This window comes from Glandiceps talaboti, chromosome 6 (genome assembly GCF_964340395.1).
Source record: "Glandiceps talaboti chromosome 6, keGlaTala1.1, whole genome shotgun sequence".
Lineage (NCBI taxonomy): Eukaryota > Metazoa > Hemichordata > Enteropneusta > Spengelidae > Glandiceps > Glandiceps talaboti.
In genome coordinates, this window is record NC_135554.1 from 633,209 (window position 1) to 921,566 (window position 288,358).

The window sequence follows — 288,358 nt, forward strand, 5'->3', positions numbered from 1 at the left end:
CTCGCGTCGCCTTTTGAACAGTGCATTTAACAACAAAGTAAACATATTTCATCTCGAATAAATATACTAGCTATTAGAATACCAATGGGAAACTTCAAGAAGGCGTATCGGGACATGTGCCACACTATAAGTGTTGGTCCCATAATACACTAATTGATTCGATTTGCTCCGAGCATATATGGAAGTACGCTCCGAGTCATTGCATCATGTACATGTAAATGTAAATGGAACTGTGACCGACCTAATTTTGTTGTCCATATATAAAATGAGACTGACCTGCAAATTTTTCACAGTTTTCGTTGTGGTCTTGTATTGTCACATGTTTGGCTTGTGAACACAAGTTTACATCTATTATTGTCTAGGGCGTAATACTCTAGTCCGAGTCTGAAACCCATATAAAACCTAAGAAACTCGCATTCGGATCGGACAGAACAGAAGTAGGTCTCATCGACTTGTTGGGGACTCGAATTATTGCTTGTTTTTATCACGGTATACAGGTGATTATTATATATCGGTAGAGGGGTAGTGTTGTCAAGTTTTGTGCAGTCACCGCGGCCGCGGCAGTAAGCTCATACTAGGCCGCCGATCAAAGCTGAAGCAGTGTATATACAATGTACGTATGGAATCGGGAGAGCACAGTGCACATTCGTGTCGGGTTAAATTTATCCACGTGTTGATGTAATCCATATTTATCAATCAGATATATTGTAAAATTCTTCAAGTCGTACAGAAATAACGTCTCTAACTTCAAAACAAACCCTGAGAAACGGGACCGGACGTGGCTAGCCAAGTATCTAGTTGCAGGCTTTCTTTCATAACCATGTGCTGGGGTCACGACCTTGATTGCCGACGTCAATATTGTCCAATCGTATTTGATATCATGAACACATCGCGATATTTGATTTGTTGGTTTCCTAAACTGTACACTTCGAATACCATGATTCGTTACAGAATTCTTCTAATGAATATTAAATAGGCATGTTGCATTGTTGCATTAAATTAAGTGATATCGGAAACCATACAAGTTTTCTTCCAGACGAGTTGCTAAAGTCATGTAAATGACAACACTAAACTCACGAAATTTCCTCAATTCTTTACAATTTTATTGCTGATGATATGGCAATCTAATAGCTAGTATATTTATTCAAGATAAATATGTTTACTTTGTTGCTAAATGTGCCGTTCAAAAGGCGACATCAGTGAGTATAGTCGAGTATAGTGGGCTATAATATGCTGTCGACGCCATGCCTGTCGAAGATATTGTAATGCTTCTCCTCGGCAAATAATAAAAAAAAATCAGATAAATAAATTGAAACACGCGAGCGACATTACAAGTGTTTATGTATATCTACACTGTAGTCTATTTTGCCATAATATGGGGAGATCATATTTTAGCATTTATACCCACAGACACTGCCAATTAGTCAGAAAGTGTGAGTAAATATCGGTAAATGTTGGTTAATAAGACATGTAGAGTGTAGTTTTTGTTTACTGATGTCTGTTACAACCACTAGCAATGTATATTTTCACAATGCTGTTGAGTTTTGTTCACCTAGTGACTACGCTCGCCATAGGCTACGTGCTATCCATGTCTCTTTATGACGTCACAAAATCCCGTGGACTAGGTGGGACCGGAAATACCCGAAAACTCTCGAAGTAAATCCGAAGGGAAGTGACTGAAAAAGGGTCATTTTAAGGTGTTTGCAGACGCTTTTGAAAAGTTTTAAAACCAGAATGCATTTCACAAACATGTCGTCTAGCAAATTAGCGATAGTGAATGTGAGCATTTTGAATCACCTTTAATAGTGTCTGTTTGTTTATTTGTTGCACTGCAAAGGCATTTGGTGATTTATGTGATTGACTATTAAATAAGTTCAAAGCTTGTATTAATAGAAATACAGAATTTTACAAAAACAGAACAATAAATGAAACTTCAAGAATTTTAATAATAATTATAATAGCAAAACATTAGTACTGCTACAATGTGTGTTACTGGTCAAAATGCATAAAACATTTTCATGCATAAATTACACTAAACCTGCAGGATATTATGCATCAAATTACACTATACCTGCAGGATATTGTGTATCAAATTACACTATACCTGCAGGATATTGTGTATCAAATTACACTATACCTGCAGGATATTATGCATCAAATTACACTATACCTGCAGGATATTGTGCATCAAATTACACTATACCTGCAGGATATTGTGCATCAAATTACACTATACCTGCAGGATATTATGCATCAAATTACACTATACCTGCAGGATATTATGCATCAAATTACACTATACCTGCAGGATATTGTGCATCAAATTACACTATACCTGCAGGATATTGTGCATCAAATTACACTATACCTGCAGGATATTATGCATCAAATTACACTTAACCTGCAGGATATTATGCATCAAATTACACTATACCTGCAGGATATTGTGTATCAAATTACACTATACCTGCAGGATATTATGCATCAAATTACACTATACCTGCAGGATATTATGCATCAAATTACACTAAACCTGCAGGATATTATGCATCAAATTACACTCTACCTGCAGGATATTATGCATCAAATTACACTTAACCTGCAAGATATTATGCATCAAATTACACTATACCTGCAGGATATTGTGCATCAAATTACACTATACCTGCAGGATATTGTGCATCAAATTACACTATACCTGCAGGATATTATGCATCAAATTACACTAAACCTGCAGGATATTATGCATCAAATTACACTATACCTGCAGGATATTATGCATCAAATTACACTATACCTGCAGGATATTATGCATCAAATTACACTATACCTGCAGGATATTATGCATCAAATTACACTATACCTGCAGGATATTATGCATCAAATTACACTATACCTGCAGGATATTATGCATCAAATTACACTATACCTGCAGGATATTATGCATCAAATTACACTATACCTGCAGGATATTATGCATCAAATTACACTATACCTGCAGGATATTGTGTATCAAATTACACTATACCTGCAGGATATTGTGCATCAAATTACACTATACCTGCAGGATATTATGCATCAAATTACACTATACCTGCAGGATATTATGCATCAAATTACACTATACCTGCAGGATATTGTGTATCAAATTACACTAAACCTGCAGGATATTGTGTATCAAATTACACTATACCTGCAGGATATTATGCATCAAATTACACTATACCTGCAGGATATTGTGCATCAAATTACACTATACCTGCAGGATATTATGCATCAAATTACACTTAACCTGCAGGATATTATGCATCAAATTACACTATACCTGCAGGATATTGTGCATCAAATTACACTATACCTGCAGGATATTGTGCATCAAATTACACTATACCTGCAGGATATTATGCATCAAATTACACTTAACCTGCAGGATATTATGCATCAAATTACACTATACCTGCAGGATATTGTGCATCAAATTACACTATACCTGCAGGATATTGTGCATCAAATTACACTATACCTGCAGGATATTATGCATCAAATTACACTTAACCTGCAGGATATTATGCATCAAATTACACTATACCTGCAGGATATTGTGCATCAAATTACACTATACCTGCAGGATATTGTGCATCAAATTACACTATACCTGCAGGATATTATGCATCAAATTACACTTAACCTGCAGGATATTATGCATCAAATTACACTATACCTGCAGGATATTATGCATCAAATTACACTATACCTGCAGGATATTATGCATCAAATTACACTATACCTGCAGGATATTATGCATCAAATTACACTATACCTGCAGGATATTATGCATCAAATTACACTATACCTGCAGGATATTATGCATCAAATTACACTATACCTGCAGGATACATGCATGGAATTAAATTTCATCTTTAAATTTGTGTCTGATTGGAATTAATCAATATATTGTACTAGTTTACATATTTATTAAGTTGTACAAATTGTATAAGACACTTCTGTGCCGTATGTAAGTTAACTTTATTCCAAATTTACAAACTACACGTACAAGAGCACTTAAAAGATTAGAAAGCAAAGTCAAAAATAGCCCTGAATAACGACCAGTAATAATCAATGAATATTGACCAGTCAACATATTGTATATTGACCAGTCTTTAAAGTAAAATTGACTTATTAAGTCAAACTCATTCAAACTGCACTTCCCTGTACATTTGTCTGTATAGCTTGTTCATAGTATCGTCAAATACTGCTCTGTGTGATTTTGTGGTCCACTCTGACTTGGCATTGGTCCAATGTTCAGCGTTATCAATATGGATAGAGAGACTGAAAGAAAAATAAATCAATGTAATTGTATCATCAATTTGTCTTCAAACAAACCTAAATTCAAAATTATGTAAATTTTCAGGAAGAGTTTTAACGTGAAATACACAAACAAATACACACTATACTGTACTGAACCTCAACCTGATGGTGTACAAATTTTCTCAGTTTGTTTTGTTTTGTTTCTAATGACAGATAAATACATATAATCACATACAAAATCTGACAGTAATTCCTCCGTCTGCCATATTAATTAGATACATTTCATATTGCATTGTGTACAGTCATTGTACGCTGCAAATATTATCCACAGCTACATGTACTATAAAACAAATGTGCATGTGCACACGCACACACACACACACACACACAAATCTACAAACATGTACAATTTCTAAATTACATGTACCAATATTGCAGATTTACCACACATACAAATTTAAAGGCAATAATAAAGTGTGTATGAATAGAGTTGTCAGTTGTTGACATGGCCTGTCCCGATACACTGTTAATATCATTCATGCAAGGATGATGAGAAGTACAGCTAGGTTTTGTGTCAAGGTGATAAATGAGAACAGAGATCAACTTTGTACATATTAATAAATATATTGACGCGCATATGTCCCATGTGATACGTCACCATTGTGTCTGGTTTGAAAGAAATCAGATATAATACAAGCATGTCTGAGAAATGACATATTACGTAAGGATGGATGGATGGATGGACGCACGCACGGCGCCACTTGTAGTATCGTCCCTCTGGAGAAGAAGCCCATGTTACATATATGTCACTCCCAAGTAATAGGTTGGAATGTTAGTTGAACAGTATATAACATGGATTACATATTTATGTATGGCATTATGTACCTCCTATCTGGTTCAAAGTGTGACAGTTGGGATACATTAAGACGGTCACTAGCCAATGATGTTCTCAGGGCCTCAATGGAATCTGTGTCTACTTCGTTATCATTTTCATCATCAGTTACCTGGAGTATACATGGGGGAAAATATCATTTGGAGTTTTAAAAATGCAATACCAATGAAGAGTTATTTTAAAAAGTAATTCCAAACACCAGTTTGTTACACTGGGCTCCATACACAGTGCTTGAATTGGCTAAATTTTTCCCCAATTTTCTGACATTGATCGGCTTCGTTCTTGACCATTCAAAGACATCTGGCTGCTTGTATTAAAGGGGATTCAAAATGCTCCATACCACAACCTTGAAAAATGTTCTTTATACATCTCATAAAAAGTAAATGCAAAGCTGACTATTGAATACTGTATGATAAGTGAGAAAAAAAGAATTAAAATTGGCGATCAGCGGCGACCCGAGCAGCCATGACCTTACAGTTACACTCTCTATTGTTCTCCCTTTTGGGGATTATGATGTCATAGAGAGAACCATTTGATCTCAGTAAGTATAGTAAGCAATGGCAGACAGTTGTAATTCTGACTTTGATATTCATCAGAATTAATCTCAGAGTGATGAATCTTCTTTCAATGATGATTTTACAATGTTCGATAGATAGATTTGGCTTTTATGTAGGTGTCATGTCCTACGATAATAGCAACAATAGTGAAAATGCTAGTGATGTTGGAGAGTATACCGGGTTCAAGTTGATTGCCTATTCAGCCCTCGATAAAACTAGGAGCTCAACTACTGTTACAAGTCGATATCAAAATGCCTCTAATGATATAAACTACAATGTACTGACTAGTAATAATTCGAATCAAGTATAAGGTTTCGATTGTTGATTCTTTCCAGTCGCAGAAGTTGATTGCTACTAAAGTTCAGTGGTTTTGCAGTAGAGGCCTTTGACTTCCTTGGCGAAACAAAAAATGAGTCCGACCTAATTTTGTTGTCCATATATAAAATGAGAGTGACCTGTAAATGTTTCACAGTTTTCGTTGTGGTCTTGTATTATCACATGTTTGGCTTGTGAACACAAGTTTATATCTATTATTTTTGGCCAGGGCTGGCTAGGGCGCGATACTCTAGTCCAAGTCTGAGACCCATGGGACTTCTTGGGGACTCCAATTATTGCGTGTTTTTATCACGATGTACAGGTGATTATTATATATTTGATTATCGGTAGGTGGGTAGTGTTGTCAAGTTTTGTTTCGCTGGCTGTCACTGAGGTCGCGGCAGTATACGTAGGATAGTTCCCCCAATCAAAGCTGAAGTAGTGTATGTATGAACTCGGAGAGCACACTCGGGTTTAATTTATCCACATGATATAATTATATTTATCAATTATATATATTGCAAAATTCTCAAAGTCGTACAGAAATAATGTCTCCAACATCAAAACAAACAGAAATTGGACTGAACGTGGCTAAAATCTAGTTGCAGGCTTTCTCTCATAACCTGCTGGGGTCACGACCTTGATTGCTGACGTCAATATTGTCCAATCATATAGAATATCATGAACACATCGCGATATTTGATTTGTTGGTTTCCTAAACTGTATACTTCGGATACCATGATTCGTTACAAAATTCTTCTAATGAATATTAAATAGGCCTGTTGTATGAGGTGATATCACAACAAGGGAAACCATACAAATTTTCTTCCAGACGAGTTGCTAAAGTCATTAAATGACAAACGAAACTCATGAAATTAAGTAATTCTTTACAATTTATTGCTGATAATAAAATCAGGTTAATAAACCTTCGTTGACGTCATTTTCATCGAAATTTTGCAAGTAACTTATATGAACCTCGGCTTTTGAGTGGTACACAGTGCTATTTACATGAAACGAATTGGAACATGCTTCCATAAGTGCTTGGAGCAAATCAATCAAGTAATGAATTATGGAACCAACAAATATAATGTGGCACTGCATGTCCTGATCCCTTGAAGTTATTCTAATAGCTAGTATATTTATTTGAGATGAAATATGTTTACTTTGTTGCTAAATGCGCCGTTCAAAAGGCGCCATTTAGCGAGTATGATTGAGCTAAAATATGCTGTGCGATCCCGGGATGCCGTCGACGTGTCATGACGGTATTGTAATGCTTCTTGTCGGCAATGATGATACAAAATCAATTAATTGACAAAACTAGATTTCATTAAGAACTATAGTATCTCTGTATGATCAATATCTGTTGAAAGTTTCATCATATTTGGCAGTCTTTGGTATAGGCTCTAATTGCCAAAGTTCATTAATTATGCAAATAAGTAACTAATTGGCAGCACTAAATTTTATCAAGAACTATCATATCTCTATGATCAATTTCTGTTGCAAGTTTCATCAAATTTGGCGGTCTTTCTTGGTATAGGCCCTAATTGCCAAAGTTCATCAATTATGCAAATGAGTAATTACTTGACAGCACTTAATTTCTGTAAGAACGTTCATATCTCTGTATGATCAATATCTGTGACAAGTTTTATCAAATTTGATAAAGCCATTCTGAATGCATAACCCAAGTTTATACAAACATTCATTAATTATGCAAATTAGCTCTTAATTAACTTGACACAAGTTAATGTCTTTTAGTGCTCTTATATCTTTGTATGATCCGTAGATGTAGCAAGTTTTGTTGAATTTGGTGCAGCTGTTATGCATATATAGCCCCGTATTTATAAATCATTAATTATGCAAATCATTAATTATGCAAGTCACTCCCACCAAAAACTAATCAGTGCTAAGTTACAGCCAGCTCCCTGTAGCGTAGTGGTTAGTGCACAGGATTAGCAGTTGGGAGGTCACTGGTTCGAATCCCACTGGAAACGAGGAATTTTTCTGTAACCGACCCAAACCCAGGGTGAGTGTTCTACAGACTCAATGGGTAGGCTGTATCACTCAGCCGTGTCTCACTCACAAGATGAGTGCAAATTTGGGGGGACTCCTGGAGTTATGACTCGAAAAGTCAGGGACGATTACTCACACAGAGCCCGCAGGTGCTATGTTTGCCGGGCCTGGGTGACTCTGGGATAGCCTGTAGACTGACTGGGAAAGCCTTGACAGTTCCACAGCAACGTGATATAGAGCGTGCAACATAGCCCTGTCATGTAGTCATAAACCCGAATGGATCTCCGTAGCATTTGTGTGTGTTTGTTTGTATTTGTCTGCATAACAGAAAATTGCTGGGAGGAATTCCCAGCACAAAAATTAAAAAAAAAAAAAAAAAAAAAAAACAACTTACAGCCTGACAATGCCACATAGTAAATTGCAGAACATTTGCTTCATCAGTACTTTTTGAGATATGAGTGGAACAAAATTTCTACACAGACATTGCCAAAACATTACCTCCCACGCGGGAGCCAATAATATAGATTGTTATTAAATTTATAGTTATATGTCAGACGCATATGCGTTTAACCAAAATAACATTTTCAAGTCTACTGCATGTTTCCATGGAAATAGGTTTCCTATTTTAGACAATTTATGTTACAACAGATAGCACCAACTCATTAATGCCAAAAATAAGGATATTTTTGTATGAATTTTATATTTCTCCATGTTTTATGTCAAATTTTGGAAAAAATAATCATATTATGGTGATTTTGGTTACCATGGCAACAGATGTTCATAAAAGACTCCTTTTTTGGACTCAGTATAACAAACTACCCCAGGTAGGGTGGTCTATATGCAAATAAACTTTATTATTATTATTAAAATCATTATTACTGCATATTATCTAATTATTATTAAGCAGCTCTACCGTTCTTGTTTTTTTCAACTAACTGTTGCCTTGTATGTGGTTAATATTCATTTCTTTATGTCACAGACAGGAAGTATGTATTCTAGTTCAAAAGTATGATATAAAAGTTTGTTCTCACATGGATGTATTCATGATCATCCATGGTCATGGGCAGTCTGTGTAGAAAGAAAATAGTTTCCTGTCTCAACAAAAACAGAAAGCAAAACACATGACTCCAACATCTATTACATTCCCACTGTGTTCAGACAATAAAATTGCTTCTACCTATCTACTAAAGCAACAACTGTGGCAATAATGTGTTGCAGGATGATAGGATAACATCTTGAGTACGTTAAGGCACAGGGTAAAGGACCAATGATCAATTTTGTACTCGCGATTTTCCGGATTTCTAATGTTATTTTCTGTATATTTCAAATAAAGTTTTAAATACTGTTTCCTCTTACTGTTTTTTTCTATTTCCTACCTGATATCAATGTCTTATCTGAGTTTATCAGCTTTGCATTAATTAGCTTGCTAGAACAAACTCACTATTTGCCCAAATTAACGCATTACCCCGTGAGTGTAAACATCTACTGATCCGACTAAATGGTAATATTTGCAAATTTGCAACAAACATCATGTATTCATATATCAACCAAACAAATTAACATATGTTTTACATCTGAAATGTCAAGCTCCTCCCATCAAGGCCCGATTCTAGGGCAATATTCCAACTGTCAAACACTTCTGTACTTTATCCAAACTTTTGTTAAAATTCTTTAAATAATCCATTGTTTGATAATTATACAGGACAAGTGAAATAGATAATATCAGTTTTGTTGTATATCAAGGAAAATGTACAACAGGTTCAAAACTTTGATCAAACAAGTGACTCTGGGACTTTAAATGACATTTCAATTCGATTGAATTTATAGATTCATAGTGCAGTTAGATTGGCTTGATGTCAACAAATAGCATGCATTTGACTGTTTTCAAAGGAAATATAATTAAATGATGGGAAAGAAGTGATTTTTGCGAAAGTACAGGCCATCCGCTGCAGACCATACTGTCAGATTGTACGTACACATACACGGAAGTGGAACTGGTGATGAATATTCATGAGTATCAAGGTCAATTGCATATTCATGATATATTACGAAAGCCATGCCTTAAGGGAAGGCAGATATATCAAGTGTATCATAATTATGCGTTAGGACGTGCTACGCCGGGTAAAGACGAGTGAAGATGATAAAGGACGATGAATATTCATAAAGGTTTCATGCATATTCATGAGCCAAAGTTTGTACATAAACATCTATTGTCTGTCCATCACTAATCTGAAAGACGCGGCTTTACGTTGTTCTATGGGTTAAACAATACATATAAACATTAGTATGTGTCTCCAAAGAGTTACCCATTTGTATTTCGATAGCTTCAGATCAAACAACATGTCTTACTTACGTCTCTTGTCTAATTCTCAATGAAGATCAGAAGGTACAGGGAATATTTTCCCTGTCAGCCCTTTTCAGGACCCTGATCTTCGTTTCAACATAACTTCATTCAACATGCTGCCGTTCACCCCAGTGGGCGACAAGGAATACACGAAATCCAAGCCGCGACCGAAGCACAGCGGCCGTACCGACGTGTACGTCGGTGTATTTAATTTGATGTACAAACACTCAACAGATAATCTAATAAATCTAGCTTGGTTTTTTCCTTTCTTTCTTTTGTATTGTTGTAAATTTGAGAATAAGGGACGAAAATCAGTCGGCGAACGTTACAAGGAAGATCGCAACGTTTCGTGAATAAATCACAGACTTCTTGAATATATCGATTCCTGTACTATTGAACAATTGAACTCGCAAATGCGCTGTGGAGTGATAATTGGGCAAGAAAATCACAACACTACACAAAACAGATGCAATAATTGTGAATCGTGTTTTTCAAACGACCACTTTCTCCCTTTTGCACGGTTTAGCCACAATAATCACAGTGTCAAGCGTCGGCATAACGTTGATCATTGAAAGCGTTTTACGTACTAATAATAATAGGGAGGACGAGAAAAAGACTTGGGAAAGTTGTCAATGTCTTCCAGAATGCGTATTTCCGTCAGTGTTTTCATTCACACTCTGCATGTGTACGTATGTCCCACCTTGATAATTCACCTATCAAAACACCAAACCTTAGCTTACTGTTTTCGAAGTTCATGAAATACATAGTTTTTTAAAATTATTATCGTGCCCTAGTTATTTTCATCATGCATACATTTTGACATTAGAGTAACCGTGTTTCAATAAAAATCGTTATGTTTTGGAAAAGAAAGGAAGAAACTGGAGTTTAATCCTTTACAATATACAATGACTAACAATGATATGCACTTTCCACGAAATTACAAAGTTTTGGAAAGTCGCGAAGCATTCATCAGTGCACTTTGTGGTGATATTACAAATTGTCTTGGACACAAGTGCATGATTTGATTTGTGCATGTCATTTACATTTGTAGTGTTAGCACGTTATGTCCCTGGTGTACGGTACCACAGGGCGTGTATTATAGCTTAGGGCGGCCCTTTTAATTTTTCTGTTTCTCATCTCCCGACAGACCCTAATTTGCAGCTCCGACATCAGAAAAAAACAACCCTTTTTTTATTTTCGACCGACCCCTGAGTTCAATACAGCAAGATTGTAAGGTTCGAACGAACATCAAATGTTTTAGGCCAGTGTTCTGCGGAGCCCGCGACCTTGCGACATTGGCCCCCCTAAAATTACAAATGACTCAATAATTTTTGCAACTTGCTATGCATTGCTTTGGTGCATTCATTTTACGGCAGACATCAAAATTATCTAAGTCCAGGGCCAGGCCCTGACGTCAATCCCACAAGAACTATACTATAAGGGAAAGTTTTGTTGACATCATATAAGATACAGTGACAACACACAGTTCTATTGTTAACATAAAAAATTCCACAAAAAGAACAACTTTGATCAACCTAATCTACAAATTGAAACCTTAGAGGGAGTAGATGAGACGTCTAAATTGACGTCGTCTCTTGTCACATGTTTTGTCTACCGTCACTGTCGCGACCTCTGACCTACTCAAAGAAGTGTGCAAAGCTTGCTACCGGAAATCGGAACATATATCTGCCAAAGCTCAGAAGCCTTAGTAAACCAAATTTATGGGACAGGTTGTGATTTTTTTCATTTGTTGATGGGGGTTAGATTAATGGAAACGAAATGAGTACATGTGTATTTTGATTCCGAAAAGGTTGTGTTAGGGGATCGCGTTGCATGATGGTGACAGTGAAACATATGAATGTTGGGCACTGAATCAATGCGTGATCACTGGCATGGCCACTATAGACGGCCGATGCATGTGTGCCCGGTCAGACATGAAGAATGAACGTGTTGTGAAAATCAGAAAATAATTACAGTGGTATTTACAAAGCATCCTAACTTTGATGCTTTTGATAGTTTTAGTTCACGATTTCAGAGTTTCAAGGACACCTAATGTCAGCTTCTAGTATCAAGTTTACAGTATGTAACTAATGCTGTCATTTGATATAGCAGGACCAAATCATGATACACAGCCAGTAACGGTAATTACTAAAAAATAAATTATTTCAAAGTTTGTTTGACTGTATTATTTGTAAGTTTTTCGTTCACATTTGGTACTTTTTAAACTCAGGGATTTTTTTTCTTCAAAATGTTTTTTTTTCTTAACCTCATGAATTTGAAGAGGGAATGATAAACACAGCAGTGTACTAATTTATAGTAGATCGCTATACCGGTCGTGAGTACTCTCATGTCACAGGACCTAGATCTGCTTTATTATCGAAAACTATGAAGTTTGTCGTTCGAGTTCTGTAGATATGGTAGGTTGACAGGGCTCGAAACAGTCTATCTGTTGGCACGGGGCTACCACTTTCAATATTTGGCAGCCTAAGTGAGCTACTATTTACCAAAAAGGCTTACAAAATATCTTGAAGATGTACAATGTGGAACAATGTATTTGCAATGAAAGTGTCGAGTTTTCGCGACCGTGCGTATACGATAAAATAATGTGCTGTGCAACATTTTAACTACAAAAACAAAATACGACACTGCAACGACCACAACGCATTCTCCCGCTGCTATGCTCGCTCTTTTAATTTTGGTTGCTTTCACAACGTCTATGAATGAACGTTGGGCTACTCGCAATCCGATATTTGAGAATTGTTTTTCATTTTACATTGAATAATTCTAAACTTCATTGTTGTTGAAAACTGTAATTTCCATTCTAAAGGGTTGCTTTGAGGGCATGTAAATTTGACGGCTGCATAACCGAGCACAAATGAATCCATGATAATTTTCCAACCTTGACGTCATCACACCGTGATTACAATTTGAAGTTAGTAGCGGTGGATTCATCAGGCAAATTACAAGTAATTCAACTGTTTCCGAGTCACTTTTCTCACTGTTTCTTACCAAGATATTACATTTGTTTACGGCTAAAGTTCAAGTAAATTACATTTGACATTGGGAAATTGTGGAAATACAAGGTTTCATATCACTGAGTCCGCAGCCTGAGAATAGTAAACCGGTCATTCACTAATGAGTCAACATGTCAATGCTGATGTCATGTGCATTGATTGCCGATGTATACATATTTGGTAAATGACACTCGTAGTCGTTCTCGGCTTAAATCCTATCGTATAAAATGAAGTTTCAGTTGATATTGTTCGCAGTAATTATGAATTTCTAAGACCTGTTTTACTTGTAGTCGCATTTAAAAGATACAAAATTAGTCATGACACACTAATCACCGTACCACTTCACTGGCACTGGCATACCGTAATCCGACATCGTAAGTTGTACTTGTATTTGGGAAATTGAGCTTTTTGGTGCAAATTATTTTTACCGTTTCTCTCTTCATCATCATCATATGCACACAGGGTTTTGGTTGTATAATTGGTCAACACATTCCCAAGGGCCGCAGTCGATTACCGATACATCGCGTACAATTTAATTCAATTAATAATTTTGTATGCACACCTTCCTCTTCTGTCTGTGTATATTAGTTATCAGTGGTATTATTATAATTTTTTTTAGACATCTGGATGTCTTTTTATCATTTTACGATATTAACTAGTTGTATATAACTTTACATGTGTTGTACAGGGCTACCAGGGAAACAAGTTCATTTCGAGCCCTGTTGATTGCGCATAGTTCCGATGTTTTTTACTTTTTTCAAATTACGGTCAAAGACACACAAAGACGATGTCGGTACTGGAAACAAACAAAGGCGATAACATCAAATAACATCCTGAAACACGTGAATACGATGTACTTATAGAAAACAAAGGAGGGCAAAAGTAATTATTTATTGTCAGTTATTCATGAACTACGAACACCTCATTATCTCCCGTTTCTCGTCGTTTATCGTCTTCACGTGTCTTCACCCGGCATAACTCGTCCTGACGCTTAATTACGATGCACTTGATATATCTGCCTTCCCTAACATACTTGAGATTGTATTTGCATGCAGCTGCTGTTAATATGGAGTGTATGCCAACTTGGTTTAACCTATACAATCCACATACTTGTATATATCACATGATCACTTCAGTTAATATTTTATCTTACAATGAAGGTGTAGTACATGTAACATGTGTCTTGTGTCTGTATGTGTACAACTGAATGTGTCAATCTATATACCATAACACAAATTATTAGATCTTTGCTGTGTGTTGGAAAACTGTTTTTTATGGATTTGTTTGTGTGTGACATTATTTTTTCACCTCAACATACCGTCTGTATAAAATTACAGTCACAACTCACCTGTACAATGTCATATGATCATGTATTATTTCCTTTTTTTAAAGCTATATGACATCTCTTCATGAAAGAAGGTAAAACTTCACTGAATGTGACATTATTTTAGAAATTATATGAATGTGTTCCTTCATTGCCATGGAAATAGAGACTCGGTGTTTGAAACTATCATATTAATTTGATTGCCACAGTGATTTGACATTAAAAATCTAGCGTTGCTTCATAACAATCATATGAATATCCATGTACATGTATGTGCAAGGCTTCACATATGCACCCATAAATATGTTTATTTTGGAAATTATTAAATTTTGTATTCTACACAAAATGTACAATAGAGTGAGACTTACTCGGTTTTTCCTCAGTAAGTGTTCTACTCTGTCATGGATTCTATCTGCCCTTGTTGGTGTGTATGGAGGATCTCCATATCTGTCACTCATTGAGGACCTCAACAACACAGGACTGGTTGCCCTTGGTGATGGAGGTGAACTGTAGTAGTGACTACGTGGTGTATACGTAGTAAGGTAGGAAGGTAATCGACCATACTCCACTCTTGAACTTGGTAGGGTTTCTGCTTTGAGTCTAGAAGATGTCAGGACATCATTTTCTGAGCTGTCTGAGAACTCCAAGTAGTTCAAACCTTCTATCAGTTCTATAAAGAAATAGATAAAAGCACCAATAGCATTGTAGTACAACTGTTGACAGTAAACTTTAATTTTCTGTAATGATTGTGTGGTCTTGTTGCTATTTATTCCCATGCCTAATAATGTTGTCTTTTATATAGTGCTTTCCCACTCTGCGATCAAACTTCAAAGTGCTTTAAAATTATAACTCCTGGCATGGATGTATAGTGGCACAACAGCCCTTTACTTCCTCAACTCCCTGGGGAGTATACAATCCATTGCAACCTCTTTAAGGATTACAGCATTCATATTGCAACCACTATCCTACCAGGTCCTCAATTATATATGATGCCTATCCATCCACTGTGTTATATCTGCTATATACACCATCATTAACTGTTGTTGTTGATGTGGTCTCCTTGCTAGGCATATCTACATACAATTTTGCAATGTCTATTCATTTACCTTATTTTGGCATTATACATCACAGTATATCTGTTGCTAAGGGTGTGGTCTTGTTGCTAACTGAATTTACATCTTTTAAAATAATGTTTATTCAATTGCCTACCCATCCCTGTTATAATTGTAAAAGTAGCACCAATGGAATTGTAGCACAACTGTATAGATTTTAAAAATGTTATTCCACATGTTGATCTGTCGTAGGTATATACCGTACTTACTCAGGTTAGCGCCCGCACACAGGCAAGCGCCCAGTGTGTTTGTTTAGACAATGTCTATTTTTAGAATAGTTGCGGTTGACCGCCCACCCACCCACCACCCACCCCCACCCTTCTGACCATGTATTTGTTCATTTGTTCATCAAGGAAGTCTGGCAAGCCCACAACAATGGATAAATTGTTCACGATCTACGTACCATTAACCCTTTCACCACCAATTCCCGCTATTGCGGGAACGCCAAAGGTCATTCACCTACCTCACCGTTATGCCATTTAACGGCAGCTATTGCTGCAAAAATTGCTGCCATAACTAGTTCCACACATGCGTATTAGCCTTGTTTATCTACACAGCCATTTTGAAAGCATGACAGTGAACGGTATCTGGAGTACGATCCAAATGACGAGCGATCGTAATTTTTTGTGCGTTTTTCGCTCACGAAATCGAATTTCACATGGCGGAAGTAATAAACGGCTCTCATAACATGGCCTACGATATAAAATATGTCACTATCTTTGGATATTTCGACAGAATTTGACTTGAAATACATCGTTGAATACAAGTATTTAGCTATGGGAAGACATTGTACTTGTATGTAAGCATCAAATTCCCACTAAGGCCGTGTGAGCTGCCGATGGCAGTTTATGGTTGAATTTTTGAATGTCGTTCAAATTTACGCAATCTTGATGCCCATGCTAACATTCTGGGGGTAATTTTGGGCTATATTGTGGATTATTTTGGTTTTATTTCTTTCTGTTACGGCTCAATAATGACTTGTATTTGTATTAGCTCAGTGTGTAGAGGTCAGTGGAGGGAAACTTACTCGTGATATGGGCGATTTTCCGATCGGATTTTTTACGCGAGTTTTTCAATGTAAAATTTAAATTTCAACATCACCAAAACAAAATCTGTCTCCCCTAACATCGTTTGCAATGTAAATAAATGTGCTGTTCGTAGAAATTTCCACTCAATTTTGACTATGAATACGATGTTTTGTACAAGGAGATGGCTGCGTGAACTCAATACAGTATATGGAAGGATCCGATTATCGCAACGTAACTTCAAAGTCCCGACTGCATATTTGCTTTCGTGGGTAAGCATGACGGCGAAAAGCGTCACGTTGTCGTCCCGATTCGGACTCGTAAACTACCAATTTGGGAGCATTTTTTACTGATTTTGAGGATAAATTTGGTGATAATTTTTTGTTGTTCTGTCAAATAATGATATATAATTACACAAACTGATTTTTCAGAAGGTATTGGGGCGACGACTTCAGATATTTTTGTCCCTTTGATTGCCGGTGCGGGGCTGACTATTGCCTCGTAATTGGATTAGTGAGCCGTTGATTATTTTCGTTCAAATTTATTACGACTAAAAATAACATTTTCTGACAAATTTTCGGCGATTTTGACCATTTAACCAGTATACAGAAGTTTTGTAGGAACATAAATGTTGGTATTTTGAATTTTGTTTGTAATATAAATATTTTGTTTATTTGTGATGTCAATAAATAAACAACCTATGTTTGTTTTATTTATATTTTATTACATTAATCCATATTTCGGTTATGTGTGTGATATTTCAATGTGTGTATTTGGTACTATGATGTAGAACATTTATTTTCCATTCAAATGATACCTTATTTTTAAAAAATAAGCAACTCCATCTCAGATCCATCTCAGACTGGTTGACCACTAGTGGTCTGAGGGTCCATGTCGCCCTGTTTGCATACGGAGTAAGTCGCCTACAAAGAGACAGTTGTGAAACCTGGGCTTACCTGAAATGCTAGTAACTAAAGATTTAACGCATCTGTGTTCAAATATCAGCAATAAATCGACTATTTAGTAATTGTACCTCGCCTTGGCTACAAAAGTACTAGTCCCAGTCCGGAGGACGAGAAATCCCGAAATCACAAGTTCAATTGTAACTTATACCCAAGTGGACGCCCGATCAAATGTGGCGGAGTTTGTAAGGCGGGACTTTGAAATCAGTCGGAACTGGAAAAGTTCCGATTTCGACACTTTTTGTGATCGTACCACCGACTACTATCGTCAAAAAGATGTAAAATGAGTACATATTCGACCGATTGCTAATATTTGATAGCTTTATTAAAAAATACCACCAATGGCGTTTTAGCACAACTGTACAGTTTTTAAAAATGTTTATCCATATGGTAGTCCATGCTAACAATAAGTGTTCATTTGGTGAATGACTATCTAGTTGCCTATCCAACGATGTTGCTATCTTTACGATATGTGCTATCATTTGGCTGTTGCTATGGGCATGGTCATGTTGTTAGATATATTTGCATACATTTTTGTATGTTTTTGTTCACTTGTGTATGAATTCCTGATATTATCTTTTCAATATACGTGATCATTTGGCTGTTGCTATGGGCGTGGTCTTGTTGCTAGGCATATTTACATACATTTTTTGAATGTTTATTTAATTGTCTATTAATCCCCTTTGTTACCTTTGCAATATATGTGGTCATTTGGCTGTTGCTATGGGCGTGGTCTTGTTGCTAGGCACATTTGCATACATTTTTTGAATGTTTATTCATTTGTCTTTCTATTCCTGTTGTTATCTTTGCAATATACATGATTATTTGGCAGTTACTATGGGCGTGGTCTTGTTGCTAGGCAAATTTACATACATTTTTTGAATGTTTATTCAATTGTCTACTAATCCCTGTTATCTTTGTGAAATACACGACCATTTGGCTGTTGCTATGGGCGTGGTCATGGTTGCTACGGTATTTGCATACATTTTTTGAATGTTTACTCATTTGCCTACCATATGATGTTGTTATTTGACCAAAATACACTGCCATTTGGTTGTTGCTAGGCACATTTGCATACATTTTTTGAATGTTTATTCATTTGTCTTTCTATTCCTGTTGTTATCTTTGCAATATACATGATTATTTGGCAGTTGCTATGGGCGTGGTCTTGTTGCTAGGCAAATTTACATACATTTTTTGAATGTTTATTCAATTGTCTACTAAACCCTGTTATCTTTGTGAAATACACGACCGTTTGGCTGTTGCTATGGGCGTGGTCATGGTTGCTACGGTATTTGCATACATTTTTTGAATGTTTACTCATTTGCCTACCATATGATGTTGTTATTTGACCAAAATATACTGCCATTTGGTTGTTGCTAGGCACATTTGCATACATTTTTTGAATGTTTATTCATTTGTCTTTCTATTCCTGTTGTTATCTTTGCAATATACATGATTATTTGGCAGTTGCTATGGGCGTGGTCTTGTTGCTAGGCAAATTTACATACATTTTTTGAATGTTTATTCAATTGTCTACTAATCCCTGTTATCTTTGTGAAATTCACGACCGTTTGGCTGTTGCTATGGGCGTGGTCATGGTTGCTACGGTATTTGCATACATTTTTTGAATGTTTACTCATTTGCCTACCATATGATGTTGTTATTTGACCAAAATATACTGCCATTTGGTTGTTGCTAAGGGCGTGGTCATGGTCGCTAGGGCCAATTTTGTCAAAATGTTTTGAAGAATAACACTCAGAAACATCTCGATGGTAGAATCTGGTGAAGGTTGTGCTGGTCGACCAGTCTCAAAGTTGTAGGACTTGTGTCAGTGTTGCTACCTGATGCAAGGCTGCTGAACAGGCAGCTCCCCTTGTACTATGTGCCTTGAAATGACTGGTGTCCATGCCTACATTTGACATAACTGTTTTTACCCATCTTGCAATTGTCTGTGAGGTTACTTGTTTGTAGGGTCTTCTAAATGAAATAAATAACTTTGATGGACGATTTCTACCTTCCTGCTCTGTATATTCAGGTTCTCTTGATGTACTGCTTAGCATAATGAGGTCTGGTAACTGACAAAGTCTTTGTCAGCTCCGGAATAACAAACAGAATGAAATCATGAGTAATATTACAGAATTCAATGTCTAACTTGCTTATTGTCTGGCCTCTATCCAAGGATGTCAGAGCAATGAGCATGACAGTTTTCAAAGTAAGTTGCTTGAGGCTCAAGGTAGAGCTAGGGTGTAGAGACTTCAGATAACTTAATACCTTGGTAACATCCCAGGTTACTGGATAACGTGGTTTTGGTGGGCAAATATGATACTTAATTTAGATAATAATGGATGGGTTCCTATAGGATTACCATCTATCTTGACATGTACTGATGAGATAACAGCTCTATATTGAATTTCTTTCTGTTATCATAGCCCTGTTGTGGCTTCTCTTTTGCAACACTCCGAAAAGCATTGACAGATTTCTTTGACTCGTTTATAGCTTTCATGAGGTTGCCACCAAAGAAACCCTTAATAGGGTTGGTTTGGATTCTTGCAGATTGTTTTTATACTCCTGGCGAAAGAGGGGTTTCATTCTGGCTTGGCAGACTTCTGCCATCATGTAAATTGCTGTTGTCAATAGGCGTGTTGCAACAGACAAACCAGCTTTCATTTGTTGCTTCAACTCTGGTAACCTATCTGGCTGTAAGGTTGAAGAACATACCAATTCTAGTACTTTTATTACTGGACGAAGTGTTGAATGCATAACCTGGTGTGTTTTGTAGTATGGCCTGTCATAATGCCTGAAGCGTTGTGCACTAGAACAAATTAAACTTGTAAGTGCAGCTGGCATTTCTTGTCCCTCAAAAGGTTGTTTTCTGTCTTCTAGCACCAACTTGAAGTAGTTTTGTTGTAATTCTCTTAATTGGGTGGGCGAAAGACTCTTGTCAACTCTTTGCATAAGCCAATTCATCGACACCTGAGAAACAGGCCATGTGACAGGGTCAGTAATGTGGTCCGGAAAATCATCAAATATTGTGTCCAACTCGCCCTCAGCTTCTGTCTGGGACGACATGGTGTCATCAAATGACTAAGGAAATTCGTCTTGAAATAAGTCGTCAGAATCTTGATCTGTGTTATTATCATTGACATCCTGACGAGGAGTCTTGTGTCTACGTGGCGATATCATAGGTGACGATGAAGAACGCTCGTGTGACCCCTGGCTTCTTTGTCGACTGTTGTTGGTATTGGTGTCCTGACAGCCTTGTGACACAAAGAAATTTGCCATTGTCGCAGAGACTGGGTCACGACTTGAGCCATTTCTCCCAGTAGCTGTGAAAATACATCTGACGTAGCACTTGTAGAGGGGTAAGCAGGAATCTGCACAATGACGGGTTCGTCCTCCGAAACCAAGTCGTCCATGTTCTCCCTCGTGTTCACAATAGTCAGTTCACCTGTGAAAGCTTCGGGTGTACTTACACAGTTTCCGGTAACAGGTTGAGTCTCCATGCACATTGCACTACTGGAGGACTTTTGCTTCTTCCTTTTGGTGGTTTTTGGTTCATTCATGTTGAGTTTCAACCAAAGTTATGGAGTGCCAGCAAGTACAACTTTGCCACACAGCACTAGGAAGTGGAATTACAAGATGGCTGACAGCGAGTGAATCTAATTATACAGTACTTGGAAAGAGCGCCAACTATTGATGGAAAGTGGTAATGGTTATAAGTAGATACAAGAAGCGGAATGATAAAGACTAAATATTTTGTTAATCATAACTGAAAAGGTTGTGTCTGAAAAATGTTCAATCTCACTGACAGAGAGGCAGAACACTAGTATCTTCAAACATTTTCATCGGCCTGTGTTACAGCACCAACACGGCATGATGTCCCCACAAAACCATCTACCCTCTCCTAAATAACTATCCCTCTATTTTGAGCCACTTGATTCATCAACTAAAAGAAGCCATTATTAGGTAGAAGACATCACAAAATACTATTTATTAATGTTCGTTTTTGAAAATTTGCAATGTTTCACAATTTTTGAAACTGCAAAATGATCTCATATCATGAGTATGACGAAAAATTTAACGAAATATGCCATTTTACAACCCAAAGTCTGGACTACAATCTCATAACTACTTTTCTTCCATATATGGTAAGGCTCATTAGCGAAAGACTAGTTGAAACTGCAAGTTTTACTGAAGTGAAAACATGGCTGCCACAACTACTGTTTGGCAATTTCGACATGGCGATTTCGCCACCAATTTTGATCATACAAAATCAAAATTCCATAAATGAACCACAAAGTACTTCCCCTTTCAAAATGAGGTGATTTCAGAATGATTGTTATCGTTTTTACTTATGATTGATGATGTAACAAGCGACCTATCAGTCAGAATAGCTCCACTGTTTTCTTATTTTATTTTTTATTTTGGTGACATGTAGAAGTGGTTCAGTTCTTCAGCTCTTCACTATGCAGTTTTGTTTTAGCGATGTAATAAAGTGGTTAGTGGTTTCATATGATGTCTCACTATAAAACACATTTTACACAGAAGTTGGCACTTTTATACCATAGTCACCATTTTATAACAAAAATCTACTGTTATGAAAAATTGCACAAAATCTCAGAAAAAAAAAATGACTGGGAAATGCACACAAGAAAAAGAAAAAAAGAGGATTTTGAGGTTGGCTATAAATAATTGCAGTGTCTTACAGCTTTAACCCTGGAAAATTTTAATGATGAATGAAATAAACTAGGGATCTAAAATAATTTTGAGGCAATTTGAATTTCAATTTTCTAACAAATTTACCAAGTCAACAACATTCAACTTGTACTAGTTGTAGTAGATATATATATATAGGGAAGAAATGTATTAATCGCCAGCTTAGTTTCTGTACGGCGACAATCCCAAGTACCTGGAAGAGTCATTCTCAGCCGTACATTACAGTGGTAACACTCGTTCATGTTCGATTACCTTTCACAAAGAAAACACAACGAAAAGGTTGAAGTGATCTTTTTTTTTTATTTCTTTTCATCACAACAACAAAATCTGCATGATCAAAAGTGTTGTAAACTAAACCAGAAAGAATTATCGCACTGGCTAAACTTCCCGATGAACTGGAGTAAGGTCCAAGCCTCGATAGTACGTGAGCAAATCGTCTCAAACTAGCGATACAACTTTCAAAATATAACTTGACATGTCTTCATTTGTTAGAGTTATACAATTCAAGACGGGTTTTCACTCGAAAACAACAATTCTGTGAATAATGACACTCTGAACGCAGCGATTTCTCGGACGATGTTACCACTGTAACGTATGGCTGACAACGACTTGCTTCCGGGTTAGTCCCTCGTGCATCCGGGTACTTGGGATTGTCGCCGTATGGAAACTAAGAAAGATGGCGATTAATACATACATCGTCTGATATTTTAATTTACAGTGTTTCTTGTTGCAGGCGCCTGTCAGCAGACTCGGCCATTTTTTTTTTCATCATTCCATTGTATTTAAACCTTGTACTTGACATTTCACAATATTTATAATTCTCAACAAAATACCTCAACATGCCTCACTTCGCTCGTACTCAAAGCAGCCCCGGTATGATCACTGATGACATGACGAGAGAGAACCTTTTCGGATTTAAATGTAAAACGGGGAAAGATACGCAAAACATAATGCAAAGTCTGAAGCCAAATTAAAGTTGTAATTATTTTAATTATTTTTACCTGCCAAATATTTGTATTTTGGAAATGGCAAGACACGTTCATGTCGTTTAACTTTACATGTGAACTGTCAGCCAATAAACAAAGTTTGGTCGATTCACAGTCGGCAGTGAGACTACTCTTGCATAACTTCAACCACATGCCTAGGCATGCCTTCCTTACGCAAGTTGTCTTAATTCTGGTTCACTGTCACTCCAAATTGCACGACAATATAGAATTAATCACAAGTTACATGTTATCTGAAAACATCACACTTTTAAAGTGGGTCTGAAGTGTGATTTTAGTGAGTACCAAGAACGTCCTGTGTTGTTACTTGCTGTGGAAAATCGCCCAGTCAAATGGGGTCAGCTTCAGCTTCTGGTCAAATCAGTCGTTTTCTACCGAAAATTACACAACGATCCTACTAAATTTACTTGCCATAGTTATTTAAAACACATAAAAATCCACCTTTTTGTGAAATTTGTCAAACTTTCCGGTCCGTATTTAGGAAACTACTAGGGTAGTATGAGCGAAAAACCGGGTCAAGGTTTCAGGGCCTCAAGTATGTGTCCCAATTCATCGGAAAATTGGTATTCCTAAATGTAATTCCAAAATTTATGTTGCTGGTACGAAAGAAGAGATGTCAGTTGAGGTTTAGGCATTTACAGTATCTAAAATGGTGGACTCTAGTGAAAGTTATGGCGAGTTGAAAATACCAAAAAATAAGGCCCGTGACCAGCCATTAAAAGTGTAATAGTCGCAAACTGAAGGATAGAGTATGCAAATGAGGATGTTGCGGACTGGCTGATTATGTAGAAGGGGTGCAGAATTTGGATTTGAAGTTTACAACCCTGTTTCGAACAAACACTTGTCATTTGGGCACCCAATGCGTAGAATTATGACTATAGCACATATTACATTGCTTGTTTGACGTCAATAGTGTCTTTTGAAAAGTGGCAGTTTACTTAAAGTCTCGTCGACTGATTTCCAATATGGCGTCGGTCATAATGCTCATTAACATATTCATTTTTTTTTCAAATTACAAAAAAAAAATCATAAAAAATAAAAATGAAGACCTGCTGACTTGAAATTAACAAATCTAAGTAAGCTACCCTCTGTGCATCAACACACCAGATATCAAAGCAATCTGATAAGTAGTATTCGAGGAGATTATGAAAATGTCATTTTATGAAAAAAATACCACCAATGGTGTTGTAGCACAACTGTACAGTGTTTAAAAATGTTTATCCATATGGTAGTCCATGCTAACAATAAGTGAATGCTGAATGACTACCCAGTTGCCTATCCAACCATGTTGCTATCTTTATATGCTATCATTTGGCTGTTGCTATGGGCGTGGTCATGTTGTTAGATATATTTGCATATATTTTTGTATGTTTTTGTTCACTTGTGTATGAATTCCTGATATTATCTTTGCAATACACATGATCATTTGGCTGTTGCTATGGGTGTGGTCTTGTTGCAAGGCATATTTACATACATTTTTTGAATGTTTATTCAATTGTCTATTAATCCCCGTCGTTATCTTTGCAATATACATGATCATTTGGCTGTTGCTATGGGCGTGGTCTTGTTGCTGGGCACATTTGTATACATTTTTTGAATGTTCATTCATTTGCCTTTCTATTCCTGTTGTTATCTTTGCAATACACCTGATTATTGCGTTGTAGCTATGGGCGTGGTCTTGTTGCCAGGCAAATTTGCATACATTTTTTTAATGTTTATTCAATTGCCTATTAATCTCTGTTGTTATCTTTGTGAAATACATGACCGTTTGGCTGTTGCTATGGGCATGGTCATGGTTGCTAGGGTATTTGCATACATTTTTTTTGAATGTTTACTCAATTGCCCACCAGATGATATTGTCATTTTACCAAAATATACTTCCATTTGGTTGTTGCTAAGGGCGTTGTCATGGTCGCTAGGGCCAATTTTGTCAAAATGTGCAGAATAACACTTTCAGAAACATCTCACCAAGTTTCAGACTCGGTGACCAAGTACTTTTTGAGACATAAGTTTTTGACCAAAATTGCCCAATTTGCTCAGTAGTTTTGGAATTATAGATTTTTAACCAAAAAGACACATTTTTAGCCCTAATTTGCATATCACTGATGGAATCATCATGTCATGAACAAATCTTACTTTACACCCCCTTAAGAATGTTCCCACCAAATTTCGCACCAATCTGCCCAGTAGTTTCTGAGTTTAAGGTTTTTGACCAAAAATCACATTTTTTGACTCAAATCACACACCTGTGATGCGATCATTTTGATTTGAACAATTTCCCAACTAGACACCCAAGGTAATGGACCCATCAAATATCATGGCAATCGGTTCAGCGGTTTTTGACTTTAAGTTGTTCACACACACACACACATCCACACACACACACACACACACACACACACACACAGACAGACAGACAGACGCCGGGCGATCCCTATAGCACTACTGAACAAGTTCAGTTGTGCTAAAAATCATAAAAAATTTAAAATGGCACAGATCAACTTGGCATGAACAAATCTGAATAGCCTCCCCCAAGGGAACATGCACACCAAATATCGAAGAATTCTGACTGTCACTTTCGGAGATGATGATGAAAATATAAAAATTTGACGGACACCAATGATTCCACCTATACTCTATACCTTAATACAACCTATACCTAAAGCTACGCTTTCAGCTTTCGCTGACAGCGGAGCTAAAAAATCATCCCCTATAGTGCTAGTGACAGGCAACTTTGTCAGCACATTCGGAACACCTACTGGAATGTACTATTCTATAGAAGGGGTGCAGAATTTGGATTTGTGCTGAAGTCTGCAACCCTGTTTCAAACAGACACTTGTAGGTGAGGGTGCATGATGTGTAGAATTCAGACTATATTACATTGCTTGTTGTCTGCCGTAAATGATGTCTTTGAAAAATGGCTCTTTTTTCAGTGTAGTGGACTATGTTCAAATAGTGTTCAAAAATTCATTGTGTAGGATTTTCAGCAAAACTTAATTTCATCAATCAAGAGTGCAACAAAATGTTCCACATTTCAATGACTAACAGTCATCTTAATCTGAGAATGAGGCAATGACCTAGTCTAGTGGACTGATTTCCAATATGGCATTGTCACAATGCTCATTTACATATTTCAACATTTTTCAAGAAATACAAAAAAATTCACTAAAAAATAGAAAAGAATGTGTGCTGACTTGAAATTCACAAATCTGAGTAAGCTACCCTCTGTGCATCAACACACCAGATATCAAAGCAATCTGACAAAAAGTATTTGAGGAGATGATGAAAATATCATTTTAGTCTTTAAAATTGAAAAAGAAAATGGTACAGATCAATTTGGCATGAGCAAATCTACCCCCACCTCCCACCCCCAGAACTTCCAGACCAAATATCAAAGTATTCTGTCAGTTTCTGGGAAGATGAACATAAAAATAAGGTGACGGATGAAAGACAGATGGCGATGAAGATTCAACCTAACCCTTAAGCTCTGTTCAGCTAAACACTTAAATACAGCAACAGATCTTTCACTGCATACATGTCGAATGGTTGGGTAACCGCGGTAACCTCTATCATGCATAAGTTTGAGTGCATTCAGATGGCTCATCCGATATACGTAGTATTTATGGAACATTTTGTATTTTGATAGATTTTTAACTCCTATAGCACTGTCTTTGTGGTACACATGGTTTGCGGATTCAATCAATCCGATGCAACCAACATTTTTATTTTGGACTCATACTGTTAACACTACATGTAAACAAACTAAAGGCTGTGTAAATTCCAAATACATAGACCTCCACAAAATAAAGTTTCACAAGAGTCTACAGCCTGATTTTTTAGTGAAAATGTCAGCGACCACAGAGAGTGACAAATTTACGACTTTTATTGTGCTTTTATTGAAAGAATAATCAACATTGCGATAATTATATCATCAACAGAGTTAAAACAATTTTCTGAAGTGCAAACCCTTTGGTGTGTGTAAGTTCAGCATTCCTTTAAAAAAATTGGATATTGCACATCTGAGAAATTTAATGATGTATTACGGACAGATGGACACATGCAGGTACACATGCTCAGATGAACAGACAAATGGAGCCCATAGTAATAGCACCCCCTTCAGGGAGGGGGGTGGGGGGGGGGGGGGGGCTAAAAAAAACTCATTGTGTGACTGATACTGGTACTCAGCCAATCATGGCCCTCACTATTGGTACTCAGCCAATCATGGCCCTCACTACCGGTACTCAGCCAATCATGGCCCTCACTACCGGTACTCAGCCAATCATGGCCCTCACTACAGGTACTCAGCCAATCATGGCCCTCACTACCGGTACTCAGCCAATCATGGCCCTCACTACCGGCACTCAGCCAATCATGGCCCTCACTACCGGCACTCAGCCAATCATGGCCCTCACTACCGGTACTCAGCCAATCATGGCCCTCACTACCGGTACTCAGCCAATCATGGCCCTCACTACCAGTACTCAGCCAATCATGGCCCTCACTACTGGTACTCAGCCAATCATGGCCCTCACTACCGGTACTCAGCCAATCATGGCCCTCACTACAGATACTCAGCCAATCATGGCCCTCACTATTGGTACTCAGCCAATCATGGCCCTCACTACCGGTACTCAGCCAATCATGGCCCTCACTACCGGTACTCAGCCAATCATGGCCCTCACTACCGGTACTCAGCCAATCATGGCCCTCACTACCGGTACTCAGCCAATCATGGCCCTCACTACCGGTACTCAGCCAATCATGGCCCTCACTACCGGTACTCAGCCAATCATGGCCCTCACTACCGGTACTCAGCCAATCATGGCCCTCACTACTGGTACTCAGCCAATCATGGCCCTTACTACCGGTTGCAACATTTTATCTTTCTTATAACTGGAATATGGATTAATAACTTTTAAAGGTTAAAGGTTAGAGTTGAGATAACATACCTTCAGTGTCATCACTCAGTTCTGTCGTACTACTACTTAAAGACACCTCTGGTTCTCTGATAGCCTGTGGTAAAAAAAAAAAATCCACTGTAAACTCAAGTAAAGCAACTCACTCTTTCACTACTGTCTTGTTCACTTCCACCACTGCACTACTGTGTTTATAGGTGAGCATTGTCATTGAAAATGATAAAGGTTACTGCCAGCTACAATTTACACTCTATTTCAACAACAGGCAACAGGCAACATTATGGGGTGCCAATTTATATAGCAATCCATACTGTAATACAGTGGAGTACTCTAATGCATATAGCAATCCATACTGTAATACAGTGGAGTACTCTAATGCATATAGCAATCCATACTGTAATACAGTGGAGTACTCTAATGCATATAGCAATCCATACTGTAATACAGTGGAGTACTCTAATGCATATAGCAATCCATACTGTAATACAGTGGAGTACTCTAATGCATATAGCAATCCATACTGTAATACAGTGGAGTACTCTAATGTAAAAAGCAATCCATACTCTAATACAGTGGAGTACTCTAATTTCAAGTGATTTATATTTTTTCCAACATTTTAGCTTCACTTTTTAGACAACCGAAAGTATCAGAAAACAAGTCCATGTACTTTCTTTCACCTCCATATAAGATTCCATCTATTAAATATTTTGTTTGCCTTCCATGAATTTCTTCAAAACCTACCAGGTAGACATGGAATAAAAAACAATGCATGCATGTCATGCAAAATTAACTTTTCTGTTGAGGCCACATCTTGTATGTTATTATTAGCTGTCATAAACACTGTATTGCATTACATTGTTTTCATTGTAACAAGCATTCTCACCTCCAAGTATTGTGTTGTTGACATACATTGTAGCTTAATTACATGATATAATCCTGTATAATACTTCCTTCTAGTATTTTTATTGATGGTTTGTCAGTATTACACCAAAATAATTGATTTTAAATGATATCTCGGAAAAAAGAATTGCTATGACTCTACTTTTGATAAAGTTCCTAATTCACAATGATTTCAAGTATTGTGCAGCTATGTTTGTTCTCAGAATCCATGTCTCATAATGGTAGTGATCAATTACAAGAAATTCATTCCTAATTTTGTGGAGAATGGGAAGACCTGACACGGGATTGTAGTTCTTCTCATCTGACACTAATCATTCAGGTAATTGTAGATTGAAGTACCTTAAGTACATTCTGGATTTTAAAAAATACATTCAAAGAAGAATCAAAATTTAGACTTTAAGTAAATTGAACAGTATTAGGGTGTGAATGTGATGATGTCATAATAGCTTTTTAGTTTAGGGTGTGAATGTGATGATATCATAATAGCTTTTTAGTTTAGGGTGTGAATGTGATGATTTCATAATAGCTGTATAGTTTAGGGTGTGAATGTGATAATTTCATAATAGCTTTTTAGTTTAGGGTGTGAATGTGATGATTTCATAATAGCTGTATAGTTTAGGGTGTGAATGTGATGATTTCATAATAGCTTTTTAGTTTAGGGTGTGAATGTGATGATTTCATAATAGCTTTTTAGTTTAGGGTGTGAATGTGATCATTTCATAATAGCTGTATAGTTTAGGGTGTGAATGTGATGATATCATAATAGCTGTTTAGTTTAGGGTGTGAATGTGATAATTTCATAATAGCTTTTTAGTTTAGGGTGTGAATGTGATGATTTCATAATAGCTGTATAGTTTAGGGTGTGAATGTGATGATTTCATAATAGCTTTTTAGTTTAGGGTGTGAATGTGATGATTTCATAATAGCTTTTTAGTTTAGGGTGTGAATGTGATGATATCATAATAGCTGTCTAGTTTAGGGTGTGAATGTGATCATTTCATAATAGCTTTTTAGTTTAGGGTGTGAATGTGATGATTTCATAATAGCTGTATAGTTTAGGGTGTGAATGTGATAATTTCATAATAGCTTTTTAGTTTAGGGTGTGAATGTGATGATATCATAATAGCTGTCTAGTTTAGGGTGTGAATGTGATCATTTCATAATAGCTGTCTAGTTTAGGGTGTGAATGTGATGATTTCATAATAGCTGTATAGTTTAGGGTGTGAATGTGATGATGTCATAATAGCTGTATAGTTTAGGGTGTGAATGTGATAATTTCATAATAGCTTTTTAGTTTAGGGTGTGAATGTGATGATTTCATAATAGCTGTATAGTTTAGGGTGTGAATGTGATGATTTCATAATAGCTTTTTAGTTTAGGGTGTGAATGTGATCATTTCATAATAGCTGTATAGTTTAGGGTGTGAATGTGATGATTTCATAATAGCTTTTTAGTTTAGGGTGTGAATGTGATGATTTCATAATAGCTGTATAGTTTAGGGTGTGAATGTGATAATTTCATAATAGCTTTTTAGTTTAGGGTGTGAATGTGATGATGTCATAATAGCTGTCTAGTTTAGGGTGTGAATGTGATAATTTCATAATAACTTTTTAGTTTAGGGTGTGAATGTGATGATTTCATAATAGCTGTCTAGTTTAGGGTGTGAATGTGATAATTTCATAATAGCTTTTTAGTTTAGGGTGTGAATGTGATGATTTCATAATAGCTGTATAGTTTAGGGTGTGAATGTGATCATTTCATAATAGCTTTTTAGTTTAGGGTGTGAATGTGATGATGTCATAATAGCTGTCTAGTTTAGGGTGTGAATGTGATGATTTCATAATAGCTGTTTAGTTTAGGGTGTGAATGTGATGATTTCATAATAGCTTTTTAGTTTAGGGTGTGAATGTGATCATTTCATAATAGCTGTTTAGTTTAGGGTGTGAATGTGATCATTTCATAATAGCTGTTTAGTTTAGGGTGTGAATGTGATCATTTCATAATAGCTGTCCAGTGAACAGTATTGGTAATAAGTTTAGGGTGTGAATGTGATAATTTCATAATAGCTGTTTAGTTTAGGGTGTGAATGTGATCATTTCATAATAGCTGTTTAGTTTAGGGTGTGAATGTGATGATTTCATAATAGCTGTATAGTTTAGGGTGTGAATGTGATGATTTCATAATAGCTGTATAGTTTAGGGTGTGAATGTGATGATTTCATAATAGCTGTCCAGTGAACAGTATTGGTAACGAGTTTAGGGTGTGAATGTGATGATTTCATAATATCTGTCTAGTGAACAGTAGCTGTCCAGTGAACAGTATTGGTAGTGAGTGTAGGCTTGGACCACTTTAGAGAACAGACTAGCAATAACTATTGTATTAAGTGTGAATAGGGCTCTTAATTCCTCTTCCTACTGTCACTGTCACCTTTCAAGCATGCATTGTCTTTTGTTTTAAAGTCGCCCTGAAGACTGTCAAACGTTGTGCAAAATGATACTTTGGGTCTATATGTTTTAAAACATTTGTGCAATTGACTCGAAGAGTTTCTATTGGAAAAGCTGAAAGGTTACTAGGTGTAGTCTATGACTGGAAATGAAGACTGTTAAGCAGTCAGAATCAAAATCACTGCAGATTCATATGAGTTATGCGATGTTGAAGTTGCTTGTCCATAGCACCCTTTATTTATGAATATATAATAAGTGATTATTAAAAGGATTTTGACACGTGAATTCAAATATTGTGAGGTTATTGGGTTTTTTCCCCGGGTTGGTCAGAACATGAATTATTGAATCGTCCATTGCTGCTCCTTTGTACATACGCTACTCTTTGCTGTAAGTTCTTTTGAAAAATGGATACAACTTTAGGCAAGGGATTAGAATAAACTACACTGACTCTAATGCCCTTGCTTTTTGCCAGGGAATTGTTTTCTTCACCGCTTGATTGGTCGTGCATCTTCGATCATATCGTCGATATGGTCCTCCTTGTTCTCCAAGTCATAGAAGTCAGTTCTTAAAAAAAATTTGTTTCATTCAGTCATCCATATCTATCATTTCAATGTCAAAATCCACGTCAACAATGTGTTTGGTAACCTGATACAACTACTACAAGTACACATTACTCATGTATACTTTACTATAGTGCATACACAGGAACATGTTTTGAGATGTCTGACAGACTGTCAACTTCCAGTTGGGACGTTTCTCTGGCCCTAACTGCAATAATTGTAGTGTTTGCTGTGATTTTTTAGGGCTTTTTCTTCTGTTTTTGCACTTCTTTTCATTCTGATGTTTATTGGAATCAAATGCTACAATTCCTGCAATGTTAACTCAAATAGACGAGATCATGTGGAAAATATGAGTGAGATGTCAGCGTACTGCTCGTTTCAAAATACTACATGCGTTGCTACATTTGCCGATTTTCACGGAAACTGGGGTACCTCTGAACAATTCTTGGGTCTTGAAGGCTCTGCAAATAATGTTGGAGTTAGGAAATGTCTGATTTTTTGGCAGGTAAGGCGTAATTTAGCAGAAAAATTCACCCAACTTAACAATTCTGAATCTGAATTGCTTCTGTCCATTTGTATTTAGTAGAGTTTGCTTCCAGTTAAACATCGGAATATAAAAAAGTACAAAAACAGAAGAAAAAGCCCTCAAACAAACATCAAATGCTACAATTATTGCTACTACTCTTGCCCATCTTCACACCAAGTGAAAAGCCGCATTTCTAGTCTGTTCTCTATAGTGGTCTGAGGTTTAGGGTGTGATGGTGCATCTAAGTATACATGTATGTAACACGGGGTGTGCACATCATTCAATCAGATCTAAGTATACACTTATGTAACAGGGGGTGTGCACATCATTCAATCAGATCTAAGTATACACTTATGTAACAGGGGGTGTGCAGGTCATTCAATCAGATCTAAGTATACACTTATGTAACAGGGGGTGTGCACATCATTCAATCAGATCTAAGTATACACATGTGTAACAGGGGGAGTGCAGGTCAATCAATCAGATCTAAGTTTACATGTATGTAACACGGGGGTGTGCAGGTCATTCAATCTGATCTAAGTTTACATGTATGTAACACGGGGTGTGCACGTCATTCAATCTGATCTAAGTATACACTTATGTAACAGGGGGAGTGCAGGTCAATCAATCAGATCTAAGTTTACATGTATGTAACAGGGGGTGTGCAGGTCATTCAATCAGATCTAAGTATACACTTATGTAACAGGGGGTGTGCAGGTCAATCAATCAGATCTAAGTTTACATGTATGTAACAGGGGGTGTGCAGGTCATTCAATCAGATCTAAGTATACACTTATGTAACAGGGGGTGTGCAGGTCAATCAATCAGATCTAAGTTTACATGTATGTAACACGGGGGTGTGCACGTCATTCAATCTGATCTAAGTATACACTTATGTAACAGGGGGTGTGCAGGTCAATCAATCAGATCTAAGTATACACATGTAACGGGGTGTGCAGGTCAATCAATCAGATCTAAGTATACATGAATGTAACACGGGGTGCAGGTCATTCAATCAGATCTTTGTCAGGCACCCATAACAATGATAATATGTAGAATGTACATGCAGGTTCCGTTTTCTTCTTGTGTTCATCTTTGTCTGATATAGTTCTAACATCTCTAAATATTTAGGCAATATGAAAATTAGTCCTCCTTCAACCAATAGTACAGCCCTTCTCAAAATAGCGTTCAGGTTTTATTGTCAAACATGTTTGATATAGGCCACATTTAATCAAGTAACATCAACAACAAGTGAGTTAAGTACCCTCTGTCCGATAAGTGTACCTCCATGGGTGGTGCAGCCAGAGAAAAAAGTATACTATAAAACAGTGAGCGCCAAGTTCAAACTACTCATTGCTTCCCGTCATTTTCCACCCTAGAATCCTGTGTTCAACCTGATAGTCTAGTGATGGACAGATTGAATAAATACTGTATATACGTCTGTATAACTTGATCAAGATGAATATATGTATCAATTCATTGGGAAGACAGTATTCATCTGGTAATACAAGAAGTGAAGATTTATGATTACTCATCATTGGAGATATCAAAGCAAATGAGGAAATTAACTAGTTTATGCTCTAAAGTTTGGAACAAAAGTACTTGACTTTTTACAATTTTCTTGGTGTCATAATTATATCAAAATCAACTGCTTGTACGTCATAAATCATAAACTTTGCCCTTGGCTTTCCAATCACAAGGAAGACGATACCTTCTGTAAATGCTATAGATGTACCACATCAAGTACTGTTGACTTTTAATGTTGTGCTATATGATCTCAGACCTGAGCTACGATCATGCATTCCTACATCCTCTGATTTGCAAGACGATGACTTCAATTCTGGTGGAAACATTGTGACTGTGTGCACATTTTCAGTGGCAAACTTGTACAATTGTTAGTCACAGATTTGGACCATAAACAGTGGTGGATCGGTGTGGTTGGATCACAAGAATGTAGGGCCTACATTATATGTGCTGTACATGTAGAGTATTCCACGTATTACAAACCACAGACAAGTCTGTGAACAACCTTCCGTTGTTCATTCCATTTTGGCTGTGTGTTGTTTGAGATGGATACATAAATATACCTGTATCTGAATATCCATGTTGTTTCTTGCCAATTATTTTGAGATAGACTAAATAATCCACGATCAAATATATACACCACTCACTTTCATCTTCACCAAAATTAAAATGTATCATTTCAAAATTCAAAGACCAACCCTACAGAGAAATGGTATGTGCTACAGTGCGCCTTGCACAATCTTACATTACACAATTTATTATCAGCATAGTAAAAGGAAGTCATGATTGTTGAGATCAGCGAAGGATATCCATCACTTCTGCACTTACTTTGGCAAGAAAAATTCACTACATGACTTGCTGTTTATGGGGTAAATTGTTCTGTCAAAGCTAAGACCACTATAGGTAGTGGTCATGGTCTGAGGTCAAAGTCAAAAAAATACATTAATAGATGGTACTAGTATGTCAACTTGAAAACACGCCGACAGTCTACCCTGTCACTGGTCCTGCATACAGATTGTGCACCCATTTCCCTAGTCCTGCTTGAATGCCCATGGAGGTCTGTGGCCGTCACATGAACTTTTGTGTTGATTGTGTGAGGTCAAATTCATGAACTGTTGGAGAGGACACATGGCCTGTCTACTAGCTAGGTTTAGCAGTTGCTTTGTATTAAAGTTCCAACTGAAACCCAGGCTGTAGACAGGCTAGCTGTTTGCTTAAAAACTGTCTCAAAAAAATATTAGTACGAAGTTTTTAAAACATAATACTGTACCAGTTTAGAATTCTAGACTAGTCTCTGGGTTGATCTAAACCTGAATGTATTCATGATGTAAACTTTGTCACTCTGTCAAGAGATAACCATGGACGTATAAGGGGAGAGATAACTAACGTCTTCTCATTAACATAGTCAATACCGTGAACATGTAGCAACCCAGCGATGACTCCAAGCTGCTCTTTAAATGGCTCGCCCATTGGATTCTCGAAATTTCAAAGTATTTTCATGTTCCCAGCTTTCCACATATGGGTTTACATGTAAGGAATTAATGCTCCCTTGTAGCGCGGTCACCCCAAAATATTCTTATGGTAAAGCATTTGGTATTTTCTCAACTTTCGATTTCATGTGATATACATATAATTAAAGTTCTGGGACAATTCTACAACATCACGCAACTTCCCCTGTATACAATGTACATGATGAATCACAGTTGAATGAGTAGTATTATTCAAGGCTTGAATCAAGTTTGCTAAACTAAATTGCAGTGAGCCAAGTTGTTTGAATTTCCAGCTCACTGTTCACAGTATGAGTCTGCATGGTTGAGCCCACCCATTGTGGACAGATGGTACTTATCTCTGTTTCTGTTGATGTTACTTGACTGTTTAAATGTGGCTATCTTCAGACATGTTTGACCATAAAACCTGAACGCTATTTTGAGAAGGGCTGTATAAATATTTTGATAATGTATTGTTGTAAAACCACTAATGTAATTAGTGACAATGAAAATGATAGCTAATGAGATAAATGTCTTCTCCCATTTTAGCCATAATTCTGCAAACCCCCGATACAATGCTGTCATGTTAACAACCAAGTCCGGGCCTACAGTTAGTGTATATGAGTAAAATGAAAACCAATGGCAATCACCTCATGATAGTAATGGCGATGTGGTTTCATGGAACTGCTCCAAAAACTTCTTCCTATGTGACAAAATACAGAAATCATCCAATTCATGCAATTTATGTCATGCAGTAAATATATCTATATATGTGTTAACGTATATGTACAAGTGTCAAGTCATGTGATATGCGAGGCTCTCTCTAAAGGGTTAGATGGTTATTTTGATAATATGTGTCAATAGAAGTGATATGATGGCCATAATATTTTATCAGCATGCATATAATGTCAAATATCTGTCAGTTTTGTATAAGAACATATGGGAAATTCATTTTGTATGTCAACTTTGACCCAAAAAAGTGTACACTGCACAAATGAAAAATAGCACCAATGGCATTGTAGCACAACTGTATTTGGCTGTTGCTATGGACATGGTCTTGTTGCTAGGGATATTTGCATACATTTTGGAATCTTTAGTCACTTCACCTACCCATCCCTGATGTGCATAAGGAAAGGGTTATACAGTCCAAATAAATAAATACAATCCAAAATACTTTATCAAGGACGATATACAGCAGGTAACAACCTGACTATATATTTGAATGTGATCCCTGATGTCATCTTTTATAATATGCATCGTCATTTCAGTTGCAAAGGGTGTGGTCATGGTTGCTAGGGGTAATTGTGTTGAAATGTTTTAAAAAAGAACTGCAGAATAATACCTCCAAAAACATCCCGACAAAGTTTCAACCTATTCACCATGCAGATTCAAGATGTAAGTTTTTGACAAAAATTGAGACTTTTAGACCTAATTTGCATATTGCTGATGGGATCATCACATTGTGAATACAGCTTCATCTACACATCCCCAGACGCGTCCCAATTAAATTTCAGCCCAATCTGCTCAGTAGTTTTGGAATTATATATTTTTGACAAACAAGACACATTTATAGCCCTAATTTGCATATCTTTGATGGGATCATCATGTCATGAACAATTCTTAATATAAACACCCTGAAAAACATTCATACCAAATTACAGCCTAATCTGCTCAGTAGTTTTGGTGTTAAAGATTTTTGACCAAAAAGACACATTTTTTTAAAACCCATTTTGCATATCACCGATGGTATCATCATGTCATTAACATTTCTTAATCTAAACACCTCAAATTTCAGATTGATCTGCTGAGTAGTTTTGGAGTTTAAGGTTTTTGACCAAAAATCACATTTTTTGATTTGAACAATTTCTCAATTGGACACCCACCAAAAATCATGTAATCGGTCCAGTGGCTTTTGACTTTAAGTTGTTCACACACACACACACACACACACACACACACACACACACACACACACACACACAGATAGACAGACAGACAGACACTTTGCCATGCCTATAGCAGTAATGAACCTTGTCACTTGAGTTGTGCTAAAAATTAAGTTATCTCTAGGTCTGAATTGCCCTAATTAGGCCTTTTAGTTGTAAGCATTTGTTTGACTTCACTGAGCAATTCTATTAAATGAAACATGTTTTGAAATTCAAGATTCAGCTGTTAAAAACTTTAGCTTGAAAAGCAGCCACATCTTAAAGAAGATACAGCTTGAATCTTTGACATGGTTTCAAACTTCAGTTGACTTTTTCCACAATTTTACCTAATATTTGTGCCATTGATATAGCTTAGAGAGCAACCTCCATATCATATGACATGACGGTACATGTAATCTACATTACACCTGACATGGTTACCATAGCATAGTCTAGTATCACATAGCATAGTGGTATTTCAAAGTCCTAGCAAGTACCTTGACTGGTTGTATTCGGCGACCATGATTAGGGTGGAAATTGTAGCGATGTCCCCAGTACTTGTCACCCAAATAACGCCTATATAGTGAACAGATTTTACAATCTTTGGCAGAAACATACTCTGGCATAGTTAAAAAAGACAAGACAAAAAAACAAACCAATTAAATACAGACAAAGACTAGTGGCAAAAATATTTTGGTTAATTAATATCTACTAGTATTTATGACAGTTCATTCAAGAAAGATGGCTGAAAACAGTATGTAGCTTGAAGCCAGGGTTTTACATCAAGTTTGGATTTGGGGGGTCATTGAGACGCAAACTCTGAAAAGTTAGGCGTCCAAACTGCAACTCTAGGGGTCATTTACAAAATCAATAAATTAGTGTGTGAAATACATCTGTATGAGGTTTTTGACAATATAGAGATCAAAATAAGCATTGATTAGTGTTGATAAAAAAGCAAACTTAAGGAAAACACAAATACAAGAAATATTATTAATTCAATGAAATTTTGAACATGCATGAAATCGGTAAATATACATCACAAGGGAGATCCGTAACACATACATGTATGTAACTGAGCTGTGTATGACTTTATATCATCATCTTTCTCTTGAAATTTTCTTTCACAGACTGCTTTCCAAAGTGTAGAAAAGTCTGATTTCAGAGACAACAGTGTAACAATGCTAATGTGACTGGAAAAGTCCTGATGTCAAGTTTCAAGTTACATCTTCTGTGAATGGATTTTTCACCTTCGCTTTGAAACAAATATTGCACTCTATGATGTTAGTTATGATCTCATATGAAATCAACCCTTTTGAAATGCTTCAGCCATCCTTTATTTATTTGAATGATCAATCCGTCACTTCTTAAAAGTATTGGGCCACGTAATGCCACTGCCAAATACATAATGAGATTCCAGAGCATTCCATTTCAAATCAGGGGGGTTTCCACAGTAGTCGGAATCAAATGTGAACACTTCTAATGTAGAGATAATATCGATGTCAGAATTCTTGTGTCCTCTAGGATGTAGATGTGATTTTTTTAAGGGTCACAAGTCCATAATCATGCATAAAAGATGCAATATATATAGCATCAAGTAAAACCCTGAGCATGAAATGCTTGTACATTGAGAGCAATGGATTATGTCAATATAGATTTTATAGAACACACAATGCAAGATTTAAAAGTTACCATTTGGAAGATCTCAGTGCAAAGTCTTTAATTGAAATGTTTTACTTTTGTATGAAATTCTGACTGTAAGACAGTGTTTCGATCCATAATGCATAGAAGGGTGATAATGTATTACATGAATTGACTAATTTAGAGGTGAAATCAAAATAAAAATACCACCAATGGCATTGTAGCACAACTGTACAGTTTTTAAAAATGTTTATCCATATGCTAGTCCATGCTAACAATAGGTGTTCATTTGCTGAATCCAGTTGCCTATCCAACCATGTTGCTATCTTTGCAATATACGTGATCATTTGGCTGTTGCTATGGGCGTGGTCATGTTGCTAGGCAAATTTAAATACATTTTTTGAATGTTTATTCAATACGCCATATGCCGGTTATCAAAGAAGCCACGAAAAGACAAAAGATATGATTGTTTGGCCACTAGGGGCACTGTTTTAGAACCGGAAGTGAGGGCCACAATTGTAGAGCATTGAGGCAAAGCATAGTAGAGTCTATAGACATCGTAACCACTGACTAAAGATTTTCTGTCATTCCCTGTAACTTTACGCTATAATATTGCGTTCTCCTAATATTTCGCGTAAGTTTGGCTCTGCAATTCGACCATGAGGAAAACCCAAAACTTCAAAAGTAGCAACATTTTGAAACGGGTAGTACGCTAACATCTCACTGACCTCATCCATTTGCGTTAACGTTGGAGAAATTATAGCGATTGCTTCCAGTCAAACATCGGAACGGAAAAAGGTACAAAAACAGAACAAAGAACCCTCAAAATCACAGTATACGCTACAGTTATTGCAGCTAGTATAAGACCAATCTGATTAAAATTCGATGTAGATGTCGGCTAATCTTCGTGGTACATGTTTGATCGCCTCCTCTACCGATCAGGATAAAAACGTAAACATGTACCACAAAAGTCAATTCAGGCAAAATAACGAAAGTAAAATAGCAATGAACAATTAGCCGACATCTACATCGGATTTTAATCAGATTGGTATAAGACATGGTTTGAGTGAACCATGTAAACGTTAAATGGAAGGCTAATTCATTGAAGGGGTGGGCGATGTGGTCCATCAATCATAATAACAATATTTATGATTCATTGCCGACTTCGATGTTTTTTTTTATACACTGATGGTCCTGAATAAAGACTAGTATGCATTTGCAAGCAAAAGCGTAGTTCCAGGGCACAGTTGGGGACATGAAGAGGCGATGATGTTTGGATTAGTGTAAATTGGCCGATAGTGGATATTGAGGGTAGGATAGTGTGGCAGTGAAACAAGGTTACATACCTAAGGGTAGGGGGACATCTGGTATATTACAGGATCATGGTAGCTGTAATATGTTTGCATGACATGGGCATTTCCAATAGGTGAGTGTGCAGATTTGACATAGATGTGGTCTATTAGGGTGCCTTTGAGTGTGGTAGCTGTTTTAACAACTTGGTTGAATTGGAAGCTGGACATGAATTTCTCAACTGGGTGAACTTGTTGTGCTAGGAGATTGTCATTGAAGTCTCCACAGATGACATTGTGGTAAACATTGATTGTGTGCAAGGATGCAATGAGTTGGCCAAGATTGCTGGGGAACAAGCTGGTTTGGTATGTAGAAAACATGTAACCCCACCTAGTACCTGCACACGAACGACCGGTGTCGCCGACTAAAGTAGCGAGATCCGTTCACGTCTGAGCAGCAGACCTACTTTGTTTTAGAAATCATGACAAGGCGAAAATTCAAACAAATATTTTATGTTACAGCAGTCGATAAAGTCATATTCAAATCAAAATTATATCAAAAATACTTGCCGAAATAGAATATTTATACTAAAAACATGGCGGCCATAACATTGAACGTCATTTGACACGTAGGTATATGTCAAAGGTTATTACTTGCGACGCTACGAGGTGGTTACACGGAGCAACTCATGAAGCAACTCAAGAAGCAACTTGCGACGAGTCGCAGAAAAAACAACATGTTTGTATACACGACGAACGACCGGTGTCGCCGACTAAAGTAGTGAGATCCGTTCACGTCTGAGCAGCAGACCTACTTTATTTAAGAAATCACGACAAGGCGAAAATTCAAACAAATATTTTATGTTACAGCAGTCGATAAAGTCATGGAGGTAAAACAGACGTGGTCGGTAGTTGAATAGATGACAAAAACAATGAAACTGCGTGTTGGAGATTATGAAATAAAAACCCGGGAATTTCTCTGAAAACTGCACGAGAATAATAAGATAAGATGGGAAAAATATCGACAGATTATTTTTATTTTGGAAAATAATCGATCTTATTTTATTGTCATTCTTTCAATGCCCTCCAAAACATCGCCAGGCTATTGCCGGATCTCTGGGCATGTACTTTGTAGTGACTATAAATTGTAGTTGATGTTGTTCTGGAGGAGACATTCAATTCACGTAGGATGGTCTCCAAAAACCCTGTTCTAACAAAACTAGGCCGATCGGAATTTAAAACTAAAAACTCATCGATGGATTGCTGTAAACGAGAACTCCAAGCAGTCATTGTATCAATCGTAATTTCGCAATTTGCAATGATGTGAAAGTTGAAATCTCATTGCATACTGAGCTGATCAATATTCATAATATGCCATGACATCATTCATGTCCCGCTTCGAATATGTCACTATTTTTCCCATATAAGGGTAGCACAATGCAAATTTCAGTCTGCGTTATGAATGATAGCGCTGACTTCAGCTGGCGAGATTGACGATTATGAACACGGAAGTGTGCCACGCTCCCACCACATAATTTTACCGAACAAATGTTGATTTTTATGGTAACCACATCAAAAGGAGCACAATTTTGGAGGTGATGTAGAAATACCGAGGTCAATGTTGATGCACAGAAATAAGTAGCACGATATTTTATAGGATTACGCCAAAAGATAAAGGGAGTAGTCGAGCACAAAACTACCGACCACATACAATGTTTTGATACAGATACAAGCTGAGTGATACCAATATATCTGTCCCTTAATTTAACAAAATCACGTCCAATGATGCACAAATTTGATCAAAACAGGTTCACACATCGTAAACTCAACTTTACTGTTCTGTGATCGTTAATTACGCTTCCAGAACGTTCTTGTTCACTATGTGCTTCTGATGTAGTGAGTCAGCATTTAAACATGACCCCTCAACTCCACAACTTTTAGTACAGTACCACCTCCAACACAATATTGTCAGCTATCAAAAGTTTTTAGCTTACGCAAACAGCGACGGAGATAGGGGGTCCCCAATGGCTAGCGTTTGCCTCAATGCATGCTGGGGAAACCCAGAAGAAAACTGCATGGAGACCCCCACAGAGTTGTAAACCGGAAGTGGATAGAAAGTAAGAACCAGCAGAGATTCAAAAGTTCCAGGTCGCCCCTAGAGGGCGCACTGGAACTAATTAGCAAGCTTGCTAAAGTGTGATAGTAAAGTTGAGTATATCAATACAAATATGTTTATGCCAACTTATAACCTGTACATGAAATGGTTTCTTCCGGACAAAGTTTTATGACTTCACCCGTGGTGCTACACCACTGTTCTAATAAACAAGAAAGGCCTAAGTATGCGGCGACATCAGTTACAATATAAACATGTGGTTTGGTAATTGTCGATCGAACTCTCAATATTGTGCACTAATTAGCTGGCAACATCGGTAGTTTGCTGTCCTGGAAATTAGTGTGATGACTGTAGCTGGAAGCTGTTGTCAGATTTGTAATTTTCTAATCGTTCTTTTGTCCAGCAACAGACACCAGTAAGGTAAAGAAAGATGTTTATCATGTCTATATCGGGTATATTTCGAAGGTCCTCCCCGTCCAACTTTCAATGTTTCCGCTGTCGATTAGTTCTATCTTTTGATGCCCGACATCCACTATTCGTCTCCTCTTCCATTCTCTCAGAAAATCATCATTTTCCAGTATTTCAAGACCAAGGTTGACAGCATTTCTGGCGATAGATCGGCTTTCCTCGTTTTAGAAGTAGTAATTTTCCGCTCTTTTATGAATGCACGGAGTTCTTTTACGCCCATTTTGTTGACAGCTTTATACATCGCCATACTATTAGATGCCATGACGAAAATTCTGGCCCTCACTTTGTCAGATATGGTGCGCCCTCTCGCGATACTTTCCTGCGAAACTACCGGAAGTTTGATAACCGGCATACGCCGTATTGTCTATTAATCCCCGTTGTTATCTTCACAATATATGTGATTGTTTGGCTGTTGCTATGGGTGTGGTCTTGTTGCTAGGTACATTTACATATATTTTTTGAATGTTTATTCACTTGTCTTTCAATTCCTGTTGTTACCTTTGCAATATACGTGATCATTTGGCTGTTGCTATGGGCGTGGTCTTATTGCTAGGCAAATTTACATACATTTTTTGAATGTTTATTCAATTGTCTATTAATCCCTGTTATCGTTGTGAAATGCACAACCGTTTTGCTGTTACTATGGGCGTGGTCATGGTTGCTAGGGATATTTGCATGCATTTTTTGCATGTTTATTCACTTGTCTATTAATCCCTGTTGTTATCTTTGCAATGTATGTGATCATTTGGCTGTTGCCAATGCAGCCATAGGTGTGGTCTTATTGCTTGGCATATTTGCCAAGCTAGGCATATTTGCAAACACTTTTTGAATGTTTGTCTAAGAATCCCTGTTATCTTTGTGAAATACACTACTGTTTGGCTGTTGCTATGGGCGTGGTCAAGGTTGCTGGGGATATTTGCATACATTTTTTGAATGTTTACTCACTTGCCTACCAGATGATGTTGTTATTTAACCAAAATATACTTCCATTTGGTTGTTCCTAAGGGCATGGTCATGGTTGTTAGGGCCAATTGTGTCAAAATGTTATGAAGAAATCTGCAGAATAACACTCACCACCAGCACCCCATATATGGGGACGTGCTTAGGTGCCCACCAGTATCCCATATATAGGGACAGCAAAGTTCAGTCACCCATGATTCGCATCTCGGTGTATAACGGAGCTATTGCTGCAAAACTTGCTGCCATAACTAGTTCCAAACATGTGTATTAGATATGTTTTGCTAGCCTGCCATTTTGAGCACATGGAAGTGAACGGTTTAGAAATAGGACCGAAATGACGAGCAATCGTAACTTTTGTGTGCGTTTTTCGCTGACAAAATCGAATTTCAACATTGCAGAAGTAACCAACGCTCTCATAACATCTCCTACGATGTAAATTTGTCAACAGTCCGAAGAAATTTCCATTGAATTTTACCAGAAATACATCATTGAATGCATGTAGTTGGTTGTGGGAAGGGCACAAGCATCAGAAGTACTGCTAAGTTCGTGTTATCTCCCAACAGGGAATTTACGGGTGTCGTAGTGAAGGTCGGCAAAATGCATAACTTGTTGACCAATAGTCTGCACCCATACTATCATCTTGGGGCCAAGTTTTATCGATGTAAAGAATTAATTTGGTCATATTTCTTTGTGGTAATGTTCAATAATGAATAATACTCACACAAGGTCAATTTATACTGGTCAGTGGTGGGTACATTACGCATGATATGAGGATTTTCTGATCAGATTTTTAGCGTGCGTTTTTTTAGTGACAATTCAAATTTCAACATGGTCGCAGCCAAAATCGTCTCCCCTAACATTGTGTTTATGATGAAAAATATGGTTCTGTTCTGTTCTGTGAAAAATTCTATTTAATTTCGACTTGGATGGCATTATTGACCACAAGTAGGTGGCTGTATGAACTCGTTGTACTCTATGTAACGTTCGCGTAATACAGCGACGTACGTTAAAATGCTAGCTGCATATTTCCCTTGATCGGTGTGCATATCGGCAAATACCACCACTTTGCCCATCCCATTTTGGTGCCGATACTACCAACTTGTGGGCATTTTTTACAGAATTAGAGAATAAATTTGGTGATAATTTTTTGCTGTCTTGTCAAATTCTGAATTTACAGAAGCTCACTTTTCAGATGATCTTGAGGCGACGACTTTAGATATTTTTAGTACACTTTCAATGCCAGTGGGGACCGACTGTAGTGTCATAAATGGATTATTGAGCCATTAATTATTTTTATTCAAATTTAATACGACTGAAAATAACATTTTCTGCCAAATTTTCATCGATTTTGCCCATTTAACCAGTATACAGAAGTTTTGTAGGAACATAAATGTAGGTATTTTGAATTTTGTTTGTGACATAAATGTTCTGTTTATTTGTGATATGTCAATAGATATACAACCGATGTTTGTTTTATTAATATTTTATTACTTTAATCCATATTTCGGTTGTGTATGTGACATTTGAATATATGAATTTGCAACTATGATGTACAAAATTTATTTTCCATTAAAATGATACCTTATTTTTCAAAACTATGCAACTCAAAGTATTTTTATATCAATTTCATTGCATACCACTCACGCTCACCTAATGTTAGTGAGGGGGCTAGTGGAGTAAGAACTACGAACAAACTCCACTGAGGCAGTGACGTTTGCCTAGGAGGGCGTTGAATAAGAAAATGTCTGATCATGTTTGATAAGATATTATTCTGACCTAAATCTGGTCCCCCGATGCTTCTGACCATGTTGGCTATCGCCGTGCGATACACCATAATGGTCTTAACTGCATACCCTTTCTCTTCAAACAGAAACAAGAGAAAGTCTGCTACTGTCTGGGGAGATGGATCGAGAGGATCCTTCTGCCTTCCATGACACCAATCAGAGAATCTTTTCCACTTTTCTCCATAGGAAAATCCCTGTGAACGGAGGGATCGTTCTATAATCTGAACGTGTGAAGGTGGAACAAGCTCAGGTTGGGGTGAACAATGCCCCTTCCCTGAGACAATAGGTTCTCTTGATCTGGGAGAACTACTGGAAAATCTACCAGAAGGTTAGTAATACTGGGAACCAACTTCGGTTTGGCCACAGAGGTGCTACAAGAATGACTGAGGAACTCTCCTCTTGTATTTTCCTCAGTACAGCTGGAAGGAGTGTAAAGAGGGGAAAAGCATACACGCTCAGTCCTTTCCAAGACATTGACAGAGTGTCGGTTGCCATTGGTCTCGGATCTGGAATCGGGGATACAAAGAGAGGCAGTTTTCTGTTCATGACGGTGGCGAACAGATCTACAGTAAGTTCTCCCCAATGCAGAAACAGAAGGTGAGCAATCTTGATAGGAATTGCCCACTCTGTAGGAAGAACTCTCTTGTGATGCGATAGAGCGTCCGCAATGCCGTTCAGTTTCCCTGGCACATGACGTGCTGACAGAAGAATCTTTCGGTCTATGCACCACAACATCAGTTCCCATAAGAGGTAACACAGTGTTGGAGACCTGGTTCCTCCTAGCTTGTTAATGTATGCCACTACGGTGGTATTGTCTGAGTGAACTAGAACACTGTGCCCTGTCACTAGCATCTCGAAGTCCTGCAGAGCTAGGGAAACTGCCTTTAGCTCTAGCCAATTGATGTGGTGAGAGCTGTCTTGGGAGTTCCAAACACCTGCTGTCATATGACTGTCTAGGTGAGCTCCCCAGCCCTCTTGTGATGCATCCGTATACAGGGACAGATCAGTGTGACTGTACAAAATGGACTTGTCTTTTAGAAGGTTGCTCTGGTCTAGCCACCATTCTAAATGGAACCTCAGCACTGGACGAATTGGAACCATGCTGCTGGTTGGCTGCGAACTGGGTCTCCAAAGGGCGAGAAGGTACAATTGAATTGGCCTGATCCAGAGTCTGGCCCATTGTACTATATAAATTAAGGATAGCCCAGGAGAGACAGAAAATGTTACGCTGTTATCTGTCTCAGGGGGCCATAGGTTCTGAATGACTGACAATAACTTGTCTATTCGTTCTTGGGTAGGGCAAGCTATTCCCTTGTGTGTGATCAATTTCATTCCCACGAATACTTAGGATGAGGGCTGACTTGTTGTAACTGGGGATAAAACCCAGAGAAAGGATTAGCAACAATATCTGTTGAATCCGTTTGAGTAATACTTCCCTTTGCTCATCCGGAATCAACCAATCATCGAGATAGGGACGTAAAAGAGTGGCCTGTCAGTGTAACCCGGCTACCAGTGCCGCTAACACTAGGGTGAAAACCCAAGGGACAGTGGCTAGCCCAAACGGGAGTGCTGTGTACTCGAAAGTGTGGTCTAGGACCGTACTTGGATCAATTTCTCAAATGGCCTTTTTGGCCAGAAGAGATTCAATCGCGTTCCTTAGTGCCCTTTGTCTTTCTGTGCCTCTTGGTAGAGAGGTTACGAACAGAATGGAAGTGAGGGGCAGTTGTCTGGCAAATTCCAGAACATAACCATCCCTTACCATGGACAAAACCAATTTGTCTTGTGAGACTGTATCACACGCATTTGCAAAGTGGCTTAGTCTGCCACCCACTGGAATTTCCAGTCTTGGAATGGGGAGGTTCCTGTGTCGTGTTGCTATGTGGAGAGTCAGGAGTGCTGCTGCGAGACAGAGCCCAGTCTTTTAAAGCTGCTCATGCTAAAAAGGGGCTTGTCGGGACCAGCCTTGCCTCTACCCCGTTCACTATGCAGTTTACCACGTGCACATCCCGTGCTAGATTGTCCAGGTTTATTCCTGTTGCCTTGGAAATTTCTGTTTGTCTGCACCATATTATCACTTGTATGGTTAGCTTTCGGCCTTGCTGGAGTGGAGGTTGTCCGTGGAGACTCCCACATTAACCGTTCTCTCTGTTTTGCTTCGCTGGCCCACTGGGCTAGGGAAGTCAAATTACCAGCAAACAGTGAGGAAGTGGAAAACAAGGAGCCTCTTGCTTCCTGTTTCAGTTCCTGTGTTAACGAGTTAGACTCTCGTTTCAGGAAGGCATCCCTCTCCATCAAAATAAGTGCTGCCCATCCTCTCGCTGAAGATTCAGAGACATGGTAGAGACCTTTTATTGTAATGCGCAATAGTCTAAGAACCTTAGGCATCTATGGGGTTTCTTGCTGTAATTCAGACGTTGCTACAGCTAGAAACCAATCCATGACAGAACATGCATGGATACTTTCTGCGTGCATTTCCCCTAACTGCTTTAACTGAGTGCCGGGGATAGACAAGGAATTGAAGGTTTTGGCTTTGACGTCCACAGCCTTAGCATCAGTGTGTAGACTGGGGTAACCAACCTCGGAAATACTAGTAGCTTTATGATGATTAGAATCACAGTGGCGTGACGACTCATCAATGACACTCAACCCTTCCCCCTTCCGCCAATTTTCTTTGGACCAATTAGCACAAACCTCACAGGGTTTGGACGGCGAACATGTCCGACAAGAAGGACAAACAGAATGACAATCCTGCTTGGACATGTCATGACACATGCACCCTTCTTCTTAGGTTTAGTCAGGACGAAACGAACGACTGAAAAAACAACAACACGGTAAGGCAATGACGTCCATATATAAGGAACACCTGCACGGAGAAGAAAAAACACACAATAAATCTCAACCACAAAGGGAGAGACAATAAATCGACACTTAGCTGTAATCCTAGGATCTTTAGGGTAACCAAAGAGCCAACAAGTGGAAAAAACCAGTGTGTATAGTGGAATTGGAGGGAAGGTACTTGAAGACAAAAACAATATCCGTCTACACAATCGTACCACCATGCGATAAAAGACACAAGTACGCATGCGCTAACTGCCACTTAGGCGGGAGACTAAGCTAACCAAATATGGACCCAGGTATGGTGGAGGGGGCAGGGCCAAAAATTTCTTGGCATGGATTGGAGGAATTAATGCGGGTTATCCATCAGTATTTTGCTAACAGGTAAGTATCATAGTCAAACAGAATTCATATTTTTACACCTAATTTGCATATTACTGATGAGATCATTATATGCTTAATATTTCTTCATCTATACACCCACAGTTGCATCCCTCTTAAATTTCAGCCCAATCTCCTGAGTACTTTTGGAATTATAGGTTTTTGACCAAAAAGACACATTTTTAGCCCTAATTTGCATATTACTAAAAGACTCATCATGTCATGAACAAATCTTAATTAACACACATCTAAGAATGTTCCCACAAAATTTCATGCCAATCTGCCCAGTAGTTTTGGAGTTTAAGTTTTTTGACCAAAAATCACATTTTTTTACCCAAAACCCACATCTCTGACGCAATCATTTTCATTTGAACAATTTCCCAACTAGACACCCGAAGTAACATTAAAAAATCATTATATGCTTAACATTTCTTCAGGTATACACCCCAGATGCATCCCCATTAAATTTCAGCACAATCTGCTCAGTAGTTTTGGAATTAAAGATTTTGACCAAAAAGACATATTTTTGCCCTAATTTGCATATCACTAATGGAATCATCACGTCATGAGCAAGTCTTAATCACAACACACTTAAAAATATTTCCACCAAATTTCAGACCGATCCGGCAAGTACTTTTCACGTTTTAAGTTTCTTTTTTTTTACCCAAATCACACATCGGTGGTAAGATTCATTTTGATTTGAACAATTTCCAAACTAGACACCCAAGGTTTACACCTACCTAATATCAAGGCAATCGGTCTAGCAGTTTTTGACTTTAAGTTGTTTAAACACATACAAATGTACACATCCACACAGACAGACAGACACTTTGCCAAGCCTATAGTACTACTGACCCTTATCAGATCAGTTGTGCTAAAAACTTCATGAAACACAATGGCTTTCTTTTTAGTGCAAATCACTTTTACACGTACTTTTAGAAAGTAGACTTTACATAGCAATGGTTGCCAATCTTTATTGAGTGATCACTGATCTATTTTGATATGTGGCTACATTTACGTTATGTTCTGAAATTGTTACAATTTACTTTGCGGTGACATGTCAATCATTAAGAATGTTTAATTTGTTTCATATTTTGTGCTCTTAAGTATTATAATTATAATTATATTAATTATTATTCCGGGCTGGAAGTGTTGTGTATCGTCAGAGCTTTTTAACAGTATGTTTCGTTTGCACGTTTGCAACATTGACAGTGACATTAGACATGGTTTTGGCCTCAACAAAAATAGGGTATGCAGGTTACCACCCATCCACCAGTTGAGGGTGTGGGCAGGTTAAATCCACCCAAGCAGGGTGTTAACCCACGTAAATACGGTAGTTAACACGTATTTTGACATAGTTTATACATAATTTGATACACTTTATACATATTTTGGCATAGTTTATACATAATTTGATACAGTTTACACAGATTTTCGCATAATTTATACATAATTTTTCATAGTAAGTTTATACATAGTTTGATACAGTTTATACATATTTTAGAATACATTTGTAGTTTATAATATTTTAGCATAGTCTATACATATTTTAGCAGTTTATACATATTTTACATATTTTGGCATACTTTATATGTATTTTAGCATAGTTCATACATATTTTAGCATAGTTTTATACACATTTTGGAATACTTGTAGTTCATACGTACATGTATTGTAGCATAGGTTATAGTGTAATTTTAAGGCACAATGCACCTAAGGGACAAATTTTAAGGCACAATGCACCTAAAGGGACAAATTTTACTGAAGGTACAATGCACCTAAGGGACCAATTTTAAGGCACAATGCACCTAAAGGGACAAATTTTAAGGTACAATGCACCTAAGGGACCAATTTTACTGAAGGTACAATGCACCTAAGGGACCAATTTTACTGAAGGTACAATGCACCTAAGGGACCAATTTTAAGGTACAATGCACCTAAAGGGACAAATTTTAAGGTACAATGCACCTAAAGGGACAAATTTTACTGAAGGTACAATGCACCTAAAGGGACAAATTTTAAGGTACAATGCACCTAAGGGACAAATTTTAAGGTACAATGCACCTAAGGGACCAATTTTAAGGTACAATGCACCTAAGGGACAAATTTTAAGGTACAATGCACCTAAAGGGACAAATTTTACTGAAGGTACAATGCACCTAAAGGGACAAATTTTAAGGTACAATGCACCTAAAGGGACAAATTTTAAGGTACAATGCACCTAAAGGGACAAATTTTAAGGTACAATGCACCTAAGGGACAAATTTTAAGGTACAATGCACCTAAAGGGACAAATTTTAAGGTACAATGCACCTAAAGGGACAAATTTTCTGAAAATCAAAGTTATTAAAATCATTCCAACTTTTATCTTGTTCTTTTATCTTGAAAGCTTGTTCCTGTTCATTTTGAAATAATAAATTTTAGAAATCTGGGGTTTCACCGTCTTGTTTTCAGGGAAATCGACATATTGACTTTTATTTTACCACAATAGTCAGCTGCCATATTGGATTCTTAAATGACTTACATGTAATTTATACACACATTTTGTATATTTGAAAATTTGCATGCCAACCCCTAATTTTAATCAGAGCCCATTTTACACCATACAAGTTTTAAGATCTCACATTTTAGACCAATATACATTTGCCATCGTTCTATATGCATATAAAAAAAATAGAGGATCGCAAAATGTTGTTTTCGAGACTTGTGTTTTTCCCTCATGGCCAACATTTTAGGGACAATTAATTAAATGGCAAAGTTTTTATTTGCTACAGGATTTTAGACCAAGCAAAATCAAAACTAATGTTGAGTTGATCACATTTTAGATGCTTCAGCCTAAAAAGTAACAACCATACAGCTAGAAAACACACCTAAAGAGTCTAAAGGGGGAGTAGCCATTCCCCTTCCCTATCCTACCTTTATAGGACAGACAGAAAATTTGTGAAACTTACTAAGTTCTGCCTGTCGTCTCTTGGGTGATAAAGAGTGACTTGGAAGCAATGGAGCTGAGGATGGTCGTTTTGGTGATGGTGATTGGCCTGGTGATAAAGACTTGTTGAATGTATCCACCTTAATTGTACAATCAAATAATACAATGAAAAAATTAACATTAAAAAAGTGAAACAGTTTTATTGTCATATAATTGTAAAGTCATCTGAAAATAGCGCCAATGGCATTGTAGCACAACTGTACAACTTTGATGTCTGCCACCAGTTAAAGAAAAAGAGTCAAGGTTTGCCTGTTTTACTGGTTAAATTCAAATCCTGTCATTTGGCAAGATTGGTATACAAGGCACGTGTAAAGTTGAAAGATGTGAACGTAACTGAAATTGGCCTACCAGCCGGATCGAAACGTCTGTTCGTGTCCGAAAATCTCACTAAAGAAAATGCTGCGGTGTTTTATGCCGCCAGGAAAATGGTCAAAGACAAGAAATGGCACAGTGCGTGGACAACAAATGGTGTGACTTTTGCAAAGAAGACCGGATCGAGTTCACCGATGAAATTCATAGAAATTGACACTTTGGTCAAGTAGCACTTGAAATTGACACTTTAGATAAGTCGAGCTTTATCGCTTTAGTTAACATGACCTTTTTTTTCTCGTAAACCAGAATGGTCTTAAACGTCATTCGCTTATATATGTTTGCCAGGGCGTTTCTGTGCTTCTCCTGGACGTTTTTTTTTTTTTTTTTTTTTTTTTTTTTGTGTGCCTCCCTTGTTTTTGTTTTGGGATGTTTTTTCACATTTTTTGCTTTTTCCTCTTTTGTTGCTCTTTTTTCCTTGTGTCTTGTTGATTCTCATTTTCTCTTGCTGTCTTTTCCGTGCTTGCTCTTCCTAACCCACAATTATGCAAACTTTATCGACCTTCTCTGTACTTTATGCTAAAACCTTTTTCAGTAGCTTCCCTTAATGTAAGGGGTTTAAACAACGCAAAAAAAAGAAGGGATGTTTTTGACTGGTTAAGAAGTAAAGACATTTCCATTATTTTTCTGCAAGAAATACATTGTCCTCCTGGCCAGGAAAATATTTGGAGAATTGAATGGGGTTTACATTGCGAGATAAATTCTGTCTCTGGTCAGAAAGGAGGAGTCGCTATACTATTTAATAATTCCTTTGAATACAACATTCACAGAACCTCTAGGGATTCTGATGGTAGAGTAATTGTAGTCGATATGTCTATTGGTGAAAATAGGTGTACTTTAGCTAATATTTATGCCCCAAATGTGGACGATCCCGATTTTGTAAATCATTTGCGTAATTTTATTGATGATATGGGTAATGAATCCGTCCTGTGTGGCGGTGACTGGAACGTTGTACGTGATTATCAGTTGGACACAATGGGTTACATGAATGCAAACAATCCAAATGCAAAACGGTCAATTGACGGGTTAATTAATGAATATTATTTAGTGGACATTTGGCGCTCGCTGAACCCTGAGAAGCATTGTTACACCTGGCGTCAGAAACGTCCCCTAAAACAGGGACATCTTGACTATTTTCTCATCACTCCCGATCTAGAAGCTAGGACTACCAATTGTGGTATCAAATCTGGTTACCGCACAGACCACTCTTTGGTTATTCTCAACCTTAATCTTTTTAAAACAGATAGAGGCAAAGGGTTCTGGAAATGGAATACCAGTCTTATTACAGACAAGCGACCTATCGGTCAGAATAGCTCCGCTGTTTTTTTTTTAAATTTTTTTTTTAATTTTGGTGACATGTAGAAGTGGTTCAGCTCTTTACTATGCAGTTTTGTTTTAGCGATGCAATAAAGTGGTTAGTGGTTTCATATGATGTCTCACTATAAAACACATTTTACACAGAAGTTGGTAATGTATTGTACTTTTATACCATAGTCACCATTTTATAACAAAAATCTACTGTTTATATGAAAAATTGCACAAAAATCTCAGAAAAAAAATGACTGGGAAATGCACACAAGAAAAAGAAAAAAAAGAGGATTTTGAGGTTGGCTATAAATAATTCCAGTGTCTTACAGCTTTAACCCTGGAAAATTTTAATGATGAATGAAATAAACTAGGGATCTAAAATAATTTTGAGGCAATTTCAATTTCAATTTTCTAACAAATTTACCAAGTCAACAACATTCAACTTGTACTAGTTGTAGTAGATATATATATAGAAAAGAAATGTATTAATCGCCATCTTAGTTTCCGTACGGCGACAATCCCCAAGTACCCGAAAGAGAGTCATTCTCAGCCAACAGGGTTCGACACTGGAGTAAAAAAGTCACTATCCCACAGGACTAGTAAAATTGATAACGTAGTAGTCCTGCAAAAAATTTGGTGGTCCTATCTTTAAGTGCTTTCGCTTGTTCACTTAGGCTCTTCATCTCTCTTAGTTTTTGCTCTACTTCTAATTCACTTTTCCAAACCCCATATTTATTTCAAACCGTGTGTTGTAATTGAACTGTCTATTTCTTTGTAGTTGTTTGTGCATCATCAACTCATTACTGTAATTTTATTCTCTTTTTTATGTTTTGGAGCTTCTTCTCTTTTTTTTGTTGCTTTCTTTGAGTAGTTTGTCTTAATTGGGGGGGGGGGGGAGTAATAAGATGTTATGTGGTCTTATTTCTAGCTTAAATACTACATAACATTTCTGGTACACATTGATCTAACTATTGCATTTTTAAAAGACAAAAAATTACCTTCCCATGGAGCAAGTCTTTATAGTGTTGTCCTTAGTGCATATTAGAATGTATTTACAACATAAAAATAAATAAATTTGAAGGTTACCAGCAGTTACAGCAAAATTTTGTTACTTACATGTACAAGTCACTTTGTCTATTTTCGTGTCTATGTACTTCCAGGTTGACATAAACGTTAAACGTGATACAGTCGGCCCTATAATTACTAAGAAATGACAAAACCGTTCGCAAAATAAAGTTCAGGATTTTAATTTTTCAAACTGAATATCAATATCCACTACACATTCAATAACTGGTTTCGCGTATTTAGAAATGTGCCCCAAAACTAGTCCTGCTTGCATACGGAGGAATTCGGGACTCGATTCTGACAATTGTCCCTCCCCCTCCGTCCTGCGAAGAGCCAGCCATGAAATACGGACTTACAAAAAATGCCAGTAACTAAGGAATAAAATCGCCCAGTGGTCAAATATTAGCAATAAATCTATTATTTAGTCAGTTTACCTCATTTTGACTGCAAAAGTCCTATAGCGGATGACCAAAACTATCAAAATCAGAACTTTTCAAATTCTATCGTAAATTTAATCACTTCTCCTTACGTACGTCGGCGCAAGTGTCTCTGGGTAATTATTCATCTCACTCAACGATATCAAATGTGGCGGTGTTACGAGGATTAGTTGAATGTTGCAGTTCGCACTTGAAAAGGTCCGATTTCGATGCTTTTTGTGATCTGAGCAGGGAATACTACCGTCAGAGGAATGGAAATGGCGTAGATATTCGATCGGTTGCAAATATTTGATCGGTCGGTAGGTAATTCTTTTGCAATTGGCGCGGGTACATTTTGCTTGCGGTGTTGTAATAGGCAAACTCTATTGCTCTTTGCATGACGGTGTTTAGAGTCAAGTCAGTAATACAGACTCGTGCACCGGCATGTAAGCAGGACTACCCCAAAACATGAACACGGAACACGGAACACGGAATCGTGTCAGTGTTACTAACTAAGTTAGCAGTTTCATTTTAGGCTGTAAGTTGTACCGGTAAAAAAAACGATCATCACATCATGTAGGAAGTACAAAAACATAGAACACGTTGTTTTCTTGCTGAATAAACTCACTGAAATAACAACACGGTCAAATTGCGTCTTCGATTTTGACAGCCACCATTGTTATGATTGAGCTTCACTTAGTTCCGTTGAACGTTGAACGCTGACATCCAATTTGTACAGCGTTTTTACAAAGGGAGCTCGTCAATAACCTACCGAATAATTAACTCAGAAACGTAGTTTAAATATTAACTGATCTAAAAATTACTGTTCAGAAAGACTACGCATCCATACATAAATACGAATTCATGCGACAAAGATTTCAACTTTACTATTTACTTGTTACAGTGTAGAGGCGCTAGGCCAGCCTTACCCTTATTATACACATATCATCGTACAACTAATTTTATTGGCTATAATATTAGCTACATTTGAAAGGTCTCACTTGATTGGCTCATCCTTCGCTATTCCCGTTTTCAAGAGACACCCCGCCAGAATAAAGTGCCACGTAGTACAGCAATGGCGCGAGATCGCCTGTTGGGCGACTTTCCCACCGGGTGTGCTTTTCGAAAACTACACAACACATGCTTTTATGACACGGAATCATAGAAAATCTACCCCGTTTCCAAACTAATCGTAATTTTATCGCGAATAGACAACCGGAGTTGGTCAAAATAGCAAATTAAAAATCAAATGAATTTTACTATGACCGTGAATTCATTATATAGCCGGTGGTTTGAATTCTGAGCTTACAGAAAGTTACTAGACTCGCGGGATAGCGGACCAGCGTGTATGTCGAACCCTTGCCATACGTTACAGCATAGACCCTCCTGGTTACAGTGGTAACACTCGTGCATGTTCGATTACCTTTCATAAAGAAAACACAACGAAATGGTTGAAATGATCTTTTTTTTAAATTTCTTTTCATCACAACAACAAAATCTGCGCGATCAAAAGTGTTGTAAACTAAACCAGAAAGAATTATCGGGCTGGCTAAACTTCCCGATGAACTGGAGTAAGGTCCAAGTCCAAAGCCCCGATAGTACGTGAGAAAATCGTCTCAAACTAGCGATACAACTTTCAAAATATAACTTGACATGTTAGAGTTATACAATTCAAGACGGGTTTTCACTCGAAAACAACAATTCTGTGAATAATGACACTGAACGCAGCGATTTCTCGGACGATGTTACCACTGCACTGTAACGTATGGCTGACAACGACTTGCTTCTGGGTTAGTCCCTCGTGTATCCGGGTACTTAGGATTGTCGTGCATTACCACATCGGTAATTTTGCCACCAATATTGATCGTACAAAAACAAAACTCCATAAATGAACCACAAAGTACTTTCCCTTTCAAAATGTGGTAATTTTAGAAAGAGTATTATCGTTTTTATTGACGACTGACTCTGTCAAAAATCGTTCGATACACTTCAGTTCAGGCGCTAGGCATGGAAGACTTCTCACAATGATAATGAGGTGCATATACTGGAATGAACCATTCTGTAGGAGGGGTGGAGATTGGATTTGAAGTTCTGTTTACAACCCTTTTTCGATCAAATATTTGTCATTTGGGCGCACAATGCGTAGAATTAAGACTATAGCACATATTACATTGCTTGTTTGACGTCAATAGTGTCTTTTGAAAAGTTGCACTTTACCTAAAGTCTCGCGGACTGATTTCCAATATGGCGTCGGTCATTATGCTCATTAACATATTCATTTTTTTTTCAAATTTCAAAAAAAAAATCTTAAAAAATAGAAGAGAAGACGTGCTGACTTGAAATTAACAAATCTGAGTAAGCTACCCCCTGTGCATCAATACACCAGATATCAAAGCAATCTGACTTGAAGTTTATGAGGAGTTGACGAAAATGTCATTTTTGGAAAAAAAATCATAAAAAATTGAAAATGGCACAGATCAACTTGGCATGAACAAATCTGAATAGCCTCCCCCCAGGGAACATGCACACCAAATATCGAAGAATTCCGACTGTCACTTTCGGACTAGATAGTGAAAATATAAAAGTTTGACGGACACCTATGATTCACTCTACTCTCTATACCTCAATACCCACCTATACCTAAAGCTACGCTTTCAGCTTTCGCTGACAGCGGAGCTAATAAAGATTATGTTGTTATGGTAAAGACTATTATTCATGAAACTTTAAATGAGTATTCTATCAATGGTACTGTCGACAGTGCAGAGGTCGATTTTACTGAGTTTTCTATTAGCGACCAGTTGTTATGGGGAAACAATGAAATTGAAAATCCGCGGTGCAACTATTCAGTATACTGCTAGACAAAAAAGGAAACGCAATAAAAGAACAGCTGAGTTAGAAAAAGAAATTGATATCCTCGAGGTACAATGCCAGCAAAATCAGGAAAACATTGGTGAACTTGAAACAAAAAAACTAGAATTAGAATCTTTACGTGAACATCATATGAAGGGAGTACTCCTTTGTTCTAAAGCCCAATGGGTTCAACATGGTGAAAAACCAATGAAATACTTTTGTAATTTAGAAAAACGTCGATATGTTAACAAAACTATGGAAAAGTTGACTGATAATAATGGTTTAGTTTTAATAGAACAAGAAAAGATTCTTGCAGAAGCTACAAATTTCTATAAGAATCTCTATACCAGTCGTGGCACTACGGAATCAGTTTCATCGTTTATGAGGGATTTTAATAGTAATGATATCAATAAGCTGTCGGATGACCAGAGTTCAATTTTAGACGGTGTAATCTCTTATGACGAATGCAGTAATGCACTAAAAAACATGGAAAACGGTAAAACCCCTGGTTGTGATGGGTTTCCCCCTGAATTCTATAAACTATTCTGGAGTAATATTGGTCGTTTTATTGTTAGATGTATAAACAAGTCTTTTCGAAATGGAAAGTTTTCTATTTCTCAACGTAGAGGGGTAATTACCTGTATTCCAAAGCCAGGAAAAAACAGGCTTAATATCAAGAATTGGAGACCAATCACTTTATTAAATACAGATTATAAGCTCGCTGCTTCATCAATTGCCGCACGTATCAAAAGTGTGCTGGATGATATTATAAGTTCGGACCAAAAAGGTTTTATCAAAGGTCGCTTTATCGGAGAAAACACTCGTCTTGTTTATGATGTGTTAAACCAAACCAAAGTTCAGAATATTCACTGTATGCTTGTACTGATAGATTTCGAAAAGGCTTTTGATTCGATTGAATGGGCAACTATTGATAATGCTCTGAAGTTCTTTAATTTTGGGGAAGGGATAAGGAAGTGGGTTGCTACTTTTTATAGTGAATCCAGTAGTTGTATCTTAAACAATGGCTACTTCTCTCAATTTTTCAATTTAAGCAGAGGAGTAAGACAAGGGGATCCCCTGTCACCCTATTTATTCATTATTATTGCAGAGTTGTTGGCCATTGCCTTTAAAAACGACCCTGATGTCCGCGGTATCAGTTTATATAATATTGATGTTCTCCTTGGTCAGTATGCAGATGACGCTTTCCTTTTTCTTGATGGGACAGAGAAAAGCATTGCTAGGGTTCTAGATATTCTTGACAGGTTCACCAATGTCTCTGGCCTGAGGGTTAACAGCGAGAAGACAAAAATAATTTGGATAGGGGCTTCTAGTCATAGTAAGAAGGTTATGCTGCCAGAGAAAAAATTACAATGGATTGATCACCCTTTCGAGGTGCTTGGCTGTACTTTTGACGTGGATTTAAATGATATATCCAAGTTGAACTACGATCCTAAAATTTTAGAAATTGAGAGACTATTAATAACCTGGTCCAAGCATCCTTTGACCCTATTTGGGAAAATTACTGTCATTAAAACAATGGCATTGCCGAAACTTACTCACTGCCTATCTGTGTTGCCAAATCTAACAAGTGTACAAATCTCTACATTAAACTCGTTGTTTTACAAATTTATCTGGAATGGTGGCAGTGATAAAATCAATAGAAATAGACTTTGTCTAAAGGTAATAGATGGTGGCTTAAACATGGTGCACCTGTCAACATATCAGAAGGCCTTAAAGCATTCCTGGCTTCAAAAAGTTTTTAATCCTAAGAATAAGAGTTCATGGAAATGTCTTTTCACTTCCATGTTAGGCTTGGATACTAGTTATTTGAGATTTTATAATAGTCACCAGATTAAAATTGTAACCGCTCGCAAATTTAAGAACAATGTCTTTTGGCGACAGGTTCTAGAAAACTGGTCTGAGGTCTCTTATTTTCCAAAAAATACCGCCGATTACTTGAATCAAGTCTTATGGCTAAACCCTTATATTAAAGTTAATAGTAATGTTGTATACTATAGATCATGGGCAAACAATGGAGTTAATCAAATTAGTGACCTGTTAGATGAAGAAGGCAAGTTTTTATCTTTCACTAATTTCTGTACAAAATATGGATTACCTGTTGATTTTTTGACATTCTGTGGCATTATTGATTCACTTCCAATAGCATAGAAAAGGGAAATTACATTAACTTCGGAATCTCAAAACACTTTTCAACATAATACTATTACTACAGACAAGATTTGTAAAACTATGTACACAACTTTTTTAGATAATAATGTAAAAAATAAGACAAAGCCCCAGAAATGTATGGAGAAGTGGTGTGAGATATTTAATATATCTAAAGATGAATTTTGGGATTACTTTGCATTGATTAAAAAAATTACAGATGATGTATCGCTTCAATCTTTTCAATACAAAATGCTCAATCGCATAATTTGTACAAATAGATTTCTTTTCCTTCGAAAACTCATTGATCACGAGAGATGTACCTTCTGTAACTTAGAAACTGAAACTTTGAGACATATATTTTATGATTGCCAAATTGTTAAACGGGTCTGGAACTTTGTATTTAATCTGTGCAATACGACTTTTTCAGAAAAAGAAATATTGTTAGGTATTATTAGCACAAACCCTAATGTCTACAGTTGGAATATTATCTGTTTATTGACTAAGAGATATATTTTTAGTTGCAAAGTGAACAAAGTTGAACCAATGATCACTGTCCTTGCTGAAAAATTCAAGAACTATAGGAAGCTGCTAGAGTGTTATGCCTACGAACCAAAGACAAAAAAGATAATTGATAGCCTTGAGAAATATTTGTAATATAACTTGTAGTCAACTTTATTTTATCTGTTCATCTACCTTGATTGCATCTAAATGTAATGTATATTGCAATACTGGGCTAGGTTCTTCTCGTTTCTTTTGTTGCAGTTTTTTGGCTTTTTCCTTCTTTGTCTTTCCTTTGTCTTGTGTTTTTTTGTATCCTTTCAGTAATAAAAATTTAAATTAAAAAACAAAACAAAAAAAAAAAAAAAAAAACCAAAAAAAACCCAACTGTACAGTTTTTAAAAAATGTTTCTCCACATGCTGATCCATGCACGCTAAGTACAGGTGTCATTGGCTGAATGACTATCCAGTTGCCTATCCAGCCTTGTTGTTATCTGTGCAATACGTGCGATCATTTAGCTGTTGCTATGCGTGTGGTCATATTACTAGACATATCTGCATACATTTTTTGAATGTTCGTTCCCTTGTCTATGAATACCCAATGTTATTTTTGCAATACAAATGATCATTTGGCTGTTGCTATGGGCATAGTCTTATTGCCAGGTATATTGTCATACATTTTTTGAATGTTTATTCATTAGTCTATTAATCCCTTTTGTTATCTTTGCAATATTATATACCTTATCAACTAACTGTTGCCATGGGTGTGGTCTTGTTGGTAGGCACATTTACATACATTTTTTGACCCAAATCACACACCGATGGTAAGATCATATTGACTTGAACAATTTCCCAACTAGACACTCACACGGTAATACACCCACCAAATATCAGGGTAATTGGCCCAGCATTTTTTGACTTGAAGTTGTTTACACACATCCACACACACATAGACAAACAGACAGAAAGACAGACTCTTTGCCATGCCCATAGCACTACTGAACCTTATCAGTTCAGTTGTGCTAAAAACTGTATATTATTAGTTTCACTCATACATGTACTGAGTATTGTTGTATGCACCTAAATGTACACACACACACACACACACACACACACACACATTTCTTGTGTTTATTACAGAGGATCACAAAACAATAATGGATCTTTCAATGTAAATCTGACATTGAAGACAAACAGATCCCTTCAACTTGAACACTTCACTGACTGAATGGTGACATGATTTAAAAGAAATTGTTACTGCAGCAAAAAATAAATATTCATCACTACAAAGTGTCTATGATATGCAAGAAATGGCTTGATTTTGATACAAGAGAGCTTGAATGTGATTTTATGGGGTTAGACTCTTGAATGTAGTCTATGTTTTAAAGTTGTATAAATTGCTAATTGTTGCTACAAATATGGCCAGCATTTGTCAAAAAGTTAAGTGAGCAACAAAACTAATGCTTGTGCATGTATATATTTCTTTTCTATAATATTACCTGTAAATATGACATCAATGAAATTGACAACAAATAAATATAACAATACTACAAATACTACACTGTGATATGCCAAAAAAGGCCTGATTTAATAATATAGGGAAATACATTCAACTGGAATCTATATGTATTACAGTTTTCTAGTTAGTTTTAGATAGTGAATATTGATTTTTAAATTCAAATATGACATAGGCTACCATTCTGTAAAATTTGCACATGTCAGGAAACAAAGTAGTGTGCATATGTGCACCTCACCTTTGTACAAGGTTTGAATGAAATTGAATATTACATGTCAAAGAAATGATGTAATATGAAGGGATATGGACAGACACACACACACACATGTATGGAGCCCATTGCAATAGTAAAATGGCAACTAACAAAACAATTGATTAACACACACAATTGACCTACCCGTCTGACTACAAATGGAGGCCTATCATCTATACTGTGTTGTCGTGTACTTTCATCAAATAGCTGTCGGCGTTTCAATGAAGGTGATTTCACTCTTCTACTGATTGTCGGTACTTCATAACTCTTTGTCCTGTGGTTTGACAAAACAAATGATAATCTTAATTATCTGTAAGTATAATCATGGTTCAAATCTTGCCTAATGAAAGAAATATACATGTATGGCAGCAGTGAGGCTTGAACTGGCAAACTTGCACATCTCAAAATCCACTACTCTAACCATTAATAAGTGTTATGTGTATGTACATGTATGTGTGTATGTATGTATGTATGTATGTATGCAGGGTTTGATCTAGGCCGCGCCATTGCATAATTTGCACACAAAAATCATGATCGGCACACTTTTGATCTCATTTCGGGCTCAAGAAATTTGGTGGTTGATATATGTGCGCTCGATCTGAGCTCAGAAAAAAGCTGAGTCCCTGCCTAGCACTGGGCTGTCACCGCCAACAGTTTAGCTGTAGCATTTATTACCCATCCATCTTTGTGAGTCTGTAACATGGGTTGTCACGATGGAACATGGGTAATATATGTAGAGCCTTTGACTATGGTAAAACCATTAAAGCATGTGTAGACAACCACGTTGTTTTGTTGACATTATCAATTGGAGGTTTACAGAGCAGAGCTGGGGATCGATGTGATGTATAACGTGAAACTGCCAACATGGCACACCGGCAATGTATACTCTCTGATTTTTGTGACAATCTATGGATGTTACTACATTTTTGTTGCAAATTGCACAATGGCACGGCCTAGATCAAACACTGTGTATTGATCAAATCTTATTTTAAAAAGTTTTGGCTTGGATGACATGCACTGGTAAAGTGTTCCACTTGGTACAAGAATGAGATTCTTACTTTTTATACCCATACATTCGTGACACAAGAATTGAATTCTGAGTTTTCTTGCCCAACAATTCTTGGTATAAGAATGAAATTCTTACTTTTTCTTGTCTACCCATGAATTCTTGATACAAGAATCAAATTCTTCAGTTTTCTTGCCCAACAATTCGTAGTACAAGAATGAGATTGTCAGTTATACTTCCATGCACAACAAAAGGATATATCCCTTTGTTAATACATGTAGTGTGTCTCCATTGGTCAAGCTTGTAGGCATGGCCATATATGGAAGTGTGTGGACAGACCTGATGCATTCTGGGATAGCATCATTTGGCATCATTTGACAGCGAGTAGGAACAATTATTGTTTTTAATTTGATCCTCATTTTCCCAAGTTTTTTTCTGTGCAAATGAATACCTCCTGGTAGAAATAACATTGATTTTTTAAACGTTAATTAGACCATGGGCATTGAAGAGAAGTGGACTGGAAACAACAGCCAAGCAAAGCTATAGGGTTATATTGATTCACTGTCATCTGACTATCAACTTTTTCTATTTCAACTTCTTCATCAACCTTTTCTTTTCAAAGTTATGTTGTGACTTCTTTTCTGAAACCAGAAGTTGGATTACTTTGATATTTGGTGCACTGGGAATGGCTATTTAGATTTGTTCATACCATGATGATAAAGGTCAGTTTCTATTTTCTGTACAGGTCAATCAGGATATTTTGACTTCTTGTCCAAAGTCATTGGTCAGATTGCATTGACATTAATTGTTCAGGTCCTATTTTTAGTGGATAGTTTGGGTATTTTTGATAAAAAGTAATGCACCCAATTGACTGGGAATACATCAGTTCTACCATTTGTACACAATTGATTTCCTTTGATCTTTTGCTTGCTTTCCAGTCCATCTCTCTCCAATGTTTATGATTTGATTGCTATCTTTCCAATATAAGTGATCATTTGGCTATTGCTATGAATGAATGTCCAAAATATGGCTCCAGGCGCACGCACTGATGGATGGATGCACACACAGACGGATGGCACCCAATTTATAAGCCCCATCCTGGAATATGCTCGGCAGGGCTAAAAATTGAAATTCGTTCAAGCACAATTGAATATAAAGTCTCCCTATTGCAATTTCAGATTTCTGTTACAATCTAAATTACAGAATTGAAAATTTGCATAATTTCTTGGGTAGGTCACTGGTGCCCTGTTGCTGTTGACTGTCGTAAAGTACATAGGCAATTAATAAATTTTCTGTGGCTGTTGGGGTTGTCTGTCAATGTCATGCTTTTATCCCTGAGCTTGTGAAATCAGGGTCCATTAAGTTTTGGGGCAAGCCCAGTGGACTATTTCAAAGGACTGAGGCTGTTTAAGCTAGGCTAAATATCTTCTAATTAATATACAGATTTCATTTGATTGTAACAAGATAAATGTATGGCATATGAAAGTATTTAGAAGATAAAAGATAAAACTGGTTGAAGTGTTGCACGACATTGAAATGTTATATTTTTAGAAGAGTTCAGAAGATAGTTTTATTGACTTATATTGCCGTTTACGTCAATAACAGTTTTAAAATTTACAAGTTTTGTTTGGGGTAGATTTTTTTTTTTTTTTTAATTTTTTTTATTAAATAAAGAAAAAAAAAGTTACAGAGCAGAAAGTACTAAGAAAAGAAAGAAAAAAAAGTAGAAAAAAGTACTAAACAAACCTACATTTCTTCAAAATATTCCACAAAAACACCCCACTTTCGTAAATGTAAACCTATTTTGCCTTTTGATGTTGCAATTTTTTCCTCAATCTTGTAAGTATATCTAAAGTATTTCTTAAAAGCTTCAATCCGTGGGATTGAGTTACTATATTTACGTGGTTACATTTGAAATAAAAATAACGTACCAAAAGAAAAACGAAATTATCCAATACAGTAACATCTTCCAAGATACCAAGTATACAATAAAGTGCGTTTAGAGGCAACTGAGTATGAGTTATTGAAAAATACCATTCTTTAACTGAAATCCAAAACTTGCTTACATGCGTACAATTCCAAAAGAGATGATAGTAATCTTCTACAACCTCATTACAAAAAGTACATAAAGGTGAGTCTACAATGCCCCAAGTGAATAATAATTTGTTTGTAGGTAAAATCTTCATGATCAATTTATACTGAAAATATCGCAATTTCACATCAATTGTAACTTTAAATGGAAGAACAAGCAAGGTAGACATTGGTATTGGAATGTCAAGAATATCATGCCAGTAGCGAACAATGTGTAAAGGGATATCACTGGCAGCAATAGTATTCAGAAAATAATTATACATATCCCTATTAATTTTCTTATCGGACAGACACTTTGTGTTTCGAAACTTAGGAAGACACACTTGTAGCTTTGGAATACCCTCCTTAGCAAGTAACCTTTTCCAAAATTGGGGTATAGCTGATAACAGTTGGTTATATTCATGATTTGTGCAAATATTACCATAAATTCTTGTAAAATAAACAAAAGAATAAAATTTACATTCCACGTCTATAAGATCATTAACGAAAACAACACCATTTGAAATCAGAGAATTCCAAAGAATTGGTTTGTTATTAATACGTATTTTAGAATTATAACAAATCAATTCTTGACACACGTCATCCTTCGTGTTGACTAATGAGGAAGTGTCATTGTACTGCAGCCATGCTTTAATAATTTCTTTTAAGAAAGTCGAATGAACAGGGTCCAAGATGCCATGGTCGCAACTACTAACGTTGGCATACTGTAAAAGTGGGCCGACGCTTTTCAAAAGGATATAATTATACCATTTAGAACAAAACAAATTATTATTTCGTATAATTCTCAAGCCCCAGCTAGCTTTTAATGACTTGTCAAAAGCCTCAGGGTTTGTCAAATTAAGACCACCCTTGTCATAGTTACTGAAAATAACACGCCTTTTTATCTTTTCCGGTTTTCCATCCCAGAGAAACTTAAAGATTAACGAATTATACTTTTTGAAAAAAATGGTACTGGGAGAAGGGAGAGCCATGAAAAGATAAGTAAATTGTGACACAACTAGTGCCTTTAGAGAAATCTTTCCATACAAGGTAAGGCCCCGCCCCCACCATGGCTGCAGTATCTTCCCCGCCTTTTCCAACCGAGGATTAAAATTCTTATCAAGTAGTTGTGATATATCAATAGGAATATGTACACCCAAAACATCAACTGCCCCATCAGTCCACTCAAGTGGATAAACAATTTGCGCCAATACGCAACACTTTACATTTGTCATAATTAGGCTTAAGCCCAGATATAACCGAAAACCGACTCAAAGTATCAATTAACTCATTGAAAGATTCCGGATTGGGCTGAACTGGAATATTAGTATCATCGGCATATTGAGATATTTTGTTTTCAACTAACCCAGTTGTCAAACCCTTAATAATGTCACATCCTCTAACTCTTATCGCAAGGTAGATTTGGGGTAGATTTTTCATTAAAGGACTGTATTATGGAAATAATTTTTCCATATAATGAGTCAAATACATGTACCGGAGTTTTCCGAAAACAAGCCCATCCGTAAAGTCGCCCATGGGCGATTATTTGGCGAGTGGGCGTCTATTTGGTTTTTCAGATTCACTACGGCAAGAATTTTGCCTTGTTATATTGGTAACGTTAGTTTTTATTTAGTTCGAATGTTCAGTTGAAAAAACCATAAACTTAGAGTGCCAATAAAAAATGGACGTTTTTTCCACGAGAAGAATGTGACCGTGAAGGTAGGTACAGACACTTTTGTGCTGACATCGATCATCAAGCCGGCAGATGACTCAGGATGATCCGCAGACGTCACTGTCAATGACACACTGCATCTAAAAATAGGTCAGGGTAATTTGCATGTTACGTTACGAGTGGGCACACAAAGTGAATTTAACATCAAGTGAGAGTTGATGTAATGTGTAATGTCATGTATAAATGAGTTCATGGAGATTTACAGCATGGATTGAGTGGGGATGGTTTGTTTGGTAGTTTTTTGTCTCCAAGGGAAAAAATACTTTTAATTTCCCAATCATAAAACGATCGTACAGTGATGACAGACAACAAAATGCTGGCCGGTGGCTCGGTAATGGTAGTTCTCTTTTTGGAGTATGTGGTGGCCCTGAAAAGGGCCGTTTGGTTTGGGTTTCAACATGTTAAATCTGAGGGTACCACACTTACTCGGTAATAGTGTAGTCAAGTGCAGTACAACGGAGGATTTTTCGTACTGTGACTTCTTTACTCTCGGATAGGTAAAACCCAAGATTGCAAATCTGGGCAATACCTACTCTGCGAGAGTGGACGAATGCATTTTTTTGGCTTGATTAAAACACTGCCAAATGATCGCCCTGGGCTTCTATTTAGTTCCTCTGTTGTGGTTCCGAATTTGCCGATTTTCCGAATAGTGGCCCAGGGCTAGTTTTCAGAAAACTCTGGTAGTACTATTCTTGGAAGAAGAATTGTTCTTCTTGAATATTCTTGAGACAAGAATTGTTTTTCTTGAATATTCCTGAGACAAGAATTCAATTCCTTAAATATTCTTGGGACAAGAATTGATTTTCTTGAATATTCTTGGGACAAGAATTGATTTCCTTGAATATTCTTGAGACAAGAATTGATTTTCTTGAATGGTCTTGGGACAAGAATCATTTTTCTTGCCAGAAGAATCTTGAAAATTCTTGAGACAAGAATTCTTTTTCTTGAAGATTCATGGGACAAGAATTCATTTTCTAATATGTTCTTAGGACAAGATTTTTGGGTAAACCTGGCATAAGAAAAAATGTTAGAAGTGAGTTCTTCTTGACCTATTGCTCCGTAGCACATACTATAAGAACTGAGCCTCATGTACTGCTCACACATGCGCAGTGGTGAGGGAATGATGTCACCTCTATAAATAGCATGTCCATTATAGTTAACAATCTCCAGTGTTATTAAATGTTGTTTTTTTTGTTGAACACATTCCTAAACTTTAACAAAATTGGTTCCAAAATGACAAACAACAAAGTGCAGATATAGTAAATACTACAAGTGATATTTTATCCAACAATCAAAGTGCAAATAAAACTAATTACTACAATAAACAGTCCACGTCCTTCACTTTCAACAAACAGTCTGTGTCCATAGATTTATTTCAAGTATGTTTCCATTAATGTTATTGTTGATGCACCAGTCCTGTTTTTGTCAGACAATCTGCTAGCTGATTTTTCCATACAGAATCTTATCCTTCTAAATTTCTCCAAATCATCTTGCAACTACTCTTGCCTTTGGTATTATGCTGTCCGGGGTCGATTTGAGAATGTTCACCCTTTGTTGATATACACTTTTGCCATTCATCTGATACCTCAACATATATTGTGTTTGTTTTCCAGTTGTCCAATTTTGTCAACTTCCCTTTTGTCAGAGAAATGTCTTCTGTGACCATGACAGACTCTTCCATATTGACATTCAGGTCAGGGGTAGTGTCATTTACTTGTTCAGCTTTTGGCATGTTATCATCGATGAGTAGAACTTCACTTTCTTTGTCACCTGCCTCATGTTGAGTTTCATGTGCATATTTATCTTGTATCTTTACACAGTAGTGACCACTTGAGGTAAAGTTCAAAGTTACAGGTTGGCCGAAAATTTCTGCCTTGTCATTAGCTAGGTCTAGTACTGTACCTGCTCTCTTTAATGATGTCCTACTCAGTAGTAATGGAAGGTCAATGTCAACGACCTCTGTGTCGATATTACAGGAGGTGTCACCAATTCTTGCTGGCAGAATAACAGTTGCCATAGACTTTGACTTGTACTCCATCACCAAATTTAAAACATCTGTTACTGGATAATGTACGTATCTGGGACTGACGTTTGTCACCCAAGTTGTTGATATAGTGATCCAACCATTGTTTACCACAGACTGTGTGGGTACATGCAGTATCGATGACAGCATAGGCCCAGGAGTCACTCATCGGAACTTCATTAACTGTAAGTGATCCCTGTTCTTTTGTAAACAGAGTCAGATCACATACCTCATTCATGACGTTGTCTTCCTCTCTGGTTTTGATGTCAGCCGCAGTTTCTCGATGTGGACATTCTTTAGCCCAATGGCAGACTGATTGACAGATCATGCATCTTGTTCGTTTACCAAATTTGTCACTAGGATTTGTCCCCTTGGACATGTTGCCGTCACGACTGTTACGTCTATGCTGGAACCCATCATATCCAGTACGTTTCTGGTTTCCATTCGCTGGTGTGTACCGCTCAGTATAGTAAGCCGATTCTTGTTTAATCGCTATAGCAGATGTACCCCCAGCAGCGTCTTGGTCAAGCACATGGCTATCACCAAATATGCGTTTCAAAGCCGACTTCATAGACGCGAATTGGAATCCGAAGCAGCACTCAGAGCAAGCTGTCGGTCCTGTTGTGATAAATTCGCTCTATCTAACAACCTAAAGGATAGAACGGTGTCAGGCAGTTCCATACTATATTTCTTGCACTGATTATAGCGCCGTTCATATTCCATCACAAATCTTGACATCAGCATGTCTTCCGTCTTCTGAAAGTTGTCAAAAGTTGAGTATGCTTCATATAAAGAGAGGTCAATAGTCTCCTTCTTAGACATCGAGTCTAATGCCTTGAGTAGGGTATCCATACCATCATCCGTATTTAACTTTGTTGCGTCAATTTTGAGTGCCGTGGTTCTGGCCTTTCTAGCCAATGCCTGCTTCTTTTTGTCAACGTCCATCATCAATCACCACACGGCGAGTTCGTTTTTCCAGGTGTCATAACCAGTGTTCGGGCCCAGGGTTGGGGGATTTTTGCAACTATTTGAAGCCATGTTATGTTAAATGTAATGCTCTGCTACCATTGTTAGACGCGAGTTCTTCTTAGTTCGGTCACTTGAGCTGTTGTTCCGTAGCATGTACTGTAAGAACTGAGCCACATGTACTGCTCACACATGCGCAGTGGTGAGGGAATGATGTCACCTCTATAAATAGCATGTCCGTTATAGTTAACAAAAAATTCTTGATATAAGATTTTATCGGTAAGAATTTTCAAGTATTGCAATTCTTAACCTACTGATTCTTGTGTTAAGAATTTTTCAAGAATTTGGTAGTGTACATTTGTATAAGGGAAGATGAAATTTGCCATGGATCTAAATGAGAATGTAAATGTGAATTTAGAAAAAGACTATTCAGTTCATACATGGCCTGTCCTGGCCTGTACCTGTGTTTTGTACCAACTGTAAATAAAATCATTGCTGATACATTGTGTTGTTCCATTGACTTTCACTTATATGTATCAGTACAAAGCACCTTCTCCAAGCAGGACCTGTTAAAGTTCAAAGCCTTTATCACATTCCAAAGATAATTTAACATTTCACATTTTGTTCTCTTGTGACTACAATTTCTAAGGTGAGTGTTGTCACAACATGTCTCACACTCACCAAACTTCATTTTATAAATACAAAATGTCTCTTACAATATCCCTGTCAATTTATTCTCCTGGTTTGTTGTTACTTCTTACCTCTTTCTCCTTCTTGATCTTCTCCTTGTTGAGAGGGTAACAACCTCCTCATCTGAATTTGTTTCCATGGTGAAATCTCTAAGCTCATCAAGTGTAGGGGTAGAGCTGTCCTTTACTGTTGTTGAACAGGAGAATTCAATCTTGGGTGATATCCCCTACAAAAGAAATGGAACCAATGTTCATACTTTATACATGTTTACTACATGTACTACAGTAGCTTACCCAATACTTTATACATGTTTACTAGCTTAGCCCAATACTTTATACATGTTTACTAGCTTAGCCCAATACTTTATACATGTTTACTAGCTTAGCCCAATACTTTATACATATTTACTAGCTTAGCCCAATACTTTATACATATTTACTAGCTTAGCCCAATACTTTATACATGTTTACTAGCTTACCCAATACTTTATACATATTTACTAGCTTAGACCAATACTTTATACATATTTACTAGCTTAGCCCAATACTTTATACATGTTTACTAGCTTAGACCAATACTTTATACATATTTACTAGCTTAGACCAATACTTTATACATGTTTACTAGCTTAGCCCAATACTTTATACATATTTACTAGCTTAGACCAATACTTTATACATATTTACTAGCTTAGCCCAATACTTTATACATGTTTACTAGCTTAGCCCAATACTTTATACATGTTTACTAGCTTAGCCCAATACTTTATACATGTTTACTAGCGTAGCCCAATACTTTATACATGTTTACTAGCTTAGCCCAATACTTTATACATGTTTACTAGCTTATCCCAATACTTTATACATATTTACTAGCTTAGCCCAATACTTTATACATGTTTACTAGCTTAGACCAATACTTTATACATATTTACTAGCTTAGACCAATACTTTATACATATTTACTAGCTTAGCCCAATACTTTATACATGTTTACTAGCTTAGACCAATACTTTATACATATTTACTAGCTTAGACCAATACTTTATACATATTTACTAGCTTAGACCAATACTTTATACATATTTACTAGCTTAGCCCAATACTTTATACATGTTTACTAGCTTAGACCAATACTTTATACATATTTACTAGCTTAGACCAATACTTTATACATGTTTACTAGCTTAGCCCAATACTTTATACATGTTTACTAGCTTAGCCCAATACTTTATACATGTTTACTAGTTTAGCCCAATACTTTATACATATTTACTAGCTTAGCCCAATACTTTATACATGTTTACTAGCTTAGCCCAATACTTTATACATGTTTACTAGCTTAGACCAATACTTTACACAGGTTTACTAGCTTAGACCAATACTTTATACATGTTTACTAGTTTAGCCCAATACTTTATACATGTTTACTAGCTTAGCCCAATACTTTATCCATGTTTACTACATGTAGCTTAGCCCAATACTTTACACAGGTTTACTAGCTTAGCCCAATACTTTATCCATGTTTACTACATGTAGCTTAGCCCAATACTTTATACATGTTTACTAGCTTAGCCCAATACTTTATACATGTTTACTAGCTTAGCCCAATACTTTATACATGTTTACTAGCTTAGACCAATACTTTATACATGTTTACTAGTTTAGCCCAATACTTTATACATGTTTACTAGCTTATCCCAATACTTTACACAGGTTTACTAGCTTAGACCAATACTTTATACATGTTTACTAGCTTAGCCCAATACTTTATACATGTTTAATACCTTAGACCAATACTTTATACATGTTTACTAGCTTATCCCAATACTTTATACATGTTTAATAGCTTAGACCAATACTTTATACATGTTTACTACACTAGCTTAGCCCAATACTTTACACATGTTTACTAGCTTAGCCCAATACTTTATACATGTTTAATAGCTTAACCCAATACTTTATACATGTTTACTAGCTTAGCCCAATACTTTATAGATGTTTACTAGTTTAGCCCAATACTTTATACATGTTTACTAGCTTAGCCCAATACTTTACACAGGTTTACTAGCTTAGCCCAATACTTTATACATGTTTACTAGTTTAGCCCAATACTTTATAGATGTTTACTAGCTTAGCCCAATACTTTATACATATTTACTAGTTTAGCCCAATACTTTATACATATTTACTAGTTTAGCCCAATACTTTATAGATGTTTACTAGCTTAGCCCAATACTTTATACATATTTACTAGTTTAGCCCAATACTTTATACATATTTACTAGTTTAGCCCAATACTTTACACATGTTTACTAGCTTAGCCCAATACTTTATACATGTTTACTAGTTTAGCCCAATACTTTACACATGTTTACTAGCTTATCCCAATACTTAAAACATGTTTACTAGTTTAGCCCAATACTTTATACATGTTTACTACATGTAGCTTAGCCCAATACTTTACACATGTTTACTAGTTTAGCCCAATACTTTATACATGTTTACTAGCTTAACCCAATACTTTATACATGTTTACTAGCTTAGCCCAATACTTTATACATGTTTACTAGCTTAGCCCAATACTTTATACATGTTTAATAGCTTAGACCAATACTTTATACATGTTTACTACACTAGCTTAGCCCAATACTTTACACATGTTTACTAGCTTAGCCCAATACTTTATACATGTTTAATAGCTTAACCCAATACTTTATACATGTTTACTACACTAGCTTAGCCCAATACTTTATACATGTTTACTAGTTTATCCCAATACTTTATACATGTTTACTAGTTTAACCCAATACTTTATACATGTTTACTAGCTTAACCCAATACTTTATACATGTTTACTAGTTTATCCCAATACTTTATACATGTTTAATAGCTTAACCCAATACTTTATACATGTTTACTAGCTTAACCCAATACTTTATACATGTTTACTAGCTTAACCCAATACTTTATACATGTTTACTAGCTTAACCCAATACTTTATACATGTTTACTAGCTTAGCCCAATACTTTATACATGTTTACTAGCTTAACCCAATACTTTATACATGTTTACTAGCTTAGCCCAATACTTTACACATGTTTACTACACTAGCTTAGCCCAATACTTTATAGATGTTTACTAGCTTAGCCCAATACTTTATACATGTTTACTAGCTTAGCCCAATACTTTACACAGGTTTACTAGCTTAGCCCAATACTTTATACATGTTTACTAGTTTAGCCCAATACTTTATAGATGTTTACTAGCTTAGCCCAATACTTTATACATGTTTACTAGCTTAGCCCAATACTTTACACAGGTTTACTAGCTTAGCCCAATACTTTATACATGTTTACTAGTTTAGCCCAATACTTTATAGATGTTTACTAGCTTAGCCCAATACTTTATACATGTTTACTAGTTTAGCCCAATACTTTATAGATGTTTACTAGCTTAGCCCAATACTTTATACATGTTTACTAGCTTAGCCCAATACTTTATACATGTTTACTAGCTTAGCCCAATACTTTATACATGTTTACTAGCTTAGCCCAATACTTTACACAGGTTTACTAGCTTAGCCCAATACTTTATACATGTTTACTAGCTTATCCCAATACTTTATAGATGTTTACTAGCTTAGCCCAATACTTTACACAGGTTTACTAGCTTAGCCCAATACTTTATACATGTTTACTAGCTTATCCCAATACTTTATAGATGTTTACTACATGTAGCTTAGCCCAATACTTTATACATGTTTACTAGTTTAGCCCAATACTTTATAGATGTTTACTAGCTTAGCCCAATACTTTATAGATGTTTACTAGTTTAGCCCAATACTTTACACATGTTTACTAGCTTATCCCAATACTTTATAGATGTTTACTAGTTTAGCCCAATACTTTATACATGTTTACTAGCTTAGCCCAATACTTTATACATGTTTACTAGCTTAGCCCAATACTTTATAGATGTTTACTAGTTTAGCCCAATACTTTACACATGTTTACTAGCTTATCCCAATACTTTATACATGTTTACTAGCTTATCCCAATACTTTATAGATGTTTACTAGTTTAGCCCAATACTTTATACATGTTTACTAGCTTAGCCCAATACTTTACACAGGTTTACTAGCTTAGCCCAATACTTTATACATGTTTACTAGTTTAGCCCAATACTTTATAGATGTTTACTAGCTTAGCCCAATACTTTACACATGTTTACTAGCTTAGCCCAATACTTTACACAGGTTTACTAGCTTAGCCCAATACTTTATAGATGTTTACTAGCTTAGCCCAATACTTTATAGATGTTTACTAGCTTAGCCCAATACTTTATAGATGTTTACTAGCTTAGCCCAATACTTTATACATGTTTACTAGCTTAGCCCAATACTTTATAGATGTTTACTAGTTTAGCCCAATACTTTATACATGTTTACTAGCTTAGCCCAATACTTTACACAGGTTTACTAGCTTAGCCCAATACTTTATACATGTTTACTAGTTTAGCCCAATACTTTATAGATGTTTACTAGCTTAGCCCAATACTTTATACATATTTACTAGTTTAGCCCAATACTTTATACATATTTACTAGTTTAGCCCAATACTTTACACATGTTTACTAGCTTAGCCCAATACTTAAAACATGTTTTCGCTGTTGTCAAATGTATCGGATACCTTTCACATTCTCTAAGTACAGCACAATTTGGGGCACATTTTTATTATTATCATTATTATTATTATTATTCTTTATTTCAGGCCAGCGGCCCATACAAATAAAAAGAAAAGAAAAAGAAATCACTAAAATGTAACACTGAAGTGAAAACCTTCCATAAATTAAAGTCTAAAAAAGTACAAAATAATTCTAATAATTTTGATACACCCAAAGTAAATAAATACATAAATCAATCAATCAATCAATCTATCTATCTATCGATTCATCTATAGATAAATTGATGGAAACACTTTTGAGAGATTGGTAGGTGATTTTTGTGTTATATAATGACAGTATAACTTACCCTAAATGCTAAAGTTCTATTTAGAAGGATTTCTCTATCTGCCTGTGTGTAGGATGGTGACAGGTATGGATCAGGATACAGGAAATCCCTGGCTGATAACTCATAGTATGCCAACACTGTAGTGCCCTCATAGTCAGGCTTCAACTGGATCAACTCTATATAAACATGTTCCCGTCCTAGTGCCAATGACAATTGAGCTGGCTCTACACAGTTTGTGAATGTCTGTAAAATAACATTTTATCCATGTTAATAAAGGGGCACAAGCTGAGTTTATAATGTTATTGAGTGAGATTTACGTTGCATAAAGTCACTTGTAGTATTCTACTAAGTGAAGCTAATGTAACTACATTTGTATAACTTACAATTGACTAAAGTCAAACCGGGTATTAAGATAATAAATAAATGATCCGATGACATAATTTTTTATACGTACATGTACATACATTTGTACCAAAAAATGTAGAGAAATCCATACTACATGTACTTTGTAGCTGTCAATTCCCTAGTACCTATCAAACCTTTGTAGCTGACAATTCCCTACTAGTATCTATCAAACCTTTGTAGCTGACAATTCCCTACTAGTACCTATCAAACCTTTGTAGCTGACAATTCCCTACTAGTATCTATCAAACCTTTATAGCTGACAATTCCCTACTAGTACCTATCAAACCTTTGTAGCTGACAATTCCCTACTAGTATCTGTCAAACCTTTGTAGCTGACAATTCCCTACTAGTATCTATCAAACCTTTGTAGCTGACAATTCCCTAGTATCTATCAAACCTTTATAGCTGACAATTCCCTACTAGTATCTATCAAACCTTTGTAGCTGACAATTCCCTACTAGTATCTATCAAACCTTTGTAGCTGACAATTCCCTAGTATCTATCAAACCTTTATAGCTGACAATTCCCTACTAGTATCTATCAAACCTTTGTAGCTGACAATTCCCTACTAGTATCTATCAAACCTTTGTAGCTGACAATTCCCTACTAGTATCTGTCAAACCTTTGTAGCTGTCAATTCCCTAGTATCTATCAAACCTTTGTAGCTGACAATTCCCTACTATCTATCAAACCTTTGTAGCTGACAATTCCCTACTAGTACCTATCAAACCTTTGTAGCTGACAATTCCCTAGTATCTATCAAACCTTTGTAGCTGACAATTCCCTACTAGTATCTATCAAACCTTTGTAGCTGACAATTCCCTACTAGTATCTACATTTGTATCAAACCTTTGTAGCTGACAATTCCCTACTAGTATCTATCAAACCTTTGTAGCTGACAATTCCCTACTAGTATCTATCAAACCTTTGTAGCTGACAATTCCCTACTAGTATCTATCAAACCTTTGTAGCTGACAATTCCCTAGTATCTATCAAACCTTTGTAGCTGACAATTCCCTACTAGTATCTATCAAACCTTTGTAGCTGACAATTCCCTACTAGTATCTATCAAACCTTTGCAGCTGACAATTCCCTACTAGTATCTATCAAACCTTTGTAGCTGACAATTCCCTACTAGTATCTACATTTGTATCAAACCTTTGTAGCTGACAATTTCCTTATATCTATCAAACCTTTGTAGCTGACAATTCCCTACTAGTATCTATCAAACCTTTGTAGCTGACAATTCCCCAGTATCTATCAAACCTTTGTACATTGTAGCTGACAATTCCCTACTATCTATCAAACCTTTGTAGCTGACAATTCCAACTAGTATCTATCAAACCTTTGTAGCTGACAATTCCCTAGTATCTATCAAACCTTTGTAGCTGACAATTCCCTACTATCTATCAAACCTTTGTAGCTGACAATTCCCTACTAGTACCTATCAAACCTTTGTAGCTGACCATTCCCTAGTATCTATCAAACCTTTGTAGATGACAATTCCCTAGTATCTATCAAACCTTTGTAGCTGACCATTCCCTAGTATCTATCAAACCTTTGTAGCTGACAATTCCCTAGTATCTATCAAACCTTTGTAGCTGACAATTCCCTACTATCTATCAAACCTTTGCAGCTGACAATTCCCTAGTATCTATCAAACCTTTGTAGCTGACAATTCCCTACTATCTATCAAACCTTTGCAGCTGACAATTCCCTAGTATCTATCAAACCTTTGTAGCTGACAATTCCCTACTATCTATCAAACCTTTGTACATGTAGCTGACAATTCCCTACTAGTATCTATCAAACCTTTGTAGCTGACAATTCCTACTAGTATCTATCAAACCTTTGTAGCTGACAATTCCCTACTAGTATCTATCAAACCTTTGTAGCTGACAATTCCCTAGTATCTATCAAACCTTTGTAGCTGACAATTCCCTACTAGTATCTATCAAACCTTTGTAGCTGACAATTCCCTACTAGTACCTATCAAACCTTTGTAGCTGACCATTCCCTAGTATCTATCAAACCTTTGTAGCTGACAATTCCCTACTAGTATCTATCAAACCTTTGTACATTGTAGCTGACAATTCCCTAGTATCTATCAAACCTTTGTAGCTGACAATTCCCTACTAGTATCTATCAAACCTTTGTAGCTGACAATTCCCTACTAGTATCTATCAAACCTTTGTAGCTGACAATTCCCTACTACTATCTATCAAACCTTTGTAGCTGACAATTCATTACTAGTATCTATCAAACCTTTGTAGCTGACAATTCCCTACTATCTATCAAACCTTTGTAGCTGACAATTCCCTACTAGTATCTATCAAACCTTTGTAGCTGACCATTCCGTAGTATCTATCAAACCTTTGTAGCAGACCATTCCCTACTACTATCTATGAAACCTTTGTAGCTGACAATTCCCTACTAGTATCTATCAAACCTTTGTAGCTGACAATTCCCTACTAGTATCTATCAAACCTTTGTAGCTGACAATTCCCTACTAGTATCTATCAAACCTTTGTAGCTGACAATTCCCTAGTATCTATCAAACCTTTGTAGCTGACAATTCCCTACTATCTATCAAACCATTGTAGCTGACAATTCCCTACTACTATCTATCAAACCTTTGTAGCTGACAATTCCCTACTATCTATCAAACCTTTGTAGCTGACAATTCCCTACTACTATCTATGAAACCTTTGTAGCTGACAATTCCCTACTAGTATCTATCAAACCTTTGTAGCTGACAATTCCCTACTAGTATCTATCAAACCTTTGTAGCTGACAATTCCCTACTAGTATCTATCAAACCTTTGTAGCTGACAATTCCCTACTATCTATCAAACCTTTGTAGCTGACAATTCCCTACTATCTATCAAACCTTTGTAGCTGACAATTCCCTACTACTATCTATCAAACCTTTGTACATGTAGCTGACAATTCCCTACTAGTATCTATCAAACCTTTGTAGCTGACAATTCCCTAGTATCTATCAAACCTTTGTAGCTGACAATTCCCTACTATCTATCAAACCTTTGTAGCTGACAATTTCCTACTATCTATCAAACCTTTGTAGCTGATAATTCCCTACTAGTATCTATCAAACCTTTGTAGCTGACAATTCCCTACTAGTACCTATCAAACCTTTGTAGCTGTCAATTCCATACTAGTATCTATCAAACCTTTGTAGCTGACAATTCCATACTAGTACCTATCAAACTTTTGTACATGTAGCTGACAATTCCCTACTAGTACCTATCAAACCTTTGTAGCTGACAATTCCCTACTAGTATCTATCAAACCTTTGTAGCAGACAATTCCCTACTAGTATCTATCAAACCTTTGTAGCTGACAATTCCCTACTAGTATCTATCAAACCTTTGTAGCAGACAATTCCCTACTATCTATCAAACCTTCGTAGCTGACAATTCCCTAGTATCTATCAAACCTTTGTAGCTGACAATTCTCTACTAGTATCTATCAAACCCTTGTAGCAGACAATTCCCTACTATCTATCAAACCTTTGTAGCTGACAATTCCCTAGTATCTATCAAACCTTTGTAGCTGACAATTCCCTACTATCTATCAAACCTTTGTAGCTGACAATTCCCTACTAGTATCTATCAAACCTTTGTAGCTGACAATTCCCTAGTATCTATCAAACCGTTGTAGCTGACCATTCCCTACTAGTATCTATCAAACCATTGTAGCTGACAATTTCCTACTAGTATCTATCAAACCTTTGTAGCTGACAATTCCCTACTAGTATCTATCAAACCTTTGTAGCTGACAATTCCCTAGTATCTATCAAACCTTTGTACATTGTAGCTGACAATTCCCTACTATCTATCAAACCTTTGTAGCTGACAATTCCTACTAGTATCTATCAAACCTTTGTAGCTGACAATTCCCTACTATCTATCAAACCTTTGTAGCTGACAATTCCCTACTAGTACCTATCAAACCTTTGTAGCTGACCATTCCCTAGTATCTATCAAACCTTTGTAGCTGACAATTCCCTACTAGTATCTATCAAACCTTTGTAGCTGACAATTCCCTAGTATCTATCAAACCTTTGTAGCTGACAATTCCCTACTAGTATCTATCAAACCTTTGTACATTGTAGCTGACAATTCCCTACTAGTACCTATCAAACCTTTGTAGCTGACCATTCCCTAGTATCTCTCAAACCTTTGTAGCTGACAATTCCCTACTAGTATCTATCAAACCTTTGTACATTGTAGCTGACAATTCCCTAGTATCTATCAAACCTTTGTAGCTGACAATTCCCTACTAGTATCTATCAAACCTTTGTAGCTGACAATTCCCTACTAGTATCTATCAAACCTTTGTAGCTGACAATTCCCTACTACTATCTATCAAACCTTTGTACATGTAGCTGATAATTCCCTACTAGTATCTATCAAACCTTTGTAGCTGACAATTCTCAACTAGTATCTATCAAACCTTTGTAGCTGACAATTCCCTACTAATATCTATCAAACCTTTGTAGCTGACAATTCCCTACTAGTATGTATCAAACCTTTGTAGCTGACCATTCCGTAGTATCTATCAAACCTTTGTAGCTGACAATTCCCTACTACTATCTATGAAACCTTTGTAGCTGACAATTCCTTACTAGTATCTATCAAACCTTTGTAGCTGATAATTCCCTACTAGTATCTATCAAACCTTTGTAGCTGACAATTCCCTACTACTATCTATCAAACCTTTGTACATGTAGCTGACAATTCCCTACTAGTATCTATCAAACCTTTGTAGCTGATAATTCCCTACTAGTATCTATCAAACCTTTGTACCTGACAATTCCCTACTAGTATCTATCAAACCTTTGTATCTGATAATTCCCTACTAGTATCTATCAAACCTTTGTAGCTGACAATTCCCTAGTATCTATCAAACCTTTGTACATGTAGCTGACAATTCCCTACTAGTATCTATCAAACCTTTGTAGCTGACAATTCCCTACTAGTACCTATCAAACCTTTGTAGCTGACAATTCCCTACTAGTATCTATCAAACCTTTGTAGCTGATAATTCCCTACTAGTATCTATCAAACCTTTGTAGCTGACAATTCCCTACTAGTACCTATCAAACCTTTGTACATGTAGCTGACAATTCCCTACTAGTATCTATCAAACCTTTATAGCTGACTATTCCCTAGTATCTATCAAACCTTTGTACATGTAGCTGACAATTCCCTACTAGTATCTATCAAACCTTTGTAGCTGACAATTCCCTACTAGTATCTATCAAACCTTTGTAGCTGACAATTCCCTACTAGTATCTATCAAACCTTTGTAGCTGATAATTCCCTACTAGTAACTATCAAACCTTTGTAGCTGACAATTCCCTACTAGTACCTATCAAACCTTTGTATATGTAGCTGACAATTCCCTACTAGTATCTATCAAACCTTTGTAGCTGACAATTCCCTACTAGTATCTATCAAACCTTTGTAGCTGACAATTCCCTAGTATCTATCAAACCTTTGTAGCAGACAATTCCCTACTAGTATCTATCAAACCTTTGTAGCTGACAATTCCCTACTAGTATCTATCAAACCTTTGTAGCTGACAATTCCCTACTATCTATCAAACCTTTGTAGCTGACAATTCCCTAGTATCTATCAAACCTTTGTAGCTGACAATTCCCTACTAGTATCTATCAAACCTTTGTAGCTGACAATTCCCTACTAGTACCTATCAAACCTTTATAGCTGACTATTCCCTACTAGTATCTATCAAACCTTTGCAGCTGACAATTCCCTACTAGTATCTATCAAACCTTTGTAGCTGACCATTCCCTACTACTATCTATGAAACCTTTGTAGATGACAATTCCCTACTAGTATCTATCAAACCTTTGCAGCTGACAATTCCCTACTAGTATCTATCAAACCTTTGTAGCTGACAATTCCCTACTAGTATCTACATTTGTATCAAACCTTTGTAGCTGACAATTCCCTACTATCTATCAAACCTTTGTAGCTGACAATTCCCTACTAGTATCTATCAAACCTTTGTAGCTGACAATTCCCCAGTATCTATCAAACCTTTGTACATTGTAGCTGACAATTCCCTACTATCTATCAAACCTTTGTAGCTGACAATTCCAACTAGTATCTATCAAACCTTTGTAGCTGACAATTCCCTAGTATCTATCAAACCTTTGTAGCTGACAATTCCCTACTATCTATCAAACCTTTGTAGCTGACAATTCCCTACTAGTACCTATCAAACCTTTGTAGCTGACCATTCCCTAGTATCTATCAAACCTTTGTAGATGACAATTCCCTAGTATCTATCAAACCTTTGTAGCTGACCATTCCCTAGTATCTATCAAACCTTTGTAGCTGACAATTCCCTAGTATCTATCAAACCTTTGTAGCTGACAATTCCCTACTATCTATCAAACCTTTGCAGCTGACAATTCCCTAGTATCTATCAAACCTTTGTAGCTGACAATTCCCTACTATCTATCAAACCTTTGCAGCTGACAATTCCCTAGTATCTATCAAACCTTTGTAGCTGACAATTCCCTACTATCTATCAAACCTTTGTACATGTAGCTGACAATTCCCTACTAGTATCTATCAAACCTTTGTAGCTGATAATTCCCTACTAGTATCTATCAAACCTTTGTACCTGACAATTCCCTACTAGTATCTATCAAACCTTTGTATCTGATAATTCCCTACTAGTATCTATCAAACCTTTGTAGCTGACAATTCCCTAGTATCTATCAAACCTTTGTACATGTAGCTGACAATTCCCTACTAGTATCTATCAAACCTTTGTAGCTGACAATTCCCTACTAGTACCTATCAAACCTTTGTAGCTGACAATTCCCTACTAGTATCTATCAAACCTTTGTAGCTGATAATTCCCTACTAGTATCTATCAAACCTTTGTAGCTGACAATTCCCTACTAGTACCTATCAAACCTTTGTACATGTAGCTGACAATTCCCTACTAGTATCTATCAAACCTTTATAGCTGACTATTCCCTAGTATCTATCAAACCTTTGTACATGTAGCTGACAATTCCCTACTAGTATCTATCAAACCTTTGTAGCTGACAATTCCCTACTAGTATCTATCAAACCTTTGTAGCTGACAATTCCCTACTAGTATCTATCAAACCTTTGTAGCTGATAATTCCCTACTAGTATCTATCAAACCTTTGTAGCTGACAATTCCCTACTAGTACCTATCAAACCTTTGTATATGTAGCTGACAATTCCCTACTAGTATCTATCAAACCTTTGTAGCTGACAATTCCCTACTAGTATCTATCAAACCTTTGTAGCTGACAATTCCCTAGTATCTATCAAACCTTTGTAGCAGACAATTCCCTACTAGTATCTATCAAACCTTTGTAGCTGACAATTCCCTACTAGTATCTATCAAACCTTTGTAGCTGACAATTCCCTACTATCTATCAAACCTTTGTAGCTGACAATTCCCTAGTATCTATCAAACCTTTGTAGCTGACAATTCCCTACTAGTATCTATCAAACCTTTGTAGCTGACAATTCCCTACTAGTACCTATCAAACCTTTATAGCTGACTATTCCCTACTAGTATCTATCAAACCTTTGCAGCTGACAATTCCCTACTAGTATCTATCAAACCTTTGTAGCTGACCATTCCCTACTACTATCTATGAAACCTTTGTAGCTGACAATTCCCTACTAGTATCTATCAAACCTTTGCAGCTGACAATTCCCTACTAGTATCTATCAAACCTTTGTAGCTGACAATTCCCTACTAGTATCTACATTTGTATCAAACCTTTGTAGCTGACAATTCCCTACTATCTATCAAACCTTTGTAGCTGACAATTCCCTACTAGTATCTATCAAACCTTTGTAGCTGACAATTCCCCAGTATCTATCAAACCTTTGTACATTGTAGCTGACAATTCCCTACTATCTATCAAACCTTTGTAGCTGACAATTCCAACTAGTATCTATCAAACCTTTGTAGCTGACAATTCCCTAGTATCTATCAAACCTTTGTAGCTGACAATTCCCTACTATCTATCAAACCTTTGTAGCTGACAATTCCCTACTAGTACCTATCAAACCTTTGTAGCTGACCATTCCCTAGTATCTATCAAACCTTTGTAGATGACAATTCCCTAGTATCTATCAAACCTTTGTAGCTGACCATTCCCTAGTATCTATCAAACCTTTGTAGCTGACAATTCCCTAGTATCTATCAAACCTTTGTAGCTGACAATTCCCTACTATCTATCAAACCTTTGCAGCTGACAATTCCCTAGTATCTATCAAACCTTTGTAGCTGACAATTCCCTACTATCTATCAAACCTTTGCAGCTGACAATTCCCTAGTATCTATCAAACCTTTGTAGCTGACAATTCCCTACTATCTATCAAACCTTTGTACATGTAGCTGACAATTCCCTACTAGTATCTATCAAACCTTTGTAGCTGACAATTCCTACTAGTATCTATCAAACCTTTGTAGCTGACAATTCCCTACTAGTATCTATCAAACCTTTGTAGCTGACAATTCCCTAGTATCTATCAAACCTTTGTAGCTGACAATTCCCTACTAGTATCTATCAAACCTTTGTAGCTGACAATTCCCTACTAGTACCTATCAAACCTTTGTAGCTGACCATTCCCTAGTATCTATCAAACCTTTGTAGCTGACAATTCCCTACTAGTATCTATCAAACCTTTGTACATTGTAGCTGACAATTCCCTAGTATCTATCAAACCTTTGTAGCTGACAATTCCCTACTAGTATCTATCAAACCTTTGTAGCTGACAATTCCCTACTAGTATCTATCAAACCTTTGTAGCTGACAATTCCCTACTACTATCTATCAAACCTTTGTAGCTGACAATTCATTACTAGTATCTATCAAACCTTTGTAGCTGACAATTCCCTACTATCTATCAAACCTTTGTAGCTGACCATTCCGTAGTATCTATCAAACCTTTGTAGCGGACCATTCCCTACTACTATCTATGAAACCTTTGTAGCTGACAATTCCCTACTAGTATCTATCAAACCTTTGTAGCTGACAATTCCCTACTAGTATCTATCAAACCTTTGTAGCTGACAATTCCCTACTAGTATCTATCAAACCTTTGTAGCTGACAATTCCCTAGTATCTATCAAACCTTTGTAGCTGACAATTCCCTACTATCTATCAAACCATTGTAGCTGACAATTCCCTACTACTATCTATCAAACCTTTGTAGCTGACAATTCCCTACTAGTATCTATGAAACCTTTGTAGCTGACAATTCCCTACTAGTATCTATCAAACCTTTGTAGCTGACAATTCCCTACTAGTATCTATCAAACCTTTGTAGCTGACAATTCCCTACTACTATCTATGAAACCTTTGTAGCTGACAATTCCCTACTAGTATCTATCAAACCTTTGTAGCTGACAATTCCCTACTAGTATCTATCAAACCTTTGTAGCTGACAATTCCCTACTAGTATCTATCAAACCTTTGTAGCTGACAATTCCCTAGTATCTATCAAACCTTTGTAGCTGACAATTCCCTACTATCTATCAAACCTTTGTAGCTGACAATTTCCTACTATCTATCAAACCTTTGTAGCTGATAATTCCCTACTAGTATCTATCAAACCTTTGTAGCTGACAATTCCCTACTAGTACCTATCAAACCTTTGTAGCTGTCAATTCCCTACTAGTATCTATCAAACCTTTGTAGCTGACAATTCCATACTAGTACCTATCAAACCTTTGTACATGTAGCTGACAATTCCCTACTAGTACCTATCAAACCTTTGTAGCAGACAATTCCCTACTAGTATATATCAAACCTTTGTAGCTGACAATTCCCTACTAGTATCTATCAAACCTTTGTAGCAGACAATTCCCTACTAGTATCTATCAAACCTTTGTAGCTGACAATTCCCTACTAGTATCTATCAAACCTTTGTAGCAGACAATTCCCTACTATCTATCAAACCTTCGTAGCTGACAATTCCCTAGTATCTATCAAACCTTTGTAGCTGACAATTCTCTACTAGTATCTATCAAACCCTTGTAGCAGACAATTCCCTACTATCTATCAAACCTTTGTAGCTGACAATTCCCTAGTATCTATCAAACCTTTGTAGCTGACAATTCCCTACTATCTATCAAACCTTTGTAGCTGACAATTCCCTACTAGTATCTATCAAACCTTTGTAGCTGACAATTCCCTAGTATCTATCAAACCGTTGTAGCTGACCATTCCCTACTAGTATCTATCAAACCATTGTAGCTGACAATTTCCTACTAGTATCTATCAAACCTTTGTAGCTGACAATTCCCTACTAGTATCTATCAAACCTTTGTAGCTGACAATTCCCTAGTATCTATCAAACCTTTGTACATTGTAGCTGACAATTCCCTACTATCTATCAAACCTTTGTAGCTGACAATTCCTACTAGTATCTATCAAACCTTTGTAGCTGACAATTCCCTACTATCTATCAAACCTTTGTAGCTGACAATTCCCTACTAGTACCTATCAAACCTTTGTAGCTGACCATTCCCTAGTATCTATCAAACCTTTGTAGCTGACAATTCCCTACTAGTATCTATCAAACCTTTGTAGCTGACAATTCCCTAGTATCTATCAAACCTTTGTAGCTGACAATTCCCTACTAGTACCTATCAAACCTTTGTAGCTGACCATTCCCTAGTATCTCTCAAACCTTTGTAGCTGACAATTCCCTACTAGTATCTATCAAACCTTTGTACATTGTAGCTGACAATTCCCTAGTATCTATCAAACCTTTGTAGCTGACAATTCCCTACTAGTATCTATCAAACCTTTGTAGCTGACAATTCCCTACTAGTATCTATCAAACCTTTGTAGCTGACAATTCCCTACTACTATCTATCAAACCTTTGTACAAGTAGCTGATAATTCCCTACTAGTATCTATCAAACCTTTGTAGCTGACAATTCTCTACTAGTATCTATCAAACCTTTGTAGCTGACAATTCCCTACTAGTATCTATCAAACCTTTGTAGCTGACAATTCCCTACTAGTATCTATCAAACCTTTGTAGCTGACAATTCCCTACTAGTATCTATCAAACCTTTGTAGCTGACCATTCCGTAGTATCTATCAAACCTTTGTAGCTGACAATTCCCTACTACTATCTATGAAACCTTTGTAGCTGACAATTCCTTACTAGTATCTATCAAACCTTTGTAGCTGATAATTCCCTACTAGTATCTATCAAACCTTTGTAGCTGACAATTCCCTACTACTATCTATCAAACCTTTGTACATGTAGCTGACAATTCCCTACTAGTATCTATCAAACCTTTGTAGCTGATAATTCCCTACTAGTATCTATCAAACCTTTGTAGCTGACAATTCCCTACTAGTATCTATCAAACCTTTGTAGCTGATAATTCCCTACTAGTATCTATCAAACCTTTGTAGCTGACAATTCCCTAGTATCTATCAAACCTTTGTACATGTAGCTGACAATTCCCTACTAGTATCTATCAAACCTTTGTAGCTGACAATTCCCTACTAGTACCTATCAAACCTTTGTAGCTGACAATTCCCTACTAGTATCTATCAAACCTTTGTAGCTGATAATTCCCTACTAGTATCTATCAAACCTTTGTAGCTGACAATTCCCTACTAGTACCTATCAAACCTTTGTACATGTAGCTGACAATTCCCTACTAGTATCTATCAAACCTTTATAGCTGACTATTCCCTAGTATCTATCAAACCTTTGTACATGTAGCTGACAATTCCCTACTAGTATCTATCAAACCTTTGTAGCTGACAATTCCCTACTAGTATCTATCAAACCTTTGTAGCTGACAATTCCCTACTAGTATCTATCAAACCTTTGTAGCTGATAATTCCCTACTAGTATCTATCAAACCTTTGTAGCTGACAATTCCCTACTAGTACCTATCAAACCTTTGTATATGTAGCTGACAATTCCCTACTAGTATCTATCAAACCTTTGTAGCTGACAATTCCCTACTAGTATCTATCAAACCTTTGTAGCTGACAATTCCCTAGTATCTATCAAACCTTTGTAGCAGACAATTCCCTACTAGTATCTATCAAACCTTTGTAGCTGACAATTCCCTACTAGTATCTATCAAACCTTTGTAGCTGACAATTCCCTACTATCTATCAAACCTTTGTAGCTGACAATTCCCTAGTATCTATCAAACCTTTGTAGCTGACAATTCCCTACTAGTATCTATCAAACCTTTGTAGCTGACAATTCCCTACTAGTACCTATCAAACCTTTATAGCTGACTATTCCCTACTACTATCTATCAAACCTTTGTAGCAGACAATTCCCAACTACTATCTATCAAACCTTTGTAGCAGACAATTCCCTACTAGTATCTATCAAACCTTTGTAGCTGACAATTCCCTACTATCTATCAAACCTTTGTAGCAGACAATTCCCTACTAGTACCTATCAAACCTTTGTACATTGTAGCTGACAATTCCCTACTAGTATCTATCAAACCTTTGACAATTCCCTACTAGTACCTATCAAACCTTTGTACATTGTAGCTGACAATTCCCTACTAGTATCTATCAAACCTTTGTAGCTGACAATTCCCTACTACTATCTATCAAACCTTTGTACATGTAGCTGACAATTCCCTACTAGTATCTATCAAACCTTTGTAGCTGACAATTCCCTACTACTATCTATCAAACCTTTGTACATGTAGCTGACAATTCCCTACTAGTATCTATCAAACCTTTGTAGCTGACAATTCCCTAGTATCTATCAAACCTTTGTAGCTGACAATTCCCTAGTATCTATCAAACCTTTGTACATGTAGCTGACAATTCCCTACTAGTATCTATCAAACCTTTGTAGCTGACAATTCCCTACTAGTACCTATCAAACCTTTGTAGCTGACAATTCCCTACTAGTATCTATCAAACCTTTGTAGCTGATAATTCCCTACTAGTATCTATCAAACCTTTGTAGCTGACAATTCCCTACTAGTACCTATCAAACCTTTGTACATGTAGCTGACAATTCCCTACTAGTATCTATCAAACCTTTATAGCTGACTATTCCCTACTAGTATCTATCAAACCTTTGTAGCTGACAATTCCCTAGTATCTATCAAACCTTTGTACATGTAGCTGACAATTCCCTACTAGTATCTATCAAACCTTTGTAGCTGACAATTCCCTACTAGTATCTATCAAACCTTTGTAGCTGACAATTCCCTACTAGTATCTATCAAACCTTTGTAGCTGATAATTCCCTACTAGTATCTATCAAACCTTAAATTTGTAGCTGACAATTCCCTACTAGTACCTATCAAACCTTTGTATATGTAGCTGACAATTCCCTACTAGTATCTATCAAACCTTTGTAGCTGACAATTCCCTACTAGTATCTATCAAACCTTTGTAGCTGACAATTCCCTAGTATCTATCAAACCTTTGTAGCAGACAATTCCCTACTAGTATCTATCAAACCTTTGTAGCTGACAATTCCCTACTAGTATCTATCAAACCTTTGTAGCTGACAATTCCCTACTATCTATCAAACCTTTGTAGCTGACAATTCCCTAGTATCTATCAAACCTTTGTAGCTGACAATTCCCTACTAGTATCTATCAAACCTTTGTAGCTGACAATTCCCTACTAGTACCTATCAAACCTTTATAGCTGACTATTCCCTACTAGTATCTATCAAACCTTTGTAGCAGACAATTCCCAACTACTATCTATCAAACCTTTGTAGCAGACAATTCCCTACTAGTATCTATCAAACCTTTGTAGCTGACAATTCCCTACTATCTATGAAACCTTTGTAGCAGACAATTCCCTACTAATACCTATCAAACCTTTGTACATTGTAGCTGACAATTCCCTACTAGTATCTATCAAACCTTTGTAGCTGACAATTCCCTACTAGTACCTATCAAACCTTTGTACATTGTAGCTGACAATTCCCTACTAGTATCTATCAAACCTTTGTAGCAGACAATTCTCTACTAGTATCTATCAAACCTTTGTAGCTGACAATTCCCTAGTATCTATCAAACCTTTGTAGCTGACCATTCCCTAGTATCTATCAAACCTTTGTAGCTGACAATTCCCTAGTATCTATCAAACCTTTATAGCTGACCATTCCCTAGTATCTATCAAACCTTTGTAGCTATCAATTCCCTAGTATCTATCAAACCTTTGTAGCTGACAATTCCCTACTAGTATCTATCAAACCTTTGTAGCTGACAATTCCCTACTATCTATCAAACCTTTGTAGCTGACAATTGCCTAGTATCTATCAAACCTTTGTAGCTGACAATTCCCTACTAGTATCTACATGTATCAAACCTTTGTACATTGTAGCTGACAATTCCCTACTATCTATCAAACCTTTGTAGCTGACAATTCCCTAGTATCTATCAAACCTTTGTAGCTGACAATTCTCTACTAGTATCTATCAAACCTTTGTAGCTGACAATTCCCTACTATCTATCAAACCTTTGTAGCTGACAATTCCCTACTATCTATCAAACCTTTGTAGCTGACAATTCCCTACTAGTATCTATCAAACCTTTGTAGCTGACAATTCCCTACTATCTATCAAACCTTTGTAGCTGACAATTCCGTAGTATCTATCAAACCTTTGTAGCTGACAATTCCCTACTAGTATCTATCAAACCTTTGTAGCTGACAATTCCCTACTATCTATCAAACCTTTGTAGCTGACAATTCCGTAGTATCTATCAAACCTTTGTAGCTGACAATTCCCTACTATCTATCAAACCTTTGTAGCTGAGAATTCCCTATCTATCAAACCTTTGTAGCTGACAATTCCCTACTATCTATCAAACCTTTGTAGCTGACAATTCCCTACTAGTATCTATCAAACCTTTGTAGCTGACAATTCCCTACTATCTATCAAACCTTTGTAGCTGACAATTGCCTAGTATCTATCAAACCTTTGTAGCTGACAATTCCCTACTAGTATCTACATGTATCAAACCTTTGTACATTGTAGCTGACAATTCCCTAGTATCTATCAAACCTTTGTAGCTGACAATTCCCTACTATCTATCAAACCTTTGTAGCTGACAATTCCCTACTAGTATCTCTCAAACCTTTGTAGCTGACAATTCCCTAGTACATGTATCTATCAAACCTTTGTAGCTGACAATTCTCTACTAGTATCTATCAAACCTTTGTAGCTGACAATTCCCTACTAGTATCTATCAAACCTTTATAGCTGACAATTCCCTACTATCTATCAAACCTTTGTAGCTGAGAATTCTCTACTAGTATCTATCAAACCTTTGTAGCTGACAATTCCCTACTATCTATCAAACCTTTGTAGCTGACAATTCCCTACTACTATCTATGAAACCTTTGTAGCTGACAATTCCCTACTAGTATCTATCAAACCTTTGTAGCTGACAATTCCCTACTAGTATCTATCAAACCTTTGTAGCTGACAATTCCCTAGTATCTATCAAACCTTTGTAGCTGACAATTCCCTACTAGTATCTATCAAACCTTTGTAGCTGACAATTCCCTACTAGTATCTATCAAACCTTTGTAGCTGACAATTCCCTACTAGTATCTATCAAACCTTTGTAGCTGACAATTCCCTACTATCTATCAAACCTTTGTAGCTGACAATTCCCTACTACTATCTATGAAACGTTTGTAGCTGACAATTCCATACTAGTATCTATCAAACCTTTGTAGCTGACAATTCCCTACTAGTATCTATCAAACCTTTGTAGCTGACAATTCCCTACTAGTATCTATCAAACCTTTGTAGCTGACAATTCCCTAGTATCTATCAAACCTTTGTACATTGTAGCTGACAATTCCCTACTATCTATCAAACCTTTGTAGCTGACAATTCCTACTAGTATCTATCAAACCTTTGTAGCTGACAATTCCCTACTATCTATCAAACCTTTGTAGCTGACAATTCCGTACTAGTACCTATCAAACCTTTGTAGCTGACCATTCCCTAGTATCTATCAAACCTTTGTAGCTGACAATTCCCTACTAGTATCTATCAAACCTTTGTAGCTGACAATTCCCTAGTATCTATCAAACCTTTGTAGCTGACAATTCCCTACTAGTATCTATCAAACTTTTGTACATTGTAGCTAACAATTCCCTACTAGTACCTATCAAACCTTTGTAGCTGACCATTCCGTAATATCTATCAAACCTTTGTAGCTGACAATTCCCTACTAGTATCTTTCAAACCTTTATACATTGTAGCTGACAATTCCCTAGTATCTATCAAACCTTTGTAGCTGACAATTCCCTACTAGTATCTATCAAACCTTTGTAGCTGACAATTCTCTACTAGTATCTATCAAACCTTTGTAGCTGACAATTCCCTACTAGTATCTATCAAACCTTTGTAGCTGACAATTCCCTACTAGTATCTATCAAACCTTTGTAGCTGACAATTCCCTAGTATCTATCAAACCTTTGTAGCTGACAATTCCCTACTACTATCTATGAAACCTTTGTAGCTGACAATTCCTTACTAGTATCTATCAAACCTTTGTAGCTGACAATTCCCTACTACTATCTATGAAACCTTTGTAGCTGACAATTCCTTACTAGTATCTATCAAACCTTTGTAGCTGACAATTCCCTACTAGTATCTATCAAACCTTTGTAGCTGACAATTCCCTACTACTATCTATCAAACCTTTGTACATGTAGCTGACAATTCCCTACTAGTATCTATCAAACCTTTGTAGCTGATAATTCCCTACTAGTATCTATCAAACCTTTGTAGCTGACAATTCCCTACTAGTATCTATCAAACCTTTGTAGCTGATAATTCCCTACTAGTATCTATCAAACCTTTGTAGCTGACAATTCCCTAGTATCTATCAAACCTTTGTACATGTAGCTGACAATTCCCTACTAGTATCTATCAAACCTTTGTAGCTGACAATTCCCTACTAGTACCTATCAAACCTTTGTAGCTGACAATTCCCTACTAGTATCTATCAAACCTTTGTAGCTGATAATTCCCTACTAGTATCTATCAAACCTTTGTAGCTGACAATTCCCTACTAGTATCTATCAAACCTTTATAGCTGACTATTCCCTACTAGTATCTATCAAACCTTTGTAGCTGACAATTCCCTAGTATCTATCAAACCTTTGTACATGTAGCTGACAATTCCCTACTAGTATCTATCAAACCTTTGTAGCTGACAATTCCCTACTAGTATCTATCAAACCTTTGTAGCTGACAATTCCCTACTAGTATCTATCAAACCTTTGTAGCTGACAATTCCCTACTAGTATCTATCAAACCTTTGTAGCTGACAATTCCCTACTACTATCTATCAAACCTTTGTACATGTAGCTGACAATTCCCTACTAGTACCTATCAAACCTTTGTAGCTGATAATTCCCTACTAGTATCTATCAAACCTTTGTAGCTGACAATTCCCTACTAGTATCTATCAAACCTTTATAGCTGACTATTCCCTACTAGTATCTATCAAACCTTTGTAGCTGACAATTCCCTAGTATCTATCAAACCTTTGTACATGTAGCTGACAATTCCCTACTAGTATCTATCAAACCTTTGTAGCTGACAATTCCCTACTAGTATCTATCAAACCTTTGTAGCTGACAATTCCCTACTAGTATCTATCAAACCTTTGTAGCTGATAATTCCCTACTAGTATCTATCAAACCTTTGTAGCTGACAATTCCCTACTAGTACCTATCAAACCTTTGTATATGTAGCTGACAATTCCCTACTAGTATCTATCAAACCTTTGTAGCTGACAATTCCCTACTAGTATCTATCAAACCTTTGTAGCTGACAATTCCCTAGTATCTATCAAACCTTTGTAGCAGACAATTCCCTACTAGTATCTATCAAACCTTTGTAGCTGACAATTCCCTACTAGTATCTATCAAACCTTTGTAGCTGAAAATTCCCTACTATCTATCAAACCTTTGTAGCTGACAATTCCCTAGTATCTATCAAACCTTTGTAGCTGACAATTCCCTACTAGTATCTATCAAACCTTTGTAGCTGACAATTCCCTACTAGTACCTATCAAACCTTTATAGCTGACTATTCCCTACTAGTATCTATCAAACCTTTGTAGCAGACAATTCCCAACTACTATCTATCAAACCTTTGTAGCAGACAATTCCCTACTAGTATCTATCAAACCTTTGTAGCTGACAATTCCCTACTATCTATCAAACCTTTGTAGCAGACAATTCCCTACTAGTACCTATCAAACCTTTGTACATTGTAGCTGACAATTCCCTACTAGTATCTATCAAACCTTTGTAGCTGACAATTCCCTACTAGTACCTATCAAACCTTTGTACATTGTAGCTGACAATTCCCTACTAGTATCTATCAAACCTTTGTAGCAGACAATTCTCTACTAGTATCTATCAAACCTTTGTAGCTGACAATTCCCTAGTATCTATCAAACCTTTGTAGCTGACAATTCCCTACTATCTATCAAACCTTTATAGCTGACCATTCCCTAGTATCTATCAAACCTTTGTAGCTGACAATTCCCTAGTATCTATCAAACCTTTATAGCTGACCATTCCCTAGTATCTATCAAACCTTTGTAGCTATCAATTCCCTAGTATCTATCAAACCTTTGTAGCTGACAATTCCCTACTAGTATCTATCAAACCTTTGTAGCTGACAATTCCCTACTATCTATCAAACCTTTGTAGCTGACAATTGCCTAGTATCTATCAAACCTTTGTAGCTGACAATTCCCTACTAGTATCTACATGTATCAAACCTTTGTACATTGTAGCTGACAATTCCCTAGTATCTATCAAACCTTTGTAGCTGACAATTCCCTACTATCTATCAAACCTTTGTAGCTGACAATTCCCTAGTATCTATCAAACCTTTGTAGCTGACAATTCTCTACTAGTATCTATCAAACCTTTGTAGCTGACAATTCCCTACTATCTATCAAACCTTTGTAGCTGACAATTCCCTACTATCTATCAAACCTTTGTAGCTGACAATTCCCTACTAGTATCTATCAAACCTTTGTAGCTGACAATTCCCTACTATCTATCAAACCTTTGTAGCTGACAATTCCGTAGTATCTATCAAACCTTTGTAGCTGACAATTCCCTACTAGTATCTATCAAACCTTTGTAGCTGACAATTCCCTACTATCTATCAAACCTTTGTAGCTGACAATTCCCTACTATCTATCAAACCTTTGTAGCTGACAATTCCCTACTATCTATCAAACCTTTGTAGCTGAGAATTCCCTACTATCTATCAAACCTTTGTAGCTGACAATTCCCTACTATCTATCAAACCTTTGTAGCTGACAATTCCCTACTAGTATCTATCAAACCTTTGTAGCTGACAATTCCCTACTATCTATCAAACCTTTGTAGCTGACAATTGCCTAGTATCTATCAAACCTTTGTAGCTGACAATTCCCTACTAGTATCTACATGTATCAAACCTTTGTACATTGTAGCTGACTATTCCCTAGTATCTATCAAACCTTTGTAGCTGACAATTCCCTACTATCTATCAAACCTTTGTAGCTGACAATTCCCTACTAGTATCTATCAAACCTTTGTAGCTGACAATTCCCTAGTACATGTATCTATCAAACCTTTGTAGCTGACAATTCTCTACTAGTATCTATCAAACCTTTGTAGCTGACAATTCCCTACTAGTATCTATCAAACCTTTATAGCTGACAATTCCCTACTATCTATCAAACCTTTGTAGCTGATAATTCTCTAGTAGTATCTATCAAACCTTTGTAGCTGACAATTCCCTACTATCTATCAAACCTTTGTAGCTGACAATTCCCTACTAGTATCTATCAAACCTTTGTAGCTGACAATTCCCTAGTATCTATCAAACCTTTGTAGCTGACAATTCCCTACTAGTACCTATTAAACCTTTGTACATGTAGCTGATAATTCCCTACTAGTATCTATGAAACCTTTGTAGCTGACAATTCCCTACTAGTATCTATCAAACCTTTGTAGCTGACAATTCCCTACTAGTATCTATCAAACCTTTGTAGCTGACAATTCCCTACTAGTATCTATCAAACCTTTGAAACCTATGCCCTATAAAACCTGCCATATTTTTACTACATATATGTACAACTGTTATTTATCTATAAAACTGTGAACAAACTATATCTACTCAGCTTAGGCAAAAAATTAATTATTAAATGGAGAGGGGGGGGCATGAAACTTCTGATGGTCAGGAAATATTTTTTCATGATTTGAACCAAATTAGACCTCAGGAGCGATCATTTACCAGGTACATTTGAACCAAATGAAACCCCGGAGTGATTGTTTACCGTGTACACTGTACATTTGAACATTTCTAAAGCCAATATTTGGTGATGAGGTAGTTGACAGCAAAGTTTTTGTGTACGCCTAAATCTCTCTCTTTCCTCTGTCTGTCTACGTATCTCAGGAGCAGCCATTTACCTTGTATGTTTACAAAATTGTTCACTTCATTTACCTACCATACATTCAATTACGAGGCAGTCCATAGCCAAATGAATGTGCGTGTGTGTGCTGAAATATCTGTTTATAAGGTAAAGCATAGACAATAGAGAGGGAAGTGTAGACAATTATCAATATACAATGTAGCCAATGCAGTTGTATAATAATGTAGTCAGAGTAAATTTGGGGTATTACAATTTTCAAGTACAGAGATGGACTTTCGATAATGTGTATGGTTTGACACTAAATGGCTTCCTACATGTCCTAACTTATCAATTGACGGTCCTGACTTGTCAATTGACAGTCCTAACTAATCAATTGGTGGTCCTGACTTGTCAATTAACAGTCCTAACTTATCAATTGGTGGTCCTGACTTATCAATTGATGGTCCTGACTTGTCAATTGATGGTCCTGACTTGTCAATTGATAGTCCTGACTTGTCAATTGATGGTCCTGACTTATCAATTGATGGTCCTAACTTATCAATTGATGGTCCTAACTTATCAATTGATGGTCCTAACTTGTCAATTGATGGTCCTAACTTATCAATTGATGGTCCTAACTTATCAATTGATGGTCCTAACTTATCAATTGATGGTCCTAACTTGTCAATTGATGGTCCTGACTTATCAATTGATGGTCCTAACTTATCAATTGATGGTCCTGACTTATCAATTGATGGTCCTGACTTGTCAATTGATGGTCCTCACTTATCAATTGATAGTCCTGACTTATCAATTGATGGTCCTAACTTGTCAATTGATGGTCCTGACTTATCAATTGATGGTCCTAACTTATCAATTGATGGTCCTGACTTGTCAATTGATGGTCCTGACTTGTCATTTGATGGTCCTAACTTATCAATTGGTGGTCCTAACTTATCAATTGATGGTCCTAACATATCAATTGATGGTCCTAACTTATCAATTGATGGTCCTGACTTGTCAATTGATGGTCCTAACTTGTCAATTGATGGTCCTGACTTATCAATTGACAGTCCTGACTTGTCATTTGATGGTCCTAACTTATCAATTGGTGGTCCTAACTTATCAATTGATGGTCCTAACTTATCAATTGATGGTCCTAACTTATCAATTGATGGTCCTGACTTGTCAATTGATGGTCCTAACTTGTCAATTGATGGTCCTAACTTATCATTTGATGGTCCTGACTTATCAATTGATGGTCCTGACTTGTCAATTGATGGTCCTGACTTGTCAATTGATGGTCCTGACTTATCAATTGATGGTCCTAACTTATCAATTGATGGTCCTAACTTGTCAATTGATGGTCCTGACTTATCAATTGATGGTCCTGACTTATCAATTGATGGTCCTGACTTGTCAATTGATGGTCCTGACTTGTCAATTGATAGTCCTGACTTGTCAATTGATGGTCCTAACTTCTCAATTGATGGTCCTGACTTGTCAATTGATAGTCCTGACTTATCAATTGATGGTCCTAACTTATCAATTGATGGTCCTAACTTGTCAATTGATGGTCCTAACTTATCAATTGATGGTCCTAACTTATCAATTGATGGTCCTAACTTATCAATTGATGGTCCTAACTTGTCAATTGATGGTCCTGACTTATCAATTGATGGTCCTAACTTATCAATTGATGGTCCTGACTTATCAATTGATGGTCCTAACTTATCAATTGATGGTCCTGACTTATCAATTGATGGTCCTGACTTGTCAATTGATGGTCCTGACTTATCAATTGATAGTCCTGACTTATCAATTGATGGTCCTAACTTGTCAATTGATGGTCCTGACTTATCAATTGATGGTCCTAACTTATCAATTGATGGTCCTGACTTGTCAATTGATGGTCCTGACTTGTCATTTGATGGTCCTAACTTGTCAATTGACAGTCCTAACTTATCAATTGATGGTTCTGACTTGTCAATTGACAGTCCTAACTTATCAATTGATGGTCCTAACTTATCAATTGATGGTCCTAACTTATCAATTGATGGTCCTGACTTGTCAATTGATGGTCCTAACTTGTCAATTGATGGTCCTGACTTATCAATTGACAGTCCTGACTTGTCATTTGATGGTCCTAACTTATCAATTGGTGGTCCTAACTTATCAATTGATGGTCCTAACTTATCAATTGATGGTCCTAACTTATCAATTGATGGTCCTGACTTTTCAATTGATGGTCCTAACTTATCAATTGATGGTTCTAACTTATCAATTGATGGTCCTAACTTATCAATTGATGGTCCTGACTTGTCAATTGATGGTCCTGACTTGTCAATTGATGGTCCTAACTTGTCATTTGATGGTCCTGACTTATCATTTGATGGTCCTGACTTGTCAATTGATGGTCCTGACTTGTCAATTGATGGTCCTGACTTGTCAATTGACAGTCCTGACTTATCAATTGATGGTCCTAACTTATCAATTGATTGTCCTGACTTATCATTTGATTGTCCTGACTTATCAATTGATGGTCCTAACTTATCAATTGATGGTCCTAACTTATCAATTGATGGTCCTAACTTATCATTTGATGGTCCTAACTTATCAATTGATGGTCCTGACTTGTCAATTGATGGTCCTGACTTATCATTTGATGGTCCTCACTTGTCAATTGATGGTCCTCACTTGTCAATTGATGGTCCTGACTTGTCAATTGACAGTCCGGACTTGTCAATTGACAGTCCGGACTTGTCAATTGATGGTCCTGACTTGTCAATGGAGTCCTGACTTTTTCGATTGACAATTTCAACTTTAGATGTGAATTACGCACCACAGTACATTGCACATGTATTAGAGTAGAATTCAATCACAGACAACTAACAAAGCAGATTGGCAACAAGCCTACTCCCATTGTAAGATCATAGCCTCGAATCTGCTCGAATTCAACCATGTTGCTATCTTTGCGATATACGCAATCATTTGGCTGTTGCTATGGGCATGGTCATGTTGCTAGATATATTTGCAAACATTTTTGAATGTTTTTGTTCACTTGTGTATGAATTCCTGATATCATCTTTTCAATATGTGTGATCATTTGGCTGTTGCTATGGGCATGGTCTTGTTGCTAGGCACATTTGCATGCATTTATTGAATGTTTATTCATTTGTCTTTCAATTCCTGTTATCTTTGCAAAATACGTGATTATTTAACTGTTGCTTTGGGCGTGGTCTTGTTGCTAGGCAAATTTACATACATTTTTTGAATGTTTATTTAATTGTCTATTACTCCCTGTTGTTATCTTTGCAACATATATGATCATTTGGCTGTTGCTATGGGCATGGTCTTGTTGCTAGGCACATTTGCATACATTTTTTGAATGTTTATTCATTTGTCTTTCAATTCCTGTTACCTGTGCAATATACATGATTTGGTTGTTGCTATGGGTGTGGTCTTGTTGCTAGGCAAATTTACATACATTTTTTGAATGTTTGTTCAATTGTCTATTAATCCCTGTTGTTATCTTTCGGTTGTTGCTAAGGGCGTGGTCATGGTTACTAGGGCCAACAAGAAAATCTGCAAAATAACACTTCTAGAAACACCTCACCAAGTTTCAGTCTCATTAACTTTTTGAGAAATAAATTTGTGACCAAAATTCACATTTTTACACCTAATTTGCATATTACTGATGAGATCATTATATGCTTAATATTTCTTCATCTATACATCCACAGATGCATCCCTGTAAAATTTCAGCCCAATCTGCTAAGTAGTTTTGGAATTATAGGTTTTTGACCAAAAAGACACGTTTTTAGCCCAAATTTGCATATTACTAAGGGAATCATCATGTCATGAACAAATCTTAATTTACTCACATCTAAGAATGTCTACATCAAATTTCATGCCAATCTGCCCAGTAGTTTTGGAGTTTAAGTTTTTTGACCAAAAATCACATTTTTTGACCCAAAACCCACATCTCTGATGCAATCATTTTCATTTGAACAATTTCCCAACTAGACACCAGAAGTAACATGACCACCAAATATCAAAGCAATCAGTCCAGCAGTTTTTGACTTCAAGTTGTTTACACACACACACACACACACACACACACACACACACACACACACACACACACACACACACACACAGACAGACACTGTGCCATGCCTATAGCACTACTGAACCTTCAGTTCAGTTGTGCAAACAAACCACATGATACTACGCGATATTTTGATGGGAAAGTTTGCTATCTTACTGACAGAATCACCAAATGTAATAGACGACTTGCAATATCGGCACTTGAACTCTCATGTGAACTTGAAGCCGACTCAGATCAAATATCGTTGACATGTAAACACAAAATGTACCGTCTCGTCTTGTCGACCGACACTACATAAACATGTGTTGGCATAATGCAGATAATTTTCCAGGTCACAGTAGAAACAACACTGTTGCAACAAAAGTTAGCCTTTTTATGTTGATTGCGACACATGTTATGAATCAAAATAAAAACAATCGACTCTCAGTACTATGCTGGAAAGTAAAACATACAATAAGACGACGCATTGTTTTCCAAGAAAAATTACAATCATACTGAAGATATTTTATGATGTGAAGCTAGCTTGCCTTCTTTATTAGTTAAAACATCATTTTCAAAGCATTTTTTATCTTTTCCGTTGTACAGTTTCACGTTGATCATGGCCACACTTGTACCGTTGTGGGGTCGGTGGGAACTCCAGTCCGGTAAATTGATCGTGGAACCTGCTTATTAACAGCTTGTGTGTTCATTTTAACATGGGTGATAAATGCATACACCCTCATGTAAACATCGGAAATGTTACGAATATTGAAAAAAGTATGTACTTTTCTGACAAAAAAATCCCAGTGGGTAGGATGAAAATCCCAGAGTGTTACTTACTATAGAGCCATAGAACACAACTTGCCCTATCGTCACAATTTGTCGTACAGTGTGTAACAAATTCTATATTTCTGCCTGCATTTTTAAATCAAATATGTTCATTATATATTCATAATTTTGACTGTCCCAAACAAGCAAGTTTTACAAGGCAATAACTTTCATGCTGTTTCCGCAGAAATTGTCGGCTTCCGGTTGAAAATAGTGCTATCGGACCTTTGACCCTTACCGATGACACAATGCTGTTTAAACAACAAAACACCAATAGTACCCGAATACGGACTTCAGTAGCTTTTGGTGTAACGTTGAAAGTGCTAGAGACCCTTGTAGCATACCCGAGGCAAGGATCTAGCTGTTAATACCCAGATTAACACCTCGAACAATAGCCATTACCAATCTGTCTACTTAGTTGTCTGTGCTTCAACAGAGATGACTACAAACAATATATAACAGTACATAGTACCTGACATCATTACATACCCTTTCAAAGCGGAGTACTTGATGGAACAATAACGGAAACACTGATGGTACACAGATAGTCTTCTTCTGGTAACCTAGAAGACATACACTCAAATAAATGTCATCTCTTTCTCTTAGGAATGTACCAGGACATGTCACCTGTACAGAGGAGAAAAGAAAGAAAAGAGACAACAATTAATTATTCATGATTCATTGTGATTCAAAGCAGCTGATATACATGCAACATACACAGCTACACAAGGTGGTTTCAAAACAACAGTAAGTACTGGAAACTGACTAACAAGCTGTCTAATGAAACCTTGCATGGAATCTCAACAAATGCATGCACATCATTCTGGTCTACAATATAAACATACATGTATCACAAATGTGAACTGAAAGCCTCTCGTAAGGGTAAAACCATAACTTTTTATACCCACCGATACATGTAAATAATAATAAATAAGCACTTATAGAGCACCTTATATCCAGAAAGCGTAACAGGAAATGTTAAAATGAGACAAATCGAGAAAAAAGACACTTTGTAAAAACATGAAGATTAATCTAGCAAAAAAAAGTACAATTTCTTTTCATCACAAAAACAAAATCTGTGTGATCAAAAGTGTTGTAAACTAAACCAGAAAGAATTATCGGACTGGCTAAACTTCCCGCTGAACTGGAGTAAGGTCCAAGCCTCGATAGTACGTGAGCAAATCGTCTCAAACTAGCGATACAACTTTCAAAATATAACTTGACATGTCTTCATTTGTTAGAGTTATACAATTCAAGACGGGTTTTCACTCGAAAAAAACAATTCTGTGAATAATGACACTCTGAACGCAGTGATTTCTCGCACGATGTTACCACTGTAACGTATGGCTGGCAACGACTTGCTTCCGGGTTAGTCCCTCGTGCATCCGGGTACTTGGGATTGTCGCCGTACGGAAACTCACCACATCGGTAATTTTGACACTGTAATTTTGCCACCAAAATTGATCGTACAAAAACAAAACTCCATAAATGAACCACAAAGTACTTTCCCTTTCAAAATGTGATAATTTTAGAAAGAGTATTATCGCTTTTATTGACGACTGACTCTGTCAAAAAATTGTCCCATACACTTCAGTTCAAGCATGCATGACTTCTCATAGAGCTCACTTGATCGTGAGGTGCGTATACTGGAATGAACCATTCTGTAGGAGGGTGGAGAATTTGGATTTTAAGTTTACAACCCTGTTTCGAACAAATATTTGTCATTTGGGCGCACAATGCATAGAATTAAGACTACAGCACATATTACATTGCTTGTTTGATGTCAATATTGTCTTTTGAAAAGTTGCAGTTTACCTAAAGACTCGCGGACTGATTTCCAATATGGTGGCGGTCATAATGCTCATTAACATATTCATTTTTTTTTAAATTACAAAAAAAAATCATAAAAATAGAAAAGAAGACGTGCTGACTTGAAATTAACAAATCTAAGTAAACTACCTCCTGCGCATCAACACACCAGATATCAAAGCAATCTGACAAGAAGTTTTCAAGGAGATGATGAAAATGACATTTTATGAAAAAAAATCATAAAAAATTGAAAATGGCACAGATCAACTTGGCATGAACAAATCTGAATAGCCTCCCCCCAGGGAACATGCACACCAAATATCGAAGAATTCCGACTGTCACTTTCAGAGTAGATGATGAAAATATAAAAGTTTGACGGACACCTATGATTCACTCTACTCTCTATACTCTATACAACCTATACCTAAAGCTACTTTCGCTGACAGCGGAGCTAAAAAGTTTTGGGTTGGTGTGAAAAACTAGGTGTGGTCAGGTAACCGGAACCAAACAACTTTTTTTATTTGGCCTTAAATGAGAGTACATGAAATTTGAACATATTGATTACTAGTTATTGGCAATCATTAATTATGCAAATTTCTCATTAAAAGTAAAAGCTAAAATATACATGGATCAACAAGCTTTAAAGTAGATGTGTATTTGGTCATGTTTGATGTACATAATATGTACCAAAACACAATGTATGTGAAATTTGAAGCTTCCATTCGACAATATGTTCTACATTTGTATAGGCAAATAATGTATTACAATTTACTAATATCATAACTAGGCAAAGTCCAAAAGCTCTCACTGGGTAGATTTATTTGTGACCGGCTGCCTCACAATGATATTGTAGATACATGTACATGTACATGTAGAGAACAACAATGAGTGAACTACATTGTAATTGTCACATGTAATTCCAAGAGTCAGTGGTATGGGTAAGAATTCATTCCCATACACAGTCAGTGGTATGGGTAAGAATTCATTCACATACAAAGTCAGTGGTATGGGTAAGAATTCATTCACATACACAGTCAGTGGTATGGGTAAGAATTCATTCACATACAAAGTCAGTGGTATGGGTAAGAATTCATTCACATACACAGTCAGTGGTATGGGTATAAAGAATTCATTCACATACAAAGTCAGTGGTATGGGTAATAATTCATTCACACATACAGTCAGTGGTATAATGGGTAAGAATTCATTCACATACACAGTCAGTGGTATGGGTAAGAATTCATTCACATACACAGTCAGTGGTATGGGTAAGAATTCATTCACATACACAGTCACTGGTATGGGTAAGAATTCATTCACATACACAGTCAGTGGTTTGGGTAAGAATGCATTCACATACATGTACATAGTCAGTCAGTGGTATGGGTAAGAATTCATGCCCATACACAGTCAGTGGTATGGGTAAGAATTCATTCCCATACAAAGTCAGTGGTATGGGTAATAATTCATTCACACATACAGTCAGTGGTATAATGGGTAATAATTCATTCACATACACAGTCAGTGGTATGGGTAAGAATTCATTCACATACACAGTCAGTGGTATGGGTAAGAATTCATTCACATACACAGTCACTGGTATGGGTAAGAATTCATTCACATACACAGTCAGTGGTTTGGGTAAGAATGCATTCACATACATAGTCAGTCAGTGGTATGGGTAAGAATTCATGCCCATACACAGTCAGTGGTATGGGTAAGAATTCATTCCCATACACAGTCAGTGGTATGGGTAAGAATTCATTCCCATACAGTCAGTGGTATGGGTAAGAATTCATTCCCATACAAAGTCAGTGGTATGGGTAAGAATTCATTCACATACAAAGTCAGTGGTATGGGTAAGAATTCATTCCCATACACAGTCAGTGGTATGGGTAAGAATTCATTCCCATACAAAGTCAGTGGTATGGGTAAGAATTCATTACCATACAAAGTCAGTGGTATGGGTAAGAATTCATTCCCATACAAAGTCAGTGGTATGGGTAAGAATTCATTCCCATACAAAGTCAGTGGTATGGGTAAGAATTCATTCACATACACAGTCAGTGGTATGGGTAAGAATTCATTCACATACACAGTCAGTGGTATGGGTAAGAATTCATTCACATACACAGTCAGTGGTATGGGTAAGAATTCATTCACATACACAGTCAGTGGTATGGGTAAGAATTCATTCACATACACAGTCAGTGGTATGGGTAAGAATTCATTACCATACAGTCAGTGGTATGGGTAAGAATTCATTCACATACAAAGTCAGTGGTATGGGTAAGAATTCATTCACATACACAGTCAGTGGTATGGGTAAGAATTCATTGCCATACACAGTCAGTGGTATGGGTAAGAATTCATTACCATACAGTCAGTGGTATGGGTAAGAATTCATTCACATACACAGTCAGTGGTATGGGTAAGAATTCATTCCCATACAAAGTCAGTGGTATGGGTAAGAATTCATTCACATACACAGTCAGTGGTATGGGTAAGAATTCATTCACATACACAGTCAGTGGTATAATGGGTAAGAATTCATTCCCATACAAAGTCAGTGGTATGGGTAAGAATTTGTTCACATACACAGTCAGTGGTATGGGTAAGAATTCATTCCCATACAGTCAGTGGTATGGGTAAGAATTCATTCACATACACAGTCAGTGGTATGGGTAAGAATTCATTCACATACACAGTGGTATGGGTAAGAATTCATTCACATACAGTCAGTGGTATGGGTAAGAATTCATTCACACACATAGTCAGTGGTATAATGGGTAAGAATTCATTCACATACACAGTCAGTGGTATGGCTAAGAATTCATTCCCATACAAAGTCAGTGGTATAGGTAAGAATTCATTTACATACACAGTCAGTGGTATGGGTAAGAATTCATTCACATACATAGTCAGTGGTACCATGAAATTTAAATTGTAGAGAAGTTTGTCGTGCCAGACAACATCAAAAGCTTTGGAGGCATCAATAAATGCTTCGAGTAAAGTGTCTTATTCTGCTTCTGTAAGTACAAGTGCTGCATTAAGAGATTGGATAATTATATGCGTTTCAAAGATTAGCATATAATTACAATCTATTCGTTACGTAAGTGAATTCCTGTCATTGGTTGGTTGTTGTGATTCACAGGTGTTGTGTTGGGGTATATATGTGTTTAGAAGTCCTTTGTTCGTCAGTCTCGGTTGTCTCTGCACGATGGCAACAACAGCAATTTTTTCCTTTATGTAATATCTTATAAAGTTTGATGTCAATTGTAAATCCTTCACCTTCAAGTATTAATATCAGATTTTTCATGGATGCTGTATTTCAGTTTATAATTCAATTGTAATTTATTTGTAACTGCTTCTGTAAGGGGGGAATCATGAAATAAAAAGTGGTGGATGATTTCGGGGGTACATAGTGTACATCGTGGGGTGTTCGACAACCACCGCATACTACCGCATATATTCTGTCTTGTCTTTATTTATTAGTATGATACAGTTTAGTATAGATGAGGTATTCTTGGTAGAGCCCGATCTCTATAGGACAGAAAGACATCATCTAATTCATTGTAAATTATATACAAAACAAAGAGTAGTAGTACATGTAGTCAATAGACACACACTAGAACTACTGTATATTTTAATATTTATATTTCATAGATCATTATTAACTTTATTTTGTTTAAATACCAAATTAGAAATGTAAAATTTTCTAAACGGCTAAAATAAAGTGTTATCTTATCTTATCTTATCTATAGGGGTTCTGAGTACTGGTAATTGTGCCTTCATTTAGTCCTACATGTACCTTGGAGTAATTATACTGACTCCAAGGTAGTACATTGTAAGTCAATCGTTTCCGCTAGTTTACCTATGGTGCTGGTTAGTGTGATTCTCCTGGTTGAATCTGGATTGTCAATTGGTTTCCCATGCTTTTTGTAGATGGGTGTGACGATACCATGCCTAAATTGGTCAGGGACACCTTTAAGGTCAACGATTTTGTTGATAATAATGGTCAGTGTTTGTATAAGTTTGCTGCCTCCGTAATTTTAGGTGCTTGGCAGAGATTCCAGATCCATCTAGGGATTTTCCATTATGAAGGCCATTTATGAGATCAAGAACAATGTATCATACAGATATTGGAATATTTACATCATTAGTGTTGTTGCAGTTTTGGATAAGAAGTCTGTTGAGTTCAAATTCCTTTTTGTATTTGTTGTCAAAGTTAGCTATTCTAGTATTTATAGTAAGACATATCTGACATTGTCCTTTTTTACAACCTAGGAAACGGGTTGTCACATCTGGTTGCGAGGGACGCCATCACGCAGAACATGTCGCCGTTGCTATCAGTGATAAGGGGCAGGTAACTGGTTACTATTAATATTATTTCACAACTTCCAACTCTACACACTGAGTTGGATCGCTTGGAGGTGAAAATTGGCGCTAACACATGCGTCGTTTTCATAGTGTCACTTCCGATTAGCAAAAATTCGCACAACTGACAAGCCAACAACGTTACGTGGCCCGTGGATTCCATTTATGGAGTGTTTTAATAGTTGTAGCTAAGGACTCGCCCGTGGTAAGACGCCACCAGCGTTGATTATTGCCGTAGCTTTTCTCTAAAACCCGAGTTCACCGGCGGCACAAAGACATTTTGACAGTTCTTATACTACCTTCAGAGGAAGGGTTACTTTTTACATTCATATTAATCTAATAAATATTATAAATCGACAAAATGACCTCACATCTCGATAAAATTGGGTTGGCTTTGTGCCAAGTCTACCGAGTCTGACACCAATCCTCTCCCGAGTCCCATGTCTAATATTGACGCTGACTTGCATTTACATCGAAAAAATGAACGTTAGCAATACTCACCGCCTCAATGTTCAGTTCTACTATAACTCGTAGTGCCTTCCGTGGCATTCTTACACAGATAATAAGAGAAACACTGTCTAAATATAGCTCCACAGATAATGTTTACATCTACTGGTCCCCACACTGTAAAGTGACGCCAAGTAATGGTCGGTCAGTATTCCGACAAATTCTATTCATATAGCGCACGCCCTCAATTTGTTTATGTGTACGAACTTTCGAATTTCGAACTTAGAACTCATCAATCTAAAATACCTTACGCGTGAATGTAGTCTCGTCTGTATATACACAGAGTATATTTTGTCGTATTCCTAAGAAAATTTCTGAAATACTTTTTAAATACTAATTGTGTGCACATACAAAAATTACTCATAAGTTATTGTTTGGAGCATATACCCTCCACCTATGTTTGGAGACTTTAATTTCCCAGAGATAAATTGGTTATCTGGTTCTTGCACAGCAAGTGACTTGTGAGAATCACCCTGCTGCGAAATTCTTTGAAACTTGCCAGGACAACTTTTTAGTTCAGCACCAGCAAACCCCTACTCTTTTCAGAATTGGTCAGGAGCCTAGTCTGTTGGATTTGATATTTACAAATGGTGAGGAAATGGTCGGTGATACTATTTCATATCCGATGCTGGGTAAGAGTGATCACTGCATCCTGCCTTGGACCTTCAACTATACGTTCCATATTACGAATCAACAATCAACAAAATTTATGTATCACGAAGGTGACTATTATAAATTCCGGACAATAGTAACTACTACTGATTGGAGAGAAAAGTTTGATAACAAGACACCCAATGAAGTTTGGAACACGTTGAAGTCAGAGTTGGATAGAGAGTGAGAGAATGCATTCCTCAAATAAAATACAGAACTGGTCAACGAGTTAAAAAGCCATGGATGAATGCTCATACTTTGGCTAAAGTAAAGTATAAACAGAAAAAATTTAGATGGTGGCTGATCACTAAAAGTAAACAGGATTATTTAGCATACTCCAGAGCAAGTAATCAAGCCATATGGGAATGCCGTAGAGCAATAAAGAGATATGAAAGTGGTATAGCAAGACAAGTTAAACAGAACCCTAAAGCTTTCTGGTCGTATGTGAACTCTAAAATAAAGACTCGTCAGAGAGTAGCAGGCCATGACATTCCAACAGGTGGAAGGACTACATATGATGCAGAGAAAGCTAATATATTGAACAATTACTTTCAAAGTGTCTTTACACAGGAGGACATGTCAAACATTCCTGTCATGGAACTTACGATTGCACTGTACAGCCGATATTTGTAATAAAAATCACGCTTCTTCATGTAATAAAACCGACATTTGTAATAATTGACGAAATTTGTAATAATTTCTATGAACGACAAATGTAATAAAAATTGCCGATATTTGTAATAAATTTTAGAAGAAAGATGTAATGAAATTGCCGAAATTTGTAATAAAAAATTACATTAAGGAGGGTCGTTCCTTCGACACGAAGAAATGGGTTATCTAAATAAAGAAATCCAAGAATTCAAAATCGTCACGTCAAGCGAAAGTAGATCTAACAAGTATTAATTGAATTGATGAGTATAACTAATTGAATAATTAACCAAGTTATTAATATTTCAATCAATCCGCATGTGGATGTACTGGGTATAGGTACTAGTAAGTAAGCAGATAGGTAGATAAGTAGACTTATTATTGGCTGACTGACTGACTGACTGACTGACTGACTGACTGGCTGACGGACGGACGGACGGACGGACGATCGGACAGGATTGATTGATCGATTGATCGATTGATAGTAGGCAGGTAGATAAGTAGACTTATTATTGGTTGACTGACCGACTGACTGACTGACTGACTTATTGATTACTTGATTGATTGATTGATTGATTGATTGATTGATTGATTGATTGATTGATTGATAGATCGATCGATCTATATCGATCGATCGATCGATCGATCGATCGATCGATTGATCGATCGATCGATCGATCGATCGATCGATCGATCGATTGATTGATTGATTGATTGATTGATTGATTGATTGATTGATTGATTGATTGATTGATTGATTGATTGATTGATTGATTGATTGATTGATTGATTGATGAAGACTCAAAGGGCCAAGTGCCCTAAGAATGACAAAATCGATTCTAGGAAAACTGTAATGACGATATTTTATCTCCCTCCCAAGTTAAAGGATGAGTAACTCCATTTCTCTGAAAGCCAGAGAGGAACCTCCTTAACGTTTTTTTATTACAAATTTCGGCAGGTTTATTACACATTTTTCTCTGAAATTTATTACAAATATTGGCAATTTTTATTACAATTGTCGTTCACAGTATTTATTACAAATGTCGTCAGTTTATTACAAATATCGGCAATGTATTACAAATGTCGGCAATTTTATTACAAATTTCGTTTTATTACAAATATCGGTAATTATTACAAATGTCGGTTGTACATTGCACCTCAACTCACGGATATAGATATCACTGTAGAGAAAATTAAAAAAGATCCTAAGTAACCTAAACACAGGTAAGTCCTCAGGACCCGATGGGCTTCATCCTAGGATTTTGAAGGAAATTGCTGAACCACTTTCACTTCCACTAGCGTTCATTTTTAAATGCTCAATGGATCACGGTATTAGCCCTTCAGTCTGGAAAACAGCACATATAACACCAATTTTCAAAGGGAGATCGTCATTGTTGTCTTACGTGTATTATCTATAAAGTGATGGAATCCTTAGTACGCGATGAGATACTATCTCACATGCAACAAAATAACCTTCTCCACAACGATCAACACGGATTTCTAAATGGTAGATCTTGTGTAACATAACTATTAGAATCCTTGGATGGTTGGACCGAAATTCTAGACGAAGGTGGCTGTACATGTGTTGATGTGATTTACATGGACTTTATGAAGGCTTTTGATAAGGTTCCTCATCAGCGTTTGCTCCAGAAACTGTCAGCCTGTCACATTGAGGGAAAACTACTAAATTGGATAGAAGCCTTCCTAAGTAATCGTAGGCAACGTGTCAACGTCAACGGGGAGTTCTCTGATTGGGGAAATGTCTACAGTGGCATTCCACGGGGAAGTGTGTTAGGACCCTTACTATTTGTGATTGTGATTAATGACATGCCAAACTGTACCGTACCATCTCTACATCAAAACTCTTCGCGGATGATACAGAGATATTCACCAGATCGGATGTTCAAGATGGCCCAACAACACTGCAACAGGACTTGAACTCACTACAACAGTGGTCAGATATCTGACTGTTAAAATTTCATCATCAAAAATGTAAGGTTTTGCAGCTAGGACAGAATAGTCCACATGCAACTTATACTATGGGATCTGACCAACCAGTTATCCTTGAGCATATTTCAGAAAAGAAAGACCTTGGTGTTACAATAAATTGACTGCAAACTATCATTCGATCAACATATATTGCTAAGATTACACAGTCGACTTCTGTGGATCATCCGTAGAACCTTCAACTTTTTGGACAAGGACATCGTTATCTTCTTATATCGTGGATTGATTAGACCTCACTTAGAATATGCTCATTCAGTTTGGACGCTATACAAGGCTCATCAAATTAACACCATCGAGTCTGTGCAACGACGTGCCACTAAACTAATACCTGGACTACATAAATTAACATATCCTGAAAGACTTCGTTCACTTGAACTTCCGACGTTAACTTACAGACGAGTCAGAGGTGACATGGTTGAAGTTTACAAACTAACTCATGGATACCAGCCAGGTTACTCGAGGTCACCCATATAAATTAAAGAAACTAAATACACCCTCACTGGAAATTCGACGTCATTTTTTCTCAAATCGAGTCTTTCAACCATGGAACAGCTTACCAGACAATTTAGTAAATGCACCAACTATAAACTCTTTCAAGTCAAGATTCGACAGACATTGGGGTGCAAAGCCGTTTCTCTATGAATGTTCTATTGATCCATACTTCCAATACCGTCGCACAGGAAAATATGCACTGGACTGATTTCACTATGTAACATTCTATGGAACTATGAACAGGTCATTGACCTACAACATATGTGTAATATGATGATGACGATGACGATGACGATGATGATGATGATGATGATGATGATGATGACGATGACGATGATGATGATTATGATGACGATGATGATGATGATGATGACATACATAACCTATAACGTACAATTGTAACAAATTGGGGGGTTACCTCTTCTGTTAATGTAACCCTCCTTCAATGTTACTCTCTCTCTCTCTCTCTCTCTCTCTCTCTCTCTCTCTCTCTCTCTCTCTCTCTCTCTCTCTCTCTCTCTCTCTCTCTCTCTCTCTCTCTCTCTCTCCACTCTCTCCCTCCACTCTGTACACGAGATCGACTTGGACTTTTAGGGAATTAGCTCAGACTACACACAATTAATGTTCATGGTTAACCTGGATCATTTGGAAGTGGCCACGGAGCAGATCGAAGCTCCTTGTCTAGGCCGTCTCTTCCAAAGACCGAATCCATAATTTTATTATTCCATTAAATTCTTATAAACATAAAATATACAATACTCAAATGATTGGGTGATAAAGTAATCAGCACCATAAATGACTAAAACGGAAGTATTGCCGTCGCCTTAATTCAATGCAAATGATATTGGCAAATGTGAAAACTAGCCAAACAATGTGATCACGTCATTGTTCTTCCAACTGTCTGTAATCAGTCATTATTTGACATCAACGATATTTTAATAACTTAATGTTGTCATCGCAGAAGAATACTATTCGCGAAATGCAAACATTTGTTCTAAGTATTAATTCATGACAGCTGAGAGTTCACGGTGACCTCGCAAAACATCAAAACTTAGCGAATATTAAAAAGTTGTATTCTCTCATCCGTAACACAATCTAATAGCGTGTACAATACACATCACAGTTGTCTGTGTGCACATACAGAACACACACTACTCTCACGCACTGGGTTCGAACATAGGGGCGTGTAATGTTTCATAGATTCTTGTTTTCCAGGTCTACAGACTAAATATAACAACATTTTGATTATATATTCCTACCAGTAAGGAGAAATATTTGTACTAGTGTAGAGATTGATACATTTGTAGCAGCAGGATTCGTACGATATTTTCCTAAGAAAGGACAATCTAAGCAATAATACGTGCCCCTGTGGAGTCGAACACATAAAATATAACCCAGATAACCCAGCGTCTGTACTATCTCCTCAAATGCATCTGATCAAGGGCGCGAGAAAACAATTCGAGTGAAATCCGAAAATGATTATCATAAAGAACAAGTTTATTTATTTTTTTACAACAGGGAGTGTCCAGATTTTTCGAGTCTTCCGGGGGTGGGTCCTGAGGATTTTCAGGGGCCCATCAATTTTACCCAGGAAAAATTAGGGGGAGGGGGCTAAACAAAAATTTCACAACTTTCTATTGTCATGGAAAATGGAAAAAAAAACATTATCATTTAATGCAACATAAATCGACCTGCAATTCTGCCACTTCTCAAAGTAAAGGATGTGCATATGGCAAGCCATTCAGTATGGCAAGCTGTTCAGGCCAAAAGTATTATTTTATTTTAGCTATAGTATTTTATATTTTTCGTAGTTGCAAACTAATTTTAGCCGTTTAGGTGTTGTTTTTCGATGGAATCCACACTTTTATTCCATGTTAACATTATTTAATTCAAACAAGTTTTTATTTGAGATTATTGTTTTATTTTTCGTCAAACCAGAATTTTTTTAAAGGATGATATATAACTGAAAGTCAAAATATGTTTTTTGTTGAAGTTTTTTTATTTTTCAACTTTTTTTCAACTTTGTTTTCAACCAACTTTTTTGGGGGGCCGAGTCTGCTGACAGGCGCCGGTCACGAGCACGTCGTGCTCGTACCGGCGCCTGTCACGAGTACATCATGCTCGTGACAGGCGTGACCTTTGACATCCATTACGACGTGTTTTGGCGTCAAATACACCATGTACACGTTCTTATTACCTTCGAAATTGATCGCTCAAACATTATATCAGTTCTCAAAACTGTTAATTTACGTGTGATAGTATCTGTTTTCCGCGTACACACTTGTACACCGTCACGTTAAGGTTATGACCGCATGTATGATGTATTAGGGAGTGTCCAGATTTTACTTCGGGGGGGGGGGGGGCATCAATTTTTCACTGGAATAATTGGGGGGGGGGGCAAACAAAAATTTCACAATTTTCTAGTGGGAGTCATGGAAAAAATCATGATTATTTAATGCAACATAAATCAACTGCAATTCTGGCACTTCTTAAAGTAACTTGTCCGTGAGGATGTGCAAGACTTGTTTCATCACAATCAGAGGTATTGGTGAATTATTGGTGTCTGTCAACTTTTTATATTTTCATCATCTTCTCCAAAAGTGAGTCAGAATACTTCGATATTTGGTGTGCATGTTCCCTGGGGGGAGGCTATTCAGATTTGTTCATGCCAAGTTGATCTGTGCCATTTTCAATTTTTTATGATTTTTTTTCAAAAAATGATATTTTCATCATCTCCTCATATACTACTTGTCAGATTGCTTTGATATCTGGTGTGTTGATTCGCAGAGGGTAGCTTACTCAGATTTGTTAATTTCAAGTCAGCACATCTTCTTTTCTATTTTTTATGATTTTTTTTGGTAATTTAACAAAAAAATTAATATGTTAATAAGCATTGTGACCGACGCCATATTGGAAATCAGTCCACAAGACTTGAAGTAAACTGCCACTTTTCAAAAGACACTATTGACGTCAAACAAGCAATGTAATATGTGCTATAGTCATAATTCTATGCATTGTGCACCCAAATGACAAGTGTTTGTTCGAAACAGGGTTGTAAACTTCAAATCCAAATTCTGCAACCCTTCTACATAATCAGCCAGTCCGCAATATCCTCATTTGCATACAATCTATCCTCCAGATAGCGACCGTTACACTTTGAATGGCTGCTCACGGGCCTTATTTTTGGGTATTTGCACCTCGCCACAACTTTCACTACAGTCCACCATTTTAGATATTGTAAACGCCTAAACCTCAACTGACATCTCTTCTTTTGTGCCAGCAAAATAAATTTTGGCATTAAATTTAGGAATACCAATTTTCCAACGAATTCGTGACGCATACTTGAGGCCCTGAAATTTCGACCTGGTTTTTCGCTCATAGTTTCCTCAATACAGACCAGAAAGTTTACAAATTTCACAAAAAGGTGGATTTTTATGTGTTTTAAATAACCATGGAAAGTAAATTTAGTAGGATCGTTGTGTAACGGTCCGTTCAAGAATTTTCGGTAGAAAATGACTGATTAGACCCGGAAGTTGAAGCTGGCCTCGTTTGACCAGGCGATTTTCCATGGGAGTTCTTGGTACTCACTAAAATCACACTTCAGACCCACTATAAAAGTTTGATGTTTTCAGATAACATGTAACTTGTGATTAATTCTATATTGTCGTGCAATTTGGAGTGACAGTGAACTAGAATGAAGACAACTCGCGTAAGCAAGGCAAGGCATGCCTAGGCCATAGGTGTGCGGCAGTACGTACAGTGAATCGACCAAACTTTGTTTATTGGCCGACAGTTTACATGTAAACACAGATAACTAGTGTTAGTTATCTGTGATGTAAACGACATGAACATGTCTTGCCATTTCCAAAATGCAAATATTTGGCAAGTAAAAATAATTAAAATAATTACAACTTTAATTTGGTTTCAGACTTTGCATTATGTTTTGCGTATCTTTCCACGTTTTACATGAAAATCCAAAAAGGTTCTCTCTAGTCACTGATGTCAGTGATCATACCGGGACTGCTTTGAGTACGAGCGAGGTGAAACATGTTGAGGTATTTTTGTTGAGAATTATAAATATTGCAAAATGTCAAGTACAAGGTTTAAATACAATGGAATGATGAAAAAGAATTGGCCGAGTCTGCTGACAGGCGCCGGTCACAAGACATGCCGTAAATTTAAATATTAGACGATGTTATGTCTACTACAAGTTGAATGTTGTTGACAATTAAGCTTATGGACAATGTTTTTGGTAACTTTGTTAGAAAATTGAAATTCGAATTGCCTCAAAATTATTTTAGATCCCTAGTTTATTTCATTCATTATTAACATTTTCCAGGGTTAAAGCTGTAAGACACTGGAATTATTTATATCCAACCTCAAAAATCCTCTCTGTGTGTGTGTGTGTGTGTGTGTGTGTGTGCATTTCCCAGTCATTATTTTTCTGAGATTTTGTGTAATTTTCATAACAGTAAATTTTTTAAATGGTGAGTATGGTATAAAAGTACAATATTTTACCAACTTTCTGTGTAAAATGTGTTTTATAGTGAGACATCATATGAAACCACTAACCACTTTATTACATCGCTACCAAAATAAAAACTAAAAAGAACAGCGGAGCTATTCTGACCGATAGGTCGCTTGTTGCCATATGTACACAATGTTAATTTTCTCATTTGCTTATAATCTTTTACGCGCACAGCTTTTCTTTTTTTTTCTTGTGTGTTTCTCAATGTGGACAACAAGGAAATATTGGTTGTTCAGTAGTAACTTGTGATAGATTTTGTTCTGTTAATGATTCCAAAAAACAATGAAAACAACATATTGCATTCTTAATATTGAGCTCGAGGTATCGTTCATCAAATTTCATTTGATGACCTCATATTTTTTTTAAATACCGCCAATGCCATTGTAGCACAACTTTAGTTTTTAAAAAAGTTTATCCATATGCTAGTCCATGCTAACAATAGGTGTTCATTTGCTGAATGACTATCCAGTTGCCTATCCAACCATGTTGCTATCTTTGTGATATCCACGATCATTTGGCTGTTGTTATCAGCGTGGTCATGTTGCTAGATATATTTGCATACATTTTTTAATGTGTTTTTTCTCGTGTATGAATTCCTGAATATTATCTTTGCAACATACGTGATCATTTGGCTCTTGGTATGAGCGTGGTCTTGTTGCTAGGCACATTTGCATACATTTTAAAATGTTTATTCATTTGTCTATTAATCCTCGTTATCTTTGCAATATATGTGATAATTTGGCTGTTGCTATGGGCGTGGTCTTGTTGCTAGGTACATTTGCATACATTTTTTGAATGTTTATTCATTTGTCTACCAGATGTTATTTGACCAAAATATACTGCCATTCAGTTGTTGCTAAGGGCATGGTCATGGTTGCTAGGGCCAATTATGTCAAAATACTTTGAAGAAATCTACAGAATAACACTTCTAGAAACATCTCACCAAGTTTCAGTCTCATTGACCAAGTACATTTGTACACCTAATTTGCATATTACTGATGAGATCGTTTATGCTTAATATTTCTTACTCTATACACCCACAGATGCATCCCTGTTAAATTTCAGCCCAATCTGTTATGTCCAGTTCTACAATAAGCTTGAGGTCAGGAGGGTTTCAGGACAGAACACATCCACACAGCACATAGGACAAAGTCTGGGGGGTTTCAGGACAGAACACATCCACACAACACATAGGATGAAGTCAGGAGGGTTTCAGGACAGAACACATCCACACAACACATAGGACAAAGTCTGGAGGGTTTCAGGACAGAACACATCCACACAGCACATAGGACAAAGTCTGGAGGGTTTCAGGACAGAACACATCCACACAACACATAGGATGAAGTCAGGAGGGTTTCAGGACAGAACACATCCACACAACACATAGTATGAAGTCAGGATGATTTCAGGAAATCTCTCAAAGGTGTCTATGTTGTTCTATGCCCGGTACTGCAATGACGAGCGAAATGAACATGCAATATCATGTGGCTGAGTTAACGTTATCACAGCTGAAAGCTACATTGCATTGATTGATTGACTGTCTTTCTGGAAAATGGCTCTAAGTCGGCTAAATTCGATCAAATCCCAAAGCAAATTGACATACATATGTAAGTCATAGTTTATTATCCATTTATTAAGTTTGAAAGAAATTGGTCAATGAATATCCAGGAAATGGCTCCGGACAGACAGATGGATGGACAGAGCCCAATCTATAAGCCCTCCCCGGACTATTTCCAGTGGGGACTCATTATGAAAACACTGGCAATATGGGGGTAGACACTTGAATATAGTCTCTATGTAAACCTAGCAATATGGGGTAGACACTTGAATGTAAACTGCATGTACTTACATTTTTTAGGTATGTGGTAATCATGATTGTTCACTACAAATGTGACTGTCATTAAGTAAAAATAGTGCAAATGGCATTGTAGCACAACTGTACAGTTTATAAAAAAAAATGTTTATCCACATGTTGATCCATGCTAAGCACAGGTGTTCATTGGCTTAATGACTATCCAGTTGCCTAACCAACCAAGTTGTTATCGTTGCAATATTGGCAAACAATTGACTGTTGCTATGGCGTGGTCATGTTGCTAGACATATTTGCATAGTTATTTACATTCTTCGAATGTTTGTTCACTTGACTATGAATCCCTAATGTTATCTTTGCAATATTCCTGATCATTTGCCTGTTGCTATGGGTGTGGTCTTGTTGCTAGGCACATTTACATACATTTTTTTGAATGTTGCTGGCAAATGTACATATATTTTTTGAATGTTTATTCAATTGTCTATTAATCCCTCATCATTGTGAAATACACCACCCTTTGGCTGTTGCTATGGGCGTGGTCATGGTTGCTAGGGATATTTGCATACATTTTTTGAATGCTTACTCACTTGCCTACCAGATGATGTTGATATTTAACCAAAATATACTGCCATTTGGTTGTTGCTAATGGTGTGGACATGGTTGCTAAGGCCAATTGTATTAAAATGTTTGCAAGGAAATCTACAGTATAACACTTCAAAAAACATATCACCAAGTTTCAGTATCATTGACAGCACTTTTTGAGATACAAATTGCTGACAAAAATTCATATTTTTACACCTAATTTGCATATTACTGTGAGAATCATCATGTCATTAACAAATCTTAACATACTCTCCCCACCAGTTAAGTTTTTTGACCAAAAATCACATTTTTGACCGAAAACGCATATCTCTGATGCAATCATTTTCATTTGAACAATTTTCCAACTCGACACCCAAAGTAACATGGCCACCAAATAGCAATCGGTCCAGCAGTTTTTGACTTTAAGTTGTTTACACATACATCCACACACACACACACACACACACACACAGGCAGACAGACAGACATACATACATACATACATACATACATACAGACAGACAGACAGACACTTTGCCATGCCTATAGCACTCCTCAACCTTATGATATGGGCTCCAAAAAGTAATACATGTGTATGTTTATCTGATACTGTATTATCTATAGACATGATCTAAAAGAAATAGGCAAAACATAATTGCTACAAAGTGTCTGCAATATGCTAGTAATGGCTTAAACTTGATGGTCTACCCTGTAGGTCAATGATCACTCATACACGAAAACTAACCTGTCTATGTATTCAGGATTTTGAGTTATGCAGTATTACTATTATAGTGATTTATTACAAACATGGCTGCCATTCAGTATTAAAAGTGCAAATGGCGTTGTAGCTCAACTGTTGACAGTACACTATTATTTTCTGTAATGATTATATGGTCTTGTTGCTAGACATATTTGCATACATTCTTTAAAGATTTATTCTAATGCCTACCCATCCATGGTGTTATATCTGCAATATACACCATCATTTAATGTGGCTATGAGAATGGTCTTGTTACTTATACTAGGCATATTTACATACAATTTTGGAATGTTTATTCATTTGCCATCCCATCACCATCATTTTGGCATTATATATCATTGTTTAGCTGTTGCTATGGGCATAGTCTAGTTGCTATGGCATTTACATATTTCAACATTTTTTAGCCCTAATTTGCATATTGCTAATTGGTCATCATGTAATAAATATCACTTGATCTGTACATCATAAGAAACATCCCTGTGAAGTTTCAACCAAATCAGCATAGTTCTTTTGGAATTACTGATTTTTTTTTACCTAAATGACACATTTTTATCCCTAATTTGCATATTACATATGGGATCATCATGTCATGAACAATACCCAATCTACACAACTATGACAAAGTTCTCACCAATTTCACACCAACCTGCCCAAGAGTTTTTGAGTTAAAATTTTCTGAGCAAAAATCACATTTTGACCCGAATCACACACCGGTGGTAGGATCATTTGATTTAAACAATTTCCCAACTAGACACCAAAGGTAATATACCCACCAAATATCATGGCAATCAGTCGGGCAGTTTTTACTTGAAGTTGTTTACACACACACAGACAGAGAGAGAGAGAGACACACACACACAGACAGACAGACACTTTGCGATGCCTGTAACACTACTGAACCTTATCAGTATTGCTAAAAATTACATGTCTTGAGCACTAAAAATAATTCTTGTGTATACTTGTGTTCACTATTACTTGTAAACATGATTTAAAAGAAATTAACAATATGTAAATACTACAATGTGTCTGTGATAGGCAGGAATTAACAATATGTAAATACTACAATGTGTCTGTGATAGGCAGGAATTAACAATTTGTAAATACTACAATGTGTCTGTGATAGGCAGGAATTAACAATATGTAAATACTACAATGTGTCTGTGATAGGCAGGAATTAACAATATGTAAATACTACAATGTGTCTGTGATAAGCAGGATTAACAATTTGTAAATACTACAATGTGTCTGTGATAGGCAGGAATTAACAATATGTAAATACTACAATGTGTCTGTGATAGACAGGAATTAACAATATGTAAATACTACAATGTGTTTGTGATAGGTAGGAATTAACAATATGTAAATACTACAATGTGTCTGTGATAGGCAGGAATTAACAATATGTAAACACTACAATGTGTTTGTGATAGGCAGGAATTAACAATATGTAAATACTACAATGTGTTTGTGATAGGCAGGAATTAACAATTTGTAAATACTACAATGTGTCTGTGATAGGCAGGAATTAACAATATGTAAATACTACAATGTGTCTGTGATAGGTAGGAATTAACAATATGTAAATACTACAATGTGTTTGTGATAGGCAGGAATTAACAATATGTAAATACTACAATGTGTCTGTGATAGGCAAGAATTAGCTTGATTTTGGTAATTGGCACAGGTCACAAAAAGATAACTTGCATCTGATAATATAGGGTAGAGTGTCTTTGTATTACACAGGGTTCGTACACTTAAAGCAAAACAAAATTCCAGGACTTTCCAGGGGTTTTTCATCAGTTTTCCAGGGGTATTCATATTGATTTTGATCATTTTCCAGGGGTGTTGACACTAAAGTATATTTTTTGAATGACATCTAATTGTCTGATGTAGACGAAAAAAATTAACAACAGTTCCCATAATATGTCACAAAACATTTTAAAGACAATCGACACTATGCAAGATGTTGGTTTCAAAACCACGTTTGCACGCTAAGATTAACGGAGAAATCCGGCTCTCTCCTACCCCCTAAGTAGCCGTTTCGTCAAGCTGGTGCATTGATCGTGTAAGATTGAGTCGCAGCATTCGTCAGTCTAATTCAGACATATCCAGAAAATTAAATTAAAAACTAAAGTTTGTCCTCGTTATTGTATGGTTTGATGTTACTAGATTTATAAGTCACCTAAAATAATTTCTTTCTTCAAAATTTTGAATAAAAACGTCATTTACGTAACGAAATTTTGAGCTATGAATAACTGAATACATTCATCGCTTGCGTCTCGATGTTTATGTACGGACGCCACGAGTTGCGGAACATCGCGATTTCTCAACTCAACTTGACCATTGACGAATGTTACTGTACTGACAACATAAAACAGTAGTTTATTCTTTTAGAACATGTAACACAAATACCCATTTATCGACGACATAAAAGTCACAACCGTACTTCCACAACCCGGAAATTCAACTGCACTTCTGTAGGCCCTAGCCCTAGTATTGCCATGCATGAGCTTGTAGTATGTCGACTCATGCGCCGAACTTGTAACAATTTCTAATCGTGGTTGATGATGCTTTGATACTCGTTACAATGTTACGATAATCTTGTTAACAGACCTACTGTTACCCCCGGCCGTGGCCGGGACTGTTACAATATCATGTCCCTGAAATGACGACTGGGAGATGTATGGAGTAGCAAGATCGCAACAAACACTGCGGTGCCCATTCAACTAATCATAGGCACGGTCTGTGGGGCAAAGTGTCTCGTGGAACGATCGTTTGACTGTCTGGGTTCAATCGGCGTGAATTTTGATTCACCACCGTGGCGAAAGACTTTGAAAATATTTTCGCCATTTCACATTTACGAGATTCAGAATCATATGAATGGGTGGCTCGAGCACAGACATGACGATCATCAATATTAATCGATCGATTGATCATGATCATTTTCCAGGGTTTTCCAGGAGTAGGGCGCATTTTTCCAGGGTTTTCCAGGGCTTTCCAGGGAGGGTTTGAAATTCCAGGGTTTTCCAGGGTTTTTCAGGACCGTGCGAACCCTGAATTTACAGCTTTTGAGTTATGCAGTAAATATTGATTTTTACTAACAAATATGACTGCCATTAATTATATGCGCACCAAAAACAATGCTTGTGTATACTTCTTTTCTTCAATATTACTTGTAAACATGATTTTTTTTAAAAATAAGCAATACTTTAACATTACACTGTGTCTGTGATAGGAAGGAGTTGGTTTGATTTTGATAATTAACACTGAAGGTCACGGTCAAAGGGCAATGTGTCTCCAAAGATAGCTTGCATCTGATAATATAGGGGTAGACACTTGAATGGAGTGTCTTTGTAAAACAGCTTTTGAGTTATGCAGTAAATATTGATTTTTACCAACAAATATGTCCACCTTTTGGTCAAATTTGCATATTATATCGAAAAACAAATTGACATGCACATGTCCCACATCACGTCACCTTTGGGTCAGGTTTGAAAGAAATTGGATATTGCGCGTCTGAGAAATGACATATTATGGACGGATGGACACACACTCGTGAACGGCTAGAATAGCACCCCCCCCCCCCCCCCCCCCCTTAAAAATATACATCACTTAGCGTTGAAAAATATCTGAATCATACAGCCAAAGTAATCAGTAACCATGGCACATGATCCACTGGTTATTCACATGATAATCCACATTCATGTTCTGACTTGTCTTCTATTTATTGATAGTTAGTTTACATGTCATAGTATTTTTATTTTTGTCACTAACTCTCTCTCAACAAACTTCAAAATTAAATGTCACAAGTCAAACTTGTAAGATTGGACACAAGCTGAGCTTACTGGAAAACATATACAAAAGGTGTTGGTTTACCATTCTAGTATAATGTCAATGTCGATACATAAATGTACACATTCCACGACATTACAATTGTCCTTTGCCATTCTTAGAAAAGTTTATTTCATAGGAGGGAGTGCTCTACATTTTTAAAACGTATAATAAATTATGTCATCGGATTGTTTATAGTTATATCCTAGTATCAGGTTTGAGTTCAATTAATTGCAAGTAATGGTTAAGTGTAAATCAGTAAGTACAATACTGTGAGTATCTTGTATGTAATATGCAGAAATAATGCCAATGGCATTGTAGCACAACTGTATTTTGCTGTTGCTATGGGCATGGCTTTGTTGCTAGGAATATTTCCATACATTTTTTGAATCTTTATTAACTGCCTACTTTCCCACTTATCATCTTTGCAATACAAACCACAATTTAGCTTTTGCTAATGGGCGTGGTCCTGTTGCTAGGCATATTTGCATACATTTTTTGAATCTTTAGTCAGTTACCTACCCATCCCTGTTATTGTAATATGCGTCATTTCACTGTTGTTAAAGGTATGGTCATGGTTGTTGGGGCTAATTGTGTGTGTCGAAATATTTTCAACAATAACTGCAGAATAATACCTGCAGAAACATTCCCACCAAGTTTCAACCCATTCAACATGCAGTTTCAAGTTTTTGACCAAATTTACGCTTTTAGACCAAATTTGCATATCACTCATCATCACATTATGAACAATTCTTAATATAAGCTTCATCTACACATCCCCAGATGCGTCCCCATTAAATTTCAGTCCAATCTGCTCAGTAGTTTTGGAACTATATACTTTTGATAAAAAAGACACATTTTAGACTTAATTTGCATATCACTGATTATCATCATGTCATGAACAATTCTTGATCTAAACACCTCTAAGAACGTTCCAACCAAATTTCAGATTGATCTGCTTAGTAGTTTTTTACCAAAAATCTCATTTTTTGACCCAAATCACATACCAGTAGTAAGATCATTTTGATTTGAACAATTTTCCTTCTAGACACCCAAGGTAATATACCCAAGGTAATATATATCATGCCAATCGGTCCAGTGGTTTTTGACTTATTTACACACACACACACACAGACAGACAGACAGACAGACAGACAGAGACAGACACTTTGCCATCCCTATAGCACTACTGAACCTTAACAGTTCATTTGTGCTAAAAATTCTATCTGAAAAACAAATAAACTCAGCTTGTGACAACATTGTCTGTTTCTGTCAAAAGATCAAGGTCACCAGCTAAGTTTGTGTTGCAATCAGTAGAACATTCTCAAGTGAAATGTCATTGTCAACATAATATGTAAAATCAACCTTCATGTTATGGTTTTCAAGGTATATCTTTCTACCAATATCAATAACTTTCTTACACATTCTTCCAATATCTTCCCTTTCATTTATACTCATAGAATCTAAAAACTTTGTATATTCAGTTGCATTCTGAGAAATAGTCAATGTTGTGTTGGATTCATCTATTGAAGACTTATTAATAATATTAGATGCAGTCTTACTCTCAGATACTACAGTATCATGGCAAACAGTTTCTAATTGAGGGACCGAAGATTCATGGATAATTCCTGGGGTGGTCTTTGAATCAAGTACTCTCCCTAGGGTGGTCTTTGAATCAGGTACCATATCATCATCATTTTCTGTAGAAGTGCTATCCATTTGACGAGAACCACAAGTAGCCCAACTTGTCAGTCGAGACACTGTGTTAAAGTCTTTTTGAGAAAATCCCTGGGTCTTCAAAAAATTCTTTCCCACATAGCTAGTCCAGCTACACTGATGATGACAACATAATGCAATAATGATGGCTTTTAATCTGCTAGATGTATCTATTTTCATACGTTTACATGCTTCTGTATGAAGTAGTTGTTCTTCAGATCCCTTCAATGTCTGTGTCAGACATCTTAAAGCTAAATCTGAAAATAAAATTGAAATAAAAGTATAAAGGCTTTGTAGAACAACTGTTGACAGTAAACCAATATGTTCTGTAATGATTATGTGGTCTTGTTGCTAGACATATTGGCATATATTTTTTGAAGATTTATTCATATGTCTACCTATCCATCATGTTATATCTGCAATATACGCCATCCTTTAAACTGCTGCCATGGGCATGGGCATGTTACTAGGCATATCTGCATTGGAATGTTTATTCATTCACCTTAGCTTCACTGGTGTTATATTGGCATTATATGTCATCATTTACATGTTGCTATGGGCGTGGTCTTGTTGCAAAGGACATTTGCATATTTATCTATTTTTAATGTTTATTCAATTGCTAAATTGTATTTGCAATAAACCCTATAATTTGACTTTTGCTAATGGCTGGGTCATGGTTGCTAGGGCAACTTATGTAAGTGCATCAAACCCACAATTTGTGGGTTAACCATCTTTAGAATCATGACCAAATTTCATACCCAGTCGTTTGAGATTTAAACTAATTAATCATGCAATCAATATCATTCTCTTGATCTGTACATCATAAAAAAAATAGTGCCAATGGTATTGTAGCACAACTGTACATTTTTTTGTTTACGTTTATCGTTACTTATCCAGCCCTGTTGTTACCTTTAACACCATATATGTAATCATTTGAGTCTTGCCATGGCATATAGTCTTGTTGCTAGCCATATTTGCATTCATCTATTGGATGTTTATCCACTTGCCTAACCATCCCTGTTGTTATCGCAACAATATTCATGATCATTTGGCTATTGCTATGGATGTAGTCTTGTTGGTAGGCATATATGCATACATTTTTTTTAGAATCTTTATTCACTTAGCTACCAATCCCTGTTGTTATCTTTGCAATATGCATCCTCATTTCACTGTTGCTAAGGGCATGGTAATGGTTGCTAGGACCAGTTTTATAAGTATATTTTGAACAGTAACTGCAGAATAACACCTCAACACACATCCCCACCAAGTTGCAGATCGATTCCCCATGTAGTTTTTGACCAAAATTTAGATTTTTAGACCTCATTTGCATATTACCAATGGGGTCGTCATGTTGTGAATTCACCATCTACACATCCCCAGATGCATCTCCATTAAATTTCAGCTCACTATATTCTTTAATTCTGAAATTATAGATTTTTGACGAAAAAGAAATATTTTTTAGCGCTAATTGGCATATCACCAATGGTATCACCATGTCATGAACATACATGTGATGTGATCAGTTTGCTTTGAACAATTTCTAGACACCAAAAATAATATCTCCACCAAATACCAAGGCAATTGGTCAGGTGTTTTTTGAGTTTATGTCACACACGCACACACACACACACACACACACACGTATTCAGGACAGACACTGCACCACGCCTATAGTACTCATCAGTTCAGTTGTGCTAAAATCCCAGATTGTCACTTAAAACTAGTCATAGAGAATCCAAGTAACATAAAGTTGTCACAGTGGCACTGTGAACCGTACATGAACAAGTCATTGACAATGACATACTCCCCGCTATGATTGGGTTTTAAAGAACTGGTAGTTTATGTTGTCATTTTCTTGATATCACTACTCTGATCATGCAACAACACTTGTGAACCTAAATCAAACAGACTTAGATATGTTGTGTCTGCTCGTTGGACATGGAAAATGCCTACTCATGTTGTGTCTCCTCATTGGACATGGGACATGCCTACTCTTCAAGATGACGTGATGGAATAAACCATTTAACAATAAAGAATGGGTCGGGTATGGGGGGGGGGGGGACCTGTTCAAGCATGTCTGAGTTATGGCTTTGGACATGAAAACTGTGCCAACAAAATGGCTGCCAGGCAGCCATATTGGATTGTATCACGAGGAAAATGGATATGCACATGTAGGTCATAGAACACTGTCCTAACACCAACTTTGAATGAGATCTGTTCAAGCATGTCTGAGTTATGGCTTTGGACATAGAAAATTCGCAAACAAAATAGCTGCCAGGCAGCCATATTGGATTGTATCACGATGAAAATGGATATGCACATGTATGTTATAGAACACTATCCTAATATCAACTTTGAATGAAATCTATTCAAGCATGTCTGAGTTATGGCTTTGGACATGGAAAATTTGCAAACAAAATGGCTGCTAGGCGGCCATATTGGATCGTATCTTGACAACAATGAATATGCACATGTATGTCATAGAACACTGTGCTAATACCAACTTTGAATGAGATCTGTTCAAGCATGTCTGAGTTATGGCTTTAGACAGGGAAAATTTGCAAACAAAATGGCTGCTAGGCAGCCATATTGGATCGTATCATGAAACAAATTGACGTGCATATGTATACCATTGTATGTTGCCCCTGTACCAAGTTTGAAAGAAAGCGGTCCAGGCATCTCCAAGAAACGGCTGCGGACGGACGGACGCACGCACGGACAGACGGACGGAACCCAATCCATAAGTCCCCGTCCCGGATGAAACAAGTTAAATTTACAAATAAAACTTGAATTTTAGTGGAAGATATGTGACATGGTGTTACGGATGAACATATTACGGATGGACTCACAGACAGACACATGGACAGATGAACAGATGGAGCCCATTGTACTCGCACTGTACAATGTACAAGGGAGGGGGGTGGGGGTGTAATTAATTTATTCAAATGACCCATGGCCACTGAAACAAAAAGCTATGTAAACAAGCTTCATAGGACATGTGCAATATTAGTATGGACATATGCATCAAGTTATATGAAATTTGAAATTTGTATCGTTGTGTTGATATAAAACTTAATAATTGAAAATAATCAATTATGCAAATTAATCACAAAAACTAAAAGCTATTCCAACTGGCTTTATAAGATATGTGTGCTTTGTTATGGTTGATGAATTTGAAATATGAATTCTTAAAATTCACAATGTTTCACTGTTAAAATGATTTTCAAAACAGTGAAATGACCTCATATCGCGATTTTTTAACGAAAAGTTAAAATGAAACTCTGGACTACAATCTCATGAATACTTTTTTTCCATATTTGGTAAGGCTCATCAGCAAAAGAACCTTGACCTCAGCTCGTTCAATCTCGTACAAGTTTTATACTTGTAAACATGGCTGCCACATTACCGCTGATTGACAATTTTGACATGGTGATACATTATGCATAGAATTCAGACTATAGCATATTACATTGCTTGTCTGCTGTCAATGGTCTTTCGAAAAGTGGCAGTTTACTTCAGTCTCATGGACTGATTTCCAATATGGCATCGGTGAAAATGCTCATTCACATATTTAAATTTTTTTTTTAAATTACAAAACAATCATAAAAAATAGAAAAGAGCATGTGCTCACTTCAAATTAACAAATTTGAGTAAGCTACCATCTGCGCATTGACATGCCCGATATCAAAGCAATCTGATGAATAGTACTTGAGAAGATAATGAAAATATCATTTTGAAAAAAATTTCATAAAAAATTGAAAATCGCACATATCAACTTTGCATGGACAAATCTGAATAGCCTCCCCCCCCCCCCAGGAACATACACACACCAGTATTCTGACTGTCAGCTACAGAGAAGAAGATGAAAATAGAGAAGTCATCATAGATGACAAGCCCCTTATGTTACATTCATCGTAGATGACATAGTCCCTGCTGTTTGGGAGCTGTTGATCCCTGTTTGGATTGTAACAGTTCTTGTCTGTGATGGGTGTAATCACAAATTGACATGCATATGTACTTAATAGTACACTGCCCTTATACCAAGATTGACTGAAATTATGATATTATGGAGTCATGATGGGTGAATGGTTAGCGTGACTGGCTTGAATCTACATGTTGCAGGTTCGAGCCCTGTTGCTGCCTGCTGTTTGTTTCTGAGTGGCTAAGTCCTTGGGCAAGATTTGAACCATGAATTTGCCTCAGTCAACCCAGCTGTATAATTGGGGATCTGGTAGAATATAGTTTGCAATGTGAAGGCTTTAATCCTATGTGCTGGAATGGCTGCAATGGATCGTATGCTACCCGGGGAGTTTAGGGAGATTAAAGGGCCATTGTGCCGCTCTGATACGAGCCAGGGGTAATAATTGTAAAGCGCTTTGAGCACGGTGTGGGAAAGCGCTATATAAGAACCCAACATTATTATTATTATTATTATTAATAATTGATCTGCTCAGACATGTCTGCCAAATAGCTCCAGACATGGAAAAATCATAACAGAATGGCTTCATAACAGAATGGCTGCGCAGTGGTCATGCCTTTGTAACATCAAGTTTGGACTATTGTAATAGCCTCCTTTATGGAATCAACGCATTCGAGCTTGATAAAATCCAATCTATACAGAACGCAGCTGCTCGTCTCATTATCCGAACAAAGAAGTTTGAACACATCACACCTGTTCATATTTGATCTTCATTGGCTACCTGTTGAGCAGACAATCAAGTTCAAAATTGCTCTTTTCACGTTCAAAATTCTTCTTGGTGAATGCCCAGATTACAGGCCGACACTGGTTGAAATTTACACCCGACACTCACACTTCGTTTTCCTGATAAATTAATTTTAAAGAGGCAAGATACAACTAGTACTATGAAAAATTATGGTTTCCGTGCATTTTCAATTATGGCTCCAATTCTGTGGAATCAACTGCCATTTAATATTCGCTTGGATACTACTCACCTTTTTAGGCAATATTACCACGTGTGATTTTCGTGCAATGAAAACTAATTTTATCATTTGTAGGATATGTTTTTCATGCTGTCGCAGCCTTTTTAGCCTTGTTCACTTTGTAATGTTTTGTTAGTCCCCGCCGGACAAAGTCCGGGACGGGGACTTATGGATTGGGTTCCATCTGTCCGTGTGTCCATCTGTCCGTACGTCTGTCCATCCGTCCAGAGCCGTTTCTTGGAGATGCCTGGACCAATTTTTTTCAAACTTGGTACAGGGGCAACATACAATGGCATACATATACACGTCAATTTGTTTCATGATACAATCCGATATGGCTGCCTAGCAGCCATTTTGTTTGCAAATTTTCCCTGTCCAAAGCCATAACTCAGACATGCTTGAACAGATCTCATTCAAAGTTGGTATTAGGACAGTGTTCTATGACATACATGAGTGTGCATATTCACTGTTGTCGTGATACGATCCAATATGGCCGCCTGACAGCATGGATTCAGAAGTGGCCATTCCTGTGAAACACACTTGATACAAACCATCCATGATTTTACCAACTCACTGAATAAACACAACCAAACTGACGTCATTATAATGGATTTTTCAAAAGTATTTGACACTGTACATGCTTTACCACACAACCAGCTCTTACTCAAATTAACACAATATGGTGTAGATGGTAAAATCAACAAATGGTTCACTTCATTCCAAAAAGAAAGTAAACAACGGGTTGTCATTGGTGGGGATCATTCCACATTGATAGATATGGAATCTGGCATCCCACAGGGAACAGTACAGTACTTCACTACTTGCACCACTGTTGTTTCTCATATTTATCAACGACCTACGCAAAAATCCTACACTCAATTGTAGAACTGTTCGCAGATGACTGCATAATTTATAAAAACATTACATCAAATGTGAACAAGACACAAAAACACTCCAAGAAGATCTAGACACATTATCTCAAAGGGAGACCAAGTGGTTAATGAAATTCAATCCAGAGAAATGCTATGTACTATGAACTCCATCATCAAGGTCAGAAATTATCACCAAATATGTACTAGGAAACTCTGTTTTGCAGGAAACAAAAACCCACCCATATTTAGGTGTAGACATTTATCAAAATCTCATATGGAACACACATGAAAACTGGATAACAACATCTGCAGGAAGACCCCTTGGTTTCATTCACAGGAACTTAGTCTCGTGTACAAAATCAACCAAAGCAGCAGCATGCATCTCCCCAGATAGGCCCACCCTGAGTACTGCTCTGCAGTGTGGGACCCCACCCTTGAGTACTGCTCTGCAGTGTGGGACCGGGGCCAACCCTACATTAAGGAAATGGTACAAAAGGGAGGCAACATACAAAGAAGGGCAGCAAGAATGGTCTACAGCAACTATGACTGGAAAACACATGTAACAGAACTCATAAACAAATTGGAATGGGATAACTTATCAACGAGACGGAGAACATCAGTACTTCACAAAGCCATAGGGGGAACTTGGCACTGCTGGTACAAAACTACTTGTCCCCAACTCAAAGGCAAACTCTGCACACACACTCTCAAAGCTACATACAACACCAGGCACTATCACAAATTATTCATTTGTTCCACGGACCATCAGAGCCTAGTGGAACTAAACGAGTAGGATATGGTGTGTGCAAATGATTGTTATTAGTCCTTGTTGTTGTTGTCCTGTGCTCTGATGAATGTTAACCCTTTACTTCCTGTACAGCTTAGAGGGTATAAGACCCCCTAGTGCCTGGATTTTTTTAGAAAAACAATGCCAATATGCATTGATAAATGTTAAATTGCTCTAATTTTGTTTCTATGGTAACTAGTTTAGACAGTGTATGGTATGTTACAAATCATCAACATTTTATAACAATGTATCAATATTTCAATTTTGCTACTTTTATGCAAATTTTATGCAAATTATCAGCTCTAGGCATACCTGCTTACCTCTGTCCCTACTATTCTTTACTGATTTACTCTAATTTACTCACCACTAGTATCTTTATTTCATTTCCCTTATATGACTGACTATTCTGACTAGGTTTTTTTTCTTTTTCTAGCTAGTTCCCTTCCAGCACAAGCAGGATCATCATAAGAATAGTCCTTCATGTAGTGATAACGATGAAAGCATGGGACAGGACACATTCTAACTTTGCACACTGAACAAATGTACTTGGTGTCTTTTCTCTGTTTGTGTACTTGGCACTTCGATGAAGTGTCTAAAATCCCTGGAGCATGTTGCAATTTATGGTCAAATCTGGCATCGTCACTTTGAGTAATGCTCTTCCTACCTGGCCTCTTCACAAATGAACGACCAGCAATAAGCTGTTCACATAGTTGCCCTCTGAACTGACAAAGGGTTGGTGGCTTATTGGGGTTGGCTTTCTTGTTTAAAATGTAAGCATTTACAATGCATACTTCTAAGATGTACCAAAAGATCTGCATGTACCAAGTCAGCCCCTTCATATGCCGTTTGTAGGTGGACAGGCGTTGGTCAGCTAGATCAACGCCCTCCATGTACTTGTTGTATCTTTCAACAACTACTGGGCGTTGAACTAGCTGACGTTCCCATGTGCCACGGACCTTGACAGCTCTGATGATGGGTGTACTGTCATCACTTATAGGTAAGGTAGTTAGAGTATTCACTACCCTAGAATCTCTCCAAGCTGTTGCAGTTAGTCTGCCTTTCTGCCAGTGTACAAATTCTCCACGAGTAAGACGCTTAACTACTGTGCTAGTGGGTTTCATTCCTGTGGGTAGTCCCTGTCTGTTTGGCCTAACAGTTCCACAAGCTAGTATTTTTTTACCTTGAAGCTTGGTAAACAGTGCTGGACTTGTATAGTAATTATCACAGTACACTTCGTGTCCTTTGTTGTAATATTGACGGGTTAGATTCATGACTACACTTTCTGTTACAGAGCCCTCACTAACTTGTAGTTCTTTCCCTTGGTAAACTTTCAAGTTCAACACATACCCGGAAGTTGACTCTGCTAGGTTGACTACCTTTATTCCCCACTTAGTAGGTTTGTTTTTGATATATTGTTTGAATCCCAGCCGACCTTTAAATTTAACCATACTTTCATCCAAGGCTAGCTGTCTCTCCAGAGAATAGATAGCTCTAAATCTCAGCAATATTCTGTCAACTACAGGTCGTATTTTACCAAGCCGGTCATACATAGGGTCATTCCAGTCTGTCACTAATGTTTCGTTGTTGACAAAATGCAAATAACGAAGTATCTGGCAATACAGTAGACGGGGCATGTGTCTTCCGAAAGCTGGAGTTTGAGTTAACCAGTTTTGAGACCAATATTCTCGAAATGACCCTTTCTTATCGACTAACCCCATCGCGAGGGTAAGCCCAAGAAATACTTTGAATTGATCGGTAGTTATATCAACCCATTCAGACCTGTTTTCAAGGTCACTACGTTTCTGACTAGCGTAACGGTTGGTTTCGGTACGATGTCGCTAATAAACTCTGGGGTGAATAAACATTCGAACACTTCTCTAGCTGATTTACCTGACAAATCTTCCTTTATTTCGGGAGTTTCAGTGAAATCAAAGTTACCCTGTTCATCAAATTCACGAGACCATTCAACGTCGCTGTCATTTCCGCTACTAGAACTGTCGAGGTCAGAGTTCGTGTCACTATCTTGACTGTTTATATTTCCGAGTTCTAAGTCCGATCCTATTTCGTCGTCGCTATCCCTATGTAATCGTAGCCTGGCTAAAGGAATATCATCCTCTATCTGACTCTATATCCTCTATATCTGTAAAACCTTCAAAATCTGACTCTGAATCTGATGGTGAGAGAAAAATGTCCGCTACTCTATTCCATGATCTAAGTTCGTCATCAGCTGACGCCATTTTAAAAGTTCCGGGGTGAAAATTTACATCAAAGTTCAAAACACCCGCTCAAGCTTCCATGTTTGGCGGTAGATCACCGATAAATTACATATCATTATAAAGCTGACGTCAATCCCTAGCTAATTGAATTGGTTATACCCCCCTATAAGAGCAAATGACGCCAATTCACGTGTCAAAGGTTATGTAGGGTTAGGGACCTTATAAATACGTATGTATACGTATACAGTCTCTATGGGAAGTGATCAAGCGTACGGATAAAGACGCCCTCGGGCGGCAAAGGGTTAATGATGCTTGTTTGAATTGTTCTGAATATGTTATGTTGATGATATCCTGTGGTAAACTGTTCCAGTCTCTACTAGTGGTAAACTGTTCCAGTCTCTACTAGTGGTAAACTGTTCCAGTCTCTACTAGTGGTAAACTGTTCCAGTCTCTACTAGTGGTAAACTGTTCCAGTCTCTACTAGTGGTAAACTGTTCCAGTCTCTACTAGTGGTAAACTGTTCCAGTCTCTACTAGTGGTAAACTGTTCCAGTCTCTACTAGTGGTAAACTGTTCCAGTCTCTACTAGTGGTAAACTGTTCCAGTCACTACTAGTGGTAAACTGTTCCAGTCTCTACTAGTGGTAAACTGTTCCAGTCTCTACTAGTGGTAAACTGTTCCAGTCTCTACTAGTGGTAAACTGTTCCAGTCTCTACTAGTGGTAAACTGTTCCAGTCTCTACTAGTGGTAAACTGTTCCAGTCTCTACTAGTGGTAAACTGTTCCAGTCTCTACTAGTGGTAAACTGTTCCAGTCTCTACTAGTGGTAAACTGTTCCAGTTACTACTAGTGGTAAACTGTTCCAGTCTCTACTAGTGGTAAACTGTTCCAGTCTCTACTTGTGGTAAACTGTTCCAGTCTCTACTAGTGGTAAACTGTTCCAGTCTCTACTAGTGGTAAACTGTTCCAGTCTCTACTAGTGGTAAACTGTTCCAGTTACTACTAGTGGTAAACTGTTCCAGTCTCTACTAGTGGTAAACTGTTCCAGTCTCTACTAGTGGTAAACTGTTCCAGTCTCTACTAGTGGTAAACTGTTCCAGTCTCTACTAGTGGTAAACTGTTCCAGTCTCTACTAGTGGTAAACTGTTCCAGTCTCTACTAGTGGTAAACTGTTCCAGTCTCTACTAGTGGTAAACTGTTCCAGTCTCTACTAGTGGTAAACTGTTCCAGTTACTACTAGTGGTAAACTGTTCCAGTCTCTACTAGTGGTAAACTGTTCCAGTTACTACTAGTGGTAAACTGTTCCAGTCTCTACTAGTGGTAAACTGTTCCAGTCTCTACTAGTGGTAAACTGTTCCAGTCTCTACTAGTGGTAAACTGTTCCAGTCTCTACTTGTGGTAAACTGTTCCAGTCTCTACTTGTGGTAAACTGTTCCAGTCTCTACTAGTGGTAAACTGTTCCAGTCTCTACTAGTGGTAAACTGTTCCAGTCTCTACTAGTGGTAAACTGTTCCAGTCTCTACTTGTGGTAAACTGTTCCAGTCTCTACTAGTGGTAAACTGTTCCAGTCTCTACTAGTGGTAAACTGTTCCAGTCTCTACTTGTGGTAAACTGTTCCAGTCTCTACTAGTGGTAAACTGTTCCAGTCTCTACTAGTGGTAAACTGTTCCAGTCTCTACTAGTGGTAAACTGTTCCAGTCTCTACTAGTGGTAAACTGTTCCAGTCTCTACTAGTGGTAAACTGTTCCAGTCTCTACTTGTGGTAAACTGTTCCAGTCTCTACTTGTGGTAAACTGTTCCAGTCTCTACTAGTGGTAAACTGTTCCAGTTACTACTAGTGGTAAACTGTTCCAGTCTCTACTAGTGGTAAACTGTTCCAGTCTCTACTTGTGGTAAACTGTTCCAGTCTCTACTTGTGGTAAACTGTTCCAGTCTCTACTAGTGGTAAACTGTTCCAGTCTCTACTAGTGGTAAACTGTTCCAGTTACTACTAGTGGTAAACTGTTCCAGTCTCTACTAGTGGTAAACTGTTCCAGTCTCTACTAGTGGTAAACTGTTCCAGTCTCTACTAGTGGTAAACTGTTCCAGTTACTACTAGTGGTAAACTGTTCCAGTCTCTACTAGTGGTAAACTGTTCCAGTCTCTACTAGTGGTAAACTGTTCCAGTTACTACTAGTGGTAAACTGTTCCAGTCTCTACTAGTGGTAAACTGTTCCAGTTACTACTAGTGGTAAACTGTTCCAGTCTCTACTAGTGGTAAACTGTTCCAGTTACTACTAGTGGTAAACTGTTCCAGTCTCTACTAGTGGTAAACTGTTCCAGTTACTACTAGTGGTAAACTGTTCCAGTCTCTACTAGTGGTAAACTGTTCCAGTTACTACTAGTGGTAAACTGTTCCAGTCTCTACTAGTGGTAAACTGTTCCAGTCTCTACTAGTGGTAAACTGTTCCAGTCTCTACTAGTGGTAAACTGTTCCAGTTACTACTAGTGGTAAACTGTTCCAGTCTCTACTAGTGGTAAACTGTTCCAGTCTCTACTAGTGGTAAACTGTTCCAGTTACTACTAGTGGTAAACTGTTCCAGTTACTACTAGTGGTAAACTGTTCCAGTCTCTACTAGTGGTAAACTGTTCCAGTCTCTACTAGTGGTAAACTGTTCCAGTTACTACTAGTGGTAAACTGTTCCAGTTACTACTAGTGGTAAACTGTTCCAGTCTCTACTAGTGGTAAACTGTTCCAGTTACTACTAGTGGTAAACTGTTCCAGTCTCTACTAGTGGTAAACTGTTCCAGTTACTACTAGGGACGTTGAATAGTATATCAAAGAAGAAGAAGAAGTTTACAAAATAATTATAATGGATTTGATCGGAATTTTTTTTTGACAAATACATGGCACAATGTCTTGGAATATTTTTAGTCAAACTTTGAACGGTAACTTATCAAACATGGAAAAAAAACATTTAGTGTTTAGTACGTCACAGCTAGCTAGTGTTTAGTACGTCACAGCTAGCTAGTGTTTAGTACGTCACAGCTAGCTAGTGTTTAGTACGTCACAGCTAGCTAGTGTTTAGTACGTCACTGCTAGCTAGTGTTTAGTACGTCACTGCTAGCTAGTGTTTAGAACGTCACTGCTAGCTAGTGTTTAGTACATCACAGCCAGCTGTGTGAATATTCAAGTCCCAGGACATATAAGGACATTTAGATTTTATAAATTATTATATTAAATGCACAGTATGCAAACCTGTATTCAACTCATTCAGTATATTTCAACCGGGTATGGTAAACATTATAATAGTAACAGTCTGTTACTCTCGGTAATCCAATTCAAAACCCTATATTTCTTTTTGTCTTACATCTTACCAGTATTTCCTGAGAAAGATAGTGATTCTCAGCTGGGTCGTTAATTATTCAGGATTAAGTTAGAATTATGTCGTGTGGGCATAGACATGCATAAAATGTGTGATAAAATCCTTCCCTTTAACAGTGTGATACCTCTGCCAGGCAGCCATATTGGATCGTATCACGATGAAAATGGATATGCACATGTATGTCATAGAACACTGTCCTAATACCAACTTTGAATGAGATCTGTTCAAGCATGTCTGAGTTATGGCTTTGGACATGGAAAATTCGCAAACAAAATGGCTGCTAGGTGGCCATATTGGATCGTATCATGACAACAAATAGATATGCACATGTATATCATAGAACACTGTCCTAATACCAACTTTGAATGAGATCTCGTTCAAGCATGTCTGAGTTATGGCTTTAGACATAGAAAAATCGCAAACAAAATGGCTGCCAGGCAGCCATATTGGATCGTATCATGATGAAAATGGATAAGCAGATGTATGTCATGGAACACTGTCCTAATACCAACTTTGAATAAGATCTGTTCAAGCATGTCTGAGTTATGGCTTTAGACAGGGAAAATTTGCAAACAAAATGACTGCTAGGCGGCCATATTGGATCGTATCAAGAAACAAATTGACGTGCATATGTATGCCATTGTATGTTGCCCTTGTACCAAGTTTGAAAAAAATCGGTCCAGGCATCTCCAACAAACGGCTGCGGACGTACAGACAGATGGACGCACGGACAGACGGAACCCAATCCATAAGTCCCCGTCCCGGACTTTGTCCGGCGGGGACTACAAAGACACACCAGGTATGGAAGAAAAATATTCTCAGATACAATAAAGAATTCAACTGGTGATCCATCTGGGCCTGGAGCTTTACCAGGGTTCAGTTTATGTATTGCTTTTGTGTGAATTTCATCTTCTGTAATTGAATTATCTAAGGTGGAATTTGCATCACTTGTATAGTCAACATCATCAATGTTTGTATCACTAGTCGTTTCATTAGAGACTGAATGAAATAAATTTTGAAAGTATTCAAACCATTGGCAGGATGAAATTTCTGAGCACATGCATTTTCTATTTAATAATCAAAATTTATCCCCACATTGTTTTAGCATTATTTCCCTCCTTTAAAAGTGTTTAATTTATCCCCACATTGTTTTAGCATTATTTCCCTCCTTTAAAAGTGTTTAATTTATCCCACATTGTTTTAGCATTATTTCCCTCCTTTAAAAGTGTTTAATTTATCCCCACATTGTTTTAGCATTATTTCCCTCCTTTAAAAGTGTTTAATTTATCCCCACATTGTTTTAGCATTATTTACCTCCTTTAAAAGTGTTTAATTTATCCCCACATTGTTTTAGCATTATTTCCCTCCTTTAACTCTTTCACCACCATTGGCCTCATGGGATTGTTTGTGCTCCCCCAGCCCCCTCACTAACATAATGTGAGAGTGAGTGGTATGTAATCAAACTGATATAAAAATACTCAGAGTTGATTATTTTTAAAAAATAAGGTATCATTTGAATGGAAAATAAATTTTCTACATCATAGATGCAAATTCATACAGTCAACTATCACACACACAACCGAAATATGGATTAAAGTAATAAAATATTAATAAAACAAAGACAGGTTGTTTATTTATTGACATCACAAATAAACAAAATATTTATGTCACAAACAAAATTCAATTTCCCTCCTTTAAAAGTGTTTAATTTATCCCACATTGTTTTAGCATTATTTCCCTCCTTTAAAAGTGTTTAATTTATCACACTGTGACCCCTGGCATCGGTTCGGTTGTGATCGTCGATGTTATCTTGGATTGCATTGTGTATTTTTAACCGCTGTCTGTTGCAAGGCTTGTACATAATCAGTTATCTAGCTCTGTATCTCAGGATATAAATACACTCTCACATATTTATCAAGTGTAATAATCTATAATTGATACCCAAATGTATGTGGTCAAAATATGGAAAATAGACGAAACCTCATCTAGCCTACGAAGAAAATTTCACGACAATGTATCAATAATGGTGACCTAATGGTAAACTCATGGTGGGACAGAAGGCAGTTCAACATGTCAGATACGGTCCTTGAACTTGGCCAGCATCCAAGTCAGGCCAGGCGTATGTGATACTTTACATGTCAGATACGGTCCTTGAACTTGGCCAGCATCCAAGTCAGGCCAGGCGTATGTGATACTATACATGTCAGATACGGCCCTTGAACTTGGTCAGCATCCAAGTCAGGCCAGGCGTACGTGATACTTTACATGTCAGATACGGCCCTTGAACTTGGCCAGCATCCAAGTCAGGCCAGGCGTACGTGATACTTTACATGTCAGATACGGCCCTTGAACTTGGCCAGCATCCAAGTCAGGCCAGGCGTATGTGATACTTTACATGTCAGATACGGCCCTTGAACTTGGCCAGCATCCAAGTCAGGCCAGGCGTACGTGATACTTTACATGTCAGATACGGTCCTTGAACTTGGCCAGCATCCAAGTCAGGCCAGGCGTATGTGATACTTTACAGGTCAGGTGACCTTTAGTTCTGATTGTCAGGTCATTTCGACCACAAATTCGAACTGCCAAGTGAAATGTCGTCAGTTTCAGTAGTTAGAGAGTTATTTTTAGTCTAAGGCCATTCATATGTAAATTAGCAGTTTCCTATATAAGTGGTAAAGTTCACAGCCTTGACGAACAGATTTTGCCAGTCTGTTCCAGGTGTAGCTCATCAGATACTACTAGTGAAAGTAGACTTTGCATGGTCTACTGGTCGGATAGGTAGAGATAGATAGGTACCTCGTACGTAATTCGTTGGATGGCAGAGTTATAGATAATTTCTCCGCTAATGCAGCCCGTTTGGCTATTGATAAGTGCAGCAATCCTGATCTGTTCAACTTTACTTGAAGAAAATAAAGTCAAGTGTTTCATTTGAGATATTTTCTGGCAATCTTTGGGTCGTTAACCCCATACCATAGATTCCCCTCCCCATCGAACCAGTGAAACATCGTGAGAAGACCACATCAACAATGCTACAACCGAAGACAACGTTCAACTTTATTTGGTTGGTGCTGGCCAAAGTTCGACAATTGGTGGCAGCTACTACTATATTTATGTCAATTCCCCTCCTTTACTCTTTAACCTAATTATTCTTTTACAGAATTTGACCTTAGCGTCAAATAACCAAAATAAATGCAGAACACAGAATACAAACAACACCCACAAAAGGAAAAGATTGTTACGTTGGTGAGCAATGGTACGATTCAGAAAAGAAGAAAATATGATGAAACTCAACGACCATCGAAACACAAGATGGCAACGTACGGCGACAACAGAACAATGAATCTCAACGATACTTCAGATGCAGTCATATAGTTCAAGCCAAGAGAGGAAGAAATACAAATAACTATGACCAGTAAAGCAGATCATCGAGAAACAACAACTGAGAGAGGGTATCACTCCGCCGAGAAGACAAGCCCAATACAGCATCTGTTGAAAACCTTAAGATGGGCATTCAACACAGTCACAGATAGCGTAAAGAGAGAGAGAGAGAGAGAGAGAGAGAGAGAGAGAGAGAGAGAGAGAGAGAGAGAGAGAGAGAGAGAGAGAGAGAGAGAGAGAGAGAGAGAGAGAGAGAGGGAGGGAGGGAGGGAGGGAGAGAGGGAGAGAGAGAGGGAGTGAGAGAGAGAGAGAGAGAGAGAGAGAGAGAGAGAGAGAGAGAGAGAGAGAGAGAGAGAGAGAGAGAGAGAGAGAGAGAGAGCTTTTTGAGCTTTTCAATTGTCTTTATTAAGAAAAACAGCCTTTGAAGCTGGGGTTATTTACAAAAATTTCACATCAAATTACATTTCAAGAAAAATGAGCTAATTTATTACATGTAATATTCACTTAATTGAAATCAAAGACAAAAAGGTCCAGGCCGTAGAAAGTCAATATATTGCAATCGATATAGTTCATATGTTATATTGCAGTTCATTATGTTCTCTAATTTCACATACGGCATTCTCGATACTCCAAATTATGCTAAACATGTTCAAATGTCCATTTAATTTGTAATAGTTAAAATCAATAGCTATCCTACGTCGGACGCGTCCAAGAAAGAGGCGAAGTGGACTTAGCCCTTCTTCCATACGACAGCGAACGATGGCTATTTTAGCTGTTGTCATTAAATAGTTGCAGAGTTGATATCTTTGATGATCCGGTTTTGGTCCAAGTGGCATTCCCAGGATGTACCAGTTAAATGGGATTGAGTCTTTAGTCAAAATTGTCGAGATTAGTTCATTTACTTTCTTGTTCAGCGGCAATAGTATCGGGCAGTCTAAAAATAGATGTTCTAGGTTTTCTCTATCACCACAGTGTTGGCACTCTGCATTGATACTAAGCTTACTGAGATACAAATAGTGCTTTGTTGCCAAGCAACCATGTATTGATCGCCACTGTAGATCGCCATCACGTCTGCTGAGTGGATCGCGATATACACTTTCGAACCTTGGTCTTGTGGTGGTCGGTATTGATAAAATATCATGCCAAGGTGTCGGTAGTCTGTCAGCATGTTTGATGTCGAAAATCTTCTTACAAAACAGGTGGTAAATGTCTTTTTGGCACAGTTTGTTGAAGTACACCTGTTCTGAGTCCCCGTCTTCTTTGTATGAAATGTTGAAGTGGTACAACGAGGGATTGCCTACTTCGACGTCATTTTGACTGAAAAAATGATAAATTTGTTGAGTCCACTTTGTTGGTATTGACTTCCAAATCAATTGTATTGCCTTTTCAAGCAGTCTTAAGGAATATACGTGACCATTGTCTTGTATTTCTAAACAAGTTTTTTTGCGTTTTCCGTCAAGTTTGATAAGATCTCTAATCGACACAACTTTACCGTCAATAAAGTGTTGTAAAAAGATAGGCTTTTGTTGTACGGCATGAAGTATAAGTGGATTGAGAAAAAGTGGTTCAGAAAGAATATCTGTCAATGTCACGGGATCCCCACTCCGCTCTGGAGAGAGAGATTTCCATGTCTGTATGGTCTGTTCATAGAAGGGAGGGAGATTGTCAAAAGTTATAGATGGTAGAAGGTCCAAAAGGAATACTCTAGTTCCATAACGAAGGTCAGCGATTTTTCCAAGGAAATATTCAGAGTAGTTTTGCATGGGATGACTAGAGTCGCAGTATAAAATTTTACGTATGTACATCATGCGAAATGTTTCAATTTTACTTTGTACGTGAACCAGGCCTTGTCCGCCATGTCGAATAGGCATGCATAATTGTTCATGTGGGAGCCAATGGCGCCCTTGCCAAAAGAAATTAACGAAGAGTGTTTGTATACAATTGATCAGGTTTTGAGGTGGTCGAAGGCAGAGTAATTTATGCCAAAGTTTTGAGACTGCTAGTTGGTTGATAATAAGTGTTCTTCCCCTGTAAGACAGAACACTTGCATATGGCCGCCACCTTTTCAAAGTACTTTCAACTGTTTCTACTAGGTTTTCCCAGTTTTTGTCAGAGTAAGTAATGTCGTTTCCTAGGTAAACACCTAAAACTTTTAAGCCACTACTGTTCCAGTCTAGGCCAAGTGGGCGGTCCTGTCTGTTCTGCCATTTGCCAGACCAAAGCCCTTTTGATTTTTGAAAGTTTACCTTAGCGTTTGAAGCACTTTGGTAAATGCCTAGCCAGTGGGTAAGACCTGTAAAGTCGTTTTCACGTGTTATAAAAATATTGATGTCATCCGCATAGCCTGAAAGGAAACTTTTTTTTAGTTTCTGAACAGGGTACCATGAAACCATGTAGTGCACCGCTGCTGCGTATTTTCTGCAGCAGAGATTCAATACATAAAGTGTATAGTTGCCCTGACAATGGACAACCTTGTCTGATACCACGGCCAAATTTGAAAGGTTTTGTTAAGTCGTGATTTATTTTGAGGATACTTTCAGCATCACGGTAAATCATACTAATGTAGCTTATAAAAACCTCACCGAATCCAAATGCTTCTAGGGTACGCTGTAAGTAGTAGTAGTGAACACGATCAAAGGCTTTCTCTTGATCGAGTGAGACAATAGCCAGTGGAAGATGGTTCTCATTGGTGTACGTTAAGGTGTCTCGTACAAGATGTATGTTATCGAAAATTGATCTATTGGGAATACAGTATGTTTGGTCACAGTGTATAACATCTTTGAGCGCAAATTTTAGTCGGAAGGAAAGAGTTTTAGTAAGAATTTTGTAGTCAGTGCAAAGTAGGGAGACTGGTCTCCAATTTTTGAGGAGACCGTTATCCCCCTTTTTGGGTAAGAGTGTAATCAGTGCCCGGCGGCATGATAGAGGTAATCGCCCAGTATTTAGTGAGTCCAGAAAGACTTCATGGTAGTCTTGGCTGAGAACATTCCAGAAGGTTTTGTAAAATTCTGATGGGAGGCCATCTATGCCGGGTGCTTTATTGTTGCGCAATGCGTGAACTGACTTGGACAATTCGTCGAATGTGATTGGTTGGTCGAGATCAAATTTATTTTCCTCACTTAATTGTGGTAAATCTTTCAAAATTGTTTCAACTTTTTCAATGTTAATTTCTTCAGGTGAATAGAGATTTTTATAGAAATCTCTCGCAATCGTTCTTATACTTGAGGGATCTTCGGATATGTTACCATCTGATATTTTAAGATGTGTTATCATTTTCCTAGCACTCCTACGTCTCTCAAGATCGAAAAACAATCTTGTAGATTTGTCATTTTCGTTAACATGTTGGAAGCGAGAGCGTACCCACACACCTCTATCTTCCGCTTTCAAAAGTCCGTTAAGTTCTGTTTTTTTCTGTTCAAACTCTGTGGAGTTTATGTCGCCTGATGACAAATTATTCTCCAGGTTGGTGAGGTCTTTTATTAGGTTTTGCTTCATCTGTCGTTGGTGTCTGTGTCTGTCTATACTATATTGCTGAGTCAACAGTTTTATTTGAAGTTTTCCGGAGTCCCACCAATTTTGTGAATTGGGGAAATCGGTCTTTTTATCTGTCCATCCTTGCCAAAATTCAGTTATGATTTCCTTATAGACTTCATCCTCTAAGAGGGAGGTATTTAGAGCCCAATTAGCACTTTTATGTTTGATGTTGTTCTGACTTATACATATTTTAACTATATTATGATCTGAAAAAGTCACAGGAATGATCACAGCGGATTGTACTCTATTTGTAATGTGTTTGCTTACATAGAGACGATCAAGTCGTGCATGTCTGTTAGGTCCATGCCAAGTATAATTTTGGTCATTTTCATGGTGTTGTCTCCAACAGTCTGTCAGTTTGTATCTTTTAAGAAGTCGTGACAGAAAATTTGAAGACTGTGTGTGAGGTTCATGGTGACTATGTCGGTCGATATTTGCTTGTAATGTACAGTTAAAATCCCCACCCAGAACAATTGGATCCGGGGAGGATTGTAACGAGTGAAGCAATCTTTTTAAGTGTTTAAATGCAACAAGACGGTCTTAACCATCATTGGGATGCATAAATATTTATGAAGTGATAATTGAAACCATTCACTTTTGCATGAACGTGAAGAAGACGTCCAGGAATGGGGTCTGCCTTGTGCAGGATATCAACCTTTGTTTTTGGAGGGAACATGATTGCAACTCCTCCTGACTGAGAAGTAAGATGTGAGAACTCAATGTTTCCATGCCATAATATTCTCCATGTCGCTTCGTCACGTTCCAGAGAGTGCGTTTCTTGTAGAAAGACACAGTTGCAGTCATACCCTGTTTTTAGATTTTCTAGAATAGTAAAGCGTTTTAGAGCATCTCTACAACCACGTGTATTACTGGTGAGAATTGAGAGACAAGTCATAAGGAGTAGGAATAGAAAACACAGTTTGGTGCGATATCCCATGAAAGATTGAGAGTTTATGAGTTGAGACATTAGAAGGAAGAACTTAGACCTCTACTTTTCAAATCGTTTCTCCATTAGTTTACTAATTCTCTGTTTTAGTGATTTACTTGTGGATGACTGTACTTTGATTGACAAAGCTTGTAACAGCTTATCAAAGTCCAGGCAGAAAATTCTGCATCGTTTAACATGATTTTTGTAACCTTTAATGTTGTTGAGAAAGACGTCTATTTTTTCTTGTGATGGAATTTCGTCGCATTGAGAGAGTGGGCCAAGATTTTGCGCAGCCGCTGCGTTGTTTTGTGATAAATTTTCGTCGCTTTCGTCGGAGTTGCTATCGAGTTCCGTATCACTTGTACATGTATTTGTTTTTTGTGTGATAGGGAGGTCATGTTCCTCCGAGGTATCGGCGGCGGCGTCGTCGTCGTCTTTTTTTGTTTTGTGTCTGTGGTGCTCGGTTTGTTCAGTTTCGCTTTTGTTTGGAGTTTTTTGTGAATCGTCTGTAAACTTAAGCCGAACCATTCCTTTACTGCTAGTGACAGATGTTTCGGGTAGTTCGATAGCGTTTTCATATTCGATAGCGTCTTCGTATTCGTTTTCAGAGTCAGATAATGCCACGCACTTATTTTTCGAAGTGATATTTAGATCTTCGTCACTGTCCCGATCAACATTGTCAATTGTTCGTTTTGTCGACTCTTGCACCTGTGAATGTTGTTGTGTGGGCATTGGAACATCTGTTTCAATTGTAGAGTTGGTAGAGAGGGGTTCACTGTGATTGGTGTTTATGTTTATGTGATTTGTGTCATTGTCGTGTCGTGTGTTTCAGCACTATCGGTGGAAAAATTTCTTTTTCCGTTTTCATTTGGGATAATTTGTTCATTTGTTGTTTTCTGGTTGTTGTCGTTGTTGTTATCAGTCAGGTCATCAGGGGATGAGCGACGTGTTACACTCCCGTCATCATCCCCATCACAAGTGGTATCATTGTTGTTGTCATTTGCGTTTTCAGTGGGTTGGGTTTGGTCGTCTTTTTGAACTGTTTCATTGATTTTGTTTTGTGGGCAGTTTTTTCAAACGTGACCCTTTCCTTTACATTGAAAACATGTTAGTTCATCAGTAGAGATGTACACGGGGTATTGTTTCCCTTTGTGATAGACACGAATCAGTGTTTTATTTAAGGGCGGTAAGTAGGTAAAATCTACCGGGGTTCCCACATCATTTTACCGGGGTTCCCCACCTAAACTATGATACATTGCATGGGAAGCACTACCAGTTTTACCTCTTTCCCCCTTTCTGTTACCGGGGTTCCCAAACCTTAGCAAAAACACTGCGAATAACGCCGTCGAAGTTTTTAAACATTGGGTGAAGGATAATGTATACCTTCCTTCGTAAAGATTTGACGTGTTTTAGGTCCTGTCTACGGCATCCAAGTGATATAAATCTGAAAGTATGTTCTAGGACTTTACCATACTCTCCAAGCTTTTCAGAGAGGAGTGCATTAGAAATAAAAGGTGGAACATTGGATATGATAACTTTTGTAGCCGGCTGAACCATTGGGCTTGGTTGTGTAAAGAAGTCCTTTACATTGACCCCTTGTACACATGCTTCGTTGACTTGCTTAGCGGTGCTCACAAAAACAACAACAGCTTTGTTCATTCTAGAGGCTGCAAGAACAGCACTTGGACCTAATAAACTTGCAACACCTTCAACATAGTCATTAACAGTTGCGCCATCGATGCTATTCATTTTCAAGCCATTTCTCATGGACAAATTGGAAAAGATATGTTCGATGTCCTCGTCGGCGACTTCGGCCGGGGTCGCCGATTGGGCGGAAGCCATATTGACGTGGCTTGCCGACCCAACCCACTAAATCAAAATCCAAAGTAATCACAAAAGACGGAAGCAAAAAAGGTTCTCAAAAACCGACATATGACCTATATAAGGTCTTATCAGTCTTGAGGGAGCAAAATAAGAAAGAAATAACTCACGAATTGTACGAAACCAATACAGAATATGCAGAGCTCTTCTTTCTCCGTGTTCACCGTGTGAGTGAGAGAGAGAGAGAGAGAGAGAGAGAGAGAGAGAGAGAGAGAGAGAGAGAGAGCGCGCGCAGGCCCCAATATCAGCGCACAGTACTATGGTGGTAATGACGAAAATGTACACATAGAGACGACCTTCCCCAAGAAAATAAACCTACGACTATGTTCTGTAAAACGCTCCTTATCGAAATTCAGAACGGCCATAATGTATTTATCCATAAACCCCATGATGTCGATGATATTACGAGTGAATGCTCCAACCCCAATGCATCTGACGGTGTTTGGAATAATCTTTAAGTTCTGCTCAGCTGTCACTGACAACAGTGAGCGTGAGTGTTTGGAATAACCTTTAAGCTCTGCTCAGCTGCAACTGACAATAGTGAACGTGAGTGTTTGGAATAATCTTTAAGTTCTGCTCAGCTGTCACTGACAATAGTGAACGTGAGTGTTTGAAATAACCTTTAAGCTCTGCTCAGCTGTCACTGACAATAGTGAATGCGAGTGTTTGGAATAACCTTTAAGCTCTGCTCAGCAGTCACTGACAACAGTGAACGTAAGTGTTTGGAATAACCTTTAACTTTAAGCGCTGCTCAGCTGTCACTGACAATAGTGAATGCGAGTGTTTGAAATAACCTTTAAGTTCTGCTCAGCTGTCACTGACAATAGTGAACGTGAGTGTTTGGAATAACCTTTAAGCTCTGCTCAGCTGTCACTGACATGTATGAATGCTCAATGGATTTCAATAGTATATACGGTATTTCCTCATGTTAGCACCCTTAAACGGGCAAGCGACCAGTGCTTTGGTTCAGACAATGTCTAATTTTAGAATAGTTGCAGTAGACTGCCCATCCCCACCCTCCCTCCTGACCATGTATTTGTTCATTAAAGGAAGACTGGCAAGTCCACAATAACGGATAAATTGTTCACAGTAACAATCATGGGTACTTGAAGTGTTTTGGTACCTTATCCATTACCGTAAATAAAAGTCGATCAGATCAGTAGTAAAGGTAAAGACGTCAATTTTGGGCACAGATAATGGATATAAACTAAAATTTTAGTCTTCAAAATTTTGTGTCATTTCGAGCAATATGAACCCACTTTGCCATCCACGGCAATTCAACACATATATGTCAATCATTAACTTGAGAACTTGCAAGGCCAGATTGAAATATGTACAAAGTATAGACCACACATGAGGTAGAGACACCAAATTTAGCACAGCTTATGAATATAAACTAAAATTTGGTGCTGTTTCAAGCATCGGAACCCACCTTGCCACAGACACAACATAGCCATACTCACTTAAGATCATAACTAAATGACCAAGTTGAATAGAGAAATTGCGTGATGTCTACATCTTCACACATCATGCACACATGGCTGGCCATGTGTTCAACTTCTGTTTACATTTGGGACGTAAGTAATGAAGGTATTCAGTAATTCATAGCCCAAGTTTTTTTTCCACATTTTTACTAATTAAAAGATTTTGTATTAAATAACTTAAAAATAAATTAGATCAAATGGTATATCTAACCTTAGAGGTTAAATTTAGTTTGTAATTTGTTTCGCACTAAATATGCTTAAATTCAGATGACGAATTCACAGCTCAAGTTGTACAACTGGTGATTGTATAGCTAGATAGCTACAGTAGGATGATACATCCTGTGGAATGGTTCTGCATCATCTCTCTTTGTCAAACAGAGATGCTGTCATGCACACCAATGTCAATTTGGTCTCCTTGTTATTCTCAGAATTTGTTGTGAAACAATTATGCTATCATAAATATTAAGGAGTTCACAATTGGAGAAGCATAAAATTAAGTATGATGAACCATGACATACTAATCTTGTAAGTAGATTTTACATCGCACTGGTTGCCAATCTTATCAATTTCGATGTGTGGCTACATTACATTACATTCTGAAATTGTTACAGTTTACTTTACTGTGACATGTCAGTCATTCACAACATGTTATTTGTTTCATTTTTGTGCTCTTAATTATTATGTTGTTTCCAGACATCCAACACTCCTAGTTCCCGGAATTATTATGTATCTTCAGAGATTTTTCTCAGTCTGTTTTGTTTGCATTTGCAACATTTACAATAAATATCAGACATGGTTTTAGCCTCAACAAAAATAGGAAACGTGGTTAACCGTCCATGCACCAGTTGAGGGTGTGGGCAGGTTAAATCCCACATCAGTACGGTAAATGTATAAACTTACCTGTAGCTGCACCACAAAGGTGTTTACTGATAGCTACAATGGCTTGATGACTGTCTGCTATACTTGCTACTTTACTCAGACATAAATGTTCAATGTCCATTCGAAGACGCTCAAATTTGGGGCCATCACTTGGTCCTTTGTGTAGATTATCAAACTAAGACATAAGGAAGAAAAAATGACTTTATCATGATATCAATACCATGAGGAGTCTTCTATTGTCTCTCACATGTGTACTCAAAAGAAAATATTAACTTTATAGTGTCTATTAAAATCAACTAAAATAAAACAACAACCACATCCTGTTTTAATGATACAGATATGACTATTGTTTAATCAGAAAATATAAGTTTGTGTGCGATAGTCATGAAAAGTGTCTGGTAAAAATTAAGTTTTTCATTTCTAAAATCAGAAGTATTCAATGATATCCAATGACAATTGACGTCAAATTAAAGGTCAAAGGTTACATTCTAAATTATTTTTGAGACACAGGTTGCAATTCTCAGTACCTATATTATCATTTTACTATACACTAGAGAGTAAAAATAGAGAGAATAAGTCAACCTTGTTCTATTGTTCTATTTTATAGGTACTGAGAAATGCAGTTGTCAAGTTGTCAACCAAGAGGCCAAATGATTCTTACTTTTAGGTTACACCTACATGTAGGTTTAAAATACTAATAATGACAATTGGATTGCCACAGATAATTAATATCATAATGTAATGACAATTGGACAGCCATAGTTTATTAATATCATAATGTAATGACAATTGGACAGCCATAGTTTATTAATATCATAATGTAATGACAATTGGACAGCCATAGTTTATTAATATCATAATGTAATGACATTTGGATAGTCATAGTTTATTAATATCATAATGTAATGACAATTGGACAGCCATAGTTTATTAATATCATAATGTAATGACATTTGGATAGTCATAGTTTATTAATATCATAATGTAATGACATTTGGATAGTCATAGTTTATTAATATCATAATGTAATGACAATTGGACAGCCATAGTTTATTAATATCATAATGTAATGACATTTGGACAGCCATAGTTTATTAATATCATAATGTAATGACATTTGGATAGCCATAGTTTATTAATATTATAATGTAATGACAATTGGATAGCCATAGTTTATTAATATCATAATGTAATGACAATTGGATAGTCATAGTTTATTAATATCATAATGTAATGACAATTGGACAGCCATAGTTTATTAATATCATAATGTAATGACAATTGGATAGTCATAGTTTATTAATATCATAATGTAATGACATTTGGACAGCCATAGTTTATTAATATCATAATGTAATGACATTTGGATAGTCATAGTCTATTAATATCATAATGTAATGACATTTGGATAGTCATAGTTTATTAATATCATAATGTAATGACATTTGGACAGCCATAGTTTATTAATATCATAATGTAATGACATTTGGATAGTCATAGTTTATTAATATCATAATGTAATGACATTTGGATAGTCATAGTTTATTAATACCATAATGTAATGACATTTGGATAGTCATAGTTTATTAATATCATAATGTAATGACATTTGGATAGCCATAGTTTATTAATATTATAATGTAATGACATTTGGACAGCCATAGTTTATTAATATCATAATGTAATGACATTTGGATAGCCATAGATAATTAATATCATAATGTAATGACAATTGGACAGCCATAGTTTATTAATATCATAATGTAATGACATTTGGATAGCCATAGTTTATTTATACCCACATATTGGGTACCTGTTACTGTCCTTGTGTGAATGTAGAATGAAGTAGTGAGACTAGCAAGTATGTCTAGAAAAACTAGAGCTTTAATGTCCTAGTAACAAACTAACTTGTTAAATCAATAACGAAATACATACACAAACTTTGGCTATCTTGAGGGCTACTCAGCACCACTTGCAGCTGGGAAGATCACCAGCAGGTGTAAGGAGTATAGGCTACCTGGGGAGGTCCCAGCAGATAGGTCCTATGTGTGCTCCTGAATGTAAAACATACTAGTAAGTAAACCGAAAAGATCACCCAGGGAGGACCCGGCAGGTGTCGTAACCATAGCTACCTGGGGAGAACCCGGCAGACATAGCTAGGTGGTGAATTGTACAGGGGTAATTTGCAGTAAACCGAGAAGAGCACCTGGGGAGGACCCGGCAGGCGTCTGTATACTAGCTACCTGGGGAGGACCCGGCAGACATAGCTAGGTGAATGAATTTGTATTTGAAATGAGCTGATTGATTAGTTTTCAGCTGACTGTAAACTGTATTGGGGTAATTGAACAAGGGGAATGGATGCTGAGCAGTGAATGTAACGAATGCCCCCAAGACAGTTAAAGTTAGTGGAGACCAAATGAAAGTAGATTAGAAGCCTCCAGATGCATATAGAATACTCTATGTGTGTGTCATGCTGACTTGTGCTTGCTGAATGTCTTTCTTAGCAATCCGTATATATCTAGTATAGCAGTTCGATGACCACCTGCCAAGATTCTGTATCATGTGATCTTCGATTCCGATTGCCGCAGCTGATGTAGCTGCTCCAATACGAAATGAGTGTCCACAGAATTTGGACATGTCCAGTCCGATTGTACTTAGTATGTGTCGTAAGTAGCCAATGAATTGTCCTCGAGTGAGAATTCCCTTATCTTGATCAAAGAATAGAGGTGATAAGTTCGTTGCACCTTGACGGCGGCGAAGAGGTAGTAACTGTTTCATAGAGCCCAGTGTGTTTAGCGCTGGAATGTTGAAAATATGGATTGGTGTCCTATTGCCAAATGGGTCAGTTTTTGACCTCCGCAATATGACTGTATAATGGGAATTATCCTGCGACCACACAATGTCACACAGTCGTATTACAGATGATGTATCTACCGTGTTCCTGACTGTAAATTCTCCACAGCGTAGGAAACCGAAGAAGGCCATCTGGCATGCACATAGCAGAAGCAGATCGACGTTGAAAGAGAAGACTTTATTCTGTAGCGCAGAAGTGATACTACATAAGATATTGTATGTGATTGGAAAACGTTTTTCAGTGTTTATTCCTGTAATTGCTTGACTTCGTTTTACCCCCTTCAATATGTACTCCAACCTCTCTGAATTGGCAAAGGGGTCAGTATTTCCTTCCTGTAAGTAATGGAAATGTATCCCTGCTAGGTACAGCTTAATAGTATTGTATTTCAAGTCGAGATATTGATGACAGAATGTAACAAAACCTATAAGTATGGTCTCGGAAGTGTGCCTGGTCGAGTGATGACACCACACATAGTGCTGAATTGGATTAATCGTGTCATCGCAGTCTGATATGCTTTGGCTGTCTGGTTGCTAATAGCATGTCCACAATTTGTTTACCTGCAGGTCTATAACTTGAATAGGTCCTCTGGTGGCAGGATTTGGTGGGGTAACATGTCTGCTGTAGGCAGCAATCTGCAGAACTTCTGCATCTGAAAACGAGATAATGCATCAGCAATGTCATTACGTACACCGGGGATATGCCATGCTTGTACTGTAAAGCCATGGAGTGCTGTGCACCAGGTCAATTTGCGCATAAGTTTCATTATTATCTTCACTTTGAATCGTCCTTTGTTGATGATATCGACAGCACTCATATTGTCGCAATAGAATAAAATCTGTTGGCTTGTCCATGTGTGACCCCATAGAACAATTGCCATCACAATGGGATAGAGTTCCCGAAAAGCCATTGATAACTTGTCACCATCTGAAATAAGGTTGTCTGGAAAACTACCTTGGAACCACTTACTGTCATAGTAACCCCAAAGGCTTTATCGGTCGCATCTGTGTAGAGATGCATATCTGCTGCAATAGAATGATTGTCGTCTAACAAAAAGGAGATGCAGTTCCACTGTGAAAGGAATTTCAACCACATATGTATATTAAGTCTGCACTCCTGACTTAAGCGTATGTGATGGTGAAGTTCTTTAACTGTAGTAAATAGGGAAATAAGATACGACACGAAAGACCGTCCTGGGCGTATGATGAAACTGGCGAAATTTAGGTGGCCTAACAAGCTCAGCAGTTCTCGTTTTGTGCATGATTTCCTGTTGAGAAATGAGCTGAGAATTTCACAGATTCGATTCACTTTTTCTTTCGGCAGTCTGGCTTCCATTTTGTCAGAATCTAGTATAATTCCCAGGTATTCAAGGCATGTAGAAGGGCCTACTGTTTTGTGTGGCGCCGTAGGGATGTGGAGAGTATTGAACATTAATGACAGCAGCGCCATAGTTTTGTCTGCGTCAGAGTGTGGTGGATCAATTGTCAGGAAGTCATCTAGTAAATGAAGAATGTCACATATTTCGTATACATTTGAAGCAATCCAACATAGAGCTGTAGCAAGGGTATCAAAAATCTTTGGGCTAGACCAGCTACCAAAGACTAGTCTTGTGAAGAAATAGTATTTGTTGTGCCACTTTATACCATGATAAGGCCACATTTTTGGGTGTAAAGGCAGTAATTTGAAAGCATCTCAAATATCTACCTTGCATAGCCAGCTGCCCCGTCCTAATTTCTTGATATGTTTGATTGCAGTATCTATGGTGACGTAATGTAGAGAATATTGGTCTTTGTTTATCAGCTCATTTAGGGACGACATCGAAATCAAAAGCATCGTAATTACGCGTCGTAATGAGTAAAGACGAGTAGCTACTAGTAGTTACGATGTACTACGCGAAACAGGAGATAATGAGGTGTTCAAGTTCATGAATAACTGACAATAGATAACCAGTTCACTTTTCTTTGTTTCCCGTAAAGACGTCGTCTTTGAGCGTAGATACGCGTAATTTTTTATCGCCAACACACAATAGATAGTGATTCTCACCTTCCTTTTTTCCAATGATGACATCGTCTTCTATCGTAGTTGATCATAGTTTGTCATAATTTTCGATCGTCAAAGAAAACCACGTACTCCAGCCAGTAATGTGCTGATGAAACTAGTACTGTACATGTTTTTATGAGTGCAAGTTCATGGGCGATATTCATAAAAAAAAACAATAAGATACGCACAAAATCAAAGTTTCAATATTCAGTAAATCTTTTCTCGAACATGACGGTATGTATTCGAAATTTATTGTGATGGACGCATGGACGTAATATTGTAACAGTCTAATAACAGTAAATCTTTGAGGAAGATTATTGTACAATTGTGTGACTCTCAAAGCATCAATCGCGGTTAGACTTTCTTTTTGTTTTTTGCACGGTCGACAAACTAACAGTACAACTTACAAGTTACAAGCTCATGCTTGGCGGCCATGGTAGGGCCAAGAAATGCTTTTGAATTTGCATTACGTCGGTAGATAAACATAGAGACGCAAGTGATGAACGTATTCAGTTATTCATAGCCCGAAATTTCATTATATAAATGACGTTTTTCCTCAAAATGTTGAAGAAACAAAACGTTTTTAGGTGACTTCTAAATCAATCAAATCAAACAATATATTAATGCGAGACAGACTTTAGTTTTTAATTTGTTTTTGTGGACAATGTTCGAATTCGACTGACGAATCCTGCGACTCGAATCTAACACGATGAATGCACCGTTCACCAGCCAGACGAAAATGGTCGACATGTTTGTTGACTAGCCGAGAAGTGCATAAGGAACTTGTGAGGCAGTCCGAATAAATAGATGTAAAATCCGACGTTTCGAATAAAAATTCTTCTTCAAGGTATTTTTAGGCAAGACATAGTAGGTAAACATCTGAATATATCTGAAACACTTAGTTGACTAGCCGACTGTACGAATGCCATAGAATTAGAAGGCATCGAATGAATAACATTGAAAAAAGTAAGCGTGAAACTGATTTGCACAGGAAAGAAAATCTTTTTGTTTTTCGTTATTTTTTTCACGATGAAGACTACGCGTAAATGGTCGTAGTTTGGGCTCATGAATAACGGACAATAGGTGTTTACTTTTTATTGTCTACAACCTAAAGTACATGAATATGCGTTGAGACTTATGAATATTCACCGCAGTACATCGTAACTACTAGTAGCTACTCGTCTTTACTCGTTACGATGCGTAATTACGATGCTTTTGATTTCGATGTCACCCCTTAACGAAGAGTGTGTTTCATTGCCGTGGGGTGCTGATAGATCAATGATTAGCCTTTTCTTTTTTGAATATTTACCTTCAGCTATGCCGATTGGATTAATGTGATACACTGCAAATGGTATAGTGTCATATGGGCCTGATAGAAAACCTTTATTGATTTCTTTGTCGATCAATTCTGATGTAGGTATTTGTTGGAGGTGAGCGGAATTGAGATTCTTACATTCATAAGATGTGTCTGGGAGTGGGTGTATTCCAGTGTGAAAACCGTGTCTTAGTCCGTCAATGAGGTAGTTAACAAAAACTTTGTCTGCATGATCAGCTAGATTGCTTGATAGTCTCTCAATGTTAATAGGAGTTGTTACTGCCAGGGAGTTAATAACTGTGTTCATTGTAATGTCTTCCCCCTGGCGGTCCATCCGTTTTTTGTGTCATTACACACTGATTTGGGGTGATCTTTTTTACATGTCAAACAAATGTGAAGGTGGGAGCATCTTGAACGGTTACATCCTGCATTGCTGTTGAAATTATTACAAATTTCGCGTCCCTGTAGGTACACATGGGCCCTGCCATACGTATCCAGCCATTTTTCCGGTTTCTTGCCCTCAAGGTTCTTTGAACAGAAATTGGACGTATGGCCCACTGCTTGGCACAAATTGCAACTTAATGGCTTGTAGTTGGCGAAAATATTACAAAATAAGGTATTACTCCTGAGGGACCAATCTACTTTGACGTTGTTGTACTTTAGATGGGCTGCTGCTTTGGCACTAAACGGCTTGTGATATTCATAGAAACCTTTACCACCATATCTGTTACCCATGTCGATCAAGTCCCTTTCGTATAGGTCTAGTTCTAATCTGCATTGTGGGAATGCATCGCTCATCACGTTTTTATAGATACCGAAGGCTTGAATAAAGTCGCTCAATGAGAGGTCTTTGTTTAGTCTGCCGTCTATCTTATCTGTCTTGTCGTTAGGATTATAAGATTATAATAGGGAATGAGAAGGGCAGCAAGGTTGACGTCCTTACCTTCGATTATCTGTTTACGTAACTGGGGAGATATGGTTTCGACGAACGGTAGCGATTCAGCTGCCACACCAAACTGTGTTCTTGTACCCCCTGTCGTCATCGGAGTTGGATGTGGAGATCGCATAACGGATCAAGTGTACCTGCGACACCTTCATCATTGTTATTCGGCATAGGTCCTTGTCCTGACTGCTAAATCGTTGCTATCATATTCGTCAGGACCGTTAGGTTTACCTGCATCTCCGTAACAGTAGCGGTCAGACCTTGGATCACTGACAGGAGGCCGCCATTGTTGTTTACGCCCATTGCATGATGGTTGAAGGGTTGTGACCCAGCTTCCTGTTCCGGTAGCTGCGCCCGTGAACTTGGATCGTTCCCTGTCCTGCCACGAGGCGCACGGTCGTTGACCCTTTGTTTGTACAAGTCAATAAGGTGGTTCTTTTTAGCGTTGCTGGGGTACGGCACTTGTAAGTTGGATAGTTCAGAACGGAGTCTAGCATTCGTCCAATTTTCCGGTAGCATGAGATTGTACACTTCCCTGTTGTTTTGTGACCGTGATCGACTCGTAGATCTTCTTACTGGTGGCATTGTGATTTCCGTTACTATGTTGAGGATGGGAGCAGATGCAGTAATTCTTGTCGATCCCTAACCGTGTAAGGGTTACCACGCACAGTAGAATGAACCATAGGAATAAGAGTGTCGTACGGAGTTCGTGGGAAGTTGTCAAATGGAATAGATTGACTCGGTAGGCAGAGACAAATTTAGCAATGTTCTCAAAACGCAGCTTGAACTAGACTGAGGCTAGAAGGAGCCTAAGTAGAAAATTATGCATAGTACAAACATTCTGACAATTTCCTGTGCTCCCCTTACGTATACACATGTAATCTGGTGATGACGTACATCCTCTGACATTTCCTGTGAGCATATTTGAACACTGGTTTGTGAACTAGATGCCAGGGGGAATGGAATGTTCAGGCTTATGAAAATATTCTGTATAAACTAAAATTAAATAAATTTTTAAAATGTAATGACATTTGGACAGCCATGGTTTATTGATATCATAATGTAATGACATTTGGATAGTCATAGTTTATTAATATCATAATGTAATGACATTTGGATAGCCATAGTTTATTGATATCATAATGTAATGACAATTGGATAGCCATAGTTTATTAATATCATAATGTAATGACATTTGGATAGTCATAGTTTATTAATATCATAATGTAATGACATTTGGATAGCCATAGTTTATTGATATCATAATGTAATGACAATTGGACAGCCATAGTTTATTAATATTATAATGTAATGACAATTGGATAGCCATAGTTTATTAATACAATAATGTAATGACAATTGGACAGCCATATTTTATTAATATTATAATGTAATGACATTTGGATAGTCATAGTTTATTGATATCATAATGTAATGACATTTGGACAGCCATAGTTTATTAATATTATAATGTAATGACATTTGGATAGTCATAGTTTATTAATACAATAATGTAATGACAATTGGATAGTCATAGTTTATTGATATCATAATGTAATGACAATTGGACAGCCATAGTTTATTAATATCATAATGTAATGACATTTGGATAGTCATAGTTTATTAATATCATAATGTAATGACATTTGGATAGTCATAGTTTATTGATATCATAATGTAATGACAATTGGACAGCCATAGTTTATTAATATTATAATGTAATGACATTTGGATAGCCATAGTTTATTAATATTATAATGTAATGATAATTGGACAGTCATAGTTTATTAATATCATAATGTAATGATAATTGGATAGCCATAGTTTATTAATATCATAATGTAATGACATTTGGATAGCCATAGTTTATTAATATCATAATGTAATGACATTTGGATAGTCATAATTTATTAATATCATTTAATGACATTTGGATAGTCATAGTTTATTAATATCATAATGTAATGACATTTGGACAGCCATAGTTTATTAATATCATAATGTAATGACATTTGAACAGCCATAGTTTATTAATACGATAATGTAATGATGTTTGGATAGCCATAGTTTATTAATATCATAATGTAATGACATTTGGATAGCCATAGTTTATTAATATCATAATGTAATGACAATTGGATAGCCATAGTTTATTAATATCATAATGTAATGACATTTGGACAGCCATAGTTTATTGATATCATAATGTAATGATATTTGGACAGTCATAGTTTATTGATATCATAATGTAATGACATTTGGATAGTCATAGTTTATTAATATTATAATGTAATGACAATTGGACAGCCATAGTTTATTAATATCATAATGTAATAACAATTGGACAGCCATAGTTTATTAATATCATAATGTAATGGCATTTGGATAGCCATAGTTTATTAATATCATAATGTAATGACAATTGGATAGCCATAGTTTATTAATATCATAATGTAATGACAATTCGACAGCCATAGTTTATTAATATCATAATGTAATGATAAATGGATAGTCATAGTTTATTGATATCATAATGTAATAACAATTGGATAGCCATAGTTTATTGATATCATAATGTAATGACAATTGGACAGCCATAGTTTATTGATATCATAATGTAATGACAAATGGATAGCCATAGTTTATTAATATCATAATGTAATGACAATTGGACAGCCATAGTTTATTAACATTATAATGTAATGACAATTGGATAGCCATAGTTAATATTATAATGTAATGACAATTGGACAGCCATAGTTAATATTATAATGTAATGACAATTGGATAGCCATAGTTAATATTATAATGTAATGACAATTGGACAGCCATAGTTTATTGATATCATAATGTAATGACAATTGGACAGCCATAGTTTATTAATATTATAATGTAATGACATTTGGATAGTCATAGTTAATTAATACAATAATGTAATGACAATTGGATAGTCATAGTTTATTGATATCATAATGTAATGACAATTGGACAGCCATAGTTTATTAATATTATAATGTAATGACATTTGGATAGTCATAGTTTATTAATATCATAATGTAATGACATTTGGATAGTCATAGTTTATTAATATCATAATGTAATGACAATTGGATAGCCATAGTTTATTAATATCATAATGTAATGACATTTGGACAGCCATAGTTTATTGATATCATAATGTAATGATATTTGGACAGTCATAGTTTATTGATATCATAATGTAATGACATTTGGATAGTCATAGTTTATTAATATTATAATATAATGACAATTGGACAGCCATAGTTTATTAATATCATAATGTAATAACAATTGGATAGCCATAGTTTATTAATATCATAATGTAATGGCATTTGGATAGCCATAGTTTATTAATATCATAATGTAATGACAATTGGACAGCCATAGTTTATTAATATTATAATGTAATGACATTTGGATAGCCATAGTTTATTAATATTATAATGTAATGATAATTGGACAGCCATAGTTTATTAATATCATAATGTAATGATAATTGGATAGCCATAGTTTATTAATATCATAATGTAATGGCATTTCGATAGCCATAGTTTATTGATATCATAATGTAATGACATTTGGATAGTCATAATCTATTAATATCATTTAATGACATTTGGATAGTCATAGTTTATTAATATCATAATGTAATGACATTTGGACAGCCATAGTTTATTAATATCATAATGTAATATTTGGATAGTCATAGTTTATTAATATCATAATGTAATGACATTTGGATAGCCATAGTTTATTGATATCATAATGTAATGACAATTGGATAGCCATAGTTTATTGATATCATAATGTAATGACATTTGGACAGCCATAGTTTATTAATATCATAATGTAATGACATTTGGACAGCCATAGTTTATTAATATGATAATGTAATGATGTTTGGATAGCCATAGTTTATTAATATCATAATGTAATGACAATTGGATAGCCATAGTTTATTAATATCATAATGTAATGACATTTGGATAGTCATAGTTTATTAATATCATAATGTAATGACAATTGGATAGCCATAGTTTATTAATATCATAATGTATTGACATTTGGATAGTCATAATTTATTAATATCATTTAATGACATTTGGATAGTCATAGTTTATTAATATCATAATGTAATGACATTTGGACAGCCATAGTTTATTAATATCATAATGTAATGACATTTGAACAGCCATAGTTTATTAATATGATAATGTAATGATGTTTGGATAGCCATAGTTTATTAATATCATAATGTAATGACATTTGGATAGCCATAGATTATTAATATCATAATGTAATGACAATTTGATAGCCATAGTTTATTAATATCATAATGTAATGACATTTGGACAGCCATAGTTTATTGATATTATTATGTAATGATATTTGGACAGTCATAGTTTATTGATATCATAATGTAATGACATTTGGATAGTCATAGTTTATTAATATTATAATGTAATGACAATTGGACAGCCATAGTTTATTAATATCATAATGTAATAACAATTGGACAGCCATAGTTTATTAATATCATAATGTAATGGCATTTGGATAGCCATAGTTTATTAATATCATAATGTAATGACAATTGGATAGCCATAGTTTATTAATATCATAATGTAATGACAATTGGACAGCCATAGTTTATTAATATCATAATGTAATGATAATTGGATAGTCATAGTTTATTGATATCATAATGTAATAACAATTGGATAGCCATAGTTTATTGATATCATAATGTAATGACAATTGGACAGCCATAGTTTATTGATATCATAATGTAATGACAAACGGATAGCCATAGTTAATATTATAATGTAATGACAATTGGACAGCCATAGTTAATATTATAATGTAATGACAATTGGATAGCCCTAGTTAATATTATAATGTAATGACAATTGGACAGCCATAGTTTATTGATATCATAATGTAATGACAATTGGACAGCCATAGTTTATTAATATTATAATGTAATGACATTTGGATAGTCATAGTTAATTAATACAATAATGTAATGACAATTGGATAGTCATAGTTTATTGATATCATAATGTAATGACAATTGGACAGCCATAGTTTATTAATATTATAATGTAATGACATTTGGATAGTCATAGTTTATTAATATCATAATGTAATGACATTTGGATAGTCATAGTTTATTGATATCATAATGTAATGACAATTGGACAGCCATAGTTTATTAATATTATAATGTAATGACATTTGGATAGTCATAGTTTATTAATATCATAATGTAATGATAATTGGATAGCCATAGTTTATTAATATCATAATGTAATGACATTTGGATAGCCATAGTTTATTGATATCATAATGTAATGACATTTGGATAGTCATAATTTATTAATATCATTTAATGACATTTGGATAGTCATAGTTTATTAATATCATAATGTAATGACATTTGGACAGCCATAGTTTATTAATATCATAATGTAATGACATTTGGACAGCCATAGTTTATTAATATGATAATGTAATGATGTTTGGATAGCCATAGTTTATTAATATGATAATGTAATGGCATTTGGATAGCCATAGTTTATTAATATCATAATGTAATGACAATTGGATAGCCATAGTTTATTAATATCATAATGTAATGACATTTGGACAGCCATAGTTTATTAATATCATAATGTAATGACATTTGGACAGCCATAGTTTATTAATATGATAATGTAATGATGTTTGGATAGCCATAGTTTATTAATATCATAATGTAATGACAATTGGATAGCCATAGTTTATTAATATCATAATGTAATGACATTTGGATAGTCATAGTTTATTAATATCATAATGTAATGACAATTGGATAGCCATAGTTTATTAATATCATAATGTATTGACATTTGGACAGCCATAGTTTATTGATATCATAATGTAATGATATTTGGACAGTCATAGTTTATTGATATCATAATGTAATGACATTTGGATAGTCATAGTTTATTAATATTATAATGTAATGACAATTGGACAGCCATAGTTTATTGATATCATAATGTAATAACAATTGGACAGCCATAGTTTATTAATATCATAATGTAATGGCATTTGGATAGCCATAGTTTATTAATATCATAATGTAATGACAATTGGATAGCCATAGTTTATTAATATCATAATGTAATGACAATTGGACAGCCATAGTTTATTAATATCATAATGTAATGATAATTGGATAGTCATAGTTTATTGATATCATAATGTAATAACAATTGGATAGCCATAGTTTATTGATATCATAATGTAATGACAATTGGATAGCCATAGTTTATTGATATCATAATGTAATGACAAATGGATAGCCATAGTTTATTAATATCATAATGTAATGACAATTGGACAGCCATAGTTTATTAACATTATAATGTAATGACAATTGGATAGCCATAGTTAATATTATAATGTAATGACAATTGGACAGCCATAGTTTATTAATATCATAATGTAATGATGTTTGGATAGTCATAGTTTATTGATATCATAATGTAATGACATTTGGATAGTCATAATTTATTGATATCATAATGTAATGGCATTTGGATAGCCATAGTTTATTAACATTATAATGTAATGACAATTGGATAGCCATAGTTAATATTATAATGTAATGACAATTGGACAGCCATAGTTTATTAATATCATAATGTAATGATGTTTGGATAGTCATAGTTTATTGATATCATAATGTAATGACATTTGGACAGCCATAGTTTATTAATATCATAATGTAATAACAATTGGACAGCCATAGTTTATTAATATCATAATGTAATGGCATTTGGATAGTCATAGTTTATTGATATCATAATGTAATGACAATTGGACAGCCATAGTTTATTAATATTATAATGTAATGACATTTGGATAGTCATAGTTTATTAATATCATAATGTAATGATAATTGGATAGCCATAGTTTATTAATATCATAATGTAATGACATTTGGATAGCCATAGTTTATTGATATCATAATGTAATGACATTTGGATAGTCATAATTTATTAATATCATTTAATGACATTTGGATAGTCATAGTTTATTAATATCATAATGTAATGACATTTGGACAGCCATAGTTTATTAATATCATAATGTAATGACATTTGGACAGCCATAGTTTATTAATATGATAATGTAATGATGTTTGGATAGCCATAGTTTATTAATATGATAATGTAATGGCATTTGGATAGCCATAGTTTATTAATATCATAATGTAATGACAATTGGATAGCCATAGTTTATTAATATCATAATGTAATGACATTTGGACAGCCATAGTTTATTAATATCATAATGTAATGACATTTGGACAGCCATAGTTTATTAATATGATAATGTAATGATGTTTGGATAGCCATAGTTTATTAATATCATAATGTAATGACAATTGGATAGCCATAGTTTATTAATATCATAATGTAATGACATTTGGATAGTCATAGTTTATTAATATCATAATGTAATGACAATTGGATAGCCATAGTTTATTAATATCATAATGTATTGACATTTGGACAGCCATAGTTTATTGATATCATAATGTAATGATATTTGGACAGTCATAGTTTATTGATATCATAATGTAATGACATTTGGATAGTCATAGTTTATTAATATTATAATGTAATGACAATTGGACAGCCATAGTTTATTGATATCATAATGTAATAACAATTGGACAGCCATAGTTTATTAATATCATAATGTAATGGCATTTGGATAGCCATAGTTTATTAATATCATAATGTAATGACAATTGGATAGCCATAGTTTATTAATATCATAATGTAATGACAATTGGACAGCCATAGTTTATTAATATCATAATGTAATGATAATTGGATAGTCATAGTTTATTGATATCATAATGTAATAACAATTGGATAGCCATAGTTTATTGATATCATAATGTAATGACAATTGGATAGCCATAGTTTATTGATATCATAATGTAATGACAAATGGATAGCCATAGTTTATTAATATCATAATGTAATGACAATTGGACAGCCATAGTTTATTAACATTATAATGTAATGACAATTGGATAGCCATAGTTAATATTATAATGTAATGACAATTGGACAGCCATAGTTTATTAATATCATAATGTAATGATGTTTGGATAGTCATAGTTTATTGATATCATAATGTAATGACATTTGGATAGTCATAATTTATTGATATCATAATGTAATGGCATTTGGATAGCCATAGTTTATTAACATTATAATGTAATGACAATTGGATAGCCATAGTTAATATTATAATGTAATGACAATTGGACAGCCATAGTTTATTAATATCATAATGTAATGATGTTTGGATAGTCATAGTTTATTGATATCATAATGTAATGACATTTGGACAGCCATAGTTTATTAATATCATAATGTAATGACATTTGGATAGTCATAGTTTATTAATATCATAATGTAATGACATTTGGATAGTCATAATTTATTAATATCATAATGTAATGACATTTGGACAGCCATAGTTTATTAATATCATAATGTAATGACATTTGGACAGCCATAGTTTATTAATATCATAATGTAATGATGTTTGGATAGTCACAGTTTATTAATATCATAATGTAATGACATTTGGATAGCCACAGTTTATTAATATCATAATGTAATGACAATTGGATAGCCATAGTTTATTAATATCATAATGTAATGACATTTGGACAGCCATAGTTTATTGATATCATAATGTAATGATATTTGGACAGTCATAGTTTATTGATATCATAATGTAATGACAATTGGATAGTCATAGTTTATTAATATCATAATGTAATGACAATTGGATAGCCATAGTTTATTAATATCATAATGTAATGACATTTGGACAGCCATAGTTTATTAATATCATAATGTAATGACATTTGGACAGCCATAGTTTATTAATATGATAATGTAATGATGTTTGGATAGCCATAGTTTATTAATATCATAATGTAATGACATTTGGACAGCCATAGTTTATTAATATGATAATGTAATGACATTTGGATAGTCATAGTTTATTAATATCATAATGTAATGACAATTGGATAGCCATAGTTTATTAATATCATAATGTATTGACATTTGGATAGTCATAATTTATTAATATCATAATGTAATGACATTTGGATAGTCATAGTTTATTAATATCATAATGTAATGACATTTGGACAGCCATAGTTTATTAATATCATAATGTAATGACATTTGAATAGTCATAGTTTATTAATATGATAATGTAATGACATTTGGACAGCCATAGTTTATTAATATCATAATGTAATGACATTTGAACAGCCATAGTTTATTAATATGATAATGTAATGATGTTTGGATAGCCATAGTTTATTAATATCATAATGTAATGACATTTGGATAGCCATAGATTATTAATATCATAATGTAATGACAATTTGATAGCCATAGTTTATTAATATCATAATGTAATGACATTTGGACAGCCATAGTTTATTGATATTATTATGTAATGATATTTGGACAGTCATAGTTTATTGATATCATAATGTAATGACATTTGGATAGTCATAGTTTATTAATATTATAATGTAATGACAATTGGACAGCCATAGTTTATTAATATCATAATGTAATAACAATTGGACAGCCATAGTTTATTAATATCATAATGTAATGGCATTTGGATAGCCATAGTTTATTAATATCATAATGTAATGACAATTGGATAGCCATAGTTTATTAATATCATAATGTAATGACAATTGGACAGCCATAGTTTATTAATATCATAATGTAATGATAATTGGATAGTCATAGTTTATTGATATCATAATGTAATAACAATTGGATAGCCATAGTTTATTGATATCATAATGTAATGACAATTGGACAGCCATAGTTTATTGATATCATAATGTAATGACAAACGGATAGCCATAGTTAATATTATAATGTAATGACAATTGGACAGCCATAGTTAATATTATAATGTAATGACAATTGGATAGCCCTAGTTAATATTATAATGTAATGACAATTGGACAGCCATAGTTTATTGATATCATAATGTAATGACAATTGGACAGCCATAGTTTATTAATATTATAATGTAATGACATTTGGATAGTCATAGTTAATTAATACAATAATGTAATGACAATTGGATAGTCATAGTTTATTGATATCATAATGTAATGACAATTGGACAGCCATAGTTTATTAATATTATAATGTAATGACATTTGGATAGTCATAGTTTATTAATATCATAATGTAATGACATTTGGATAGTCATAGTTTATTGATATCATAATGTAATGACAATTGGACAGCCATAGTTTATTAATATTATAATGTAATGACATTTGGATAGCCATAGTTTATTAATATTATAATGTAATGATAATTGGACAGCCATAGTTTATTAATATCATAATGTAATGACATTTGGATAGTCATAGTTTATTAATATCATAATGTAATGATAATTGGATAGCCATAGTTTATTAATATCATAATGTAATGACATTTGGATAGCCATAGTTTATTGATATCATAATGTAATGACATTTGGATAGTCATAATTTATTAATATCATTTAATGACATTTGGATAGTCATAGTTTATTAATATCATAATGTAATGACATTTGGACAGCCATAGTTTATTAATATCATAATGTAATGACATTTGGACAGCCATAGTTTATTAATATGATAATGTAATGATGTTTGGATAGCCATAGTTTATTAATATCATAATGTAATGGCATTTGGATAGCCATAGTTTATTAATATCATAATGTAATGACAATTGGATAGCCATAGTTTATTAATATCATAATGTAATGACATTTGGACAGCCATAGTTTATTAATATCATAATGTAATGACATTTGGACAGCCATAGTTTATTAATATGATAATGTAATGATGTTTGGATAGCCATAGTTTATTAATATCATAATGTAATGACAATTGGATAGCCATAGTTTATTAATATCATAATGTAATGACATTTGGATAGTCATAATTTATTAATATCATAATTTAATGACATTTGGATAGTCATAGTTTATTAATATCATAATGTAATGACAATTGGACAGCCATATTTTATTAATATCATAATGTAATGACATTTGGATAGTCATAGTTTATTAATATCATAATTTAATGACAATTGGACAGCCATAGTTTATTAATATCATAATTTAATGACAATTAGACAGCCATAGTTTATTAATATCATAATGTAATAACAATTGGATATTCATAGTTTATTGATATCATAATGTAATAACAATTGGATAGCCATAGTTTACTGATATCATAATGTAATGATAATTGGATAGCCATAGATTACTGATATCATAATGTAATGATAATGGTTGTTGGATTATTGTGGTGTTTCTAGGTTTGATACAGTGCCTATGATTAGTTGATTGATGTAGTACTTGATTGGGGAATGTGTACAATGTGTTACCTTGTATCTGTTGGCTCCTCTGTCAACCAATAGGAATGTAGAGTTTGGACTGCCTGATAAAGAACGTTGAACCCAATGTGATAATAAACCTGTCATGGTACAAAAGATGGGAAAATGAGATGATATCAACACAAATCACAGCAACATTGTCGACAAGTGTTAATACTACTATGGGACTTGATGTGTGTGTGTGTGTGTGTGTGTGTGTGTGTGTGTGTATGTGTTGTCTATATTTACTGAATCACTGGTCCAACTAACATCCCATCCAAAAGAAATGAATTTTCATAACCAGATTTAAATTGAATGCCTTCCGTAAGGGTATAGTCTCGCAATTTAATGATTTATGCAAGAAATTTAGCTCTATCTGTGATTTTCATGTCCCAATGAAAGTGTTGTTGAAATGCCCGCCTCCTATTCTCAGCACAGGAAAGCTTGCCATCATCGACTTCACTCGGCTTTCGTGATCCCCTACATACCGTATATGGGATATGCAAACCCGTCTCCATGGCAAATAATAAACAAAATTCAAACCCACATAACATTGCTATATTTACGCATCAGAAAGTCTACATACTTCATGGTAAGCATCATTACAGTTTAACAACTTTAATACAGTGAACTGATATGGCATTATTGCCCTAATTCATTACTGGGTAAAGTGTATACATTCCTGTTTCGACCAACAGATGCACCATCTGCTCCAAATCCTATAAGTTTCTGCTTCCAACTTTCATCAACTTTGTCACATATAGTTTTTAATCTCACTAACACCACCATTGGTAGGGGGGTGGGGGGGGGGGGGTCACCCTGTTTTTGAAATTGGCAGTAGGGGGGTCATGCTGTTTTGAAAATTGTGGATGGGGGGGGGGGGTCATTGTGTTTTAAATTGTGATGGAAGAAAAAAATCCTTTCTACAATTATGGCATATAGCCTTGTCTGAAATGTGGTACATGTCAATATTTGTTCTTGTCCCTGTTTCTTACATGATTTCTTTAATACTACTTATTAGTTCAAACATAACTATACATATACATATACATGTATTACCTAGCTACCACACTAGTTACAGAACATGTCATGTAAATGCTTGGCTGTTTCACAATCAATGCTTCACTTATATTGCAGTTTGGGGCAAAAGTGAACTTGAAGGTTTCGTAATGGCAATTTTCATAGATAGTTTATAAATGAAGTTAAGGTAGCGGTAAAGGCTAGGACGTCAGTTGAATTTGCATATAAAAACTTCATAAAAAACTTGAAGCAGTCACTAGAAACTATTTTTCACACGCAAAAAAAAAATCCATTCATAGTTAGAGGCACTACACACGAATTAAATATCCCAACATTGGAAAGTTTTCTGTGTAGCTAGGGGGTTTGATACGCCCTCTACGAGGGAAATGGGGAATACACCCACACCTATATGTAAAGTCTGAAGACCTTCAAATGATGGTGTAAACTGTAATAATAATCTGACAGCATTTCGAAACACCACTTTAAAACAATTTGCAAATGAAACCGTCATCGGATATAAAAAGAAAAACTTACTCGCTGCATAATACTAACGTGTCACGTTGCACAATTACTACTATACTAGCCCAAAGCTTGAAGGCCAAAGGTTACATGTTTACACATTCAATGATTCATATTTTGGTTGCTTTGATCGTAACACAAATTTGAAAAAGCGAGAATTGTTTTTAACGGATGGCAAAATATTTCATCAAGTGGGACACAGTATTAGGTAAATTGACTGCAAACTAAATTCACAATTGCAATTAAAGTCAAAACTACATGTACGGGAGTCACTCAAAGTACGGTACTTCCGGTGACCTTGCACTGTACAAGTACGCGATTTCTTGTGTTCAAGATCTTTCAATGATTTTCTATCCACACCCCTTGAATGTATGAACAGCTAAAGCTTTTTATGATGAATATCAAACTTGTCCTATTTACGAAATCCATCTGTATTTACCAAAAACAATTGGCATAGACTCGCCAACATACAATCACACGACTTGTGCTTCCACGTGTACTCCTCCCCGATCGGGCCGGCCTTCGGGTACAGCGACTTGCTCCGAAGTCGAGCGTATTCTACTACTACGTGGTAGCGATATACCAATCAAGTCTAGTTTTTATCTAGCGACATATTTGTTTGTCAATGACGTCTGCGATATCAATATTATTTAAACTATCGTGAACAATTCAAGACTTTTTATCGTGTTATTCTGAGTGAAATGAATGTCTAAACTAAATTCAAAATTGCAAGTCAAAACTACATGTACGGGAGTCACTCAAAGTACGGTACTTCCGGTGACCTTGCACTGTACAAGTACGCGATTACCAAAAACCAACTAATTTGACAGAAGACATGTTTATTCGTCCAAAACTGTCAAATCAAAATCATGCTTTTACTATGTGTATTGAACTGAGTTTGATGTCACACATACTGGGTGTTTAGAGTTTCTCTTTCGCTTTAAGTTCCAGAGCTTGTTATTGGTACATGGTGTTGCATGTAGCTCTCTGACGGAGGTATCAGTCCTCGATGAGTTTTCCTTATTTTTCTCAGATGCTAAAACTCAGACAGAGCCTTCACGCTTGTTCTTACCTTCTATATTTTACTTACTGAGCAAACCATTTTGATATTGAATGGCGAATCTTTGTAAAATAACGATTTCTTTGAGCATTTAGTGTAAGCGTAGCATGTGGTATACGTTACTAAAGAACTCGCTAGTGAAAGGACTCTACGCATGCGCAGTGTAGTGTCTATTGTTTACGACCCCTTAGCCTAGTTACATAGTATCACATTCTGGTAGACGTTTGACACGTGTCTTGCTTGAGTGCTTTCTACACCATACAATCAAGGACACGCCATATTGATAATCTTTACGTTTACTAGAGGGTCTTAACATGTCAGAATGCCAAACACACCAGCGAATTACATGTAGAGCAAAAGAGGTACTGTAAAAAATGCTAAAAATACATGAAAACGTCATTTTTCACCCTTTGTATCTCTTTTTCAAAGCTTTCGATCTACGTTGTTACTCATGGCAATGGAATGAAACCTTTTTTGGTCGATAAAACGTGATTATAAAAAATTTCTCTCAGTGGTTTTTCGACGTAGCAGGTATACTTCGACAACAAGGTGTCGCCAAAGTAGCACTAATTTTTTACCGAAATTTACAGTTTTAAAAATTCATTAAAAAAAAACGATGATAGATATCGACAAAAACCACCGAGAGAAGTTAGAAAATTTTATAAGGAATATATAAATGCAAAGAAATGATTAAAAGATCATGTAGTTTCCAAGATCGAAATGAAAATATTAAAAAATATTTATTTTTCATATTTACTGGTGTCATATTTCAGTAATCATAAAGAAACACAAAATAATAATACTCCTAAAACAATCATATCAAGAAGGATGTTTGCTGCGAGTTTGGTTGCAATATCTTTATTCTGACATTTTTTATGATTTTTTTTACACAACAAAGAAATGGGAGAAAAATAGCCTTTACTGCTACCATAATCTAAATTGTTCTACTCGTCATGTTATTGACACTACAAATCACCACATCTATCAGATTCCAGTTTCTATTATACACTAGGTATGACCACCTAAAGTTCTCTAACATACCGGTGACTTTATTATACATATATTAATGTCAACATACTAATGTTACATGTCTATTTTATGTGATATAGGAAACTCATTTAAAACGTACATTTACGTTAGCTTTTCGAAGCTTGGAATTATTACCTCAAAGGTTATGAATAACCTAAACATTGCCTTAGTATCTCAAGCAACAAAACTCCATATCTGCCAGGGGGAAAACCCCAAGGACTTCCTCACCCCCAGAGGTCACTCATGCATTCAACCAACAATCAGATGCACCAACAACCTTTTTACTGTCATAATGGTATTAAACTTTTCTTAAATATTTTCACCCTATTCTAATTTGAGATGATATTGTCTTTTCAAGATGTGAAATGTTTGCCAAGATAGTCTAAAATTGCCTTAATCTCCAAATCTCCCCGACCAATGATACTACCATTAGATGTGCTGACCTTTACTACATGTATATAATGATGCCATTTAACTTTTTAAGAATATATTTCAACCCTTAGTGTGGTTATAAAGAATAGTTTCTGATACTTGCTGTCTTGTAAAGCATGGATTAGGTTATTGCTAAAGGATCTAAATAGCGTAAATATTGGCTATAAGAGTGAAAATCCTCCAGGGCTTCTAGAGGGAGACCCCCTCAGACCCCCCGCATGAGGTGGACATATCCCAGTCTCAAGCTCTTCCCCTCTTACTGTCAAGATGCTATCAAAGTATATTTCAAAAGTATTTCAACCCTATGTAGTTACTTTTTACATGTTGGTGCTGTCTTGTAAAGCTTGGAAACGATTTTCTAAAAATGTCTGAATAGTCTCAAAATTGACTTTTCAGAGTTAAAAACCTCCTGGGCTTCAAGGGGGAGACCCCCTAGGACCCCCCATGGCAGCTGTACATATTCCCTTCTCAAGCTTTCCCCCTACCTTTCACTGTCAAGATGCTATTAAACTCCTTTTCAAATATATTTACCCTGTGTAGTCAATAATTATAATTATGATAGTGCTAACCCGGGATCTTATAAAGTAGATGCAAGACAGTCAAGCAGTCCACACTGAGTCACGATCATGTTTTAGAATTAAGTGATGGGGGGGGGGGGGGGGGGGGGGTCAGCCTGTTTTGGGTTTTACAGATGGGGGGGGGGGGGGGGGGTCAGTGACTTTTTGTCGGCCCGATTTAAGAATCCACCCCCCCCCCCCCCCGGCTGGAGAAACTGACTGGTCCCTTAGCCAAGTTATTCACGATTCATCCAGCAATGGTTCCAATCATCTTTGAGCATTTGTGAGCTTTTTTCATAGGTTGGATTTAATCACTACGGGGAAAATTGCCATGATTTTGTCGAGTGGTGCACCCTCACTGTACAATAATTATATAGAGGTCAATGTATAGGCAGCGCCATCACACAACGACCTATGTCATATGTCATATGAACCCTAGTTCGTGTGTTCGTTATTTCCCTTTCCTTTTGTTCTGTACTTTATGCCTATCCGCCATTAAAGGTTCATTCGTACGTAATTGGTTTGTCATTATTGCCGCAGTGTTCGTGCTGCCAATTGCCAGATGGTCAAATGGCAAATCGATTTATTGACTAGCGACTCGGACCTACACTACTTTAGCCAAACTGGCAACTCCAAATTTTGAATCACATCGTTCCTCAACGAGTGACAAACTAGCGAATGTTACAAAATTATTCACTGCTTAGGAGTTATCTCAGAGGTCACCGGTATATACATCAGAGGTCACCGGTATATACATGTACTCCGTTTATACTCGACTACTTACAAAACAAAGTGTGAATTGACCACAGTTAGCTGACGCTATATACATTGATATCTGTACTATGTATGGTGGTAATGTGTGAATTACATGCCATACATGATGCTGTACACTTTTGACTAGCATTCTTCAACGTTGTTAAAAAAGTATCACAGCCTGACCTCATATACCTTTTGATAAAGTGTTGATGTTGCGTCCGATCATTAGTTTCCTGTTCGATTTTACCCTGAAAACACTTTTAGTTAGTAGTTTGACATCATACATCATACTTGATGAAAACGTGTATTTTCCAAAACGGCGAGTATTGACATCACAAACTATCATGTTGCGTAAAGTTTTGAAACTGTACTCGTCTTTAGATATTTAGTCCGAAACAATTTTAACTTTTCTGAGAACTAATCAAAAACTGTGATTGAAAAAAAAATCAGTGTGCAAAGATTGAGTTTACAGAGATTAAGAGATTTAGACAAGGGTTACAATATAGAACTGTGAACAACAGTCTCATTCTAGTTAGGGATGGCATCAAAATCAAACACATCGTAATTACGCGTCGTAACGAGTAAAGACGAGTAGCTACTAGTAGCTACGATGTACTACGCGAAACAGGAGATAATGAGGTGTTCAAGTTCATGAATAACTGACAATAGATAATCAGTTCACTTTTCTTTGTTTCCCATAAAGACGTCTTTGAGCGTAGATATGCGTAATTTTTTATCGCCAACACACAATAGATAGTGATTCTCACCTTCCGTGTTTCCAATGATGACATCGTCTTCTATCGTAGTTGATCGTAGTTTGTCATAATTTTCGATCGTCAAAGAAAACCACGTACTCCAGCCAGTAATGTGCTGATGAAACTTGTACTGTACATGTTTTTATGCATGCAAGTTCATGGGTGATATTCATAAAAAAAATACCGCCAATGGCATTGTAGCACAACTGAAGAGTTTTTAAAAATGTTTATCCATACATGTATAGTAGTCCATGCTAACAAGAAGTGTTCATTTGTTGAATGACTATCCAGTTGCCTATCCAACCTTGTTGCTATCTTTACGATATATGCTATCATTTGGCTGTTGCTATGGGCATGGTCATGTTGTTAGATATATTTGCATACATTCTTGTATGTTTTTGTACACTTGTGTATGAATTCCTGATATTATCTTTGCAATATACGTGATCATTTGGCTGTTGCTATGGGCGTGGTCTTGTTGCTAGGCATATTTACATACATTTTTTGAATGTTTATTCAATTGTTTATTAATCCCCGTTGTTATCTTTGCAATATATGTGATCATTTGGCTGTTGCTATGGGCGTGGTCTTGTTGCTAGGCATATTTACATACATTTTTTGAATGTTTATTCAATTGTCTATTAATCCCTGTTGTTATCTTTGCATTACATGTGATCATTTGGCTGTTGCTATGGGCGTGGTCTTGTTGCTAGGCACATTTGCATACATTTTTTGAATGTTTATTCATTTGTCTTTCTATTCCCGTTATCTTTGCAATATACGTGATTATTTGGCTGTTGCTATGGGCGTGGTCTTGTTGCTATGCACATTTCCATACATTTTTTGAACATTTATTGAATTGTCTATTAATCCCTATTGTTACCTTTGTGAAATACACGACCGTTTGGCTGTTGCTATGGGCGTGGTCATGGTTGCTAGGGTATTTGCATACATTTTTTGAATGTTTACTTATTTGCCTACCAGATGATGTTGTTATTTGACCAAAATATACCGCCATTTGGTTGTTGCTAAGGGCGTGGTCATGGTCGCTAGGGCCAATTTTGTCAAAATGTTTTGAAGAAAATCTGCAGAATAAGTGTTTCAGAAACATCTCACCAAGTTTCAGACTCATAGACCAAGTACTTTTTGAGATATAAGTTTTTGACCAAAAATGAACATTCTTACACCTAATTTGCATATCACTCATGGAATCATTGTATGTTTAATATATCTTCGTCCATACATCCCTAGATGCATCCCCATTAAATTTCACCCCAATCTGCTCAGTAGTTTTGGAATTATAGATTTTTAACCAAAAAGACACTTTTTTAGCCCTAATTTGCATATCACTGATGGAATCATCAAGTCATGAACAAATCTTACTTTACACCCCCTTAAGAATGTTCCCACCAAATTTCACACCAATCTGCCCAGTAGTTTCTGAGTTTAAGTTTTTTGACCAAAAATCACATTTTTTGAAACAAATCAAACACCTCTGATGCAATCATTTTGATTTGAACAATTTCCCAACTAGACACCCAAGGTAATGGACCCACCAAATATCATGGCAATCGGTTCAGCAGTTTTTGACTTTAAGTTGTTTACACACACACACACACACATCCACACACACACACACACACACACACACACACACACAGACAGACGCCGGGCGATCCCTATAGCACTACTGAACCTCAGTTCAGTTGTGCTAAAAAACAATAAGATACGCACGAAATCAAAGTTTCAATATTCAGTAAATCTTTTCACAAACATGACGGTATGTATTCAAAATTTATTGTGATGGACGCATGAACGTAATATTGTAACAGTCCTGGGTTAACAGTAAATCTTTGAGGAAGATTATCGTACAATTGTGTGACTCTCAAAGCATCAATCGCGGTTAGACTTTCTCTTTTGCTTTTTGCACGGTCGACAAACTAACAGTACAACTTACAAGCTCATGCTTGGCGGCCATGGTAGGGCCAAGAAATGCTGTTGAATTTCCGGGTTGCGGAAGTACAGTTTTGACTTTTATATCATCGAATAACAGGATTTGTTTTATATATTCTAAAACAACAACTAACTTTTATGTTTCTCAGTACAGTAACATTCCTAAATGATGGGGTTGAGTTGAGAAATCGCAATGTTCGGCAAAACGTGGTGTGATGTTGGTAGATAAACATAGAGATGCAAGTGATGAACGTATTCAGTTATTCATAACCCAAAATTTTGTTATATAAATGACGTTTTTCCTCAAAATTTTGAAGAAACAAAATGTTTTTAGGTGACTTCTAAATCAATCAAATCAAACGATATATTAATGCGAGACAAGCTTTAGTTTTTAATTTGTTTTTGTGGACAATGTTCGAATTCGACTGACGAATCTTGCGACTCGAATCTAACACGATCAATGCACCGTTCACCAGCCAGACGAAAATGGTCGACATGTATGTTGACTAGCCGAGAAGTGCATAAGGAACTTGTGAGGCAGTCCGAATAAATAGATGTAAAATCCGACGTTTCGAATAAAAATTCTTCAAGGTATTTTTAGGCAAGACATATTAGGTAAACACCTGAATATATCTGAAACACTTAGTTGACTAGCCAAATGTACGAATGCCATAGAAGGCATCGAATGAATAACATTGAAAAAAGTAAGCGTGAAACTGATTTGCATAGGAAAGAAAATCTTTTTGTTTCGTTATTTTCTTTCACAATGAAGACTATGCGTAAATGGTCGTAGTTTGGGGCTCATGAATAACGGACAATAGGTGTTTACTTTTTATTGTCTACAACCTAAAGTACATGAATATGCGTTGAGACTTATGAATATTCACGTAGTACATCGTAACTACTAGTAGCTACTCGTTACGACGCGTAATTACGATGCTTTTGATTTCGATGTCGCCCCTTACGGAAGGAAAAATCTTGGCTTATTCATAACGTTTAGTACATAAATTCCTGAGGCAATTTCCATCTACTATCAACTAAACTCAATTTGAAAATTACAGACAAATTACAGCATACGGTCAAAGTTTTTGGAATTTACAAAAGTGGCTGTGGCACTCAGCAGAATAGGCAGCCTGTCACAACAATAAATTGTCATTACACAGAACACATACAATTAATAACTTCAATTTCGTGAACGGTCTATGGTTTGCTTTTGTTGTTCCCTAATTCTTTTCAAGAGTAAATATGGACATGAATAAAAACACAAATTCTTCTATTTAGAGTGTTCATTCATCCCCTTTTGATCTCCATACATAATATATAAGTGTCTCCATATATAAAATTAGTTAAAGCATGAAGTACAGTAAATGATTTGAATAAATCCTACCTTTACCAGCACCAAACTCCACATAGTTAGTTTGAGGTTGTAACAAGTTGGCCTTTTTCATGTGTCCGAGAATAGAGGCAATCTGTTTTAAATGTTTCAATGCAGTTGGTCCATTACTTTCACTCTCTAACTCACTTTGCAAAACTGGATGTTGAAGGACTGATGTTGTGATTGACATGCCATAATCTGGAGAGATATTAAAACATAGCAATTAGAACTGCCAATATTAAATGTGATTCAAAATGCTCACATTCACTATCGCTAATTTGCTAGACGACATGTTTGTGAAATGCATTCTGGTTTAAAACTTTTCAAAAGCATCTGCAAACACCTTAAAATGACCTTTTTTCTGTCAGTTCCCTTCGGATTTACTTCGAGAGTTTTCGGGTATTTCCGGTCCCACCTAGACCACGGGATTTTATGACGTTAGCACTAAGACTAATCCCTATGACGAGCGTAGTCACTATGTGAATAAAACTCAACAGTATTGTGAAAAAATACATTGCTAGTGGTTGTAATAGACATCAGTAAACAAAAACTACACTCTACTCATGTCTTATTAACCAACATTTACTGATATTTACTCACACTTTCTGACTAATTGGCAGTGTCTGTGGGTATATAAATGCTAAAATATGATCTCCCCATATTATGGCAAAAAAATCTAAATGGTTAAACTACAGTGTAGATATACATAAACACTTGTCGGTCGCGTGTTTCAATTTATTCAGCTGATTTTTTCATTATTTGCCGAGGAGAAGCATTACAATATCTTCGACACGCATGGCGTTGACAGCATATTTTAGCCCACTATACTCGACTATACTTGCTGATGTCGCCTTTTGAATGGTGCATTTAGCAACAAAGTAAACATATTTATCTTGAATAAATATACTAGCTATTAGATAGCCATATTATCAGCAATAAAATTGTAAAGAATTGAGGAAATTTCGCAAGTTTAGTGTTGTCATTTACATGACTTTAGCAACTTGTCTGGAAGAAAACTTGTATGGTTTCCCTTGTTGCGATATCACTTAATTCAAAACAACAAGCCTATTTAATATTCATTAGAATAATTTTGTAACGAATCATGGTATTCGAAGTATACGGTTTAGGAAACCAACAAATCAAATATCGCCATGTGATCATGATATTAAATATGATTGGACAATATTAACGTCGGCAATCCGAGGTCGTGACCACAGCACATGGTTATGAAAGAAAGCCTGCAACTAGATACTTAGCCACGTTCGGTCCAATTTCTCAGGGTTTGTTTTGAAGTTAGATACGTTATTTCTGTACGACTTGAAGAATTTTACAATATATCTAGTAAATGTATAAGCTTACTGCCGCAGCCGCGGTGACTGCACAAAACTTGACAAGTTACCGATACCGATATATATTAATCACCTGTATAACATGATAAAAACAAGCAATAATGTTCATTTGCTGAATGGCTATTCAGTTGCCTATCCAACCATGTTGCTATCTTTGCGATATACACAATCATTTGGCTGTTGTTATGGGTGTGGTCTTGTTGTTAAATATATTTGCATACATTTTTTGAATGTTTTTGTTCACTTGTGTATGAGTTCCTGATATTATCTTTGCAATATATGTGATCATGTGGCTGTTGCTATGGGTGTGGTCATGCCGAAAGAAGAGCAACAAAGTTGACAAAAGGACACCAGACGACAAACAGATGATGACGGAGAATCAACCTAACCATTAAACTCCACACAACTTTTCCTGAGCTACACTGTGAACTTCCCATTCTTTGACTTACCATTGCATAACCTACCATAGTGTAAGTTAACTTTCCATGACTTACCATTGTATGTCTTTTGGATTCTTGAGATGACAGCTTTCAATTCCTCTATAGGAAGTAAGGATAGAGGAATCTGTAAAAGTGATAAAATAAAGTTGTTAGTGAGACCTACTCACATCTACATATGATACTTTATTCTGTATAGTATCAATCCACTATAATACTTTATTCTGTACAGTATCAATCTACTATAATACTTTATTCTGTACAGTATCAATCCACTATAATACTTTATTCTGTACAGTATCAATCCACTATAATACTTTATTCTGTACAGTATCAATCAACTATAATACTTTATTCTGTACAGTATCAATCTACTATAATACTTTATTCTGTACAGTATCAATCCACTATAATACTTTATTCTGTACAGTATCAATCTACTATAATACTTTATTCTGTACAGTATCAATCTACTATAATACTTTATTCTGTACAGTATCAATCCACTATAATACTTTATTCTGTACAGTATCAATCTACTATAATACTTTATTCTGTACAGTATCAATCTACTATAATCTTTATTCTGTACAGTATCAATCCACTATAATACTTTATTCTGTATAGTATCAATCCACTATAATACTTTATTCTGTATAGTATCAATCTACTATAATACTTTATTCTGTATAGTGTCAATCAACTATAATACTTTATTCTGTATAGTATCAATCCACTATAATACTTTATTCTGTATAGTATCAATCCACTATAATACTTTATTCTGTATAGTATCAATCCACTATAATACTTTATTCTGTATAGTATCAATCTACTATAATACTTTATTCTGTATAGTGTCAATCTACTATAATACTTTATTCTGTATAGTGTCAATCTACTATAATACTTTATTCTGTACAGTATCAATCCAATATAATACTTTATTCTGTACAGTATCAATCTACTATAATACTTTATTCTGTACAGTATCAATCTACTATAATACTTTATTCTGTACAGTATCAATCCACTATAATACTTTATTCTGTACAGTATCAATCCACTATAATACTTTATTCTGTACAGTATCAATCCACTATAATACTTTATTCTGTACAGTATCAATCCACTATAATACTTTATTCTGTACAGTATCAATCCACTATAATACTTTATTGTGTACAGTATCAATCCACTAAAATACTTTATTCTGTACAGTATCAATCTACTATAATACTTTATTCTGTACAGTATCAATCCACTATAATACTTTATTCTGTATAGTATCAATCCACTATAATACTTTATTCTGTACAGTATCAATCTACTATAATACTTTATTCTGTACAGTATCAATCCACTATAATAATACTTTATTCTGTACAGTATCAATCTACTATAATACTTTATTCTGTACAGTATCAATCTACTATAATACTTTATTCTGTACAGTATCAATCTAGTATAATACTTTATTCTGTATATTATTATTAACTTTATTGCCATAAGTATAAGTATAAAATTATACAATGGAATTCGCTTTGGTTATACGTAGCTCGGTTAAAACACAAACAGTGTGGATATGAATAACTATTAAAAGTGGAAAATATGTACATATACGCTAAAACGCTAAGACAAATTACGAATCATTTAAAATACGAACTGACAAAGGATAAAAACTATTTTTGAAGCGATTTGTTTTGGTTTTGATTGATCTATATCGAGTACCAGAGGGCAGCAGTTCGAACAATGTGTGGGCTGGATGGTTTATGTCCTTAATTACAGATTTTGTTTTCCTGGTGACGCGTGAATTAAAAAGTGACTCAAGAGATGGAAGTCCTATACCAATAATACGTGATGCCGTTCTCACAATTCTATTTAACTTAGCACGATCCTTATGAGTAGTGTTTCCATACCAGACTGTGATTGAGAATGTCAGAACACTCTCAACCACAGCCCGGTAGAATTTCTTTAAAATAGCTTGACTGACACCAAAGCTCTTTAAACGGCGTAGAAAGAAAATGCGTTGTTGGGCCTTTTTTACAATGTGATCAACATTTTTCTCCCACTTTAAATCCTCTGAGATAGTATCAATCCACTATAATACTTTATTCTGTATAGTATCAATCCACTATAATACTTTATTCTGTATAGTATCAATCCACTATAATACTTTATTCTGTATAGTATCAATCCACTATAATACTTTATTCTGTATAGTATCAATCTACTATAATACTTTATTCTGTATAGTGTCAATCTACTATAATACTTTATTCTGTACAGTATCAATCCACTATAATACTTTATTCTGTACAGTATCAATCCACTATAATACTTTATTCTGTACAGTATCAATCTACTATAATACTTTATTCTGTACAGTATCAATCCACTATAATACTTTATTCTGTACAGTATCAATCCACTATAATACTTAATTCTGTACAGTATCAATCCACTATAATACTTTATTCTGTACAGTATCAATCCACTATAATACATTATTCTGTACAGTATCAATCCACTATAATACTTTATTCTGTACAGTATCAATCCACTATAATACTTTATTCTGTATAGTATCAATCTACTATAATACTTTATTCTGTATAGTGTCAATCAACTATAATACTTTATTCTGTACAGTGTCAATCCACTATAATACTTTATTCTGTACAGTATCAATCCACTATAATACTTTATTCTGTACAGTATCAATCCACTATAATACTTTATTCTGTACAGTATCAATCCACTATAATACTTTATTCTGTACAGTATCAATCTACTATAATACTTTATTCTGTACAGTATCAATCCACTATAATACTTTATTCTGTACAGTATCAATCTACTATAATACTTAATTCTGTATAGTATCAATCCACTATAATACTTTATTCTGTACAGTATCAATCTACTATAATACTTTATAGTGTACAGTATCAATCCACTATAATACTTTATTCTGTACAGTATCAATCTACTATAATACTTTATTCTGTACAGTATCAATCCACTATAATACTTTATTCTGTACAGTATCAATCCACTATAATACTTTATTCTGTACAGTATCAATCCACTATAATAATTTATTCTGTATAGTATCGATCCACTATAATACTTTATTCTGTACAGTATCAATCTACTATAATACTTTATTCTGTACAGTATCAATCCACTATAATACTTTATTCTGTACAGTATCAATCTACTATAATACTTTATTCTGTATAGTATCAATCTACTATAATACTTTATTCTGTACAGTATCAATCCACTATAATACTTTATTCTGTACAGTATCAATCCACTATAATACTTTATCCTGTACAGTATCAATTCACTTTAATACTTTATTCTGTACAGTATCAATCTACTATAAGACTTTATTCTGTACAGTATCAATCCACTATAATACTTTATTCTGTACAGTATCAATCCACTATAATACTTTATTCTGTACAGTATCAATCTACTATAATACTTTATTCTGTACAGTATCAATCCACTTTATTCTGTACAGTGTCAATCCACTATAATACTTTATCCTGTACAGTATCAATCCACTATAATACTTTATTCTGTACAGTATCAATCCACTATAATACTTTATTCTGTACAGTATCAATCCACTATAATACTTTATTCTGTACAGTATCAATCCACTATAATACTTTATTCTGTACAGTATCAATCCACTATTATTCTGTACAGTATCAATCAACTATAATCCTTATTCTGTACAGTATCAATCTACTATAATACTTTATTCTGTACAGTACCAATCCACTATAATACTTTATTCTGTACAGTATCAATCCACTATAATACTTTATTCTGTACAGTATCAATCCACTATAATACTTTATTCTGTACAGTATCAATCCACTATAATACTTTATTCTGTATAGTATCAATCTACTATAATACTTTATTCTGTATAGTATCAATCCACTATAATACTTTATTCTGTATAGTATCAATCCACTATAATACTTTATTCTGTATAGTATCAATCCACTATAATACTTTATTCTGTATAGTATCAATCTACTATAATACTTTATTCTGTATAGTGTCAATCAACTATAATACTTTATTCTGTACAGTATCAATCCACTATAATACTTTATTCTGTATAGTATCAATCCACTATAATACTTTATTCTGTACAGTATCAATCAACTATAATCTTTATTCTGTACAGTATCAATCTACTATAATACTTTATTCTGTACAGTATCAATCTACTATAATACTTTATTCAGTATAGTATCAATCCACTATAATACTTTATTCTGTACAGTATCAATCCACTATAATACTTTATTCTGTACAGTATCAATCCACTATAATACTACTTTATTCTGTACAGTATCAATCCACTATAATACTTTATTCTGTACAGTATCAATCCACTATAATACTTTATTCTGTACAGTATCAATCCACTATAATACTTTATTCTGTACAGTATCAATCCACTATAATACTTTATTCTGTACAGTATCAATCCACTATAATACTTTATTCTGTACAGTATCAATCCACTATTATTCTGTACAGTATCAATCAACTATAATCTTTATTCTGTACAGTATCAATCTACTATAATACTTTATTCTGTACAGTATCAATCCACTTTATTCTGTACAGTGTCAATCCACTATAATACTTTATCCTGTACAGTATCAATCCACTATAATACTTTATTCTGTACAGTATCAATCCACTATAATACTTTATTCTGTACAGTATCAATCCACTATAATACTTTATTCTGTACAGTATCAATCCACTATAATACTTTATTCTGTACAGTGTCAATCCACTATAATACTTTATCCTGTACAGTATCAATCCACTATAATACTTTATTCTGTACAGTATCAATCCACTATAATACTTTATTCTGTACAGTATCAATCCACTATAATACTTTATTCTGTACAGTATCAATCCACTATAATACTTTATCCTGTACAGTATCAATCCACTATAATACTTTATTCTGTACAGTATCAATCAACTATAATACTTTATCCTGTACAGTATCAATCCACTATAATCTTTATTCTGTACAGTATCAATCCACTTTAATACTTTATTCTGTACAGTATCAATCTACTATAATACTTTATTCTGTACAGTATCAATCTACTATAATACTTTATTCTGTACAGTATCAATCCACTATAATCTTTATTCTGTACAGTATCAATCCACTATAATACTTTATTCTGTACAGTATCAATCTACTATAATACTTTATTCTGTACAGTATCAATCCACTATAATACTTTATTCTGTACAGTATCAATCCACTATAATACTTTATTCTGTACAGTATCAATCCACTATAATACTTTATTCTGTACAGTGTCAATCCACTATAATACTTTATTCTGTATAGTATCAATCCACTATAATACTTTATTCTGTACAGTATCAATCCACTATAATACTTTATTCTGTATAGTATCAATCCACTATAATACTTTATTCTGTATAGTATCAATCCACTATAATACTTTATTCTGTACAGTATCAATCTACTATAATACTTTATTCTGTACAGTATCAATCCACTATAATACTTTATTCTGTATAGTATCAATCTACTATAATACTTTATTCTGTACAGTATCAATCCACTATAATACTTTATTCTGTACAGTATCAATCTACTATAATACTTTATTCTGTACAGTATCAATCTACTATAATACTTTATTCTGTACAGTATCAATCCACTATAATACTTTATTCTGTACAGTATCAATCCACTATAATACTTTATTCTGTACAGTGTCAATCCACTATAATACTTTATCCTGTACAGTATCAATCCACTATAATACTTTATTCTGTACAGTATCAATCCACTATAATACTTTATTCTGTACAGTATCAATCCACTATAATACTTTATTCTGTACAGTATCAATCCACTATAATACTTTATCCTGTACAGTATCAATCCACTATAATACTTTATTCTGTACAGTATCAATCAACTATAATACTTTATCCTGTACAGTATCAATCAACTATAATCTTTATTCTGTACAGTATCAATCCACTTTAATACTTTATTCTGTACAGTATCAATCTACTATAATACTTTATTCTGTACAGTATCAATCTACTATAATACTTTATTCTGTACAGTATCAATCCACTATAATACTTTATTCTGTACAGTATCAATCCACTATAATACTTTATTCTGTACAGTATCAATCTACTATAATACTTTATTCTGTACAGTATCAATCCACTATAATACTTTATTCTGTACAGTATCAATCCACTATAATACTTTATTCTGTACAGTATCAATCCACTATAATACTTTATTCTGTACAGTGTCAATCCACTATAATACTTTATTCTGTACAGTATCAATCCACTATAATACTTTATTCTGTACAGTATCAATCCACTATAATACTTTATTCTGTATAGTATCAATCCACTATAATACTTTATTCTGTATAGTATCAATCCACTATAATACTTTATTCTGTACAGTATCAATCCACTATAATACTTTATTCTGTATAGTATCAATCTACTATAATACTTTATTCTGTATAGTATCAATCCACTATAATACTTTATTCTGTACAGTATCAATCCACTATAATACTTTATTCTGTATAGTATCAATTCACTATAATACTTTATCCTGTACAGTATCAATTCACTTTAATACTTTATTCTGTACAGTATCAATCCACTATAATACTTTATTCTGTACAGTATCAATCCACTATAACACTATAATCTTTATTCTGTACAGTATCAATCTACTATAATACTTTATTCTGTACAGTATCAATCTACTATAATACTTTATTCTGTATAGTATCAATCCACTATAATACTTTATTCTGTACAGTATCAATCCACTATAATACTTTATTCTGTACAGTATCAATCCACTATAATACTTTATTCTGTATAGTATCAATCCACTATAATACTTTATTCTGTACAGTATCAATCCACTATAATACTTTATTCTGTACAGTATCAATCCACTATAATACTTTATTCTGTACAGTATCAATCCACTATTATTCTGTACAGTATCAATCAACTATAATCTTTATTCTGTACAGTATCAATCTACTATAATACTTTATTCCGTACAGTATCAATCTACTATAATACTTTATTCTGTACAGTATCAATCCACTATAATACTTTATTCTGTACAGTATCAATCCACTATAATACTTTATTCTGTACAGTATCAATCTACTATAATACTTTATTCTGTACAGTATCAATCCACTATAATACTTTATTCTGTACAGTATCAATCTACTATAATACTTTATTCTGTACAGTATCAATCCACTATAATACTTTATTCTGTACAGTATCAATCCACTGTAATACTTTATTCTGTACAGTATCAATCCACTATAATACTTTATTCTGTACAGTATCAATCCACTATAATACTTTATTCTGTACAGTATCAATCCACTATAATACTTTATCCTGTACAGTATCAATCCACTATAATACTTTATTCTGTACAGTATCAATCAACTATAATACTTTATTCTGTACAGTATCAATCCACTATAATACTTTATTCTGTACAGTATCAATCCACTATAATACTTTATTCTGTATAGTATCAATCCACTATAATACTTTATTCTGTACAGTATCAATCCTCTATAATACTTTATTCTGTACAGTATCAATCCACTATAATACTTTATTCTGTACAGTATCAATCCACTTTTATATTTTATTCTGTACAGTATCAATCTACTATAATACTTTATTCTGTACAGTATCAATCCACTATAATACTTTATTCTGTACAGTATCAATCCACTTTTATACTTTATTCTGTACAGTATCAATCCACTAGTATTTTAACGCTATTTATGGCCTATATGGTTAGAAAGAGGAGAAAGTCTTCTTTATTTTGCAGTTTATTTGATCATATTTTGTCCATACGTTTTCAAGATACAGGAAGTTGAAAATTGACAAATTTGGCCACTCACTGTTGATATCAAATGTTACAACTTTTCATTGAGATACCTACTTTATTGCCCTGGACATTAAAGGTGCATTCAACAAGGTGTGGCACAATGGTCTATGCTCCAAGCTCGAAGCCAAATGAGTTTCTGGCAAGTTGCTGACCTGGATTGAGAGCTACCTATCCAACAGGTCCATGAAAGTGGTTTTATCTTGCCACCCTATCCTCAAGTACTACATCTATCAGTGCCTCTGTACCTCAAGGATCAATCCTAGGCCCATTGTTGTTCTCTGTCTTTATTGATGACCTCGGAGACGAATGTGAGAACACACTGTTTCTGTATGCAGATGACTCCACCTTATTCTGTGAGATCAGATCAAGTGATGACAGCAACTCTAAAACATGTAGTCTGAACAGGGACCTAGAGAGAATGAGGAACTGAGCAGACAAATGGAAAGTGTTCTTTGAGCCATCCAAGTGCAAAGTTTTGACCATCTCAAGAAAGAGGAATCCAACTAGGTCAGACTTGTTCTTTGGAAACACTACATGTAAACTTGTAGAGAAGGATGAGCTGGAAACTTAGGCATCACTGTTGAAAGGAAACTCACCTAGACTAAGCATACATGTATTTCAAACATCACAGCCAGAGCTGGACAGAAGCTTGGAGCACTTAGGAAGGTACGGTCGCAAACAAAGTGAATGTCAAAGGAAGAGCTATGGTCTACAAGGCCCAAGTTCGTAGTGTCATGGAGTATGCTTCAATGTGCTGGATGAGTGCCACAACCGCCACACTCAAGCTTCTCAACTCCATCCAGAGTAAAGCATTGCATATCATTGGTGTGAATGAACAGGAGGCAAAATTGGATTGAAACATTCCTTCATTACATCACAGATGCCAGGTTGCAGCTACAACTAACTGTGCTCTGCAAGATGCACACAAGTTTGTGCCCATCAGACCTTAGGGCAACGATTCCATACGTGATTAGACGAGCAATATATATAGTATAGAAGACCGATTTTTGAATTAGAAGACCGACACTTGAGTTAGAAGACCGACACTTGAACTAGAAGACCAACACTTGAATTAGAAGACCGATTTTTGAATTAGAAAACTGACACTTGAATCAGAAGACCGATTTGTTGTCTTCGGCCTCAGTAGTGGTCAGTCAAGAAAGATATCTTCTCAACAATATTGCTACAATGCTATAATTTTCCAGGCACCTTAGTTACACAATGTATCCAAAATCCTATCAGACATGTGCAGTGTGTATAATAAAGTACAGCATGAACACAGGCAAAAACACATCCCTGATCAATAATCATAAGAAATTCTCCTTGCCCCTTGGGACAAGTACATTTCAAAACAACTTGCCCAAGCCTTGAAATCACTTGCCCGGGGCAAGTAAAAGGCCATTATTTCGAGCCGTGCATTGATGTAGATGTTAAACAGAGTGGAACTCGTCAGACATCCTTACTAATGCCATCATCTAAAGTAAAATATTGGTGTTAGTTTTCCTTCTAGTTTAACTTGGTGTTTCAATAAGACAGTTCTGTCTACCAGTGCAACTTTACTAAAAAATAAAATATTATGTTGTGGCCATGGGTGGGTCAAAATGAACTAAGATTTTCTAGTTGGTTATTAAATAGTAATTGATACAGGAACATCAAATATTGGTATGATACATAACATACAGGAACATCAAATATTGGTATGATACATAACATACAGGAACATCAAATATTGGTATGATACATAACATACAGGAACATCAAATATTGGTATGATACATAACATACAGGAACATCAAATATTGGTATGATACATAACATACAGGAACATCAAATATTGGTATGATACATAACATACAGGAACATCAAATATTGGTATGATACATAACATACAGGAACATCAAATATTGGTATGATACATAACATACAGGAACATCAAATATTGGTATGATACATAACATACAGGAACATCAAATATTGGTATGATACATAACATACAGGAACATCAAATATTGGCATGTTACATAACATACAGGAACATCAAATATTGGTATGATACATAACATACAGGAACATCAAATATTGGTATGATACATAACATACAGGAACATCAAATATTGGTATGATACATAACATACAGGAACATCAAATATTGGTATGATACATAACATACAGGAACATCAAATATTGGTATGTTACATAACATACAGGAACATCAAATATTGGTATGATACATAACATACAGGGATACATCAAATATTGGTATGATACATAACATACAGGAACATCAAATATTGGTATGCTACATAACATACAGGGATACATCAAATATTGGTATGATACATAACATACAGGAACATCAAATATTGGTATGTTACATAACATACAGGAACATCAAATATTGGTATGTTACATAACATACAGGAACATCAAATATTGGTATGATACATAACATACAGGGATACATCAAATAATGGTATGATACATAACACAGGAACATCAAATATTGGCATGTTACATAACACACAGGAACATCAAATATTGGTATGATACATTAAACATACAGGAACATCAAATATTGGTATGATACATAACATACAGGAACATCAAATAATGGTATGATACATAACATACAGGAACATCAAATATTGGTATGATACATAACATACAGGAACATCAAATATTGGTATGATACATAACATACAGGAACATCAAATATTGGTATGATACATAACATACAGGAACATCAAATAATGGTATGATACATAACATACAGGAACATCAAATATTGGTATGATACTTAACATACAGGAACATCAAATATTGGTATGATACATAACATACAGGGATACACACAGATAATGCAAATGCAGCTAATAGATAAAATGACTGTTGCATTCTGGGTTAAACTGTAAAGAATGACACACAACCTTTCACTGTCAGAACTATATCACCTATATTTACTATATAGTTTATGGTAACTCTTTCTCCCTGATAACTTGTAGACATACACTAATACAGTATTCAAACAGATCTGTGTGACAGGGTGTAATTAAATCACCATATTTCCAGACAATTAGAAAATTGTCCTAAAAAGCACCAAAGCAGACCACAGACAACAACTAGTGTTTATTGCCATATTGCATTGTTTCCTATAGCAAATACTGGTACTTCACCTTAGGAGATGAGAGGGATCCTGGCAAAGGTAAATATTTCTCCTTGGTGGTAAACATGTTTTAATATGTAACCAAAATGACACAAACCTTGTCTCTGCATTCATCTGTATCCTCATCAACACCAGAATTGATCTTTCTCTGAAAATAATCCTGAAATAACAAACAAAATAAAACATCTTCATAATATGGAGAGAGGTTATGATACGAAATATACCGGTACATGCTAATTCATACTGCTGCCTTACACAGTGACAACTGAAGTAAGAAGGTTATTGTCAACTCAATCATTTACTTATTAAAGATCTCCAAAAATAGCACCAATGGCACTGACTGTGCACAACCAATGTACTATGAATTCTATAAAAGAGGTACACCTTCTGGTATGTACACTTGCCAAGTACGTTGAATTCTATAAAGGAGGTACAATGTACACCTTCTGGTATGTACACTTGCCAAGTGTACATGTACTATGAATTCTATAAAGGAGGTACACCTTTTGGTATGTACACTTGCCAAGTACGTTGAATTCTATAAAGGAGGTACACCTTTTAGTATGTACACTTGCCAAGTACATGTACTATGAATTCTATAAAGGAGGTACACCTTTTAGTATGTACACTTGCCAAGTACATGTACTTTGAATTCTATAAAGGAGGTACACCTTTTAGTATGTACACTTGCCACGTGTACATGTACTATGAATTCTATAAAGGAGGTACAACTTTTGGTATGTACACTTGCCAAGTACATGTACTTTGAATTCTATAAATGAGGTACATCTTTTGGTATGTACACTTGCCACGTGTACATGTACTGTGAATTCTATAAAAGAGGTACACCTTTTGGTATGTACACTTGCCAAGTGTACATGTACTATGAATTCTATAAAGGAGGTACAACTTTTGGTATGTACACTTGCCAAGTACATGTACTTTGAATTCTATAAAGGAGGTACACCTTTTAGTATGTACACTTGCCAAGTACATGTACTATGAATTCTATAAAAGAGGTACAACTTTTGGTATGTACACTTGCCAAGTACATGTACTATGAATTCTATAAAGGAGGTACTGTTTGCTTTCACTTTACTTTTACTTTCCTTTTAATTTTGATTTTGTTTTCATTTCATTTCATTTTTATTTCATTCTACTTTATCTTTATTTTTTTTTTAAAATATTTTAATCTTTTTTCTTAATTTTATTATTTTTTATCAAAACAATTCGCATATAATGTATGGCAGCCCTGGGCCACCATAGACTCAGTACTCCGAGGAGGCACTAGTTGAAGACATGTCGGATTGGAACACGATCTCCGTGCCGTGGTAAATATGGAGGCACCTTTTGTGAGGTTTAAAGGTCCACTATATAAAGAGGATTATGGGTAATGTATGCATATGCGGGAAATTCAAACTGCTGTAAGGAGCACTGACTTTGCCCTCATGTCTTCATTCAATTTTGCAATGAAAAAGTTTCACATGGCTCTCATATTTCATATATACTGTTTGTAAATATATAGTGATGCAAAATGAGTAGAAATAACTGATGTTAACTAAGTTTGGTAGCCAATATAGCAGGTTTACCGTCAAACTGGCGCAAAATTTGTTTCAAATTCGTCTAGTAAAAACCGTTGGCCCGTTGTCAATTAGGCTTACAAGTTACACAAAGCATGATAAGACACTGTGAATGGTGAAAATAAACCGTGCGAAATGCCAAATACCGAATGCAAACAATACAAGCGAACAAAAGAGTCTGTGTGCACTCTGTTAGCCCGATATTTTGCCTAAAATCAAGCTCAAATGTGCAAACGGTATGTGAAAATGATACATTGTTACTGAAATAGAATGACATAAAATGAAACCAAAATGTTTCTCAGTTTGATCGATGTACGTTCTGGGTTGCTACACTCTTTAGTAAAATCACAATTTCATACAACTTTTTGTGCGCACGACAAATGTTTTCTGTCAAGTAGTTGTGTCATTGACGTACCTATACCTAGTAGGCAGTGATGTAGATAATAGCCGGTTACCTACCGGTCACAGCTATAACTTGTAAGTATAACCACAACAGTTTAGTTGTGGGACCGGCTAAGGAAAGTACTAAAACCTGACGACCATTAAAAAAAATTCTAAGGTCGGAAAATTAAATATGAGTTTCCCAGAAGTACTAATGGCAAGTAAAATACCCAAAGTGTAAAAAAAAAAGAAATAAATTCATAATTATTTGGAAAACATTTGAGGATTACGCGGTAAACAAGACTGGCCACGCTATCGCTAGCGAATGCCTTCGAACTAGTTTCATAGGGACCGGACTTTGAAGGAAGTGCGAAGCGAAGTGTGAGGTCAATGTGACGTCTCATGATGTATGATGCAACAACATGACATTTACGTAGAGTAGAACTAAATGTCAGGAAAGAAATTTTGTCAATCGGACACCGACTATTTTCAAATTCTTAAAACATCTGAGAAAAATGAAGAGAGGAAGCAAAATGTAGTACTGACAGACAAGATAGACATATGGTGCGTGTACAGGAGGCGAGGCACACCATGTGGTGCAAACAGGACAATGATCGTGCGTGTCACGTATATGGCATCAGATGTAATACATGTAGCGAACCAAATATTCTTGGAATGCAGCCTTTCTTGTAACAAGTATTGGAAATTGTCAGAAACCTGAGGATTTTATGACTGAATATATTTCGATCAAGAATTCCCATACTTTCAGTTAAATTTTCTGATGACCCTGAAGCAAGACATGTTTGAAATATTTAGTGCGACATTTGATACTGATAAACGAGTGATATAATTCATAAACAAATCTAACGTTGGCAACTCTTTTATTTCTGTAATGATCATCAAATTTCAAGGACAACTGTCTATGTTGTACACATAGATCATACATCACTGCCTAGTCTACATGTAGTTCCTATACCTGTCGACTGTTCTCTACGATCTCTAGCTCTGTGCATGTTGTGGAGATGAACGTAACGCGAACTGACAAGACTACAAGTACAATCATGGAGGCATAAATATTTGTTTCATTCAAATTTGAAAGTTGAGAAATCGTATTAAATTCTTTCCAGATTTCTCAAAAATCGTTTCCATATGTTTTGGCACTATCCAGCAATAATCCTCGTCATGTAAATGACATTGACTGACATCGTAGTCAAACATACGCACGGAGACAGAGCGGAGACCAAACAAGAGTCCGTACTCACCCCATCACGACGTATGCATTTATGCGTTTGTTTTGAAATAGCTGGGGTGGTACTCGTACACACCGGGATAACTCAGAGAAGCACATGTTTGTGATTTTATTGACTGTTTTCTGAGATGGGATATTGGGTTTGGAAATACAAGTTTAATCAATCATACTTACAGATACTTTCAAAGAATTAGAACACGGAAGGAAAATAACGGGAACATCGATGACATTTCTACCAAACTCGAGATCGCACGTAGCTAGCTACCTAGTGTACAGTAAGTATGGAAGTGCAAAGCTTAGTCCGCTCTGACCCCTGCGATACTTGTGAAGTTAATTTTGAAGTTTTTACGATTATGTTGTCAAAACACGACCTACATGTAATCTGTAAAAAAAATTCTCATCTATCTAACGATTTTGGTGTGGTAACGATCGACCAAATGCCGACGCTAGTGTGTAGGTGTGCAACTGTAATCTAGAACCTTGCACAAATGATACAAGTAAGTAAGTTTGTTCGTACCCAAATATAATTTTTCAGGTTATAATTTGTATGTATAAGTTTATAGAAATACGTGTTTCACCCAGACTGGGTGTCTGGCCGTACATACGCACCGGAAAAAAAAACCAATATGTGTGAACAGCCAATAATATGTTGATAAACCACCTGGGTCGGATTTACCAAATGCTCCTCCCAGATAAACAAACGTATTCCGTTGCACATGCGCAAACCTACTTCCGTAGCATGGGCACATAGCCTGGTTGAACCTTGGCCTTTAAACATTTCTGTTTTTGTTTCAGGTAGAACGTTTACCATTTGCACATTTGAACAGTATCTACGCCTCACTATCACACATTTTATACGTGAATTTTATTACGTTATAATATGCTAGCTGCAGTGGAGGGAAGGTAAAAAAGGGTGTCCAAAACATCTATTGCTTGAGTGGCGTGTCGGTCAGAGTTGGTACAATAAGTCAACTTCCGTAGCACTCTCTCGCTACCACGTACTGTAACAGCTGCTAAACAAGGCAATAGACTAGTGAGCATGACAATGTATGGGGCGTCGAGGTCGCCAACGACGTCATTTACAAATGTTAAAATAATGTGCGGTTTCAAGCTTTAACAAAGAAGATAGGAAAGGAAAAAGTACTTGATTATGACCATCAATATGCATTACGAGGTCAAATTTGTGCTGCAGTTTACGTGTGTTGAATGTTGAGTGCCTTTACATTGAACTGTATGCAAATCATACGATAGTGTAACGCCCCATTAAATGACGTCACATCATGAATAAGTAATAGAAACGGAGATGGCACGAGTGAGAACAGTCACTCGGGCCTTCAGCCCTCTATATCAGTATGTGATTATAGTGGTATTGCGCCACGGATCAGAGATCCGCAACAATTTAAGTTTAGATAAAACGTAGGGAAAAAAAGACAGTCTACTGTAAACAGTCAATGCCAAACTTACCTGGGTTTTGCACACAAAGGTAAATATTACTGTTGGAATGTATTACCTTTTGGTTTTCAATGCATTAAGTCAGGCCATTAATTAGTTATGCACAATCTCAAGTCGGATTCTGATGTCATTGATTTTCCCACAATTTTCCTTCCATTTTTTGGAAAATGTCAATTAAGGCTGTTTTATGGTTGATTAATCTTGTTATTTCCAAAATATCTCTATGAATCGTACAATTACAATACTTCAAGCCTACTACAGAAAACGCATAGGCATTCGCTGAGATAAACATGCACACTAGGGGGGGGGGGGACGCATTCCAATGTAGCTAACATGTACATACATGTACATGTAAGACGAAATGCATAGAGGTACATCTAAACAAGAATTCTTTAATTACCGTAAATATATAGCAATACAATCACTGAATGTTTTTACAGTTGAAATACTTTGTACATTGTCAGTTGCATGTGTGCACAAATAACGCCATGTAGCAGGGCATGTCTTTTGAAAATGGCAGGAGAGCTAAAAATCACTCTCCTGAAACCATCCAGGCAAGTGGTAGGCAAGTGATTTAATACCTCTCCTGAAAATAGTCAGGCGAGTGAAGAAAAAAAAATTTCATTTTCATTTCTATTTGTATTTTTGGCCAGTTGGTGCCGAATAAATAAAATTAAAAAAAAAAAAAAAAAATTGAAAAATGTATGCAAAAATATATTGATAAGTAACAGTTCGTTTGGTTATTTCTACAACAATTATTATTGCAACAATTTTGTTAAGTCTGTGCACATCAAAATCTTGAAAAAAATTTTTTTTTGTGACTACAAGTAGTACAATAGAAAACTAGGTTTTTAATTTCAAATTCTAACTGGTCTTGTTTTCTTAGAACGTTTTTATAAAAACATCCTACCTGAATATCTCCCCCGGAACAATTTATAGTCGCTACAAAGTACATGTTTTGGAGGGCATTTAAGAAACCACCACTTCTATTTCACTTAAAATGCAGCTAATTCAAACTTGAGATTGTTCCAAACTATAATGAATTGACAAAAACTAACGTACCCCAGATGACAAATGCCTTCTGATGTTGAGCTTTGACGTTGACGTTAAATTGCTTGCTAATTTGACTAATTTGTAACCATTCACTCGATCCGAGACAATAACACACGTAACCCCACCTAGTACCTGCACACGGACGACCGGTGTCGCCGACTAAAGTAGCGAGATCCGTTCACGTCTGAGCAGCAGACCTACTTTGTTTTAGAAATCACGACAAGGCGAAAATTCGAGCAAATATTTTATATGTTACAGCAATCGATAAAGTCATGGAGGTAAAACAGACGTGGTCGGCAGTTGTAGATCATCGGACAAAAACAATGAAACTGCGTTTTGGAGATTATGACATAAAAGCCCAGGAATTTCTCTGAAAACTGCACGAGAAATATCGACAGATTATTTTTATTTTTATTTTGTAAAATAATCGATCATATAATATTTTATTGTCATTCTTTCAACGCCCTCCAAAACATCGCCAAGCTATTGTCGGAATTCTGGGCATGTACTTTGTGTAGCGACTGTAAATCGCAGTTGTTGTTCATGTTCCGGAGGAGACATTCACGTAGGATGGTCTCCAAAACCACGTTCTAACAAAACTAGGCTGATCGGAATTTAAAACTAAACTCATCAATGGATTGCTGAAAACGAGAACTCCAAACAGTCATCGTATCAATCGTAATTGCGAAATGTGCAATGATGCGAAAGTTGAAATCTCCCTGTATACTGAGCTGATCAATATTCATGATATGCCATGACATCATGCATGTCCCGCTTCGAATACGTCACTATTTTTCCCATATAAGGGTAGTACAATGCAAATTTCAGATACATAAATAGGTCATGAATGACTGCGCTGACTTCAGCTGGAGATCGACGATTATGAACACGGAAGTGTTCCACGCTCCCACCACGTAATTTTACCAAATAAACGTTGATTTTTATGGTAACTACATATTGAAAAATGATATAAAATAACATCAGGCTGTTGTACAGGTTGGTTGAGGCCCACGCGAGTGGAAAATCGCTCTCATGGATTTTAATTTGCGCGAGCGGTAGGCGAGCGGAGCGATTGCTCACCTCAAAAGGCATGCCCTGATGTAGTAATAGTAAAGGTAGGTCCATGTCCACTGAGCCGATGTACTTCGGCTCAGGAAGTTCAATTACTGGACTTCCTGTTGATATTCCATGTTTGTTGTTGTTTGTTGATATTCAATGCGTACATGTATGCCCATGACAAGTAAGACGCAACCTGATTGGTTGCGAGGCTCAGTGAGCAGAAATTCGTTTGAATGGGCGCCATCTCAGATGTAGAGGAGGCGATCAGGCTAAAAAATGTAAACATGTACCAAGAAGGTCAATTCTGGCAAAATAACGAAGGTAAAATAGCAATGAACGATTAGCCGACATCTACATCGGATTTTAATCAGATTGGTCTCGACATGTACAGTTGACTTCGAACATAGATGTGTGCACATGTGTGTTGATGCTTGGGTTTGAAGTTTCAAACAAATGTAAACATACTTTCATAGTGGCTCATTCCATTTCGGGTGTGTGGGTTGCTTGTTAGACACAACACAAATGCACTCCAAATCTGAGCATTTATGTTGCTTATTATCATTTACTTTGTAATAGATTTTTCAAAAAAAAATTTTAAAATGAAAATGGCCGCCTACTACGTGAAAAATGTGAAAAAATACCGCCAATGGCATTGTAGCACAAATGTTTATCCATACTAACAAAAGGTTTTCATTTGCTGAAAGACTATCCAGTTGCCTATCCAACCATGTTGCTATCTTTGTGATATACGCGATCATTTGGCTGTTCCTATGGGCATGGTCATGTTGTTAGGTATATACTTGCATACATTTTGGTATGACTATTTTTGTTCACCTGTGTATGAATTCCTGATATTATCTTTGCAATATACGTGATCATTTGACTGTTGCTATGAGCGTGGTCTTGTTGCTAGGTAAATTTACATACATTTTTGAATGTTATTCAATTGTCTATTAATCCCTGATGTAATCTTTGCAATACATGATCATTTGGCTGTTGCTATGGGCATGGTCTTGTTGCTAGGCACATTTGCATACATTTTATGAATGTTTATTCATTTGTCTTTCAATTCCTGTTATCTTTGCAATATACGTGATTATTTGGTTGTCACTATGGGCGTGGTCTTGTTGCTAGGCATATTTACATACATTTTTTGAATGTTTGCACAATTGCCTATTAATCCCTGTTATCTTTGTGAAATACACAACCGTTTGGCTGTTGCTATGGGTGTGGGCATGGTTGCTAGGGATATTTGCATACATTTTTTGAATATTTACTCATTTGCCTACCTCATGATGTTGTTATTGGACCAAAATTATTACTGCCACTTTGGTTGTTCCTAAGGGCGTGGTCATGGTCGCTAGGGCCAATTGTGTCAAAATATTTTGAAGAAAATCTGCATAACACTCTTAGAAACATCTCACCAAGTTTCAGTCTCATTGACAAAGTACTTTGTGAGATATAAGTTTTTGACAAAAATGAAAGTTTAACATGTAATTTGCATATCACTTATGGCATCATTGTATCCTTAACATTTCTTCATCCATACATCCCTAGATGCATTCCCATTACATTTCAGCCTAATCTGCTCAGTAGTTTTGGAATTATAGATTTTTGACCAAATTTTAACCCTAATCTGCATATCACTGATGGGACCATCATGTTTCACCCAAATTTCAGCCCAATATGCCCAGTACTTTTGGAGTTTAAGCTTTCTGACCAAAAATCACATTTTTTGACCTGAATCACAAACCGGTGATAAGATAATTTTGATTTGAATAATTTCCCAACTAGACACCCAATGTAATGCACCAACAAAATATGGCAATTGATCCAGCAGTCACACACACAAGCACACACACACACACACACACACACACACACACACACACAGCGCAAGGATTTTGAAACTAATAGTCACAATCTTCATTTGTGGTGAAAAATACACTTTTTTTTTTAGCCACAGAGGCATCTTATTAGCCACAGTCTATATTTGCTATGTGAATAGAAAAAAGATTGGCATGGGCTTACTGTTAGCAAATGTTTGGTTATTGCTTTGAAGTTGTGGAACACAACATTCAGTCACAGTTCTGACTTCTAAATATCAGCTAATTTAATTCTCTTAGTGCAGTGTGACCTGTAAAATTTGAATATGACCCAATGTATGGAAAACATATAAACATGGCCATTTCCTGACGTGGAGAGTATGTCTTGGGTAGTTTAGAAACTACGTGCTGTTATCATTCTCTATCCACGTGATTGGTTACTTATTAACCGACTGGTTAAACAGGGTTTGCATCAATATGACAGCCATTACGGCAAAGCCCCTTCCATTCATGGGTGAAGAGATGATCAAATAGAGTCTACGACCACATCGGCAGACGGTCTATGCTGAAATCTTCACTCAGATAAAATCAAACCGTCACATCACCATTTCATTCTCACTAAAACTTCAACTTTCTTTTTGAGCTTTCCTACAAGATCGAAGGCATTACGTAAATTTAGGGGGGGGGGGGGGGGGGGGGGGGGGTGGATTGGGAGGGAGGGGTCACCCTGTTTTTGAAATTGGCAGTGGGGGGGGGGGGGGGGGGGTTCATGCTGTTTTAAAAATTGTGGATGGGGGGGGGGTCATTGTCTTTTGGATTGTGATGGAAGAAAAAAATCCTTTTTCTACAATGGCATATAGCCTTGTCTGAAATGTGGTACATGTAAATATTTGTTCTTCTCCCTGTTTCTTACATGAATTCTTTTTAGTTCAAGCATAACTATAAATATACATATACAGGGATCACTCTGGGCCGCGATCACGCGCTATTTGCGCTGTCAAAACAAAAATATCGCATCCAGAAAACTCAATTGGGACACAAAATCGCACCGTCGATACTAATAGCGCATCACTGTGATAGATACGCGACATCATATCTAAGCTTTTGTTTACTACTAATGTACAGGGCCTAACAGTGCATACTACGCATGTCTTTTGCTGCCCTCAGGCGGCTTCAGGCGGCAAGGTTTATCTGCATCATGCCCCTTTCAAACAGTGTCTATGATTGGTTGCCGACATGAAGGCAGGCACTCATTGACAAATCAACTTGATACAGTAAATGTTCATTACTGATTAGTCACACGTACATGTGTACGTAATGGCACTTTCAAAGATGTCGGGTGCCAGTACGAGTGCAATCTGATTAAAATCTGATGTTAGATAGGCAGGTTTTCCTGTATTTACATTTATTCCATCGTTATTGCGTCTTTTTCGTGATTTTTTTTCTGCCGGGCGAATGCCTTTCTATGCCTTTCTTAGAAAGGCATTCGCCCGGGGGAAAAAAAACTCACGTAAAAGACGCAATAACGATGGAATAAAGGTAAATACAGGAAAACCAGCCTATCTAACATCAGATTTTAATCAGATTGGTACGAGTGGGACCAAGAAACGCAAATGCTCTATCTTGGACTATTGTACAAAAGTTACTCCTTCGCTGGGAACTAATCAGGATTCGACTTCATTCGCTAGTGAGGACAAAGAATTGGTATGTCCTGGTGTAGGTTGCAAGACAAACCAGAAATTTCAAAATAATTGGCTGGCTATGTATGGGTCGTTTTTGCGTCACGATAAGGACAAGGGAGAAATGTTCTGCTCCCTTTGCAGAAATCTACAGTTTAAGGACAATGATGTACAATGCAAGACAAGTACAGGAGTTATAGACCGTTGACGTGGTATTTTCCTGTGAAATAAATGTTCATGAAGTTAATATGTTGATGTGTATGTACAGTGTTTATTTGTACAGTAGCAAATTCTAGTATGAAAGTTGATATGAAATCCATTGGCTTATGATTACAATTATATGTGTGTGTGTGTGTGTGTGTGTGTGTGTGTGTGTGTATGTGTGTGTTACAGTGTATACCAGTATAATATACACATGACGCACATACAGTTGCCATATTTTTACTTCCGTCCCACACAGTTTTCAAATTGTCTCACTCATTTTCTCCAAATGGGACATTGGCTCATGCAGCTCTGGAGCCAGGGTGATCCCTGCATATACATGTATTACCTAGCTACCACACTAGTCACAGAACATGTCATGTAAATGCTTGGCTGTTTCACAATCAGTGCTTCACTTATATTGCACTTTGGGGTAAAAGTGAACTTGAAGGTTTCGTAATGGCAATTTTCATAGATAGTTTATAAAAGAAGTTAATCTAAAATGTTCCCTACTCATCACTATGAACTTGTCAGAAGGGATTAATACACTTTCTATTTTGGACACTACATGTTATTGACACTACAAATCACCACATCTATCAGATTCCAGTTTCTATTATACACTAGGTATGACCACCTAAAGTTCTCTAACATACCGGTGACTTTATTATACATATATTAATGCCCCTATACTAATGTTACATGTCTATTTTATGTGATATAGGAAACTCATTTAAAACGTACATTTACGTTAGCTTTTCGAAGCTTGGAAATATTACCTCAAAGGTTATGAATAACCTAAACATTGCCTTAGTATCTCAAGCAAAAAACTCCATATCTGCCAGGGGGAAAACCCCAAGGACTTCCTCACCCCAGAGGTCACTCATGCATTCAACCAACAACCAGATGCACCAACAACCTTTTTACTGTCATAATGGTATTAAACTTTTCTTAAATATTTTCACCCAATTCTAATTTGAGATGATAGTCTTTTAAAGATGTGAAATGTTTGCCAAGGTAGTCTAAAATTGCCTTAAACTCCAAACCTACCAGTAGATGTGCTGACCTTTACTACATGTATATAATGATGCCATTTAACTGTTTAACCCTTTCACCACCAATTCCCGCTATTGCGGGAACGCTCTAGGGCGCCCACCAATTCCCGCTATTGCGGGAACGCCAAAGTTCATTCACCTACCTCGCCGTTATGCCGTTTAACGGCAGCTATTGCTGCAAAAATTGCTGCCATAACTAGTTCCACACATGCGTATTAGCCTTGTTTATCTACACAGCCATTTTGAAAGCATGACAGTGAACGGTATCTCGAGTACGATCCAAATGACGAGCGATCGTAATTTTTTGTGCGTTTTTCGCTCACGAAATCGAATTTCAACATGGCGGAAGTAATTAACGGCTCTCATAACATGGCCTACGATATAAATTATGTCACTATCTTTGGATATTTCGACAGAATTTGACTTGAAATACATCGTTGAATACAAGTGTTTAGCTATGGGAACACATTGTACTTGTATGTAAGCATCAAATTCCCGCTAAGGCCGTGTGAGCTGCCGACGGCAGTTTACGGTTGAATTTTTGAATGTCGTTCAAATTTACGCAATCTTGTGACCGTGCCGACGCCCATGCTAACGTTCTGGGGGTAATTTTGGGCTATATAGTGGATTATTTTGGTTTTATTTCTTTTTGTTACGGCTCAATAATGACTTGTATTTGTATTAGATCAGTGTGTAGAGGTCAGTGGAGGGAAACTTACTCGTGATATGGGCGATTTTCCGATCGGATTTTTTACGCGAGTTTTTCAATGTAAAATTCAAATTTCAACATCGCTGAGGCAAAATCTGTCTCCCCTAACATCGTTTGCAATGTAAATAAAGGTGCTGTTCGTAGAAATTTCCACTCAATTTTGACTATGAATACGATGTTTTATACAAGGAGATGGCTGCGTGAACTCGATGCAGTATATGGAAGGATCAGATTATCGCAACGTAACTTCAAAGTCCCGACTGCAGATTTGCTTTTGTGGGTAAACATGTCGGCGAAAAGCGTCACGTTGGCGTCCCGATTCGGACTCGTAAACTACCAACTTGGGGGCATTTTTTACTGATTTTGAGGATAAATTTGGTGATAATTTTTTGTTGTTCTGTCAAATAATGATATATAATTACACAAACTGATTTTTCAGAAGGTATTGGGGCGACGACTTCAGATATTTTTGTCCCTTTGATTGCCGGTGTGGGGCTGACTATTGCGTCGTAATCGGATTAGTGAGCCGTTAATTATTTTCGTTCAAATTTATTACGACTAAAAATAACATTTTCTGACAAATTTTCGCCGATTTTGACCATTTAACCAGTATACAGAAGTTTTGTAGGAACATAAATGTTGGTAATTTGAATTTTGTTTGTAATATAAATATTTTGTTTATTTGTGATATGTCAATAAATAAACAACCTATGCTTGTTTTATTAATATTTTATTACATTAATCCATATTTCGGGTATGTGTGTGATATTTGAATTTATGTATTTGCTACTATGATGTAGAAAATTTATTTTCCATTCAAATGATACCTTATTTTTAAAAAATAAGCAACTCTAAGTATTTTTATATCAGTTTGATTACACCACACTCACTCTCACATTATGTTAGTGAGGGGGCTGGTGGACAACACACAATCCCATGAGGCCATTGGTGGTGAAAGGGTTAAGAACATATTTCAACCCTATGTAAGTTATAAAGAATAGTTTCTGATACTTGATGGTGCTGTCTTGTAAAGCATGGATTGAGTTATTGCTTGAAAGGGTCTGAATAGCCTAAAAATTGGCTTTACGAGTGAAAATCCTCCAGGGCTTCTAGAGGGAGACCCCTTGGACCCCCCACGAGGTGGACATATCCCTGTCGCAAGCTCTTCCCCTCTTACTGTCAAGATGCTATCAAAGTATATTTCAAAAGTATTTCAACCCTGTGTAGTTGCTTTTTACATGTTGGTGCTGTCTTGTAAAGCTTGGAAATTATTGTCTGAAAGGGTCATCATGTTTTAGAATTAAGTGATAGGAGGGGTCAGCCTGTTTTTGGTTTTACAGATAGGGGGGTCAATGACTTTTTGTCGGCCCAATTTAAGAATCCACTGTCCCCCCCCCCCAGGCTGCAGAAACTGACCAGTCCCTTACCAAATTCAGTTATGATAAACTGGTTTGTACCGAGGAAAATGGCAGGAAGACGGAATACAAAGTCAATGAAACTACAGGTGAAATAGTGGAGACTCGCAGTCTGTACACTTCGTTATAGGGGTGTGGCCAAGGTCCACAGAAGACGGTCATCTCTTTTCTAGTTTGGAACGCGAGAGGTTTGAAAACAAAACGAAATAATCAAGACTTTATTGATTTTTGTACAAGTTATGACGTTGTTGGTTTGACTGAAACATTTTGTACCGAAATTGACGATATTAATTTTTTAGAGAATTATAAAGTGTTCAGATTTCATGCCTCCCGACGAAGTCACAGAGGACGTCCCAGTGGAGGAACTGCAATTTATATTAGTGAAAGAATTATTAACAAAGTCGAGGAAGTTCATAGTTGTTTAGAGAATTGTCTTTTTGTGTGTTTTCATAAATCGCTTTTTTCTTTTAAAAGAGACGTTATTTTTGGTTGTTGTTATGTGAAACCTGATGTCTCTTTAGATAAACTTGATTCAATTGAATGTAAGTTGATCGTCCTACGTAGTTCATACCCCGAATCTGTGCTTATGCTTGGAGGCGACTTTAACGCCAGAACAGGTACGCAAGATGATTTTATAATTGATGATTCGGTAGATTATCTGCCTTTAGAAAATATTGACTACCAAGCTGATGTCTTCCAAATTTCACGTAATTCTAAAGATGTTGTCGTAAATGAAGCTGGCAAGAATTTTCTTCAACTTTATAAAGGTTTTGATCTGCATATTTTAAACGGCAGGCTGTATGATGACAAAGAAGGGAATGTAACATGTGTTACTTTTAATGGTAGCAGTGTAGTTGACTATGTCATCGCATCATCTGAGCTATTTAGCTATGTTAATTACTTCAATGTCATTCCTAGAGCCGAATCGGATCACTTTCCTCTCACCTGTCACTTGCAATGTGAAAATATTCCTACCCAGAGTCAGAGAAGGCAACACATGGAACCAAATAACTATGTACGGTATCGATGGTCTGATAATTATGGCACATCCTTTACTCAGAATTTGGCATCTGTCGAAGTGCAACAGCTATTGCAAGAGGTTAAAGATGCAATGCCAAGTATTAGTAGAACGATATTCAAATTAAATGATGCCTTAAAGATGGCAGGCACTGACGCTCATTGCCACCTGAACAAAAAATCAGCCCTCCTGGTTTCGAAACCCATGTAAAGAGGCAAAACGATTTATGTACCAAAAATTAAAATGCTTCAGGAAAGATGGATCAACCCTCTCATTGAATGAGTATATGGAAGCAAAGAAAACATTTAAGCGAATGTGCAAGGAAGCAAAGAGTAATTATCAAAAACAAATCAGAGATCAATTATTTGAGGCCTCTTCCACAGGGTCTAGAGACTTCTGGTCAATCCTGAAAAGAATGGTTCAAAGGGAAAATAATTCTGTTGAGGATATCGGTATTGAAGCATGGTATGAGCATTTTCATAATTTGTTTAACTCGTCATCCGGTTCTCACGGGGATGACATTTTTTCTGAATTTAGTCAATGATGAAATTAACGCATATGTTAGTGATTCTGATGAACATATTGAACCAGTTTTAGACTTTTCTCATCTTATTAACTCAAGAATTACAGAAGAAGAAATTCTTCAAAGTCTTAGAAAGTTAAAAAATGGGAAGTCTCCTGGCCCGATGGAATACCAAGTGAGTTCTATAAATTTTCTGCTGATGTCATTTTACCTCTTTTAACAGAATTATTCAACTTTATTTTAGACTCTGGTATGTTTCCCTCTGAGTGGGCAAATGCTATAATCATTCCACTCTTCAAAAGTGGTGCAAAAAGCGATGTAAACAATTATAGAGGTATTTCCCTTTTGAATTCTTTGGGTAAGATTTTCACTTCGATTTTAAATCAACGTCTTGCCAAATGGTCAGAGGAGACAAATGTCTTATCAGATTGTCAAGCCGGTTTCAGGTCAGGTCACAGTACAGTTGATAACATTTTTATTTTGTATTCTGTAATTCAAAAATTCCTAAGTACAAGACATGGGAAATTTTACTGTCTCTTTCTAGACTTTTCCAAAGCTTTTGATAGAAAGAACCATTCTATTTTGTTGTAGAAGCTTAAGTCTCTTGGAGTGAATGGGAAAATGTTTTTAATTCTGCACTCCATGTACAGCCAGGTAAAAGTGTGTGTTAGATCTAGGAATGTTACATCAGATTATTTCGAATGTCCTACTGGCGTAAGACAGGGTTGCATGCTCAGTCCTTTACTTTTTCATAGAAGAGTTAACCTCCATGCTGTCAAACGTTGGGAGAATGGGGATTCAGCTTACACAAGACATGTACGACCTTTTTATCCTTTTATATGCAGATGATATTGTTATATTTGCAGATTCTAGTCGACACTTACAGGCTCTAATTAACATTCTTTCCCAATTTTGCAACAAGTGGCGTGTGAAAGTGAATATGGAAAAAACAAAAATCGTTATATTTCGCAAAGGGGGTCGTCGAACTATTTATGAAAACTGGGCCATTAATGATATAAACATCGAGGTTGTACCGTATTATAAATATCTTGGTCTTGTTTTGTCCTGTCGCAATGTATGGACTAAGGCTGTTACGACTCTGGCTGGTAAAGCCAACATAGCCCTAAATAGTGTACTAAGCATTAGTAAACGACTCGACCATTTTCCATTTATTTGTCACTTTAAGATATTTGACTCCAAGATAATGCCAATACTATGTTATGGGGCTGAAATATGGGGCTTCCAGTATTATGACGTTATAGAAAAAATTCAAAGGAAGTGGTGTAGACGACTACTTTCAGTATCTAGTCATACACCAAACGAAGCAGTGGTGGGGGAATGTGGATGTCTTCCAATTTTTGTGTCTACATTAAAACGTTGCATCAGTTATTGGTTAAAGCTCCTCCGCATGTCTCCAGACAGACTTCCAAGGCAAGCTTATATCATGTTATGTAACCTAGATGAACTTGGTAGGCATACATGGGCTACATCAATCAAACATATTCTGTTCACATACGGGTTCGGGTATGCTTGGTTGGCACAAGAAGCTGGAAACGAAAAAACCTCATTAGATTTTTTCACCACCAGGGTGTCAGATGTTTGTAAACAAATGTGGTATGCTAAGATGGCTGGTAAGCCCAAACTACGTACTTATAGGTCTTTCAAAAGTTTACTTGAACCAGAAAAATATTTATTTTTGAAGTGTAATATTAAATTCATTAGAACGTTCGCGCGATTTCGATGTTCATCACTACCATTAGCGATCGAAGAGGGACATTACCAAGGCATTGTCTCGCAGCTCAGAGTATGTAAAATATGTAAATCTGGTGACATAGAAGATGAATACCATTTCTTTTTGATTTGCTGTACTTACAATTTGTTGAGAGCTGAGTATTTACCACCTTCTGTATATTTAGAACCAAACTTCAACAAATTCAAAAGATTAATGTGTACATCTGATGATGATTTGCTGATTAATTTGTGTAAATTTGTTTTCCAAGCAATGAAATTGAGAACTTCATTTATAAATTCTGTACCTGTGCAATAAGTGCATGTTATTTTTGTTTCATGTTATGTACTCCTTTTGCATATGGGCCGGTGGCCTAGTAAAGCAATAAAACCTTATATACACTTAAATACAAATTCAGTACATGCTCTCATGGGGTTGTGTGAGCATGGTTCACACAAATAATTTTTAAGGCATCATTGAACTTGAAGAATAAACGAATCTCTAGGTGTATACCAAGTTAACAGTTCTCTTCAGCAACATAAAGTTTTATCAAATGTGTCTTTGTCAAGTTGAAAGTTAACGGTGTTATTCATGTCATGGAAGTTGGAACTTAGTTTGTGTACTGCAGTGCTGTGTCCATAGTGTTCTGTTCTCTGTACGGCCGAGAAGGGCCGGGGCGCATATATTTCCAGAGAGTGATTACCATGGATAATCAAAAGCCCAGAAAGATAACATTAAATCACTATGTACAATATTGTTGCATATAAATGTTATTGTGACAGTTTGGAAGTACAAGCTGTGTGTACGTGTAGACCATGTGCGGAAGAATGACATGTACAGCGACGCGTGCATGTAATTTGTAAACATTTGTAATGTATTTCGTGTACATCTGTACATGTTGTGTGTATCAAATTTGGAAAAGATGCACCGTACTGGGATTTTGACGTTAAATTTGGCGAGAACACATTCCAGGGAACACATTATAAAAAAGTGACCACTGGAATGACCGTGGAATGATATGATCATGAATAGGGCGGGCGAGGCTCCGAAAATTACCATTGACAACAGCAAATTATACAATCGCCACTGTGGAGACGTTATCATTTTTTTCGCCAATTAGGAATTTTATTTGCATTTTGCGACTGTGGCGAGCGCTAGCGCTAACTCTGAAAATCTGTTCATTGAGGCTCTGAACTTTACCACTTATATAGAAAACTGCTAATTTACATATGAATGGCTTTGACTAAAAATAACTCTCTAACTACTGGAAATTGATGACATTTCAGTTCACGGTTCAAATTTGTGATCAAAATGACCTGTCAATCATAACTAAAGGTTGTCTGACCTGTAAAGTATCACATACACCGGGCCTGACTTGGACGCTGGCCAAGTTCAGGGACCGTTAGCAAATCAAATTACATAAAATTTACAGGCGTTGCCTTAGGGGTCAAGAAACTTTAAAACTCTAAAGAACTCAAATTTGAAATCACTATACGAATATATGGAAAGGAAAACTAGGTTGCTAAACAGCGTCAAATCAGACTGGTGAAAATAGGTTTGTTTGTTTTCTATTCTATACTCGAGTATTAAACTCAACTGTGTCTAGACCATAGACTACAATAACACGGCATTCTATATCAACTGCATACACGAGTATACTTAACAGTAATGTAAACAATCGAAATACATAGTAAAATACCGAGTGTTTCGTTAGACATGTGTACATACATACATACAATACACACTCACACACAGACATTTCTTGATGCCTAAAGCATCACTCACAGAACCTCAATTCAATTGTGCTCATAACAGTTATATTTTGAATAGGCTACCCTAACTTGTAATGACATGATATTGGTTTACTTACTGGCTCAGGTTTTTCTCTGGCATTACATTTCTTCAGATGTCTTTGTAATTGATCTTGATAAAGAGTGCTACAAAGTATACACAAATTACATTCTATTATTACTTCAAAATTATTACAGCACAATTTAGAATAGAAACATAATTTTGTAAATGAAATGAAAAATTAGAATTAGAAGGAGATATAAAGTAGATTTTAACTAAAGGCTTCTGAGGATGAACAATATTATATATATGATTTATTCCGGAATTTAGGCCACCGGCCCTTAATACAAATTGTCAAAGTGAACAGACAACATATAGAAAAATACCGCTAATGGCATTGTAGCACAACTGTAAAAATGTTTATCCATATGGTAGTCCATGCTAACAATAAGTGTTAATTTGGTGAATGACTATCCAGTTGCCTATCCAACCATGTTGCTATCTTTACGATGCTATCATTTGGCTGTTGCTATGGGCATGGTCATTTTGTTAGATATATCTGCATACATTTTTGTATGTTTTTGTTCACTAGTGTATGAATTCCTAATATTATCTTTGCAATATATGTGATCATTTGGCTGTTGCTATGGGCGTGGTCTTGTTGCTAGTCAAATTTACGTACATTTTTTGAATGTTTATTCAATTATCTATTAATCCCTGTTGTTATCTTTGTGAAATACATGACGGTTTGGCTGTTGCTATGGGCGTGGTCATGGTTGCTAGGGTATTTGCATACATTTTTTTAATGTATACTCATTTGCCTACCAGATGATGTTGCTAAGGGCGTGGTCATGGTAGCTAGGGCCAATTTTGTCAAAATGCTTTGAAGAAAATCTGCTGAGTAACACTTTCAGAAACATCTCACCAAGTTTCAGACTCGGTGACCAATCACTTTTTGAGATATGTTTTTGACCAAAAATGAACATTTTTACACCTAATTTGCATATCACTCATGGAATCATTGTATGCTTAATATTTCTTCATCCATACATCCCTTGATGCATTCCCATTAGATTTCAGCCCAATCTGCTCAGTAGTTTTGGAATTATAGATTTTTAACCAAAAAGACACATTTTTAGCCCTAATTTGCATATCACTGATGGAAACATCATGTCATGAACAAATCTTACCTTAGGGACCGGTCAGTTTCTTCGGCCTGGGGGGGGGGGGGGGGGGGTCACCCTGTTTTTGAAATTGGCAATTGGGGGTCATGCTGTTTTGAAAATTGTGGATAGGGGGGTCATTGTGTTTTAAATTATGATGGAAGAAAAAAATCCTTTCTACAATGGCATATAGCCTTGTCTGAAATGTGGTACATGTCAATATTTGTTCTTGTCCCTGTTTCTTACATGATTTCTTTAATATTACTTATTAGTTCAAACATAACTATACATATACATATACATGTATTACCTAGCTACCACACTAGTTACAGAACATGTCATGTAAATGCTTGGCTGTTTCACAATCAATGTTTCACTTATATTGCAGTTTGGGGCAAAAGTGAACTTGAAGGTTTCGTAATGGCAATTTTCATAGATAGTTTATAAATGAAGTTAATCTAAATTATTCTACTTGTCATGTTATTGACACTACAAATCACCACATCTATCAGATTCCAGTTTCTATTATACACTAGGTATGACCACCTAAAGTTCTCTAACATACCGGTGACTTTATTATACATATATTAATGCCCCTATACTAATGTTACATGTCTATTTTATGTGATATAGGAAACTCATTTAAAACGTACATTTACGTTAGCTTTTCGAAGCTTGGAAATATTACCTCAAAGGTTATGAATAACCTAAACATTGCCTTAGTATCTCAAGCAAAAAACTCCATATCTGCCAGGGGGAAAACCCCAAGGACTTCCTCACCCCAGAGGTCACTCATGCATTCAACCAACAACCAGATGCACCAACAACCTTTTTACTGTCATAATGGTATTAAACTTTTCTTAAATATTTTCACCCTATTCTAATTTGAGATGATATTGTCTTTTCAAGATGTGAAATGTTTGCCAAGACAGTCTAAAATTGCCTTAATCTCCAAATCTCCCCTACCAATGATACTACCATTAGATGAGCTGACCTTTACCACATGTATATAATGATGCCATTTAACTTTTTAAGAACATATTTCAACCCTTAGTGTAAGTTATAAAGAATAGTTTCTGATACTTGCTGTCTTGTAAAGCATGGATTAAGTTATTGCTTGAAGGGTCTAAATAGCGTAAATATTGGCTATAAGAGTAAAAATCCTCCAGGGCTTCTAGAGGGAGACCCCCTCAGACCCCCCGCATGAGGTGGACATATCCCAGTCTCAAGCTCTTCCCCTCTTACTGTCAAGATGCTATCAAAGTATATTTCAAAAGTATTTCAACCCTATGTAGTTGTTTTTTACATGTTGGTGTTGTCTTGTAAGGCTTGGAAATTATTGTCTGAAAGGGTCTGAATAGTCTCAAAATTGACTTTTTTAGGGAAAAAACCTCCAGGACTTCTAGGGGGAGACCCCCTAGGACCCCCCATGGCAGCTGTACATATTCCCTTCTCAAGCTTTCCCTCTACCCTACCTTTCACTGTCAAGATGCTATTAAACTCCTTTTCAAATATATTTACCCTGTGTAGTCAATAATTATAATTATGATAGTGCTAACCCGGGATCTTATAAAGTAGATGCAAGACAGTCAAGCAGTCCACACTGAGTCACGATCAAAGAATACCTGTCACTCATACGAATATCATATAAGGGGGGGGGGGGGGGGGGGGGGGGGGTCATCATGTTTTAGAATTAAGTGATAGGGGGGTTAGCCTGTTTTGGGTTTTACAGATAGGGGGGGTCAGTGACTTTTTGTCGGCCCGATTTAAGAATCCATCGCCCCCCCTCCCCCCAGGCTGGAGAAACTGACCAGTCCCTTACACCCCCTTAAAAATGTTCCCACCAAATTTTGCACCAATCTGCCCAGTAGTTTCTGAGTTTAAGTTTTTTGACCAAAAATCACTTTTTTTACCCAAATCACACACCTGTGACGCGATCGTTTTGATTTGAACAATATTCCAATTAGATACCCAAGGTAATGGACCCACCAAATATCATGGCAATCGGTTCAGCGTTTTTTGACTTTACGTTGTTTACACATACACACACACACAGCCAGACAGACAGACAGACGCCGGGTGATCCCTATAACACCACTGAACCTCAGTTCAGTTGTGCTAAAAAGAATAATCTGCAGGCTACGTTAAGTGTGCCTCAAAATTACAAAATAAAAATAACAAAATTACACAGATTCAAGTATTATATTATTTTATATATATGTAAAAATAATATTTAAAAAATATATAAAAAATAATAATAATAATAATAATAATAATAATAATAATAATAATAATAATAATAATAATAATAAAAATAAAATTACACAGTTCACATATTCTTCTTCTTCTACTGATGTTTTCAAAACATCCACTTTCTACTCTCAAATTATGACTTGACACTCTGAACATGCACAAAGCTCACCGAATAATACTGATCTCAATTACACTAATTTACAGATAAATATTTCTCTAAAATTAAATTCTTTTTGAAAAGACAGTAGATATCTAATTTTGGAGATGCAAAAAGAACAATGAACAATATTCCTACAAAACTTAACAGAAACTGATAACGAAGTAATATAATTATAATCTATGCTACTGGGATTGCTGTTGTTTTGAATGGCAAGTTTCACAACCTATCCTGGACGCTTCTTCAGGCCGACTGATGATGTGATGAGAGACGGTTCATGGCACCTGACAGAGTAGAATTGTCATGTGATGATGAGATAGTTCATGACACCTGACAGAGTAGAATTGTCATGTGATGATGAGATAGTTCACGACACCTGACAGAGTAGAATTGTCATGTGATGATGAGATAGTTCATGACACCTGACAAAGTAGAATGGTCATGTGATGATGAGATGGTTCATGACACCTGACAGAGTAGAATTGTCATAGGTAAATGGAGACTACCTGATAGTTATATGATATTATAGATGTAGTAAGTGGAGACTACCTGATTGTTATATGATAATATAGATGTAGTAAGTGGAGACTACCTGATTGTTATATGATATTATAGATATAGTAAGTGGAGACTACCTGATTGTTATATGATAATATAGATGTAGTAAGTGGAGACTACCTGATTGTTATATGATATTATAGATATAGTAAGTGGAGACTACCTGATTGTTATATGATAATATAGATATAGTAAGTGGAGACTATCTGATTGTTATATGATATTATAGATATAGTAAGTGGAGACTACCTGATTGTTATATGATATTATAGATATAGTAAGTGGAGACTACCTGATTGTTATATGATATTATAGATATAGTAAGTGGAGACTACCTGATTGTTATATGATATTATAGATGTAGTAAGTGGAGACTACCTGATTGTTATATGATATTATAGATGTAGTAAGTGGAGACTATCTGATTGTTATATGATAATATAGATGTAGTAAGTGGAGACTACCTGATTGTTATTTGATATTATAGATGTAGTAAGTGGAGACTACCTGATTGTTATATGATATTATAGATGTAGTAAGTGGAGACTACCTGATTGTTATATGATAATATAGATGTAGTAAGTGGAGACTACCTGATTGTTATTTGATATTATAGATATAGTAAGTGGAGACTACCTGATTGTTATATGATATTATAGATATAGTAAGTGGAGACTACCTGATTGTTATATGATATTATAGATGTAGTAAGTGGAGACTACCTGATTGTTATATGATAATATAGATGTAGTAAGTGTAGACTACCTGATTGTTATATGATATTATAGATGTAGTAAGTGGAGACTACCTGATTGTTATATGATATTATAGATGTAGTAAGTGGAGACTACCTGATTGTTATATGATAATATAGATGTAGTAAGTGGAGACTACCTGATTGTTATATGATATTATAGATGTAGTAAGTGGAGACTACCTGATTGTTATATGATATTATAGATGTAGTAAGTGGAGACTACCTGATTGTTATATGATAATATAGATGTAGTAAGTGGAGACTACCTGATTGTTATATGATATTATAGATGTAGTAAGTGGAGACTACCTGATTGTTATATGATAATATAGATGTAGTAAGTGGAGACTACCTGATTGTTATATGATATTATAGATATAGTAAGTGGAGACTACCTGATTGTTATATGATATTATAGATATAGTAAGTGGAGACTACCTGATTGTTATATGATATTATAGATGTAGTAAGTGGAGACTGATTGTTATATGATATTATAGATATAGTAAGTGGAGACTACCTGATAGTTATATGATAATATAGATATAGTAAGTGGAGACTACCTGATTGTTATATGATATTATAGATATAGTAAGTGGAGACTACCTGATAGTTATATGATATTATAGATGTAGTAAGTGGAGACTACCTGATTGTTATATGATATTATAGATGTAGTAAGTGGAGACTATCTGATTGTTATATGATAATATAGATGTAGTAAGTGGAGACTACCTGATTGTTATATGATAATATAGATATAGTAAGTGGAGACTACCTGATAGTTATATGATATTATAGATGTAGTAAGTGGAGACTACCTGATTGTTATATGGTATTATAGATGTAGTAAGTGGAGACTACCTGATTGTTATATGATAATATAGACCACTGTCATACATACATGTACATACACACACTCACTGCTATTACATCATCTTTATACTTACTGTTTAGGATCCAGGGGACATGGTATTCTTTTCCTTGCATCCTGTGAAAGTAATGGCACAGTTAGCTATAAGTTGCTATAGTTTATGTTCATATAGGTTCCGTACTTATACTTGTACTTGTACATGTATATCAATTCAAGTTTTCTGTTATTCCACATACAAGCATGTTGATACTCGTATCGTATATATACAATTGTACATCAGCTATCTCAACTCTCATTTACACTTGGTATTTCAACATTACTACATACGATCATAACACACTACACTGATTGATTCAAGTGTCTGTAAAAATCAATTAGCCTGTTTACCACGCTGTAAAGATACATTGTTAGCTGATTGTACCTCCTAGCCAGTTTACTGTACTGTCAAGAAACATTCTTAGCTGATTGTACCTCTTCGCCTGTTTACTGTATTGTCTAAGTGTACACACAATTCTGATTACATTCTAAGTGTACACACAATTCTGATAACATTCTAAGTGTACACACAATTCTGATAACATTCTAAGTGTACTCACAATTCTGATAACATTCTAAGTGTACACACAATTCTGATAACATTCTAAGTGTACACACAATTCTGATAACATTCTAAGTGTACACACAATTCTGATAACATTCTAAGTGTACACACAATTCTGATAACATTCTAAGTGTACACACAATTCTGATAACATTCTAAGTGTACACACAATTCTGATAACATTCTAAGTGTACACACAATTCTGATAACATTCTAAGTGTACTCACAATTCTGATAACATTCTAAGTGTACACACAATTCTGATAACATTCTAAGTGTACACACAATTCTGATAACATTCTAAGTGTACACAATTCTGATAACATTCTAAGTGTACACACAATTCTGATAACATTCTAAGTGTACTCACAATTCTGATAACATTCTAAGTGTACACACAATTCTGATAACATTCTAAGTGTACACACAATTCTGTTTCATTGTCTTTCCATGTCACACAATATATGGAATAAAATCATTCTTCCACCACTAATCACGAATTTACAACTAGTCATTCAATACTATGATACCTCAATTTAGTGGAAGGATGAAAATTTACGTCGTTTATCGAAGCCCTTAGCGGAAGAGACAAATCCTAGACATAATCAGAATGACTTCCTATATGTTTATAGATAGTAACTGTGTGTATTTTTCATCATATGACGTTTTATCTTTTACAAAGTAAACAAGTCATTGAGAATGACACAGTCCCCGCTATGATTGGGTTTTAAGGAACTGGCAGTTTATGTTGTCATTTTCTTGATATCACTACTCTGATCACGCAACAACACCTAAATCAAACATACTTAGATATGTTGTGTCTGCTTGTTGGACATGGAGCATGCCTACTCATGTTGTATCTCCTGGTTGGACATGGGACATCCCTACTCTTCAAGATGACGTGATGGAATAATACATTCAACAATAAAGGATGGGTCGGGTATGGGAGGGATCTGTTCAAGCATGTCTGAGTTATGGCGTTGGACATGGAAAATTCACAAACAAAATGGCTGCCAGGCAGCCATATTGGATCGTATCATGACAAAAATGGATATGCACATGTATGTCATAGAACACTGTCCTAATACCAACTTTGAATGAGATCTGTTCAAGCATGTCTGAGTTATGGCTTTGAACATGGACAATTCGCAAACAAAATGGCTGCAGGCAGCCATATTGGATCATATCATGACGAAAATGGATATGCACATGTATGTCATAGAACACTGTGCTAATACCAACTTTGAATGAGATCTGTTCAAGCATATCTGAGTTATGGCTTTGGACATGGAAAATTCGCAAACAAAATGGCTGCTAGGCGGCCATATTGGATCGTATCACGACAACAATGAATATGCACATGTATGTTATAAAACACTGTCCTAATACCAAATTTGAATGAGATCTGTTCAAGCATGTCTGAGTTATGGCTTTAGACAGGGAAAATTTGCAAACAAAATGGCGGCTAGGCGACCATATTCGATCGTATCATGAAACAAATTGACGTGCATATGTATGCTATTGTATGTTGCCCCTGTACCAAGTTTGGACGGACGGACGGACGGACGGACGGACAGACGGACGGACGGACGGATAAACGGAACCCAATCCATAAGTCCCCGTTCCGGACTTCGTCCGGCGGGGACTAACAATAACAATAAATAGCATAAATGCTCAGATTTGAGAGTATTTGTGTTATAAGTTTGACAAGCAACCCACACACCCGAAATGGAATGAGCCACTAATCATTACGTGTAGCTCCACACTTCACACCATTATTGATTCAGGGAAATAAACTACAACATGGAAAGTACGTAATTTTGTTGTGTAACTAGTGATTTAGTGAGTGTTTTGAAGTTTATTTCTGTCAATCTCTCAGTCACATCCTGTATATATGTTTGAGACCAGTAACTGTTTGGTGTTTGTGGGGGTGGGGTGGGGTGGGGGGTTGTACATGTATACATGTGTGTGACTGAATGAATGTAAAATATTTATTATGTACCTGTTATGCCAAAATTTACGTCAGTTTGAGGTTTCCAAGTGGACATTGCAAAATAAGAGCTTGACACACAAAAATCATTTATATGATATTTACTTACTATTACTAGTATGATATTACATGTAGTATTTTAGGACAGGTGAAATGTTTGCAATATGAATTAGGCTAGTGCCACCACCCACGATATTTGTCGTCACTGAAAATTTCCCAACAAATAAATCACACAGAACTCGAACGCTTCCATTCTACCTTATAATACCAAATGCAAACTAATTATTTCATTTCTCGTGCAGCGCACAACCACTCAAAAAATCTTCAAAGCGGCAGCCATTCGGCCGGGCACTGTACCAATGTCATGCATACGCACAATAACGCTGACACTTGTGACACCACCACTACGGAGACTTTTTTGAGTGTTTTGTGCGCTGCCCGAGAAATTAAATAATTGCCTTCCATTTGGTGTTTTAAGGTAAAATGGCTACTGACACCGGGGTGGTACTATACTCGGCCTTTTTTTAAATGTATGGTAAATAAGACAAGGTTTGACCATAGACCCTCCACCCACTTGTTGGTGGAGGAGGGTCTATGGTTGACGAGCCGCGAACTGTTTACAATATTCAAACACCCTACGATTTCAACAAACAATTACGATAATCAAACCACCACTAAAACTCACCTAAATGCCGTCAACAGAAGCGCACTTAAATATATTCCATGATTTTTAACATCGATAACCAAAATTTGTCTTATTTTAAAAATCAGACACGTGTCTTCTTTCGCGGTGAGTGAACCTGCGCGATCACAGAAACAAGTGTAATTTTACCCCTTACTATAGTTGGCTAAATACGTCAATATTAACGATATTATCGACATTTTATTGTATTCTGATAGAAATATTCTGAGACATAACTCGGGAAATAAATGCCTGTGTGCCTGTGCTATGGATGTATGCTACGAGTTCGACACGTCTGGACATTGTCGACACATTATCTACAGAAACATCACGTAGACGTACGTTACCTGAACGTCAGTCTCAAGGTGGGCATGTTGAGCACAGTACTTTTTGTTGATAAGTGGGGCCAGCTTGCAATACCGTTTCTTCCTCGTAACATAGAACGCACATGCTTCAGACACATGAGCCGCCATGTTTTAGTGAGAACGCCACCACCGGCTTATGATTAAAAATTCAAACTTACGTTTTCACTCGTGTTTACCATATTTGCGCTATACCTCGATGGAAATTTTTAACACCGCGGTGGAAAAGTTTCACCTAGGTGGACATTATTTACATAGTGGTAGAAATCATTTCACCATGGTGGAAATTATTTACACTGTGGTGGAAATGTTTTCACTGCAGTAGAGTTGATTTCCACCGTAAGTTTTCACCGCAATTGGAATTATTTTAATATTCTACGTTGCGGTGAAAATTATTTTCTACCGTGTTGGATATTATTTTCCACCGCAGTGACAACAATAGACTGATAGGCTTGCAACTTCGTTACGATAATAAAAACTGCCTCATACTTTGTGTTTTCTTGCCCACTGATTGTGAAGACAATTTTCACTTATGTGACTTACATATATCTAAGATCAACAATATTATTGAGTCTAGTGGGTGCATTGGAATGCCGATATGATCCCAGCAATCCTTTTGGTAGAGAACTAAATTCCTTTTACCGTGTTTACACAGACCATAAGTTTAGGGAGCGATCAATTTTTACGGCCGGGGGTGGGCCGGTGACTTCTTGTTCATGTTGTACTTAAAAAATAGTGACCTCCCCTGCGATTCATCCACACATCAATCCAACCTCCCTGACAAATGAAAAAAACACACTGACCCCCCACCCCACCCCCAACATCTGTTGACAAGAAATATTCTTCTTGTTCTTGCAAAAGACACTCCAGATTCTCAAAGAACAATACAGCAAACTGCATAGTTAATTTTACTTTACAGTATTTTACAGTAATTTTAAGTGTATCTGGTAAATTGCTATCCCAAATCCATTGCTTCACATGTATAAAGCTCTTTAGACAGGAACCCTATGAGAAGTATGATTGTCTGTTCATGGACATGCAAAATATTCATGGTTTGGTAACCAATAGTTCTAGGATATCTCTTGTAGTCCATTGGCCAGAGGGAGTTACCGTGCACCCCCCCCCCCCCCACAAACCTCCAACATAAGTATTTTTTGTTCATTGGAGCCTAATGAATGAGAAACAAAATGTTAACAGTGAAAATTTTGGGATGCACTACCTGTTTGGCCTCGATTTCAAATTATATGTGCGTCACGGAATGAGTGAACTATTACCATTATAGATTAATTCAGCTAATTATAAAGTACAATATTAGAAATGGAGTTAATATAATTGTAAACCTAGGGGTTTCAATAAGTTTCAAAGTAGGGAGAGAATTGGAAAAATTATGGGGAGAAGTGCACACTACTCGCGTGATACAAGTGCGGGGGGAGGGGGTGTCCCCCTCCCACGGTAAGAGTTTTTTGAAAAATGAACACCTTTCGGAGGCCATTTAGAGCATCATTCAGAAGTAAAACACAACTTAGTTATACTATCATAAAAGTATCACTCATTTTAGGGTTTCAACAGTTTAAATGGTTTCAAGTCATGTTGACATAAATACGGTTATAAAAAGATCAAGTAGATAGTGAGAAAATTTGGGGAAAACTTACACAGTGGAGGTCAGTTACCATTTAGAGATATAATTTCATTGAATTATTTGAAAGTGTGTCTCTATTGGCTATGTTTGTATGCAATTCAACATGTTCAGGTCAATGGAGGCACAGATTTTAGAGTCAGTCCATCCAGTAAATTTCAAGGTATTTCATTTCTTATGTGTTACGTGTACAACTACACATGCAAGTTTTTATACCACATGATGATGACACAATGTAACTAATGGCCTGCAATATTGAGAAGTCATTTCTAACAAAACTGTTGCTTAAAAGGTGCGATGTTATGACTCCGTGTCATATGTTTGGGATGTATCAAGAGACAAAGAGTTTATGTTATATATGAACGTATATTTATAGCCATTGTTTATGGTTTATTGCATGCACATAAATTTGTTATATGGAAATTTAAGTACAGCAGGGTGGTTCATAATTTCGTTCAGTTGTTGAAAATAAGGTGACCCCCCCCCCTTATTCACTTTGTAAAAATGATGACCCCCCCCCCTTCTTTGAGTAGCAAATTGGGGTGCCCCCGCCGTAAAAAAACTGATCGCTCCCTTATTCTCGCGGACTTGACAATACTGAACAATCAATTCACGTACTTTAATGTCAGTGATACTCATCAACGTCGTGGTTAGATCACTGTGTGTCAACCACATCTGCTCATGCTTCCATACAATCGATTGCAGTTCTTTTGGATTACCTTGCCTCAGATCATCTTCCTTTGTCAGTCACTGTTGCTATTTACAATCTCCCATCTCTAGATATTAGCATATGGGCTACGGAAGTATGGGTGGGTAATATACTAATAGGAAACTATCCAAAGTCGCAATTGGTTCGATGGCAAGAATTACATTGTAGTGTTGGTAGAAATCAGCCGGACCTCAACAGTTACCTTCAATGGTTTGAAGTACAATTGTTGACATCATATTTGGTTAGATTAATATCTGGGCCATCAGAAAACCGATGTTGCCCCTCTGGATTCTCTTGCACAAACTCAAAGGAGGCAGTTTCCATGGTAACGGGACATTATTTTGAAGGATGCTAAACATCAAAAAACGTTATACCTCGGGCTCCAGAATTGCTATAATCATATAGAAATGACACCTATAATCATATATCAAAATATGTCCATATATGTTTGAAGAGACGGGCAACTCATTGATCATATGACCTTTCTGATGAAAGGTCAAGGTCATAATCAAAGTTCAAGGTCATCTTATTTATCAATATATTTGAAACACGCGGAAAGTTTTATGTAACTAACACCAGGCATAGTTATAGCTGAAAATCTGTCACAAAGCAGCAAATTATATAGTCTTTCAGAAAATACAACAAAAGCTCATTTTGAGTTGCTTTATTACAAAGTTCTGTTACCAAGACAACTGATATCGAGATCCGCAATTATGAAAAATTTATCTGAAGATCCCCAAATGCTATAGATATGATGAATGATGAAATGTTTGTACATGGGTTTTAGGAGATGAGCAACTTACTGGACACATGATCTTGTTTGATCCAAGGTGAAGGTCATAGTCAAAATTCAAGGTCATCTGAATTTTTATCAGCAAATCACCGAAATATCACAATGATTACAAGTACAGATAACGTTATTCGCTACAAAGATGTCATAGTAGAAAGATTATGACAAAAATATATAGGAAGTTACTTCGAAATTATACAAACGAAATTACCAGGTCAACAAAATGATGTTACCTGCTCAAAGTCAAACCTGAGGGCAGGCGTTCCATGGGGGGGGGGGGGGTCATACAGTAATATGAAAAAGTTTAGTAGTGGCACATTACCTCTGAGGAAGAAACATCAAGAATCCAACAAAAGTGCTTAGTTGCCGTCGGGGGGGGGGGGGGTAGACGCTCTCCGGGTATAGCTCGTGATAGGGGGAAGCACTCAACTTGGCAGCTCGAGGTACATAGATAGAAACGAAATTACCAGGTCAACAAAATGATGTTACATTCCAATAAATAAATTATTTTAACTAGTTTTGGGCCTTGGCCTAACCATTATTTCTCAGTTGTGGCCCTTGACCATGGACGCTGACGAGGTTGACAGTAATATCGTCGCTCGCGTTTCCAGCCACTGTGTCCGAGTCTTCAATTATCAGTTTACCTTTCTTGTAATATGCCTTTTTTCCCTGTCTTCTCAGATTTTCAAGTGTGTTCTGTTGTCTTCTTGTTAGATCACTACCTATACCAATATTTCGTGTCTTTAATTGTTCTCTTGCTGCAAGAGCGGTAACTTTATCGTCACCATGGTACAATTTAACAATGCTTAGCCGTGGTTTATTTCCCCGACGAACACCGACACGATGAGCCCTGACGATATCCCGTGCGACCCAAACTTTACCCGTTGCAGTTTCGTTGAGGATTGACACAACTTTGACTTTACAATCATCGAATGTTTCATTGTCTTCTTCCCTGATACCATATAGTCTTACATTGTCTCTTCTTGAAAATGACTCTAACTGGTCAGTATCTTGTTCAATGGTATCTAAACGTACTATCACATCTGATACCTTGTCATCAATGGCATCTAAATCGAGCTTAATAACATGACTTTCTTCTTTCATTTCGTCGATTTCGTTTCTCATCGAGTGTGTTACCTGTTCAAGACCATGCAGCGTACTATTCAGAGTGTCACATGTCTTCTGTAGGCTTGTTTGCTTTTCACTCAAAGTCGCGATTTCATTACTCAGTTGTTGTCCAACACTTATGATCAGTTTTTACGGCCGGGGGTGGGCCGGTAAATCAGAGGGGGGGGGGCACCTCAATTTGGGACTCAAAGAAGGGGGGGGGGGGGTCATCATTTTTACGAGGCGAATAAAGGGGGGGGGTCACCTAGTTTTCAACTAAACAAAACCACGAGCAATGCTCCTGTACTTCAATGTCCATACATTTAATATCATAACTAGGCCAAAGCCCCTAAGCTCACACAGCTGGGTAGATTCATTTGTGACCAGCTGCCTCACAATGATATCATAGATAGCGCCCTTGGCGTGGAGATTGCACATCGTACATAAATGTAGAACTTGCATGTGTAGTTATTGTACCGCAATGCATCCTTGGGTAAAACTACCAAAAAAAATCGCTTAGTGTATAGGACATGCATGAGTACTAGTCATTGAGCCACTATACTGCCGCTTGTGGGCGGTGTGCAAGCTATTAAACAAAAAAATGTAAGTGCATAAAATAAACCATAAACAAATAGTTATAAATATACATTCAAATACAACATTAACTCTTTTTCTTGATACATCCAATACATATGGTATGGCATCACAACACTGCACCATGGCCACCTTTAAGCAACAGTTATTTGTTAGAAAATTGACTTCTCGCTATTGCACGCCATGAGTTGCATTGTGTCATCTTGTGGTACAAAAACTTGCATGTGTAGCTGTACATGTAACACATAAGAAATGAAATACCTTAAGATTTACTGGCTCTAAAATCTGTTCCTCCATTGACCTGAACATGTGGAATTGTGTACAAACATAACCAATTTAGGACACTTTGAAATAATATGTGGCAAACACTGTGACTGAAAGTGCCTGACCCAGCCTGTGTCTAGATATTGGATATCCAATGTCCATGTGTATAGTTAGTCTAGTTCCTATACATTTTTGTACATATAATGTATGATAACTATGATCATCTCCATTAGAAGTTCCAAATTGATTTATGGTTGAGATCAATAGTTCAATTTAGGGTAAAAACTAAATTCTTTTAGAGAGGGGTGGGGTGAGAGGAGGTCCTTTATAATGAAATCTGTTTTGTACCCAACACAAACATTTCTAAAAATGTCAAATTGAAAAATGGGAAAAAAATGTGTTATGCATGGCCCTAAAATACATTATTGTGCCAATGAAAAAGCTATTTTTTCCTCACTACATACTGGTTTTGTATTCATAGCACTACATGATACTACATACTGATTTGAAATTGATTGTGCTGTATGCAACAATTTTACCAATTTAGTTAGAAGGGGTGAGGAAGGGGTTCTGAGGCCTTACTAAAAGAATTATTTTTTTTACCTACTGATCTCACCCCAAATATGTTGATTTATCATACATGTACAAACTATTGTACTGCTAGTTGGCATAGCTATAGTACGAACTACATGTCTTATAAAAATAACTTTTCTGTGTTTGTGTTTCACTTCTTCTCTGATACCTGTGACCATCACCAAGTTTAATACATGTTACTAGGCTACATCACTGAAACCCCCTTTTCTCTTGCTATTGTTTTACACCATAAACTACCAAGGAAGAAATATATTCCAAGGTGAATACAATATTAATCGGATTCTCAGGGAATATGTATTATGTGAATGACTGATAAACACAGACTTGTTTGATGATGATCTAGTAAAGGGCTATTTACTGTAGCCAGAACTTCTATAGTACTGACACGGTGCTAAGTTATGAGAAAAATTAGATTTTACATCTCCTCTGGAATATCTTAGTATCCACATTGAGTGACTGTATACTGAGAGTAAAATTTTGTCAGCAGATCATAATGTTACATTTCCTTGGTATTAGAGTGTATTTATTTTCAAGGCTATCATGTTGCCAACAATATACTGGACAACATAGCCAGTAGTAAGTGAATTGAATTAGTAATCTAGTTTAGAAACTGCTGTAGTACAGAAAACATTTTTATGACATTTTTTAATTTCTGCTTTGAAACAATGACATTTATCACATTTCATTATTCAAAACCTTGAGGAGTGCAAACGTGTACAAGTATGGAAAGCCACAGTTATGTTAAGTCTAAAGAAAACAATATATTGACTATATGATGTGAACATATCTTTATATGATGTAAACAATTCATTATATGATGCGAGTACATCATTATGTGTGACAGTTATTGACATGGGTTTACAAGTATATTAACTCCATTTATAATACTGTACTTGATAATTAGCTGAATTAATAAATATTAATAGTTCACTCAATCTAACAGATATCCTAGAACTTTTGGTTACTAAACCATGAATACTGTGTACGTCCGTGAACAGACAATCATACTTTTCATAGGGTTCCTATCTAAAGAGCTTTATACATGTGAAGCAATGGATTTGGGATAGCAATTTACCAGATACACTTAAAATTACTGAAAATGTAACATGTAAAATTAACTGTGCAGTGTGCGGTATTATGCTTTGAGAATAGAGTGTCTTTTGCAAGAACAAAAATAGTGTTTCTTGTCAACAGATGGGGGGGGGGGGTCATTGTGTTTTTTTATTTGTCAGGGGGGGGGGGGTTGGATTATTTTGTGAATGAATTGCAAGGGGTCTTAAATTTAAGATTTGTGATTTTGATTTTGGTAATTACCTTTTATCTCATAACATAATAATTCTTGTGGAAACTTGGGCAGACAATGATGAAGAATTCAAAAACTGTTTCCCTGGTTTCAATGTATTTACTAAACATCGACCGAGAAAATCGACCAGAGGAAGATTTGTAGGTGGTGTATGTATCTTAGTTAGAGAAAATATTTCCCGATTGATCAAACCTGTGGACTCCAACCTTAAAGACTGTATTTTCATTCTTATTAATGGCAATTTGGTTGGAAATATTAGAGATATTTTACTTTGTGGAGTATACATTCCGCCAGAACATTCCACACTCTACAATGACCTGAATTCAGATAACGGAGTTGAACTTTTTGAAGGTCAACACGTGAATCTGATTATATCATTGACGACGATCCCAAGTATGTAATTGATGACAACTGTGATTATGATGCAGATAGCTTTTGTGTTAGAAGGGCCTCAAAGGACAAAATTGTAAATACCTTTGGTCGCACCTTGCTGTCATTATGTGCTACTTTTAATTTGCATATTGTGAATGGGAGGTCTGGGTCAGATGTAAATAACGGAGACTTCACTTGTATTTCAAATAACGGTGCAAGTGTAGTTGACTATGTTTTGGTGTCAACTTCACTCTTTAATTTGATACGTGATTTTTGTATTGATTTGCGTACTGAATCTGACCATTTCCCTCTGAAGTTTAATTTGTTTACTATGTGTAAAACTTACGAAACAACAAAGCCACACATTGATGAGATTAAATATGTATGGAAAAATGATCAAAGTGAGCGTTTTGTTAGTTTCCTCCACTCTGAACCAGTAATTAGTCGCTTAAATACTATAGTGAGAAATGTAAATTTTGATGTAAACGATTTTATTGTTGTCTGGCAAGATATTTTTGATTGTGCTGTTTCAAAGTGTGGTCTTAGCAGAAAGATATTGGTAAATCCAAAATGCAGAGTACAACCAGAGTGGTTTGACTCAGAATGTAAACGTTTGAAATTGGAGAAGCATAGCTGCCTTAGACAATTCAGACGGGACGGTCAGACACGGACTCTTGATCGTTACAATCAGCTAAAGGGGGATTTTAAGAACAAGTGTCGTGATAAAAAGCGGAAGTTTATGGAAAATTATAGAAATGAATTGTCCATATGTATTGAAGATCCCAAACGTTTTTTGGCACACTCTCCGTAGACTTACTATTTCTAAACCACATATACCTTGTATACAACCCGAGGCTTGGTACAATTATTTTAGTAGTCTCTACAAAGATCAAAGTGATAATGTTCCTTTCCATATGTCAGAGGAATATACACATCTATTTCAGTCAGCTGTTGATGATGTTATACCAGCAGCAGTCGAGGATATAGATTATGATATACTTAATTGTCCAATAACAGATGAAGAAATACTTGCTAGTATCTCAAGTCTTAAAAATGGGAAGTCAGCTGGTCCAGACAACATCTTGGGAGAATTCTTTAAATCATCACCACAAGTTTTACTTCCATATCTGAAAGCTTTATTCAATAGAATTATGGATATGGGTATTTTTCCAACAGAGTGGGCAAAAGCGGTAATTGTTCCAATTCATAAAAAGGGTGCCACCAATGTACCGGACAATTACAGAGGAATCTCATTGTTAAGTATCTTCAGTAAAATCTTCACAGGTATCCTCAACCGTAGACTTACATTTTGGGCAGATGCTTTCACAAAGATTGACGAAGCCCAGGCTGGTTTTAGGAGAGGTTACTCAAAAGTTGACAACATTTTCATCTTACAGTCAAATTTTATTACGTTTTTGTTGACTATTCGAAAGCATTTGACACTGTGGAACGACAACGGCTTTGGTATATTCCTTTCAAGGGTGGCGTCAAGGGAAAAATGTTCCGTAGACTTCATAGTATGTACTGTGGTGTCAAATCTTGTGTGAGAACTGACAAGGGAAAAACCGAGTATTTCGTGTGTCCGATTGGAGTGAGACAAGGTTGCATGCTTAGCCCTTTCCTCTTTTCATTTTTCATTAACGAGCTAGTAAGGGAAGTGCAACGTACTGGCCAAAGGGGGTTCAACTTGCACCTGACCTAATAGAAATGTTATGCTTGTTATTTGCTGACGACATTGTTATGTTTTCTGACAGTATCTTTGGTCTTCAGAATTTATTACACACTTTGAGTAACTATTGTGAAAGGTGGAACATGAAAGTAAATCAGGTGACAGGTAACTTTACCACTATGGTTTGTAATGTTCCGATTTTGAAATTCGTAGTCGATTCCGGCTTCTTTGTACATGGCCTTCAGATATTTTCTGAGCGTATTAATGCCTATAGCTTGCTGTAAAAAGACTATTTGACATGAACTGTCTGTTTGTCTATGGCATAGGTAGCCGATAAAAGCGTCCCGATGAACCTATAAGTCGTAGATATTGCTCAACAATGGGAACAACACATCGTTGATTAGATGGGTCAGAATACTGTCTAATTGCCTAAGGACTTGATTTGCAATCAATGTTACCAGTGCAAGTCTTTGATAAACGACCTTCGTACTGCAAAAACTTTCGTCCCTTGTCATCGAATCCGACATGAAACTGACTGGCATCCAGATTTACATGCTCATCCATGGCTCTGAACCCAAACATTTTACATAAAAGTAGACGATATATGACAGCCCTCGCGCTGTCTTTCGACTCTTTGTATCGAAAACGCCACTTTCCCATAGAACCTTCTCGTCATCGTCCACCCACAGGACAGAGCTCTTGTGTTGGAATTGAATTGAATCGAGTTGAGTTAAAGTCACTTCGTCCCACTGAACCCCTAAATTGAAGGATGTTTCGAGGTTCATACTTAGGCCCTCAATCACTGCATTTGCTCAACTGAACAAAGTGCAGGAAGAGTCAATAGCAAAAACAAAAACAAATGTAAAACTAGTTCTAGCTTGCCACCTGACAGACTTGGAATACATGCAAATTCCATTGTTATCGCCGTGGTGATAAGTGAGATAATGAACTCGTTTGGTTGATTATGCGTCAAACACTCGGGGCTACGCCCCCTCGTGTTATAACGCATTATCAACCAAACTCGTTCATTATCTATCACTTATGTACATGTGGCGTAAGTGTGGAAAAGTAGGAACATTGTCATGTAAAACATTCTTTAAAATTTTTGACACTTTCATTGTACCAATTTTAACATATGGTTCTGAAATCTGGGGTTTCCAGAGTTATGTATTATTGGAAAGGGTCAGTGCAGCTGTTGGCATGTAGAATGTTTCTTGGCGTATCAAAAAGTGCCCCGAACTGCGCTGTACTGGGGGATTGTGGAAGATACCCTATTTATTTGTTAACAGCAAAAAGATGTATCAAATACTGGACGAAACTTGTAAACATGCCAAGTCAAAGATATCCCAGGAAATGTTACGACATGCTCCTTCAGATAGAGAATTCTGGTGTACGTACTAGGGGTACTTGGGTTAGAGAAATTAAAAGTTTACTAGAAATTTGTAACCTGGAAGATGTTTGGAATGCGCAACATGTTGAAAACATTAATTTATTTGTAAATACTTTTGTAAGTAGATTTAAAATATTTTTATTTTCGAAATGGCAGAGTATCGACTTTTGATAAACTTTTACATTACAGAAACTTTAAATTGTCATTACAGTTTGGCCAACATCGCATGATGGTTGCACGCTTTAGGTGTTCAGCACATTGGCTACAAATTGAATTGGGAAGGAGAAATAATGTAGACCGTGATGACAGAATATGTACTCTCTGTGACCTTCATGAGGTCGAGGACGAATTTCATTTCCTACTTAAATGTGCATTTTTCAATCAATACCGGAATAAGTACATACCACGTTACTTTTACTCTCCACCTTCCTATACAAAATTCATTGAAATCATGCGTTCTGAAGACAGTGATACAATCCAAAAACTTGCCTTTTTCTTTATCATGCACTATCCTTGAGAAAAGAAGCAAGCAATATTTGCTGAGATTGTGACGTTTTGTCTGACTATGTACTAATTTTCTTTGTATTTTGGGCCGATGGCCATTAAGTACAATAAAGTGACCAGAATATAATATATAAAATGATGTTACCTGCTCAAAGTCAAACCTGAGGGCAGGCGTTCCATGGGGGGGGGGGGGGGTCATACAGTAATATGAAAAAGTTTAGTAGTGGCACATTACCTCTGAGGAAGAAACATCAAGAATCCAACAAAAGTGCTAAGTTGCCGTCGGGGGGGGGGGGAACAGACGCTCTCCGGGTATAGCTCGTGATAGGGGGAAGCACTCAACTTGGCAGCTCGAGGTACACAGAATCGTAAGTTGACACACACTGGATAAAGTCACACTTGGTTAGGGTTTGAGGTTCCGTTGATCATGAATTAAATGCCTAAGGAGAAAGCACCTTGATACATATATGTATAAACTTACTCGAAACCTAATTCATACCTAAGGGACCAGTCAGTTCAAGTTCTTCGGCCTGGGGGTCACCCTGTTTTTGAAATTGGCGGGGGGGGGGGCGGTCATGCTGCTTTCAAAATTGTGGATGGGGGGGTCATTGTGTTTTGGATTGCGATGGAAGAAAAAAATCCTTTTCTACAATGGCATATAGCCTTGTCTGAAGTGTGGTACAGGTCAATATTTGTTCTTGTCCCTGTTTCTTATATGAATTCTTCAATATTACTAATTAGTTCAAACATAACTATACATACATATACTTCACTCTGTATAATCAATATGCTATGTTGATTTTCATATTGTGAAATTACTCTTTTTGTGTATGGTCAATACAAGCATTTCCTTTTTACTTTATTGTATTGTATTAATATATGGAATTATAGATAAGGTTACAATAAAGTTTATTATTATTATTATTATTATTATTATTATTACAAGTGAAGGGGTTTAAAAAGTATATAATCTCGATTGTAAATGAAAATGGTCCTTGAATTTAATTTATTCAATATTTATGAATAAATTATGTATTTTTTTTCTAAATGTAATAAAAGTTAACAAACAAGTTAATAATTATGAGAGTAGAAGAGTAACTGACTGATATTATGTTTGTATATATATATGGCTTGTATGTGTCTTTACAATGGTGAATGTGTATGTATGCAAGCTTGTGTGTGTGTGTGTGTGGGGGGGGGGGTTCAATACTGCTGGAAGTACAACAGTGTCATTTCTCATAGTGACATATCATTAGCAATGGTCTGAATGATATTGTATAACCATTTGTAAAAATAATTGTTAAAAGAATAAAATTCCCATTAACACAGATCATTTTATAAAAGTAGTTCCCAGCCCTGAAGTTGGTTTCCAAAAAATGCACAATTTACTTTTTCCATTTTTAAACGCATTTAGACAAATATATATCTTAATGATGGAAATAAATGTATTAGAACACATCGATAATTCAATAAGTAACATATAACACCAATTGTGACACCTAAATGCAAACAGTATAGTGAGAAATCCCAGCACTGACAAGTATCTGATGTGCCTCTGAAAGGCATCCTTGGAGAAGCTAATTATATATGCAAATATGCTAATGTTATGTAAATTTAGCCGTTTTCAGACCATTTTTTTTCCTTATTTGAAACTTCAGATGACATGGATTGAATATTTAGCAAAAACTCAAAAAGTGAAAATTTTGCCGAGAGGGCCCTTTTCTCATTCCATGGCCAGTATAGTATATGACAAGTTGAGAACTACACGACACGTCTGTTTACATGTAATACAGGCTTCAACATGTGCCTTATGCGCGAGTCAATGTCACCCCCCCCCACCTCGGGGCATAGTGGGGGATTTGGAAATTAGTCTTATAAAATTTGTCAAATTCCCCACTCCCTGGGGCAAGACATTCTGGAAAATCACCACCTAAAAGAAGTAAAACTCCCAACATTTCCCCCACCCTAATGGGTGTCTACAGGGCACACTCCACAGTATTATGACATACATTAGATTTGAATTATTAAAAGTTCAGTTATTAAAGTGTGGAGTGTGCATAATTAGTAATAAATTAAATAATACTTATATTTATATTCATATACAGAGGAGTAACCAAACTCTAAACTGTTATAACTTGAGCTTGAATGAGAAAAGTTGCAAAATTAATTGAGTAGTAAACTTCAACTTCAGTGATATTGAACTAAAGTCCTCCCAGACATTTTCATTATGATATAATATTACACCCCTTAACTTTTTCATTTTCCTAACATGCCATTTTGAAATTACTTTTACTATATTTTAGACTCTCACAAATTGAATGCAGAAGTATGTACAGATAAATTTGTGAAAGGGCGCCCTCAAACCTCAATCAGCATAGCAAATATGAGCCGGCATAGCAAATATATGCTCAAATGGATGCATTTTATTGACAATAGGACCAAAAGGCACCATTCCTCTAAATTGTCTCTCACACAATGCATTATAGATATTTGTACACTTGTTAAATTTGGCAGCACAGATAGGCAGTGAGTAAGTTTCGGCAAAGCCATTGTTTTAATGACAGTAATTTTCCCAAATAGGGTCAAGGACACTTGGACCAGGTCATTAATAGTGTTTCAATTTCTGAAATTTTAGGATCGTAGTTCAAATTGGAGATATCATTTAAATCAACATCAGAAATGCAGCCAAGCACCTCGAATGGTTGATCAACCCATTGTAATTTTTTCTCGGGCAGCATAACCTTCTTACTATGACTAGAAGCCCTATCCAAATTATTTTTTGTCTTCTCGCTGTTAACCCTCAGGCCAGAGACATTGGTGAACCTGTCAAGAATATCTAGAACCCTAGCAATGCTTTTCTCTGTCCCATCAAGAAAAGGGAATGTGTCGTCTGCATACTGACCAAGGAGAACATTAGTATTATATAAACTGATACCGCGGACATCAGAGTCGTTTTTAAATGCAATGGCCAACAATGCTGCAATAATAATGAATAAATAGGGTGACAGGGGATCCCCTTGTCTTTGTCTTGAACAAACTTATATCTGCTCATCCCAAGACATCCAGAGAACAAATTTGAACTTAATTTGCCCAGTAGTTTTGGAGAAGATCTTAAAGCATTTTTACCAAAAATCTATTTTCAGACCTAATATGCAAATTTAGTTGAATGCCAGTGGTGATTTAAGTATGATTGAGGATAATAAAATGCTACTTTTGTAATGAGATAAATAAAACAATATAAATCCTGCATTATATTCAATGTATAATAAATATCATACAACATGAATCCTAAAAGACATCTCTATATATATAGCCGGCTACGGCTGATGAGGTGCGTCGCATCGTGATGAACTGCCCAAACAAGTCGAGTGTTATGGATCCACTGCCCACTAAATTGGTTAAAGCCTGCATTTCTTCACTGCTCCCTGTTTTTCTGAACATTATTAATCTTTCATTGTCAATGGGGAAATTTCCTGATCGACTGAAACTGGCAATGGTAACCCCTATCCTGAAGAAAGCATCATTGGATCAGGATGTTTTAAACAATTATCGACCAGTGTCAAACTTAGCATTTATATCTAAGATTATAGAGAAAGTCGTCTCGGCCCGATTACAGAACCATCTGAATATTAATAATTTACATGTACCTCGTCAATCTGCGTATAAGAAATATCATAGTACTGAGACAGCTCTACTTCGATTACAAAATGATATCGCTTGTGCCATTGGTCAACAGAAAGTTGTTTTGCTTGTCATGCTTGATTTGTCAGCAGCCTTTGATACTGTTAGTCATGATCTTTTGTTACACAAACTTCGTTCAATTGGCATTACTGGAAAGGTGTTATCATGGTTTTCTTCCTATCTCTCAAACCGTGATCAATGTGTAGTTCTCAATGGTACTGTGTCAGCAACCAAAAAATCGGAATGTGGGGTCCCCCAGGGGAGTGTACTCTGTCCCATTTTATTTAATTTATACACATCATCATTAGCTGAGCTGCTCACTGATCGCGGTGTTTCGTATCAATTGTATGCGGATGACACAGGGATTTACATCTCGTTCGAGGTTGATGACTCTGTACCCGCCATTGCTCAGATATCTGATTGTATTAGGGGTGTGCAGTGTTGGATGCTGAGTCACCGTTTGAAGATGAATGACAGTAAGACGGAGGTCATCTGCTTTGGTACGAGGCATTCCCTTTCTCATCTCGGGCATGTGAATGTTGCAATCGGCGGCTCCCTCGTGAATTCGGCGCCGGTAGTTAAAAATCTTGGTGTTCTTCTCGATAGCCAATTGACGATGGAGCGGCATGTGACATCCACATGCAAGAGTGCATACTTTCATTTACGAAATATAGCTCGCATTTGTAAATTTCTTCCACGTTTGTCACTTGAAAGGCTCATTCATGCTTTCATTTTTTCTAAGTTAGACTATTGTAATATACTGTTTCTTGGGCTTCCTTTGTGTTTACTACGGAAACTACAGCTCGTTCAAAATAGCGCGGCTCGCCAATTGTCTGGCTGCCGCAAGTATGATCATATATCTCCTGTTCTAAGATCACTTCACTGGCTCCCAATCGAGTGTAGAATTGAATTCAAAGTTTTACTACTGGTTTTTAAGGCACTTCATGGTCTTGCTCCTATGTACATTGTTGATCTTTTAACACCCAGAAATACTAAGCGTCGTCTGCGTTCTTCAGATTCGGGCTTGCTCGAGGTTCCGTTTACGAGGTCATCTTTCGTCTACAAACGGGCCTTCAGCCATGTTGCTCCGCGGCTATGGAACGATTTACCGACTGGGATTAGAATGTGTAATACCGTTGACTGTTTTAAGAAAAGTTTAAAAACGCATCTCTTCCGCAAAGCTTTCAATTAATTGTCTTTTAAGATGTATCGAAGTATTGTTTTAATGTCAAGTGCTTTTTCTTTTTTTCTAACTTTGTGAACCGTTTAGAGCATTTTATGGATTTACGGTATATAAAAATAAATATTATTGTTATTATTATTATTATTATTATTATTATTATTATTATTATTATTATTATTATTATTTCAACACTGAGACGATCTCGGCATCTCCATCCATGTTTTCACTAATAAGGTACTGCTGACAAATATGCCAGGGGCAGCTATTGTAATACGTTTGTTAATTACTAAGGTACTGCTGACAAATATGCCAGGGCAGCTATTGTAATACGTTTGTTAATTACTAAGGTACTGCTGACAAATATACCAGGGCAGTTATTGTAATACGTTTGTTAATTACTAAGGTACTGCTGACAAATATGCCAGGGCAGCTATTGTAATACGTTTGTTAATTACTAAGGTACTGCTGACAAATATGCCAGGAGGGCAGCTATTGTAATACGTTTGTTAATTACTAAGGTACTGCTGACAAATATGCCAGGGCAGCTATTGTAATACGTTTGTTAATTACTAAGGTACTGCTGACAAATATGCCAGGGCAGCTATTGTAATACGTTTGTTAATTACTAAGGTACTGCTGACAAATATGCCAGGGCAGCTATTGTAATACGTTAACTTTGTTAACTACTAAGGTACTGCTGACAAATATGCCAGGGCAGCTATTGTAATACATTCGTTTATTATCATTTATTCAACTGACATGAGTTTTCATTCCTTCAGTTGTTTAACCTGACATAACAAGCACTGAACTTCTGTGTAGTGGCCATTGTTGAGAGTTTTGTGCAGTTGTCATTCTTCATTTAGGGTGTATAGACTAGATACATTCTTCATCTAGGGTGTGTAGACTAGATACTGGTCAAGAGACCTTGTCATCCCTGACTGATGTGTATCCACATAACCTTTGACAAATGGAAAATGACAGAACAGATACGGTCCTTTTAGGAGTTCAACAAAATACGAGCAATGGTCTGGTTTGTGTTGACAATCATGCGCTCATTTCTTGACATACTATTCTCCAGGGGAAGAATTGTTGAATAGGCCCAGTAGTTTTGGAGAACGTTTTCGAAGTATTTTCACCAAAACCCCCTAATTTAAATGTAATTTGCATATCACTGATGAGTGACTAAAATCACATTTTTCATACCTAAATCACACACCAGTGGTAAGGTCGTTTTGAATAGAACAGTTTCCCAACTAGATACCCAAGGTATTACACCCACCAAATATCATGGCTATCGGTCCAGTGGTTTTTGACTTTAGCTTGTTTACACACACACACACACACACACAGACAGACAGACAGACAGACAGACAGACAGACAGACAGACAGACATTATGTCATGCCAGTTTATCAGTTCAGTTGTGCTAAAAACTAATTTAAGTTTTCTGGAATTTAAACGTAAAATTGCTGATGGAAAAAAGAATACTTATTGAAATTTCTATGTGCCTTTGGTATGTTTAATCTGCGACCAGTGGGATGTTTTCAAAATAAGGATTAAGGGGATATGTACTGTCAAAAAGAATCCTATGTGTTATCCTGTTGATAGAATTATGATTTCTGACAACTGGATCTGTGGTCTTCCTACGAGTTTAGAGGCTATATTAAATACAAGGTTAAGCTTATTTCTACTTATTATGGTCAGATTTCAATACCATGTGACAATGTAAAGCTCAGATGCTTTCTAATAAGCTTCTGTAAACTCTTTCAAGTGTACATTGGGTAATGTTGAAACTTTTCAGTTTCCTGAGCACAAACAATCGCTGTTGTGTCTGAGTTTCCTTGAAAATTAGCTTGTTGTCAATGCCAGTGCCCAGGTCAATGATTATTGCAGCGGGAAATTCTCTCCCCCTTACTGTTATCACACACTAATTCTTTTATTTTTCTGACATTGAGCTTCATGAAACATTGCATAAACCATTGCATCAAGCTGCTCAATCTGAACATTATACTGTGATAGTTAGTGTGAACTCGTCTGTAAGGCAACCGATAACAGCCATGTCATTTGCATACTTGACCAAAGATAATATTGAATTTTTACATGGCATTTCATTTGTATAGATGGAAAACAGAACTGGTGAGAGAACATGTTCATGTACATTAACCTCAGTTGATGGTGTAAGACACTCACAGAGAGTTGTTCATGTTCATTAACCTCAATTGACGATGGCATAAGACACTCAGAGTTGTTCATGTTCATTAACCTCAATGAATGGTGTAAGACAATCACAGAGTTCTTCAGGTTCATTATTAACCTCAATTGATGACATAAAACGCTCACAGAGTTGTTCATGTTCATTAACCTCAATGAATGGTGTAAGACAATCACAGAGTTCTTCATGTTCATTATTAACCTCAATTGATGACATAAAACGCTCACAGAGTTGTTCATGTTCATTAACCTCAATCGATCAAAGTGTAAGATGCTCATAGAGTTGTTCATGTTCATTAACCTCAATCAATGATGACATAAGACGCTGACAGAGTTGTTCTAATGTTTATTAAGTCTATTACATCAAAATGTTGGGGTCGTTGGCAAACTTAACTGGGTCATCTGATATTGTACATGTACACTGTTGTTTTTCCTTAATTCTTTCCCATAATACTATAATTCAAAACCTTGCCAAGTGTCACTGACATTTCTATTTTAAATGTGATGGACGGACAGATGATGGGACCCAACATAGCAGTCCCTCTAGGCTTTGCCCATTGGGACTATCAAGTCAATTTGGTGCTTCTTTGTGATTGTACTAACGTAATGTTATGTTTAAATAATGAAATGACTCTCCAGAACCCAAAGGTAAGACGATATTCATTTCCTGGTGTGATGTTCTCCTTTAATACCTACACAGAATTCCCATCACATGTATTAAACATCCCATTAACATCACAATGCTATGGGCACAGAATTCCCATCACATGTATTAAACATCCCATTAACATCACAATGCTATGGACACAGAATTCCCATCACATGTATTAAACATCACATTAACATCACAATGCTATGGACACAGAATTCGCATCACATGTATTAAACATCACATTAACATCGCAATGCTATGGACACAGAATTCCCATCACATGTATTAAACATCACATTAACATCACAATGCTATGGACACAGAATTCCCATCACATGTATTAAACATCACATTAACATCACAATGCTATGGACACAGAATTCCCATCACATGTATTAAACATCACATTAACATCACAATGCTATGGACACAGAATTCGCATCACATGTATTAAACATCACATTAACATCACAATGCTATGGACACAGAATTCGCATCACATGTATTAAACATCACATTAACATCACAATGCTATGGACACAGAATTCCCATCACATGTATTAAACATCACATTAACATCACAATGCTATGGACACAGAATTCCCATCACATGTATTAAACATCACATTAACATCACAATGCTATGGACACAGAATTCCCATCACATGTATTAAACATCACATTAACATCACAATGCTATGGACACAGAATTCCCATCACATGTATTAAACATCACATTAACATCACAATGCTATGGACACAGAATTCCCATCACATGTATTAAACATCACATTAACATCGCAATGCTATGGACACAGAATTCCCATCACATGTATTAAACATCACATTAACATCACAATGCTATGGACACAGAATTCCCATCACATGTATTAAACATCACATTAACATCACAATGCTATGGACACAGAATTCCCATCACATGTATTAAACATCACATTAACATCACAATGCTATGGACACAGAATTCCCATCACATGTATTAAACATCACATTAACATCACAATGCTATGGACACAGAATTCCCATCACATGTATTAAACATCACATTAACATCACAATGCTATGGACACAGAATTCCCATCACATGTATTAAACATCACATTAACATCACAATGCTATGGACACAGAATTCCCATCACATGTATTAAACATCACATTAACATCACAATGCTATGGACACAGAATTCCCATCACATGTATTAAACATCACATTAACATCGCAATGCTATGGACACAGAATTCCCATCACATGTATTAAACATCCCATTAACATCACAATGCTATGGACACAGAATTCCCATCACATGTATTAAACATCACATTAACATCACAATGCTATGGACACAGAATTCCCATCACATGTATTAAACATCCCATTAACATCACAATGCTATGGACACAGAATTCCCATCACATGTATTAAACATCACATTAACATCACAATGCTATGGACACAGAATTCCCATCACATGTATTAAACATCACATTAACATCACAATGCTATGGACTCTTCATGACATAAGAACACATAACAGCTCAACCTATCATGACTATCTGATTTACTGAAATTAAATCAAATCTAATAAAATTTCATCATCATAATAATAATCAATATTTATATTTTTAGGCAATGTTCTGCAATGATTCAGATGTTGTTCATAGTATATATGAGTTCCAAGACTTCTAACCTTAGATCAATTCATGTTACCATGCATTCAGCTAGACACAGGTAACATAATGATAATTTGGTATTCATACATTGTTACTGATTAGTGTATCATTCGCTCCCTTAATTCTGTCCAGTGAATCGTCATACATGTCTATCAGTTGACATACACATACAACAATGTGCTAGTCACATCTTCATTGCCATATTAAAGACTCTTGTACAATTAGCATTCAATGTCACAACATATACAATGAACTGTCTGGAATAAACACTTTACATCAAACATACTCTTTGGTTGTGGTGATACAAATATTACATCAAAATACATTGTATGAAAAAAATGTGATGTAAGTGTATATATTATAAATATTTTCATATTTCATTCACATAATTTCATAAAAGAAGTCAGGATTCAACCTATACATGTAAAAAAAACTTTATGCCTGAATTGATTTTTGAACTGCTTGTTCAAAGAATTTAATGTTGAATTTATGCACACAAATGAAGCTTTCATTACAATGTTAAGTCACCAAAGAAAGTGTTCAACCAATGCATTTATACTAATGCCTGGCTTCATCTGTATCAACTTTTCAAAGCAGTATTCCACCATTCATGTACACCTACTTTGCCAGCTCCAACTCTTCAAAGAAATTGTCTTAATATCTGTACAATTGACTAAAGCCTTGCTTTATCTGTCTTCAAAGAAGTTGTCCTTTTTAAGGACAATTTTAAGTCACATATGTACTCTGTACAGTTGACTGATGGATGGCCTTATCTGTAAGTCACATATGCACTCTGTACAGTTGACTGATGGATGGCCTATCTGTAAGTCACAAATGCATGTACAACCAACTGATGGCTGGAAATGGTGTCAGTTCTTTACTTCAGGTCATCTTCTTCTGAGGCTAGTTTATACACCAACTGAAATCACAATTATGTCAAAAAGGTAAATTTCATTGACCAGACACTGGACTTATTTTGTGACTTTGAATTTTGTAATAATTGCCCGGACTAGATCATAGTGTTGCAAAGTAAAAAGTCACTTTAACTTATATATACAAAGTTAAGAATTGCTTATATTTGAACTTTGCAAAGTTATGGCATATTGGGTATATGGATATACTTACACTTTTGAACTATGCAAAGTTATGGCATATTGGGTCTATGGATATACTTACACTTTTGAACTATGCAAAGTTATGGCATATTGGGTCAATGGATATACTTACACTTTTGAACTATGCAAAGTTATGGCATATTGGGTATATGGACATACTTACACTTTTGAACTATGCAAAGTTATGGCATATTGGGTCTATGGATATACTTACACTTTTGAACTATGCAAAGTTATGGCATATTGGGTCTATGGATATAGTTACACTTTTGAACTATGCAAAGTTATGGCATATTGGGTATATGGACATACTTACACTTTTGAACTATGCAAAGTTATGGCATATTGGGTCTATGGCTATACTTACACTTTTGAACTTTGCAAAGTTATGGCATATTGGGTCTATGGATATACTTACACTTTTGAATTTTGCAAAGTTATGGCATATTGGGTCTATGGATATACTTACACTTTTGAACTATGCAAAGTTATGGCATATTGGGTCTATGGACATACTTACACTTTTGAACTATGCAAAGTTATGGCATATTGGGTCTATGGACATACACTTTTGAACTATGCAAAGTTATGGCATATTGGGTCTATGGATATACTTACACTTTTGAACTATGCAAAGTTATGGCATATTGGGTATATGGACATACTTACACTTTTGAACTATGCAAAGTTATGGCATATTGGGTCTATGGATATACTTACACTTTTGAACTATGCAAAGTTATGGCATATTGGGTCTATGGATATAGTTACACTTTTGAACTATGCAAAGTTATGGCATATTGGGTATATGGACATACTTACACTTTTGAACTATGCAAAGTTATGGCATATTGGGTCTATGGCTATACTTACACTTTTGAACTTTGCAAAGTTATGGCATATTGGGTCTATGGATATACTTACACTTTTGAATTTTGCAAAATTATGGCATATTGGGTCTATGGATATACTTACACTTTTGAACTATGCAAAGTTATGGCATATTGGGTCTATGGACATACTTACACTTTTGAACTATGCAAAGTTATGGCATATTGGGTCTATGGACATACACTTTTGAACTATGCAAAGTTATGGCATATTGGGTCTATGGATATACTTACACTTTTGAACTATGCAAAGTTATGGCATATTGGGTCTATGGATATAGTTACACTTTTGAACTATGCAAAGTTATGGCATATTGGGTCTATGGATATACTTACACTTTTGAACTTGGCAGCAAGACTGACTTTGAACTCTCTGGCTTCCCTACCCTGTGGTATGAGCGTTTTCAATGACTTAGATGGTACTTCTTTGGTGTAGTCAGCAAGTTTATGTGGTGCTATGTATTCTGTGTTGGCATTTACCAAAGGCTGTGGGATCTCTTCATGTCGTCGAGCATCAGCTATTCTGACAAAGACAGAGGCATTCTCAGCAGGTATCATCTACAGATTCAACGACAATATACAAATAATCAATTACCATTATCCTTTCAAAGTTTGTTATCAAGTTCTTGTACAATTCATCTACCTTGAACTTTGATAATATTATGCCACAAACTTGCTTTACAAGCTACAATTTGACAGTTATACTAAAAACAGAATGTCACACTAGTTTGAGTGAACACTTATTTACAAAGTTAATTGGCATGTCTGCTAGTGGTACTCTGTTTACATGTATCTCGCATATCACACGTGTTGACAATTTGAAAACATAGGTAATGTTGGGTTCTTATATAATGTTGGGTTCTTATATAGCGCTTTCCCACACCGTGCTCAAAGCGCTTTACAATTTATTACCCCTGGCTCGGATCAGAACGGCACAACGGCCCTTTAGTCTTCCTCAACTCCCCGGGGAGCATACAATCCATTGCAGCCATTTAAGCGCATAGGATTAAAGCCTTCACATTGCAACCTACATCCTACCAGGTCCCCAATTATACAGCTGGGTTGACTGAAGCACAGTCGTGGTTCAAATCTTGCCCAAGGACTTTAGCCACTCAGAAACAAACAGCAGGCAGCGACAGGGCTCGAACCTGCAACCTGTAGATTCCAAGCCGGTCACGCTAACCATTCACCCATCGTGACTCCACAAGGTAATAATGAATTGAAAATGTCTTAGTAAGCCACACTCCAAAAACAGTTACCATATACTTATATGTTAAATTTACATAATTACACATACATTTACATAATTACACATACATTATCACATGCAAACACATGCTTCATGTAATGTATTTATTCATTTCAGCAATTTTCCATCTTTATATCAAAGTAATGTTACCACCAAATACCAAGGCAATTATGTTGGTCTGGCAGTTTTTGACTTTATGTTGTTCACACACACACACGTATGCACGCATACACAGACAGACAGACAGACACATGTTGTACATACACATGTAATATTTTGTCACTGCCTATAGCACTACTGAATTTCAATTCAGTTGTTCTAATATTAATAAATCTTTGAATAAAATATTGGTGAAAACCTGTCGAAAAGGCTCCCTAGCAAAGGCATTCACACTTCTATGGGTTAAGACTTGTTTTCAAGGCTCCCTAACAAAAGCTTTCAACTTAAACTACTATGAGTGAACCTCACTTATTTATAAGACTCCCTAGAAAGGACTTTCAACTTACACTGCTATAAGTGAACACTTATTTACAAGGCTCCCTAGCAAAGACTTTCAACTTACACTGCTATGAGTGAACACTTGTTTACAAGGCTCCCTAGCAAAGACTTTCAACTTACACTGTTATGAGTGAACACTTGTTTACAAGGCTCTCTAGAAAGGGCATTCAACTTACACTGCTATAAGTGAACACTTGTTTACAAGGCTCCCTAGAAAGGGCTTTCAACTTACACTGCTATGAGTGAACACTTGTTTACAAGGCTCCCTAGAAAGGGCATTCAACTTAATACACTGCTATAAGTGAACACTTGTTTACAAGGCGCACTATAAAGGGCATTCAGCTTACAATATTATGAGTGAAAACTAGTTTACAAGGCTCCCTAGAAAGGGTTTTCAACTTACACTGCTATAAGTGAACACTTGTTTACAAGGCGCACTAGAAAGGGCATTCAGCTTACAATGTTATGAGTGAACACTTGTTTACAAGGCGCACTAGAAAGGGCATTCAGCTTACAATGTTATGAGTGAACACTTGTTTACAAGGCGCACTAGAAAGGGCATTCAACTTACACTGCTATGAGTGAACACTTGTTTACAAGGCTCTCTAGAAAGGGCATTCATCATTTCTGCTGAAGGAGAACCTTGATACAAGGGTAGCTGGAATGTATCTGTTATTGCATATTTTTCAGTGAATATCTGGATTGCTGTCCATGCCTGCAAAATGAAGAGAAAGGAAGCAGACAGTGTAAACCAGTTTTATTAAGATTCCCATCACCTAAAAACAAAAGATTTTGTCTAATTGATAATTAGAGGGCTATATAACTGAGGCATACTTTGCTCTAATTAAACCACAGAAAACCAACATAATTTATCAAATATCATTAAATTATCCAACTCCAATCAAACAAACAATAAGAAACAATAAAGTTGAAAATTTGAATGTGTATAGATGTTATCATTTTGAATACTAATCATCATACCTGATCCATAAGTCCATACTTGTATCTATCTGTATGAACTGTCACTCCAATCTCTTGTAGATGGATAACTAAAGTTAAATATTTATGGAAGTGTCTATTTGGATACCAATGCCAGCCATCTTGCCATACTGGAGCTTTGAAATTACTGTTTAGATCTAACTCCTCTGTGAAGAATAGTCTGTCATATGGTGCCTGATCATTTCCCTGCATATAACAAAGTACCAAAGATATAGTTGTTATTACTCTGGACTGAATGAGAGGAAATAAGTCATAATCACTGTAGTCTAGGGGAGGGCAGACCAATGTAAATGATTCATTTCATAATTTGGGACTAATATTTTCTTTGGTGGGTGATACTAGGTGTACAATCAGAGAGAAGAAATGTAATTTCACAGTACATTTACAGTATACATGTCATTATATGCTAACTCATCAGATATATAAGACCCCATGTAAACCATAAGTGAGACTGATTCTGAGACTCTATTTTGAAGGAAGTCTAAAGTGAGACCATATCTGAGACTGGATTTGAGACTTGTAAACAATAAACAGCGGACAGCAACAGAAGTCATTGCATGACCAACGGATGCAGCTAGCTAAACACAGCACATGATCAGACACAAATCATGGTCACTCAGCCCAACCGTGCGCAAATTGAAACAAACAAACAAACAAACGACATGCACGGCATCCAATGACGATTCAACAGTGACGTCATTAGAATACAAAATGAGATATGTATGTGTAGTTGAACAGATTGAGGTTTGAATTACACATAAGTTGTCTGGGCTACACTAGCCGAAATACTAGGCTGTGAGGCTACCATTTACTCGTCTCGAAGACGATCTCAGGTTTGCTTGCAATTACAGTCTATTTGATATATGAGAGTCTCAAATACGGTCTCACTTAGCATGTTCTCCGTTTTCCATTTTGAGAGTCTCAGTTGTGCTCTCACTTCTCCTGTATTTGGGGTCTTACATACCTCAACTCGTGGGGTGATGATGGGGGTGGGATTCAGGTGTCTTGATTACAACAAAGGAAATATAATATATTGATTCATATTCAATTATAATTACTCTATAGTGACTCTACATAGATTGTTGAATGAGAGGATTAAATCCCATAATAGAACCAGTTATATTGTGATTTCTGCAAGATACTATCTAAGACTAATTTAATAACATACCAGATTTAAACTGAATGCCTCCCGTAAGGGAATCACTAATTATGCAAATAACTCATTAAACTAAAAAAAACTATGCTAACAGGCTTTGTTTTTGGACAAGCATGCTTTCTTAGGTTAATGTATGTGCCAAAATATACGGAATTTGAAGAGTGCATGATACTGCTTAATTACTGAATATCGTTCATTATTCAAAATACTCATTAAAGGTAAAAGTAGGAACAAACTTCATAGGACAGGTGCGTATCATTATGGTTGATATTTGTACCATATTATACGAAATTTGAAGATTGCATTTTTAAGATACAACCTAGTTACCTAAAATCATTCATTATGCAAATTTTTCATTAAAACTGACTGCAAGCTATATCAAATATTTTATAGGACATATCTGCTTTGCTATGGTTAACGTATGTACTAAATTACATTGAAATTCAAGTATGCAATCTTAAGATATAGCCTAATTACTGAAAATAATTAATTATCAAAATTATTCACTAAATCTTCAAACAAAATCAACAACTTTTATAGGAGATATGCACTCTGTTATGTTTAACGTATGTACTTAATTGTATTGAAAATAAAGTATGCAGTCTTAAGATATAGCCTAATTACCGAAAATAATTAATTATGCAAATTATTCATTAATACTGTAAGGTACATCAACTAACTTTATAGGACATACACAATTTGTTATGGTTAATGTATGTACTGAATTGTATTGAAATTGAAGTATGCAGTCGTAAGATATAGCCTAATTACCAAGAATCATTTATTATGCAAATTATTCATTAACACTGAAAGGTACATCAACAGGCTTTACAGGACATATGTGATTGTTATGGTTAATGTGTGTACTGAATTATATTGAAATTGAAGTATGTGTTCTTATGATATAGCCTAATTACCGAAAATTATCAATTATGCAAATTATTCATTAACACTGTAAGGTACATCAACAAACGTGGTAGGACATATGTGTTTTCTTATGGTTAATGTATGTACTAAATTATGTTGAATATGAAGTATGCATTCCTAAGATATAGCCTAATTACCAAAAAATACTAATTATGCAAAATATTCATTAACGCTGTAAGGTCCATCAACAAATTTTATAGGACATATGTATGTTGTTATGTGTAACGAATATACTAAATTATATTGAAATTGAAGTATGCAGTCTTAAGATATTGCTTAATTAATTGATTTCATTAATATGCAAATTTTCTAATTAAACATTAACAGTTAACATTGCCTTGTAATGCCAATCTCTACCACATTACCTCATACTGGCTCTGTAATGCACACATGCCAATCTCTACCACATTACCTCATACTGGGCTTGTAATGTCCATATGCAAATCTCTACCACAGTACCTCATACTGGCCCTGTAATGTCCATATGCAAATCTCTACCACAGTACCTCATACTGGCTCTGTAATGCACACATGCCAATCTCTACCACATTACCTCATACTGGCCCTGTAATGTACATATGCCAATCTCTACCACATTACCTCATACTGGCCCTGTAATGTACATATGCCAATCTTTACCACATTACCTCATACTGGCCCTGTAATGTACATATGCCAATCTCTACCACAGTACATCATACTGGCCCTGTAATGTACATATACCAATCTCTACCACATTACCTCATACTGGCCCTGTAATGTACATATGCCAATCTTTACCACATTACCTCATACTGGGCTTGTAATGTCCATATGCAAATCTCTACCACAGTACCTCATACTGGCCCTGTAATGTCCATATGCCAATCTCTACCACAGTACCTCATACTGGCCCTGTAATGTCCATATGCCAATCTCTATGACATTACCTCATACTGGCCCTGTAATGTACATATGCCAATCTCTACCACATTACCTCATACTGGCCTTGTAATGTACATATGCCAATCTCTACCACATTACCTCATACTGGCTCTGTAATGTACACATGCCAATCTCTACCACATTACCTCATACTGGGCTTGTAATGTCCATATGCAAATCTCTACCACAGTACCTCATACTGGCCCTGTAATGTACATATGCCAATCTCTACCACAGTACCTCATACTGGCCCTGTAATGTACATATGCCAATCTCTACGACATTACCTCATACTGGCCCTGTAATGTACATATGCCAATATCTACCACATTACCTCATACTGGCCCTTTAATGCACATATGGCAATCTCTACCACATTAACTCATACTGGCCCTGTAATGTCCATATGCCAATCTCTACCATATTACCTCATACTGGCCCTGTAATGTCCATATGCCATTCTTTACCACATTACCTCATGCTGGCCCTGTAATGTCCATATGCCAATCTCTACCATATTACCTCATACTGGCCCTGTAATGTACATATGCCAATCTTTACCACATTACCCCATACTGGCCCTGTAATGTCCATATGTCAATCTCTACCACATTACCTCATACTGGCCCTGTAATGTACATATACCAATCTCTACCACATTACCCCATACTGGCCCTGTAATCTCCATATGCCAATCTCTACGACATTATCTCATACAGGCCCTGTAATGTACATATGCCAATCTCTACCACATTACCTCATACTGGCCTTGTAATGCCAATCTCTACCACATTACCTCATACTGGCTCTGTAATTCACACATGCCAATCTCTACCACATTACCTCATACTGGGCTTGTAATGTCCATATGCAAATCTCTACCACAGTACCTCATACTGGCCCTGTAATGTCCATATGCCAATCTCTACCACAGTACCTCATACTGGCCCTGTAATGTCCATATGCCAATCTCTACGACATTACCTCATACTGGCCCTGTAATGTCCATATGCCAATCTCTACCACATTACCTCATACTGGCCCTTTAATGCACATATGGCAATCTCTACCACATTACCTCATACTGGCCCTCCAATGTCCATATGCCAATCTCTACCATATTACCTCAAACTGGCCCTGTAATGTCCATATGCCAATCTTTACCACATTACCTCATACTGGCCCTGTAATGTCCATATGCCAATTTCTACCATATTACCTCATACTGGCCCAGTAATGTACATATGCCAATCTTTACCACATTACCCCATACTGGGCCTGTAATGTCCATATGTCAATCTCTACCACATTACCTCATACTGGCCCTGTAATGTACATATACCAATCTCTACCACATTACCTCATACTGGCCCTGTAATGTCCATATGCCAATCTCTACCACATTACCTCATACAGGCCCTGTAATGTACATATGCCAATCTCTACCACATTACCTCATTCTGGCCCTGTAATGTCCATATGCCAATCTCTATCACATTACCTCATACTGGCCCTGTAATGTATATATGCCAATCTCTACCACATTACCTCATACTGGCCTTGTAATGTACATATGCCAATCTCTACCACATTGCCTCATACTGGCCCTGTAATGTACATATGCCAATCTCTACCACATTACCTCATACTGGCCTTGTAATGTACATATGCCAATCTCTACCACATTATCTCATACTGGCCCTGTAATGTACATATGCCAATCTTTACCACATTACCTCATACTGGCCTTGTAATGTCCACATGCTAATCTCTACCACCTTACCTCATACTGGCCCTGTAATGTCCTTATGCCAATCTCTACCAAATTACCTCATACTGGCCCTTTAATGCACATATGCCAATCTCTACCACATTACCTCATACTGGCCTTGTAATGTCCATATGCCAATCTTTACCACATTACCTCATACTGGCCCTGTAATGTCCATATGCCAATCTTTACCACATTACCTCATACTGGCCTTGTAATGTCTATATGCCAATCTCTACCACATTACCTCATACTGGCCCTGTAATGTCAAAATGCTAATCCCTACCACATTACCCCATACTGGCCCTGTAATGTACATATGCCAATCTCTACCACATTACCTCATACTGGCCCTGTAATGTCCATATGCCAATCTTTACCACCTTACCTCATACTGGCCCTGTAATGTCCATATGCCAATCTCTACCAAATTACCTCATACTGGCCCTTTAATGCACATGTGCCAATCTTTAACACATTACCTCATACTGGCCCTGTAATGTCCATATGCCAATCTCTACCACATTACCTCATACTGGCCCTTTAATGCACATGTGCCAATCTCTACCACATTACCTCACACTGGCCTTGTAATGTCCATATGCCAATCTTTACCACATTACCTCATACTGGCCCTGTAATGTCCATATGCAAATCTTTACCACATTACCTCATACTGGCCTTGTAATGTACATGTGCCAATCTCTACCACATTACCTCACACTGACCTTGTAATGTCCATATGCCAATCTTTACCACATTACCTCATACTGGCCCTGTAATGTCCATATGTAAATCTTTACCACATTACCTCATACTGGCCTTGTAATGTCCATATGCCAATCTCTACCACATTACCTCATACTGGCCCTGTAATGTCCATATGCTAATCTCTACCACATTACCTCATACTTGCCCTGTAATGTACATATGCCAATCTCTACCACATTACCTCATACTGGCCTTGTAATGTCCATATGCCATTCTCTAACACATTACCTCATACTTGCCCTGTAATGTCCATATGCCAATCTCTACCACATTACCTCATACTGGCTCTTTAATGCACATGTGCCAATCTCTACCAAATTACCTCATACTGGCCTTGTAATGTCCATATGCCAATATCTACCACATTACCTCATACTGGCCCTGTAATGTCCATATGCCAATCTTTACCACATTACCTCATACTGGCCTTGTAATGTCCATATGCCAATCTCTACCACATTACCTAATACTGGCCCTGTAATGTACATATGCCAATCTCTACGACATTATCTCACACTGGCCCTGTAATGTACATATGCCAATCTTTACCACATTACCTCATACTGGGCTTGTAATGTCCATATGCCAATCTCTACTACATTACCTCATACTGGCCCTGTAATGTCCATATGCCAATCTCTACCACATTACCTCATACTGGCCCTTTAATGCACATATGCCAATCTCTACCATATTACCTCATACTGGCCCTGTAATGTACATGTGCCAATCTCTACCACATTACCTCACACTGGCCCTGTAATGTACATATGCCAATCTCTACCACATTACCTCATACTGGGCTTGTAATGTCCATATGCCAATCTCTACCACATTACCTCATACTGGCCTTGTAATGTCCATATGCCAATCTCTACCACATTACCTGATACTGGCCCTGTAATGTCCATATGCCAATCTCTACTACATTACCCCATACTGGCCCTGTAATGTCCATATGCCAATCTCTACCACTTTACCTCATAATGGCCTTGTAATGTCCATATGCCAATCTCTACCACATTACCTCATACTGGCCCTGTAATGTCCATATGCTAATCTCTACCACATTACCTCATACTGGCCCTTTAATGCACATGTGCCAATCTCTACCAAATTACCTCATACTGGCCTTGTAATGTCCATATGCAAATCTTTACCACATTACCTCATACTGGCCTTGTAATGTCCATATGCCAATCTTTACCACATTACCTCATACTGGCCCTGTAATGTCCATATGCCAATCTTTACCACATTACCTCATACTGGCCTTGTAATGTCCATATGCCAATCTCTACCACATTACCTAATACTGGCCCTGTAATGTACATATGCCAATCTCTACCACATTACCTAATACTGGCCCTGTAATGTACATATGCCAATCTTTACCACATTACCTCATACTGGGCTTGTAATGTCCATATGCCAATCTCTACTACATTACCTCATACTGGCCCTGTAATGTCCATATGCCAATCTCTACCACATTACCTCATACTGGCCCTTTAATGCACATATGCCAATCTCTACCATATTACCTCATACTGGCCCTGTAATGTACATGTGCCAATCTCTACCACATTACCTCACACTGGCCCTGTAATGTACATATGCCAATCTCTACCACATTACCTCATACTGGGCTTGTAATGTCCATATGCCAATCTCTACCACATTACCTCATACTGGCCTTGTAATGTCCATATGCCAATCTCTACCACATTACCTGATACTGGCCCTGTAATGTCCATATGCCAATCTCTACTACATTACCTCATACTGGCCCTGTAATGTCCATATGCCAATCTCTACCACCTTACCTCATACTGGCCTTGTAATGTCCATATGCCAATCTCTACCACATTACCTCATACTGGCCCTGTAATGTCCATATGCTAATCTCTACCACATTACCTCATACTGGCCCTGTAATGTACATATGCCAATATCTACCACATTACCTCATACTGGCCTTGTAATGTCCATATGCCATTCTCTACCACATTACCTCATACTGGCCCTGTAATGTCCATGTGCCAATCTTTACCACATTACCTCATACTGGCCCTGTAATGTCCATATGCCAATCTATACCACCTTAAGTCATACTGGCCCTGTAATGTCCATATGCCAATCTCTACCACATTACCTCATACTGGGCTTGTAATGTCCATATGCCAATCTTTACCACATTACCTCATACTGGCCCTGTAATGTCCATATGCCAATCTCTACCACATTACCCCATACTGGCCCCGTAATGTCCATATGCCAATCTTTACCACATTACCTCATACTGGCCCTGTAATGTCCATATGCCAATCTATACCACCTTAAGTCATACTGGCCCTGTAATGTCCATATGCCAATCTCTACCACATTACGTCATACTAGGCTTGTAATGTCCATATGCCAATCTTTACCACATTACCTCATACTGGCCCTGTAATGTCCATATGCCAATCTTTACCACATTACCTCATACTGGCCTTGTAATGTCCATATGCCAATCTTTACCACATTACCTCATACTGGCCTTGTAATGTCCATATGCCAATCTCTACCACATTATGTCACACTGGCCCTGTAATGTACATATGCCAATCTTTACCACATTACCTCATACTGGGCTTGTAATGTCCATATGCCAATCTCTACTACATTACCTCATACTGGCCCTTTAATGCACATATGCCAATCTCTACCATATTACCTCATACTGGCCCTGTAATGTACATGTGCCAATCTCTACCACATTACCTCACACTGGCCCTGTAATGTACATATGCCAATCTCTACCACATTACCTCATACTGGGCTTGTAATGTCCATATGCCAATCTCTACCACATTACCTCATACTGGCCTTGTAATGTCCATATGCCAATCTCTACCACATTACCTGATACTGGCCCTGTAATGTCCATATGCCAATCTCTACTACATTACCTCATACTGGCCCTGTAATGTCCATATGCCAATCTCTACCACTTTACCTCATACTGGCCTTGTAATGTCCATATGCCAATCTCTACCACATTACCTCATACTGGCCCTGTAATGTCCATATGCTAATCTCTACCACATTACCTCATACTGGCCCTGTAATGTACATATGCCAATCTCTATCACATTACCTCATACTGGCCCTGTAATGTCCATATGCCATTCTCTACCACATTACCTCATACTGGCCCTGTAATGTCCATATGCCAATCTCTACCACCTTAAGTCATACTGGCCCTGTAATGTCCATATGCCAATCTCTACCACCTTAAGTCATACTGGCCCTGTAATGTCCATATGCCAATCTCTACCACATTACCTCATAGTGGCCCTTTAATGCACATGTGCCAATCTCTACCAAATTACCTCATACTGGCCTTGTAATGTCCATATGCCAATCTTTACCACATTACCTCATACTGGCCCTGTAATGTCCATATGCCAATCTTTACCACATTACCTCATACTGGCCTTGTAATGTCCATATGCCAATCTCTACCACATTACCTAATACTGGCCCTGTAATGTACATATGCCAATCTCTACGACATTATCTCACACTGGCCCTGTAATGTACATATGCCAATCTTTACCACATTACCTCATACTGGGCTTGTAATGTACATATACCAATCTCTACCACATTACCTCATACTGGGCTTGTAATGTCCATATGCAAATCTCTACCACAGTACCTCATACTGGCCCTGTAATGTACATATGCCAATCTCTACCACATTACCTCATATTGACCCTTTAATGTCCATATGCCAATCTCTACCACATTACCTCATACTGACCCTTTAATGTCCATATGCCAATCTCTACTACATTACCTCATACTGGCCCTGTAATGTCCATATGCCAATCTCTACCACATTACCTCATACTGGCCCTTTAATGCACATATGCCAATCTCTACCATATTACCTCATACTGGCCCTGTAATGTACATGTGCCAATCTCTACCACATTACCTCACACTGGCCCTGTAATGTACATATGCCAATCTCTACCACATTACCTCATACTGGGCTTGTAATGTCCATATGCCAATCTCTACCACATTACCTCATACTGGCCTTGTAATGTCCATATGCCAATCTCTACCACATTACCTGATACTGGCCCTGTAATGTCCATATGCCAATCTCTACTACATTACCTCATACTGGCCCTGTAGTGTCCATATACCAATCTCTACCACTTTACCTCATACTGGCCTTGTAATGTCCATATGCCAATCTCTACCACATTACCTCATGCTGGCCCTGTAATGTCGATATGCTAATCTCTACCACATTACCTCATACTGGCCCTGTAATGTACATATGCCAATCTCTATCACATTACCTCATACTGGCCTTGTAATGTCCATATGCCATTCTCTGCCACATTACCTCATACTGGCCCTGTAATGTCCATATGCCAATCTCTACCACCTTAAGTCATACTGGCCCTGTAATGTCCATATGCCAATCTCTACTACATTACCTCATACTGGCCCTGTAATGTCCATATGCCAATCTCTACCACATTACCTCATACTGACCCTTTAATGTCCATATGCCAATCTCTACTACATTACCTCATACTGACCCTTTAATGTCCATATGCCAATCTCTACTACATTACCTCATACTGGCCCTGTAATGTCCATATGCCAATCTCTACCACATTACCTCATACTGGCCCTTTAATGCACATATGCCAATCTCTACCATATTACCTCATACTGGCCCTGTAATGTACATGTGCCAATCTCTACCACATTACCTCATACTGGCCCTGTAATGTACATATGCCAATCTCTACCACATTACCTCATACTGGGCTTGTAATGTCCATATGCCAATCTCTACCACATTACCTGATACTGGCCTTGTAATGTCCATATGCCAATCTCTACCACATTACCTGATACTGGCCCTGTAATGTCCATATGCCAATCTCTACTACATTACCTCATACTGGCCCTGTAATGTCCATATGCCAATCTCTACCACTTTACCTCATACTGGCCTTGTAATGTACATATGCCAATCTCTACCACATTACCTCATACTGGCCTTGTAATGTCCATACACCAATCTCTACCAGAGTCAAAGTTTTTTTTAACACCACAAATCATTTTTTTGACCCAAAATGCACATCCCTGATGTGATCATTTTCATTTGAACAATTTCCAATCTTAAACACACCCTAAGTAATGTCCCCAGCAAATACACCATAGACCTTACACGAAACACACACACACACACACACACACACACACACACACACACACTGACATTTCCCCATGCCTATAGCACTACTGAACCTACTTCAGTTGTGCAAAAACACTTTTATATTGTCTTTTTAAGTTGATGTTAGTTCCTGCATCCACAATTTCTTGCGGGACTTCACAATTTTTATGATTTTATCATTTTTTTCTCTTGAATATATAAAAAGAAGTTTAGGATCAGCACTGAAAAACTAGGTGGGGGCCGGGTAACCGGAACCAAGCAATTATCTTTTTAGGCCCTATAGCACTATTAAACCATATAAATTCAGTTGTCCTCACAAAAAATGAATAAACATTTCCCTATACCATCATACAAACAAACTTGGCATGTTATAAAACTATGACATCCTAAGGTGGACATTTGCACCTTTAAAACAGGACTGGTAATAATTTCTATCGTCATTCTGCACATCAGAGTGTCAGACCCTCTACCATATAGGGCAGTAATATATAAATATACTTACATAGTAAAAGCTTCCAGGAGGGTTCAAACAAATGGCAACATGAGTAAATTTGGTCCAGGGTAAATTCATAGCACCATCTATGGCCACTCTTATACCATGGTGTTGTTGGTATCGACATACAAGATTCATGTCAAGGTCTAGAGGTGGTACATCCATTAGTCTAGTCAACTGTGCCTGTCAACAACACACCAATACCATATCCAAATATCAAATTGTGTTTTCTGCAAGGTTTAATTACTTGTTGTGCAATGACATTTCCAAAAGTAAATTCTTTTTATATTGTTTTGACAGCTTAGCTATAGTTATGTACTATTTGGTATTGTACGTTTTTTATCAAAAATCTATTTGATTGTGACTAGATATATTTGTAAGCAGGAGGAAGTAAAGTGGGACAAAAATGGTTTCACATTGTCTGGTTATCAGAAAGACAAAATAAAAGATTGTTTAGTTTGGCCACTAGTGGTGCTGTATAAACCAGAAGTGTACATAAGCTATTAGAACTGTTGAGCTCTGTAGTGTACTTTTGAAACCCTCCTTTTCTAAGGTTTCATAGAAAGAATTAAATGTATCATCAGTTACTTTATATTGCTTTTGATTTCAATGATGTAATATCTAACAAGTCTTCATGGAAGACATAGACCCCCAAAAAAGTATTTTTTGTAGTGACTACAACAAGTTCTTTAGTTTGTACATTATGTTGCAGGCTGTCTGTTCAAAAAGGACAACAACTATGGCATGTCCTTTAAGGCAATCAAAAATATACACTGACAACACCTGAAAGAGCTGTTCATTTGTTATCTATTATGTGTAGATCCTTGACAATTTCAGGCACATTAGCATTAATATTTATATTATTTTAATGATTTCAAAATAGGAAGACAGCTATTTGACCCTGAAGATGACGGTCAAGGTCATCATTGATAAGCACGACGAAGGCACTTGAATAGGGTTTCTATCTGTTAAGCATCAAGAGTTATCGGCCAAAATGTGAATATTTATAACAAAAATGGAGTCTTTGCATATCAGAGATATACATATACACTTTGACAATAATATGGCTATTTGACCTTGAAGATGGAGGTCAAGGTCAAAAGTCAACGTGCCATTAAAAAGCTCATGATTGATAACATGGATGAATACACTTGAATGAGATCTCTATCTGTTAAACTTCAAGAGTTAAAAGTGTGATTATTTACAACAAATATGGCCGGCCATTTCGCTGTTGTCATGAGGGTTGTAAAACCAATTGATGTGCATATGCCCTCCATAACGTTTGACATTTGTACCAGGTTTGGTTGAAATTGGCACATGCATATTGGAGATACAGATGGATATGGATGGACGGAATGACAGGCGTTCGGACAGACAAACGGAACCCAGTGTAGAAGCCCCCATCAGGCTCCGCCCTTTGGGGGTTAATTATGAACAGGTGTAAGCTGGAGTTCATACTATACTTTTGAATAGAGACTATAGGTCTAATCTTTTCATATGTGAGTAGTGCTTGACAGGCATCATACACAGTGATGAATTCCATCAATTTCATGTTCAACTATTTTGTAAACATAACGCCGCTAATATTTTTCAAATCCATCGGTAAAATCAGAAAATACCCCTGGACAAACTCCAGCTTAGTACTGTAGATATGTGTGTGGTAATTAATTTTATCAATCTGTTGACAAACACTGTTTGACATGACAACTTACTGAAATCCACTGTACAATATTCTTATCAGTTCTTAACTTCTTCTCTCTACCATCACCAATCAAGGAGATCACTTCCCGTTGTCTCACCAACTTTCTACGGAGCTGAGTATGAAACATTTGTTTCTCTCCCCTTGTAGGATCACATGTCATGGATAAATAAAGTCCATCAGCATACAGTGGTCTTGGCACCATCAATCCAAACCTAGCCCAGTCTGCTTCAGGTACTCGGTCAGATTCCATAGCTTTCCTATTTGGACCCATTGGAGCTCTTTTGATCCGTACTAGTACACTGGCACATGGAACATGTCTAGAAAGATATTAAGTACAATAAACATGTTTATACTTGTGTATAATTCGTCTGTTACTATAGTTATTATTAGATCATGGAGTTCTCCACTGATAAAGTAAGTTTATTTCTATTGATAAAGTTTTATTGTACCATATCAATTAGGGTTTAAATGCCATATCATAACTATGTCTGGTTTATATATTTGACTTCTACCAATATCAAACTATGATCAGTCCTCAGTAAATATATATTTTTATTTATTTATTTATTTATTTATTTATTTATTTATTTATTTATATATTTATCTATTTATTTCATTTATTTATTTATTTGAGCTTTGACATAAGTTAGTCTACACATGTGATAACCACCTATAAATGTTTAGTCTACACGTGATAACCACCTATAAATGTTTAGTCTACACATGTGATAACCACCTATAAATGTTTAGTCTACACATGTGATAACCACCTAAGTCTACACATGTGATAATCACCTATAAATGTTTAGTCTACACATATGATAACCACCTATAAATGTTTAGTCTACACATGTGATAACCACCTATAAATGTTTAGTCTACACATGTGATAACCACCTATAAATGTTTAGTCTACACATGTGATAATCACCTATAAATGTTTAGTCTACACATGTGATAACCACCTATAAATGTTTAGTCTACACATGTGATAACAACCTATAAATGTTTAGTCTACACATGTGATAACCACCTATAAATGTTTAGTCTACACATGTGATAACCACCTATAAATGTTTAGTCTACACATGTGATAATCACCTATAAATGTTTAGTCTACACATGTGATAACCACCTATAAATGTTTAGTCTACACATGTGATAACCACCTATAAATGTTTAGTCTACACATATGATAATCACCTATAAATGTTTAGTCTACACATGTGATAACCACCTATAAATGTTTAGTCTACACATGTGATAACCACCTATAAATGTTTAGTCTACACATGTGATAATCACCTATAAATGTTTAGTCTACACATGTGATAATCACCTATAAATGTTTAGTCTACACATGTGATAACCACCTATAAATGTTTAGTCTACACATATGATAATCACCTATAAATGTTTAGTCTACACATGTGATAACCACCTATAAATGTTTAGTCTACACATGTGATAATCACCTATAAATGTTTAGTCTACACATGTGATAACCACCTATAAATGTATAGTCTACACATGTGATAACCACCTATAAATGTTTAGTCTACACATGTGATAACCACCTAAGTCTACACATGTGATAATCACCTATAAATGTTTAGTCTACACATGTGATAACCACCTATAAATGTTTAGTCTACACATGTGATAACCACCTATAAATGTTTAGTCTACACATGTGATAACCACCTATAAATGTTTAGTCTACACATGTGATAACCACCTATAAATGTTTAGTCTACACATGTGATAATCACCTATAAATGTTTAGTCTACACATGTGATAATCATCTATAAATGTTTAGTCTACACATGTGATAACCACCTATAAATGTTTAGTCTACACATGTGATAATCACCTATAAATGTTTAGTCTACACATGTGATAACCACCTATAAATGTTTAGTCTACACATGTGATAATCACCTAAGTCTACACGTGATAACCACCTATAAATGTTTAGTCTACACATGTGATAGCCACCTATAAATGTTTAGTCTACACATGTGATAGCCACCTATAAATGTTTAGTCTACACATGTGATAACCACCTAAGTCTACACATGTGATAATCACCTATAAATGTTTAGTCTACACATGTGATAACCACCTATAAATGTTTAGTCTACACATGTGATAACCACCTAAGTCTACACATGTGATAATCACCTATAAATGTTTAGTCTACACATATGATAACCACCTATAAATGTTTAGTCTACACATGTGATAACCACCTATAAATGTTTAGTCTACACATGTGATAACCACCTATAAATGTTTAGTCTACACATGTGATAACCACCTATAAATGTTTAGTCTACACATGTGATAACCACCTGTAAATGTTTAGTCTACACATGTGATAACCACCTATAAATGTTTAGTCTACACATGCGATAATCACCTATAAATGTTTAGTCTACACATGATAACCACCTATAAATGTTTAGTCTACACATGTGATAACCACCTATAAATGTTTAGTCTACACATGTGATAACCACCTATAAATGTTTAGTCTACACATGTGATAACCACCTATAAATGTTTAGTCTACACATATGATAATCACCTATAAATGTTTAGTCTACACATATGATAACCACCTATGAATGTTTAGTCTACACATGTGATAACCACCTATAAATGTTTAGTCTACACATGTGATAACCACCTATAAATGTTTAGTCTACACATGTGATAACCACCTATAAATGTTTAGTCTACACATGTGATAACCACCTATAAATGTTTAGTCTACACATGTGATAACCACCTATAAATGTTTAGTCTACACATGTGATAATCACCTATAAATGTTTAGTCTACACATGTGATAACCACCTATAAATGTTTAGTCTACACATGTGATAACCACCTATAAATGTTTAGTCTACACATGTGATAACCACCTAAGTCTACACATGTGATAATCACCTATAAATGTTTAGTCTACACATGTGATAACCACCTATAAATGTTTAGTCTACACATGTGATAACCACCTATAAATGTTTAGTCTACACATGTGATAATCACCTATAAATGTTTAGTCTACACATGTGATAACCACCTATAAATGTTTAGTCTACACATGTGATAATCACCTATAAATGTTTAGTCTACACATATGATAATCACCTATAAATGTTTAGTCTACACATGTGATAACCACCTATAAATGTTTAGTCTACACATGTGATAACCACCTATAAATGTTTAGTCTACACATGTGATAACCACCTATAAATGTTTAGTCTACACATATGATAATCACCTATAAATGTTTAGTCTACACGTGATAACCACCTATAAATGTTTAGTCTACACATGTGATAATCACCTATAAATGTTTAGTCTACACATATGATAACCACCTATAAATGTATAGTCTACACATGTGATAACCACCTATAAATGTTTAGTCTACACATGTGATAACCACCTATAAATGTTTAGTCTACACATGTGATAACCACCTATAAATGTTTAGTCTACACATGTGATAACCACCTATAAATGTTTAGTCTACACATGTGATAACCACCTATAAATGTTTAGTCTACACATGTGATAACCACCTATAAATGTTTAGTCTACACATGTGATAATCATCTATAAATGTTTAGTCTACACATGTGATAACCACCTATAAATGTTTAGTCTACACATGTGATAATCACCTATAAATGTTTAGTCTACACATGTGATAACCACCTATAAATGTTTAGTCTACACATGTGATAATCACCTAAGTCTACACATGTGATAACCACCTATAAATGTTTAGTCTACACATATGATAACCACCTATAAATGTTTAGTCTGCACATGTGATAGCCACCTATAAATGTTTAGTCTACACATGTGATAGCCACCTATAAATGTTTAGTCTACACATGTGATAACCACCTAAGTCTACACATGTGATAATCACCTATAAATGTTTAGTCTACACATATGATAACCACCTATAAATGTTTAGTCTACACATATGATAACCACCTATGAATGTTTAGTCTACACATGTGATAACCACCTATAAATGTTTAGTCTACACATGTGATAACCACCTATAAATGTTTAGTCTACACATGTGATAATCACCTATAAATGTTTAGTCTACACATGTGATAACCACCTATAAATGTTTAGTCTACACATATGATAACCACCTATAAATGTTTAGTCTACACATGTGATAACCACCAATAAATGTTTAGTCTACACATGTGATAATCACCTATAAATGTTTAGTCTACACATGTGATAACCACCTATAAATGTTTAGTCTACACATGTGATAACCACCTATAAATGTTTAGTCTACACATATGATAATCACCTATAAATGTTTAGTCTACACATATGATAACCACCTATAAATGTTTAGTCTACACATGTGATAACCACCTATAAATGTTTAGTCTACACATGTGATAACCACCTATAAATGTTTAGTCTACACATGTGATAACCACCTATAAATGTTTAGTCTACACATGTGATAACCACCTATAAATGTTTAGTCTACACATGTGATAACCACCTACAAATGTTTAGTCTACACATGTGATAACCACCTAAGTCTAACACATGTGATAACCACCTATAAATGTTTAGTCTACACATGTGATAACCACCTATAAATGTTTAGTCTACACATGTGATAACCACCTATAAATGTTTAGTCTACACATGTGATAACCACCTAAGTCTGCACATGTGATAACCACCTATAAATGTTTAGTCTACACATATGATAACCACCTATAAATGTTTAGTCTACACATGTGATAACCACCTATAAATGTTTAGTCTACACATGTGATAATCACCTATAAATGTTTAGTCTACACATGTGATAACCACCTATAAATGTTTAGTCTACACATGTGATAACCACCTATAAATGTTTAGTCTACACATGTGATAACCACCTATAAATGTTTAGTCTACACATATGATAACCACCTATGAATGTTTAGTCTACACATGTGATAACCACCTATAAATGTTTAGTCTACACATGTGATAACCACCTATAAATGTTTAGTCTACACATGTGATAACCACCTATAAATGTTTAGTCTACACATGTGATAACCACCTATAAATGTTTAGTCTACACATGTGATAACCACCTAAGTCTACACATATGATAATCACCTATAAATGTTTAGTCTACACATGTGATAATCACCTATAAATGTTTAGTCTACACATGTGATAACCACCTATAAATGTTTAGTCTACACATGTGATAACCACCAATAAATGTTTAGTCTACACATGTGATAATCACCTATAAATGTTTAGTCTACACATGTGATAACCACCTATAAATGTTTAGTCTACACATGTGATAACCACCTATAAATGTTTAGTCTACACATGTGATAACCACCTATAAATGTTTAGTCTACACATATGATAACCACCTATAAATGTTTAGTCTACACATGATAACCACCTATAAATGTTTAGTCTACACATGTGATAACCACCTATAAATGTTTAGTCTACACATGTGATAACCACCTATAAATGTTTAGTCTACACATGTGATAACCACCTATAAATGTTTAGTCTACACATATGATAATCACCTATAAATGTTTAGTCTACACATATGATAACCACCTATAAATGTTTAGTCTACACATGTGATAACCACCTATAAATGTTTAGTCTACACATGTGATAACCACCTATAAATGTTTAGTCTACACATGTGATAACCACCTATAAATGTTTAGTCTACACATGTGATAACCACCTATAAATGTTTAGTCTACACATGTGATAACCACCTACAAATGTTTAGTCTACACATGTGATAACCACCTAAGTCTAACACATGTGATAACCACCTATAAATGTTTAGTCTACACATGTGATAACCACCTATAAATGTTTAGTCTACACATGTGATAACCACCTATAAATGTTTAGTCTACACATGTGATAACCACCTAAGTCTGCACATGTGATAACCACCTATAAATGTTTAGTCTACACATATGATAACCACCTATAAATGTTTAGTCTACACATGTGATAACCACCTATAAATGTTTAGTCTACACATGTGATAATCACCTATAAATGTTTAGTCTACACATGTGATAACCACCTATAAATGTTTAGTCTACACATGTGATAACCACCTATAAATGTTTAGTCTACACATGTGATAACCACCTATAAATGTTTAGTCTACACATATGATAACCACCTATGAATGTTTAGTCTACACATGTGATAACCACCTATAAATGTTTAGTCTACACATGTGATAACCACCTATAAATGTTTAGTCTACACGTGTGATAACCACCTATAAATGTTTAGTCTACACATGTGATAACCACCTATAAATGTTTAGTCTACACATGTGATAACCACCTAAGTCTACACATATGATAATCACCTATAAATGTTTAGTCTACACATGTGATAATCACCTATAAATGTTTAGTCTACACATGTGATAACCACCTATAAATGTTTAGTCTACACATGTGATAACCACCTATAAATGTTTAGTCTACACATGTGATAACCACCTATAAATGTTTAGTCTACACATGTGATAACCACCTATAAATGTTTAGTCTACACATGTGATAACCACCTAAGTCTACACATATGATAATCACCTATAAATGTTTAGTCTACACATGTGATAATCACCTATAAATGTTTAGTCTACACATGTGATAACCACCTATAAATGTTTAGTCTACACATGTGATAATCACCTATAAATGTTTAGTCTACACATGTGATAACCACCTATAAATGTTTAGTCTACACATGTGATAACCACCTATAAATGTTTAGTCTACACATGTGATAATCACCTATAAATGTTTAGTCTACACATGTGATAACCACCTATAAATGTTTAGTCTACACATGTGATAACCACCTATAAATGTTGACCACAAAACAAGATACCCGGGTGATAAATACCAAAAATAGCACCAATGACATTGTAGCACAACTGTATTTGGCTGTTGCTATGGGCGTGGACTTGTTGCTAGACATTTACATACAGTTTTTGATTCTTTATTCGCTTACATACCTCTCTCTGTTTGTATCTTTGTAATATGCATGATAATTTCACAGTTGCTAAGGGTATGGCCGCGGTTGCTCTAAGGTCAGCTGTGTCAAAATGTTTTGAACAAAAATTGCAGATAACACCTCCAGAAACATGTTACCATGTTTCAGCCCCATTCACCATGTAGTTTTCAAGACGCCTTTGACCAAAATTACATTTTTTAGTCCTAATTTGCATATCGCTAGTGGGATGATCATGTTGTGACTACATATTCATTTACATCGCCATAGGCATCCCCATTAAATTTCAAATTTCTGCATAGTACTTTTAGAATTATAGATTTTTGACCAAAATTACACATTTTTTTTACCTAATTTCCATATCACTTATGGTATCATCATATCATAAATACACCCCTAGCGCCAGTAGGCTTGTATTAATGTATTTACGTTTACCCTGAACGCTTTGCATTCTGGGTACATGCGTTTCGCCATGATTGTTTATCCGTATTAAAGTCACGTTTCTACTGTTCCCCTGTGTTTGTCCAATTACTGGCGTGGTGGCAGCGTCGAAACGAAACTCAACGCATCAGAGACAACCCTCATCACCCCAACATCACGTCGAGGCATACATCGGTGAACTAGCTTAACCTGTAGCAGTAGGAAGACCACTTTCACACAGTGAGTACAGTGTATATACGTTCAACAACCCGTTCAACATGGCCCAAAGTGTCAGAGCACCGAAGCAGTGGTCTCTATCAAAACACGAAACCATCACATCCTTTGAAGCCTGGCGTGAAAATCTCCAGTATTCGTTGTCCTTAGATGATAACTTTGCCATATTCCTGGAAGAGGGAAGTAAGTGGGGGAGGAAATCAAAGTCAACCCCTTTACGTGGCTTCACCAATGACGATGAAAGTTTACCGGAAGCAAAACGACGCACAGCACAACAAAAGACCACCCATCTCGAGTTGATGTTAGGTCAAATCGCCAACTACTGTCCGGTGATTTCAAGGAATACCATCATTAAAAATTCAACTTCTATCAACTCCATCTGGCAAGCCGTCCGTCTTCACTATGGATTTCAATCATCCGGTGCACACTTCCTTGATTTTAATGACATCAAGTTAGAGGTCGATGAACGACCTGAAGATCTGTACCAGCGATTGGTTTCATTCATCGAAGACAACCTGATTATTAAAGACAACAATATAACCCACCTTGACCAGACTTTAGAATCAGATGAAGAAATGTCGCCCTCATTAGAGAACTTAATAGTTCTAACATGGCTACGACTTGTACATCCAGATTTGCCAAGACTGGTCAAACAACGGTATGGTACAGAACTTCGATCAAAAACACTTGCCTCACTCAAACCAGAAATATCACAGGCCCTTGATACACTACTTGATGAGGTCCACTCAGCCGCCGATGCAAAAGTCTTGCGGTCAGCTACCAAACAATACATAAGATCACAGGGTAACAGGCAGTTTACTACAACTACCACTAGCCAGCCAAAGGCTAGACAACGAGTTAACAAGTCATGTCCATTGTGTAAGCAAGCAGGACGCCAAAATTATCAGCACTATCTCAGCACCTGCAAATTCCTACCACCTGAGGATCGCACATACATTTCCAAGACACGTCAGACCACTTGTACCGATGATGAGTACTACAGCAATGATGAAGAGGAAGTACTATTACATCCTTCACACAGCCCTGAAGCAGAGACTACTCCAGTCCATACATGCCGTGTCAACACCAAGCAGTCACCCTCGTTCAAGGCATTCTTTAAACACCACCCAATCCACCTAACACTAGACACTGGTGCTGAAACTAATATGATAAAGTCTTCAGTTGCTAAGTATATTGGAGCTCCAGTCAAGAAGTCAACGCAATGCGCCCTCCAGGCCGATGGCTTCACGCCACTTAACGTAACCGGAGAAACACACATTGTTGTCAACCGCAACAACATTAACCTGGTACTTGATGCACTTGTAGTAGAAGAGTTAGATGTCGATATTCTAGCCGGTATGCCTTTCATGACTACTAATGATATATCCCTTCGTCCTGCGAAACATCAAATTATCATTAAAGGCTCCAATGTCCTACAATATGGTTACTTAGACAGAGAATCCAGTTCCCTAGCAGTCCGTCGCACACAGTCATTCTTAGTGTGCTCACCTCCAAAAACGACAATTGTGTGGCCAGGAGAGTTCCTGGAAGTAACACTGCCAAGTGAACTTGACAAAGATGATACTGTTGCCGTGGAACCACGTATTGATTCGGCAAGTAACCAACGACTCAAACAATCACAGAAATGGCCTCAACACGGTATAATAGACTCTGTTGCTGGTAGAATCCGTTTATACAATGATACTGATTCGCCACGCACCATCCGCCGGAACGACCACTTGTGTCAAGTTCTACATGTGTCAACATTCGACCCCACTGACGGAAATATCTCCATAGAACCACCGTGCACAAAGCCAAAGATAACTACTCCTAGACACTACAGTAATAACGTCACACTTGATCCGGATTCAGTCTTACAAGCTGTAGACCGGTCTGCCTTTCAAAGTCTGTTGCAGAAATATGACAATGTTTTTGACCCAACCATTACTTGTTACAATGGCGCAATGGGCCAATTCGAAGCAACAGTTAATATGGGTCCAGTCGAACCACCACAGCGAAAAGGAAGAGTCCCCCAATATGCCCGTGATAAGCTGGTGGAGTTACAGCAGAAGTTTGACGACCTGGAAAAACTTGGCGTGTTCCAACGACCAGAGGATGTAGGTGTCACTGCAGAATACTTAAACCCATCTTTCCTCGTGAAGAAGACCAGCGGTGGCTCAAGACTTGTTACTGCCTTTGCTGATGTTGGCAGATACAGTAAGCCACAACCATCTCTAATGCCAGATGTTGATTCAACACTACGAACCATCGCATGCTGGAAGTATATTATCACAGCAGATTTAACTAGTGCTTTCTATCAAATACCTCTGGCAAAGTCATCAATGAAGTACTGCGGTGTAGCCACACCCTTTCGTGGTGTCCGTATTTACACAAGATCGGCAATGGGAATGCCCGGATCAGAGATTGCATTGGAAGAACTGATGTGCCGTGTCCTGGGAGATTATATCCAGGATGGCACTGTTGCCAAAATAGCCGATGACTTGTACTGTGGCGGAAATTCGCCACAAGAACTTCTCACAAACTGGGAGAATGTCTTGAGAGAACTTGAGAAGTGCAATCTACGACTGTCTGCTAAGAAGACCATCATCTGTCCACAAACTACCACCATCCTTGGCTGGATTTGGAGTGGAGGCAGATTATCAGCAAGTCCACATCGCATATCAACACTATCAACATGTCCACCACCCGACACAGTGCGTGGATTACGCTCATTTATCGGCGCCTTCAAAGTACTAGGCCGTGTCCTACAACATTGCTCACACCTCCTTGCACCATTAGACACAGCCATTGCCGGTCAGCTTTCTAACGACAAAGTAAAATGGGATGACAAGTTACATGGGCAGTTCAAAGCTGCACAGGAAGCCCTCAAACATAATAAGACAATAGTCCTGCCTCGTCCATCAGACCAACTGTGGATTGTTACAGACGGATTCGTTACTAAGCATGGTATTGGTGCAACCTTATATGTCACTCGTGACGAAAAACCACTTCTAGCAGGCTTCTTCAGTGCCAAACTACGTAAACACCAAGTTACATGGCTACCTTGCGAGGTGGAAGCATTATGCATAGCAGCTGCAGTAAAACACTTCAGCCCATTTATCATACAGTCCAACAACCAAGCCTGTATTCTCACTGACAGCAAGCCATGTGTCCAGGCTATTGATAAGTTATGTCGTGGAGAGTTCTCCGCCAGCCCTCGCGTCACATCATTCCTATCTATCGTAAGCAGATACCAAGTAGCAATCCGCCATCTTGCTGGGTCAGCTAACGTCCCTTCTGACTTTGCTAGCCGCAATGCCCCTGACTGCACTGAACCACGGTGCCAAATATGCAGTTTCATTATACGCACAGAAGACGCTGTTGTGAGATCCACCTCCATCGATGACATCATCAGTGGTGAAGTGCGCTTACCCTTCACAAGTAGGTCAGCATGGATCAATACACAAACAGAGTGTCCTGACTTGCGTCGTGTTCACGCCCACCTTCGACAGGGCACAAGACCATCCAAAAAGGTCACTAATGCAAGAGATGTGAAGCGTTATCTCAGTGTTGCTACTATTGCAAACGACGGCCTGCTTGTTGTCAAGCGTAACGAACCATTTCATCGGACATCCGAGCTTGTCATTATCCCACGTCCTGTACTTGATGGACTACTGACAGCTATGCACATCAAGCTCAATCACCCATCTAAACACCAACTCAAACTTGTCATGAGACACTACTTCTACGCCCTTGACCTAGACAACGCTGTAAACCAGGTATCAGATAACTGTCACACGTGTCTGTCACTAAAGCACCTACCAGGTTCCCTCATGCACCAGTCTACGGAGGACCCTCCAGAGTGTGTCGGCATATCATTTGCCGCAGACGTTATCAAGCGCAGTCGTCAACTTATCCTTGTCCTAAGGGAAACAACCACATCCTTCACTGCTTCCTGCATTATCACAGATGAAAAGCACACCACCCTTCGTGATGCCCTAGCATGCAGTTATACGTGTGGATCCAGCCCCTGGCTTCATGCCACTTCGCACAGACAACACACTTAGTCAACTTCGCTTAACCATTGAAGTAGGACGTACAAAGAATCCTAACAAAAACCCTGTCGCTGAAAAGGCTATCTATGAACTGGAAGAGGAACTTCTCCGTCAAGAACCTAGTGGTGGTCCAGTAACCCCACTCACATTATGTATTGCAACTGCCCGTCTAAATTCTCGTATACGTAGTAGGGGCTTGTCTGCCAGAGAAATGTGGACACAACGTGATCAATTCACTAATGATCAAATTCCACTCTCAGACCGTCAGTTAATAACATTGCAACATGACCAGCGCAACACAAACCATTCATACAGTGAAAAATCGAAGCACCGCAACAAGACTTCTTCTCCTGTGGATGTTAAAGTCGGAGACCTTGTCTACTTATATGGAGACCGCAATAAGTCTCATGCATGCAGCAGATACTTAGTAACTGATATTAATGGCGAATGGTGTTTCATTCGTAAATTTGTAGGTTCACAACTTCGTGCATCTTCTTACAAGGTCAAACGTACTGAGTGTTACAAAGTGCAAAGTCAATGTCATAACAAACCAGTCTCAACAGGCTTACAACACCACAATAATGACACCTGTGAAACTGACGAAATCACACCTCAAGAACTACCTATGAAACCATCACTTCCTCCACCATATCTTAGTGCTACATTGCCAAGAGAACCAACTATACCAAGCTTCACTCCAGAGACTCCAACAGAGTTATCAATGCCGCCTAACCAGGAGTCTACTATGATAAAGACCTCGCAACATGACAGTCAAGTTAACATGGACTGTGCCGCTATCACTGATAGCACAACGCACATTGACAATACCGAAGTTTTAAGCCGTCCTCGTCGTAACCGTAGGCCGCCAAAATATCTCCAGGATTACGTAACATAGTCAGTCCCAGAATTGCCATTGTGTGGGCAACTTTGTTCGCCATTGCAAACCTGTTTATTTGTGCCATTGTGTGGGCACCTCTGTTCGTCATTACGAACTCGTTTATTTTGTCAGTTTTCCAATTGTAGTTTTGTCTGTGGAGACAATCCAGCTGTGACTCCGTACACTTTAACAGTTGTTATTGTTACCTCTGCATGCCCTCTGTCATTGCAGGTCTGTTTTGAGAACCCTTTTGACATTTTGAAACTTTTCAAACATTTTTGCTCTCATGTAGTCTTCTTAAACTGAACGATCATTTCCATTTTGCAAGAGAGATCAGAGAAAAGAGGAGTCATGCCAGTAGGCTTGTATTAATGTATTTACGTTTACCCTGAACGCTTTGCATTCTGGGTACATGCGTTCCGCCATGATTGTTTATCCGTATTAAAGTCACGTTTCTACTGTTCCCCTGTGTTTGTCCAATTACTGGCGTAGAAACATAATACCACCAATGGTCAGCAGTTCCATCTGCTCAGTAATTTTGGAATCATAGACTTTTGACCAAAAAGAAATATATTTTAGACCTAAGTTGCATATCACTGACAGAATTACTATATCATGAACAATTCTTAAACTAAACACCCCAAGGATACTGACACCTGCCGGATCCTCCCCAGGTACCTAGGATACAGACACCTGCCTGATCCTCCCCAGGTAGTAAGGATACAGACAACTGCCAGGTTTTCCCCAGGTAGTTAGGATACAGACACCTGCCGGATCCTCCCCAGGTACCTAGGATACAGACGCCTGCCGGATCCTCCCCATGTAGTAAGGATACAGACAACTGCTAGGTTTTCCCCAGGTAGCTAGGATACAGACACCTGCTGGATCCTCCCAGGTAGCTAGGATACAGACACCTGCTGGATCCTCCCAGGTAGCTTGGGTACAGAGACCTGCCGGTTCCTCCCCTGGTAGTAAGGATACAGACGCCTGCCGGATCCTCCCCATGTAGTAAGGATACAGACAACTGCCGGATCCTCCCCAGGTACCTAGGATACAGACGCCTGCCGGATCCTCCCCAGGTAGTAAGGATACAGACAACTGCTAGGTTTTCCCCAGGTAGCTAGGATACAGACACCTGCTGGATCCTCCCAGGTAGCTAGGATACAAACACCTGCCGGATCCTCCCCAGGTAGTAAGGATACAGACAACTGCTAGGTTTTCCCCAGGTAGCTAGGATACAGACACCTGCTGGATCCTCCCAGGTAGCTAGGATACAGACACCTGCTGGATCCTCCCAGGTAGCTTGGGTACAGAGACCTGCCGGTTCCTCCCCTGGTAGTAAGGATACAGACACCTGCCTGATCCTCCCCTGGTAGTAAGGATACAGACACCTGCCAGATCCTCCCCTGGTAGTAGGATACAGACACCTGCCGGATCCTCCCCAGGGAGCTTGGATACAGACATCTGCCGGATCCTCCCCAGGTACCTAGGATACAGACACCTGCTGGATCCTCCCCAGGTAGTAAGGATACAGACACCTGCCGGATCCTCACCTGGTAGTAAGGATACAGACACCTGCCGGATCCTCCCCAGGGAGCTTGGATACAGACATCTGCCGGATCCTCCCCAGGTACCTAGGATACAGACACCTGCCGGATCCTCCCCTGGTAGCTAGGATACAGAGACCTGCTGGATCCTCCCCTGGTAGCTAGGATACAGAGACCTGCTGGATCCTCCCTAGGTACCTAGGATACAGAGACCTGCTGGATCCTCCCCAAGTAGTAAGGATACAGACACCTGCTGGATCCTCCCTAGGTACCTAGGATACAGAGACCTGCCAGATCCTCCCCTGGTACCTAGGATACAGACACCTGCTGGATGCTCTCCTGGTACCTAGGATACAGACACCTGCTGGATCCTCCCTAGGTACCTAGGATACAGACACCTGCTGGATCCTCCCCAAGTAGTAAGGATACATACACCTGCTGGATCCTCCCTAGGTACCTAGGATACAGACACCTGCCAGATCCTCCCCTGGTACCTAGGATACAGAGACCTGCTGGATCCTCCCTAGGTACCTAGGATACAGACACCTGCTGGATCCTCCCCTGGTACCTAGGATACAGACACCTGCCGGATCCTCCCCAGGTACCTAGGATACAGACACCTGCTGGATCCTCCCCAGGTAGCTAGGATACAGAGACCTGCTGGATCCTCCCTAGGTACCTAGGATACAGACACCTGCTGGATCCTCCCCTGGTACCTAGGATACAGACACCTGCCGGATCTTCCCCAGGTACCTAGGATACAGACACCTGCTGGATCCTCCCCAGGTAGCTAGGATACAGAGACCTGCTGGATCCTCCCTAGGTACCTAGGATACAGACACCTGCTGGATCCTCCCCTGGTAGCTAGGATACAGAGACCTGCTGGATCCTCGCTAGGTACCTAGGATACAGACACCTGCCGGATCCTCCCCAGGTACCTAGGATACAGACACCTGCTGGATGCTCCCCTGGTAGCTAGGATACAGAGACCTGCTGGATCCTCCCTAGGTACCTAGGATACAGACACCTGCTGGATCCTCCCCTGGTACCTAGGATACAGACACCTGCCAGATCCTCCCCAGGTACCTAGGATACAGACACCTGCCTGATCCTCCCCAGGTAGCTTGGATACAGACACCTGCCAGATCCTCCCCTGGTAGTAAGGATACAGACACCTGCCAGATCCTCCCCAGGTACCTAGGATACAGAGACCTGCTGGATCCTCCCCTGGTAGTAAGGATACAGTCACCTGCTGGATCCTACCCAGGTACCTAGGATACAGAGACCTGCTGGATCCTCCCTAGGTACCTAGGATACAGACACCTGCCAGATCCTCCCCAGGTACCTAGGATACAGAGACCTGCTGGATCCTCCCCTGGTACCTAGGATACAGACACCTGCTGGATCCTCCCCAGGTACCTAGGATACAGAGACCTGCTGGATCCTCCCCTGGTACCTAGGATACAGAGACCTGCTGGATCCTCCCCAGGTACCTAGGATACAGAGACCTGCTGGATCCTCCCCAGGTAGTAAGGATACAGACACCTGCCAGATCCTCCCCAGGTACTCTTCTCGCTTCATGGCAAATTCTTCCTAAATACTAGGTTACAGGTCTAGTAATTCCAGACAGATTTGTACATTTCTTCACATGACTGAAACATGTGAAAGCTGCCATCTATGTGTTCATCAAAGGCAGTGCATGTTTATCTGACCCTTCAAAATTAATGTGTAAAATTATGAAAATGTTAAACATGCAAATAGAAAGAACTTGAAGATATAAACGCATGAGAACTGGTAAATATAATTTCCCACTGAAAGTATGTTTTGCAGGGGGCAGTAAAATGTTTTATAATTTGAATGCAGTATGAGTTTGTTGTTCACTTGTATGGATGTCGAATACATAAAGTTTGAATGCAGTATGACATGGCCCATAAAATAGAAGGAATTAACTCTTGGTACATTACACAATCACAATAAAATTGTTTTAGAAACCACTGCATATTAAGAAGTACAGGTTTGACCAACTTACTTCTGAGTGTCTTTCAGTGTTACATTTGTCAATGGTTTGTTCGCATCTGGACCAAGATGAAACAGTTTGAGTTGATGAGCACCCTCATTCAGTGAAATCTGTACAGCCCCTGTATCTGCTGGAGGTTGTTTCTCTGTACCTGATACTACAAATACATTCAATGATGCAAAACCGACCACTGTCAGTCTCTTGCTAAATCTATCTATGGTATAAACCTGTCAATGAAATAAACAAAAAAACAAACACTGGCAGTCTCTACCTGTGAACAAACTTTAAAAAGAAAACCAATCCTTCTTTAAAGATGTCTATGGAGAATTCTGTTCAGCAGTTGTAATAATAAAAGTCAATGTGACATGATGTCTGAATTTCATAACTTATAGAAAACAACGGAAAAACTAACTACCTGTACTAGAAACTCTCGTCCACATAAAAAATAAATAAAATAAAAAATATACCCATCCCATCTATTCTAAAATTGGTAGTAAATTTGAGCCACACAGTTGTATGCACACACTCTTCCTTTGATATGTCAATAATTAATACACTCTTACCTTCATAAGTAAACAATAAATACACACTTACCATGCTAAATAAAACAATGAACACACTCTTACCTTAATAAATAAGACAATGAACCCACTCTTACCTTGATAAGTAAAACAATGCACACACTCTTACCTTGATAAGTAAAACAATGAACCCACTCTTACCTTGATAAGTAAAACAATGAACACACTCTTACCTTGATAAGTAAAACAATGGACACACTCTTACCTTGATAAGTAAAACAATAAACACACTCTTACCTTGATAAGTAAAACAATGGACACACTCTTACCTTGATAAGTAAAACAATGAACACACTCTTACCTTGATAAGTAAAACAATGGACACACTCTTACGTTGATAAGTAAAACAATGAACATACTCTTACCTTGATAAGTAAAACAATGAACACACTCTTACCTTGATAAGTACAACAATGAACACACTCTTACCTTGATAAGTAAAACAATGAACACACTCTTACCTTGATAAGTAAAACAATGGACACACTCTTACCTTGATAAGTACAACAATGAACACACTCTTACCTTGATAAGTAAAACAATGAACACACTCTTACCTTGATAAGTAAAACAATTAACCCACTCTTACCTTGATAAGTAAAACAATGTAACCCCTCTTACCTTGATAAATAAAACAATGAACTCACTCTTACCTTGATAAGTAAAACAATGGACCCACTCTTACCTTGATAAGTAAAACAATGGACCCAGTCTTACCTTGATAAGTAAAACAATTAACCCACTCTTACCTTGATAAGTAAAACAATGAACCCACTCTTACCTTGATAAGTAAAACAATGAACACACTCTTACCTTGATAAGTACAACAATGAACACACTCTTACCTTGATAAGTAAAACAATGAACAAACTCTTACCTTGATAAGTAAAACAATGGACACACTCTTACCTTGATAAGTAAAACAATGAACACACTCTTACCTTGATAAGTAAAACAATGGACACACTCTTACCTTGATAAGTAAAACAATGGACACACTCTTACCTTGATAAGTAAAACAATGAACACACTCTTACCCTGATAATTAAAACAATGGACACACTCTTACCTTGATAAGTAAAACAATGGACACACTCTTGCCTTGATAAGTAAAACAATGAACACACTCTTACCTTGATAAGTAAAACAATGGACACACTCTTACCTTGATAAGTAAAACAATGAACACACTCTTACCTTGATAAGTAAAACAATGGACACACTCTTACCTTGATAAGTAAAACAATGAACACACTCTTACCTTGATAAGTAAAACAATGAACACACTCTTACCTTGATAATTAAAACAATGGACACACTCTTACCTTGATAAGTAAAACAATGAACACACTCTTACCTTGATAAGTAAAACAATGAACTCACTCTTACCTTGATAAGTAAAACAATGGACACACTCTTACCTTGATAAGTAAAACAATGAACACACTCTTACCTTGATAAGTAAAACAATGGACACACTCTTACCTTGATAAGTAAAACAATGAACACACTCTTACCTTGATAAGTAAAACAATTAACACACTCTTACCTTGATAAGTAAAACAATGAACACACTCTTACCTTGATAAGTAAAACAATGGACCCACTCTTACCTTGATAAGTAAAACAATGAACACACTCTTACCTTGATAAGTAAAACAATGAACACACTTTCACCTTGATGAGTAAAACAATTAACCCACTCTTACGTTGATAAGTAAAACAATGAACTCTATATAAACAATGGACACACTCTTACCTTGATAAATAAAACAATGAACAAACTCTTACCTTGATAAGTAAAACAATGAACACACTCTTACTTTGATAAGTAAAACAATGGACCCACTCTTACCTTGATAAATAAAACAATGAACTCACTCTTACCTTGATAAGTAAAATGGTGGACCCACTCTTACCTTGATAATTAAAACAATGAACACACTCTTACCTTGATGAATAAGACAATGAACCCACTCTTACCTTGATAAGTAAAACAATGAACACACTCTTACCTTGATAAGTAAAACGATGAAGACACTCTTACCTTGATAAATAAAACAATGGACCCACTCTTACCTTGATAATTAAAACAATGGACACACTCTTACCTTGATAAATAAGACAATGAACCCACTCTTACCTTGATAAGTAAAACAATGAACACACTCTTACCTTGATAAGTAAAACAATGAACACACTCTTACCTTGATAAGTAAAACAATGAACCCACTCTTACCTTAATAAGTAAAACAATGAACACACTCTTACCTTGATAAGTAAAACAATGAACACACTCTTACCTTGATAAGTAAAACAATGAACACACTCTTACCTTGATAAGTAAAACAATGGACACACTCTTACCTTGATAAATAAGACAATGAACACACTCTTACCTTGATAAATAAAACAATGAGCACACTCTTACCTTGATAAGTAAAACAATGGACACACTCTTACCTTGATACATAAGACAATGAACACACTCTTACCTTAATAAATAAAACAATGAACACACTCTTACCTTGATAAGTAAAACAATGAACACACTCTTACCTTGATAAGTAAAACAATGAACACACTCTTACCTTGATAAGTAAAACAATGAACACACTCTTACCTTGATAAGTAAAACAATGAACACACTCTTACCTTGATAAGTAAAACAATGAACACACTCTTACCTTGATAAGTAAAACAATGAACACACTCTTACCTTGATAAGTAAAACAATGGACCCACTCTTACCTTGATATATAAAACAATGAACACACTCTTACCTTGATAAGTAAAACAATGGACCCACTCTTACCTTGATAAATAAGACAATGAACTCACTCTTACCTTGATAAGTAAAACAATGGACCCACTCTTACCTTGATAAGTAAAACAATGGACCCACTCTTACCTTGATAAGTAAAACAATGAACACACTCTTACCTTGATAAGTAAAACGATGGATCCACTCTTACCTTGATAAATAAAACAATGAACTCACTCTTACCTTGATAAGTAAAACAATGGACCCACTCTTACCTTGATAAGTAAAACAATGAACACACTCTTACCTTGATAAGTACAACAATGAATTCACTCTTACCTTGATAAGTAAAACAATGGACCCACTCTTACCTTGATAAATAAAACAATGAACCTACTCTTACCTTGATAAGTAAAACAATGGACCCACTCTTACCTTGATAAGTAAAACAATGAACACACTCTTACCTTGATAATTAAAACAATGAACACACTCTTACCTTGATAAGTAAAACAATGGACCCACTCTTACCTTGATATATAAAACAATGAACACACTCTTACCTTGATAAGTAAAACAATGGACCCACTCTTACCTTGATAAATAAGACAATGAACTCACTCTTACCTTGATAAGTAAAACAATGGACCCACTCTTACCTTGATAAGTAAAACAATGGACCCACTCTTACCTTGATAAGTAAAACAATGAACACACTCTTACCTTGATAAGTACAACAATGAATTCACTCTTACCTTGATAAGTAAAACAATGGACCCACTCTTACCTTGATAAATAAAACAATGAAGACATTCTTACCTTGATAAGTAAAACAATAGACCCACTCTTACCTTGATAATTAAAACAATGAACACACTCTTACCTTGATAAATAAAACAATGAACACACTCTTACCTTGATAAGTAAAACAATGAACACACTCTTACCTTGATAGGTAAGACAATGATCACACTCTTACCTTGATAAGTAAAACAATGATCACACTCTTACCTTGATAAGTAAAGTGGCAGTAGGTGGGATTGCAAGATCTCTATATTCTTGTCTGAAATTATAGACAGGATTAAATATATCACTGTCCAGAGATACCATGGTGGTAATGTCTTTACCAATCCTAGATGATACAAAATAGGATTATTTTGTTGTTTCACTCATAGAACAATAATAACAATGAAATGACAATGGACACACTCTTACGTTGATAAGTACAATGAAACTGACACCACATGATCAGTAGGATTCTTTTAATATTAGAATCAACTAAAAAGTGAGCATTGTTATTCATCATTTTACACTGCAGTAGAAACAGACTATTGCTGAAATGACAACAGTAGGGTTTTCAATTGTTTACTTTCCAACTGATAATGAACATGATAACAGTAGGGTTTTCAATTGTTTACTTTCTAACTGATAATGAACATGATAACAGTAGGGTTTTCAATTGTTTACTTTCCAACTGATAATGAACATGATAACAGTAGGGTTTTCAATTGTTTACTTTCCAACTGATAATGAACATGATAACAGTAGGGTTTTCAATTGTTTACTTTCCAACTGATAATGAACATGATAACAGTAGGGTTTTCAATTGTTTACTTTCCAACTGATAATGAACATGATAACAGTAGGGTTTTCAAATGTTTACTTTCTAACTGATAATGAACATGATAACAGTAGGGTTTTCAATTGTTTACTTTCTAACTTATAATGAACATGATAACAGTAGGGTTTTCAATTGTTTACTTTCCAACTGATAATGAACATGATAACAGTAGGGTTTTCAATTGTTTACTTTCTAACTGATAATGAACATGATAACAGTAGGGTTTTCAATTGTTTACTTTCCAACTGATAATGAACATGATAACAGTAGGGTTTTCAATTGTTTACTTTCCAACTGATAATGAACATGATAACAGTAGGGTTTTCAATTGTTTACTTTCCAACTGATAATGAACATGATAACAGTAGGGTTTTCAATTGTTTACTTTCCAACTGATAATGAACATGATAACAGTAGGGTTTTCAATTGTTTACTTTCTAACTGATAATGAACATGATAACAGTAGGGTTTTCAATTGTTTACTTTCCAACTGATAATGAACATGATAACAGTAGGGTTTTCAATTGTTTACTTTCTAACTGATAATGAACATGATAACAGTAGGGTTTTCAATTGTTTACTTTCCAACTGATAATGAACATGATAACAGTAGGGTTTTCAATTGATAATGAACATGATAACAGTAGGGTTTTCAATTGTTAATGAATATGATAACTTGTCTACTTGTACACCACCACTATAAATTGTTTCTTTTACAGATGAAGCTGTCTGAGTGTTTGTAAAAGTTGTCATGAATATCCCATCAGTGAAAGGCAATTTGGGCTGCATATTAAGTCAACTTAGGATAGTACATAATATCCCATCAGTGAAAGGCAATTTGGGCTGCATATCAAGTCACCTTAGGATAGTACATAATATCCCATCAGTGAAAGGCAATTTGGGCTGCATATCAAGTCAACTTAGGATAGTACATAATATCCCATCAGTGAAAGGCAATTTGGGCTGCATATTAAGTCACCTTAGGATAGTACATAATATCCCATCAGTGAAAGGCAATTTGGGCTGCATATGAAGTCACCTTAGGATAGTACATAATATCCCATCAGTGAAAGGCAATTTGGGCTGCATATGAAGTCAACTTAGGATAGTACATAATATCCCATCAGTGAAAGGCAATTTGGGCTGCATATTAAGTCACCTTAGGATAGTACATAATATCCCATCAGTGAAAGGCAATTTGGGCTGCATATGAAGTCACCTTAGGATAGTACATAATATCCCATCAGTGAAAGGCAATTTGGGCTGCATATCAAGTCACCTTAGGATAGTACATAATATCCCATCAGTGAAAGGCAATTTGGGCTGCATATCAAGTCACCTTAGGATAGTACATAATATCCCATCAGTGAAAGGCAATTTGGGCTGCATATTAAGTCACCTTAGGATAGTACATAATATCCCATCAGTGAAAGGCAATTTGGGCTGCATATCAAGTTACCTTAGGATAGTACATAATATCCCATCAGTGAAAGGCAATTTGGGCTGCATATTAAGTCAACTTAGGATAGTACATAATATCCCATCAGTGAAAGGCAATTTGGGCTGCATATTAAGTCAACTTAGGATAGTACATAATATCCCATCAGTGAAAGGCAATTTGGGCTGCATATCAAGTTACCTTAGGATAGTACATAATATCCCATGTGAAAGGCAATTTGGGCTGCATATTAAGTCAACTTAGGATAGTACATAATATCCCATCAGTGAAAGGCAATTTGGGCTGCATATTAAGTCACCTTAGGATAGTACATAATATCCCATCAGTGAAAGGCAATTTGGGCTGCATATCAAGTCAACTTAGGATAGTTCATAATATCCCATCAGTGAAAGGCAATTTGGGCTGCATATGAAGTCACCTAAGGATAGTACATAATATCCCATCAGCGAAAGGCAATTTGGGCTGCATATGAAGTCACCTAAGGATAGTACATAATATCCCATCAGTGAAAGGCAATTTGGGCTGCATATTAAGTCACCTTAGGATAGTACATAATATCCCATCAGTGAAAGGCAATTTGGGCTGCATATCAAGTTACCTTAGGATAGTACATAATAACCCATCAGTGAAAGGCAATTTGGGCTGCATATTAAGTCAACTTAGGAGAGTACATAATATCCCATCAGTGAAAGGCAATTTGGGCTGCATATCAAGTTACCTTAGGATTGTACATAATATCCCATCAGTGAAAGGCAATTTGGGCTGCATATTAAGTCAACCTAGGATAGTACATAATATCCCATCAGTGAAAGGCAATTTGGGCTGCATATCGAGTCACCTTAGGATAGTACATAATATCCCATCAGTGAAAGGCAATTTGGGCTGCATTTTAAGTCACCTTAGGATAGTACATAATATCCCATCAGTGAAAGGCAATTTGGGCTGCATATTAAGTCAACTTAGGATAGTACATAAAACTTTCATGTTTCTAAATATAATACCAGGGTTAAAATAGAGTGTGTGGTTAAAAGTGCAGACATTGATTTAGAAAACATTGAAGGCAAATTGATCTGTATATGATTTGTCACTTGCTATTTAGCACAACTTATACTCAATTATGATAACAATAATAATAATCATGAAATAGTTTTTTACAATAATAAAAAAATTTCATTAATAATTGAGATCAAGTTTATTTGAATATTAACCCCACCCTAAGTGGGGCAGTTTGCTCTTGCTATCAAACAAGCAACCTATCAGTCAGAATATCGCCACTGTTATATTTTTTTTGTTTTTGTAACATGTGTAGAAGTGGTTCTCCTGTACAGCTCTTCCATTGTGCAGTTTTGTTTTAGCAAAGTAATAAAGTGGTTAGTGGTTTCATATGGTAACTCACACACATTATGGAACATTATTTGTTAGTTTGTAAAATATTGTACTTTTATAGTGGTCATTAGTTTTATACATATATTATACTTTTACCCCTAATTTTGCTTATTAATAACCCAATCAATTGTCTTGAACAAACTTATATCTGCTCATTCAAAGCAATCTATTTTTAGACCTAATTTGCATATTAAACACAGTCAATTTGTCTTGAACAAACCTATATCTGCTCATGACACCCACAAAAGAAACTAGTAAGCGTTTGCAAGCAAAAGCGTAGTTGCAGAGGTGCCATAAGACTGTAAGTTTAGGGTTGTCGCCATTCATTTATAGAGGTCATGGTTGTGTGGAGATAAAATAAGATATATTTACTTAAGGGTTGGGATGCAATTGATATATCAAAGGATCATGGTAGCTGTCATATGAAGTTGCAAATCATATAAAGCTCACTTTTCTTGCTCATTTAAAACAAAAATCAATATGAATATTGTGTGGGAACAAAACTTTGCAGACACTAATCAACAAAATGAACAAAACGGGAAAAATGTGTCCCAAATAGCCGCCAACCGCTGTGACCCGAACCCTTATTTACTTCAAAACCCCGGGCCATTTTGAACTTTTGAAAAAACGTCACCGTTTATCGTTTCACTATGCTTACATAGTCAGCTTTAATACCCCAAGGTCTACTGAGTAGACTAACATCATGTGACAGACACAGCATACAGATGTATGAAGCAGAGAGCAGCTTGTTTGATCAACACATTCTAATTCTATTTCTAATTCTATTTACTCCTTAATACTAATAAGTATCACACCAAGTTTGTGATTGTGTACATGTGTGGACAACACTACATTGTAGTAATGGTGAAAAGAGTTAATGTGTTGTGATTCATGTTCTTTGAAAACTTTGCTAAATGCAGAGCAGACAATGTCATTTGTGAGATTATTCCAGTCATTTGCGGTGCAGGAATAATATGAGTATTTGTATGTATTTGTTTTTGCTGGTATTCCATGGAACATGTGTGAATGAGATTGTCTCCGTTTGAAGTATTGTTCTGTTGGTAATTCAACTTTTCCATTTAGTGCTTTATATGCCATGGTTAGCCTGGAGCACTATTCACCTGTTTTCTGAAGGTTCCCATTGAAGCTCCCTTAGCATTGCTGTAAGCCTGTCTGTTTTGGTGTAGTGTTGAAGAACAAAGTGGACAGCCCATCTTTGAACCGTTTCAATGTCATGTTTGTCAGTAGTTGTATGTGGGTCCCAGGTACAACATCCATATTCTAGGATAGGACATACAAGTGTAAAATATGACTTTGTTTTGATGTCTTTGGATGCGGATTTTAGGTTCCAGTGTAGAAATCTAATGTTCTGTTCGCTTTAGCTACTATGCCCTTAATGTGATGTTTCCATTTAAGGTCGTTTGATAGCTCAATAATTCCCAAATACGGATGATGTTTTACAGTTTCAAGATCGTTCTCTTTGATTGATCAATATGTATATACTGTGTTACCAAGTATACCACCTGTCGTATGATGGTTAAACCTTAGCATACCAACATATCTGTATGTCACATGATCATTTTACTTAATACTTTACTTCTAATAAAGACTAGTACTTAGCAGCAGTACAAGACACATTGTTTGTATGGGAGAGCCAGCAAGCTGACATGTTTGCATCATTCTATACAGAAATTACTCAGTTCAGCACCACTACTAAAGTATTATGATGTGCATACTGAAGTCACAATACAGTGTGATGCTTCGGAATCAGGATTGGGAGCCACTTTATTACAACAAGGCCAACTAGTCACATTTGTCTGAAACTGAACAAAGATATGCACAAATAGAGAAAGAATGTCTAGCCATAGTCTTCGCATGTTGCAGGTTCGGTCAATATCTACATTGCCGAGATTTAATCACAGTTGAATCTGATCACAAGCTGTTGGTTCCAATTTTCCAGAAACCAATACATTCAGCACCAAAGTGATTGCAGAGAATGTTACTTAGACAAAAGTACAATCTATATGTTGAATATCTACCTGGCTCAAAGATGTACATAGCCGATATGCTAAGCAGAGCATATGAACCAAGCAGAGATGCTAATGTCAAGGTCAAGCCGGAATACCAAATATTCCAATTGACAAGAGAGATTCAACTATTCAGAGAGATTGCAGCAATAAATCAAGCAGGTTACTTATGTCTGTCAGAAGGCACACATCAACAAGTGAAAGCTGGCACAACTGCTGATATCCTAATGCAAACACTCATGAATACAATAATGACAGGATGGCCAAATTCATGTGATGAAGTACCAGTTTGTATTCTTGAATACTGGAACTTCAGGGATGAACTTACAGTCCACAATGGAGTCTTATACAAAGGCATGAAAGTAATCATTCCAACATCTATGCGACACCATGGCAATTGGTCCAGCAGTTTTTGACTTAAAGTTGTTAACACATCCACACAGACAGACAGACAGACAGACAGACACACAGACAGACAGACACACACACACACACACACACACACACACTTTGCCTTGCCTATAGCATTGTACAACCGACATTTGTAATAATTGCCGAAATTTGTAATAACACCGATATTTGTAATAAAAATCATGTTTTCCTTGTAATAAAACCGACATTTGTAATAATTGCCGAAATTTGTAATAATTTCTATGAACGACAAATGTAATAAAAATTGCTGATATTTGTAATAAATTTCAGAAAAAAAATGTAATAAAATTGCCGAAATTTGTAATAAAAAATTACATTAAGGAGGGTCCTTCCTTTCACACTAAAACATGGGTTATCTAAATAAAGAAATACAAGATCGCAAAAACATCACGTCAAACGAAAGTGGATTTAACAAGCATTAATTGAATTGGTTAATATAATAATTAATTGAACAATTAAACAAGTTATTATTATTTCAATCAATCCGCATATATGTATGTATGTATGTATGTATGTATGTATGTATGTATGTATGTATGTATGTATGTATGTATGTATGTATGTATGGTATGTGATGAAGTTTAAGAATGATTGAACAAACAAACGAACGAATTAACGAACAAAGAAATGAATGAATGAATGAATGAATGAATGAACGAACAAATTAATTAATTAGTTAATTGATGGGTGGATGCCATTCATTTGAAGGAACTAATTCATTAATTGATGGATGAATGAATGCATGAATGAAGGAATGAATGAATGAATGAATGAACGAACTAACAAATTAATTATAATGGATGGTTGGATGGATGGATGAATGAATGAATGAATGAATGAATGTACACTGTGTAATCCTTAGCGGAGTTTTGTTATATTTTGCAAGCTGCCGCGGATACTGAGCAATTCGACATAATATATTAGAAAATATGTGTTCGCATGACATTTACATGAAATTTGTGAGATTTGTCGCCACCGATGTGTATCGATTTGACTTATACCATCAATGTTTGAGTACAGCAGCCCCCTTTCATATCATTACAGTGATTTTCTATTCTTCATCAATCTATTCAATTTTAGTGGCGTTTTCGAGGATGTGCATGGTTTAGTGAGCTGTGCACTATGGGTAGTAGTTCATCATTTTAAATCTGATGGGAAGGGATTTCAGGGATAGTTGTTGACCAGTAGAGCCGGGAATGAGTTCATGAGTTCTGATTTATTTAGATGAAAGACAGAAAAATAGCGCAAATATTGCGTTGCCGCACAACTTCATGTTCAGGGCAATGATAGATATATAATTTTTTGAAGATTTAAAGTTGTAACCAAAACAAAATTTTCATACCTAATTTCCATCATCATAATCCAGCCATCCTATGTTGGAAGTGTACTTAATCAAAACAAGTATAGCAACATCCTAATCAAACTTTAAATTGATGTGTCTACAAGGTTTTGTACTTCTTTATTTTTAAAAAAATCAATTTGGAACTAAGTCATACCAATGTAACAGGTTTAACTTTCTTGGTTGTCTTATTGTAATATTTTAAACACAAGCTACATTCAGTTTATATGGAATCATGGTATGCGTAACATATCTTCGTCCATACATCCCTAAATGCATTTCCATTAAATTTCAGCCCAATCTGCTCAGTGGTTTTGGAATTATAGATTTTCAACCAAAGAGACACATTTTTAGCCCTAATTTGCATATCACTGATGGAATCATCCCGTCATGAACAAATCTTACTTTACACCCCCTTAAGAATGTTCCCACCAAATTTCGCACCAATCTGCCCAGTAGTTTCTGAGTTTAAGTTTTTTGACCAAAAATCACATTTTCTGACCCAAATCACACACCTGTGATGCGATCATTTTGATTTGAACAATTCCCAACTAGACACCCAAGGTAATGGACCCACCAAATATCGTGGCAATCGGTTCAGCGGTTTTTGACTTTAAGTTGTTTACACACATACACACACATACAGACAGACAGACAGATGCCGGGCGATCCCTATAGCACTACTGAACCTCAGTTCAGTTGTGCTAAAAAAGGGAGAATAACGTCTCCCCGATCCCTTTCTCTAAAATAATGAAATCTTATCTCCATTTCAATTAAATCATTATTTTGTGTATTTCAATTTTGAACTTGTAGAATGTTTGATAATAGCACAGCCAAATGTTGTTGTGGCCATTATATATAACATTACAACTTGTTTTGTATATTTACAGAGACTTGTACCAATTACGAATATACTTGTAATAAAGTTGTTGAAAACTTGTAACAAAATTGCCGACCTTTGTAATAAACTAACGATAATTGTAATAAAATTGCCGACATTTGTAATAACCTTTGACATTTGTAATAAAATTGCCGACATTTGTAATAAACTGACGACATTTGTAATAAAATTGCATGCCGACATTTGTAATAAACTAACGACATTTGTATAAGATTGACGACATTTGTAATAAAATTGCCGACATTTGTAATAAAATAACGACATTTGTATAAGATTGATGACATTTGTAATAAAATTGATGACATTTGTAATACAATTGACGACATTTGTAATAAACTAACGACAATTGTAATAAAATTGCTGACATTTGTAATAACTTATTAACGACATTTGTAATCAAATTGCCGACATTTGTAATAACATTGCCGACATTTGTAATAAACTAACGACATTTGTAATAAAATTGCCGACATTTGTAATAAACTAACGACATTTGTAATAAAATTGACGACATTCGTAATAAACTAACGACAATTGTAATAAAATTGCCGACATTTGTAATAACATTGCCGACATTTGTAATAAAATTGCCGACATTTGTAATAAACTAACGACATTTGTATAAGATTGATGACATTTTTAATAAACTAACGACATTTGTAATAACATTACCGACATTTGTAACACAATTGCCAACATTTGTAACGACATTTGAAGTAAAACTGACAGTAAAAATTTACAAAATAAGTGCATCATCTTCACCAATCCTAGATTTCAACAATTAAACACCTGGATCTAAGAAACTTTTATCAAAATTCCCTGTGTAAGAACTTATTCTACAAGTTAAGCCAGGGAAGTTTTGCGCCGGTATTTAGCACCAAAAATTGATACAGAACTAAATTGTTATGTATTTACTTCTATGATTCAAATCCAAAATTCTTCCTTTATATATCAGAGTTTATCGTTGGTTGGCCTGTCATAGGTTTGTGTTAATAAAACCATCAGGCAAATATTGGCAAGCGATTATGTTTCTTTTTATACATAAGTACAATTAGTTCACAGACCAACAATAATCGAAACTGGAAACTGGTATGTGTGTCGCTAGACTTTGGTGAGATAAAGCGATATACAGTATCCATAACACCAAGTGTTCGTAATGTATGATGTCTGAAATATTCGCCTTTATGCATATTAATCTCTTCACACTCACGGACAAGAATATGTCCCTGTAAACTTATTGATATACTAACTAATTTGTTTTTAAAAATTACTCATACCAATTACTTCTCAAGCCATTATGAAGCTTTCAATTTTTGCCCCCAAATGCACTCTAAAATTGGTTGTGTAATCGAAGTGTTGATAAAGTGATGGATTGATGATGCTAGTTCGTATATTCACTCATCACTCAGAAGCCTTCACAATCACAAACAACTCATACATTCGCCGCTTGTACACTAGAGGAAGTAAGATTTAAGAACTAGATAAAATCAGGTTAGAAAACAGATTGAAATTACTTTTTAGCTACCCTCCATACGCCCGTCTTTCCATCCCTCCGTCAGTCAGTCAGTCAGCCAGCCAGCCAGTCAGTCAGTCAGTCAACCAACCGACCAGCCAACCAGCCAACCAACCAACCAACCAGCCAGCCAACCAACCAACCGACAAGTTATCTTTTGACAAAGTCAATTTAACAACACGTCCGCCAATGATCAAAATTTACATCCGTTCAATAAAGCACGACATGTTCATCAAGTTAATTATGATTTGGACTGATGGGTTGGTACATGAATACTGCTGGGTATATAATGTGGGTACTAGGTAAGTAAGTAGCTAGGTAGATAAGTAGACTTATTATTGACTAATCGCATGATTGATTGATTGATTGATTGATTGACAAAGACTCAAAGATCCACGTGGCTGACATAATTGTTGTAAATTAATTTTAGGAAGCCTGTAATGACGATATTTTAAATCCCTTCTAAGTTTAGAATGAGTAACTCCATTTCTTTGAAAGTCAGAGAGGAACCCCCTTAACCTTTTTTTATTACAAATTTCGGCAGGTTTATTACACATTTTTTTCTGAAATTTATTACAAATATCGGCAATTTTTATTACAATTGTCGTTCACAGAATTTATTACAAATGTCGTCAGTTTATTACAAATATCGGCAATTTATTACA

General features: G+C 36.4%; 3 protein-coding genes and 1 long non-coding RNA gene across 11 annotated transcripts in view; all 4 read right to left on the minus strand.

Annotated features, from left to right (window-relative positions):
- Positions 1-3,889: 3,889 nt before the first annotated feature.
- On the minus strand, positions 3,890-108,901 carry LOC144436631 (spermatogenesis-associated protein 6-like). 3 transcript variants are annotated; one of them, XM_078125460.1, is made up of 11 exons: positions 108,771-108,901; positions 102,573-102,710; positions 76,289-76,510; positions 71,328-71,482; positions 62,914-63,043; positions 52,288-52,405; positions 36,594-36,646; positions 28,536-28,599; positions 15,133-15,434; positions 5,194-5,312; positions 3,890-4,329 (listed from the first exon to the last, which is right to left on the minus strand). In XM_078125460.1, exons 1-11 carry the CDS (start codon positions 108,816-108,818, stop codon positions 4,191-4,193), a joined length of 1,488 nt encoding a protein of 495 aa, XP_077981586.1. In that variant the 5' UTR covers positions 108,819-108,901; the 3' UTR covers positions 3,890-4,190. The 3 variants fall into 3 exon arrangements, with proteins under 3 accessions (XP_077981586.1, XP_077981585.1, XP_077981587.1); XM_078125459.1 differs by lacking the exon at positions 36,594-36,646 and adding an exon at positions 38,366-38,487; XM_078125461.1 differs by lacking the exons at positions 5,194-5,312; positions 36,594-36,646 and adding an exon at positions 38,366-38,487 and having other exon boundaries at positions 4,183-4,329.
- Positions 108,902-124,052: 15,151 nt separating this feature from the next.
- Positions 124,053-199,325, minus strand: LOC144436442 (tRNA:m(4)X modification enzyme TRM13 homolog). The gene is made up of 7 exons (XM_078125241.1): positions 199,293-199,325; positions 191,294-191,356; positions 180,056-180,125; positions 178,225-178,410; positions 168,769-168,857; positions 150,089-150,242; positions 124,053-126,061 (listed from the first exon to the last, which is right to left on the minus strand). Exons 1-7 carry the CDS (start codon positions 199,323-199,325, stop codon positions 125,382-125,384), a joined length of 1,275 nt encoding a protein of 424 aa, XP_077981367.1. The 3' UTR covers positions 124,053-125,381.
- A 10,669-nt stretch (positions 199,326-209,994) lies between these two features.
- Positions 209,995-219,423, minus strand: LOC144436405 (uncharacterized). Its single transcript, XR_013480956.1, has 3 exons — positions 219,299-219,423; positions 215,755-215,795; positions 209,995-210,062 (listed from the first exon to the last, which is right to left on the minus strand). It is a non-coding gene; the product is annotated as an uncharacterized LOC144436405 (long non-coding RNA).
- Positions 219,424-238,517: 19,094 nt separating this feature from the next.
- Positions 238,518-288,358, minus strand: part of LOC144436074 (uncharacterized) — a 201,940-nt gene continuing 152,099 nt past the window's right edge. For all 6 annotated transcript variants that reach the window (XM_078124743.1, XM_078124744.1, XM_078124746.1 and 3 more), the window contains 8 exons: positions 278,027-278,147; positions 273,683-273,897; positions 257,426-257,732; positions 255,723-255,896; positions 244,397-244,600; positions 243,987-244,130; positions 242,005-242,226; positions 238,518-240,582 (listed from right to left, as the gene is read on the minus strand). In XM_078124743.1, the coding sequence (XP_077980869.1) occupies positions 240,541-240,582; positions 242,005-242,226; positions 243,987-244,130; positions 244,397-244,600; positions 255,723-255,896; positions 257,426-257,732; positions 273,683-273,897; positions 278,027-278,147 (1,429 nt within the window). In that variant the 3' untranslated portion in view covers positions 238,518-240,540. The remainder of the gene's footprint in view (positions 240,583-242,004; positions 242,227-243,986; positions 244,131-244,396; positions 244,601-255,722; positions 255,897-257,425; positions 257,733-273,682; positions 273,898-278,026; positions 278,148-288,358) is intronic.

Bases quoted from the DNA above. Each gene is read 5' to 3' on its own strand.
- LOC144436442 (XM_078125241.1), bottom strand. From the start codon at position 199,325: ATGACCACGCCCTTAGGAACAACCAAAGTGGCA. The intron at 180,126-191,293 runs GTTTGTGTCATT...TCACTTTTACAG, and splicing joins CAGATGAATGCAGAGACAAG to ATTCCTCTATCCTTACTTCC. The intron at 150,243-168,768 runs GTAACACATTGT...CTTATGTCTTAG, and splicing joins GAGGAGCCAACAGATACAAG to TTTGATAATCTACACAAAGG.
- LOC144436631 (XM_078125459.1), bottom strand. From the start codon at position 108,818: ATGCCACGGAAGGCACTACGAGTTATAGTAGAACTGAACATTGAGGCG. The intron at 15,435-28,535 runs GTATGTTATCTC...ATTTCTTTATAG, and splicing joins ACTGAGTGATGACACTGAAG to AACTGATAGAAGGTTTGAAC. The intron at 5,313-15,132 runs GTAAGTCTCACT...TGTATACTCCAG, and splicing joins ACTTACTGAGGAAAAACCGA to GTAACTGATGATGAAAATGA.